This window comes from Bos taurus, chromosome 13 (assembly GCF_002263795.3).
Source record: "Bos taurus isolate L1 Dominette 01449 registration number 42190680 breed Hereford chromosome 13, ARS-UCD2.0, whole genome shotgun sequence".
Lineage (NCBI taxonomy): Eukaryota > Metazoa > Chordata > Mammalia > Artiodactyla > Bovidae > Bos > Bos taurus.
In genome coordinates this window covers 58,813,200-59,101,557 of record NC_037340.1, presented here as the reverse complement: position 1 = coordinate 59,101,557, position 288,358 = coordinate 58,813,200, and the positions used below count along the sequence as shown (strand labels likewise).

Here is a 288,358-nt window from a genome sequence, read left to right as displayed (position 1 = left end):
TCCATGGAATTCTCCAGGCAAGAATACTGGAGTGGGTTGCCATGTCCTCCTCTAGCGGATCTTCCCAGCCCAGGGATGGAACCCGAGTGTCATGTCTTTTGCATTGTCAGGCGGGTTCTTTCCATTAGTGCCACCTGGGAAGCCCAGGACATCCACATAGTGGACGCTTAATAAGAACTTGTCTAATGAACCAATTTAGGTCGGTTATTTTAGAGCATCTTGCCAGAATCATATCAGCAGAGCTGAAAAAGGCTCTTTGGGGAGCAGGCTGTCACAGGCCCCTGGGGCACACCTGATCCTTGGAGGATGGAAAGGAATAGCTCCCATGATGACATTCCTTTTGCGTGGTTGGCTGCACTGCTGAGCACGGGCTCTAGGTGCACGGGCTCCCGTAGCTGTGGTCTACGGGTTTACTTGCTCTTTGGCATGTGGAATCTTCTCAGAGCAGGAATCAAACCCATGTCCCCTGCAATGGCAGACAGATTCTTTACTACTGCACCATCAGGGAAGTGTCTCTTCTTTTTTCTTTTCTTAAATTAATTAGCTTTTTATACTACACAAAGGTTGTATCTTTAAACTTCAAACCTTGGCACCTGGAAGGAGAGTCATACATGTTTCTTACATGAATGAATGGGAATGAATATGTTCATGTGCTCAGTCATGTCTGACTCTTTGCAACCCCATGGACTGTAGCCTGCCAGTCTACGGAATTCTCCAGACCAAGAATACTGGAGTGGGTAGCCTATGCCTTCTCCAGGGGATCTTCCTGACCCAAGAATCAAACTGGAGTGTCCTGCATTATAGGAGGATTCTTCACCAGCTGAAACACCAGGGAAGCCCCTGAAAATGTTCATACTCACCTTGATCAGGTCTTATCAAGGAATTACCTTGATAATACCTAGGAAAGGAATTACCTTTCCTATTTTCCCCATGACTGTGATCAGAACATTGTTTCATTTTTAAAAAAGCAAAGACATAAAAACCCCCAAATCTATTGCTTTAGTGAGAAAAATTTTCATGACCTTCAATGATGAAGGAGGGGAGGGAGGCTTTGGGTGCAAAATGGGAAATTCCTAAGAGCTATTGCCAACATAAACAGCAGTCCATATTGTGTCCCAACTTACAGTGACTTTTTGATACATTCACTAACTTAGTGAGTGAGTGAGTGAAAGTCACTCAGTCGTATCTGACTTTTTGCAATCACATAGACTAATACAGTCCATGGAATTCTCCAGGCCAGGCTACTGGAGTGGGTAGCCTTCCCCTTCTCCAGGAGATCTTCCCAAACCAAGGAATTGAACCCAGATCTCCAGCATTGCAGGCAGATTCTTTACCAACTGAGCCACTGAGGAAGCCCTATCTATTGCTTTAGTGAGCAAAATTTTCATGGCCTTCAATGATGAAGGAGGGCTGGCAGACTTTGGGTGCAAAACAGGAAATTCCTAAGAGCTGTTGCCAACATAAAAAGCAGTCCATATTGTGTCCTAACGTAGTTGAGTTTATACAGTGATTACACGTCCACGTGGAGGATTCCCTGATACTCACATTCTCTACTACTTAAATTTAAGTTACTGATCTTTCTTTTAAATAAAACAGGCCCCCGCCTCCTCTGGCCCCCAGCCCCACTCCATTGACAAAGAGTCAAATTTCTCAGCTCCGTAGAAGTCTCTGTACCTTTCAAAGCTCAGAAAAGTGGGATTTCCAGAAAATGTTACAGCCTCAGCCCAGGCACGACCTTCAGATATAAGCCAAGTTCCAGGCTTGGCTAAACCAAGTATTAAACATGATGACTGAAGGGAATTCTTCCCCTTCATTCCTAATAAGAAGCTTTTCCTTTGGCTCTTTGACTTCTAGTAATGAATTAACTGCCCTCACAGCAAGCTTGCAAAATTTGCAGAATGAGTTCCCATCCCTTTGGGAATAATGCCTCTTTTTTGGAGTTGTTTTTTTTTTTTTTTTTTTGGCCTGAGGTTTTGGGGCTGGTAGTATGGGAGAGACTTGAGAAATAGTAGCATTTGTTTATGAAAATAAAGACACCTGGCTTTCTCAGCCATGCATCCTCCTCCTCAGCCCACCCAACCCCCTTCCCAGAAAGGTCCAGGTCCAGCTTTATCTCTCGAAAGCTCTTTTTACAGAAATTCTATTTGAAATCGCTGCCTGGCATAAAGTAACAGGGTTGCAGAGTTAAAACAAATTACCCAGGCAGTGAGAGAGGGGAAAATGAGAGTAACAGGCCTCTAGGGGGATGTTATGTTTTCAAATAGGATTTCAAAAGGAGATTGCTGATTGATTTAGAGATGTAATAGTTCCTTCTCAACCAGAGAAGAGAGAAAAAAAGACAAAGTTCAGAGGGCTTGGAGTAAGCCTCCTTAAACTCATCTTTAAAATGGCGGTCACTAATCTCCAGAAGTTTCTAATTACCTGGCAGGGTGGAGAGGACTCAGCTTCATTTATGAAAATATATCGGTTCAACGACTGGCGTTTCCCTTGGAGATGTCACAACACAAAAGAAATTTTCTGCTCCCTGCCTGCCCCTGCCTTAGACCTAAAGGTGATATCATCCCAGATCAACGTGACTCACAGCCAAAGGTATTCGCGGATCCCAGTTTTGTTTTATGAACTGTTATATATTAAATATTGCCCCTTTGGTGAGAGCTGTCAAAACAGTTTCATGTAATCTTCCCTGGGAGAAAGAGCTTTGTGATGCCACATAACTCAAATTATACAAATAACTGTCAAAAGTCATTAAAATCAGACTTGGAGGCGAGTGGGGGAGGGGGGAAGCGCAACCAGCCAAATCCTTGCCTCATGTTCACAGACAGTCCAAGATCTCTGTTCATATTGATGAACAAGATTTGCCCCTTGGCTGAAGTCTATGGACGAGCCATTCACAGGCTGGTGGCCCTAGGAGAGAAAATGTTGAGTCTGGGTGGGGATGCGGGCCCCGAAAGACCAGCTGTCTGGGTGTAGATCCTGAGGTCATCATTACTGTATCTGTGACCTTGGAGGACCTCCTTAAACCCTCTGGGTGTCAGTTCCTCATTCCTGAAATGATTTTAATCCTAAAGCTTGAGTCAAAGGTCAGTGTGAGAGAGCGCTGAGCCGACAGGGGTGCTGATGGGGTCAGATGATAGCCCTTCCCTCACAGGTTTGCACCCCAACCCTTGAGACATAGTCTGATGCATAAAATGCCTTCTCTCTTCTCTAGTCTGGGTGGTCCGGACGAACTTGGACTTCTAGCAGCACTATAGGATGAGAGCTTGGGAAAAAGTCACTGAAAATCTTTGATGCAACCGAATTTTCAAGTGTGTAATGTTTTCAGGAAGTGGGGACGAGGTCCATCCTCTTGAGATTATATTCCCTGGCCCCCTGAGTAATGAAAGCCAGGCCAGGATGCCCGAGAAATCTCCAAGCCATCTCTCTTGGATGCTCAGGCCTGGCCTCCTTGACACCTGCCCCCAGGAGGGATGGGGGCACACGTCTCTACCCTGTGCCCCTGGGAGGATCTCAAAGCAGAAACATCTGTGGGAACGGGAGCTGGCTTTTGTGATTGAAAAGTACCCATGAAGGCATTAACTTTCCATGCCTGGCACTTGGGAACTGAATTCCTTGACAACCGTCTCTGCAGGTGTCCCCCCAATTTCTCAGCTCAAGAACATTTTTTCTTTGTCAGGAGCAGCTTGACCTTTGAGCTTCACACTCTTCTGTGATCCCGTCTAGAGCTGGTTCAGTTCTTGCCTAGAAGCCAGAGTGATTTTTCTAGAACCAGAATTTGATTTGACTTCCCTCCTTAGAATAATTCAAAGCCTGCTGGCTTGGAGCTTGGCTACTTGGCACATGGGGGACAAGACATCGAGTGACAAGTCTCCCTCAACACCTCCACCTCATCCTTAGTGGGGGGCACTCAGCCCCCACCCCCAGCTCCCCAGTGCTCTTCCTCAGTTCTGTTCCTTTGATTCTTCTCTTCCTTCTTGGACTGCCAGCTCTCTTCCCCACCATCTTCACTGGCTAATTTTTTCTTCAAATTTTAACAACGTTATTGGAGTATAGTTGATTTACAATGTTGTGTTAGTTTCGGATGTACAGCAAAATGACTCAGTTATATGTATACACATATCCACTCTTTTAGATTCTTTTCCATATAAGCCATTACAGAGTACTGAGTAGAATTCCCTGAGCTATACAATAGGTTCTTTGTTTATTTGTTTGTCTAATTTTTTGTTGGAGTAGGGTTGGTTTACATACAGCAAGTTCTTAAATCTATTTTTTGCAGTCAAGTGTAGAGGTCAATCCCAGTCTTCCAATTTATCCCTTCCTTCCTTATCCTCTGGGAACCATAAGTTTGTTTTCTACATTTACGTTTGTTATCTATTTCTGTTTTGTAGATAAGTTCATTTGCACCCTTTTTAAAATCTTCTGATAAAATTATTTTCAATCAGGTTGATTTTTTTGCATTTATTTTTTTACTTTTTGGCTAGGCCACACAGCATGTGCAATCTTAGTTCCCCAACCAGGGATAGAACCCATGGCCTCTGCAGTGGAAGCATAAAGTCTTAACCAATGGACCGCCAGGGGAGTCCCTGTACCCTTCTTTCAGATTCCACACGTAAGTGATATCATATGATATTTGTCTTTCTGCGTCAGACTTACTTCACTCAGTGTGACAGTCTCTATGTCCATCTGTGTTGCTGTATTTACTGGTTAATTTTTACTCATTTTTACTTGTTGAGCCAGGGGCCCTCCTTGAAACTGCCTTCCCTGGAATCCCCAGGAGGGACCCAGCCTCCCCCTACAACCCTGTCCTGTACCTCTGTTCTGCGCCTCCTTTTCTCCCATAGGACCAGTGGGTCAAAACCCCAGCTGCACAGTGGAACCTCCAGAGGGGTTTTGGAAGCAAGCCATTGCCTGGACACCATCATCCATCAATGCAATTAGAACCTCTCAGGATAGGACCTGGGCATCTCTGTCTTCAAATGCTCCCCAGGAAGCACAGGGAGGATTGGGAACCCCACACTGGACCCTGAGACTTCAAGGGCCAAGGTTCCATCCCATGAGCTGATACACATCCAGCATCTTGCCAACTGCGAGGTGGACCTCGGTACACAGGACAGCTTGATAGTTTCTTGGGAAATGAGTGTGGGAATAATGATGGACACATTTTAGTTCACAGAGGTGTGTGAGAGAGACACCTGCTTTTTTTTTTTTTTTTTAGTATTCTTTAATTAAACTTTACTTTTCACTCCAAGTACCCATTTGGGTCTAGAAGGGAAAACATGCCTTCTTACTTAGGTTCTGCATCTTCAGGGATATGCCCTGGGTTGAGAGCATGCCGGGGCAGAAGGGCACATAGTCCTCAGTGATACATGCACATCCATTGTCATGGAGACATCAGCATCCTTGTGACAGGGCAGCCTTGGGCTCCAGTTTTCCTCTGCTTCCATGGCTTGCTTGAGGATGGAGATTTTTGCAAGGATGCTGGCTGGCTCCGTCTGCCAGTCATGCCCTGGGGCCACCAGAGAGCAGCTCTTTATCTTCTCTGCCTGGGCTTCGGGGGTGAGCATTCTCTTCCCTGCTTTTCAAAGACAGTTGTCTCTGTCCACAAATCCTCCTCTTTCCTCCTTTCAGGTACTCCATGATCTCTCTAAAGTCTCCTTGTCTTTGGGAACAAAAGCCAGAAAGACTTGAAGACCTCTTCCCCCTTCCCCCTATTCACTCCTCTGGGACAAGGGACCACAGAGGAGGCAGGGGCACGATGAACAGGGGGAAGGAAAGGTAAATACCTGAAAATGATATAGCTGCCATAAAAATAATAACGAACATGATCTCATTTCATCCTATACCCATTTAACAGACAAAGAAAACTGAGGCTCAGAGAAGTGAAGTTGTCTGCTCAAAGCCATTCAGCTTATACATGGAGGATCCACAGTTTACAACCAAGTCTGTTTAAGCTCCAACTGTCCACCGCCATGCTGAGCTTTGTAAAGAATTTTTTGCCTCTTCGGTGTTCCAACTCTCTTGTGAGAATTTCCTTTCCTTTTTTCCATTCTTGATTTCTTTTTTCTGTTTTATGTGTACATATATTTTTAGTCACTTTAAGTAATCCACTGGCACCAAGATAACATCTGGGGTTAAAGAAATGAGAGTAATTTTTATAGCTCAAAAAGATTGCCATACACCTTGAAATGAAATTAAAATGGTGAATAGACTTCTTCCAATATGATTCCTTCTAAGAGACTTCACCTATTGAAAATCTGTGTTTATCAACGAATTTCCATTCAATCTTTACCGCTGTAGAGAGTTAAAAATCTAACTCATAAACCATCATCTTGTTATTACTACCCTCTTCTGTGCCCCCCACACCTCATCAAATTATGGATATTCTGAGTTGCCCACAGGCTTTCCAGGTGGCACTAGGGGTAAAGAACCCAATTGCCAATGCAGGAGACATAAGAGATGAGGATTTGATCCCTGGGTTGGGAAGATCCCCTGGAGGAGGGCATGGCAACCCACTCCAGTATTCTTGCCTGGAGAATCCTATGGAGAGAGGAGCCTGGCGGGCTACAGTCCATGGGGTTCAAGGAGTTGGACACGACTGATGCGACTTAGCACGCATGCATGTATGAGTTGCCCACAAATTACCTTTATTCCTGCACTACTGTATATATGAATATTTATTTTTGTAAGGGAAAAATTTAATTCTTTTTATTTATTTTTTTTTTACAGAAGTGCATGTAAAGTCTCTTCAAGTCCACAATTTCCTCCATGTTTTCTTTCATTCTTGTTTTCTTATTTGAATCCTTTGGTTGCTTAAAAAGATTTTTTTCTTTTTCCCTCAAGTCATCCTGGTCAATTTTAGCATCTCCTTTTCAGGGTTTAGCCACTTGAGAAAACTTCATCTAGGTCAGTGAGTACCTGCTGCTGAAAAGAATCTTCTGGAATGCTGTTTTGATTTGGCCTGACCTTTGTCGGCAAGTTCATGTCAAAGGTCACCAGGAATACAGAGTAAGGGGTCGACCAGGGCCCAAACAAGTGACTATATGTCAAAAGCAATTTTCCGAAAGTGCTCGCCTGGACAAGTAGGCTGTAGCTTTCAGTGGTTCTTGACCCCCAGTGCATTCAATATATTTCTGGTCAGGGCTGTGGGAACAACCCTCCAGATGTCTTTAAGAAAGTCCCCGCCTTCACCTGCCTTCTCCCGCAGAGCCTTGGTTGTCAGCCGCCCGGGGGTTGCTTACCGAGCTGAGTTTTGCTCCCAGTTAATCTACTCGTGAAATTAATTGCTGCTTCCCAGGCACCGATGTTTATGCTAAGGCTGCACTTTAGAGAGCTGTAGCATAAAGAGAACTTTAGCACAGAGAGCTTTCACGCGGGCATCTTTCTCTGATCTATTTGCCCAGCCCTAACCTCAACCCAAATGTTATGCTCCCCACTCCCCAGTGTCTTCAAATCCTTTCGGTGACAAGGCACCGTGTATTGTAAACATTGATTTACTCATTTGAACAGATCCCTTTCATATTACATTGATAAACAGCATCAATGTTCAAAGATGCTGTTTTTGTTCATTTGCTTGGTTGCTAAAGTCATGTTTGACTCTTTCCAGCTTCATGGACTGGAGCACACCAGGCTTCCCTGTCCTTCATTATCTCCCGGAGTTTGCTCAAACTCATGTCCAATGAGTTGATGATGCTATCTAACCATCTCATCCTCTGTTGCCCCCTTCTCCTTCTGCCCTCAGTCTTTCCCAGTCTCAGGGTCTTTTCCAGTGAATCAGCTCTTTGCATCAACGTGGCCGAAGTATTAGAGCTTTGGCTTCAGCATCAGTCCTTCCAGTGAATATTCAAAATTGATTTCCTTTAGGATTGACTGGTTTAATCTCCTTGTTGTCCAAGGGACTCGGTGCTAGAGAAAAAAAAATCCACTCACCCCTACACTCCCCAGAGGGAATCACCCTTAACAGATTCTAGTATCCTCTCAAAGATACTTTATGTATATTTTGTCTAGCATGCATAGAGAATCTTTCTCCCTTCTTTTTACCCACATAGCAGCATCATTGTTCAGAATAGTCCTTTGGGGGAAGCCTCTTTGTCACGCTGGCACCTTGGATCACCACACTGGCTGACATTTCCCAGGGCTTTCTGAGCCCAGGACTGGGTGAAGCTTTCTACCTTCCTTTTCTCACTTTGTTCTCCCATAACTAATGAGGTTGTGTCTTATACTGCTTCCGCTTTGCAGGTAGCAAGTTCAGAGAGGTTTAGTGGCATATCTAAGTGCAATGGCTTCCTAGGTGGCGCTAGTGATAAAGAACCTGCCTGCCAGTGTAGGAGACGTAAGAGACCCAGGTCGATCCCTGGGTCAGAAAGATCCACTGGAGAAGAAGATGGCAACCCACTCCAGTATTCTTGCCTGGCAAATCCCAGGGACAGAGGAGCCTAGAGGGCTACAGTCCATAGGCCACACAGAGTTGGACACGACTGATACAGCGTAGCATGCACAAACTAAGTACAATGACAGACAGTTAAGGAGTGGCAGAAGAGGGATTTGAACCTGGGTCTGTCTGACATCAGGGGGCTCAGTGATATGAGCTGGTTGTCCTCAGGCAAAGAGAGACTATTTTGTCATAGTCTATTTTGTCATAATGCCAAGCATGGAGGGATACAGGCACTAGACATTGAGCTGTGAGCCGGGTACAGAGCCGAAACCTCAGGGTTCAGAGAATGAGCTGTCCACCTGCGTCCGGTGAAAACAAGAGAAGTCTCAGACCTGTGGATCATTTTCAAGTTCCTGCTTCTGGTCCAAAGCCAGACAAATTCCAGGCTACTCCTGGAAATCACTGTGAATTCAAAATGGACATGAACCTGAGAGCTGTTGCTGTTAGGATGTGGAAACAAAAGCTTTGGGAAAGACCCCGTTGAAACTAGAGTCATCTTGGGGCTTAAGACTTCCACTTTTGGGGGAGTAGTTTTGATCCCTGGCCAGGGAACTAAGATCTCACACGCTGTGTGGTATGGCTAAAGGGGGAAAAAATAGAAAAAGATTAGAGTCATCTTCCCAACAGCCTTCAGAAGGAAAAGAACTCAAGTGAGAGGCAAGGGATTTCGGGAAATAAGCAATGAGTCGACACAAAGCTTTTCCTGTACTCTCTCCTCACCCCAATAAAGCTGCCCTATGGTGTGGGATGCAGGAAGAAGGGCCCTGGGGGACATGCTAGGAGAAAATTGATAGGTGAGGTGATGAATCCAGGGGATGACCTTATTCCTCTTTCCCACCTCAACTTCCTTAACCTCTTCCTCCAGGAAGCCTTCCTTCCTGACCTCCAGGTGGAGTCGTTTCCCCTCCGCTGGGGCCCCTTGGAATGACATACTTTTCCTCATTTAGCAGTTGTCTCTTAAGATTGTAACTGCCCGATTTGCAGGAGTGTTTCCCCCTAAATCAGAAATCTGCCAACAATTTTTTGTAAAGAACCAGATGATAAATATTGCAGGCTTTGGGGGCCATATGGTTCCTGTCACAATGACTCCACTCTGCCATAGTAGTATGAAAGCAGTCACAGATAAAACATAAACAAGTTCAAGGGCAGCCGTGTTTCAATAACACTTTTTTTATGGACGTTGAACTTTGAATTTTGCATCATTTTCACATGTCACAAACTATTGTTCCTCTTTCGATTTTTTTTTCTCTCGAGGCTATTTTTTTTTTTTGGCTGTTCTGGGTCTTCGGTGCCGCCTGCAGGTTTTCTCCAGTTGCGGTGAGCGGGGGCAACTCTTCCTTGCAGTGCACAGGCTTCTCATTGTGGTGGTCCCTCCTGTGGAGCACAGGCTCTACACACATGGGCTTCAGTAGTTGCAGCAGGTGGGCTCAGTAGTCGTGGCTCATGGGCCCTAGAGCACAGACTCTAGTGGTCGTGGTGCATGGGCTTTAGTTCATCTGCGGCATGTGGGATCTTCCTGCACCAGGGATCGAACCCGTGTCCCCTGCATTGACAGGCAGATTCTTATCCACTGAACAGTGGAGTCCCTCTCCAGGCTATTTAAACTATGAACACCTTTCTTTGCTCTCAGGTTGTCCTAAAGCAGGCGATGGGTCAGATTTGGACAGGTCCAGATGCCCCAATCGGAGAAGGTGATGGTACCCTACTCCAGTACTCTTGCCTGGAAAATCTCGTGGACAGAGGAGCCTGGTAGACTGCAGTCCATGGGGTCGCGAGGAGTCGGACACGAATGAGCGACTTCACTTTCACTTTTCACTTTCATTGAAGAAAATGAATTTCTTCAATTGGAAGAAGAAAATGGCAGAAGAGAAGGAAATGGCAGAAGGAGAAGGAAATGGCAACCCACTCCAGTGTTCTTGCCTGGAGAATCCCAGGGACAGGGGAACCTGGTAGGCTGCCGTCTATGGGGTCGCACAGAGTCGGACATGACTGAAGTAACTTAGCAGACTTAGCAGCAGATGCCCCAGTAAGTCTTAACCGGTGAATTCCCAGCAAGTACAACTGGCAAAACAGTTGTTGAAGGAATAAATTACCCAAGGAATAAATTACCCCACCCAACGTGGGGGGAAGGGAGAGTGGTTAGAGACATTAACTCGTCAGAAAATATTAAATTTGCAAATGGGTTTTATTTGCTCTGAAGTGTCATTGCTTTTTCTCCCCTGCTGAATGTTATGAAATGCTAATTAGCTCCCATCACAACCACGGTTCACAGGTCTGTTTGATCTCCTTTTTCATGGTGTCTACATGGCATCCGGCAGACAGAAATAACTCGGCACAGCCCTGGACAACCGCTCAGCCCCGTGTCTCAGCGGCTGTCAAACAAGGGAGGCAGGGCAGGGAGGCCCAAAGGAGGGTGTCAACTGACAAGAAGTAATAAAACCGGCCTCAGAAGACATCTGTTTAGTTTATGTTGCTGGGTTGTGAGTGAGCACACCTACATGATGGGAAAGTCCGGTGCTGCACAGGTGGTTACAGTGGTGGGGTGCCTGGCGTGCGAGGGTCTCTTCTGCCCTTGCCAGGCATAAGACAGACCTTGTTCCTCTGACCACAGACTTCACATCCCTCCAGGGTACACATGGTGTGAGCAACCCACCTACTCCCGTTAGACCTCTGTATACCCAGGCTTCCCAAACAGCCACTTTGGACATCTGGGGTGGGATATGTCTGTCATCGGGGCCTGTACTGTGCATCAGAGGATGTTACAGCATCCCTGACCTCTGCCTTCTAAATGACAGTAGTACTCCCTACCCAGGTTGGGAAATTACAAAAAAAAAAGTTTCCAAGCATTGTCAGATGTCCCTCCCCTTGGGGGCAAAATCCTCTCCCCTCAACCCTCCGTCTCCAAGGTGGGAAGCTCTAATGAAGACTTGGTGACCCTGATCCTGAATACATGTCTTCAAGCCAGAGTGAGCCCAGGGTGCAACACTGGCCAAATGAGAAAGAAAAACGAAGGGCCCAGAGGGAGATTTTTTATAGAGTGAAATGTGATTGATGTACCAAGACTTTCCTTCCTAGCTGTTCTTGCGAAGATGCCTTTTATGAAACGAAGATGCTAGCAGGTAGCAACTTTTCCCCCCCATAAATGCTTATACCTGGTCAAATCGAGAGTTGGCAGTCCTATGTCAACCCATTCATCTTCTTGTTGTTGAAGTTTTACAGAGTGAAATTCCAGGGTCTAGGAATGACTGCCTCAGAAAAATCAGATTTCCCACTTTCTCCTTAAAGAGCTCCTGGCTCCAGTGATTTCTGGTGATCCAACTATAAAATGAAAATATTGGGTTGGCCAAAAAGTTGGTTCGGGTTTCCCCTGTAAACTGTTATGAATGAACTTTTTGGCCAACCCAATAATAACTGTGCCTGTTTCATAAGGTTTTTGTGAAGAATAAATGAGAAATAGAGCTTAAAGCACAGGCTTAGTCTCTAGCCTGAAGATCCGTCAGCTTAGGGCCTGTAATTCGCCTGGATTCATGTAAATCCAGGATAAATGTTGGGGATTATTATTATTATTATTGATATCTTTCAACTCTCTGGGAGCTCTGACATACACATCTGCTTTATTCAGAGGCTTCACTCCATGCCTGGCAAGCTCTCCGATTCCCATCACTCTGTGCAAAATAAAACAAAGAAGGTCCCCAAGAGTCCCCAAACTCCGCACTCAAAGCAGATGATTAACACTGGTAATTTTTCTGACAGTCCTCTCTCCCTGCAAACCTGCCCACTCACAGGGCCACATCCTGAGACAGAAGGGGAGAGGATGCATAATTACCGATTTGAAACGTGGTTGCAGAGAGCCGACATGTCCGCGCTGGCAGCGCCCTTTAAAGGCGTGTGTCGTTCAAATGTCGACACCCGCTAATTATAGGGTAGGGAACATGAAAGTTGGAGGGGAGCGGCGGGGTGGTCAGCCGCCCCCCTGCCCCCTTCCTTTCAAGTGCTCATTATGAAATAGTTCTCTCTGGGCTGATCGACAATCCTAAGAGCCCCGCCTCCATGCCAGGTTTCATGTCATCTGGCTGGTGCCCCCAAAGGGCTTTCCCACCCTTCTCTGCTGTTTCTGCTCCCCTCCCCACTACTCAGCAGGAGAGAGGGGAGAGGGTGGGGTGGGCCAAGAAAGGGTCACCAGGGGAGGCCCTCAAGCACACAGCCCGGACCTCCTGGGACTCAGGTGCCCATGGCATCTAATGCTGGGGGGCTTACCCATATTCATGGTTAATCAAGGCAGGTGTCCTGATTTTCAGAAGAAGAAAACAAAAATTTCAGAAACTACCTTTTAATGGGCATTTCAGACACGACATGGCTTCCCGGGTGCCATGACTTGGGAGAACCTGTAGAAATGAGTCAGAAACATACAGATTAGATTTCCCTATGCAAAACCCCCAACAATCTAAAAAGCAAGGCACGCACTGTAATGAGGCTGTTCTTGGGTTTCCCAGAGCGAGGGGCCTCCTCCTTCCAGATGGCTCCCTCCTTCCTTCATTCACTCCTTCATTCAACAAGTATTTCCGGAGGCCTCCCACATGCCAAACAAGCACTTGGCGGAGCCCGGGCTTGCGGAACCAGAGGAAGTGAGCTTGTGGTCAGGCTGGAGAGACAGGTAGGGTCCGGTAACCTCCGAGCCCTCCTTATGATCCGTTCCAGGGAGGAGTGGGAGCAAAGAGACTGATGGAGGGTTGAAGGGGGCGAGGGGGACGCCTTTTATCTGGGAGTTTGTCCAAGGCCTTCGGAGATGAATTCTGGCTCTTTATGACTTATGTTCACGTGGTACAAAATAAAAGCACTAGGCGGGCATGGAGGAGGTGGCATTTGAAATAAGGAAGGAAGGAGCCAGCTTGGTTAGTAGCCTTAGATAGTCTATGGCTTCTGGGTGTTTTGGTTAGTGTCTCTTCCCTCTTGTTATTAGAGTGTTACATGTATGTGTGTGTTAAGTTGCTTCAGTCGTGTCCGACTCTTTGTGACCCCATGGACTGTAGCTCACCAAGCTCCTCTTTCCGTGGGATTCTCCAGGCAAGAATACTGGAGTGGGTTGCCATTTCCTTCTCCAGGGAATCTTCCCAACCCAGAGAGTGAACCTGCGTCTCTTACATCTCCTGCATTGGCAGGTGGGTTCTTTACCACTAGTGCCCGCCACCTGTGAAGCTTGCTGCATGTACATTGTTTCCAAATTCAATTCTCTTCTGAAATCTTACCCATGGCTTCCATGGTGTTCCTTTCTTCATGGCTGGGATGGATCAGCTGGATGGAGGAGGACACAGGAAAGCAGAAATACAGGATGGGCAGAGAGTGATCCTGGTGCAGGGGACACTCCCATCCCCCAGTGCCCTGATGGGGGCTTCACAGGCCAGGCTGAGCACCCCCAGGCCTCTTCTCCAAGCATCTTCCAACTCTCGTAAGAATCACGTGGGAGACTGCACTCTCCGGTTTGCACACGCTCTCATTAGAGCCACGTGAGCAGAACGAGCAGAAGACAATGAACCCTGCTTTCGTAATGGGTGAGCTAGGGCTCAGAGACATGCAGGTAGTTGTCCAAGGTCACCCAGCAAGCGAAAGTCAGAGCCAGAACTCCAACCTAGGGTTCCTGCCTGCAAGTCCCACATTCTTTCCTGTCCCTACTGCACATCCTTCTCAGAAGTAGAGTCCACTGTGTGATGAGGTGTCTGAGCTCTATGGGTGAGGATGCACCTAGCCTTTCCTGGATCTCAGCCCTGGAAACCAGTCAGGGTGAGCCAGCTCTTCCGGTGAGGTCAGGCCCAGAGCTGGTGACAGCAAAGAGGCCAAATGGGCGCACAGGGCATGGGGGCAGGGGATGGCATTTGAGATAAGCCTGGAAAGGAGGTGGAGGAGGGGCAGGAGCCACTGCTGCAGGTGGGGACATGGCTAGGAATCTTGCGGGAGTGGGGGTGATGGGTGCGGTGCCTCCATGGGGCTGGAGAATCTGGCGCTTGGACAGGGCATCTCCATCTTGGGACATCTCTTCTTGGCCACATGTTGGTGAAGCCACATGTTCTTGGGTGCTGTGTCTCCCCTAGTCTCACAGGGGTTCTGGGGAAGAATGATATGTCCTCTGCTCTCTGAGGGCTCCAGTCCTTGCCCATGGGTCCTGCCTGGGGACTGTCTCACTCACTATTCCACCACAGGCATTACTGTGTCATGGACCCCAGACCCTCTCCTGACTTCCAGTTAAGAAATCAAACACTCCCCAGAGACCTCTGTGAGCAGCACTTTTTCCTGAAGGTTTAGGAAAAATGCAAATAACTTAAAACGAGAGAGATATCCTTGGTAAAACCTTCGCTGAGGTATCCACTGGTCTAAGCCCCGGCATCTCACCTGTCTTCCTTTCCAGCTTTCTCTGTCACCTTTGATTACACTTCCTGATCACACGTGTCGTCTTTTCCTAACCCTACGAAAGGTGCTTCCTCACTCCCATGCCCCTGGACACTTATGAGGGTGTTTCCCTAATATTCAGTTCTCTACCCTCGAAAAATGCCAGCACCTGGAGGGTTGAGATCATTCTAGTCACTATTCTTTTTTTTTAAATGTACTTATTTGACTGCATCGAGTCTTAGTTGAGGCACATGGGGTCTTTGTCGAGTCTTGCAGGACCTTGTGCATATGGCTCTTGTGCTCTAGAGCAAGCAGGCTTCAGGAGTTACGAGGCAACCGGCTGTCTGGTTGTGGTGCACGGGTTTGGTAGCCCTGCAGCATGTGGGATCTTAGTTCCCCGACTAGGAATCGAACCCATGTTCCCTGCATTGCCAGGCATATTCTTAACTACTGGACCACCAGGGAAGCCCCCCGTCGCTCTTCTACATCAGGTGTTGGGAAGCTTTCTGTAAATGGTCCAATGGTAAATATTTTAAGATTGCTGGCCACACGGTCTCAGTTTTGACCATCAACTCGCATTACCTTTGTAGCATGAGAGCGTCTGTACACCATGTTTCACTGAGTGTGTGGGTCTCTGTTCTGATAAAACTTTGTTCATCAAAGGCAAGCCCCGGAGCTGTTGTTTGCAGACCCCTGTTTTAACAATCAGTTATTTAGTGGAGAGAGTCACCCTATATGTACACCCGACTTACTTCCTGAGCATTGAAACCACTGAATCATAATACGGGTCTTTCCTGGGCACCCGCTGTATGCCTGGCCTCGTGCTAAGGGCTGTGAGAGGGTGGAGAACTGTTCTGAGAGAACTTCTCATGGTTAGGCAGTCTTTGAAGATGAGATAAGGTAAAATTTGTATTAATGTGTGTAGTGGGTTGATGGTGTCCCCTCCAAAACTGATGTCCACCTGGAGTCTCAGGATGTGACCTATTTGGAAGTAGGATCTTTTCGGATGTAATTAAGGTAAAGAGCAAGAAATCATCCTGGATTAGGGTGGCCCCTGAATCCAATAAGAGTTTTCTTGGAAGAGACAGAAAGGACACATAAAGAGACACAGGGAAGAAGTCTGAGTGAAGACAGAGGCAAGGGCAGGAGTGAGACAGCCATAAGCCAAGGAATACCAGAGCCACTAGAAGCTGGAAGAAGAAAGGGACAGACTCTCTTTAGAGCCTTCGGAGAGAGTGTGGCCTGTCAGCACCTTGATTTTGGACTTCCAGCTTTCAGAACTGTGAGAAAATAAACTTCCGTTGTTTTAAGCCACCCAATTTGTGACAATTTGGTATGGTAGCCTCAGGAAATCAATATACTGGAAATTTCCCCAAAGTGTTTTTCACTCCTGCCCCCTTGAGAAAGAGAAGCAAAGATCTCATTGTGTTTATGCATCAGATGTTGAGTGAGATTTGGTTTCACATGAACCATGAAACGGAGACAACGCTGTATGGGTTTGGAATCCCTGACTATAGAACTATCTTGATTTCTACTCTCATGAAATGACCCTCTTGAAGTAAGTAGTGTTAAGCAATCCTGCCAATAGTGTCTCAAGTTGCATCCATCTTGGGGGTAATGAAGCCAAAGAGGAGAAGGCCCTGCTATGATGTCACAGCCCAGCAAGAAGGCACCAATCAGAGCCAGGACGCTCTGGTCGGACCTGTGGCAGGAAGGGAGGATGTAGGCTCACTCTGTTCAGATGATCACAATGCTGAGAGACCAGCTTGCCTCAGACTCTTCCTGGAGAAGAAATATCCAGGATGTTGCTGAAGATGGGACCTCAGCCAAGTCAAGTCTCACAAGTGACTGGGGGAGTGGTACAGATGCAAGTGAAGAATTCAGGACTTTGGGGTTTCCTTCCATGTGAGTTGACTCCACCTCAACCACATGGGATGGAGGAGGCGTGTCTTCCCAAAGGAAGGATCCTAGGTAAACAATGTCTGCTCACTACATGGGAACCATAGACACAACACTGAACAGCTTGGAGTTCCGTGCACACATGTGCACACATGCACACACATGCCTGTACACACACTCCTACACACAAGTCTCTCTCTACCCTGTGAGGCTTCCAACTTTGAGTGGATGGCAGGCCTTCTCTGGGGTGGCAGGCAGGACTAGTATTTGTAACTGGGCTCCTGAAACTTCACACTGGATAGAGAATCAGAGTTCTGAGGGTGCCAGCAACAGAAACTGGCTCTGACTAATGAAGGAGAAGAGGATTTATGGACAGGACATGGGGAAGTCACAGGGCAGTGTTGAATGAGTGGGTGGATGGGTGGATGGGTGGATGTATGTATGGATGGATGGATAAATGGATGAGTGAATGGATGGATGGGTAGATAGATGGATGGATGAACCAGATGTCTTCTTGCAGATTAAGGACCTGTTGGAGGAATCATGCAGGTGTCCAGGTGAGCAGCCACCTCTGTAAGGATCTCTTTGGAGCTCAATTTCCCTTTGTATTCACAGTATGTGGTTGTGGCCTCCGTCATCCCTGTACAGAGGGTAAGGATCACAGTATTTACTGTTTGAAGATAACTTTTCCTCTAATGCCCTCCAGATGGTGGTGGTGGTGGTGGTTTAGTCGCTAAGTCGTGTCCGACTCTTTGTGACCCCATTGATTGTAGCCCACTAGGCTCCTCTGTCCATGGGATTCTCCAGGCAAGAATACTGGAGTGGGTTGCCATTTCCTTCTCCAGGGGATCATCCCAACCCAGGGATCGAACCCAAGTCTCCTGCATTGCAGACAGATTCTTTACCATCTGAGCTACGAGGGAAGCCTAATGCCCCCCAGGGTCACTGCAAATGGCTATAAAATCTCTCCAGAAAAGACACAGGAAGAATTATTATTATATCACATTCCCCATCCGAAGCAGAAGAATAGCCCTCGGTTGAAACTGGCTCGTGTAGTTTTGGCTCCTGAGGCCCCAAACCTCAGGAGCCTTCCTGCTCCTGAGGTTTGGGGTGCCTTATCTGGGAGTAGTTGAATCCATGCCTTAGATACCATCAGGATCCCGGCAGGGGAGGAGAGGAGCTTTCTTACTTTCATCCCAATTTTATCAACCCTCTGGAGGAAATGAGGGTGGGGACTATGACCCCGAAAGATTCTGAAGCATTCTCCATGGAATTTTAGGGGGTCCTGCAGCATTTGCTCTAACTCACCAACACTTGTCCCATGACTACCTCAAGAATCTCAAGGACTTGCTTACTTTGTCCTGATGATTTTCAAAAGGTGCTTAAAAAAAAATTCTTCCCAGTATGCTGGGCCATGTGGCGGAGCTTGGGTGCAGTTTCATAGCTTTCAGAAGGATGGTTTTCTTCATCTTTCCAGACTTCAAGGTCTCAAGGAACCACTTCCATAGGTCACAGACAGGAGTGTGGTGATCTTCGTTTTATAGATGCGGAGAAGTGAAACCTTCAGAGGGGCTGTGATAAATCAGAAGTCTTGCAAGCCATTCTCTGTGTCTTCCAGTTAAAATCTCTAAACCTCCACTTTGCCCACAGAGGACCATCCTTCTCTCAACGGATAATAAATTTTGAGCCGAGTCGAAATCAGAACTCTGGCAGATCTGAGCTGGCCCTAGGAAGAAGTGGTTGGAAAACGGTTTCCATGGGTACGGATTTTGACATAATCAACTGCAAATGTTCACCACCCCAAGATGACAAAACTCCAGCAACTCCAAAGCTGTTAAGGATAGCTTTAGGGCAAATTTTAATTAAAACTAGATAGCATATATGAAAAGCATCTAATTTGTAGTCTATAAAAGAGTTTAGGAAGCACAACTCCAGAGCCTGGGGACCAGTGGCTGTAACAATTATGTTGCAACTTTTCACAGCACAATCACAACATGTTAATTTGTTAATGAATCAGTCAGAGCAGGAGAGCTCCTGACAGCAGGAGGAAAACACAGAGATTACATTTACAATTCTATTTTTAAATAAATTAAATGTTTCAAGTCAAACTCAAACTTCACATGAAAGTTTTGACTTTCTACTGATATTTTTAAAGCTCAGATTGCCTGCTAAAATGAGGATTAAGTTTCTTGGGATTTCTCAGGGAGAACTAAGTGATTTCTTTATTTGAAGGTGGCTGCAATTCCGTATGTGCTAAACGTGGCCATTTAGTGGAGATGAAAAGTGGCCTGTTTTTCCTCTTCTCCTTTGTGAAGTTCTGGTCCTTGTACTAAATATGGACTCAGGAAGGAGTCAGCAATGGAGGGAAAGAAACTGGAGATGATGAGAAGCTTCATGGTGGGTAATCCTACTTTTGAATACAATAGAAAGAAAATCTAAAGAGGAAGGAAGGTGAGGGGTGGTGGCCAGCAGGGTGGGATGAGGATGAAATGGGTGGTTTTAACCCCAAGGTGGTGCTAGCTCTCAGCCTGAAAGTGTGTCCTCAATTTTGTACCTCGTTCATCTCACCCTAGTCCTGCCCCTGAAACCACACAGCCTGAGTTCACCAAACTCCAGCTAAATGGATCCCATAAAACCCACCAGTCTCAGCATCCCCGGACACAAGGCAGGGTGGGGGACTGGGAGTGGGAAGATTTAGGGGCCTTAATAGAATGCAGTGAAATCACTGAACTTTTGCAAATCTTACAAAAGCATATGCTCACGAGGAGACAATGCAAGGACCCTATTCAGGACCTTGGAAGGACCTGTATGAGTGAGGGGCCTTGAACTCACACTTGGAAGGACCTGTATGAGTGAGGGGCCTTGAACTCACACTTGGAAGGACCTGTATGAGTCAGGGGCCTTGAACTCACACTTGGAAGGACCTGTATGAGTGAGGGGCCTTGAACTCACACTTGGAAGGACCTGTATGAGTCAGGGGCCTTGAACTCACACTCCACACACTTTAGTCAAACCACTGTCATGGTTTAACTAAACCATGACAAACATGTCATCTCACATGTTCTTCAGATTCTCATATGTTCTTCACCAAATCCAAAGAGACAGACATTACCACTAATCCACATCAGAGAGAGGAAAAAATGGGGACACAGAGGAGGTGCCTAATAGGAGTTGGGTCACACAGCTAATAACCCGCAGAGCTGAGATTTGAACTCACTTGTGTTGATGCCAGAGCCCTGACCCTCACCTGCACCGGCCACTGTTTCTCCAGGAAGGAAGGGACCTCCAGGCACTTATTGTTCTAACGGGGAAGAAACAGGGGAATGGAGGAGTAGACACACACGGCTGTAACAACTACAGGCGTAGCAAGCACAGGAGCCTGAAATGGTGTGACGAGGATAGGCATAACACCTATGTGTGTTATACGCACAGGTATAACACACAGGTGTAACTAGCACAGGGGGCTGGAATAGTGTAACAAGCACAGGTGTAACACTCACAGGTGTAACAAATATAGTGGACTGGAACAAAAATTAAGGCAGTGAAAAATCACCCCCAAATCTGACGTAAAACCAGATTCCAGCAGAGAAGAACCATCTTTCCTATGGCTGGGTCTGACACCAGAGTGGCAGCAAGTGAGAAGCCGCTTCAAGGAGATGTTGGGGCAAAAAGAAGGATGGGCAGGGAGGAGGGAGGAGTTTTCCCACCATCTCCCAATCCTGGGGCTGATTCTTAAAGCAGCCCCCTTTTTATTTTTTTGAACTTTTATCCTCCTGGATAACAGAGTATTACTTATTTCTGAATGTAATGGGAAGATTACAATAAGGAAACTTAGTCTGGTGGAAGCATTATTTTTCTTTCAATCACCCAGCATCTACTCTTCAGAATAGCTGCTCCCCTCTGCTCTATATGGTCCAGGTTGGCTCCATCAATTCTTTGCCCAAATGGTAGTGCTGAAGCTAACTGGCCAATGGGAGTGTCCCATTTCTTTGGGCATGATGATTGGTCTAAGGGTGGATCCAAGACCCAAACTGACCAATCAGAGTCCTTCCCTGGCAGATGAAGATGCTGGCCAAGAAAGTAGCTGTAAGGATGCCCTTGAGTTGGGCCACTGCTGCCTGTGATGGACGCTTGGTGGAGAATGAGGCACAAGAAACTGAGGGAAGCAGAGCTGAGAGCCTGCAAGAGACAGACAGAGATGGAGGACAGCCCTGACAGCAGAGCTGAGCAGGAAGCATGTCTCACTAGATCCCCAGAGAGCCCCAGGAAGGAAATGCCATTTATCATCAACCTGTATTACAAGCAAGGCAACAAGAAGTGAATTACCTGCTCAAGGTTCACATGACAAGCAGGTGGTAGAGCCCAGGTTGGCATGTTTGCCTGCAAGCCCCAGTTTAGTCATTCTGCTGATACCTAGCAGACTGCCATGTGCTGACCCAGGGCTAGATGCTAGCAATCCACCTGCAGTAGACACCGTGGCTGCCTCCAGAAAGCCCCTGGACCAGAGGGGAAACATGTGAGAGCAAAGTGGTAGGACTCAGAGGTGTTACAGGGTTGTGTGAGGGCGCATGGAAGAAATCAGCTTGCCTTGAGGGTTGGAAGGAGGGTCAGGGCAGGGTGCTCCAAGGAGGAAATATGTTGGCTGAGTCTTGAAGCTGGAGTTGGAGAGAGAGCAGAGGACACAGAAGCTTGAAGGCTTGGAAGAATTGGGGACTCAGGTGTATTTAGCTGCTGATAAATCAGTAAGAGGGAGCGCAGGTTGCTGGGGGATGAGGGCGTACCCATCAGGGTAGTTTTAGTTCAAGAGATCAAAATTTATCCCGAAAGAACTGAAGGAGAAAGGAACTGGCTGATGTCATAGCGGATGGGGAGGTGTGTCCTGGCACATGTTCACAAGATAAAAGGAGAAGCTGGAGGAATGGGGGTCCCTTGGACTGGAACAGGGGACTCCCCATCCCATGCTTGTGGAGAGTCTCCATCTCTGCTGGTCTTAATCTGCTTTGCCTGTGCTTCATTCTTGCCTCTGGCAGATGGAGCTTCTTGTGGTCAGGAACAGCAGCCTACAGTTCTAGCTTGCCGCCTCCAATGGAAAGAGGTTTTCTTTTCCCAGGAAATGTCTATCCATCCCAGAGAAGGTCTCATTGGTTCAGTCTGGCTACAAGACCACCCCTTGGACCAATTGCTGATGCCAGGGACATAGGCTACTATGGTTGGCCAATCTGAATCTTGGAGCCTCCTTTATGACTAGGGGGCAATGACCAAAGAAGGAGAATATAAAAGTTGGCTAAACTGGCTAAATTAATAAGTAAAATTTTATATATTAATTTATTTATTTACCGATCTACCTACTTATCAACCTGTTTTGTTTTGTTTGTGCTCAGTCACATCTGACTCTTTGTGACCCCATGGAGTGTAGCCCACCAAGCTCCTCTGTCCATGGAATTTTCCAGACAAGAATACTGTAGTGGGTTGCCATTTCCTACTTGAGGGGATTTTCCCAACCCAGAGATCGAACCCATGTCTCCTGTGGCTCCTGCATTGGTAGGCAGATTCTTTACTACTGAGCCACCTGGGAAGCCCACCTATATATATCTATTTACCTACCTACCTGCCTGCCAGCCAACTCAGCTTCCTGAGTAGACTAGGATAGTAAAGGACTCAGCGCCCTTATGCACAGGAAATTTATAACAGAAAAAAGCAATACTTAGTGATTTAAAATTAACTCCAACCTTGGAGTGAGCAGTGAATTCTTAGGTATGACACCAAAAACATAAGCAACAAAAGAAAATAGGCAAATTGGATTTGTCACAATTAAAAACTTGTGTGCATCAAAAGACATTATCAAGAAAGTGAAACAACCACCTGCAGGGTGGCAGAAAAGATTCGCAAATCTTGTGTCTGATAAGGTTTTCGTATCCCGAATATATGAATAATTCCTACAACTCAACAACAAAAAGACAAACAACACAATTTAAAATGGGCAAAGAAAAAGAAAATAAGAAATGGGCAAAGGACTTGAATGGATATTTCTCCAAAGAAGATGTAGAAATGGCCAATAAACACCTGAAATATTCTCAGCATCATTAGTCATTAGGGAATGCAAACCATAATGAGATACCACTTCATACCCACTAGGATGGCTATAAATAAAAACTTTTAACAAGTAAAATAACGGTGTTGATGAGGATGTAGATAAGTTGGAATCCTAGTATGTTGCTGGTGGGAATGTAAAATTGTGCAGTCACTGTGGAAAACAGGTGGCGGTCCTATATGACCTCGCTTAAGTGTGGAATCTAAAAAATAATACAGATGCGCGTACATGCAAAATAGAAACAGATTCACTGATACGGAAAACGAACCAGGGGTTACCCAAGTGGGGAGGGGCAAATCAGGGGTGTGGGATTAAGAGATGCAAACTACTGTGAACACAATGAACAACAAGGATGCATTGTACAGCACAGGGAATGGTAGCCATTACCTTGCAATAGCTTTTAATGGACTATAATCTGTAAAACTCCTGAATCACTATGCTGTGCACCTGAAAGTAACATAAGATTGTAAATCAACTATAGTTCAACGAAAATTTAATATAAATAAAACAAATAGCCATGAATGACAAAAACAGCAGTGTGGCAGTCTCTCAAAAAGTGAAACATAGAATTACCATATGACCAGGCAAATTCACTTCTAGGTATATGCCAAAAAAATAAACATAGGGGCTCAAACAGAGGCTTGTACATCTGTGTTCACTGCCACATTTTTCCCAACAGCCAAAGGATGGAAAAAACCCAAGTGTCCATCAACAGATGACAGATAAACAAAATGTGGCTTATATACAAAATGAGATATTATTCAACCATAGAAAAGAAAAAGTTCTGATATATACTACATCCTACTTTGGCCGCCTCATGCGTAGAGTTGACTCATTGGAAAAGACTCTGATGCTGGGAGGGATTGGGGGCAGGAGGAGAAGGGGACGACAGAGGATGAGATGGCTGGATGGCATCACCGACTCGATCGACATGAGTTTGAGTGAACTCTGGGAGTTGGTGATAGACAGGGAGGCCAGGAATGCTGCAATTCATGGGGTTGCAAAGAGTCGGACACGACTGAGGGACTGAACTGAACTGAACTGATGGCTGAACCTTGACATCATTACACAAAGTGAAATAAACCAGACACAAAAGGACAAATATTGTGTGAGTCTATTAGTATGAAATATCTGGAGTAGGCAAATTCATAAGGACAAAAAATAGATTAGAATGACCAGGGGCTGGGGTTGGTTGCTGGGGTGGGAGAGGGGCAGACATTGGGGATTTATTGCTTAATATGCAGAGTTTCTGTTTGGGGTGATGAAAACAATTTAGAAATACAGTGGTGATGGTTGCACAACATTGCAAATTTAATTAATGCCACTGAATTAAACAGCAAATTTTATATTATATGTATTTTACCACAATGGAAAAAAAATTTTTTTACATGATCTTTGAGAGTCACATTAAAGAATCTGGTTCTGTCACAGGTTCAAAACCCCCAGGGAATGTCTGGGAGGAAGTATCTCAGGTTACTTGCATTTCTTCTCTCCGGGGACTGTACTGTATTGGTTCAAATACCTCTATCCCACAGTGAGTAAGAGAAAAAAATTCCAAACTTAAACACACGCAGGCTTGTGCTCTGCCGATGCAGTCTCTGACAGTTTGAGCTGAAGTTGACCTTGCTCAGTCCTCAGTCCTGTTGGACTCTTTGTGACCCCATGGACTGTAGCTGCCAGGCTGTTCTGTCCATGGGATTTTCCAGGCAAAAATACTGGAGTGGGTTGCTATTCCCTTCTCCAGGGGATCTACCCAACTCAAGGATCGAATCTAGGTCTCCCGTATTGCAGGCAGATTCTTTACCGTCTGAGCCACCAAGGAAACTCTGAAGGGATGAAAAGAAGAAGACTTCTTGGCCAAATGCTGCTGAGGAGCTTATTTCAGGGGAAAACCTCAAAAAAAACTGGTCTGGCTGAGCTTGATGTCCTCTTGGCGAATCTCAGGCTGCTTCTTCCATGGCCCCTCTATCAGAAGGTGGACTCCCAGGCACTCCTTCATATTGTAGATTTTGGTATGCGGCTTCCATTGCAGCATTACGTAAATAAAAAACCAAAGCCCAGATGTCCTCTAATAAAGGGTTGGATAGGCAAGTCATGACACAATTGTGTAACAAGATACTCTGCAGCCACAAAAATGATGTTGCAGGACCAAAATTAATAACCACTGTGGGAATTCCCTGGTGGTCCAGTGGTTTAGAATCTTCCTCCCAATGCAGAGGATGTGAGTTAGATCCCCGGTCAGGGAACTAAGACCCCACATGCTGGGGTGAGCTGTGTGCACTTCTTAGTCACTCAGTCCTGCCCAACTCTTTGACCCCACGGACTGTAGCCTGCCAGGCTCCTTTGTCCATGGAGATTCTCTAAGCAAGAGTACTGGAGTGGGTTGCCATGCCCTCCTCTAGGGGATCTTCCCAATCCAGGGATCAAACTCAGGTGTCCTACTTTGCAGGCAGATTCTTTACCATCTGAGCCGCCAGGGAAGCTGGGGTGAGGGTGAGGGAGACGGGCAACTAAGCCTGCATACTGGTACTATTGAACCTGCACACCACAACTAGAGAGAAGCCTGCGTGCTGCAGCTAAGGCTCGACACAGCCAAATAAATAAAAAAATACTGAAAAAAAACCCCACTGTACAGTGATGCCCAGTTTACATAGTAAGCCCTGTATTGGCAGTATCATATGTAATCCACCCAATAAAATACTGAGATTATCCCCTATTACAGATGGGTAGACTGAGGTGGACAGAGGTTACATAACTCATTCAGAGTCATAGAGCTAGTCTGGCAGACTAGGAGGTAACACACCCTGTCTGTTTTAGTTCCAAATCTGGCACTCCTACTCTCTGCTCTTGGTTCTTTAGAAATGTATCCACTGAGCTGGAAAGATGCTCAGTTTATTTCACGGACAAATAAAGCTTAAAGCATTATATATTTCTGAAAGAAATTCAGTACTGAATTTACAGGCATAGAATAAAGCAAGTGTGTGTTCAGTTGCTAAGTCATGAACAACTCATTGAGACCCCATGGACTGCATCATGCCAGGCTACCCTGTCTTTTGCTATCTCCTGGAGTTTGCTGAAATTTATGCCCATTGGGTTGCTGATGCTATCTAAACCACCTCATCCTCTGCCACTTTCTTCAAGGATATAAACTGAATTTAATAATAACTGTGCCTTGGAGGTGGAATGGGGAGAGGCTTTTATTTTTCCTGTGATGCTTATTCATATTATCTAGTTATTCTGTCTTTCTCTTGTCCCGTACAGTAGAGATGAGCCACATGTGGTTATTTAAATGTTAATTAATTAAAATTAAATATATTTAAGAAGGGCTTCCCAGGTGGTGCTAGTGGTGAAGAACCTGCCTGCCAATGCAGGAGACTTAAGAGACTCAGGTTCGATCCCCGGATCAGGAAGAACCCCTGGAGGAGGGCCTGGCAACCCACTCCAGTATTCTTGCCCAGAGAATCGCATGGACAGAGGAGTCTGGCAGGCTGCAGTCCATGTGGTTGCAAAGAGTGGGACATGACTGAAGCGACTTAGCATGCACGCATATTTGACAATGTGCTGCCTTGGTCGCGCTAGTTGCATTTCAAGGGCTCAGGAGCCACATGTAACAGTGACTTTGGTATTGGAAGTTTTCACTACAGAACGTTTTCACTCCTGGGGAATGGCATTGATTGGTAATGCATGGATTTCTTAGATAATTGAAACTGTCAGTACATTTCAGACAGCAGAAGAGAAGAAAAGTCTATTTTAAAAACAGGATATTTTCTAGTTTTAAATGACACCAAAAGCCATGGTACAGATACATACAGAGGAGGGAAAATGCACAGAGAGCTTTATTGAGAGAGGCATTTTAGAGTGATGCAAAGAGAACGAAGCAGAAGTAGAGACTAAAGAGAGACGTACACATGAGAGTTACCTGGGAATAAAAATATCTCCACTTTCTTCTTGAATACCTTCAATAAGGGCTAAATTATGTACTATTGTCTTTCTAATAAAAACGTTCTATTTTAATTTTTCACCTCTGTATACTGTTTTATCAGGTATAAAACTACACGAATCCCATAAGAATGAACTTTGAAAATATTTGTAAGCAATCTATTTTGGGGCTGTAAAAATATTTTATGTTGATAACTATTTCTTCTGCCCTATAATAAAATAAAACCCCTACATTACTCTGTGTGTGGGGGGGAATCTCATAGGTGTAAAATAAGCTAGATTGAACCCAGGTCTCCCACGTTGCAGGCAGATTCTTTACCAGCTGAGCCACAAGGGAAACCCAAGAATACTGGAGTGGGTAGCCTATCCCTTCTCCAGCGATCTTCCTGACCCAGGAATTGAGCCAAGGTCTCCTGAATTGCAGGCAGATTCTTTACCAACTGAGCCATCAGAGAAGCCCTATAACATAAGCTACAAGGACATATTGCACAACATGGAGAATATAGCCAGTGTTGTATAATAACTAGAAATGGAATATAAACTTTAAAAATTATGTATCAGTATATTGTGCACCTATAACCCATATAGTATTGTGTACATCAACTCTGCATGTGTGTGGACTTAGTTGCACAGTCGTGTCCAACTCTGTGATCCAATGGACAGTAGCCTGCCAGGCTCCTCTGCTCACTCCAGCAAAAATTAATTAATTACGTTAGAAAAAACTAAGTGTGCCCCAGGCAGGCCGAAAGGTGAGGATGAGAGAGAGGAGATGTCTTTTTCATGTGCAGAAATCTGGAAGAAGTCTCAGAACTGTCAGTGGGCAGGTGCAGGCTCAGTTTCCTGTGCTGTCTTCCTTCACAGACCAGGATGGCTGTTGCCCTGGTTAGCATATCATCCCAAGACCAAAACCTCCAGAGGCCGAGTGAGGCTGGTACGTCCTGTGTGTCTGTTTTAAGAGCAACAGAGTGTTTCCCAGGAGCCCTGGGGAGCCTCCCTTCACACTTCACTGGCCAGAATTACATCAAAATCCTGTGCCCGAAGCAAACACTGGTTTGATTTAAAAACAAAGTCTGGGGTCACCCATTGGGATCAGATGCAACTCAATTTCCAACCCAAACAACAGCACTAGGGTTGGACTCTTGGTTTATAGAATGGCTGCAGAAGTTCTGGGTGTCACGTCCTCACCTCTGCAGTGGAAGAGACAGCTGTTAGGCCTAGCAAAAAAGAAAGTGAAAGTGAAGTTGCTTAGTCGTGTCCGACTCTTTGGGACCCCATGGACTATAACCTATCAGGCTCCTCTGACCATGGGATTTCCCAGGCAAGAATGCTGGAGTGGGCTGCCATTTCCTTCTCCAGGGGATCTTTCCGACCCAGGGATTGAACCCGGGTCTCCTGCATTGCAGGCAGAAGCTTTACATCTCTGCAAGTTTCATTGACTCTAGTCAAGTGACTATATCATTGATTCATTGGGTGATCCTGAACCAATTAAGTCTCAAGGTACTCCCAAGGCAATGAGCTAAGAATGGGGGACAAGTGCCCCAAAGACAATTATTGCACTTTTCACTAGAAGCAGAGAAGAAAAGAAGTGGGGCAGTCAGTGGTAGATTGTCACTATAAGCTGGGAATGTAACAGCAAGATCAGACGAGGCAAAGTCTTGAAGGCCACCTTCCTCTCTGGATGTGGCATGATGTGCCTAGTCATTGGGAGCAGTGAGAGTAGGGAGGGCAAATAGAGGAAAAGCTGAAGACTGTTTCTTAAATCAAATCAAGGTAGACTCTGTTTAGAAGTCACCTGAGCAAGGAAAGAAGAAAAGAACATCTCTTTGAGCTGCACCTCAATGAAAGGGCTCATTTCTTTGCCTGTTTCTCTAACCTTTTCTTTAATCAGGAAATCACAACAGGATTAGCAATTTTCTGCAAAGAAACTCTTTGGATGACCTTCTCTGGGAACAAATTTGGGTGCCACCATATGCAAGCTATATTATTATTTTTAATGAATTATGCATGCCTAAAAAGAGTTCTCTCTTGGAGGAGAGCACAGAAACCCACTCCAGTGTTCTTGCCTGGAGAATCTCATGGACAGAGGAGCCTGGTGGGCTACAGCCCACAGGGTTGCACAGAGTCAGACACAACTGAAGAGACATAGCATGCACTGTGTATTTCTATATCTGCTTCCGTCTCATTGATTAGCCTCTGTTTCTCTGTTAAATAATTTATCTTCATTTCATATATCCAATCATTCAGTTATCCATCCTTCCATCCACCCATTTTTTTCACCCGAATGTTCCTTCTATTCACTACACTTCTGTGGATTTTCATCTAATTTGAGTGTCTTGGGGGACAGTTGACTCTCTTTTTCATTCTGCTTTATTCTTGAACGGATGCTGATCCATACCTTGGCCTTTCACAGTAAGAGCTCAGACCATGCTATGAATCATTTATTCTTAGAAAAGTTTTGCTGCTTGATATGCTGAGCAATTCCCTCTTAATCCTTAAACAGATTCCAGTAAGGATAAACGTGGCTTGTCAAGGCTTTGGGGATTGGGTTTGTATTTCCTCTGAATGCAGCACGGTGGTGACGTTAGCTCCAAGGTGGAAGCTGGAACTCCCCAGTTTAGTTTGGAGCTGAAATAAGATGCACCTGAAATAAGATGCAATCAACATGTACAGTTACTGTGGAGTTGCCTCCCCCTGCCCCACCTCCAAGAAGTTCTTGTTAAACTGAAGTCTGCCTTATAATTAACAGCCTCTTAGGATCAAGGAAATGCAGCACATATGAATCTTTAAAAACATGTTCAATCACAATTTATGGGACATGTTTTATCTTAATCTAAAATATTCCCCTTTAGGGAAGCAGATACAGTAAAGCCAGCACCTCTGCAACAGCTTCCCTGCAAAATGGGAGAAGTGACAGGAGGAGGGCTGGTTGAGCTCTTGCTACCTGCCAGGCTCAGGATGACAAGCCTTAGAGTCCCTGCATGGCTTAACTTACAGATAAGGGGTCTGAGGCTCAGAGAAGGGTAGAGTGCAGGAAGGGCAGGGCCCCAGCCACGGTCCTCACCCCTGTGTCTTTCGTCTACAGCAGGGCTCTCAGCTGCAGCACCAATGGGGCTGGGAGCTCTCTGTGGCGGGCTGTCCTGTGCACGGTGGCATGTTTGGCAGCATCCCTGTCCTCTGCCCACTAGACACAGTAGCACCTCCCCAACTTGTAATGACCAAAGTGTCCCCTGCGGGGGGCGAGGATCAAAATCTTCCTGGCTGAGCACCACAGGTCTACACAAACTGCAGCAGGCAATGGATGAGATGGCTCCACGGTCCAGAGCCTCTTACCTCAAAATGGCTTTCTTGCCCTGCCCTGGGTACCACTGATGTCCTGGATAAGGATGTGGGTTTTGAATGTGGGAGGTGCCCCCATGCCAGCTCACTCATCCATAGCCCTTTGCCCTACCCCAGCCTTCAGTTCAGTGCTTTAGAGAACAAGTACTCTAATAAACTTTTAAAAGATGAACTGAAAATCAACCTTCTCTAACTAGACACCTAAAAAATTAACAAGCAAAGGGAAGGATCCACGATACTATAGTTTGTGCCAGAATGGAAATGATCTATAAGTTTCTGGAGCTGTAACAAAGTACCACAGACTGAGTGGTTTAAACAACAGAAATTTATGGTCTCACAGTTCAGGAGGCTGCAGGTCTGAGATCCAGGTACTGGAAGAGCCATGCTGCTTCTGAAAAGAAGCGTCTGTTCCAGGCCTCTCGCCCCTGCCTTCCCCGACAGCTTCTGATGCTCCTGGGCCCAGGCAGCACTGCTTAAGTCTTCACACGGGGCTCTGCCTGCGTCCAAAGCTCTCCTTTCTGTAAAAGGACATCAGGGCTTCCCTGGCGGCTCAGTGGATAAGAATGCCAGTGCAGGGGACACGGGTTCCATCCCTGGTCCAGGAAGACTCCACATCCCACGGAGCAACTGATCCTGAGCACCACAACTACTGAACCTGTGCTCTAGAGCCCATGAGCTGCGACTACTGGGCCCAAGTGCCAAAACTACTGAAGTCCGTGCCCAGAGCCCGTGCCCTAGAGCCCATGCTTCCAAGAGAAACCACAGCAACAAGAAGACCCAGCGGAGCCATAAATAAAAAAATGAAAAAACTTGGAATATTAAGAAAGAAAAAAAGAACATCAGCCCTACTCAGCATGACCTCATCTTTATTTAACTAATTATGTCTGCAAACTCCTGTTCCCAAATACGGTCATGTTCTGCGAATCTAGGGGTTAGGACTTCAAATATGAATTTGGGGAGGGACATGATTCAACCCTAACAAATGCAACTGCTAAAGGGCCTTAGCTTGTGACTAAGCCAGGTACACAGTCCTCTCCTGTGGCTTCTTGTTCCTGTATACAAATCCCTCTACGAGCGTAACCATTATTTCCCATTACCAAAGGTTTAGTGAGCCGAGTACACCAAGGCTCAGAGAAGAGGAAGTATTTGTTCAGAGGTTGTAAGCTACTTAAAGGCAAGGAAAGTCTGTACCCCCGGGGGCCTCAGTTTCCTCACAGTGCAGGGCTGCTGTGGAAATTGAATGAGCTAAGGTCTGTTGAGCTTCCCTGGGTGGCTCAGAAGGTAAAGAATCCGTCTGCAAGGCAGGAGACCTGGGTTTGATCCCTGGGTTGGGAAGATCCCCTGGAGGAGGGCATGGCAACCCACTCCAGGTATTCTTGCTGGAGAATCCCCATGGACAGAGGAGCCTGGCGGGCTACAGTCCTCGGGGTCACAAAGAGTTAGACACGCCTGTGCGACTAAGCGCAGCACAGCACAAGATCCGTCACGCCCTTGGGGCCGTGTCTGAGCCGTAGTAATTGCTTGTTAAATTATACATTTCTGCATGACCCAGAGCAAGAGGTCAATCTGAGAAGGCCGAGGCAACCCTGATGACCAGGGAGGCGGGTGGGCAGCCCACAGACCCTGTGGGATCAGCCAGTGCACTTGGCTTGGCCCCTGGTGGGGTCCTGACATTTCAGTGTTGGAAGACTTCACACAAGAATGTAAATTCCTGATCTTGTTTGAAGAATCCAGGCAATCTGGTATCTTTCCAGGGACCCTGGTCCACTGACTACATGGCAGGGTGTGTGTGTAAGCGTGTGTGTGGGCTCTCCTGGACCCTAACCTGTCACGGGGTTTATGCAGCTCCTTCCCCCATTTCTTTGAAAATATCTGTGACTTCTGGAGCCCCACCCCTTAGGGAGCTATGGGCCTGGAAATAGTTGCTGGGTTCAGTAGGCCACCCCTTCCAGCCCTCCACTCCAGGAGGTTGTGGAGGGACCCCAGCGCAGCCAGGCCCCACGGCTCTGCTCACTCATTGGCCCAGGTAAGCCCCCCATCCTGAGGTGGGCACGTTCAGGAGGGCAGTCCTAGCAACCGCAGACTCACTTTTCTTTTCTTGAGTTTTCCCAAGCCCTCTCGGCTCTCGGTTCACATGCGCTCGATTTTATCTCATCGTGACAGCAAAATGTGCAAAGGAATTTGGAGAATTAAAACCAAATGTACAATGAGAGCGCTGCATGGTGAGGACCCGGCTCCCTTCCTGTAGGCAAAGGATCCACGCTGGGTTCTGCCAACAGCAGCTTGGGTGGGGCAGTGGTCACAGGTCCAGGGCGCCCCTGGGCATTGATGGCCGAGGTGAGAAGTGGAATCCAAGCCTCCTGGAGCCATAAGGATGTTTAGAGATATCCTTGCATGGATAAAGAATCTGCCTGCAGTTCAGGAGACACAGGAGATGCTGGTTTGATTTGGAGGAGGCAATGGCAACCCACTCCAGTATTCTTGCCTGGAAAATCCCATGGACACAGGAGCCTGACGGGCTACAGTCCATGGAGTTGCGAGGAGTCAGACACGACTGAGCACCAACACTTTTTTTCTTTGCAACTTTGACACGTTTGAAAAGGAGACACTGAGACAGACCCACATGATGAGGCTCATCCCGTGTCTCCCCACGAGGCAACTCTATGACTGCATCAGCTTCCTAGCTACCTCTTTCCTGTTTTATATGGGATTTTTTTTTTCCCAGAGGAATTTCTTTTAATCCAGTTTTGCTCTGGGCTCAGACAGATCTGTGTTAAATCTCCAGCTCTGCTGCAGAAGCTCCTGGAAAGGTGGTTTGAACCATCCTTCACCTCATGCCACCCTAAGAAGGTGGTTCCTGCTTCCGTTCCTGCTTTCAGGCAGGACGGGCTGCAAGGGACAGAGGACCCAAGAGCCTGTGGAGCTGAGTGCTGGCTATAGAGCATGAAGGGTACCTCGTCTGCCTGCAGGAGCTTGTCATCTTTCAGCAGATATTTATTGAGCATCTACTACATCCCAGGCATTGTCCTAGGCCCTGAGGATGTGGATGCTGCTCTATAGTTATGCAGTCAAGGAAACATGCCAAGTGCTTCTGTGGGTGAGACACAAGGTGGCCACAGTGGAAGCCGGGAGGCCAGACAGAAGGGAACGTAGGACTGAGAAGGGGGGCCCTTAGATTAAGCCAAAGGTTCTCAACCGCGGGTGACCCTGTCCCCACCCCTGACATTGGCAACAACTGGAGTCATTTCTGATTGTCAGAATTCGACGGCGGGTGGGGTTTCCCTGTGGTCCAGTGGTTCGGACTCTGTGCTCCCAAGGCAGGGGGCCAGGATTGGATCCCCGGTCTGGGAATGAAGAAGATCCCATTACCACAGCTAGAGAGGCTCGAGAGCCGCAATAAAGACCCAGTGCAGCCAAAATAAATAATAAACAGGCACATTAAAAAAAAAGTTTAAAAAAATTATGGGGTTGGGAGCATTGTTATTGGCATCTAGTGGGTAGACACCAGAGTTGGGGGGGGGGTGGGTGAGAGAAGGGAGCTGCTAAACATCCTGGAGAGTCCAGGACAGCCCCTGCCAGAGAATGAACCTGCTCACCTCGCCAGTGCTAGAGGTGAGAAATCTGGCCTAGGGGAGTAGCCATGGGGATGGTGAGAAGGAGCAAATTCGAGGGAGAATTTCTAGTTGAAATAAATGAGACCAGGGCTGTGGGCACCTCTCTGAGTTTGCATCTGAGTTGTATCTGTTTGCTTGGATCGCTTGCTTCTTCTTTGCCTCCACCCTCCTTTCTTGCAAAACCATACCAGTTGCGGGAGCCACAGGAGCAAAACCCCCAAGACCCTCCCATCTGGGCTCCCGCTATGATAGTGGCTGGCTCCCAGCCCAATTTCGAGTCAGAGGGGAACAGATAGCATCCAGAATCTTTAAAAATCAAACTCAGCTCTTGTTTTTCAGTTTTTTTTTTTTTTTTTTTAATGGAGACAGGAGGGCAGTTAAGAGCTTATTAAGTAAAATCCTGAGCTTTCTGTTCACATGAAAAGGTGCTGTGTTTCTCTTGAAATGTGTGTGTGTACCTTTGCTGAGGGAAAGACAGGGAGGGAAGCCCAGAAACTATATTCCTGGGAGAGGCTGAAAACTTTCTTATTAATTCCTCCAAAGATGTGAACCCAAACAACCACTAAATACTCAACCCAGAGCTAAGAAAACTCAGTAAGTGGCTTTTAGGAAAAGAAAAATAAACGGGAAAACCCCAAACAGGAAATACATCCATTCAGTGGAGGCTTTGGTAGATGGCGTCTTGGTCTGGCACCAGAAAGCAGAACCTTGGCCCCAGTGCTGTGGCACGTAAGGTATCCACATCTGACAAATAACTCCATTCACTAACTCACCGTTCCCTTGGTGACGGTGTCCCAGGCTGCAGGCAGAAGGCTGGTGGTACAGAGCAGGATGGTTGGATAACATCACTGATTCAGTGGACATGAACTTGGGCAAACTCCAGGAGATGGTGAGGGACAGGGAGGCCTGGAGTGTTGCAGTCCCTGGGGTCACAAAGAGTCGGTCATGACTCAGTGAATGAACAATAGCAGAGCAGGAGTGACCAGTCCCTGCCCTCATGGAGTGTCAATTTATCCATCACTCTCTTATTATCTGACTTACGACTCTCAGAAACCCCCTTGCTCACGCATCTGACCACTTGCATCTTTCCTGTCTCCCTCCATTGCGGAAGGCGGACTCCAGGATGGTCCCAATGGCCCACACCTCCTGGTGGTCACACCCTTGTGAGAAGTTCTCTCTGTGAGTGTGGGCTGGCCCAGTCCTGCACTTCTAACTAGCAGCAGACAGCAAAGGGGATAGATGTCATTTTTAGGGTTAGGTTACAAAAGACTGTGACTTCTGTCTCCTGCCAGACTCTCTCTGTGGCCTTTTCCCCCTTGCACACTTTGAGGAAGCCAGCTGCCATGATGCAGAGGTCCGCAGGACAAGGAATTGAAGGCAGCTTCTAGCCAACACCCAGAAAAGCCGTGATGAGCCTCATCTAGCAACCCCTGGGCGACTGGATCCTGCCAACAACCACTGAGAGAGCTCCAAGTAAATCCTTCCCCAGCCGAACGTGCAGACGAGATTTCATCCCGGCGGACACCTTGATTACAGCCTTGTAACGCACTTGCTTCCTTTCTGCTAGATTCTTCCCTCACCCACCACCCAACTCCAGCTGCTTCTGCTCAGCTGACACTTCCTTCAGGTCTCAGCTCAATCTTCATTTCTTTAAATGAACTTTAAAGGAACCCTCCCTGGGAGTTCCTTGGTGGTCCAGTGGTTATGATTCCACGTTTTCACTGCAAAGGGCATGGGTTTGATGTCTGGTCAGGGAAAGCTTCCCTGGTGGCTCAGATGATAAAGAAGCCTGCCTGCAATGCGGGAGACCCAGGTTCAATCCCTGGGTCAGGAAGATTCCCCTGGAGGAGGGCATGGCAACCCACTCCAGCATTCTTGTCTGGAGAATCCCATGGACAGAGGAGCCTAGTGGGCTACAGTCTATGGGGTCGCAGAGTCAGACACAACTGAGTGACTAACATTTTCACTTTCAGGGAACTAAGATTCCCACATGCTACCCTCGGCCAAAAGTAAATAAATAAAAGCTTAAAAAAATAAAATAAAGCCTGGGTTCCACTCACCCACCAGGAAACATCACCTTGTCCCACCTTCACTGGCAGATGCCAAGAGCTGACGTTATCTTCTAACAGAAGAGAGGAAGGGGATGCTATCCTACCACCAGAGGAAGATTCAGAGAATGAGATTCAGTTGCCATGACAACTTCAGTGTCAAAGCTCTGTCTACAGAAGTGTGTGCGTGAATTCCGGGATTGGGAAACGAGTACTCTTGAGTTCAGTCAAGAGTATTGAGACACTGAGAGGCGATATGAGCCAAGTCTATTGGATCTTGAAGGGTGTCAAAGGGTGAATGTGAACTTGTTTTACAAATCCTGAAATACTCAACCCTAGGGGCTTGGTTTAAAGATAAATAACTGTCAAGTAGCAATCTCACAAAAGCCAACATTTAAGAGAGGCTTGAAACAGAATACTCCCAGTTGGGGGAGGCAGCACCTTGGCAGAAAGGAGGCAGGTATTGGAGATGCAGATGAAATTTTATTTTTCATTTTAACTTTTTATTTTTATATATTTTTTTATTTTTTAGATTTTATTTTATTTTTTAACTTTACAATATTGTATTGGTTTTGCCGTATATCAACATGAATCCGCCATAGGTATACACGTGTTCCCCATTCTGAACCCTCCTCCCTCCTCCCTCCCCGTACCATCATGCATCGAACCTGGACTGGCGACTCGTTTCATATTTGATATTATACATGTTTCAATGCCATTCTCCCAAATCATCCCACCCTCTCCCTCTCCCACAGAGTCCAAAATACTGTTCTATACATCAGTGTCTTTTTTGCTGTCTCATATACAGGGTCATTGTTCCCATCTTTCTAAATTCCATATATATGCATTAGTATACTGTATTGGTGTTTTTCTTTCTGGCTTACTTCACTCTGTTTAATAGGCTCCAGTTTCATCCACCTCATTAGAACTGATTCAAATGTATTCTTTTTAATGGCTGAGTAATACTCCATTGTGTATATGTACCACAGCTTTCTTATCCATTCATCTGCTGATGGACATCTAGGTTGCTTCCATGTTCTGGCTATTATAAACATAGCCAATTCCCTGGAGAAGGAGATGACAATCCACTCCAGTATTCTTGCCTGGAAAATCCCATGGACAGAGGAGGCTGGCAGACTACAGTCCATGGGGTCACAAAGGGTTGGACATGACTGAATGACTAACACATAGTCGATTATCAATGTTGCGAGTTTCTCAGCCGTACATATACATATATCCATTCTCCCCCAAACTCTCCCTCTCCCATCCAGGCTGCCACATAACATTGCTCAGAGTTCCCTATGCTATATAGTAGTTTCTTGTTGGCTCTCCATTTTCAATAATGCAGTGTGTACATGTTGATCCCCAACTCCATAACTATCTCTTTCCTCCTTCTTTCCCCTCAGCAACCATAAGTTCATTCTCTAAATCTGTGAGTCTGTAGCGGATGAAATTTTAGGTCCCTGACTCTATCTCTTACTATCAACTTGGCTTTGGGCAAGTGACTCAGGTTTTCCAAATCTCAGTTTGTACATCTGTAAAATGCAGGTAATCAGGATACCTCCTACCTAAGTTAATAGGGGTGGGGTGGGGCCAAGTGCATGGCAAGGAACAGCATGTGCAAAGGCCCTGTGGGGACTTGAGAAGAGTTCTCTCGATGAACCACAGGGAGGCCAGAGAGCTCAGAGAGTGAGGGAGATCATGAGAGATAAGCCAGGGGGGTCGGCAGGAGCTGGACCATGAAGGGTCACATGGGGCATGGAGGTGGAGGAGGCTGGAGGGTTAATCTGCATCCTAAGAACACAGATCTCAAAGTATGGAACTAGCACAAGCATCTTGGCACTTGTTAGAAACACAAATTCTCAGTCTCTACCCCAGACCTACTGAGCAAGACATTCTAGGAGCAGGGCCCAGCAAACAATGTTTTCCCGAGCCCTCCAGTGCATCGGTTTGGTGCATACTCAGTTTGCAAACCATTGTTAAGAGCAACAAGAAATGGTTAACATGTTTTAGGCAAGGCAGTGAAGTGTCCATTTCCGTTGTAGAAGTCTCTCGTCTGTCTTTTTTAGTTTTGCTGGGTGCCTGTCACCTTTGCTCAAACAACAAGAATGATGAATAGGTAGGTTTGGAGATAAATCACAGGAGAGGACACCTCGTTAAATCAGAATTTCAGGCAAACAACATATACTTTTGTAGGATAGAATGTCCCATTATATGTGTTATATTTTACCCAGCAACACAACCACAACCACCAAATTTGGAGCCCTGGGAACTCCAGGCTGTTTGAACAATGACTATTTCCCTGGACCCTTCAGGAAGATGGGAGTCATCTTTGCGATGTGCTCATTGATACAATTTGTCAGGGCACCGTCACTTCCAGGGAAATGGTCTCAGCCTCTGCAAACTGACTCACACTGAACTGATTAGTTTCAGAAAAAGCAATAATAAAAATGACTGAGTGGTTGTTTATTGCAGTTCTGTTTCAGTCAACTCCCAAGTTGCAATCACTTGATTTATAGCTTTTTGCTGGGCGAGGAGTTGTCTTCCACCGCCTTCATCTGCTGAGCCCTTCTCACCTGCTGAGGCATTTGTGAAGGTGTTGATGCTGCACTCTCCACAGCGAGGCTGGCATGGCTTTCAGGACCTCTGGTCCTCCTTGCAGACCCACCCTGGACAGTGGGCCATGCAGTTCTCCACTTAGAATCTGTTTTCCACCAATCAGCCAGGCTAAACACACAGTGCACTCTTTGCCTCAGAATCTCAGTTTTCACTTGTTTTCCAGGTAAAACTAATCTGGCTGCTTTCCATTCAGGGCTCACTCTCGTGTGCAGGATTCACAAAGCTTTGGAAGAAGACAGGCTGACATCTGAATATTGGCTCTCCCGCTTCCTGGCTAGGAGAGCTTGCACCAATTCCTTTTTCCCACTGAGCCTCAGTTTCCTGTTCTGTAAAATGGGAATTATAGGAAGAATAGCCCTCATTATAATGTCACTGTGAGATCTTAACAAGGAGATTAAAATCTCAGTATAGGAGCACCAGGAGGGGTCTGGGGTGGGGCCCTCCTTTTGTGGGGTGGGTCACAACCAAGCACCTGATGCAGAACACTGAGGTGAAACCATCCAGATAGGATATACGCTTTAGGAAAGGGCTGGTAAAACGCTAGGACACCTTGAAAATGATTGCAGCTTATTCTGGTTTCAGACAATAGGAGGGAGACGAAGGAGAGGAAAGAAAAGGGAAATGTCTTTAGCAAGAAACAAAGTCTTGTTTCTGTGCTTTTGAAGATCTAAGTCAATTAATCTTCTCTTCTAGTTGGCATTTCGTTTTATGTGCTTTGTGTTTTAATATCTTCGGATTATGAACCTGTTGTTGGTGCCAAAATCAATCTCATCGGTGCCTGCCATTTCCAGCTGCTAATTTCTTTCCCCTCTGAAGTTGTGTTGCTTTGATGTTATTTTATTCCATGACATCAAATAACCTCCTTCACCATACATTATGGAATATACATTTGCTTCTTTCCCCAGAAAAATAAAATGAATATTACTTTAATCCTTTGTAAGAAGTGTATGTTCATGTTGTAGTTAGGGGCAATAAAGAAAGCAGGGACTTCCCTGGTGATTTGGTGGTTAAAAATCTGCACTGCCAAAGCAGGGGGTGCAGGTTCGATCCCTGGTCAGGGAACAAGATCCCACATGCCTCATGGCCAAAAAATTGGAAAAATAAATAAATAAAAGAGAGAAAGGAAAAGACACTTTAAAACAACATCTTTGCTCCTGATTATTATCTAAAGTTAAAGGTTATTAAAGTAGAAGTTTGGAAAATAAAGATATAAAAAAAGAAAATAAAAATTGCACTGCATAGAGATAATTACCGTTAAGATCTTAGCATATTTCCTTCTACTCTCTAACACACACACACACACCACATTTGAGATGTAATTATATAAACTCTCTTCATTACTTACAGTTTAGAGTGTAGGTTTTAATCATTTAATTTCAAGCCATGAGAATTTTCCCATGTCATTTTGTCTTCCTGGAAAACAATGACTTCTGGGATTGCACAACAGCCCATGCCACCCTGCGGTTTTGTCATAATTGAGCCTTCCCCCATTGTTGGGCATTTAGATCGTGTCTAGCTTTGCATCACATGCTGCTCCCTGGATGTATTTGCCTCCAAATTTGTGCTCGCATTTCTGATTATGGCCTAAGGACAGATTTTTTCAGGCTCTGAGTCTAAAGAAAATGGGTCTATTTTAAAGTTAAAATTAGTTAAACATGAATCTTCTTCTAATTTTATATTGATGCTTGTAAAGCTGGTGGGAATTCCTGAGGTGGAGTAGAGCAGGGAATAAAGGAGGCGGACAGGGTTAGGATTCCCTCTGGAAATCTGGTAATTTATCTACCTGGGGAAGGAGAACGGGAACTGTGGCTCCACCTGAAACATCTGTGTATATACCGCAGCAGCCAACACAAACTTTGGTGCAATGAAACCACAAAGCTCCCCCTCAGTGCCCGACGAGAAAACAAGACGGTGCCAGCTCGCCAGAGATGTTCTGGGGCTGGTGGACTCCATGCCCAGAAAAACACGACGCGTTTGCCATTGCCACACGTCCACCTGGAGTGTCCTCGTGGTGGTGCTCCGTCTGTCCCTGCCTCCGATCCTTCTGCCTGAGCCGTAAACTCGGCCCAACCCCAAGAGCCCGTGGCAGCTGTCCCGGGATTCAGCCAGTTGCAATTTGGAATGGGTTGAATGCTGATTTTTATCTCCCGTGAATAATGGCAGGTTTTCTGGGATGAAAGGGAATCTCAGGGGTGAGACTGCCGACTGGGAGCATGACGTGCTCGTGTCCCGGCATGCAGGGCCCTGCCCTGCTGCCCAAGACCCCCTGCTCAGGGCACCGGGGCCTCTGAAGTCACCTTGAACACCAGACACAGTTCCCAAGGCTAACACCGCCTTCAGTAGCCACTCCTGAGAAAGACGGTAGGATTAGCACATGCTTCAAACACCAGGTGCTACTGTGTGACCTTGGATGAGTCACCCAACCTCTCTGATCATTAATATATTACTATCTCCCTTAGAGAGTTGATGTGAGGATGAAGCAGATTAATGCATATAAAGTGCTCACCACAGGCCTCCCATGGAATGATTGCACCATGAGCGTGTGAGCTCCATGGGACAGACACTGGGTTTTGTTGACTGAGACATCCCAGGTCGGGTACAAGGAAGCACCCCCAGAGTGGGTTCTGAAGGCAAGCTTGCTGCTCACTGGAACCCCCAGTCTGAGAAGGGTGCCCAGCACACCCTGACTGCTCCTGTTGTATCTTTTGAACCCAAGAAGGCACGCTGCTTCACTGTGGGTGGATCCCTGTTGAAGTAAGGATAGGCTGATTTTTGTTATAAGCATGTACTCATTAAATCATCTGCAGCAAAGACCTTTGTGTCCATCTCTTGAGCCAAGCCTGACGCTGGACACCAAGAATCTAACCTGTTCTCTAGGCCAGCACTACCCCTTGCCGACAACTAGTACAGACAGAAAATGATAGTATTTTGACTGTGCGCTGGGGTCAGCCAGACTTGTGGGGGGCATCTGCATGGAGCTTGGTGAAAAAAAATGCATTTCATTAAAAATATTCTACAATTATGATAAGGAGGACAAAATACAAAGGATTATGGGCATATATTTGATACTGAGTTCTGTTTAAAATTTTCAAATAAAACTGTCATCTTTAAAAAAGAAAAACTTTGAACTTCTGCGATTAACTTATCTAGTTTATGTCAGATCTTATGATTGTTATGACCACATGATTCCTGTGAACGAATTTTGCTGAAGATGGTTTTCATTTATTTGTTACTATCTGTAAAAAATTTTGAATAAATAAGGAATAAAATCTTAAAAATGTTAAAACAACGTTCATAAAAGGAAGAAAAACAAGTGAAATGACGTTTTTAAGAAATCCAAAAGTCCTTTAAAAAGGATACATGTAATATTGCAATATCTTATGTTGGGATGAAACAATTTCACCCTTGATCAAATTTCTCCACATCATGGATTTCAAATAATGTTGAGGCTCCAATTTTCAGAATTCACATTTTCCTACAGTGGCTTAGTGCACATCGGTTGCAAATAAACAGTGGTTGGGATTCCAAACAGCCCATAGTTGGCCCACCTGGAGCCACAGCCTAGCAGCTGCACCTCCGGCTGTATATCATGCAATATTCTACTTATTTAACATATAAATAAAAATATAGCCTGTCAGATAAAAGTATTGTGTTAGAAACAAAGCATGATGGCTTAAGGAGTGTTGGGGTTGGGTGGCTGGCTGTTATACCTAGGGGGAGGGTGCCACCGCAGTCTAGTAGATAGAGCTTAGAGATGCTACTAATACCTGACAATGCAAAGGACACCCCACCAGAGAATTATCCACCCCACATGTCAGAGATGTGGAAGTTGCAGGACTGCTCCAGGGCTTTAAAAGTCGTTACAATGACCTCGGGGATCACCCTGGACGTGAAGGACTCCATTGCAGGGATTTCAGAGAGGGACTTGATCCAACTTAGTTTTCAACAGCGCCCCCTGGCTTCTGTGTTGGGAAGAGACAGCGCAGGGGCCAGGGTGGGAGCAGGGCACATAGGGAGGTGCTGGTAGCGAGACCAGGTGAGAGGATGGTGCCTGGGACAGGTGACAATGGGTCAGAGTTCATCCCTCCCTGTGTGCTCATCTCACCCAGTAATTCCCAAACCTTTAGCTATCAGCCTAAAGAAACAAGCATTAAAAAAAAAAAAAGATTTAAAAGGGATGGGAGAGGTTCAGAAAGGGATCAGATGAGAATGCCAGAGTTATAATATACAGAAAAAAAAAAATTGGGAATGGCAGTCCAATGATAGGACTCTGTGCTTTCAACTGTTGAGAGCCCAGGTTTAATACCTGGTCTGGAAAATAAGATCCCATAAGCCCCAAGGGGTGGCCAAAAAAAAAAAAAAAAAAAATGGAAACGAAGTCCGCATTTAAAAGTAGGGGACTAGGGGGTAAAGCCCAGGGGTCAAAAACGGTGAAGGGGCAGCCTGTTGGCCACTGCACCCCCCCGAGCCTGGAAAGGGGCCCCATCATGACCAGCTGTGGGGCTTGATGGTCAGAGAAGGACAGTGTACCCAGCGCCTCCATGGGCTATCAGCAGGAGCTCAGAGAAGCTGGGGGGACAGACCTGTGCATGTGAGTGCAAGGACATGCAGGCAGGGAAGACAGGGGTGGTGCAAGGATTTTCATTCACATGTTAGACCATCCAGTCAGCACATACTTACAACGAGAGAGAGAAGAGTCAAGTCTACTCTGCCCACCAGAGCGTGCAGGACGCAGAGAGCAGAACAGCCTCTGGGGAGGATGAAGGGTGAAGGAGCCTGAGTCCAGGTGGGGAGGGGTCTGGGAAGGGCTCCCCACCAGACATTGCCTCCTCGAGGCCCGGCCCCTGGAGTTTCAGGGACTCTGCTTCTCTCCCCACCTCTCTCCACCCACTCACCCCACCTCCCACACCCATTTCCAAACATTGGGGTGTAATTATAGTCAGCAGTATTGTCATGGGGCTCAGAGAGCGAGTGGGTACAAGGGCTCCTGACCTGGCCTGCCTCCGAACTGGGTGGGAGGTGTTTCCTATAAACCTGGGCATTTTTAATGAGTCCTTTACGACGGCTAAATGATTAAACCAGAGATTGACAAGGTTGACTGGTAGCACTACATCTTGGCAGCAAATGAGAGGAATGGGGTCCCGCCTTGCCATCCCTTCAGGCTTTCTTGTAAATTATGGCAGCAGAGAACATGTGAGAGCTGGTGGGGCACAGACCTGTGCAGCTTAATTGATAAACCAATAAGCACTCGTACATTTCACGGTGACCGGGAGACCTGGTTTTCTCTTTCTTCGAGTCTGATGCAGATCTGAATTGAGAATAACCTGTCTAATGCCCGCAGCAGGGAGTCCCGCTGGTACATGGGACCAGGCCTGCCTGGTGGGGGCTGACCAAACAAAGTAACATGCAGGAAGGAAGCCCAGGTAAATGCGAACTTCAGGAAAATAGCAAGCGCTTCTTTTAGTATACATATGTCTCAAATATTGCATGGGACACACTTACACTAAAACACTATTTGTTGTTTATCTGAAACTCAACTTGAACAGAGTGTCCCAAATTTCATCTTGCAATCCCATTTCTAGAATAAGACATACTTAAAAACCATTCACCTGGGGAATGATCCCCAAAGTCACCTCATCATGATCTTCCAGGATGAGAAACATCCCAGGGAGCCTGCGACAGTGGTTTAGAGGGAGGATTTGGAGTTTGGATTCAAACCCTAACTCTGACCAACTCTGTGATCTTAGGCAAGTTATTTAACCTCTGTGAATCTCAGTTTCTCCCTGTGTACAACGGGCGTCACACTAGGACCTATTTTATAAGGGTGTTGTGACAATGCTGTGATGTTATTCATATGAAGTAATTATAGAGTCTGGCACTTAGTAAGTCCCCAAACACACATAAATGGTATCCTTTTATCCATTCAATTGGATTCCTAGGGAATTTGTATCCAAATTGTCTGATAGTCTTTCTGTTAAAGGGACAAGATCAGAAGACCTGTGTTGGAAGAAAACGTGGTCCTAGAGGCAGTGACTCAACTCTCAAATGTTGGGCACTTTGGCTGCCAAAGTCAGAGAGGGTGGACTCCAACGGTCTATGGGATTCAAAAAGGACAAACCCTTTCGGTCTATGGGATTCAAAAAGGACAAACCCTTTACATAGTCCTTTGGAGGACCATACGGGGACTATCTGGGTAGACATACCCCTTCTGAGCTGGAGACCAACTCCTCTGGTGCCATGTCCCACTGTGGGGGGCAGGGCTCCCAAGGGGGGAAGAAGGACCCAGGACACAGGCAACTGATTCCATCTCAAAGCTGCTCAGGTCACTTGACTTTTTACTCACCCAAAGCCCTGAGAACTGAACCAGGTTCAAAGGAGAATCAGAACCTTGTACTCCAGGAGCTGATACTGTGCAAGGAAAGATAAGCTTGAATTCAAGTAACGGGAAACCAGGACAAAGAAGAACTTTAAAAAAAACATTATTTTGAGCAACTATTCCTTACCAGATGCCATTTGCATATGCCATGTTGTTTAATGCAGCACTCAGCCCTGAGAGGTTGTGTATGGAGAAAACCAGGGCCCAGGAGGAGAAGGAAGTTGTCCCAAACAACACAACAGGTGAGCAGGGAGCTAGGATTCCAACCCAGACTTGATGCAACTCAAAGGATCGAGGCAAAATTTAGGTCTTAGAGAAAGGGAGGTGTTGAGATGAACAGCATCTCTGGAACCTGAAAGGGCAATTCTAATAATTTATAGAAGAGAAGGAAGAGCTGAACTATCCAATATAGTTGTCAGGAGACACATATGTCTATTTAAATTTAAACTAATTAAAATTGAATTTGAGTTCCATTCCTCGGGTACATAAGCCACATTTCAAGAGCTCAACAACCGCATGTGGCCAGTGGCTCCCATATTGATGGAGCAGAGGTGGAACATCATCATTATCACTGAAAATTCTGGTAGACAGTCCTGCCACTCTAGTGACTAAGGGGAAAATTTCCTGACTCTGGAACTGAGTCTTCCAAGACCTTAAAGAAAAATATATTTCATTAGGGCCCCCAGTGAAGAAGTCCACTGCAAGTAAATATTTGAGTTGTTTACATCTAAGGACAAAACCTAAATTCTGAATCACTGTAAAGAAGGTTCTAAAGCCTTAAGAAAAAATTAAGGGTAGGGTATATATGTATGCTAAAAAGACCATCGGAGTCTTAAAGCTCCCTGCCTAAAAGCTATAGAACTCTAAGAAAACAAGCTAGAGCCCTTAAAAAAATGTATGTCAATTCTTGCCTTTTTCTCCCCCCTAACTTCTTAGTGGATTGTTTGATGAGATGATCAAGTCAAGAAGTATTTGGAGATGATAGAACCCTGCTATTATCTAGTTCTTGAGCACAGGTTTCCAAATTGAATCTGGTATGGTGAAATCTAAACTGCGAAGCTGAAGATATATTGCAAGCACTTCCATGAGGAAGTGAAATGAAGGTCAAAACATATATCATATACATTTGGTTGTCTATAACAGAGAACTCAAATAAATGACTTAATTAAATCAGGTAGGCCTATTTCCTTCTCATTTAAAAAGTGTCTAGAGGAGAATAGGCCAGGACCAGCAAGTGATACCCCATCATGGTGAACCTAGGCTGGTTCCAGTCTCAAGTCTCCTCATGGTCCAAGATGGCTGCTGGAGCTCCAGCCATCATGCCTTATTTTAGACAGGATAAAGGAGCAGGGGATTGCCCCAAAAAAGGGCATGCTTCTCAGCTGAGCCAACCTGCCTTTAAGAAGCTTACTGAGCAGCCCCATGCATTGACTTTTTCTAGCATCTCATGGACCATTTCCAGCTGCAGGCAGTCTAGAAATAAAGTCAATTAGCAGGGCACATCACCACTCAGAATAAAAGCAGGGTTCTCTTAGGAAGGAAAGAGAAAGATAGGAAGGAAAGAGAGAAGGAGAGATGATATTGGCTAGATACCTAGCAGTCCCAGTTACACATGGTACAGGGTGTAGCTACTTTGCCCTCAAACACTGAAGAGCAGATTAGGAAATACAGTCTGCTCACTGGTGGTGAAGGGCAGGGCTCTCGCTTGCTAGTGCCAATAAAGGCCCGGTATACCAATAGGGAGCGGTGAGGACTGTGGACAACCAGAGGATCCATGCCCATCTCCAGGAGGTATCTTCCACTCAGTCGTGCTTGATTACTGTTGGAGCAGGCCTATTGGTCCCAGGGTTTTATTTTTGTTTATTTATTTGATTAAAAGAGCATTAAGACATTTAGATTGTAGAGTGTGATCTCTCAATTTTTAAACACTGAGTTTACGACTATTTTTAAAAATGTAAGAAATGTGAGTGGCAAATAGAATTGGCAAGTTTTGACTCAGGGGAGGCTGCAAGTTTTTATCTTCTGATTACAGACAGGAAAATAGAATAACCCCATCGTGTGGAATTATCTAATGAAATCTGTGCATCATTTCTTAAGGGGGAGGAGGAAGGGTTAACTAAACATAAATCCAGCAAGGCTGGGGGATTTATTTATTTCCTTTTAATTTTATACGAGTATGGCCAATTTCGGAGAAGGCAATGGCACCCCATTCTAGTACTCCTGCCTGGAAAATCCCATGAGGAGCCTGGTAGGCTGCCATCTATGGGGTCGCACAGAGTCGGACACGACTGAAGTGACTTAGCAGCAGCAGCAGCAGCAGCATGGCCACTTTACAATGTTGTGATAGTTTCAGGTGGACAACAAAGGGACTCAGCCATACCTATATATGTATCCATTCTCCTCCAAACTCGCCTCAATCCTGGGAGATGGTGACTTGGGGTGCTTGGTGGAGTGAGGGGCCCAGGGCTGCCGGGGAGACTGGATGGCCAAACCTCCTGGGTTGTGAGCAGGGTGACCCGGGCCACTCATTCAGCCCTTCTTGTGTGTTGTAAGCTCCAGCTTTGCAAAGTGTCCCAGCTTCGCAGAAGTGCTGGGGCCAGGCCATGCGTTGGGGGAGACGGTTTTGGGGGTGGATCACCCTGCATCATTTCGCCTGAGCCTCGGGGAAAGGCAGCACCCGATCCAGTCCCAGCCTGCTTTACTTCAGCTGCTGTCTCTTCCCAGCTTCTGGGTGGATTCCTCTGGGGCTGAGCCAGCTCTCCAACTCTGCTGCAAGACCACAGGGCCCACGTTACATGTGGAGGTTGACGGTCAGTGGGGCTGCCCATGAAGGACAATTCCAGGGAAGGGGCTTCTCTGGCTGTTCACAGTCGAGGCCAAAAAGCCAGGCAGTGCACCAGTGTCACAGCTTGCCATCTCATCTCTGGGTAAATGCCAGTCGCAAATATAGGGGCTTCCCAGGTCACTCAGTGGTAAAAGAATCCACCTGCAATGCACAAGATGCTGGAGACACGGGTTCGGTTCCTGGGTTGGGAAGATCCCCTGGAGGAGGAAATGGCAACCCACTCCAGTATTCTTGCTGGGGTAATTCCATGGACAGAATTATTATATAGCTGGCAGGTTATAATGGTTATAATCCATGGGGTCGCAAAGAGTTGGACATGGCAGCGTGCACACACACACACAAACATAACCATCCTGAGCACACAGAGCATTTGGGATAAACACCTCTGCTTAGTTCCAGCCATCAACTTAACCTCCTAATTTTGGCATTGACCGAGCTCCCAAGAAGGGATTAGGGATTTGATCCCCACCCAGGGCCACTAACTGTCCTGGTTTCCTTGAGACTAAGGGGGTTCTCAAGATACTGGACTCTGCACTTTGAACGTGGATGAGTTGGTCACCATATCTGTACCATCACTCTCCATGGAGAGTCTCACTTCTGGTGCCAGGGATGGGGCAAGGAAATCTGTTACTGCCTGTGGAGGGGTCAGAGAGTGCGGGAAGACTTCTGTAGAAGACTGAAAAACAACCCTGAGTTCTCAGGAAGTGCTTAGCATCAGCCTGACCTACTAGGACACTGAAAGCTGCAAAGGGGCGGGAGCCTTGCTCCAGGTGGAAAAACCAGGTCCCTAACAGCACAAGAGGCTCCCTCCAGAGTTTACAAAAAAGGTCATCTGTGTTCGATACCCAGAGAGGGTAAGAGGCAATCTCCACTGTGCCAAATTTTCCCCTTGTTCTTGGTACAGTAAACCTCCTGCATACAAATGAGTTCCGTCCTAGGAGCCTGTTTGCAAGTCTAAAGTGTTCATAAGTCCAACAAAGTTAGCCTAGGTACCCAACTAAGACAATCGGCTATATAGTACTGTACTATAATAGGTTTGTAATACTTTACACACAGATAATACATAAATAAAAAGATACAGAGAATAAAGAAAACATTTTTAATATGACAGTACAGGGTATTGAAAAGCACAGTAGTACAGAACAACAGTTGGCATACAGGTCCTGGCATGGAGTGAACAGGCAAGAAGAGTTACCAGCTGGAGGAGGAAGGAGGTGGGAGATGGTAGAGCTGAAGGATCGTCAACAATAGGAGATGGAGGGCAAGCTGCAGTTTCACTCATGCCTGACGTTGATGTAATGCATGTTCACATGTTTGAAAGTTTTCAACTTGAAGATTTCCATGTAGGGGACTTATTGTACAAGGTGCAGCGCAGTACATACAGTATGTGCCCAAGTTTGCTTACAAACAAACCCAACTAGAGATGGGTGTTGGTGAGTTTACATGAGCACAGAGGGTGTGAAGGACCATACTCACAGCTGTTACCAGAGGGCCTTCTGAGGGGTTGGGGTCAGGATGCGGATGAAGCAGATAACTTGGATTTAGATAACTGTCCTGTGTTGCTTGAGTTTGTTCACCAATTTCTGAGACCTGACACCTGCCAGGCTTAAGATCAGAACTCTAATTTCTTCAAACTTAAAATGCTTTGTACTGAAGGCTGAGCTGGCAGTTGTCAGAATGAATACTGAACGGTGGGAAAGCAGTTGCAACACAGCATTTGTAACGTATCACATTCAAAATAGATCTGTTTGTAGGACATATATTAGGTTAACCTTAAAAGTGCCTTCCAATATACATTGCATGCGTGTGTGCTAAGGCGCTGCAGTTGTGTCCGACCCTTTGCGACCCTATAGACTGTAGCCTGCCAGGCTCCTCTTCCATGGGATTCTCCAGGCAAAAACACCAGAGTGGGTTTCCATGTTCTCCTCCAGGGGGTCTTTCCAACCCAGGGATCAAAGCTACATTTCCTGCTTTAAAAGTGGATTCTTCACCGCTGAGCCACCAGGGAAGCCCCCAATATACATTAGATGCAGACAAATACTGTTGGGTTCCAGTTATACAAGGTACCTAGAAGTCTCAAATTCGTAGAATCAGAAAGCACATTGCCAGGGACTGGGGGTTGGGAGTAGGGGTAGGGTGGAGGAATGGGGAGTTAGTGTTTAACAGTGTTTAAGAGGGAACAGAATTTCAGTTTAGGGAGGTAAGAAATTTGGGAGATGGATGATGGTGAAAGTCACACAACAATGGGAATGTACTTGGTGCCACTGAATGGCATAGTTAAAAATGGTTAAAATAGTATGTTTTATATTACATGACTTTTAACACAGTAAAACAAAATAAAAAAAAATAGATGTACAAGTGGCAGATGTTTGTACAAGTGTTAAAAATGGGAAGAATCACACCAAGATCTGAAATAAGTTTGTACCCAGGAGAGGGAAGGGAATGTACCTACTTGTCCTTCCAAACCAACCCTTTTCTATTTGCGTTAACTTTCTTTCCCCAAAGAGCATGTACTTCTTTGGTTTTTCCTTGTTAAACAGCATCTATCGAATTTCCATCTAAGAGAGCAAGTAGGCTTCCTCTGAAGCAAAATCTAACGTGTGAAAACCTCAGGGTTCTCAGATCTATAAGAACAAGAGGGTTCCTGCCCATAGGCCATCTCCCTAGTGCAAAATGGGACACATTTTATACACTTTTTCAAGAACAAATCCCTGGTGTAATTAATTAAGGCTGTAATTATAGACCAATCTTTAAAAATGTAATTTGTAGTTTCCCTACAAAACTCATTTTGAACCTGACTTCTGACGTGGGCGAAATTATATTGGAACCAATTTTTACTAGTTGGAGACTGGATAAACCAGGCTTCGTTTGTGATTGATTTAAGTATATTGTTATTTCCATATTTATTACTTAATAGGAACTAGTGTTTAGGAAGCCATGCTCTGGAGAATTCACTTTGTTGAAAGCTCACAGCTGCCTTCTGGGAGCTGGAGGGACACTGCCACTCCGGGCTGGTTTTTCTCTGCTGTTTATTTTTGTTTATCTTCCTTCTTAGGGTCAACAGTTTTCCGGGCCAGGTTTCATTCTGCTTGTGATCTCTGGATTTCAGAAGGGTCCCCTGACAATGAGTAAAAAAAGCGTGAAGTTTTTAAAGACAGCAAGGAGTCTTGGCTTTTGGGAGGGAACCTTTTCCAAATGCTGCTGGTCTGACAGCTCTTTAGCTGTTGTGCTTTGTAGGAAGAAAGATGGGCTGTCGGGTCCTTTTTTACTCTCAGGCTTTTTGTAGTTCAGGATTCTCCCTCGGCTGGTCTGAGGGGATTTCCCTGGTGGTTCGGTGGTTAAGACTCCACCTTTCAACGAAAGATTGAAAGACGGGATGGATCCCTGGTCCATTCTATATGCTGAGGGGCAGCTAAGACCCCAAACTGCAACTAAGACCCAACACAGACAAAATAAATAATTTTTTTTTTAAAGAGGAAAGTTTTTTATTTATTTATTTTTTTAAGATAATGCTGGAAGATACACGCGTTCTTTAAGAAGATTCAAAAAGAAATGGTCTTAGGAAATAGGAGGGGAGGAGGGGGGCGGGTGAGCAGGGTGGTGAAATCACTGGGTTTGCCTCCTGCACGGCAGCTGGAGACGGAGCTGGTTTATTAATGACACAAAGATTTTATATGTAACAGAGAGGTGAGGCCTCGTTTCCCAGCTGTGAGACGGGAATTCCAGGCTGTCAAGGTGAACAGGTCCACTCCTCAGGTGAGGGGGCGTTGGGCGAACACTTCCACTCCTGCTTGGCACCCCCTGATCCGGGCAAGGTTCTGAGGCCCCTTGTGTCCTTCTCAGAATGGAACAGACAGGAGAGCCCCTTGTCCTTTGGTTTTAAATGAAGAGATTGGCATAGGGGAGGGGCCTTTTTCACACATGGGGAAGGAGTCTTTACCTGTGAACACCTCCCGAAGGGGCATTCAGCACACATCTTCCTACCGAAATAGTTCCCCATTTGGGCCCTTCGCCCAAGAGACAGTTTTCTTATTCAATTGCTCATAATCTCTCAGAAGGATTACTCATTCTGACCAGTGGGAGGAACTGCACCCCTCTCCTCCCCCCGCCCCGCAAACTCCTTTTGAGTCATTTGGGGTTTCTAGCGCCTTGCAGAAACATTGAGTTACTCCTTTTGTTGTAAAGATGATTAGCAGGAAACACCTTGGCCAGCAGTCTGTACTTGTCACCATGTTGCCCAGAGGTGGAGCCCTGCCAGGATTGGCAGAACAAGGCTAGCCCGGCTCTGGGAGACTGTGGCAGTGTGGCCCAGACCAGCAGTGACCTGGGGCCCGCTGTGCCCAGAGACCTGGCTGTAAAGTTGCCAGGGTTGTGTCTGCTTAAGACGCAGGCACGACAGGAAAACCAAGGTGAACTCTGCAGAGATGGGGCCAGTTGCTTAAGTGCCTACAGCTCAGGTGACAAGGCAATAGACACCCTCAGTCTCCAAATCTTCTAGTCAAAGCTGGAAGGTTTTGTCCATTCTTTGCTGCGAACTATCCTTTAAGAGTGAAATGAAGACAGTTGCTCCAGGATAAAAAAAAAAAAGATACTCATTGCCCTTGAAAAAATATGAACCACCTTTTTTTTTTTTTTTACTTTTTAAAAATGTATTTTCTTTTTTAAGAATTTATATTATTTTATTTAATACATGGGACTTCCCCGGTGGCTCGGATGGTAAGGAATCTGCCTGCCAAGTGAGAGACCAGGGTTTGATCCCTGGGTCAGGAAGATGCCCTGGAGAAAGGAATGGCAACCCACTCCAGTATTCTTGACTAGAGAATTCCATGGACAGAGGAACCTGTCCTCTGGCTACAGTCCACGGGGTCACAAGCGATCGGACATGACTGACTGAGAGATTAACATATTTATTCATTTATTCATCCATGCCAGGCAGCTTTCAGTATCTTAGTTCTATGACCAGGGGTTGAAGCCAGGTCATGGCAGTGAAAGCGCCAAGTCTTAACCACCCAACCACCATTTTTTAATAGCAACCGTATTTGGCAGGAGCTCTCAACCTATTCAGAGAAGGCACTGGCGACCCACTCCAGTACTCTTGCCTGGAAAATCCCATGGATGGAGGAGCCTGGTGGGCTGCAGTCCATGGGGTCGCTAAGAGTCAGACACGACTGAGCAATTTCACTTTCACTTTTCACTTTCATACATTGGAGAAGGAAATGGCAACCCACTCCAGTGTTCTTGCCTGGAAAATCCCAGGGACAGGGGAGCCTGGTGGGCTGCCGTCTATGGGGTTGCACAGAGTCGGACACGATTGACGTGACTTAGCAGCAGCAGCAGCTCAACCTATTAGAATTAGGGGAAGGGAGGAGTAGGCAAAACTCTAATGCTTGGGACCCCACTCCTGATCAACAGAAGCACAATTTCTGGGCATTTTAATTTTATTTTGGAAGGCTCTCCAGGTAAGTTTAACAGACAGCCAGGGCTGTGAGCCACCGATTTAAAGAAAAGAGGCTTTAATTCACGTCTAAAATGCAAAAAGGGATAAAAGGTGGCCAGGAAAGTTTTCACAAATTCTGAATCTTCCTGAATCTCCCCACTAATAAAAAGGATAACACTGGTAGCTGAGAGGGCTTCCTTTGTGGCTCAGACAGTAAAGAGTCTGCCTGCAATGTGGGAGACCTGAGTTTGATACCTGGGTGGGGAAGATCCCCTGGAGAAGGGAATGGCTACCCACTCCAGTATTCTTGGTTGGAGAATTTCATGGAAAGAGGAGCCTGGCAGGCTATAGTCCATGAAGTCGTGAAGAGTCAGACACAACTGAGCAACTAACACTTTCTGGAAGCTGAGAGCTGGGAACTGGCTATGATTTGTCTGGGACCCAGCCAAGAGGATTTGGCATTCTTGGGGCCCCCTCTGCTGGCCACAAACACCAGCCAATTCTCTGAAAGGGTTTGTGCTAAGGGGCCTCCCCCTTGACTCCTGGGTGGGACGATGGAATGGGGCTTTCTCAGATGCTGGGGTGGGTCCACACAGTGGGAATTTACAAAGCAAACACCAAAAACATTGGGTGGGTTTGATGGGAGAGTTTTCCAGCCTTTTATTTTATAATTACACCTTTCAACACTATCATTTCAGAAAAGAATTTTTTTTCAGCAAAAATATAAAATAAAAGTAATTGCAGAATAGATAATATTAGCTTTCTTTAGAAGTCCATTCAGCCTTTAGAACAACCTTAATGCCTTTTCCAAGTTTTTCTTATTTGGCTGAAGTGAGAATGTTAAGAAATTATTCTTCTGTCATTGTTGAAAAGTAACACTGAGAAGGGAATGGCAACCCACTCCATTGTTCTTGCCTGGAGAATTCCATGGACAGAGGAACCAAGTGGGCTACAGTCCATGGGGGTCACAAAGAATCCGACAAACCAACACTTTCACCTTTCAAACAGTAATCAGAACCTGCTTCAAGGGCATATCAAGGTCTTGTACTAAGAAGGATCCTGTGCTGGGTTTGATGTTCTGCTGTCTTGAAATTCTCAGTAATTTTTGAACAAGGGAGTCTGCATTTTCATCTTGCACTGGGCCCTGAAAATGATGGCGTGGCTTTGATTGGTAAATCTGCATGAATGTATGGTTTTCAGTCATTTGGTAAGTGTTGATGGGACCTCTCTTGGTGCCAGGTACCGAGGAGACAGTGGTGAATGAAGCAGGGAGTACCTGCTCTTGGAAAGCTTGCTTCCTAGAATGGGCACACTGTGAATGTTTACCAAGGGGAGAATTGATAAATAAGATAACAGAAAAGATGATGAGTCTCTGGAGGATATAAAATGGGGTACGTGGCAGCAAGCGCCAGGGAGTAGAGACCCAGGAAGACTTCTGGGAGGAGGTGACTCTGGAGTTGGAAGAAGAAGGAAGCAGTCAAACCACAGAGCAGGAGCATCCTCAGGAGGGCTGGAGGCCATGAGAGGAACCGGGCTTTACTCATAAAGAGCAATCATTGAGGTGGTTGAATCAGGGAGTGGCAAGGTCAGGGTGACATTGGGTATAACTGACTGACTGGGCGAGGCCCAAGCTGGGAGACCTGGTGGCCTAGGGGGAGGCCGCTCTGCCTACACTAGAGTTCTCAGCTCCACACTACTGACATTCAGGGACAGGCATCTCTGCTGGGGGGCTGTCCTGTGTCCTGTCCCATGTTTACAGCAGCCCTGGCTTCTACCCACCAGATGCCAGCGGCAATCCCCCCACGTTGCGACAACCAAAAATGTCTTCAGACCTTTCAAATGTGTGTGCGTGCTCAGTCATTCAGTCGTGTCCGACTCTTTGTGACCCCATGGACTGTAGCCTGCCAGGTTCCTCTGTCGATGGGATTCTCCAGGCAAGAATACTGGAGTTGGTTGTTATGTCCTCCTCCAGGGGATCTTCCCCACCCAAGGATCAAGCCTGCATCTCCTGTGTCTCCTGCATTGTAGGTGGATTCTTTACCTCTGAGCCACTAGGGAAGCGCCTCCAAATGTTTCCTGGGGACCAAAACACACTCTGGTTGAAAACCACTGACTTAGGCTGATGGTAGAAGATAAGAAGGATTGGACTCAGGACCTTGGAAATAGGGCAGGAGAATGAAAACCAGTGGGTTGAACTGGGGGTGCAGTGATGAGGGGAGAAAAGGACTCTGTGTGATGCCCACTCAAATAGCGATGAGCAGCCTTACCATTTATGCTGAAACTTGGTGTGTGAGGGCTAGGGAGGGATGCACAGGCTGGGGGAGAAAACATCACCAAGAATTCTGTTTCAGTCAAATAGATTTGTTTCCTCCCCACCAGATAGGAACCAGTAACAGTCTTTTCAATCAGTGGAAAATACCTGAGCCAGTTTCCTTTGACCTTTATTTTTTTTTTCCATTCAACAGCTAGAGGCCCTGGCTGACCTCTCATCCAGGTAGCTCTGAGAGACGGAAGTCAAAGATTTAGAAATGTCAGGGAGAAGATAGCAGGAGAGACTGGGCCCTCTCCTCTCACTCTGACTGTGAAATTACAGCGTCCAGCTCAGGGGGAGGGTTCTGACACTCCCCCCACCCTGGGGACCCCGGTACCCACTGTACAGCATGGTGGCCCTGGTGATGTTGGATCAGCATGGATGGCACCCTGCCTTGCCACATTTTCTCCTTCTTCAAGTTCTGTCTGCATAGCACAGGAGGCCAGTAAAAGAATGACAATCGGTTGTCTTCTGATTTTGCTGCCTGGGAAGGAGGAAGTTGGACACACACAGCCCAGTTGTTCGTGGAAACAGCTCCATCCGTGGCTGCTAACGTCAAGTGCATCTGCTGTGACTGTCACCCTGGGGGTAGGACTTCCAGTCTGGAATGACATCACAGTTACACCTGCTCTGGTGCTACATGTTTACAAACATCCTTTTGCACATCTCTCAAGGATGATAATATAGCTTTCTTCCTTAACTGACTAATGCTAGGTCACTTCAATCATGCCCGACTCTTTGTGACCCCATGGACTGTAGCCCGCTAGGCTCCTCTGTCCATGGGATTCTCCAGGCAAGAATACTGGAGTGGGTAGCTGTTCCCTACTAGGGTAGCCCAGTGGATCTTCCCTGGGTCTCCTGCATTGCGGGGGGATCCTTTACTGTCTGAGCCACCAGGGAAGCCCTTAGTTCGTCCCCTTGGGTTGTTTCCTGTGGCTCTCTCACTGTGGATTGTCCCAGGGTTTTTTCCTTAGACCTTTTCTCTTCTCTTTCTACTTAGCAGCCCCCAACAACTTCCTCTCTGAACCACCTGAGAATCCAGCCACCTCCCCTGGAGATGCCAGTCCCTTCCCACTTGCCTCGTGGCAGGGTTGTCCCCCTCCCCTCCCAGGGAAGCCGGTGACCTTGTCCAAGGCTTTAGACTGGGGTCAAGGGGCAGAACGTCTAGGCCAGACCAGGGGTCCCGGAGGGCTGGTCTTTGAGTAGTATATCCTCCAAGGTGATTCCCTTTGGAAGAGATGCAATCAGTTCACAGAGGAAAAACACATTTTGTTTAGTCTTTTCCTGGCCCAGAAGCCCTGGTATTTAATAAACCCTGGAGCCAGCCCCGAAGGGGACTGTCTTTTCCAGGCTCCAGACAGCACCTCGAGCTCCCCGACACATGTGGGGGTCTTGACCTGCTGCTGGCTGGTTGACGCTTTCTTCCAGCCTCACTCCCACGATGCTGCCATCTTCCCCATCAAACGGAGGGAAAGGCTGCCCCTGAAGGGTCATTCCCCTTCCCAGGAATGCCCTGGGGCATCTTCTCCAGTTTAAAGTACTCCCAGTCCCTGCAGGGCCCACCTAAGAGGAGTTCAGGGCATCTTTGAGCTCAGCTGAGCTAAGTCAAGGTTCAGCCAAGTCATGCTTGGGGTCCTGTTATCGAGTGTGTGCTTTACTGCTGGAGAAGTAGTAATCAGGAGAGTGACTCTAGCAATCAGTTCTCAGTGCTCCAAGTCCCAGAGGTCCTGCCGGGACCTTGGCTCAGTCGTCCAGGACCAGGCCCTGGGGGAGCAAGCAGGGGAACAGAGATGGACCAGAAGTGCTGTGCATCCTGACTGGTGACTGACAATGTTAGTGGCTCGGTCGTGTCCAACTCTTTGCGACCCCATGGACTGTAGCCCTCCAGGCTCCGCTGTCCATGGGATTCTCCAGCAAAGAACACTGGAGTGGGTTGCCATTTCCTTCTCTAGGGGAGCCTCCCAACCCAGGGATCGAACCTGTGTCTCCTGTATTGGCAGGTAGATCTTTACCACTGAGCCACCTGGGAAGCCCAAAGTAGTGGGGCTTAAATGCACATGGTTTAACAAAAGTATTGCTTTTTATTAAGGGGAGGGAGGTGAGACCCAGTTAGGACATTCATACATTCAAGCAGTACAAACTGACGTCTACCCTAGCAGGATTACTGAGCTTGGTTGAACGTGGGCACTGGGATGAGCAGGATAACCAGTTAGGAGGCTGGGCAACGATACAGATGAGACCGGGGGGCAAGGTGGATGGGATGAAAAGTGGTCTGGTAAAGGATGTTTTTAGAAAAGAGAGTCCAATAGGCTCCACTGACAGATCAAATATGGAGAGAGAGGGGGGAATGCTTCATGATGATCCCAGAACTAAGCCCCTGGAAAGGTTGAGCTGCTATTGAAGGAGATGGGGAGACTGTGGGAACACAGGTGGGTGGGTAGGAACTGGCTCTCTGATGGGGTCAGTTAGGACGTTTATTTCCCATAAATGTGTTGAGATGGTCACTAGAGACACAAGAGGTAGCAGCGAGAGACGCAGGCAGAAGATGGAAACCCTGCAATCTTCTGGACATGAGGCTGGATGAGTGCATCAAGGGAAAGAGTAAATATGAACAGAATAAGAGAAGAGATCCAAGGATGAGCCCTGCCCTCCCCTCACCTGCCTCCCTAGCATTTAGAAACATTAAAGATGACCAGGAAGAACCAGCCAGAGAGATGGGAAGAATGTTAATGGTGATTATCTCTGAGTTGTTGAATTATGGATGATTTTTTTTTCCTTCTCCTACTAGAATTTCTTACCGTGAGAGTGTATTAGTTTTGTAAAGTTCTAAAAGCTTATTCTTTCGTATGAAATGATTTCTTTTATGGACACCCATGGGATTATTGACTCAGCATTCCATTTTCTAGGATTAGAAATTCCTTGTACTCCTTTCCTACCTGCACCATCATCATTCCCTTGGTGCCAATAGAAGCAGCCAGTTATAATACAGGCCTTGACTTCCTGCTCTTCTTTGATTGGTCCAGAAATGAGCACAGGATCAAGCTGAGCCAACCAGAGTCCTTCCCTGGGAAATGCCCTTTGTGTACCTGGATGGGAAACTGTAAACCTTGGAAGTTGTTGACAGCCATGTGTTCTTCCCCGTGGCCCTGCGAAGCCAAGGAAGCTAGTCTTTCTAGAAAGAAAATGAGGCAGATCTACTGAGAGAAGAGGTTCCTGAGTCTTGACTCTTGGGTTCCTGAGGCCCAGCTATACTGCTGCCCTTGGAGACCTCTGTTAGATTCTCTTGGTATCTGAAGCTGGTTCAGATTGGCTTTCTATCACTTAAGACCCAGGGGCATACTCCACATTCCTCCACAAGCTGTGTGTATGGTGTTCTCCGTGTGCAAGGTACTGGGGAGAAAACTCGAGGCTGGCCTCCAGGAGCTTCTACTCCAGTAGTGTACAGACCTCCTGCCTCATGGCATTTACAGTCAGGACTTGGGAGTCCACAAAGCACTTTCTTGCACGTAATCTGTCCATCTTCAAGTCAACTCTGTGGACTGAAAATACTGAGTTTCAGCAGACCTGCCCCGTCCCATGCTATAAATGAAAGATTGTTGGTGTCCAATTTTTGGATTCCTCTGTCTGCTTCCCAACTTCTGGAAACTTCAAAAATCTTTCCCACATCTTGAGCTCCCTGAGTCCTCAGGCACTGAACTCTCTTCTGCCAGTACCTGCCTACGCTGTGCCGAATTCAGTGCCAAATTCCAAGATCAGGCAGAGTCGTTCCATGCTGATTCAGAAATCGCTGGCTGGGCCCAGGTTGCATCACGGGGAGCAGATGGGCTCAGCTTCTCGTTGGCTTTGTGGGCCCCTCCCAGACCCACCTCACTAATCAGGAGTGGGTGCTCACGCCTTTCACCACTCCCCAGGGATTACCGCCCGAGCGGCCTGTCCAGACCCTGCTCCAGCTCTTCTGGGTTCCCATGACCCAGGCCCTAAGCATGAACCCAGGGCACTGACATTGGAACGCCCATTCTGCACTAAAAGTCACAAGCTAAGTATCAGCCCGGTGGTTAGGAGTGTCTGACTGGTTGGATTCTCTTAGATATAAGAGACACTGTGTCTCCTTGGTCTGTGAAAGCAATGGCAGTCCCAGGAAGGCTGGCTTTATATAGGTGTTCTGCCTCATGAGGTCTACGGAGACAGCTGAGCTGCTTGTCCATCTTTCCTTACAGCTCTCTCCCCAGAGTGTCACTATCAGACTCTGCCCCATGAAGCTCTCCCTGGAGCTGGAGTGATGGGAAACAAACAAACAGGGCATTTATACACTTCAATCTGGGCTATGAAGACAATTAAACATTGGGATGTAGAAAGCAGTGGCTGGGAGAAAGTGTGGACTGGGTGATCAAAGAAGGCTTCTTGGAGGCAGTGATTCAGGTTTTGAGGTCTAAACAATACTAAGGAGTCAGGCATGTGGTCATCTGGATGAAGGACATTTCTGGCAGAGAGGCTGCATGTGCAAAGGCCCTGTGATGAGGAACTTTCCTGATGGTCTAGTGGCTGAGACTCTGCATTGCCAGCGCAGGGGGCCTCAGTCTGATCCCTGGTCAGGGAACTAGATCCTACACGCTGCAGCTAAAGATCTCACATGTTGCATTGGAGATCCTGCATGCCATAACCAAGACCTGTTATGGTCTTATAAATAAATAACAAATTAAATAAATACATATGGTTTTAAAAGCCCTGTGGTGGAAGGAAGCTGGGTGAGTTGAGTGTGGGCAGGTCTGAGTGGTTGGAGTAAGGGACCTCAAGGACCATTATGGGGGATGATCCTGGAGAGAAGTAGAGGGCAAATGATGCAGGATTTGGAGACTTGGGGAAGGAGCCTGGATTTTGTCCTAAGACAATGAGAAGCCTTTGGAGGATTTTAAGTAGGGGATGACAGTGGCCACTCTGACTCCTTTGTGAAGACTAGAATGGAGGGTCCAGGGAAGAACCAGTGAGGCAGTGAGGGAAACTGTCCAGGGGAAGGCAGGTGGTGGCTTGGGTTATGGTGGCAGACGGGAAAGGTGGCCAGGAAGGATGAGAGAGAAACCAGAATCAGGATGAAGCCTAGGTCACTCCCTACCTGTAACCATCAAAAAGAGCTTCTGTCTTATTCTGGAGAAAGAAAGGCAAGCCAGAGGGAGAACTTAATTTTTTCCATCTTTTTATTTTTTTACCCCCAGATGAAAACAAACTTCTCCTAGACCAGAAGGTGACTGTTCCAGGACTGCAGGGGAAGATGTTTCCTGGGGCTGCCTCTCTGGAGGCCATAGGCAGTGCTCCTCAAAATAGGACTGGCTTAGCAATTCTACTGCTAAGAATTTATCCTCCGTATATCCTAGCCCGTGTGTACACAAATTTAAGTACAAAGACATTCCTTGTCGCCTTATTTGTGAAAGACTAGTGTTGCCCTGAACATCTGTCAGTCTCTGATTTATAAAAACAGCCTCCCTGGTCCAGTAAAACCTTACAGAATCCTCAAAGAGAAGGAGCCTTCCCAGGTGGTGTTAGTAGTAAAGGATCTGTCTGCCAATGCAGGAGATGTAAGAGATATGGGATCGATCCCTGGGTTGGGAAGATGCCCTAGAGCAGGGCATGGCAACCCACTCCAGCATTCTTGACTGGAGAATCCCATGGACAGAGGAGCTGGGCAGGCTACAGTCATGGAGTTGCAAAGAATCGGACATGACTTAGTGACTGAACAACAACAAAATATCTTCAACAGTCATGTATGTTGTAACATGTGATAGGTTTTCCATTCTTGTTAAGGTTGAATAATATCCCATTGTATGATATATACAACATTTTGCTTATCCATTCATCCACTGATGGACATTCGGGTTGATCCCATCTCTTGGCTGTCACGAATGATATTGCCTATGTAATAAAATAAAGGTCTGACTTCATTCTTGTGCATGTGGATGTCCAGTTTTCTTTACACCACATATTGAAGAGACTGCTTTTGTTCCCACTGAGTGATCTTGACACTTATCAAAGGTCATTTGACCATGTATCTGGGGGTCTGTTTCTGAGCTTTCTATTCGGTTCCATTGGTCTATATGTCTTGTCTTTATGGCAGTACCATGCTGTGTTAACTACTGTAGCTTTATAATATGCTTTGAAATCAGGAAATGTGAGTAATCTATTGTCAAAGGGAATTAATGAATCAATGAAGCTCCTGAAAGACAAAAGCCTTGGCTTTAGCAGCCCAAGAGCCGGTCATTCTGGAGGAGATTTAATGCTCTCAGCTCCACCTTCTGGCTGTTCCTACAAAGATGAGGGAATCGTTGAAGTTCTAGAACTCTGGGCCCTTGGCGGTCCTCTTGCCCTCTCTCATTCCATGATGTGCCAGGTTGAATATGATTCACCTGCCAAGGGGACCTGCCCAGAAACTAAATATCTGCATGATCTGGGAGGTTAGCTCAGAAGCTGGAAGAGCTCATCAAGTGCAGAGCCGACAAGAGAAGGACATCCCATGGGCACCTGCAGTCAAATGGCCACCTGCTCTGTTGTCAGAGAGCTTTCCTTTCCCCCGCAAAATGCCCCAGAGAGGGGACACCTTACTAGGCAAGGTCTGCGTTCATTTTGCACCTCAATGCCCGCCTCCCCAACTGCATGAAGACCCTGCCTCGGGACCGAGAGCGCACTGGCCTTCAGGGGCTCGGCTGCACTGAGGACGATCGTGTGGCTTCAGGGAGGGGCTTTTCCTTCTCATACTCTTCGGTTATTCATTTTATTTTTAACTTAAAAATGGAACATAAAAAAGCCTTAATGAGTTGTGGGAAGTGCTGCTTTTGTGTGGTGAGGAAGATCTAGTGGAGTCCCGGGGGCAGCTGGCGGGGGTCGGCCTCCACTTGGTGGAAGAGCTCTGGGCTTCTGGTTCGCATCCAGCTCAGGTGCTAGTGCCCCTCTCCTGCCCCCAGGGGCCTGCTTGGCTCCTGCCTCCTCTCCAGGGCCCAGGTGGAGAAACCCTGGGGTAGCTCGGGGATTTGTCATGCAAGCCTGCGTCAGGAACACAGTTCAGGGATGTTTTTAACCTGTGGGCACTTCAGGAGATTTTCAAGAATCACATTAACAGAATGCAAACTCTGGCTCCAGAACACAAAATGCAGGAGAAATCCCATGCTGGCTCATTCTTATATGTGGCTTTTGCACAAGCTGCTCCATGTGGAGAACTCTGCCCCCCGCTGCCCCCTAATAGTCCATAGCTGGGAGGGCCTGGCTGGGGGGACTCTTACGCCAAGAAGGAGTCCTTGATCTCACAGACTTCAGTGCTCCCTGGGTCATCTGGACCCACTACGTGGTCTGCTGTGGAACAGCCCAGCAGGCATTCCTGTGCTCCAACCCTCTGCCCTCCTCCGTCTGTCTTCTATTAAACCCCCCACACACTCAGGGTCATCCTTGCACCTACCTGTCAATCAGATGACTTCAGAGGGAAACCTGTACACCTCTCTCTGTAATCATAAACACACCTGCTCTGAGACTCAACTGCATCTATTTCCATAATTGGCTTTAAAAGGCAAAAGTCACATAAATGAAAATTCTCCCGGGTATTCTGGGCTGACTCACGGGTTTGCAGCTGCTTGTCCTCTGAAAGGAAACAGATCAGTGTTTCTTCTACTAAGCAGCACATAAAATCAACCCAGTTAAGCCAGGAAAACCATGCGGGGAAGTAGGGAAAGGATAAACTTTGGACAACCTAGTTTAGGAGACTTCTAGCTACAAAGAAGTAAATTCTACTGGAGATGCTTTAAATAATATGTATCTTTATAACTTTACATCATTTAAGTCCAGAGGAGGGGTCGAAAGCCAGACTGCTCATCCAGGGACTTGCTGGCACCATCATCAGGATTCTTCTACCCTCCATATACAGCTTTGGTCCTCAGACTTGTCTCCTAGAGGCTCAAGAGAGCTACACCCGCTCCAGCCATCATCTCACCAGCTGCATCCAAATTCGGGGGGGGGGGCGGGAAAGGCTTTCAACGAGTGTCTTTTTTTAAGATTAAAGGAACATGTACCCAGAACCCTTTCAGTGACATCCTTTCAGGGCTTGTGGGCCAGAACCATAGCCCAAGCCCCTTCCTGGCAACACTTGGCAAAGGAAATTGATTGCCCTGATTGGCTAAGACACAGGTTGGCAAACTATAGCCTGGGGCTAAACCCATCCATCCCCTGCTTTTGTAGATGGCTGCATCCATTCACTTACATATTGCCTATGACTATTCTCATCCTCCAGAGTCAGAGATCACATGCCTGAAATATTTACTAGATGGTCCTTTACAGAAAATGTTTTCTGCCTCCAGGTTTCGACTGACCAGAACAATGGAGGCCGTCCCAAACAGGTAGGCTTGCCCAGGGAGAGAGGGTGGGGAGCAGGGCAGGGTGGTTTGGGTAGGAACCCAGCGGTGTCTCCGAAGAGCTGTGTGTCTTTGGGGCACCCTTGGGCATTCTGAGGCTCAGCTCCCCCATCTATAAGAGGTAAAACCTTCTGTGGCGGCTGCAAGGATTAAACGAGGTGATAGACCAGAAGCACCTGGCACAAAATAGACCCTAAAGTGTTTTTTATATTCCCTTCAAGAATTTTCTAATGGAGTTTAGGCTGTTAGTTTCTCCTAAAAAGAGGCCACCAATGGGATTTGTGGTTTACTAATTAGAATCAAAACTTTGCTTCTGCTCTTACAAAAGTCAAATTACTCAAGCTAGAATTGGTTTTAGGAGTTTTCTTAAAATCAGAAAGAGCTGACAGTAAAAACTCCAAAGGAGGATTGTGCAACGTGACCGCAGCGGGTGGTAAAGAGTGGTCGGGAAGAATTTTCTCGGGGTGTCAGAAACCAGGGGTGTCTCACCAACTGGGATCTTTGCTGTGGGCTGCAAGTGGGGGCAGGAACAAGATGTAACATTGAGGGTGTCCATGGCAACAAGCATCGAAGATGGGGGTCCCAACTCTGCATTCCCAAGAATCTTTGTTAATATCGCAGCCACCCCATGTTTTGAAAGAAAATGACTGCCAAATGATTTCATGAACTCATTTATTTTCCTTAAAAAAAAAAATCAAGAGCATATGTATTGGCCAATCTGGACTTCTGCTGGAGCCAGAGACCAAGGGACCCGAGGCGGAGAGTAGGCTTCGAGTTTAGAAGGACCAGTTTTGCACCCTGGTTCTGCGTGCTTGGCTGCACCCACCTGGGGCAGGAGACCTCTCTGAGACTCAGTTTTTCCATCTGTAAAATGGAGATCACAACAATGCCTCCCACCTAAGTTTCTCTTTTTCTTTTAATTTTTTTAATATTTATTTTTGTAATTTATTTGGCTGCACCGGTTCTTCGTTGTGGCATGCAGGATCTTTAGTTGTGGCATGTGGGATCTTGCTCCCTGACCAGGGATTGAATCCAGGCCCCCTGCAATGGGAGCACTGAGTCTTAGCCACTGGACCACCAGGGAAGTCCCACCTTCCTAATGTTCTTGAGAAGATTTGATGAAACCAATTAAGAATTACATATGATTATAAAGTGACTAGTATAGGGTTTGTACCTAGTATGTGCTCAACAAATATTAGATATATTGTGTGCATGCTAATTCACTTCAGTCGACTCTTTGCAACCCCATGGATGGTAGCCAGGCAGGGTCCTCTGTCCGTGGGATTCTCCATGCAAGAATACTGGAGTGGGTTGTTATGTCCTCCTCCAGGGGATCTTCCTGACTCGGAAATTGAACCTGCATCTCTTACGGCTCCTGCATTGCAGGCGGATTCTTTACTGCTGAGCCACCAGGGAAGCCATTAGATATATTATCTAATATATATTGCTCCAACAATACAAGGTAGTGTTAATTCCATTATTAATTCCATTTTTCAGAAGAGGAGACCAGGACTCAGAGAGGTTAAGCAATTTACCCAGTGGCACACAGCCAAGAAGTGGCTTAACCAAGGTTGGTGCACGGGTCTGAGTGGCTCTAGAATGTCAGCAAGTAGATGTGAGGCTACAGGACCACTGGACAGAGACAAGAAGACCCCACTAGCCTGTGGTCTTTCTGGCCCAAAGAAAAGAGCCAAAGGTTGTTTGTGTTTGGGCCACCTCATCCTAGGGACTCTTTACAGAACTGACAGTAGCTCACAGGGTCACAAGCCTAAGCCCACGTAAGGTGAGGAACCAGCGGGAGAGGCAGCCCCCCAAGGAGCCACAGGGAGCCCGGAGAACCTCCTTGTGACCAGCAGAGGGCAGCAAACGCATCTGTAAGGGAGGTGACCCCGCTGGGAGCCAGAGGCAGAGCTGCCAGCCCAGGGCCCCACTCAGATGACCAGGGTCCCTGACACAAGAACAGCAGGGGGACCCTTGTGGCCTTGACTGGGGCCAGAGCTGAGGCTTTGCCTGATCACCGCCAGCCCTTCTGCCCTCTGGGGCAGGCAGCGGTCGTACTCTGGCCCTGCACAGAGCGTGTCCCGGCCCATGGCGTGCGGGTGGCAGAGTCCACATGCCAACCTCCACCGCCCTGGGGGTCCTCACATCCCCAGCTAGTTCCCGAGGGCATGAGTGTGCAGATGTACAACCCCCAGGAGCACAATCCCAGAAGGCAGGATCAATTTTAGGGTCTCAGAGGCTGAAGATTGAGGTGGGGGGGGTGGTGAGGGTGAATCACGGTCCCCAGGGAGGTCTGTGTCCTCAACCCTGGACCCTGTGAGTATGTCACCCTGCACCTCACAAGGGACTGTGCAGGTGTGAGTGAGTTAAGGACCCTGGGGTGGGATGACCCCACAAGCCTGACTGCCCAGAGATGGTGCTTCTTACACACACACACACACACACACACACATGCACACACACCTCAGTCTCACACATCTCACTCTCACTCACACACCTCAATCTCACTCACACATCTCACTCTCACTGACACCTCACTCTCACTCACACACCTCACTTTCACTCACACACCTCACAAATACACACACCTCACACTCACACACATACACACACCTCAGTCACTCACACACACCCCTCACACTCACTCGCACACACAAACACACCCCTCACACACACCCTCTCCCCCCCCACACTTTCACACACCTACACATACTTACACAAACACACACTCACACACCTCACACTTACACATATACTCTCTTGCACACACATCTCACACTCATATTTACACACACACCCTTTCCTGAAGAGGTTGCTCAGGTGGCACCAGGCACCCTGGAGAGCCTGCCCTGGGCCCCTCCGTGGCCTCCCACCACGATGACCTCAGATCTACAAACCTGCCAGGAGACCCCTGGTGGCAGGCTGGCTGTCACTCACCTGGCCCTCACGGCGGCCCCGGGTGGTGGGCAGTGTTAGATCCTCCTTCCATGGGAGAGACACCAGGGCTTGGGGAGCCCCTGGGCCTGGGCCTGGCAACCAGGTGGCAGAGCTGGGCTCCACCCAAGCAGGGACCTCCAGAGCCGAGTCTGTGTGCATGCACGGTCCCTGACACCAACAGCAGACGTAGCAGCACGACAGCACCTGCGCGGCGGAACCACAAGAGAGGGCTGTGGTCCCCTGCCTGCCCTGGGCGAGCGCGGGGTGGGGACTGTCTCCCCAGTCCTCCTCGGGGTCCGTGTCCCGTTGGCCCATGAGCCACCTGCAGAGCTTACAGCAGACTCCATCCCCTAACACCGTCCAGATGGGTCATCAGAAGTCCTACAACATATTTTTTCCTTTCTCACATTCTCGTTTTCTCCTTGAAAGTTGGCCTCGCTGTGCCGCTCTGTTTCTGTCCCTCTCCTCGCTCTCTGTCTCACTCTCTCTCCATCTCTTCGTCTCTGTCTGTCTCTCTCTCCGTCTTTCTGCCATTTCACCTTGTCTCTCTCCACTGTCCCTGTGTCTGCCTCTCCACGTGTATTTCTCTGTCCTGCTGCCCCTCTCTGTCCCTTCATGCCTGGCATGCTGTCTCCACCTGTCTGTGAGTCTCATCAGCACTGCATCTGTCTCTGGGCAATCTCCCCACTCAGCCTTCATATCTGCTCTCCACACACATTTCTGCATCTCTCCGTCCACCCTGGGCCATCACGTATTATTCTGCAGGGAGAACAGGCTGCCAGGTGTCCCATGGAAATGCCATGGCCATGGGCCTCTCAAGTTTCCCTGCACTACGCACTGAGTCCAGGCCTTGGTGGAGGACAAGGGGACACAGTGTGGCTCCCAGGACACTGACTTTCAGACACCGGGGAGTCAGGGGCAAGAGGAGACTTGGAATCAAGGGATTGTAAAATCTTGCCCTGGAATTTGCTGGAAGCAGAAAAGCCCCCCATAAAAGTCTTCCAACCCCTTATATTTGATTTCACAAGCAGGTTGTCTGGGTAACTGCTGGGAACAGCCCCACATCAAAGAATCAGTCCCCACCTCCTGCCCCACCCTGGAGGGTGGTCAGCAGGGGGACAGCAGGGTGGAGGGCGCATTGCCTCTTCATGTGGATGCCAGGCGCTTAGTGACAACATGCTGTCCTCAATTACCGTCTGCTGTGTGGCCAGATCCTAGAGAGTGACCAGGGACACAGGAGGGCAGGGACTCAGGGCCTCAAGGCCTCTGCTGACTGTGACTCTTCACCACAGACACCAAGGCCCTTGTCCAGCTCAGTCAGCACCCTGGTCTGGGGCTGCAATCCCTCATCTCCCCCCAGAAAATCCCTCCCACTCTAGGTTCCTCATCAGAATAAAAGTTCTTTCTGCTCAGATCAGCGGGCTTCCCAGGGGGCTCAGTTTTAAAGAATATGCCTGCCAATGCAGGAGACACGAGTTCAATCCCTGGGTTGGGAATATCCCCTGGAGGAGGGCATGGCAACCCACTCCAGTATTCTTGCCTGGAGAATCCCATGGACAGAAGAGCCTGGCAAGCTACAGTCCATGGGGTCTCAAAGAGTTGGAAATGACTGAGTGACTGAGCATGCATGCATGCTGCTCAGATCAAGTGACAGCTTCTCACAAGTAAGGGCAAGTTGGGTTGGCTGACCCAATTTTGCCCCCAGGACCAAATTTCCACCCCGTCATCCCCTATGTGACACAGCCCCTGGCTGCTCAGCGTGTGGTCTTGCACCAGTAGCATCCAGCGCCCAGGCTGTCAGAATTACGGAATCTCAGATCTGGCCCCCACCGCTCAGCATCGCACTCTACGTGTTAGCAGCATCCGTGGGTCTTGTGCCCTACACATCTTGGGAAGCTCGCCGACTGCACGATTTCTCTTGCTCATCTTTGCACCCCGGGGACTCGACTCGGAGCCTGGTACATGGACACTCAATGTCAGTGTGTTTTCTCTCCCAATTATCCTTCTCCCCTCCTCTGCCCCCTGGAACCCCATATTCTCTTACAAAGTTATGGCTGGAGGAAGCCCCAAGTTCTCAGTGAGGGCAAAGCCAGAGATTCAGAGGTCGGCCTCAGCCTCAGCTTCCCCGTCTGCCCTGAGGCTTGGGGCAGAAACATCTCCTCATGAAAAACCTGGACCCTGGTCTTTTCCCCGTGCAAGGTACGGCATATATTTTTCTTTAGAACCAATTTTACAGAAAAGACAAATCTTGTCTCTGTTCATCCCACAGTGTCATGTTAAGTGAAAGAACCTGGATCCAACTCCAGCTGCTGTGTCCTAGCCATATTCCTCTTGTCACGTGGAGGGGATGGGCACAGGTTGGCAGGTAGAATACAGGATGCCCAGTGACATCTGGGTTTCAGATAAATGACAAGTAACTCTTTAGGATAAGTATGTCCCACAAATGGCATGGGACATATTTTAAAAAGTATTCATTGTTTGTTTAGAAGTCACATGTAACTGGAAGTCTTATATTATTATTTTTTATGTCAAACAACCCTAAATGGATCGGATTGAGTCTACAATTAATAAGAATTTCAAGGCAGCCACAGGGAAATTTAAATCAATCATGGAGACCTTGTCCACAGAGGTTGTTGTTTTTTCTTTACTTAAGTAAAGCTTGCTCGACAATCTTATGAAAGCTACAGGTTTGGGCTCCAAAATCACTGCAGATGGTGACTGCAGCCATGAAGTTAAAAGACGCTTACTCCTTGGAAGGAAAGTTATGACCAGCCTAGAAGGCATATTCAAAAGCAGAGACATTACTTTGCCAATAAAGGTCCGTCTAGTCAAGGCTATGGTTTTTCCAGTGGTCATGTATGGATGTGAGAGTTGGACTGTAAAGAAAGTTGAGCACTGAAGAATTGATGCTTTTGAACTGTGGTGTTGGAGAAGACTCTTGAGAGTCCCTTGGACTGCAAGGAGATCCAACCAGTCCATCCTAAAGGAAATCTGTCCTGAATATTCTTTGGAAGGACTGATGCTGAAGCTGAAACTCCAATACATTGGCCACCTGATGCGAAGAACCGACTCATTTGAAAAGACCCTGATGCTGGGAAAGATAGAAGGTGGGAGGAGAAGGGGGCAACACAGGATGAGATGGCTGGATGGCCTCCCCGACTCAATGGACAAGAGTTAGAGTAAACTCTGGGAGTTGGAGATGGACAGGGAGGCCTGGCGTGCTGCAGTCCATGGGGCCTCAGAGTCAGACACGACTGAGTGACTGAACTAAACTGAACTGACTGGTGTTAGGTATAGTCTAGAGATTTATAATGTCTAAGGTTAGATTCCACTGACCCTTACTATAAAATATTGGCCCTATTCCCCACGTTGTGCAGGATATCCTTTTAGCTGATTTCACACCTGATAGTGTGTACCTCTTACGCCACTCCCCGCTTCCTCCACCCACGTGTAACCTACTGGTTTGTCCATTTCACTATTTGGCTATCAGGTTTTTAGACTCCACATAGGGCTTCCCTGGAGACTCTTAAGAATCTGCCTGCAATGCAGGAGACTTGGGTTTGATCCCTGGGTTGGAAAGATTTCCTGGAAAAGGGAATGGCAAACCACTCTAGTATTCTTGCCTGGAGAATTCCATGGACAGAGGAAGCTGGCTGGCTACAGTCCATAGGATTGCAAAGAGTCAGACATGACTTAGAACAAGAAGCAATACAGTATGATATTTGTCCTTCTGTCAGACGTTTCTCTCAGTGTAATCCTCCTCGATCCATGTTCCTCCAGTGGCACAATTTCCCTTTTCTTGGGCCCTGCTTGGTGGACCAAGTTGATCACCATGCCCTCCCAACCATGAATAGGTCACACCCCGCTGTGATCATTTCCTTCCTGACATCAAGGTAATGTCCTGGCCACTCTCCGCCAAGCAGGAGAGGGATATGGTGCCTTGATGGGTGACAGAATTTGGGTGACCTCTTAAGAGCTCAGGAACAAGAAGGGTGAGCTCAGCAAGTTTATCACCTGCTCTGACTCCCACTCAGTCAGCATTTAATTGTATCTGTATTTTGTCTTCTGGGCTTTCCTGGTGGCTCAGATGGTAGAGTCTGCCTGCCAATGTCATCTCCCTGGGTCAGGAAGATCCCCTGGAGAAGGGAATGGCAACCCAGTCCAGTATTCTTGCCTGGAGAATCCCATAGACAGAGAAGCCTGGTGGGTTACAGTCCATGGGGTCGCAGAGTTGGACACGACTGAGAGACTAACACTTTGAACACTTTTCTCTTTTGAACAGCCTTGAATTCCTCAGGAAAGTGGCTTTAAATAACAACAATTCCTAATGGAGCCACGGGCATGGGATTAAGGAGGGGAAATGGAACTTTGACTGTTTCTGTAATAATTTAGTCCTTTTTCAAACAAATCTGGAAGTCAGTAACACAGATATTCATAACATTAGTATCCAAAGTTTTTTAAAAAGAGACAAAGCATGAGGGCCACATCCTGGCTTTAACAAGGGTCCTGTGCTGCAGCCTGGAGCAACCCCAACTTCCATATTTTCAACATATCATAATGACCATCCAACCGCAGGAGCAGGCATTTGAGTTTTTCCTTATCAGTTTTAAATGTCAACGATAGTCAACCAACTTTTGAAGTTACTCATTGAATAGGCTAACAAACACATGAAAAGATGTTCAACATCACTCATTATCAGAGAAATGCAAATCAAAACCACAGTGAGGTACCATTTCATGCCAGTCAGAATGGCTGCTATCCAAAAGTCTACAAGCAATAAATGCTGCAGAGGGTGTGGAGAAAAGGGAACCCTCTTACATTGTTGGTGGGAATGCAAACTAGTACAGCCACTATGGAGAACAGTGTGGAGATTCCTTAAAAAGCTGGAAATAGAACTGCCATACGACCCAGCAATCCCACTGCTGGGCATACACACCGAAGAAACCAGAATTGAAAGAGACACGTGTACCCCAATGTTCATTGCAGCACTGTTTATAATAGCCAGGACATGGAAGCAACTAGATGTCCATCAGCAGATGAATGGATAAGAAAGCTATGGTACATATACACAATGGAGTATTACTCAGCTATTAAAAAGAATACATTTGAATCAGTTCTAATGAGGTGGATGAAACTGGAGCCTATTATACAGAGTGAAGTAAGCCAGAAAGAAAAACACCAATACAGTATACTAATGCATATATATGGAATTTAGAAAGATGGTAATGATAACCCTGTATGTGAGACAGCAAAAGAGACACAGATATGTAGAACAGTCTTGGACTCTGTGGGAGAGGGAGGGGGGGGATGATTTGGGAGAAATCATGGCATTAAAACATGTATAATATCATATAAGAAACGAATCGCCAGTCCAGGTTCGATGCAGGGTACAGGAAGCTTGGGGCTGGTGCACTGGGATGACCCAGAGGGATGGTATGGGGAGGGAGGTGGGAGGGGGTTCAGGATGGGGAACACGTGTACACCCGTGGCGGATGCATGTTGATGTATGGCAAAACCAATACAATATTGTAAAGTAAAAAAAAAAAAGACATCTAGTATTCAGAATATGTAAAGAACCCCTACAACTCAACAACCGAAAGAAAACCATTTCCCTAACGACAGGTGATGCTGAGTGTCTTTTTATGTGCCCATTGACCATGTGTATATCTTCTTTGGAGAAATGTCAAGTCCTTTGCTCTTTTTTTTTTTTTTTTTTTGTGGCCAAAGTCAGGGGTGGAAGGGCAATTTCTCAGGAGAAATGGGACACTTTCAACATGGAAAAAAACCAGGGAAATGAACACTGCACAGAAAAAGAGTGGATTTGTGACTCTACCAACTCTGAAATAGGCTGTAATACCAAGCAAGATGACATTTCTTATTATTTTAATTGGAGGATAATTTATTTACAGAATTTTGTTGGTTTCTGTTGATGTATGGCAGAAAACAATAAGATGACATTTCTTAATTGAGACATGATTCACATACTATAATATGCATCATTTTAAAGTATACAATTAGTGGTTTTCAGCATGTTGACAAGGCTGTGCAACTCTCACCACCATCTAAATCCAGAACTTTCATCACTCCCCACGAATAATGCCTGTACCCACTAGCAATCACTCCTCATTTCTCCTCCTACCCCCATCCCTACCCTTAGTCCCTGATGCAACTTATTATTTTATTTTTAACTTTTAATTTTGTATTGGGGTACAGCTGATTAACAATGTTGTGATGGTTTCAGGTGAACAGCGAAGGGATTCAACCATACACATACATGTATCACAACATTTTAAGTCCTGGTAAATGGCATCACAGACAGTGTGAAATTCCCATTGTGCATTTGAAGGATGGACAATAGCTGAAGGGACCTGCCATCAGCACCCGGTAGACACGCTCTCCCTTCCTGATGGAAACTATCCCTGGCTTAAGTGATTTCTGGGGTAAATGCCAGCCATGAGGACTTGGCAGAGTGTAATAAAGTGAGTCTCTTAGGAACCAGCTGTTCAGAATAAAAAACGAAGTCAACCAAACTGCTGTTCAGATCAGGTGTGGTGGTTGACTAGTTCTCTGCATGGTGAGGCTAGAAAGAAATCATGCCTTGAGACCTGTGCTGATCTAAGAAGCCTGGAGGCAGAAGCTGAAAGTCAGATAAGGGGCTCTTAGGGGAGGGTATATAGAGAGAGGGCACTGAAGTCAGTTCATGCCTGTGTGCGACCCGAAGTCATTTCAGTCGTGTCTGACTCTGTGCAACCCTATGGACCATAGCCCACCAGGCTCCTCTGTCCATGGGACTCTCTGGGCAAGAAGACTGAAGTGAGTTGTCAATTCCCCCTCCAGGGGATCTTCCCAACCCAGGGATTTATATGTCGATCTCCTTATGTCTCCTGTGTTGGCAGGCAGGTTCTTTACCACTAGCGCCACCTGGGAAGCCCGATGTCAGGTCGACCTGAATTCAAACCCACCACTTGCCTGTGTGCGACCTTCGCTTCTCTGGGCCTTAGTTTCCTCCTCGATAACGTGGAAATGTTCATACCACCCATCCCAAGGGGAGCAGACAAGTTCACGAGTGGCCCTTGCTCTATCAAGCCCTCAGTGCCTGTTTATCCTCACCTCTGTAGTCTGCTCTCCTGTGTCCATTTTACAGATGAGAAAACTGAGGCTCAGATACAGGTGAAGAGCATCAAAGAACACCTGCCCATTTCAAGAGGGCTGTTCAAAAACAGCCCAGCTCACTATTTCTGTGAGCACTTCCCTGCCTTCTCGGGGTGGGGTGTGGCCAGGTTATTTGCTTTGACTGTATCCTCTCTTGGTTCACATCTGGCTACTGGCCACAAATGAGAGAGTGGCTGCTCTGTCTGCCTGGGTCCCTGGGTGCCCATGGTGAGCACTGTCCCTCTGCTGCTCTGTGATGGGCAGGTGTTATGGATGAGAGGTACACTTTGTAGTTTGAGTTATTTAGATGTGGGACTGTTTGTTACCCCAGCATAACCCATTCCACCCTAATGGACAGTCACGTGATCAAAAGCTAAGATTTATGCCCCTGTCCATCTGACTCCCAGTCTCAGTCCCCAGCTCCCTGCCTTGATAAAGAGTTTGAGGCTTTCTCAGGCTCCTAGCTGGCGCTTCTGAGGCCTGGCATTGGCAAGTGCCCCTGAAAGTCCACTAAGTACCATGAAGAAAGAGCAAGCAGACATAATTTTAGGATGACCCCTTAGCATAGTCATCAGCATCAGGAGCTGGGCCTGTGGACAGATATGTTATGGGCCTTAAGAAGTGACCTTAAGAAGTGCTTCCCAGGTGGCACTAGTGGTAAAGAACCCACCTGCCAATGCAGGATGTGGGTTTGATCCCTGGGTCAGGAAGATCCCCTGGAGGAGGAAATGACAACCCTCTCCAGTATTCTTGCCTGCAGAATGCCCTGAACAGCGAAGCCTTGGGTTACAGTCCATGGGGCTGCAGAGAGTCACACACAACTGAAGCAGCTTAGCACGACCTTAAGAAAGGAGCTGTTTCTCAGTGGGCCTAATCCGACCAGATGAACCCTGGAAAGAGACAAGGTCTTTCCTGAACAACCCACAGAAGGAATTTAACACACAGGAGAGTCTCTATTGGCAGATTTGAAAGCAGAAGGGGCCATGTCGCCAGGATGGGACTGTTGGCTGGTGAGGACACAGGGCTTGAGTCCTTCCACCATCAGAGATGGATCTTGCTACAACTCTGTGTGCTGGAAAAAGAAATGAGAGCTTCTAAGGAGAAGCCAGGCTGGCTGATACCTCAAGTTCAGCTTGGGAGACCTTGAGAAGGGGCCCTGGTTATACTGTGAACTCCAGTCCTACAGAAATGAGAGCAAATAGGTGGTGCTGTTTCAAGCTGCCATCTGTGGCCCTTCATTATGCAGCCCTGAAAACTAAAACAAAAGCAGATCCTTTCACAGGTCCATTGGGCTGGAAGGAAGCTCCCCGAGGCCCCAGGCTTCCCACTGTCCTCAGCCTCCCCAGCGCACCCCGAGACCCCTTCCCCCTCCCCTGCTTTCCTTCCTGTTTCTGTCCTAATTCCACTTTCATCCCCTTCTACCTGCTCCACAAATGGGTTGTGTGACATAGAGCTCTCCTTGCAAGGGGTGGGAAAAAAAATGAACTTAAGCTCCCAAATGCAGGCTTGTAGTCAGAGCTGGACATACCAGGCCGGGTTGGCACAAGGAATGCCAGCTCCTTGCCAACGTAGTTGAAAGAGGTTTTTTTAGTCTCAAACAAAGCTCCCCCTTTGAGGATTAACTGCCAACAGGGAGTTCTTTGTTTTGAGTAGAATTTAAGATGATTGCTGAGATAGAAAAGGGGAGAAAGGTGACACCTCCAAGACTGCACCGTGTAAATCCTGGATCATGCAAAACATCGTTTTTTTTTCTTTAACTTGTTGGCAAATATGGCCGTGTATCATGCCAAGGCTCCAAGACGTCCGTCTGATGTGGGGCCCTGTCTCTGGTCTCCAGTTTCATGGCAGGTGATCCCAGTTGAGATACAGACGGGTGGGTCTGGACATAGGTGGGTCCTTCTCACTTGTCAGCGTTTTATGTTGTTAGAGAAAAAGGAAAGCAAATCTTTCAAATAACGGCCCTGGTGTTGTTTCCTCAAGGTGGAAAACTCTGCAGGTGGGAGGGAAGTGTGGGTGATTCCGACACGGGGCTAAAAGCTTCTGTTCACAAACAATCCCTGGCCTGGTGTTCACGGCTGCTTATAACACACCACCCTGCGCTTTCCGCTCTGTGAACGGAGCCTGCCGGGGTGAAGGGGCTGCCTGGTCATGGCACCCTCACACCTCAAGGCTTGGCTCCCATCTGGCTCAGAATAAACTCCAATGTCCTATTCTTGGGCCAGTGTCCTCATGACTCGACTTTTCTGCTGCACCTCTGATCCACCTCCCAGCGCTCTGCTCCACCCAGCCACTGCTGTTCTTGGAACACAGTGAGCACGTTGCTGCCCCAGGGCCTTTGCACAGCTGCTCACTCCACTGGGGATTTTGTTTCCCCAAATATCCACCTGGCTGACTCTGTTTTGAATTTTTTATTTAATGAGTCCATCTTTCATTGTATGTAAAGCTTTTCTCCTTCACTTGCAAAACAAACCTAACTCCTATAATGGGAGGGAAAGATGTTCTCCATTTGTTGTTTGTGTTTTTTTTTAATGAAACTTCATATCTTTATTTACTGAGCTAGAATTTATGTGTAGTAAATGTAGAGTTTTATTTTGTTAGTAAATGTACTTTTGACCAACACGATAATGTAACAGCCCCCATAATTGAGATGCAGAGTTCCACACCCCTCCACCCTGCACAAACTCCCTTGGTTGTATGTGATCTTCATTTAACCTTCGCATCAACCCTGAGAGACCCCCAGGCTATAAGCACCAGGCAGGGGTTCTGCCCTCTTGCACATTCTGACCCCTGCTCAGCAGAGTGCCAGGCATATAGTAGCTGGTCAATACATGTTAGTCAGATGACTCAGTGAATGACATTGGTATATTGCTATGACCAGTTTAAAAGTGAGGACAGAGGTTTATGGAGCATAGGTATCATGAGCGATAAGACACGGACCCAGGAGGTAACCACAAGTCTGTTGTTTGCGTTTTCAGCACCAATCAGAGGCTCTCAGATCCAGAATTCCCTAGTGTGGGACGCCAAGGTCCACCTGGACCAGACCGCTTTGCACAGCCTCGTAAGAATCCAGCCTGATTGCTTTGAAACCCTGACCCTGCCTCCTTTTGCTTCTCAAGTTCATGGACATTCACGTAAAGTATGCTTGGGGTGGGAACGAGGCCAGCTGACCCTCTTCACTACAAGGAAGAGGAAGAAATCCTAAACTGGGACTCTGCGTCTTCATGTCCAGTCCTGACTCAGACATGATTTGCTGTGTGACCTCATGCGAGTATCTTGGCCTTTCTGGGCCAATGACAGAAAACCCTGCTCACACTGGGTTAGGGAAGGACAAGGGAGATATTTTCCTGGCTAATCGGGGTGTTAGGAAGTATACTGATATACATATAGCTTGATCCAAGGGCCCTGACTATATCATCCAGACTCAAGCTCCCCCCACTCTTTCCCTAGGTGTGTGTCTGGTGTGAGAAGGGTGCCAGGTACCCGCCCACCCCTCCCCATTTCTCATTCTCCAGGTGGCCAGCTCCAGCTTATATCCAGCAGAGGCAGGCATCCAAGAGCCAGAGTGGAAGTGTGCAAGGCCTCCCATGGCCTAGGGCTGGTACCACATGCATAAGACTTGTCCAAAGCTAGTCACAGGCCAGCCCAGATTCCAGGAGGCAGGACAGACCCCACCTGTTAGTGGGAGGTGCCACCCAGTCACAGCAAAGGGTGAGGCTAAAGGGAGTGGTGGGGAATGGGGCCACTTAAAAAATCTACTGTGAGGAGGAGGAATTTGAGAACCTACCCTGGGACTTCTATTTCTGTCTGCACCTCTGTCTGCGGGAGAACCTCCAACACACATCACTCATGCTCCAGGTCCGATCACTCTGGGAAATCCTTCCTCTGGTGAGGTCTACCTTCCCCTGCCTTCTGCTGCATCCTCTCTCATTCCTTTGCTGGGCAAACTTGACTCTCTGCATCCAAGGAAAGAGCCACAGGAACCCTGGAGGTTCCCGGCCACTGAGCCAGTTCGCTGCCGGCTCACAGGGAGCCAAGAGCATCTTTCGGGCTGGCTCTGATTTTTCCAGCCACCGAGTCATAAAAACTTCTGTGGAAATGGCGGGGAGAGCCCAGAGCCCTTTCACAGGGCTGGTGTCTGGGCTGGACTGAGCAACGGGGATCTTTCTGGATGTGCAGTAAACCCTGACCTTTGGTTCAACCCGGCTTAATGAGTGTGTGAGGCTGACAAAGGGCTGGCAAGGTCCCCAGAGCTGCTTTGGGGTGAGGCCTCTGGCTGTGGGGCAGCCCCTCCCCGTGATCTCAGTGCCCCCTCCCAGTCCCTACAGAGCTGGGGAGGGGGGCAGCTGCGGGGCGGCAGTTTGGGGAAGTGAATATAGAGATGTGGAGAGCTGGGGAGCCCGAGGTGACATCTGGCAGGCCTGTGGAGGGCTTGGAGGGGCCGGGGGACTCGGAACCACTCCCATTAGTACTCATAGTATGCCTGTTTCTGGGTGGGTCTCAGTCACGTGGGTGCCCTGCTGGCCTCTCACCAGCTCCGCCATGTGAGCAGATGGCTTAACCTCTCTGTGTGCACAGGGGTCATTGTCAGGAAGGGGTTAAGGCCACCCACTGCCAGGGCTGCTGTGAAGAGGAAGAAGAGGCCTGGAGAAGCACTCAATAAATATTAGACCTAATTGTTCTCGTGGGCTCAGGCACACCTCGGGAAGCTGGAAGGCGCAGGGAAGAAGCCCACGCCCAGCCTGAGCGATGAGAAAGCCGTGTTCTCATTCCATTCTGATGCTGAGAGGCTGGGGAGACACGCCCTGGAAAAGAGGACTCACCCCCTCTATCAGCAACGAGAACGGCCAAGAGAGGCCACGAGCTGTGCCCGGGGCCACCCGGCTAGAGGGTGGGGCCCAGTGTCAGGGTACAGACAGCACCCAGCGACCACCCACCCACCGGGGCCGGTCAGCAGACTGGAACTTCACCTCGTCCTCTCAGCTCATGGTCACCACCCCTCGCTGTTGCGTGGATGAGGAAGTGGGGTCTAGCAGGGCAGGAACCCTGCCTGGGCTCTGGAGTCTGTGAGCACGTGTCTGGGTACTGAGCACTTGCTTAGACAAGGTTCCTTGTCGGGAGTGGGCTGCAGGGGTCGAAGCTACTCAGCTCCTGCAAATGAGTTCTGCTCCCGATTTAGAAAAAAATCTTCAGAAAATGGGAGCTTCCACTTTTGGGACCCTGGGACTAGAAAAAGCAAGATGGCTCCTGGAGACAGCTTTCCTTTGACCCCCCCATTTCATCTTCCATGCACAGGTCATGATGGTGATGATAATACAATAGAAGCAGCAAGAGCAGCTACAATTTTTAAAAATTAATTTTTATTGGAATATAGTTACTTTACAATGTTGCATTAGTTTTTGCTGTACAGCAAAGTGAATCGGTTATACGTGTGTGTGTGTGTGTGTGTGTGTATCTAATATATATCCCCTCCCTTCTGGCCTCCTTCCCATTCAGGTCACCACAGAGCAATGAGTCGAGTTCCCTGTGCTCTACAGTACCTTCTCATTGTGTGTTTGTGTTCAGTTGTGCCTGACTGTCTGCAACCTAATGGACTGTAGCCTGTTAGGCTCCTCTGTCCATGGGATTTTCCAGGCAAGAATACTGGAGTGGGTTGCCATTTCCTCCTCCAGGGGATCTTCCCAACCCAAGGATCAAACCCACATCTGCATCTCCACCATTGCAGGCAGATTTTTTTTTTTACCACTGAGCCAGCGGGGAGGCCCGTGTTCTCATTAGTTATCTGTTTTACATATAGTACCCATAGTGTATATGTGTCAATTCCAGTCTCCCAATTCCTCCCACCACCACCCCCATCTTTCCCCTTGGTATTCATATATTTCTTCTCTACCCTTGTGTCTCTGTTTCTGCTTTGCAAATAAGATCATCTGTACCACTTTTCTGGTAGCTCAAACAGTAAAGAATCTGTGTGCCATGTGGGAGACCTGGGTTCGATCCCTGGGTCGGGAAGATCTCCTGGAGAAGGGAATGGTAATCGCCTCCAGTATTCTTGCCTGGAGAATTCCATGGACAGAGGAGCCTGGCGGGCTATATTCCATGGGGTCGCAAAGAGCTGGACTGAGCGACTAACACACTACACCATTTTTCTAGATTCCACATATATATGTTACTACTTGATATTTAAAAAGAGCTACAGTTTGCTGAGACTTGACTTGATGTGAGCCAGGCATTCAGTATTCTATCTGCATCATCCCTCTTTCCCCCACCTCAGCCGCAGGAGTGAGGTACTGTCTTTAACTCCCATTTTACAGAAAGGGAAACTGAAGCCCAATGCAGCTAGGTCATTGGCTCCAGGACCTCAGCCAGGAAATAGCAGAGTCAGACTCAGGGCCAGATCCCCACGCCCCATCCTGCCCTGCCTGAGGCCAAGGGCCTCACACCCCTCCCAATGCCCAGGAGGTGCTGATGAGAACTCTTTCCAGGGCGTGGTTCTGCAGTTCGCCTGGCTCCACTCTCGGAGCTGAAGGTGCAGTCGTAGAGAGTCATGGGTTGTGGGGTGGCTGGGAGCCAAGGTTCTGTAACCGGGTTGCCTGGGTTCCCGTCACCTACACTCAGGAGCCATTCCGATCCTCCGTTTTCTGAAATTCATAACAGAGATGATGGAGCCGTTACGAGGATCAGAATTGCACTTGGCATGTGGTAAACGCTCAACAAAAGGTTATTACCTAGTCTGGTCTGTTCTCCTCACACAGGGACAGTGTGTGAAAAGTCCTGGAGGCAAAGCAGAACACAGCATCCTTGGGGAAGGACAAGCAGCTAAAGACAGGGCGGCCAATGGTGGACTTGCTCAGGCTGTGCCCTGAACATTATCTTAGGGCAAAGATGAGTCCTCAAGGGTTTGGGCAGGGCTTGGATGGGGACATGTCTGTGTGTTTAGAAGTCCACCTGGCAAGGCTGGCAGCGGGGAGAGGGGAGGGGAGACAGCTGGGGTCGTCTAGGAGAGACAGGATGGTGCCCAGGACCAGGTGGATGCTGGGGATGCGGAGATGGGGGTCCAAGATATGTCTTAGACAGGGAGCCACAAGCTACTTGATCTTATTTGCTTATTGTTTAAGCACCTGCATTTTCACTTATATTATGGTTGACCACTATATAAACACAGGCCAATGTTTGAACTGCATGACGTCACCAATATTCAGCTATGTTGGTCAGCAGAGACAAGAATGCCATATTGTCTGACCAGGCACATCACTGGTTTCCAAGAATTAGCTGGTATTCTCTTTTGTGACTGTGCTACTTTTAAAAAAATGTCCCTTCTTATGAACATCTCTGGTATTTTCAGTTTGGGTCTATCCTGAGCCCCGTCACACTGCATGGTATTTTTTCTGTTATCTTTGTGTGCCAGTCCTGTTATTTCAGAGCTTTCTTTACCATGTGTGCTCTGCTGGGCCTGCTGAAAGCCAAAGGCCAGTGGAAGGGCACAAGTTGATTCTAAAATTTACCCAGATGCTTGCTTCCCTGGTGGCTCAGAGGGTAAAGAATCCACTTGCAACGTAGGAGACTCAGGTTCAATCCTTGAGTTGGAGAAGGGAATGGCTACCCATTCCAGTATTCTTGCCTGGAGAACTCCATGGACAGAGAAGCCTGGAAAGCTACAGTCCACTGGGTCACAGACAGTCAGACACGACTGAGCAACTAACACTTTCACTTTGCTCCTGGCCAGGAAGGTTTGGCATTTCTGACCCCTTCATTCCCAGCCAGGAGCCCCTCCCTGCCTGACGAGGGGGCTCCAGGAAGCTGAACACTCATCCCTGCCTGGGAAGGGATCATCCCACGTGTGAAGTGGAATGGCAGGCGCTGGCAGCCCTGAAAGTTAAATTCCAAGTCTCCTAGGTTAATGGCTCCCTCCCAGGCCTCCTCCCTTTGCTGCGTGGAAATAGGAGCTCTCCAAGGGCTGAAACACACTGACCTCTGCCCTTACACTGCCAGCTCCCTGCTTCGCTTCCTTGCACGCTCAGCACCTGTGGTTACGTGTAGATGTGATCTGGCCTGGAGGAGGGGGCTGAGGATGCAGCCAGGCACAGCTGTGAGCACAGAGGATGCACGGAGCCCACGGTCTTTGCCTCCTGTCCAGCTGGGTTCCATCACCATCTGGGAGTGAAAGGTTCCCACACACACACGTCTTTCACCCTGAGTTATGGGGGACCAGGGAGGGCAGTTCGTTTGGAAACTAAAGGAAAGGAGGTGGACACAGGGTGGCCAGCAGAGATGGCTGTGTTTGCTGAGCACCTGCCCTGGGGGAGGCTCGGGTTGCAGCCTCAGGGGGAGCCTTTAGAGTCCCAGGGGCTTCTGATGGGAACTCCAAGTACATGGAAGGTTAGGGTTCTGAGTGCCACTGGGGCTTCAGGTGAAAGATTACTGGGACCCAAGCTGGGGAGAGCCCTTCAGAACTTTGGGGTGGGGGTTGGAGCTGGGAGTTGCGGGGTGGGGGGTGACAGGGTGGGAAGGGGGAAGGCTGAGATGGGAGAGGATAAGCAGTGGGAGGGGCTGACAGTTAAACCGCAGAACCCGACATCCACTGCAGCCAAGGCCCAGAGATGGGCACAGACCCTGGGTATCACCTGGACGGGAGGAATCCAGGAAATCCCATGTCTGTTTTTATTAGAGATGTGTATTTATATTCAAAATGAGAAAAATTTATGTTCTCATAGAAACTCACACACACACACATTTTTTTTTTTTGGTGGCTATGCTGCGAAGCTTGTGGTAGGATCTTAGTTCCCCAACCAGGTATTGGTCCCAGGTCCTCAGCAGTGAAAGCTCTGAGTCCTAACCACTGGACCACTAGGGAATTCCCTCATGCACACCTCTTAACCATCCTGGACAAGCTCCACCATGAGTCAGACACACATGGCATACCCTAGAAGGAAACGCCAGCCTCCTTTTCCATAACTCCCCCCTTGCTGCTTGGAGCCCCACATTCCAAGGAAGTCAGGAATTCACTCTTGGTCTGTCCGGCCAGGAGCTCCCCATTCACCCCGGGTGCTTCTGTCAGTGGTGGAGCCTACTTTTCTGGAGGCCCCCCACGGGCTGCTGTGTTGCAGGTGGGAGCACATGGGTCGCCGGTTACCATCTCTGTAGGCCAGGATCTGCTTATCTCACAGGACCCTACCTGCCCCAGAATAACAAACAAGAGGCCATATCATACCTAGAGGCCCTCTCAGTGCAGAACTGGGAACATTCCTAAGAAAAGAACTGCTTTTTTTTCCCCTGAGATTCAGAGATTATTCCACTGCCTATCACCTGCCCAGGAATCCTGCTTCCCAGCAAAGGTGCCTGTAATTTCAGCCTTTAAAAAATGTCTCCTGCTAAGCAGGAGACAAAAACAGTGACGGAGACAAAGAGCTAAAATATTCACCACCAGACCATCCCGTATGTCTGTCAACAGGAAAATGATTCCATCAGAACTTGTTCCTGAAATGATTGTTTCCCACGTACTATAGAGGTCTACTGAAAGCTACCTTAAAACAGCAACAGCTTCTCCTTTCAAAGGGATGCCGGAATGTGGCTGGCATTTGGGAGGTTTTTTTGGTTTGTTTTTAGTTTTTGTTGTGTTGTTTGTTTGGGGTTTTGTGGTGCTATGTAGCTAAAGAGAGAGAGAAAAATGGGGTACATTAAAGCCTTAACAGGCGCTGCAGAAGAATCGCCTGCAAACTTGTCATCCCAGGCTTTGCTTTTTTTGTTTTGTTTGTTTGTTTGTTTCTTAGAGAGGCATAGAGTGGAGTGGACTTTAGGGTTCAGTACACCTGGACTTCAATACAGATATTCTCTACACATCAGGGTTTTGCAAGAGGACTAAATGGCCTGACACATAGTATTTGCTCAATAAACGGTAGGATTTTTTTTTTTTAAATCATCTTTGTGGTGAGAGTAAGATTTATGATGTGGAAGTGTTTCTGCTGCATCCTGACATCCCCAAATTAATTCAAAATGATGTATTTGCCAGATGTTTGGGAATGAAAATTTGAAGAATGGGGCAAGTGAAGGGATCAAAACCTGGGACCAAAGTGGCTATCACTTACCCAGAAAAGCCATCAATCCACATAATGAAGAGCCACCAAAGAGAAGGAATGGGGAGATGCAAGCATTTGACACAGATGGTAAAGAATTCATCTGCATTGTGGGAGACCTGGTTCGATCCCTGGATTGGGAAGATACCCTGGAGGAGGAAATGGCAAATCACTCCAGTATTCTTGCCTGGAGAATTCCCACGGAAGAGGAGCCTGGCAGGCTATAGCCCATGGGGTCGCAAAGAGTCAGACACAACTGAGCGACTAAGCACAGCAAGGGTTTGACATGTCTGGATGCAGGTGAGAGGCTGGCTCCAGAGCAGCAGAAGGGGCTGGGAGGTTGGGAGCGAAGACGTGAGAATCTGAGAAATGAGGCTGTGGGTTGTAACCTGGACCCTTTTTTATGTTCTTTTTTAGATGCCGATGAATGTCAATTCCTTTTAAATAACTTTTGGTCCCTGGACTGTGCTTCCTCATATGAGACTCTGTTCTGAGACGGGGCCATCAGGGGGTCCCAGTTGTTAGGGTTACAATGCTGAGTCCTTTTAGCGTACAGAGGTCACTCGAGATGATAGGGATCTGTTTTCAGGATACTCTTGCAGTGAGAAAGGGAGAAAACTGTTGTAAGAGCTGGCATACAGCCTGAGAAGCTTCTTCAGGATTCCAGATGACTCTAGGGTCCTGGTTACAGGAGTTCGCACTTAGAAATGGGCTTGTCATATCCCTCTCCTAAGGGGTCACCACTGTGAGTTGGTCACAGACTCCTCCTCTTTTGAAGGCTTCTTTTTTAAACTCCCTGAAATGATCTGCTTGCTTGGTCATCACCAACAGTTCTGTGTGTCCCTGATGGGCATAGCTGTCTCAGGCAGAGGGACACCAGGATCCTGGTGGCCAGGCCACCAACAGCCTCTGCTGAGATCATTGTCTAAGCCTGTAGGGAATACCAGTGTGTGCCACTGAGAGTTTCCTCTTAGGGTTGTTGGGGTGCCGATGACTGATAATTCTTGGCTGATCCCCTCTCCAGGAACCACTTTCAGCCCCTGACAGCCACAACCCTCAAGGTCAGGCCCCTTCTGTAGTCACCTGCATCCAATGACTGGCCAAAGACAAAGAATAAATGTCCAAACCCATTGTCCATGTCCGTGACCATTCTACAGGGCATCCAACTCCAGAGCTCCCTGGGCGGCCAGTGGGGACTTTGTTGTGGCTGCATCACAACCCAACATCTCCCAGATACGTGTTCATCCCCAAAACTCTCCCAGCACACTTCCCGCACAGGATCAGGATCCTGATCTCTAACCATCCTTACTCCAGCTTTTGAACTGTCGTGTTGGAGAAGACCCCTGAAAGTCCCTTGGGCTACAAGGACATCAAACCAGTCAATCTTAAAGGAAATCAACCCTGAATATTCATTGGAAGGACTGATGCTGAAGCTGAAGCTCTAATACTTTGGCCACCTGATGCTAAGAGCTGACTTGTTAGAAAAGACCCTGATTCTGGGAAAGATTAAAGGCAGGAGGAGAAGGGGACAACAGAGGATGAGATGGTTGGATGGCATCACCAACTGAACGGACATGAGTTTGAGCAAGCTCTGGGAGATGGTGAAGGACAGGGAAGCCTGGTGTGCTGCAGTCCATGGGGGTGCAAAGAGTCGGACACGACTGAGCGACTGAACACAACCAGCTACCGAGATGAGGTGGGTTCTAGGGTTGTCAGATTTAGTAAATAAAAATGCAAGAATCCCAGTTAAATGTGAATTTTAGATTAACAGGGAATAATGTTTTAGTACAAATATGTCTCGTGTGACTTAGGGACTGAACAACAACAACATGTGACATTTGGAACATATTCACACTGTAACATTATTTGTTGTTGATCTAAAGTTCAAATCTGAGAATTCTTTATTTTATCTGGCAAATCTAGTAGGATCATGAAGTATAGAATATGGGGTCTAGGTCCGCATGGGTCAGGGATGATGGCACATTCAGAGCAATGCACACTCATATCCGACATGCAAATCAGCTTGGAATTCTCTTGTGAGAGATGTAGCACTCGCATGTGACCCTACTTTTCCTTGAAACAATAATGAGAACAGTAACTACTGTATATTGAATACTAACTTTGTCCCAGACCATGTACTAAGCGTTTAAAGCTGTTCACCCAACTCTTAATCTGTTTAATCTCCACAATAAGCTTTTGAGGTAAATGTATCCATTTAGGGTCAAGTCCAATATAAGTGAGAGAAAATTCAAACTATCAGTGGTTTCAAGAAAATTTAAAAATTCAGAAGTCAGCAAGGCAAAGCTGGGATTGGTAGACTCCTCACTCCTTCCTTCTTGTTCTACCATGTGTGACCTCCATTTCTAAGATCACCCCGACGGTCCAGGAGGGCTGCTGGTGATCCAGCCATTACGTAAAATTCCAGCCAGCAAGGAGGAAGAAGCAACAAAGAAGGGCACGCTCCCTCCCTAAGCACACTTTCTGGAAGTTGCACAACATATCAGTTTGTGTCCCTTTAGCCTAATTCAGTCATGTGACTTTGGTGTAAGAAAAGCTGCAATAGATAGTGTTTATTCCAGCTGGTTGTAGGACCAGGTAATAATCAGGGTTTTTCTTGCTAAGGGAGAAGGGGAGAAGCATAGTGAGAGATAATTAGCAGATTTTGCGAAAAATAGATACTATTATTATTCTCATTTTTGGATGAAATTGAGGCTCAGGTAGATTAAATAACTTACCCAGGGGTCAGTGGCCGAGACGAGCTACTCCACATTCAAGGTCAGGAGGGGGCGACCTCATCCAAGGTAAGGAGCAGCGGCTGCGCTTTGCTGGAGCAGCTGTGAAGAGACACCCCACACCCGACGTAAGAGAAACCCAAGTGAGACGGGAGGTGTTGCGAGAGGGCATCAGAGGGCAGACATACGGAAACCATAATCACAGAAAACTAGCCAATCTGATCACACAGACCACAGCCTTGTCTAACTCAATGAAACAAAGCCATGCCCGTGGGGCCACCCAAGATGGACAGGTCATGGTGGAGAGGTCTAACAGAATGTGGTCCATTGGAGAAGGGAATGGCAAACCACTTCAGTATTCTTTCCTGAGAACCCCATGAACAGTATGAAAAGGCAAAATGATAGGATACTGAAAGAGGAACTCCCCAGGTCAGTAGGTGCCCAATATGCTACAGGAGATGAGAGGAGAAATAACTCCAGAAAGAATGAAGGGATGGAGCCAAAGCAAAAACAATACCCAGTTGTGGATGTGACTGGTAATAGAAGCAAGGTTCAATGCTGTAAAGAGCAATATTGCATAGGAACCTGGAATGTTAGGTCCATGAATCAAGGCAAACTGGAAGTGGTCAAACAAGAGATAGCAAGAGTGAACGTCGACATTCTAGGAATCAGCAAACTGAAATGGATGGGAATGGGTGAATTTAACTCAGATGACCATTATATCTACTACTGTGGGCAGGAATCCCTCAGAAGAAATGGAGTAGCCATCATGGTCCACAAAAGACTCTGAAATGCAGTACTTGGATGCAATCTCAAAAACGACAGAATGATCTCTGTTCGTTTCCAAGGCAAACCATTCAATATCATGGTGACCCAAGCCTATGCCCCATCCAGTAACACTGAAGAAGCTGAAGTTGAATGGTTCTATGAAGACCTACAAGACCTTTTAGAACTAACACCCAAAAAAGATGTTCTTTTCATTATAGGGGACTGGAATGCAAAAGTAGGAAGTCAAGAAACACCTGGAGTAACAGGCAAATTTGGCCTTGGAATACTGAATGGAGCAGGGCAAAGGCTAATAGAGTTTTGCCAAGAGAGTGCACTGGTCACAGCAAACACCCTCTTCCAACAACACAAGAGAAGACTCTATACATGGACATCACCAGATGGTCAACACCGAAATCAGATTGATTATATTCTTTGCAGCCAAAGATGGAGAAGCTGTATACAATCAGCAAAAACAAGATCAGGAGCTGACTGTGGCTCAGATCATGAACTCCGTATTGTCAAATTCAGACTTAAATTGAAGAAAGTAGGGAAAACCACTAGACCATTCAGGTATGACCTAAATCAAATCCCTTATGATTATACAGTGGAAGTGAGAAATAGATTTAAGGGACTAGATCTGATAGACAGAGTGCCTATCTGATGGACATCTGATGGATGGAGGTTCATGACATTGTACAGAAGGCAGGGATCAAGACCATCTCCATGGAAAAAAAATGCAAAAAAAGCAAAATGGCTATCTGAGGAGGCCTTACAAATAGCTGTGAAAAGAAGGGAAGCAAAAAGCAAAGGAGAAAAGGAAAGATATTTCCATTTGAATGCAGAGTTCCAAAGAATAGCAAGGAGAAATAAGAAAGCCTTCCTCAGTGATCAATGCAAAGAAATAGAGGAAAACAACAGAATTGGAAAGACTAGAGATCTCTTCAAGAAAATTAGAGATACCAAGGAAACATTTCATGCAAAGATGGGCTCGATAAAGGACAGAAACGGTATGGACTTAACAGAAGCAGAAGATATTAAGAAGAGGTGGCAAGAATACACAGACTGCTACTGCTGCTGCTAAGTCGCTTCAGTCGTGTCCAACTCTGTGCGACCCCATAGACGGCAGCTCACAGAAGAACTGTACAAAAAAGATCTTCACGACCAAGATCATCACGATGGTGTGATCACTCACCTAGAGCCAGACATCCTGGAATGTGAAGTCAAGTGGGCCTTAGAAAGCATCACTACAAACAAAGCTAGTGGAGGTGATGGAATTCCAGTTGAGCTATTTCAAATCCTGAAAGACGATGCTGTGAAAGTGCTGTACTCAATATGCCAGCAAATTTGGAAAACTTAGCAGTGGCCACAGGACTGGAAAAGGTCAGTTTTCATTCCAATCCCAAAGAAAGGCAATGCCAAAGAATGCTCAACCTACTGCACAATTGCACTCATCTCACACGCTAGTAAAGTGATGCTCAAAATTCTCCAAACCAGGCTTCAGCAATACGTGAACCACGAACTTCCAGATGTTCAAGCTGGTTTTAGAAAAGGCAGAGGAACCAGAGATCAAATTGCCCACATCCGCTGGATCATCGAAAAAGCAAGAGAGTTTCAGAAAAACATCTATTTCTACTTTATTGACTATGCCAAAGCCTTTGACTGTGTGGATCACAATAAACTGTGGGAAATTCTGAAAGAGATGGGAATACCAGACCACCTGACCTGCCTCTTGAGAAACCTATATGCAGGTCAGGAAACAACAGTTAGAACTCGACATGGAACAACAGACTGGTTCCAAATAGGAAAAGGAGTTCGTCAAGGCTGTATATTGTCACCCTGCTTATTTAACTTCTATGCAGAGTACATCATAAGAAATGCTGGGCTGGAAGAAGCACAAGCTGGAATTCAGATTGCCAGGAGAAATATCAATAACCTCAGAGATGCAGATGACATCACCCTTATGGCAAAAAGTGAAGAGGAACTAAAAAGCCTCTTGATGAAAGTGAAAGAGGAGAGTGAAAAAGTTGGCTTAAAGCTCAACATTCAGAAAACGAAGATCATGGCATCTGGTCCCATCACTTCATGGGAAATAGATGGGGAAACAGTGGAAACAGTGTCAGACTTTATCTTTTTGGGCTCCAAATTCACTGCAGATGGTGATTGCAGCCATGAAATTAAAAGACGCTTACTCCTTGGGAGGAAAGTTATGACCAACCTAGATAGCATATTCAAAAGCAGAGATACTACTTTGCCAACAAAGGTCCGTCTTGTCAAGGCTGTGGTTTTTCCTGTGGTCATGTATGGATGTGAGAGTTGGACAGTGAAGAAAGCTGAGTCCCGAAGAATTGATGCTTTTGAACTGTGGTGTTGGAGAAGACTCTTGAGAGTCCCTTGGACAGCAAGGAGATCCAACCAGTCCATCCTAAAGGAGACCAGTCCTGGGTGTTCATTGGAAGGACTGATGCTGAGGCTGAAACTCCAATACTTTGGCCATAGGATGCGAAGAGTTGACTCATTGGAAAAGACCCTGATGCTGGAGGGATTGGGGGCAGGAGGAGAAGGGGACGACAGAGGATGAGATGGCTGGATGGCATCACCAACTCGATACACATGCATTTGGGTGAACTCCAGGAATTGGTGATGGACAGGGAGGCCTGGCATGCTGCGATTCATGGGGTCGCAGGGTTGGACATGACTGAGTGACTGAACTGAACTGAAGGTCACTCAGCTGACAGCCTGCCCCCAGTGCCTCTGCCTGTAATAACCACTATCATGTAATTTGATTTATTAACTTCTTAAATACCAGTTAGGTAAGTAGGATTTGATGATTGTCAGATCCTGTTTTTTAAAAATATAACATTTAAAGAAATCAGACATTCAAATATCAGCACTTCATAAAACAATCAATGATTATAGCAAGTGCAGAAAAACTTGGGCAAAAAATGTTTATATGACACACATGTAGAGATGAAAGAGAAAAGACCAGTTTTCAGAGATCAGTAGTCCTACCAGGGAATAGAAGCTCATTCCGTGTCCCAGGAGTCTGTTTAACTGGGATTATTAAAAAGGAGAAATGAGAGACTTCCCTGGTGGTCCAGTGGTTGAGACTTTTCCTTCCAGTGCAGGTGGTACAGATTCGATCCTGGGGAGCTAAGATCCCACGTGGCTCGTGGCCAAAAAACAAAACCATAAAACAGAAGCAATATTGTAACAAATTCAATAAAGACTTTAAAAATGGTCTACAAAAAAAAAATCTCAAAAAAAGAGAGAAACAAATGTATAAATAGGTAAAGTGGCTGTGAGGGAGGAGAGGGAAGGCTTGAAATAAGTGAGAACACAAGTGTGAGCCCATGGGTGTGAATGAATATTCAGTGGGCTCTGTGGGTTTAAGAAATACAGCTGAACAACACCCTGTGATGTCCGTGAACTCCTGGAACCCAGAAAAATGGCCTTGGGAATGAGACACTTCTCCAAAAGAAATATTATTTGTATTCCATGGTTCTAAAGCGAATAGCCCTTTCCCTACCCCAAACAAGAGGAAGGGAAAATTGAAACGTGTAATTAAGAAGCTGGGCTAGAAGAGGCTGGGAGGGCTGCCTCCCAGGTAAAGATGCCTGGGGCTTTCTTTAGGTGGGTCTAGAGGCTGAGTCACTGTAATCGTTGGAAGAAACGTTCTGAGATTTCACAGCGTGGTTGCACTCTATCCTGCTAAAATTAGATTGTTCGTATAATCAGAGCTTCATAGAACGCAAAAAATAAAATAGAGCTCCAAGGCTGTCTAGGCCTTCGAATTCAGCTGGGTCTCATCTTGTGGGCTTACCCCTTCGATGGCAGTGGCTGCCTGGAGCGCTGCACTGAGCAAGTGTTCCAGCTGAACTGAATTAAATGAGATGGCGTGTTCTGCTGCGATTGATTGGTTATGGTCCGGAGGAAGCCTGAGTGCTGTGTTAGAATTCTGACTCTGAACCTGGGGAAGCCCTTTATTTTATAGAGGATGTAAATGAGGCTCTTTGAGGAAAAGTAAATTGCTCTGAGCCTTTTGGTAACTGAGTAGGAATAGGTGGTCATTTCCCCTGAATTTTAGTCTTATCTCCTTTTACCATTAGCATCAGATGTTGGCAACTGGAATTTTCTACAGAGCAACTCCTAGTGGACATCCTTATTCCACTCAAAGAAGAATCTCTGGGGCTTCCCTGGTGGCTCAGGGGTAAAGAATCTGTCTGCCAATGCAGGAGACAAGGGATTTGATTCCTGGTCAGGGAAGATCCCCAGAGAAGGCAATGGCACCCCACTCCAGTAATCTTGCCTGGAAAATCCCATGGACGGAGGAGCCTGGTGGGCTGCAGTCCATGGGGTCGCACAGAGTTGGACACGACTGAAGCGACTTAGCAGCAGCAGCAGCAGGGAAGATCCCACATGCCTTCGAGCAATGAAGCTCATGCACCACAACTATTGAGTCTGTGCTCTAGAGCCCGAGAACCGCAACTACCGAGCCCACGTGCCACAGCTACTAAAGCCTGGGTGCCCTAGAGCCCGTGCTCTGCAAACAGAGAAGCCACGGCAACGAGAAGCCCATTCACAGCAACTAGAAAGTAGCTCCCACTCACTACAGTGAGAGGAAAGCCCACATAGCAACAAAGACCCACTACAGCCAAACATCATCAATAAATAAAACTATTTAAAGAGGAATCTCTGTCCTTCCAAGAAAGTTGATTTCACTTTTCTTTGATTTGTGTTCAGGTCTGAACATGGCATAATTAGACGATGGAGATGTTCAGTACTGGTAGTCAACCTTACCCCCTAGGGCAACAGTAAGAGTAACCCCTGTGCAATGCTGTAACAAATTATCCCCAGTCCTCAGTGGCTTAACTCGGGGTGGCAGGCTAAATGAAGGCCCCTCAAAGATCACCATGTCCTAATTTCTAGAACCTGTGAGTAATAATACACAGCAAAAGGAATCTTACAGATGTGATTAAGGACCTTGAGATGGGGATTAGCCTGGATTATCTGGGTGGATTTCCTTATAAGAGGGAGGCATGTGGGTCAGAATCAAGAAGATGTGACTTGGAAAGAAATGAGAGAGATTTGAAGATGCCACATCCCTGGCTTTGCAGGTGGAGGCAAGAGCCATGAATGTAGGCATCTCTAGAAGCTGGAAAGACAGCAGATTCTTCTCTAGAGCCTCCAGGAGGCAACCAACACCACGATATTCAAACTTATGATCTCCAGGAAAATAATACATTTGTGCTGTTTGGGGCCCTTGAGTTTTGGGTAGTTTGCAATAGTAGCCATTGAAAATATACACACAGGAAAAGTTTACTTCTTGCTCATCTCTCAATCCAAGTCATGATCAGGACTTTCTTATCCTGGGCTTCCATGATCCCTGGGGCTTCAGCCAGCCACACACCATCCAAGAGAGAGGATGAGGGCAGGCATCCTATGGGAGGCCTAGGCTTCCCATATTCTTTATTTTATTTTATTTATTTATTTTTTGATGTGGACCACTTTTAGGCTTTGGGCTTCCCAGGTAGCTCAACTGGTAAAGAATCTGCCTGCAATGCAGGAGACCCCAGTTCGATTCTTGGGTCTGTAGGTTCCCCTGGAGAAGGGATAGGCTGCCCAGTATGTTGGGCTTCCCTGTTGGCTCAGATGGCAAAGAATTTGCCTACCATGCGAGAGACTTGGGTTTGATCCCTGGGTTGGGAAGATCCCCTGGAGAAGGGAATGACTACCCACTCCAGTATTCTTGCCTGGAGAATTCCACGGACAGAGGAGCCTGGTGGGCTACAGTCCATGAGATCACAAAGAGTCAGACATGACTGAGTGACTAAGCATAGCACACAGCACATTTTTGGTCTTTATTGAATTTGTTAAAATATTGATTCTGTGTTATGTTTTGGTATTTTGGCTCAAGGCATATGGGATCTTAGCTCCCCAAACAGGGCTCCAGTCCCTGGGGCTCGACCCACTCCTGCCTTGGAAGGTGAAGTCTTAACCACTGGTTGTTGTTACTGTTCAGTTGCTAAGTCATGTCTGACTCTTTGTAGGCATGGACTGCAGCACGCCAGGCTTCCCTGTCCCTCACTATCTCCTGGAGTTTGCTCAGATTCATGTCCAGTAAGTTTGTGATGCTGTCTAACCGTCTCACCCTCTGCTGCTCTCTTCTCCTTTAGCTTTCAATCTTTCCCAAGCATCAGGGTCTTTTTCAGTGAGTTGGCTGTTTGAATCAGGTGGCTGATTGGAGCTTCAGCTTCAGCACCAGTCCTTCCAATGAATATTCAGGGGTGATTTCCTTTAGGATTGACCAGTTTGATCTCCTTGCAGTCCAAGGGACTCTCAAGAGTCTTCTCCAGCACCACAGTTCAAAGGCCTCAATTCTTTGGTGCTCAGACTTCTTTATGGTCCACTGGACTGCCAGGAAAGTCCCTAGGTTTCCCATTTCCATAGGTTCCTCACCTGTAGTTCAAGACTTCCCATCTACCTGTCTTTTGCCCACTGTTTGGCCTCATGTCGTTTTTCTTTTCACCCAAAATCTTACAGCCTTACTGGTCTTCTCCGTCCTCAGATATGCTGAATGCGCCCAGCACCTGAAGGGCTGTGGTTTCCCCAGCTCCTCAAAGGAAGCTTCCTTCCCCAACTGACCATCCCCCTCCTGGTTACTCCTTCCCTCAATGCTCTATTTGCCTGCTGCATGGCCCTTACTACCCTGCAGAATTTCCTTCTTTGCCTATTTGCTTATTCTGTTGGCTCTCTGTCTCATCTTCTGGGGAGTCACCACTGCGATTCAGAGTTTGTCTCTGCTTCACTCTGAGCCCCCAGCTTGCCAGAGGTCAGCACACAGCAGATACTCCATCAGTAATAGTCTGTGGGACTTCCCTGGTGGTTCAGTGGCTAAGACTCCATGCTTCCAATGCAGGGGGCCTGGGTTCAATTCCTGGTCAGGGAACTAGATCCCACATGCTGCAACTAAGACCCAGTGTGAACAAACAAATAAATAAAATATTAAAAAACACAATAATCTGTGGATTGAATGAATAAAAGTGCCAACAGAACTCCTTCTACCCTGGACTTGGGATGCCCAGGATCACCGGTGAATCTGACATCACAGAAGTTCAAGACTAATGGAAGGAAGGCAGGCTCAGCCTGCTAGGCGCCCATTGGAAACAAGAGCTCATGCAGATGAACTTCTGGGGAGCTCAGTCTACTAATCTTCTGGAGCAATATGGGGAGCCAGCTCCTCAGAGCTGTGCAGAGGGGTAGAAAGAGGGAGGGCAGGAAGAGAGAGGGACAACCAGACCAGTACTTTGCACAGGAAGGTTCAAGATGGAGCACATACAGAATATGTTTTTGCATACATGTAAAAGAGAGTCAGCTTCACACCCCCAACGTCTCCCATACCCCCATCGTGTCAAAGGCCTCTTGATTCAAAGAACAAGGGTCCTACAAGCCTGTGACTCCAAAGATGTCTGCACTTCCCTCAAACACTCTTTTGTTCATCCCCCAAGGGTCACAGGTCTTCCAAGACCTGAGTTTTATGGGTGAGTTTTATGGTGTCCATTTTACTCCCACCAGAAAAAAAAAATGCATGACGTTGTGCTTTGGGAAATCTACTTGAGCTTCTTGTAGACGTGCTGCCCCCCTGCCTGGAGCTCCTGCAGCCTCGTGAGTGTTCACCTGCCACTTTTGCTGGAGCAGAGGTGTCCGCTCTCACCTGCAGCAGCTTCACTGCTTCTCATCAGGATTCAGTCGGGAGCCAGAAGAAGCAGGGCAGGGGGTGTGCCTGCACCCTCACCCACATGCGTGGGGTTGGGTAGAGAGAGAACGTTGCTTTTTGAACCGATGAGTAATTTTCAGAAATCTGTAAGGCGTGGCCCTCCAAAAAAGCTATTATTGCAAATCTCTTTATCACAGAGAGAAAATGGAGTCAGTCAAATGTTAAACAGCATGGGATTGCAGACTTTCTGAGGCAATACTCTGCAGTCATGAAAATGATGTTAACTATATTCATTTCGGAGAAGGCAATGGCACCCCACTCCAGTACTCTTGCCTGGAAAATCCTATGGATGGGGGAGCCTGGTAGGCTGCAGTCCATGGGGTCGCTAAGAGTCAGACACGACTGAGCGACTTCACTTTCACTTTTCACTTTCATGCATTGGAGAAGGAAATGGCAACCCACTCCAATGTTCTTGCCTGGAGAATCCCAGGGACGGGGGAGCCTGGTGGGCTGCTGTCTATGGGGTCACAGAGAGTTGGACATGACTGAAGTGACTTAACAATAGCAATACTCATTTACCTGGAAGGACATCTGTTTTCTGTCCAAAGGGAGATGATGGAGAGGTGAATGGTGACTATGGCAACTGCTGCCATGGCCTCACCTACATACTCTTGGCCGTCATGCCTCCTGAGCACGTGAACCCAACATGTCCCGATGCAGCACCTGCAGGTACTCCTCAGATGTGCCAGGTGACCTCTGGGAGCGATTCTCAGGCAATGATAGACAGGGACAGGTGGATAAGCAACTGGTCTTTTTCTCCAGATAACCCTAAGGCATGTCTGACACTCTCCTGAGGTGGGGGCCCAGCAGGATGGACCTCCACGTGCCCACCGCAGGACCCTGCTCACTTCTGTCTCCCCACCTAATCTATGCTAGGATAAACTCCCAGGTCAGTCACTTGCTGGGCCAAACCCAGCAGCTGGAGAAAGTAGGGTTTGCAGTTGAAAGTTGTGGGGTCCCCTGGCATAGGGACAGAGAGGGGTACATGCCTGTCTGCTGAGGGGCCTTGCCCCAAGGGGATTTGGCTCAGCTGGAATGGAGACCCTGCCAACACCACCCAACTCAGGGCTCAACTAGAGTCTGGGGAGCTGGAGGCTGGCACCTGGCCCCACCCTGAGAGTCAGACTGACAGGTGTGTGGTGGGCCCAGGAAGGAGCACAACACTGTCATCCCAGGCAGTTCCAAGTTAGGGGGCAGAGATCACATCCTATAAAATGCTGGGCCATGGAGTAGATAGAGTTGCTGGACAAGGGCTACTCCCTAGAGAGAATGTGCTGTGTCCTCCTCATGGAGGCCGAGGGTCACACCTGGACAGTCTGCTTGGCCGCCCTGGACGTGGGACAGAGAAATGCCATCTGTGTATTTTCTCTATTGTTCCCCAAACAAATTCACACCAACTGAATGGTGACAACAACATCAGTTCCTGCTGATAAGCTGCTGTTCTTCAGCAGGTCAGGTGTCAGGCAGGCGCTGGTCCTCCACTCAGGTCTCAAAGGCCGAAATCCAGGCGTCAGCTGGGTGGTGCTGAGCGTTGTCCTAGAGGCTCTGGGGGAGAATCTGCTTCTGGCTCATCAGGTTGTTGCCCAGATTCAGCTCCTGGTGGCTGTCAGGCTGCAGTCCCCACTCCTACGTGGCTGACAGTAGGGGGCAGGGGTTTTCTCCTCAAGGCTGCTCATGTTCCTTCTTGTGCTTTCTAGGTGGCCCCTCCAGCAGCAGCGGGTCAAGTTCCTTTCTTGCTTCAAATCTTTGGCTTCCTACCTGCCACACCTCTGACTCTGGCCAGAGAAAGTTCTCTGCTTTTAAGGGCTCATGGGATTAGAGTGAGCCTCCCAGAGAAGCCAGCATAATCCTCTGTCTTAACATTTGTAAGCTTGTCATGGAGCATACCACCCTCACCGGTTCTGGGGCATTGGCATCTCTGGGATGTTGGCATCCACAATGCTCTATCACAAACAAATGCTGATACAATTCCTGGTCTCCTCTCTCATCTCAAATGGTTCTTTACTCACAGACTTTGTAACTGTAAACCTGCGACAAAGGGCCTCAGGGGGCAGGGGAGTCAGGGCTGCTTGGAACTGAGAGCAAAGGTGAAACTTCCTGATAAAAGCAAGGTGCACGGGAAAAGAGCTTGCCTTGTTCTCCTGCTCAGAATGCCATCATGCTAGGATGCTTGACTTGGAAGCTCGCAGCCATTTTGCCACCATGAGACAACACCAAGCATGGGGATTGCAGGCCAGATGGAAGCCAGGCTGAGGCTGTTGCTGAAGAAAAGGAATCAAACCAATCTTGGAAGCTTCTATCTCCATACAACTGATGGGGTTACTAAATCTTTTATTTAAGCTACATTGAGGTGTGTTCTATTCTTTGCTGATAAAAACATTTCTAACAGATATGAGTGATGGTTGCGATCATTTGGAGTATCGCTCAGCATAAATCACTCCTCTCTCCTGCACTCTAGGGGCAGAGTATCCCTCCTGACTTGGTTGACCATGGACCTGGCCATGGAATTTGCTTTGGCCAATGAACATTTGTGGGTGTGACACAAGCAGTGGCCTCCAAAGTGTGTGCAGGCTTTGGCTAGCACTTACGCTCCAGAGACCCACCTGGAGAAGACTAACCTCAGGATCAGCTGCTGCCCCTTCAGTTTGAGCCTCAGAGCAAACATACATGGAGCTGAGTGAGCCCAGTTTGAGATCTGCAACCCAGCCCAGCAGACCCCCAGAGAGCCCAGCCAAGGTCAGCTGAGCTATATTCAACCCATCTTTGTGCTGCAACCCACTGAGTTTAGGGATTGTGTGTTACACAGCATTGTTGCACCAATAGCTGACTAACACAGAGGGCTGTCCCCTCCCCTTCCCTAGGACTCCCAATATTAGGTAGAGGTGAGTGATAGAACCTCCTTTTACTTTGAGGATCTGAGAACACAGAAAAACCTATGCCAATCATTTGTAGAAGAGGATTCAGGGAACAGCCAGCTCCTGGCATCCTGAGACACACAAGGGGAAGCTGCCTCAGCAACCTCTGTTTGGTGTGCATGGGAGCTTCACAGAGTTCCTTTAGCTCCAAACCCCACAGCATCCAAAGAAAGCTTGCTGTGGGCCCTCGGGCTGCTCTGCTGATGTGGCCCAGGGACCCAGGACCCTGGAGAGGCTTTGCTCTCAAGATGCAGACTGCACAGGTGTGGCCATTGAGAGCGGAGCCCAGGGCGGAGGGGAAGGGGGCAGGCTCAGCAAGTGCCCAGGACAAGCAGGATCAGATCCTACTCATTCACTTGGGGTTAGATGGGCCCCCTCAGCTCTGCTCCAGGGAAAGGAGGAGCCCAAACCCCTCAAGTTAGGTTTCTGCTCCCTGGAACACGGGGCTTAAAAGAGAAATTAACTTCAACCAGAGTTATCATCCTTGCACATCATAGACAGTAGACTCAAATTCACATTCATTATAGACAGAGAGGGGCTCCAAAATCACTGCAGATGGTGATTGCAGCCATGAAATTAAAAGATACTTGCTCCTTGGGAGAAAAGCTATAACAACCTAGACAGCATATTAAAAAGCAGAGACATTATTTTGCCAACAAAGGTCCATCTAGTCAAAGCTATGGTTTTTCCAGTAGTCATGTATGGATGTGAGAGTTGAACTATAAAGAAAGCTGAGTGCTGAAGAATTGATGTTTTTGAACTGTGGTGTTGGAGAAGACTCTTGAGAGTCCCTTGGATTGCAAGGAGATCCAACCAGTCAATCCTAAAGGAAATCAACCCTGAATATTAATTGGAAGGACTGATGCTAAAGCTGAAGCTCCAATACTTTGGCCACCTGATACAGAGAACTGAATCATTAGAAAATATCCTGATGCTGGGAAAGATTGAAGACAGGAGAAGGGGATGCCAGAGGATGAATGAGATGGTTGGACGGCATCACCAACTCAATGGACATGAGTTTGAGCAAGCTCTGGGAGTTGGTGATAGACAGGCAAGCCCGGTGTGCTGCAGTCCATGGGATCGCAAAGAGTTGGACACTACTGAGCAACTGAAATGAACTGACTGATAGAGAATTTACTTAGTCCCTGGGTGAAGAGGTCAGCTTGCTTCAATTTGTGCATCTCAGTTCCTGTTGGGCTAAACCAGGCTTGGCAAACTAGGGCTTGTGGGCCAACTCCACCCTATCACCCGCTTTTGTAAATAAAGTTTTATTGGAACAGCATTACCCATTTATTTACGTATTTTCCAGGGCTGCAAAAGCAGGTTGAGTAAATGCAAGATGGGCTGGCCTGCAAAGCTGGAAATGCTTATTATCTGGTATTTGCAGAAAAAGCTTGTCCACCCCTTGAACCAAACTGTCCCAGACTATCTTGCCAGCTCCAAATTCTAAATCCTCACCAACTGAACTTTGCTTCCATTAAAGTAATTCAACAGTGCACACAGCATTAACAGGAATAAAACTGGCTTTATGAAAGGAAACCAAACCCTTGAGCGGGCCAGGGAGCTATTTCCCACATACCACAAAATTCTGCAGACTTCCCCCTCCAATTAGCCGACGGGATGTGTCAGGGGCCTGCCTGGATCGCACGGCAGTGGGACCCCACTCCTATCCAAGAAAAATGACTTTTCCTCTTACAGTTCACATCCCCTCCCGTTCAGCACTTCTTTGATCCTCCCTCGGCCCCAGGTTCTGCAGGAGAGGCCAAAAGAAGAGGAGAAGTCTCTTTCTTGAGTTCCACACGGAAAGCTGCTCTGGCCAGACCCCACCCAGCGCTGCGGAGGCCAGCAGAAATCCGATGTTTGTGTCTATTAATCATAGGCAGAATCTGCAACTCGAGCCCGTGTACCAGAAATGAATGGAAAAAGTGCAACCTGACCACAAAAGTATTATTTTATAAATAAGGCCCTTCAGTAGTGGTTAATTGGACACACGTTTTGTAAGATTTGGGGAACGTTAAAACTATCATACTCACATTGACAGTCTGGGTTCGTGTTACAGTGGTGGCCATTTTCTGGGCCCTGGCAGGCCCCAGGTTGCAAATTCCAGCTCCAAGACTTATTTTCCCTGAAGGATGTCACTTCTCCACCCCCACCCTTAAGCAAAAAAAAAAAAAAGATCAAGATGGACTGAGTGTATGTTTAACAGCTCTGTAAATCACTCAACATACTCGAATCTCATCAAAATTCTGCCAGAAATGATTTTCACGAAAGCAGATGGCCTGATTCGGAAACTCATTTGGTACGCTTTATTTTCCACCAGATTTCGATGAGTTCCTACTGTGTGTCAGCCCACGCCATGCACTGGGAGTAACTGAGGGAGTTGTGTCTAATACATGGATCTACAGCCAAGAGAAAGAGAAAACTGCAGGGGTGGGAAATAGGAGAGAATGTCCAGGAATACAGAAAACCAGCTGCAAAGATCATGAGATGCAGATCAGGCCCCTGTGTGTTCTGGGGCCATTTAAAATTCACAAAAATCTCATGGAGACCGAAGATTGAATTCAAGACAAGTTCTGAGTACTGTCTCCCACTTTCCTCATGTTCTGTGGCTGATGTGGGAACAATGCAGGGACTTGGCCACACTAGAGGGACAGCTAGAAGGTAGGATGACAGGTTGAGAGGCCAGAAACTTCATACACTTTATCATTGATTCCTCAAATGACACCAAAAGGCAAGATCAATTATTATACCCAGTTGTCAGATGAGCAAACCAAGTCTCCTGAGTTTCTCAGTGCTGCCATCAAAATGTTCTTGGGTGGAGAAGAAAATGGCAACCCACTCCAGTACTCTTGCCTGGAAAATTCCATGGATGGAAGAGTCTGGTAGGCTACAGTCCATGGGGTCGCAAAGAGTTGGACATGACTGAGCAACTTCAGTAGTTCACTGGTAGAAGAAAATAGCATGTAAGCTGGGGACTTGGAAGGTCTTTCCATATCCACCTGCTGCAAAAGCAAAATTGCTTTGAAATCTGAGTTTTTTACAAAAGAATTTTATTTATTTATTTTTAGCTGTGCTGGGTCTTCGTTGCTGTGCTCAGACTTTTTCTAATTGCAGTGAGTGAGGGCGGCTCTCTAGCTGTGATGGGGGGCTTCTCACTGCAGTGGCTTATCTTGCTGCCGAGCACAGGCTCTAGGGCGTGAGGGCTTCAGTAGTTGTAGTGCATGGGCTCCGTAGTTACAGTTCCTGGGCTCTAGAGCACAGTAGTTGTGCTCAGTTAGTCGTAGCACACAGGCTTAGGTGCTCCTTGGCATGTGGGATCTTCCAGGACCAGGAATCGAACCCATTGTCTCCTGCATTGGCAGGCAGATTCTTTACCACTGAGCCACCAGGGAAGCTCTGAAGTCTGATTTTTAGTGAGTTGTCTTTTTGTATTCTTCTCTATAGTGTTCTTGCCTGGAGAATCCCAAGGACAGGGGAGCCTGGTGGGCTGCCGTTCATGGGGTCACACAGAGTCGGACACAACTGAAGTGACTTAGCAGCATCTATAACATTTCTCAGTCTGTTTTTGCATAAAAACAATGTTTTTAATGGTCTATCAGTAATTCCAGAAATGTCCCCTGAAGCAAAATTTTAATAAAATTAACTTTCCCAGAGGACGTGCCTCATTTCTTCAAGGGCTTTTCCAAATCCTTCACTGCTGACTTTATCTGGAGAGCAAACATGCTCCCCGCTAAGAAGCTTGGTTAGAGAGCAGGACTTGTAAACTAATGGCCACTGGCCCTCTCGTTTTGTTTGGCTTGTGTGGTAGTTTTAAGTTTTCACACACATATACATGCACATCCAGATTTCCAGGGGCTCTTGAAAAATAGCTCTTATGTGTCCCCGAGTAGTGGCAGCCCCTTCGGGCTGGGCATGGGTTCTACAGCTTACCCAGTCCCCACCGCTCCCTAGTGTCCTATACCCAGACAACGTCACTGACTTATATACTTGTTTGGACTCTGGAGACATTGGATACGGGTTCTTGTCTTGGACCTATTGGCATTTGGGGTTCAAAGAGCTAAAGAGCCACTAGGTCCTCCTTGGAAGGAAGAAAGAAAAGTCCATCACGAAAGAGCCCTGTAGGGCCATGCCAGGCAACATGGAGGGAGGAAAATAGCCTCTGTGATGCTCAAAGAAGTCGTTTTATTTTCCACTCTACCTCTGATGCTGCTCGGGGTGATGGATTAGAGAAGCTCGTTTCCTTTGGTTGGGAAAAAAAAAAAAAAACCAAAATGCAAAAGAAAAAGCCAGTGTTCGATAAAACGTGGCGGCATGACGCAATAGTGCTTGGAACCCGTGGAGTGGAGCTGTTAATTGCTTCCTTCCCAGGGATGGGATGCTGGTTCGCCCCCTCTCATGCACTGGGGTGTGTTTGTCAAAGAAAGTATCAGCCTCCCATAACTCTCTGAAATGATACAATACATCACTTGAAAGTAAGCTAGGATCAACACGTTGTTAACCGTTTGATCTCGCAAGTCAGAATTAATGATAGGTATTTTGCACAAAGAGAATAAAATGAATGTTAAAAGCCTATTTACGTTAAGTAAAGACATTCCTGCTGCATCAGGGTTGAGTTGGAGGCGATTTCCTGCGGCACAGCTGTTCCACGTTTGTTAGTCTGCGGGTGGGTGGCAGCAGCCAGTAATCAGAGACAGACTGAGGGTGCGGGAGCTGGTCTGATGAGGGGACAGGAATCTTCCAGTGGAAGATCCCAGGGACCGCCTGGGAAAGGGGGGCCCCCAGGCCATGCAGAACAAACTCCTTCAGAGCTTTGGGAAGAGTCGGGGATCAGTTTCTTCATCTGCAAAATGGACTTCATTCGTTCATTCTGAAAATACTCAGAGAGCCTGGGCTGGGCATGCGCGTTCTAGTGGGGAACAGAACCAGGTTCCTACCTTTGTGGATCTTACATTCTGAGCAAATCTATTTTAATAGGTAGAGAAACAAGAAGATTTAGAAATAATAATAATTTTAAAACTTCTAGGGGCAGGAGAGATAAATTGGGAGATTGGGATTGACATATATGTGCTTGTTTGTTTTAGTCGCTGAGTCGTGTCTGACTCTTTGCAACCCCATGGACTGTAGCCCTCAAGGCTCCTCTGTCCATAGAATTTCACAGGCAAGAATATTGGAATGGATTGCCATTTCCTTCTCCAGAGGATCTTCCTGACCCAGGGACTGAACCCATGTCTCCTGTATTAACAGGCAGGCTGTTTACCACTGAGCCACCAGGGAAGCCCATATATGAAACAGATAACTAGTAAGAACCTATTGTACAATAGGAACTCTACTCAATGCTCTGTAATGACCTATATGAGAATAGAATCTAAAAGAGAGTGGAGATATATATTTATATATATATATATGTTTATGTGTCACTAATTTTGCTGTACTGCAGAAACTAACACAATACAAATCAACTATACTCCAATAAAAATTAATTTTAAAAAGCCCTCTAGGTCATGATGATACTAATAAGAGAACAAACGGAATGAGATATGCCCTAAAAGGACCAAGATTGGTGGTCAGGGACTGAGGAGGTGATGCTGGAGTTGAGCCCTTAATGCGTGTAGGTGGAGTAGCCAGGCAAACACTCAGGGGCAGAATGTTCCATCTGCTACTGAAGCCCGTGCAAAGGCCCTGAGGCAGGACAGGGCTTGGGGATGTTCAAGCTACAGCAAGATGCTGGAAGGTGCTGGAAGCAAGGAAGGGAGCAGAGTGGAGGGAGAAGATGCTGGAGAAGCAGGGACAGTAATGTGGAAGGCTCTGGACACCAAGAGCCTGGCTGCTGTGTCAAGTATAGTGGGGGCTCCACTAGAAGAATTTCAATGGGAGCATAATGAGATTTGATTTTCATTTAAAAAGTTCTTTGACCCTGGTTGGAGACAGGGCGGGCAGTGGAATCAGGAGAGCAGGTTCAGGTCACTGGCAGGGACGCTCCAAATAACTGTTTTGGTTTTTTTTTTTTTTTGCAACAGCATTCAGTGCTTCTAGGGAGTTAGAGGTTAGGATTTAGAAAATGTTTAGAAAAATCCCATAGCATGGGGGTGAAGGCTCACACAGGAGAGGCTCAGTACACACAGAGTTGACTTCCTGCACAAGCAAGCCTGCTTCTTGAGCTCCTTTCTCCCTCTGACCACGACGGACCTTGCACGGAGACCCTTTAATTTCTCAGATTCATAAATTTGCTGTGACTGCCCAGACAAATGAGAGGTTTTCTGGAGAGGATCAGGGACCATCAGAGAGGGCTTCAAAGCTGGCTCAGCTCCTCTGCATGGACTGAGTTTCTTGTCCATTGGACAGCTCCTGGGGTGTGAAGGCCAGGGAAGGGAAATCACTGAGGTCCTAGACAGACACCTCATCAGAGATCCATTCCCTAGTGGGAGCAAGGAATGGCCACCGAGCAGCAAAGAAAGCAACTGGTCTCATTTCAAATGTTCCAAGTTAGTTTTTTCATCAAATATCGGTTTGAATTAAGTTCTATTTTCCATTAAAAATAAGACCTTTATATTGCAAAGAATTTTCACCTGTTCAAGTTTATATCCATATTCAACGAACGCTGTTCTGAACACCCCTGCTGGTGAGAACATTTTAGGTAGGGCACAGACCTTTCAGATTTTTTGTGTTTACTTTTAATTGTATTGGAGAAAATATAACAAGCACATCAAACACATGACTTAAAATTGCTTATGTGTGTGTGTTAAGTCACTTCAGTTGTGTCCGACTCTGTGCGACCATATGCACTGTAGCCCACCAGGCTCCTCTATCCATGGGATTCTTCAGGCAAGAATAATGAAGTGGATCGCCATGCCCTCTTCCAGGGGATCTTCCTAACTCAGGGATCAAACCTGAATCTCATGCATTGGCAGGTGGGTTCTTTACCACTAGCGCCACCTGGGATGCCCTGGAATTGCTAAAGTCAAGGCTAAAGTGGGTATTTAAGTGAGGAAAAAGAAAGCAGGGTTACAGTTGATTTATATAAAATGCCGAATGATAATTTGGTTATTTTATGGGTACAAGTAAAAATCATGGAGTGACTGAGCCTGGGGAACTCTTGCTCAGCAGATGGTTGCAAATCTAGAGAACACACTTGACATGTGCTATTGTCTCCAGGTGATAGGTGACAAAACAGGTGATAAATACGTATCTCAAGTCATATATCTGGTTACATGCCAGGGACCAGATGATAGATTTTTTTTTAACCCTTGGTTCAAGGGTTAAGCCTCTACTGGGCTAAGAAGTCACCTGTTATAACATGTGATTTTTGCAAACTCACCCCAATATAGCATTTCTCAAGATGGTGACTGCAGCCATGAAATTAAAAGACGCTTACTCCTTGGAAGGAAAGTTATGACCAACATAGATAGCATATTCAAAAGCAGAGACATTACTTTGCCAACAAAGGTCCGTCTAGTCAAGGCTATGGTTTTTCCTGTGGTCATGTATGGATGTGAGAGTTGGACTGTGAAGAAGGCTGAGCGCCGAAGAATTGATGCTTTTGAACTGTGGTGTTGGAGAAGACTCTTGAGAGTCCCTTGGACTGCAAGGAGATCCAAACAGTCCATTGTGAAGGAGATCAGCCCTGGGATTTCTTTGGAAGGAATGATGCTGAAGCTGAAACTCCAGTACTTTGGCCACCTCATGCGAAGAGTTGACTCATTGGAAAAGACTCTGATGCTGGGAGGGATTGGGGGCAGGAGGAGAAGGGGACGATAGAGGATGAGATGGCTGGATGGCATCACTGACATGATGGACGTGAGTCTCAGTGAACTCTGGGAGTTGGTGATGGACAGAGAGGCCTGGCGTGCTGCAATTCATGGGGTAGCAAAGAGTCGGACATGACTGAGAGATTGATCTGATCTGATCTGAAGGCTTCTCTAGAAGCAGAGAAAAACATGATAAAATGTGATAAATACCACTTTGTTCTTATTTTGCCTTCAATAGCAGTGACTCTCAACCAAGGGTGACTTAGCTCCCAGGGGATGTGACAATGTCTGGAGACGTTTTGGGGTCACAGATGGGGGTGAGGATGTGGTGGATGGAGGCCAAAGTGATGTTTACCATCCTCCCAGGCCCAACTCAGCCCCCACGGCAAGAAAGGAGTCACTCCAAATGTCAGTCATGTTCAGGCTGAGAAACACTCTAGGTCCTAATGAAGACCCATCTTACTTATTTCATGAAATCAAATCTCAGACTGAAGGACTGGAAATTCATCTCTCTATTGCATTACTAACGATTACCCAGAAATTAACATTTTGTTGGCCAAAACGTGGGGACTGTTTTCTCATGAATAGCTCTCATATAATAATATGACTAATAAGAGCAAATGTTTATAGAGTCTTCCTGTCATACCAGACATGGGCCTGAGGACTTTGCATGTAATCATCACCACCATCCAATCAGGTAGGGATAGAAGAGGACTCTGAGGCATAGAGAGGTCAAGCCACTTGCCTGAGTCTCCATAGCCTCTGCCTCAGAGGCAGGATTTGACCTCAGTCATTCTGGTTGCCAAACTGGCGTGACTATGCTGTTGTTCAAAACACTATTGAACATATAGCCTAGCATGTTAGAGTAAGTATTTTCTATGGGATGTACTTTTAAAATGTTCATTATTAGATGGGGGGAAGTGCCACACAGAAGACTTCTGTTTTTCCTGAGTTGGTCTTCATGAAGGAGGACGCACTGCTATTCCAAGTTATTCCCTTCTATTGTAGTTGCTGTTGTTCAGTCCTTAAGTTGTGTCCAACTTATTGTGACCCCTTGGACTGCAGCTCACCAGGCTTCCCTGTCCTTCACCATCTCCTGGAGCTTGCTCAAACTCATATGCATTGATTTGGTGATGCCATCCAATCATCTTGTCCTCTGTTGCCCCCTTCTCCTCCTGCCTTCAATCTTTCCCAACATCAGGGTGTTTTCCTATGAGTCAGCAGTTGCCCTGTTTGGCCTTCATTCCTTTGGGTCCTCTGGTGCCATGTAAACGGAATGGGAGTGGTTCATGGAGAGGGTTTTGTTCAGCTTCCCAGACCCAGGACAGATCATCAGTTTGCTTGAGTGGGATATTCAGGCTGGATGGTGAGAGTAGAAGATTCTGGAACTGTGCAAGTCTTATCATTTCCTTCCAGGGAGCTAAGTTCATCTAGTTCTGGTTCTATTCCAGGCACTATGCAAATGCTTCCTGGCTGCTATTTCATCCCAGTCGCAGCTCTTTGGGGGTAAATATTGTTCATTTTTGTTTTTTATTGGGTAGAGTTCACTTAACAAAATTCAGAACTTTAACCATTTTAAAGTATGCAGTTCAGTGGCTTTTCATGCATTCACAATTTTGTGCAGCCATCACCACTGTCTAAGGCCAGACATCTTCATCTCTCCAAAAAGAGACCTCATACTCATAAAGAAGTCATTCCTTATTCCCCATCCCCCAGGCTTGACAACCACTAGTCTGCTTTCTGCCTGTGTGGATTTGCCAGTTTTGGACAATTTCTATAAATGGAGTCATACAATATGTGACTTTTTGTGTCTAGGTTCTTTCAATTGGCATCTTGGCTCCAAAATTCATCCACGTTGTAGCAGGTGTCAATGCTTCACTCATTCTCATCACTGAATAATATTCCATGGTATGGATATAGTGCAGTAGGCAATGGCACCCCAGTCCAGTACTCTTGCCTGGAAAATCCCATGGATGGAGGAGACTGGAAGCCTGTAGTCTATGGGGTCACCGAGGGTCGGACACGACTGAGCGACTTCACTTTCACTTTTCACTTTCATGCATTGGAGAAGGAAATGGCAACCCCCTCCAGTGTTATTGCCTGGGGAATCCCAGGGACGGGGGAGCCTGGTGGGCTGCCATCTATGGGGTTGCACAGAGTTGGACACGACTGAAGCGACTTCGCAGCAGCAGTATGGATATAGCACATTTTGTTCATCCATTCATCAGTTGATGAATGTTTGGGTAGTTTCCCCTTTTTGGCTCTTGTGAATAATGCTTCTATGAATACTCATGTACAAGTTTTTGTTTGAACACCTGCTTTCAATTCTCTTGGGTATGAAATTTAGGAGTGAAATTTCTGGGTCCTGTGCTAATACCATGCTAGATAAAGTCTTAAGTTCACTTGACAAATGGAAAATCTCATGGTGTAAACTTGCCCAAGATCACTCAGTAGTAAGCATTAGGGTTGGGATTTGAATGCAGGCCATGAGGCCATAGCCACTGGGCTCCCCTGCCTGTCATAAAGGAGGCTTGGAAGAAATTGCACACAGATCAAATGACACAAATGCTCATTTATTTCTGTTAACTTTTATATCCTTTTGGTTTAATTTTATTTCATTATAAAAGTAATCTTTTCTCTTTGTGGCATGACAAATGATTTTTAAAAGCAAGTATATATTTTTAAAAGTCCACACGATTAATGGCCCATATGCTTTAACCCTTTAAGGTTATTCTTAACATAAGTAAACACAGTGATGGCATGATACCCTAACAGAGTGGCGCTCAGCTTTAATCATTTTAACCCGGGGAGGGAAGGTTGAGCCTCGATGGCCCTGGGCTGTGCCATCCCAGGAACCCGAGTGATGGGGACTCTGTGGGCCTCAGCTGAGCCATCCCAGGAAGCTGAGGACTGATGGCCAGTGACAGTGGCCCTGAACCAATAGCATCAGGCACTGGGTCGTGCAGCGCCGTCTGATTTATGTTCATTCTCAGATAAGATGCTATCTTCTCTCTCACTTTTTTCTTTTCTTCTCCCAAATGCCTGTTTGAAAACTACTGGAGAATGTCCTCTCCCCAAAATGAGGTAGAGAACGTTTGAATCAAATAAATACATACATGGGGTCCAAGATTCAGAAGATTCAATACAAGACAGAATCAGAAAGAATCCTGAGGACACAGGGGACCCAGGCCAAGAGAACACTGAACCCACCTTGTCAGAGAAGTCTTCAGGAGTAATTTCTTCAAGAAGACAAGCTTAACAAAACACCCAATGTCCCTGAAGATTTTGAAAAGAGACTTAAATAAATAAGTGTTTGGATTCGAATTACTGTTATGTATATAGAAAATTCAACCAACATAAAACATTGAAAAATCATTTCAGTCCAGGAAAAACAAGATACACTGGAAAAGACAAAGTAATCATAATATACTACCTTTGAATATGGTTTACCTTTGAATAGACAGCATGCTCTTGTTTAGTTGATAAGTCGTGTCTGACTCTTCACCATCCCTCGGACTATAGCCTACCAAGCTGCTCTGTCTGTGGGATTTTCCAGGCAAGAATGCTGGAGTGGGTTGCCATGTCCTTCTCCATCATTCACATTTTTTTAGATAAGGAAACTGAGGTTCGGACAGGTGGGCTGACTTGGTGTAGGGAATTGGCTGGTCTGGGAGCCAATCCAGCTCTTTCTGACTGTAAAGCCAGGGAGGTTTATTTATTATTTACTCTCTGCCTTTATATTCATCATTGCACTTGATTCACAGCAAACCTGTGAGTAGGTACTTTCATCATTTCAATTCCTGGTCAGGGAGCTAAGATCTCACATGCCTCATGGCAAATATATTATGTGTGTGTATATATATATATATATATATATATATATATAAAGCAGAAGTAGTCTTGTAACAAATTCAATAAAGACTAAAAAATGGCCCACATCAAAACAAAACAAATCTAAAACCACAACAAAAAAGGACGTCACACATCAGCACAGATACCCCTGTTTATTTTAAATTGGTACGTAATACTATGGTTTTTGAGTGCTGACTCTATGCTGAGTGCTAACAGAATATACTGTTTAACTTAATCTTTCAAGCACCCCTGAGAGGAGAGTACTACCCATGAGCAGATTTAGATGCAAAATTGAAGACTTGGGGTTCTGTCACCAGCTATGGCCACACAGCCCTGAGAGTAGGAACTGGAGTCAAACCCAGGCACCCACACCCAGAAGGCAGCCACATGGAGGCGCTCCCTGGTCGATGGCCACAGAGCTCTAACTCCTCCACCACGGCCTGTGGCTGGTGGCTGGGGTCTGTGGGTGCATGGCGTGGCCCTGTATTGTCCCTAGAGACTCATGCCCTGCACCAGCACACCACCTCCACTTTTAAATGTTTTTCAAAATATTTAGCAACACACAGCCTGAGTGTGGTGCTGGCTGTCCCACTGGGTGAATGCTGTCCCTGTAGACGTTGGGCTGGGGGAAGTGCAAGAGGCACATTCAAATGGCTCTTTGCCGACTTGCAACTTTTGGCTGCAACCAAAGTGAAGACCAGCTCAATTCTTCTTCAAGAGCAGGCAGGTGCCAGGATTTCCTGTGTCTCCCCAGGTGCTGCCTGCAAGCCCTGACTCCCAAGCCTCTTCAAATGCAGAGCCCCAGGCGGGAGGACAGAATCTGGAAGATGCTGGGATTGTGAACAGCTTTGGAGAAGTAGCCAAGGGGATATGGGTTGGGATGGGAGTAGGGGGTAGGCTCTGATGCCTGGCCCTCCATGTGCAGGGCAGATGCAGGACGGGAAACAGGAACCACATCAAAGTGGTGGGAGCCCAGGCCAGAGTGGGTGGGGGCTGAGGAAGTGTACAGCACGCTGATAAAAACCCAAGCCCCACAGAGCCACCTCCATCTGCAGGCATGGAGCCTGGACCAGAGGCGTGAGCAGCAGTGATGTCGGCAGGTCCAAGATGGCACTGAGAACTCAGGCTTCTTGGTCAGGGGGTCACCATTGCCAGTAAAGGAGCCCGAGGGAGCATGTCCTGCAGGGGTTAGGATCACAGGCTGTGGATCCACAGGGCCTGGGCGCAAACCATAGCTCAACAAATTGCTAGGATTGTGGTGATGATTGCAAAACTCTGTGAATATACTCAAAATATTGACTTGTGTGCTTTAAGTGGGTGAGTTGTATGGATGTTATGTTTAAAAGCATTAGTGACTCAGTCGTGTCTGACTCTTTGCGACCCCATGGACTGTAGCCCGTCATGGTCCTCTGTCCATGGGATTCTCCAGGCAAGAATGGTGGAGTGGTTTGCCATTTCCTACTCCAGGAAATATTTAATTATACTTAAAAGGTGCTTTTTAAATTCCAAAGTGCTGGACAGTGGCTGTTATGATGATGATCACAGCACAGCACTCACATGCATGTGCTCACACACTCACATTCACATGCACACACACAGTCCTGGCTGCCTGAGTGCCAGACCTGCGCCACTCCCCTGCTGGATTCTCCCTGTTTATTCTTCATCTTTAGGAAAACACATCTGCTGCCAAGTCCTCCAGGGAGAAGCCCTGAATAAATACACCAACTAGGAGGAATCCTTCCTGCTGCAGACTTCATTCTGTGATCTGCAGCAGAAACTGGTCATCAGGAGTCTGGTGGGACACGTGATACGGACCCTCCAAACTCTCCCCAGGGAAGGGACAGCTTGCTGACCTTATCAGGAGGTGCACAGCTTTCTTGCCTTGGTTCAGGCTGCAGATGACTGCTGGCTGAGGAGACTGGTGCCCAGATACAGGGCTCCCCAGAGGAGTCAACATTCAATTATGTTGCGGAGACTCAGTTGGGGGCATCTCTTCTCGTCCTCTCTCTTTCTCCCTCTTACCCCTCTCTCTTCCCTCAGTTTTTGTGTGTGTCCATCTCTGACCCTCGGATTCTCTTCCTATCTTTTCCCATTTCTCCTCTCATCAGCATGTTTGTAGCTACTTTCATAGCTACAAAATGGCTGCTGTACCTCCAGACATCACACCCACATTCCAGGCAGGAAGAAAAGGCAAAAGGGACATTAAGCAATGCCTCAAAATATTTTGCAGGTATTTATGACAGAGACACAAATCAGTAAATGTTTGAATGCTCCTTCTTTTACCTAAGCACCCCAGAACCACCACCACTAAGGAAGATTTTTAAATTTCGCTTGCTCAATGTTTTCCTTCTTCTTTCCTGCTCTATAAAGTGCTCAGCCTATTCCGGGGCTTCTGTGAAATAGAAATGGAAGAATAGATAGAAGCAGAGGAACTGGCAAAGCAGGAGGCACAGGAAGGGGAGAGGGAGGGACTGACCCGGCTTGGGAAGTCTTGGCAGTTGTGACAGTTCTGGCACTAAAGCCCTGTGGGCTTCCACCAAACCTGCACTTACCCCACCGACAACCAGCATTTTAGCTCATTCATTCATTCTTTCTTTCTCTCAATCCCCCATTGATCTCTCCCTTACTTCAACAAGAACTAAGGGGTTCCTCTCTCAGATGGTGATGTGATAACCTTGGACTTGTGAGCCTCCCCCAGAAGACTGTCGGCTCTTTTGGTTCCTTTGAGACTGGGAGTCCAGCATGCTGTCTGTTAGACAAATGAAGGAATGCAGGGATGTGCCACAGTGCTTCTCGGAGAAGGACCCTGGGTGAAAAAAAAAAAGCTCAAATAGTCAGAAATTTTCTCCATGTCCCCTTGATGTTGGAATCTTGCTGTGATACTCTGGTCTGGTTCTCCTCTGTGGTCAGGACCCAGGAAGCCTGATTGGACCATCTTATAGCACCTGTGCTGTTACAAAGCCTGGAGCATCACCTTGAGGGGATGGAGGCAGGTAGACATGCCTCCACACTGGCCAGCCTCTTCCCTCCCACAGGACCTGTGGGGCAAGTCCTTGCTTGGTCCTCATTTGTTACTGGATGTCAACGTGTCAGTGCTGGGGGAACCAGGATTCCAATTAACTGTGGTCTCACTTGGCTGAAGGTTGGCTAAAGACCTGCTCTTTCCTGTACCTCCTGTCTCAGGTGGTGGCAGTCTACACCAGGGTGGGGATAATTTCCACCTTGAGCAGGTGGGTCCTCGAAGAATGATAAGCCTGATAACTGTAATAACAGCAATAATAACACCAGTCATCATGTACTTATGATGTTCCATACTCCAATGTGCTAAGCTCATGATATTTATTTTTCTTTTTAATTTTCACTCCAGCTCTATGAGATAGATGCTAATAATTATATCCATTTTGCAGATAAGGAAACTGAGGCTCAGGGAAGCCAGATAACACAGCCAATAAGTGGGTGGCGGTGGGACTTAATCGGAGGCGTATCCACCATCAAGGCACACATTTTGGTCCATGCTCCCCACCAGTCACCCTTCTGCCTGCCCTCTACCAACTGCCTGGTGTTGCACTTTCCTTGCTCTTCATGGGAGTTAACGTACTCTAAAGCTAAGCTCAACTCATACAAATATTTACTTTTTAATTTTAAATGCTAGTTTATCCAAATGCATATGTAGTTGGTAGAGTAGAGGGTGCAGACGTGTGTGGTCAGTCACTTCAGTCATGTCGGACTCCTTATGACCCTGTAGCCTGCCAGGCTCTTCTGTCCATGGAACTCTCCAGGCAAGAATACTGGAGTGGGTTGCCATGCCCCTCTCCAGGGGATCTTCCCCACCTAGGGATTGAACCCATATCTCCTGCGTCTCCTGCATGGCAGGTGGATTCTTTATTGCTGAGCCACCAGGGAAGAAGCAACTTACAGAGTAGTAGTGACCAGACAAAAAGGCACCTTCCCTGTGTCAGTGCCCAGGGATGAGACTGGGGTGCAGAGGAAGACCTGCTGACTCCCCTTCCGTCTTACACAGGCTGTTGCCCTAGAGACAGTGAGAACATCACTTCCAGCTCTGCTAGGTTGTGAGTAAGCCCTTCCAAGCTCTTCCATGGAGACTGTTCCTCTCCAGCCCTAATGACCAGCCTGCTCTCTGCATTTCCAGGTCTTGTTTGGACTGGAACAATTTAAAATGCTCTCTCGTAATTACAGAGGTTTTGCAGGCGGGGGCTGAGCCTCCGGGAGGCCACTGGACCTGCACGTCTCCGCCACAGCCAGCAATTTCAGTAATGATAGTCATGCCTGCCGTTTATCTTTGGGGTTTCCAGAAATACAGGGACTTCTCCAGACACTTGTGACTGTCTGTGATATGAGTGATTCAGTCTGCGTCATCCTCTGAGGCCGTGAAGACCACCGTCTGGACAAGCCAGAGCACTTTCAGTGGCCGTTCAGGGAACATCAAACTTAGGTGAATTCAGACAATTGACAGGGTGAATAAGACTTCAAAGCTGCAGCCGGAGAAAGACAGTTTTTCCAGGATTCAGGGATTTCCTGGGATGTAGGACTTCCAGTTTTAAAACCAAGAAAGTCCTGGCCAAAGCAGAATGATTTTGTCACCCTATTCCTGGTGAACCCAGGGAATTGAACATACATTTTTCTTTGCTCCGTCCATAAACTGTGTTAAAAAGGTAAAAATAAGTTTTAAATAAAGATATGACTCAGATGGTAAAGAATCTGCTTGTAATGTAGGAGACCTGGGTTTGATCTCTGGGTTGGGAAGATCCCCTGGAGAAGGGAACGGCAACCCACTCCAGTTTTCTTGCCTGAGAATTCCATGGGCAGAGGAGCCTTGGCGGGCTACAGTCCATGGGGTCGCAAAGAGTCAGACACGACTGAGTGACTGACACTTTCATATATGAGAATAAAGAGCTGAAAGAGTGAAAAGAAAGAGTAGTTTCTTCTAGAAGGCACTAATGTCCAGATTTAAGGTGCCCATGTCCCCATAACAATAAAATTCAACGTGATGAGTATTCAATTCATCTGTATCCCCACTGCAGGTAAGAGCCAGTGCTGAAGAGGTGGGTAGGTCACAGCTGATCTTTATTATAAATCTGGTATTATAGTTTAGCTCTTTATTTACCTCTGCACTAACAGAAGCTAAATTTAATAAATAATAAAAGGAGAGTTTTCTATGGATAAGAAAAGGAAGAAAAGGAATTGATTTTGTATACATCTGCAAAACAGGGGGTGGTGGCGGGGTGGTCTACTTTCAAGCACAGCTGGATTCCGCAGCTCAAGTGATGTCACCAAAGGCTAGGATGGCTATGCAACCCAATTTGGGACGTTTGTAGTTTTAGCCCAGAAGTATCCACACTCCAGGGAAAGCTGTCTCTCCCAGGCACGCTGGGCTGGTTGGTCACCCCTGCAAGAGCCCAGGTTTTCTGTCTCTCTGCCCTGCCCTCCTTGGGGTCGGCATCTATCAGATCCCACAAGGCGGCCCCTCAAACGTTTGTGTCAGCCCATGCCGGGTGTCTGCCTCTGTTAATGTCACTACCTTTTTTTTTAATATTAAAAAAACCTTCTTACTCCAATTTTATTTTAAATCTTCCTATTTTTCGTGCATGTAAGTTTTTTGTTAAGCTTCCCAGCAAACCTTTTTTTGGGAAGCAGTCCATCTATAAATCCTAAGTCAATAAATACATCACTCTCCTTCCCACAGCTGTCCTGGTGGAACCAGTGTTCACAACAGACCCGCCAGGCTTCCCAATGGGATGGATGGGACCCACTGAGCAAAGTGAACTCTAGCCTGAATGATTGCATTTGCTCCTTTAGAGCAGTCAGTGAGCAGGACATTAGATACTTTTGTGTGATTGTGAATCCCTCTCAAAAAATTAATTAAAATTAATTTTGAATTAAATATTAGTTCAAATTAATTTTAAATCCATTCAAAATTAATTCAAAATACCAAATTCAAAATTCAATAGAATAGCTCATCAGCATACGTAAAAGGAAAAAAAAAGATATATCAAATATTGGTGAGAGTGTCCAAAAAATGGGATTCTTACCCATTGGTGGGGAGAACGTAGCTTCAGTCACCTGGCAGAATCAGCCAGAGCAGAGGATTCACAGATCCTGTGACCCAGCTCTGCTAGTCTGTTCCTAGTGGGAGACCCCCAGAGTTAAGAGCGTTCACAGCAGCATTTTCTAATTAAACAGAAACTGGAAACTACCAAATTCCCATCAACAGCAGGATGGCTGGTCACACAATTCAATATTATATAGCCACGAAAATGAAACAAACTGCTACTAAGCACAGCAAGATGGGTCATAATGTTGAGAAAAAGAGGCCAGTGTTGTGGAACAAGTATTATACTATTTTGTTTGAATAACTTTCCAAAACTGGCAAAACCAACCCATGGAGTGAGCGTTTCAGGCAATGATTACTCTGCGAGGTGGGGTGATGATGTGAAGGGCACCTCTAAGGATCATGATCCTATGGCTTGATTGATTTTGGGTGCAGAGACTCACTTTTGGTTCATATTGTGACTATCCTGCATAGCTATCATACTTCAGTAGAAAACTGAAAATAACTACATGAGCGTAATCTTGATCATGTTCCCCTTGTCCAAGGGTTGTGGGGACCAGGCTGAGAGTGACCCCCCCCCCAATTATCCCATCTCAACTGAAATGTCACCATCACAGCCCCATGAATTCTCTATGGACCCTGTCATTATCTCTCTGGGGGGTGTTTTCTCTGGCTGGTGGGTTGTCACTCGCTTGTCTGTTTCCATTGGTTGATTGTGTTGTCTCTGCTTTGCCTCCTCGCCTATTGAGCGCGGGAGAAGAGGAGGCTGTCTGTCTTCCTCCTGCTCTGTGCTCTGTTTCCAGAACAGTGTCTGGTGCAGAGGCAGAGCTGAAGCTGAAGCAGTCCTTGTAAGGGCTGGATGTTGAAAGAACTGGTCAGGCATCTGTCCACAGAACAGAGGCACGGAAGTGTGTGCAGTGTTTATATCCAGGGAGAGGAGAGCATGGAATAGGTGGGTGATGTTTCATCTTTTCCCGTACGCAGTTCTTTATTTTCAAATCTGGGATCAGGAATAATCACTGTTAACCAAAGGAGCATTCTGAGGATGAGTCATAGGCAGCCAGAGAAAGGCTTAAGGAATGACATTGATGGTGAGCACCCCACAACCAATAGTAGGGACGGGAGGTCACAGCTGAGCAAAGGCTGGGAAGAAATGCCACCTGGGTGAGTCCATCCTGTGTCCCTGGCACTCACAGGCCCTGTCTGGTTGAGGATATCTGGGCAGGAGCTGTGGCAGGTCTCTATACACACGTGACTTTCTGTGGGTGTCACAGACCAGGCACGACAGACTCTGCCAATGTCATGCCTGCACACGCAGGCCTCCAGCCCGCCAGACTATTTATACCCCTGGAATGTCACTGGGCCCCCAGGAAGCAAAGACCCCATCAAGGTCACGGCCGCTACCCTGTCTCGGCCCTGGGCATCTGAGAAGCCCCACTCAGGGTTATCACCAGGCCCCTCAAGATAAGGAGCCTCCGCTTGGCCCCACTAATGGTATTATTTTAGGGACCACTCAGAAGGACAGGCTGGGATGGAGGCCCGGGTCATCTGTCATCCTTGCCTTCATTAACACGCAGAACAAGAATGGAACAAAGACCAGTGCTTGTGTGAAGGGCTGGAGAGGCTCCGCTGAGCTGGAAAGTCATTCTACCCAAAGACACTTGGGAAAGACATTTGCTTAGAGCAACTCTCCATCTGCCCCTGGATGGCCCCACCCCCTACCCACAGGCCAAGTGGGTTGCCAGGTGGAGGGGCAAAGTCATTGCTTCCAAACTCAGGGCTGGACAAAAGGCCTAAGATGATTTCTGCTAAAACATCCTAAAGTTGATCAGATCTGGATTCAGTTAGAAGGGTCAGAGCTCAGATATGTAGTTTCTCTGTTGGCTTTAGCTATCCAAACCATTTTTATTCAGCATTTCTATAACTTCAATAAGTTGGACATGCACACGCAAGCGTCAAGGACAAGGACATGGGCCTCTGAGCAAGTTGTGACAACATCTCAACCCCACCTTCACCCCCCACTGTCCCTCACTCCCACCCCACACACAGGCACAAGCTTTTCTTGGAAATTATTTAGTCTGTTAGTCAGCTCATGGCATTAAATAATGACGTGAGTTTGGAAGAAGACGGATCTGAGGTCAGAGTCATCCTTCTTAATCTCCCCCAGTCCCTTCCTTTCCCAGAGCAGGAAGAGAGGAAGAAACTTGAAAATCAGAGAGTCACTTTCAATGCTCCATTAACACATGCTCCTGGGCACTCCTGAGAAAACATCTCACAGATGATCCCAAATTGTGACCCAAATGCCAAAGAGGACGATCAGGTGGAGCTGACAGACAGCCCCCAATCTAATCTTGATCTGAACTGCCAGGCCCCAGGGGCTAGGGTTAAAGCCCTCTCCTACCAGGAACAGAACCCAAGTCTCCTGATTCGCAGCCTGTTAACAACATTAAAGACATTTATTCACCAAACCACGTCAAGGAAGCTCTGCTGTGTGTCAAACCTTGGGTTGGGCATGCAGGACACCGCAGCAACCTAGAGACCAAGATGGACAACAGCCACATAAATAAGGGAAGCATTCAGTTCGTCAGGTGGTGATGAGCTTTACAGAGAGAAAGCAAGCAGGAAAAAAGACAGGGAGGGCCAGGGCAGAGACTGTAAGTCACCCACAGGCATCAGAGGAGGCTAGCAGGCAAGCTGATTTGGGACAAAGACCTGAAGGAGCTTAGGCAACTGCCTGCAGCTGTCTGGAGGAACAGCTTTCATGGCTGGGTGGCAGGGTGGGGTCGGGGGTGGGTGGTGGGGAGCAGGCACAGCCAGTGCAAAGACCCCGAGGCAGGAGTGCACACTTGGCATGTGGAGACTGGCAAGTGGTGTGGGGCACCTGAAGTGGAGTGTGTGAGGGGAGGGGCAGTTAGCAGGGGTTACAGGAGGCTGATGATACCCCCCCAAAGATGGCCAGGCCCTAAGCCCTGGAAGACGCAAATGTATCACCTTGTAGAAGGTGTGACATAAGTTGGTTTGTATCAACTACTTTCCCTCACAATACTTCTGACACCAAATGTATGGAGGGCTGGAGCGGTTTCTCTCCACATCAACCAGTTCTCCAAACCTCTTGTTGTTCAGTCACTGTTGTGTCCAACTTTTTGTGACTCCATGGACTGCAGCATGCCAGGCTTCCCTGTCCTTCAGCATCTCCCGGAGTTTGCTCAAACTCATGTCCATTGAGCCAGTGATGCCATCCAACCATCTCATCCTCTATTATCTCCCTCTCCTCCTGCCCTCAATCTTTCCCAGCATCAGTCTTTTCCAATGAGCTGGCTCTTCGCATCAGGTGGCCAAAGTATTGGAGCTTCAGTTTCAGCATCAGTCCTTCCAATGAATATTCAGGGTTGATTTCCTTTAGGATTGACTGATTTGATCTTCTTGCTGTCCAATTGTCTCTCGAGTCTTCTCCAGCACCACAATTCAAAAGCATCAATTCTTCAGCGCTCAGGCTTCTTTATTGTCCAAATCTCTGGATATCAACAATTCAATTCAATTCCAACACTATCTCCCCAGAGAGAGCACAGACCCCAGAGTTTAAAGATTCAGGCACCAATCGGAAACCCCAGGTTGTCACCTGCACTTCTATAAATCAGGGGTTCCCACAGCCCCTCTTTGGGTTCAATAATTTGCTGGAATAGCTTTTGCAGGGGTCCCCAGTCTCCGGCCCACAGACTGGTACCTCCTGTCAGGTCAATGGCAGCATTAGATTAGAAATAAAGTCACAATAAATGTAAGGTGGTTGAATCATCCTGAAACCATAACACACCTCAGTCCATGGAAAACCTGTCTTCCACAAAGCTGGCCCCTAGCGCCAAAAAGTTTCGGGACCACTGGGCTACAGAACTCAGCAAGGTGCTTTACTTACTATTACCAATTTATTATAAAGGATACAGCTCAGGGTCAACCATGGGAAAGAGATGCTCAGGACAAGGAGATGGCGGGGAAGGAGCACGCGGCCCCCAGGCCTCCTGAGTTGCCACCTTTCCAGCACCCCCATGCACTCACTCACCTGAAAGCTCTCCAGCCCCTCCTCCAGGTCAGGGCCGGGGCTGAGAGTTCCAACCCCCCAATCACAGGGTCCTTTCCTCTGCTCAGTCTAACTAGCTCATTTGCATAAACTCAGGTAGGGCTGAAAGGAGCCAGTTATGAAAAACCTAAACTTCCTATTCTTCCCATCACTCAGGAAATTCCAAGCCTCTTACAAGCTGTGTGCCAGGAACCAGAGACCAAATCCAAATATTTATCTTTTATTATGTCCCTCCTTGCAAAGGATAGAGGATGTTGAGATGGGGAGATTTCCTAGGTTGTGTGGGTGAGCCCCAACGTAACCACAGGGTCCCTGGAAGAGGGGAGGAGGAGGGCTGGAGAGAGTTGTCAACAGATGCACAGATGTCCCAAACGTCTTCGTTGAACAATGACAGTGGCAGAGGGTGAATCAGACCCTGGGCAGTACTCCTAAGTTCTCGTTCTGTCCACTGGACATGGGGCCAGCTACGGAAGCCTGGGGACCCTGAGCAACATGGAAGCACTCAGAGCCCCGGGCTGCCACCCAGGACACATGCCCTCCCTGGGGGCAGCTGATACAGTCTTACAGCACTGGCCACCGCTGCTAGGACATGACTGTGGCCACGCTGCCATTCTCGCAGCCCTGAGGCAGGACCAGCCCCGGGCCTGCATTCCATGGAGTGGGGGGCTTGAGATCTGGCTCCACTCAGCTACCTCCTCTGCCACCAGAGAGCCGTGGCCAAGATGGGGCGGGTTGGAAGGACCCAGCGCCAGGGAATAAGGCACTGCCCGCCTGGCCCAGGTGCACTTCGCCTCTGTCCAAACAGCTGTCATGACTCCAGAGACTTTGGAGAGCTCTGTGTTTTTCCCCTTCTATTTTTATTTCCTCAAATCTAAGCCCAAGAGAGGCCGGTGCCAGAATCCTGGAGGGACGTGAGCCAGGAGGACCCGATCCACAGGCAGAGGACACCGTGTCTGGAAGAGGTCACTGTGAACATCCCTGGAAAAGATGGATGGCCTCCAACCTGGGGCTCCGAGAAGGCCTGGGTCCTGGGAGAGGGCAGGGGAGGTTGCCCGAGGGGGAAGACCCTGCAGCTGATTAAATAAGGGAGCTGGACTTTGAGCTGGTGCTGACTCCAGGCCCCTCTGCCCAGAACACACGCCCTCTGTGTAATGAGAATTCACCCCTTCTCAAATAAACATTGGTAAGAAGGCAGCCAAGGTCTTCTCCCAGGGGTGGTGAGAGAGCCTGTTCTCAGCTGCCTCTGTGTGTCACCTTGACCAGATGCTACTTCCATCTCAAAAGTAAGATAGAGAGGTCTGAGTGCTCACCCCACTTCCACCTCTGCATATGAGGAGCAGAAGAGGATCACCTGGGGCAGGAAAGATTAAAATGCCACTTTCTCTTGGAAGCCCTCCCGTATTGCTTCATCCAAGCCCCTGTCCTGGTCTTCCTATCGCGTCCTCTCTTGCTCTCAGCATGTTCCATGACCCTGTCGCAAGGCCCGTTTGCGGTTTTCAAAGCCTTTATCTTGCTGCCTTCATTGCTGCCTGACTCACTCTGCTCTGGCTTCCTGGCTGTTCCTCTAGCCTGGCAAACAAGTCCTTCCTCAGGACATTTGCACACGCTAATTCTTCAGGCAAAAATGCTCTTTCCCCTGGTGACCCCATCGCCTTTCCCTGACCACCCTTTCTGAGAGCCTGGCCGCCGACACCACCCTCCCTTCCCTTGCTCATCATTGTTGTTTTTAGTTGCTGAGTCCTGTCTGACTCTTTGTCACCCCAGGGACTGTAGTCCACCAGGCTCCTCTGTCCATAGGATTTCCCAGGCAAGAATACTGCAGTGGTTTGCCATTTCCTTCTCCAGGGGATCTTCCCGACTCAGGGATCGAACATGCATCTCCTGCATTGCAGGCGGACTCTTTACCACTGAGCAACCAGGAAGCCGCTGCTCATTATTGCCACTGAATGGGAGGCACACCAGACACTATGCTCGCTACCCACAGTACTCTTAGGTGCCTACAAAAAATACTTTAATATTTTTTAAGGAGAAGATAAAAATATGATGCAGCCTGATTTATATTCATCTTGATACCAACACAGTCATAATGGAAAACCTGTGTTATTTTGTTTGGAGGAAGAAGCCCAGGTGGCCACGCTGTGGTGCCAGACACTATTGGTTTCCTGTGGCCCCGGAGGACACATGCTTCCCTAAGCAGAGGCTGTGCTTTGCTCCTGTAACTCCAGAGGACACACAAGGAACTAGTGAGTGAGCAAATGAAGGCTTCTGGCCAAAAAGGATGCCTGTGCTGCCCTCAGAGACACCTTTGTGCCTGCAAAGGGAACTGTGGTGTGGACATTTTTGTTTATAGTCTTCCCTCCACTCCACAGCTGACCAGCCTTTCCCCTGTGCTGCATCTGGGTCCAGCATGCCTGGGTGAAGGCTTGGAATGGGTGGGGGAAGCTGGGCTGGGCTCCGACAACACCCTTCCAGTCGTGGGGCAAGGAAGGAGCTGCAGGGCTCGCACAGCAGCACTCACGGCAGCTGGGGGCACAGTGAGGACCACGGAGGTCGGCCAGGATGCCCAAATTCTGCAGCAGGAAAGCAGGTCAAGGTCTCAGGAGAGGGACAGGCAGCTTCATGATGAGGGCTGAATGGTGGTCCCCTCAAAAGACACATCCGCATCCCAATCCCTAGGATATTGGAATGTGACCTGACTTGGAAGAAAGGTCTTTGCAGACGTAACTAAGGATCTCAAGGTGAGATCATCCTGGATTATGTGGGTGAATCCTAAACCCAGTGACAAGTGTCCTTCTAAGAGACACACAAAGGAAGGAAGGACGCAGAAACTTGGAGAAGCCATGTGAAGACAGTGGCAGAGACTGGAGAGGTGCAGCCACGAGCCAAGGATGTCAGCAGCCACCGAAGTGGCAAGAAACACAGCAGGTGCCTTCCCTGAAGCATCTCAGGGAGTGCGGCCCTGCTGACACCTGGCTGACACTTACAACCTTTCAGAACAGTGAGAACACATTTCACAACGGTGAGGACACATCTCTATCATCCTTTGTGATGGCAGCCTTGGGAAACGGATACATTCAACTTCTCCAAAAGACATGAAGAGAGGGAAGGACTCAACATGTACAAGTGAGAATTTTCTGAGCACATGGCCCCATAACCACTGCTAACCCTCCCAGCCTCCCAGCGAGGTCCACATATTGTCATCATTAGGTAACAAAGCAGAAATCAGGTCAGGTAAGCTATACTGTATAGCAGGTGGGGCTATTGGGCCCAGCCAGCAGGGAAGCTAAAGGTTCATCATCATATTCACAGATGAAGTCCCTCAAGCCACTTGGAAGTGGAAAGGAGACCCAAAACCTGAGCTTGTGGTCCAGGAACTCAGCGTGCATTCAGGGACAGATGCAGGGAACTGGGGAAGGTCATTTGGAGAGTTAGGGCTGGGGGCCAGGCTTCCCCACATTTCACAAACAGACCTAGGAGGCTGTAAGATAAACATAGGGTCAAGCCTAGGTGTTGGGTCCAAGCAATTATTATCTGGTGACGTTGAGTAAACACCTTCACCTCTTTGTGCCCTCTTAGAATGGACACTGACAATATCACGCCAAGTGGTGGGAGCCATGGTCCCTGACACAGGTGCTCAGTGAGTGGCACGAGGAGATGAGGCTTCAAGGTGACAAAGAGCAAGAGAGGTGGGAACCAGGAGGGAGTAAGGTGCAAGCCAAAGATGATGTCACCTGCGGCACTTCAGCCAGACACACCTGCCTGTAGGGATCCAACTGGCAGTCTATGGGGAAAGTGAGCCAGAGAGGAGCAAAGGCTTGTCCTCTTCCCCGTGAAGTGTGGCTCATTCAGTCCAGCTTTTTAAAAAATTACTTATTTATTTAATTTTGGCTCCACTGAGTCTTACTTGCTGCATGGGCTTTCTCTAGTTGCAGCAAGTGACAGCTACTCTCCAGTTGCAGTGCAAGGGCTTCTCACTGAGGTGGCTTCATTTGCAAAGCAGGGGCTCCAGGGTGCACGGGCTTCAGTAGTTGTGGCCCAAAGTCTCAGTAGTTGCAGTTCCTGGGTTGTGGGGCACGGGCTTAGTTGCCCCATGACATATGGAATCTTCTTGGACCGGGGATCAAATCGATGTCCTCAGCATTGGCAGGCGGATTCTTAACCACTGGACCATCAGAGAAGCCCTCAGTCCAGCTTTTACTTTCCTACTCTTAATAGAGACATGGGCACACATCAACAGATAACCTACACTTTTAAAAACAGCAGCTGATGTTTGCACCTTCCTGAGCTAGACAACAGGGAGCAGTGAAGACTGCGGCTATACTGCGCTTGGGCTCCAGCCGGAGCCGCCACGCAAGAACAGGGCCTGGGAGAGGCCAGATCTGCCAACTGCTCAGAAGCCAGAATTTGAGATTTTTTTTCACCCCAGCCTTCTGATTTTCAAAAACGTGTTGGCAACGAATTCACTTTTTAAAAATGTATAAACACCATGCACGCAGGAGGAATAAGACACGTCTGCAGGCTGCATCTGGCCCTCTGGTGTGCGGCTCTGGTCTCCAGCCTGGAAGCAGAACAAAAGCTGGATCACGCATCGGGACAATGACAAGAAGGTTTGGAAACCAGGGGCTGGAACTTGTTAGGAGCGGCTGCTTCATTTGAGGCAACAGGGAAAGAGCAGGCAGCCGGGCCAGGGAATGGGCCCAGATTCTAACATCCATCAGGTGACCTCAGCATGCACTTCAAAGCGGAAAGGGACCCGAGCGGCTGCTCCACACCGCATGGCTGCGGGCTGCTGCGTGCTCAGCAGGCCCCTGGCTGCCTTCGCCAGGCCCGCTGGGGGCCATCCATGGCTCAAGCCGGGAGCCAACAGCAGCCCCCAAACCGCTGAAATAATTTGCACTGGACAGTGCTGGGCTCTGGGGCCTGCGCCGCTTTAAAGTTTTGGGTGTACACTCCCCCACCCCCATTACTATTTCTTTTTCTTTCTTTGCCTCTGTTTTATTGGGATGACTAAATCTTTCAACTATGTTAGCAGTAAACACAGCTAATTTACCCCCTGCCTCTTTGAAACAGCTGCTGACAGCTGCACTGTAATTCAATCAAGGATCTTTGTAGTCAAGCCTACCAAATTCACATTTGTTGTTTGGTTCCATCTCTCCTGCCCGGAGCCCCGCACAGCTGTACCGAATACTGATGAGCGTCCCTTTCTCCCCCAGGCCTGGATGATAAACAGCGTGTTAATGGTGGAGGCTAAGGCAAAGAGTTCTCAGCAGACCAAGAGAACTCCAATATCCAGGCATCGAGAGAAAAAACAACACAGACATACACAGGCCCAAAACCAGAACCAAATGTCTCCTTTTATTGCAAAGTCAAAACCCTTTTTATTTTGTCTATATACAGCATTTTCTCTGAGGACTGCTCTATGCAATGGCTGAAGGTACATCAGTCTGACCATTTAATAAATAGTCTTAAATAAGAAAATAAACAGGTTGGAGGAAAGCAAGCTTGTTGTCCTGAACAAGGGATTGGAGAGGGTCTAAAATGAGCTTCAGATGACATAAATAATTTCTTTGTTTTGTAACAGCTATTTACAGGTTTCAGTGTACAAATGATGCTAGGGGTGTACGTGGTGTGAAAGCTTGCAGCAAGAGGGAATCTCGCCAAATCCCCAGATCTGTCAACAGACAAAACAAAATGTAACAAAAACAGCGACTCTTCCCCACTGACCAGGCAGAGTGAAGGCTGCAGCCCAAGCTACTGAAGAAGAAAAAATAAAAGAAAATTAAAACAGGGCCCCGTGTTTCCAGGAACTAACTTAATCAACATGGAGAGACAGTTCTTCACTAGACCAGATCCAAGGGGCTGCAGGCGTCACCTGGATAACCCTGTTTTTTGTTCACAGACAGCCTGGTGGTCTCCAGGGCCCATGGTGCAGCTGGAGGCTGGGGACCTTCTGGCTAAGGTGAGAGAGGCATGTGCCGAGGGCCATGTCAGAAACGGTACCTTCCAGTCAGGACACTCTCAAGACAGCTTCCTCAGCCTTCCATTTGAGATGCATATCTGCACATCCTGCTCCCAGCAGACCTCCCACTGTGTCACCTTTCCCTTGCTTCCAGGGGCTGATTCTTTTGCAGGGTCCTCCCGTAGGGGTCTGTGAATGAAAATCGGTGACTACAGAGGCCCTCATCAGAGCCCAGACTCTAGGATGCTGCTATCAACGGCCAATAGAGGAGTCTGCTTGGGGGATGGATGACCCTCCTGCCCATCCACCCGTTAAGAGCTAGTGTGCTTCTTAAAATAGAGCTATGGTGGCCCTAACTCAGGATTGAGCTGCAAGTTTTGTCCTGACTGCTTTTTTCCTCCAACTGCCACCTCTCACTGACTTCCTACTGGGGGGAGAGTTGGAAAACCAATTCCAAGTGTCTGCCAGTACTTCACACACTTATCTTAATTTCTGCCACCAGGCACCTGGCTGAACGATGGAACCTATTTATCCTTCAAGGTCAACACACTCCCAACTCCAAGGATAAATTTTCCCTCTCCTTCACTGGACAAATCTTGGCATTGGGGTGAGCCTACATAAACAGTGGGCCTGGGCAAGCCTCAGAATGAAACTGGAATGGCACAGAAAGGGGGCCTCCACTCCCTCTGCCAGCTACAGCTTCTGTTTATGAAATCAGAGTAAACCAAGAAATGGGGATAAATTGTTTAGGAAAATATATCTGTACCATCCTAACCATTTTCATTCATTCGTTTTATTGTGACATTTATTACAGGGACTTCTGCATTCATCTTCCTCTCACACAAACAAGAGCATGCCCACCCCTGGCCACACCCCCTTCCTCCCACTGCTGGTGGCCGGGCTGAAGGGTGTCGTAATTACCCCTGGGAACGAGTTGGTGCACGGCTGAGACTTCACAGCCAGTGATCGGGGCCCAGCAATTTTTCTTGATATATATATATTTTTCCTGTTAGGTTTTGCCTGCAGCAGCTTGTAGGATCTTGTCCGTAGGATGCTGATGAAAATCGGATCAAAAGCCATCTGCCTCTCAAATTCCTTAACACTCCTACAGCATTATAGTTGGGGAGAGGGAATGGGAAGGCCTCACAAAATGCAGGTGGTCTGCTGGCTCCTCGCCCAAGAGGTGGGAGGTGCTGGACGGTGAGAGACCCAGGATCCAGAAAAACGTGACTCGAAAGCGTGTGACTTCCAGGAAGAGCTAGTGGCAGCCACAAGCCCGGACAACCATGTTTCGGTACTTCTTCAGGATGACGTTGGAGCTGTCATCGAAGTAGAGCACAGAGATGGCATTGAGCTGAGTCGGAGCACAGCAAGGCTTGGGCACCGTTTCCGGGTTGATGAAGTGCACCTGAAACACACCCGAAAACGGTGGTGGTGGTGAGACCTGGAGAGTCACTCCTCCCTGGCCTCCGTATTCCTGTACGGAACAGGTACTGCTTGGACAGAATCCCCACTGGTCACACTCACTGGGCACTCCCAGTTCTAAGCACTTGATGGCTAACTAACTCAGTTCCAGGGTTATCCTGGATTTACAGATGAGAGAACCAGAGCATACAGGGTCACATGGCATACAGCTAGGAAGATACTGGGGGCCGGGTCATTCTCCCTCATGAGGCTGTCCTCTTTGACATTCCAGGATGTTTGACAGCATCCCTGGGCTCCACTTCTAGAAGTCAGAGGCATTCCACCCCCACCCCTCAACTGTGACAACTAAAAATGTCTCTGGACGTGCATGTCAAGTCGCTTCAGTCGCCTCTGACTCTTTGCGACCCTTGGACTGTAGTCCACCAGGCTCTTCTGTCCATGGGATTCTCCAGGCATGAATACTGGAGTGGGTTGCTGTGCCCTCCTGCAGGGGATTTTCCTGACCCAAGGATCAAACCCATGTCTTCTGCAGCTCTTGCGTTGCAGGTGGATTATTTACCGCTGAGCCACCGAGGAAGCCAGACATTGTCAAATATTCCCTGGGAGGCAAAACTGCCCCAAGTTGAGAACCCCTGGGCCAGACAAGGGTCGGCCTGCAGGTCAAACCCTGCTCTGCCACATGTTTTTATAAATAAAGTTTTGTTGGCACACAGCCACACCCATTCATCACACAGCGTTTGTGGCTGCTTCTGCATTATAACAGAAGAGGTGAATAGCTGCAACAGAAACTTATGACTCTTAAAGTTAAAAATATTTACTATCTGGCTGTTTTCAGAAAAAGATTGCTGGCCTCTGGACCAGGCCTGTCCTGTCCAAGAAAAACAAATGCAAATCACAAGTGTAATTTAAAATGTTCTAGTAGCTATACGCTACAAAATGAAAAAGAAACAGGTGAAATAAATTTAAATAATATAATTTAACCCTGCATTTCAAAGCTATTATCACTTCAATATATACTTAACATAAGTCATGAATGAGATATTTTATATTTTTTTATACTAAGGCTTCAAAACTCAGTGTGTATTTTATAGTTGCAAAACATCTCAGTTGAGATTGGCCACATTCAAGTATTCAAGAGCCACATATAAAAGTGGGTACCATATCGGATGGTCCAAGTCTAGGCTATATTAGATGATTCTGCCTCAATAAACACCCTTGAATGGCTGAGCCATGAAATCAAGGCTAGGAGGCAAAGATGTGAACTCTAGGAGGGGACCAACTCTCAAGGCTGCCTCACCTGTAGGAAGCCCAGACATTGTGGAGCAGGGGATGGGGGAAGCCTAAAGAGGTAGATGCTGACTACCAGGAACAACCCAGACTGAGGCAAGGCCAGGGCAACTGCCCTTAGGCACAGTGTTGTTTATTTATGATACTTTTAGGAACTATTCTATCTGCTTTTAAAACTAGGAGAAATAAATGCACTTCAGGGTTGAAGATCATACACAATGATTATACTTATATCCTGTTAAACATACTTTTTATGGAGGAAGGGCCCAGGAAAGCAATAGGGCCCAGGGCTCCAGAAACTCATAACATGTTAGAGACCTGCTGTGGCCCCAGCTTGGAGGGACATGAGGCCGGATCTGGTGGCCCTGCTGCAGCGGCGGGCCACACCCCGGACGGCACGCAGGCCACACTCACCAGCGTCTGCACGATGGCATGGTTGGTGGCGTTCATGTAGGAATTCAGAGGGAAGGCGCACTCCCCCTCACAGTAGTAGGCGGCATAGCCTTCGGGTGCGATGATCCAGTCCTGCGGGGAGAGATCAGAGAGCATGAGGAGGCATGGTCAGGTGAGGGGCGTGGTCAGAACAAAGTAGGAATGGCAGGGTCCCACCCTCCAGGCCGAAACCCTCCTCCTGTGGGCCAGATTCCGAAGCTCCCAGAGGTCAAAGGCATAGCCCACCTCCTTCTGGGCGGCTGGGGCTTCTGCAGAGGCAGAAGAAACAGGAGGCAGCCTTTCTTGGTCTAGTGCGTGAGTGCTCAATCGCTTCAGACTCTGAGACACTATGGACTGTAGCCCTACAGGCTCCTCTGTCTGTGGGACTCTCCAGACAAGAATACTGGAGTAGGTTTCCATGCCCTCCTCTAGGGGACCTTCCCAACCTGGGGATCGAACCCGCGTCTCCTGCATCTCCTGCACTGCAGGCAGATTCTTTACCTACCCATTGAGCCAGCTGTGAAGCCCTTGTCCCAACAGACAGTAAAAATGAGGGAAAAACCAGGGGGCTGGGCTGAGCCCAGAATGGACACTGGCTCTTCACTGGAAGGTGGCACAGACAGAGGTGACCGAGGGTATCAGTCTTAGCCCTGCTATGTGGTAGCATGGGCCGTCTGTTAACAAAGCCTTCAGACCTCGCTTCACGCAGCACAGTGCCTGATACACTGTGTGACTCAACAAAGGATGCTTTGTGGTCAGGTCAGCACAGAGATGGCGCTCTAGCAATGACTACACCCCTCAGGGACTCAGTGCACCTGGGGGCTCCATTCCACACTAGGACGTGAGCAACCCCTTAGACTGTGGATGGTATCCTAAGAGTGAGGACAGAATCCCAGGAGGGCTCCAAGCTGTCTGTGTGCACAAGAGCCCTGAGGGCGTATCTGGGAACACTGTACTATCCTCTGGGAAGAATCTGGACCCTCCCACGGAAATACAAGCTCTGTGAGGGGAGAACAAAACCATGGCCCTGGTAATTTCATGACAACACCCTTTCCAGGGATATTTGGGCTTCATGAAGGCAGGCACCTTGCTATGCCCAAAGCTGCATCTCCAATGCCTAGAAAAGGCCCAGGAGGTCATAGAAACTCATCAACAGTTGAGATACTGTTTTTCTAGGATTCATCCCTTGCCCTTTGCCCTGCTTCAGCTAAATGGTTCCAGAGGGGGCCAGCCATGGTCCTAGGACATGATCCCAGCCCTACAATACCTGATTGGTTCAGGAACAAGCACCTAGCCTAAGCTGGGCCAATCAGCCCCTTCCCTGGGAATCTGAAGCACAGATGGGGGAAGGAGGGGCAGAAGGCAGACAGACACCACAGAGGGTGGGGGCCCGCCCTCCAGGTGGCTGGATTCCAGCACATGGACTTGTCCATATCTGAGGGAAGCAGCCAGTGCAGGGTGCCAATGGGGTTCACGCGGAGAATGAGGTTCACAGTCCACAGTGTTTGGGCTTCTGGTTCTAGCCTGAGTCTCTAGCAGAAACCAGGTTTCTGCTCCTGGGTTTCATGAGGCATCCCTGCAGCCTCTAGTTAGAACATGAGGCTTCCCAGGTGGCTCAGTGGTAAAGAATCAACCTGTCAATGCAGGAGACGTAGGTTCGATCCCTGGTCAGGAAGATCCCCTGGAGGAGGAAATGGCAACCCACTCCAGTATTCTTGCATGGGAAATCCCATGGACAGAGGAGCCTGAAGGGCTACAATTCCATGGGGTTCAAAAGAGTTGGACACGACTTAACGATTAAACAGCTGGAATCTCAAGAGATGAGAACCACGGCTCACTGCACATAGGGGACCCAGTCCCACCGCCATGGTGGGGAGCACAGGGAAGCCCATACCAGAGGTTCCCAACACCGGGGCAGACCCAGCCACCCTCCCCCTTACCTGCCAGCCCAGGTCCCGGAAGCTGACGTATAGCTCATGCTTCTTACATGCCTGCCTCTGGTCGCTGCTGCTGTTTTCTGCAGTGATGGGGAGCAGAGGTGAAGTACCATGGGGAGGAAGAGGAAACACACGCATTAATGCTTCCTCAGTCTAAGGCAATGGCACCCACTCCAGTACTCTTGCCTGGAAAATCTCACAGACGGAGGAGCCTGGTAGGCTGCGGTCCATGGGGTTGCTAAGAGTCAGACATGACTGAGTGACTTCACTTTCACTTTTCACTTTCATGCATTGGAGAAGGAAATGGCAACCCACTCCAGTGTTCTTGCCTGGAGAATCCCAAGGACAGGGGAACCTGATGGGCTGCTGTCTATGGGGTCGCACAGAGTCGGACACTACTGAAGCGACTTAGCAGCAGCAGCAGCAGCAGTCTAAGGCAGTGGCGTGACCCCAAGCAAACTTTGGGAGCTGGACACAAAGGTCATTCAGGCATCTGTAGCCTCAAAACTCATTTCTGCCCCCTGAAAATGGCCTCTATAGGGGTGGTACCAAAGCCCCCATCTCTCACACAGTCTTAGTTCACAGCTATCCCTGGATCCTCCTGTGCACGCTGTTTTCTCTGGTTTGGTTGCTGATGTCTGCCCAGATTCCACGTGGGAATCCATGTCCATCTGCATCCCGTCATGCCTGAATGGGGGTGGGGTAGGGGGGTGTGCTGCTTCCACTCAGGCTCACACCTCGAGATGCTCAGCCCCATGGAGGGAGGCAGGAGAAGGCACAGACAGGGCCTGGGACAAAGCTCCCACCACCGAGAAGACACGAGAGGGCAAAAAGTCAAGTCCCATTGACCTTTCAGAAAAACACAACACTGAGGTTCCTCTGCGGAACGAAAATTATGCGCTGGGGTTTTCCAGAAGTATGTAGAGTTGGTAGGAATTTGGGGTTTGTAACTGAGTGCTTGTAAACATGCAGGAGTATCTGTTTCTCTGTCTCTCTCCTTGTGTCTATCTCTTTCTCTGTCTCCCTTTCTCTCTGACACAAACACATACTCTGCTGCCACTGCACAATCTTCCCTGTACCCAGGAGCAAGAGGGATTCATTTTTTTTTTTTCTTAACCACAATCTCTCTCTCTTCCATCTAAAATTTCCCATGGGCTTTCTATTGGCTTTTGTGAACATTCCTAATTTTACACACATCTTTATATCTAGGGTTGAGAGAAGACATTTTCAAAAATGTACAAACCAGTGAGGAAATGACAATTGATTATGACAGAATGGCCTGTAAGTTTCTAGGAGGGAGGGATCCTGGCCCCTAGGAAACACTCAGAACCAGTGAGATGATCCCAATGAGGGCGGCAGGGAGCACCGGGCTTTGGGTGTCTCAGGCCCTCATTACCTTGGTGCCCAGTATGTCATTCATTCATTCATTCATTCGTTTGTTCATTCCCACAAACTGTTACAGAGCATCTATGGGTTTGCAGATACTGGTTTGGGCACTGGAGCTACAAGTGTGAATGAAGCATCGAGGGGCTTATCTTCCAGCAAGGGAGGCAGACGATGACCAAATGAGTAAACACCAATTACGTTCCATCTAGACGAGCATCGAGGAGGAACTAAGGGAGGAGAGGAGGACAGGAACAATGTGCTGGGGGCTCTGTGCTGTCTAACCAAGAGCCTTCAGAGGAAGTGGTGCTTGTGTAAGAACCAAAGGAAGTGAGATGGTGGGCCAGGTAGGAGATTCCAGGATAAGGACAGGGTGGGATGGAGAGGAGGGTTAGAAGTCAGCAATAACCAGGACAGGAGTGGTGGTGGGCAGAAGGATGGGAATGAGGCGGCGATGCTGGGGTCGGCGGTTGGCAGCGAGGAGGGGAAAGGTCTGCACTGAGCTCCACTGCTGGGGGTGAGGGAGGTTAGGGAGGATGGAGCAGGAATGGGAGTCCTGGGCCCCTCTTCCTCACCTCAGGACCTAACCTGAGGGCTGAAAGAGAGCGAGAACGCCAGCTATGAGGGTAGCAGGGCTGCTGAGGGCCCGGTGGTCATTCATATGCAAAGATCAAGGCCAAGGGACCCCTCAGAGGGGAACCGAGCAACCTCCTGGATCATTCACACTGTGCCATCTGGAAGGCACAGACACAGCGGAAGTCCAGGAAAGCCTCCATCGCTGTGACCACGCCTGTAACCCCAGGCAGCAACTCCACAAGGCTTCTTCCCCTCCTTCCCTGTAGACAGGCGGAAGGGAGATGGGAGAGACAGGAGCAACCTCAGCTGTGATGCTGTGTGAAGGAGCCTGAACAAGACAAAGGTCTGAGCACTTTAGCCTGGGCCAGGGGTGTGGCAAAGAAGCTGTGTGTTGAGAACTAACATTGCTGGCTGTTTGGTGCCCTGAGTAAAGAAGAATCTGAAGGTACGTGCAGGCTCACTGAGAAGAAAGTGCCTTAATTGATTAGCAATGTCTAATCAATTACGAGTAGGGGCCTCAGTGCAGTTTCCCCAACCCTGAAAACAAGGCAATGATATTTGGCTTAATGTTGAAGCCCAAGGCCCCACAGGCCAAGGCCAAGAGCAGCTCCTGAAGCTAGCTGTGGGCACGCCAGTATGGGCTGGGCCCTGACTCTGCCCTCAGGGACCTCAGACACCTGGCTCCTCCAGCCTCCCCTGGAACACAGCTGCTCTGGGAGGAAGTGGTCAGAACTATTTCACTCTGACCTCTTCTTAACAGAAAGACAAGGAAAAGGAAGAAGAGATGCTCAAAAAGTGGACTCCCAGCTGGCCTGCCCTCCTGCCCTGCCCCACCCGCCCCCCCCGAAGCGGGCAGGCAAGCAGGAGCTGCTTCATCCACCTCCACAAGCCCCGCCTGAGCAGCTGCCTGGACTCAGCTCCCACCCCCACGGGTCATCTGGTGAAGATGGCTAATGACCAGGGGAGTTGGGTCCAAATGGGGGTGGGAGAAGGAAGTGGAAGGGAAGTGAGGATCCCAGCTTCTCACCCCAAACCACACAGTCTGAAGAGCAGTTGAAGGCCTTTGGGGGGCAAGGCATGTCGGCAGAATATGTCCAGTCCCTCCAGCACACACAGGGCTCCCATGGGGGAGAGGCTTCTACTCGTGTGCCCCTGCAGCAGGGTTCTTAGCCCATCACGGGAGGTGTGTGTGTGCTCAGGCGCTCAGTCGTGTCTGACTCTTTGTGATCCCATGGACGCAAGCCCACCATGCTCCTCTGTCCATGGGAATTTTCCAGGCAAGAATACTGGAAGGGGTTGTCATTGCCTCCTCCAGGGGATCTTCCCGACCCAGGGATTGAACCCATGTCTCCTGCATTGGCAGGCAGATTCCTTACCACTGTACCATCTGGGAAGCTGTTATGGGAGGAGGTAAAGCACTTTCAATGGGAATGTGCAGGCAAACACACCCTCCGAGATTCTGGTTTTTTAAGACTGTGGTGGGGCCCAGGCTTTGGTATTTTTTTTTTTTTTAATTAAACTTCCAGGCAGGATTTAAGTGAACTTCAAACAGGACCAGGAAGTAGAAATCTAGAGTAAGAAAGCAGATCCTAGCCAAGGTAGAAGAGCTGTCATGTGCGGTAGTGAGGGCCCCGTCCTGGGGGTTATGTAAGTGGGGACGATGGCGGTTTGGTAAGGATGTGGTGGGGAAGCTGGGTGTGCAATTCTAAGACTTTAAGGGCAGTCCCTCCCCTTTCATTGCGTTGGTCAGACCATTACACCTGACAGACCTCTGACACATGGGAGATTTTGCACGGCTGACATTTGCCAGCACTTCCTGCCTGCCTGACATGGAAAAGCCTCTAACAAGTCTCCCTACGCTGACCCTCCCCAAGCGCCCCACCCTGCTCCCCACCATTCTCAGAGCAGCCAGAATGAGCTGCTTATCAACCCCACCCCACATCACAGCTTGAAACCCTGCAAAGGCCTCCAAATTTGCTTTGGATGAAATTCAAACTCACGATGTGGCTCCCAAGAGGACACTTGACTCTGCTCACTCCCCAGCCGCACCCTCCCTGTCCCAGCCACGTGGCTTGCCCTCCACTGCCCGCCAAAGCTGCCATGAAAACTCCCTCCACTTGTGCGTCCCACTGTCTGGAGTGCTGGTCTCCAGCCCACCCAGCCTCACCTTGGGGGCACCAGCTTGCCCCTGAAGAAGTCTCCTCTGAACCATCCCCTAAAGGGTCCCTCATCACCATCTCCTGGCTCCCAGGGCTGTGATCAGCGTGCCTGTGAGTGACAGCCCCCTTCTGCCCACCTTGCATGAACTGTGGGCCATGGCTGGGCTTTCGCTGTTGAACCCCAACCCCCGAGAACCCGGCATAGAGCATGCTTAAAATACAAATGAAGAGATTTTGTTGCTTTTTTAATTTGGGGGATCAGATTTCACTTGAGCAGCCTAAAAAAGAGTGGATGCACCTGCCAGAAAAGAATTCTTACAAAATCTCTGCACACAAACTCTGGAACCACACAGACTCACTGGAGTCCATCTGGCAGGGTGCCCTGCTCTTAAAAAACATCACCAATCACAGTAACTGTATTTTTGCTTTTCCCTGAAAAGGAAAATGAACAGCAATTTCAAAATTCTGGAAATGACCTTCCAGGTAAGGCAGAAGAAGCTATTGACAATATATGTGGATCTGAGAGTGGGGGCTGCTCTGCCACACCCCCTCACCCTTCTAAACACCCCCACGCTCCTTTCCACACTTGCTCCCACCAACCCCAGGCCTTTTCCAGCTCATGATGAACCCAGAGCTGGGAAGGCTCTATAAGAAAATCTTACCACCCATGTTCAACAAGTGTTAAAGTTTGCCATGAGTTTCAAATGCATTTCACTTGAAATAAAATGAAAGATACAGCAACTGCCCTTCGCTTTTTCTCCCTGCCTTCCTCAGGACAATGGGGTGAAGTCTTCCCTCTATGTATGTTTTCAAAGTTCTCCTTTATTTATTTGTAGCTCTTGTTTTGTTTGTTTAGAAATTTCACATGATTTGGCATCCTGTGATACTCATGTTCCGCTACTTGCATTTCGAAATGAATTTATAAGACAATTTACACAATGAAGATGGGGAGCTCTGGGCAGGAAGGGATTCTGTGGGTGGTGCTTCCTGCTGCATGGGTTCCAGAACCATCTGTGGAGCACATGCATGGATGTTGAGCCACCCCCGGCTGGAGTCCTGCAGGGGGCTCCCTGTGGGCTCCTGGGGGTCCGTGGAGTAAACCCCCCACCCCGGTGTACCTGCGACGTTGGCCACCCGCAGGGCTTCCTGGTTCTTGGGCGTCTTGGAGCGATTCTGGCTGCGCTGCTTGCCCCCCGTGGAGCGGGTGCTGCGGAGGTGGACTTCGGTGGCCTTGAAGAAGGCCACCATGAAGGGCTGCTTGTTCTGGGGCCCCTGCCGCCCGATCAGGCCCGCCAACTTGGGGTTGATGCTCTGTCCTATACGGGAAGCAGTCAAATGCACAGAACAGGTGGTTAGTGGGAAGGGCTGAACAGATGTCACGTTAGCGAACCTCACAATGTCCATCCGTGTACTTGCCACTCCTCCATCACCAGCATGGCCTCAGCTCTGACTCTACACCGGGTTGTCCTAGGAACTTGGAACACAGTGGGAGTCACAGAGAGAACTCCCTGGCCTCTGGGCGTGCACACTGGTGGGGAAGGCAGGCAGGAATCATGCAGGGCAGGGAGCCCGTGGTGATGTGTGCGCGGAGACAAACGGAGCCAGGAGGGGTGTGACACAGTGTGACTCAGCGGCTCCCAACTGAAACCCCCACCTGACGCCCAAGGGAAGAGGGAGGGGGAGGTGGGCAGGCAGTGGAACCTCTGAGTCCTAGTCTGACTCCCCATCCCTCTTCACCTGGGCCCAGCCACATCTGGAATCAACTTCACCAGCAGGAGAGACAGCCTTGGAGGCAGGACAGGCTCTGGCCCTGGGCCTACCTTCCTGGGTTCACATTCAGCCTCTGACATTCGACACACAGATGCTCCCAGCAGACCTCTGCACACCGGAAGTGCTCATTAGATTAGATGCTAGCTCAGGACAGTGGTCCAGATCAGACAAGCGACGTGAGGGCTGAGCCCAGGGGCCCTGTCTCCATCTGAGAGGTCTGGGGAATGCAACAGAGGCTGTGCACAAGCACTGCTCGCTGGCAAAGGATCTGAAGGAAGCCAGAACAAGAGGAAGAGGGATGCCAAGAGAATTGGCAACCCCGGATACTGGGTGAGAAGGCGGCTGAGGCAGTCAGGGTGTTCTGTGCTCTGAGGGTGGGTCCGGTGTGATGGAGGCTAAGAACAGGCTACCAGCTGCAGCAACAATGAAGACATTGGTCAATACATACTTAACTCATTATTGAGACGTATTAAAACGTGTTGTTACTCCAATGTTAACTGATCAGAGACATCTCAGTATTCACTTACATAACAAATTGCCAGTCACAAGTGTTAATTTCTGCAGAAGTTTCCCCTGGTCAATAACCACTACCATGCCCAGTGGTGATAAGTATTCCAAAGGAAGATAAAGCAAGAAGACAAAACAGCTCAGAGAGGCTGAAAACTTGCCCAAGGACAACGAGCTTGGAAGTGAGGGAGCTGAATTTGAAACCAGGGCAGGCTGCTTAATCATGACAGATATGGTCCCTGCACGTTTGGTGAAAGGGGTTGGAGGCCAGCGAAGGCACTGGGCCCAGTCACTCTGGAATCAACTTTCCCTGGAGCTCTCCAGACAGGCCAGATGTCCACAAACCCAGATGCCCAAGGACCAGCTCAGCATCAGGGGCATTTGCTTTAGCTGTATTACAGCAAATGTTCAAAACAGCTCCCCCACCCACCACTACTTCACCTTAGTCCCTCTTAACGCCAGCTTTCCTGCATTCTTTAGCAGGGTTTCCTCGAGTTCACTCATCTATAATTTGAATGATTCTATAAAAGAAACCATTAAAGTCGAGCCCCTAGGAACTGTGCACCACCCTCCTCCCCCTGGAAGGCTGTTAGGGCAAAATAAAAATGCCTCCCTGAAAACCTGATGCTGTTTCAGATCCACTAAATGCAGTCACTGCACCTCTGAGGGAGGGTGTCTGGCTCGCTTTGGCCACTGGCAGTACAGCCAGGTCCAGGGTCCCACAGCCTCAGCTGAGAAATAGGAAGACAGAGGAAAGAGGGTCTCCAGGTGGCTGAAACCTACATCTGCTGGTGACCAGCCCATGAGGAAGCTGCATGCTGGGGCCTCTATTTCCTCATCTGTGAAACAGGGGCAATGCCAATTGTCTCATCCATGCCCTCTCCCCCGCACCCCATTTCTTGCTACTCAACTCAATTTTTATTTAGGCAGCTGTGCCTTAAACTGACTCCAGCCCGGCCATAGCGGGCGGGGCCTGTATTCTAATACTCAGCAACCAACCCTCCAACTATAGTGATTGGTTCAAGTGACTCAATTGAGCCAATGAATGGAAGTTTCCAAGTGTAGGGTTCAGAGCAACCTTCTCTTTCCCTGGACAGCATTGAGGGAGGAAGGAGAGCCCAGAAACAGCCACCATCTGGCCACCATAGGTGGACTGCATCATCAAATGGGGCTGAGCTGGTGGAAGGAAGAGCAGACAGAACAACAGACACGTGATTTCTCGTATATCACTGGATCAAACCAGTTCTAAAGCTGGCCGGATTCTTGCCCCAATCACCCAAATGAATAAACCTCTTTGTTTAGTCCGAGTTGCCATCTTAGGGTTTTTCTTACCCCCTTCACTTAGAGGCTTGGGAACTAGAGAATGGGGTAGCAAGTTATCTTGGGCCTGGTGGAGCACAGGCACTGAGGGTGGCTATGGATTATTCCCCTTCTGTCACCAAATATGAGAAAAGATTAAGGCTTAAAAGGTAAAAGCTGTGTCACCACAAAAGACATTCAGCTTCAAAAGCAGGAGTATGGAAAACTACAGTGAAATGTCACTTTGCTCCCACTAAGATGGCTAAAATAAAGGCAGACAAAAAACGAATATTGGTGAGGATGTGGAGAGAGTAGAACCTTCCTATGCTGCTGTTGGGGTTATAAAAATGTTGCAGGTATTTTGAAAAATAGTTTGGCAGTTCCTCAAAAAGTTATACACAGAGTTCTCATACAACCCAGCAATTCCACCCCTAAGTATACGCCCAAGAGAACTAAAGACATAGGTTCACAAGGGTTCACAGCAGCATTATTCATAACAGCCAGAATGTGGAAACAACCCAAATGTCCATTAGCTAATGAATGGATAAATAAAATGTGGTGTATCCATACAAAGGAATAGTATTCTCCATTAAAAAAAAAAAAAGAAGTACGGATCCATGTTACAGCATGGATGAACTTTGAAAACGTTATGCTACATGAAAGAAACCAGTCACTAAACATCACGTATTATATGGTTTCATTCATATGAAATGTCCAGAAGAGGTAAATCCATAGAAACAGAAAGTAAATTTATGGTTTCCAGGAGCCTGGGGAAGGAAGGGCATGGGGTGAGTGCTAATGGACAGGAAGTCACTTCTGGGGAAGACCACCAGACAGCGGATGACTGTACGAGAAGGTGAGTGTACTAAAAACCACTAGATGGTGAATTCCACGTTTTGTGAGTTATACGTTAGTTTTTTAAAGTACAAAAAAAGAAAAAAAAAAGTGGTAAAGAACCCGCCTGCCAATGCAGGGGAAACTGGTTTGATCCTTGGTTCGGGAATATCTCACACCCCTCAGAGCAACTAAGCCCACGTCACAACTACCGAAGCCACCTTGCTGTATAGCCCGTGCTCTGCAACAAGAAAAGCCACTGCAGTGAGAAGCCCCAGCACCAAAACGAACAGTAGCCCCCACCTGCCACAACTAGAGAAAGCCTGCACGCAGCTGGTCAAAAATAAATAATACATAAATTAATTCATTAATAAAAAAAAAACAGGGGTAGGAATGATCCATCCACTGAATGCTGGGAGACAGTTTTTGTTAATAAATAGTATAAGGATGTCTATCACAGTGCCTGGCACTCATGGATTTAATGACCATTTATTAAATGAACACATAAATGCCTTCCATGCCAACAGCGGATGGAGCACTCAGTCCATCCAACCCTCTACATGGTCCCACAGAACAGATATCATGATGTCACTTTATAAAGAGAAGAAAGGTTACACTATGAAGGCCTTGCGACAGGTCAGTGGTGGAGCCAGGATTTGAACCCTGTTCCGTTGGAGCCAAAGGTCAAGTTCTCAGCTGTGACATCAGCATGTCCGAGAGCTGCAAATACCCCAGTCTCCCTCCTGAGCTGCCCTGTGAGCTAAAAAGAGGTCAAGGTTCCCTAACACAGGGTGGAGGCTGACGTGAGCTTAGAGGCCCCCTTCACTCAGGGCCACACCTCAAAGAGCCACCCAGGGGTGGGGGAGGAGACAGCTCTCTCCCAGACTCGTCTTCTCCCTGGTGTTCCTTGAAACATCAACTATGTGACCCTGGCAATTGGGAAGAATGAGGAATGAAGGACTCCGAACTGGGTCCATCCCCTGGCTTCCTCTTGGGGTTGTTGTTGTTCAGTCGGTAAGTCAATGTCTGACTCTTTGTGACCCCATGGTCTGCAGCATGCCAGACTCCCCTGTCCTTCACTATCTTTTGGAGTTTGCTCAGATTCACATCTACTGAGTCAGTGATGCTGCCTAACCATCTTATTCTCTGTCACGCCTTTCTGGTTTTGCCTTCAATCTTTCCCAGCATCAGGGTCTTTTCCAATGAGTCAGCTCTTCACCTCAGGTAGCCAAAGTATTACAGCTTCAGTATCTGGCTTTCCAATGAATATTCAGGGTTGATTTCCTTTAGGAGTGACTGTTTTGATCTCTTTCTTGTTTAAGTGACTCTCAAGAGTCTTCTCCAGCACTGTGGTTCAAAAGCATCAATTCTTCAGCACTCAGCCTTCTTTATGGTCCAACTCTCATACTGGGACATGATTACTAGAAAAATGGAACATTTGACTATATGGATCTTTGTCGTTAAAGTGGTGTCTCTGCTTCTTAATATGCTGTCTAGGTTTGTCATAGCTTTTCTTCCTGTTAGGGTGGGAGGTTATGAAAACACTACCTAGTGATATGCTGTCCTTGCTATTTCACAAAAAAACTGGTTTGGGGGCAACGTACTGTGGACATCTTTCCTTGTCAATGAAACGCATGTTGATCTCATCTCTTGTGGCTGCTGAGGGGTCCTGCATCTGCAAATTCCTTTGCCTTGTCCCCTTCCGTCCAAGGTTTGAACAAACAACGTGCTTATTCATTTAGTGGTTCAATCAACAACGATTCATGGAGCCCCCACTGTGTGCCAGGCACTGTGCTGTGCTGATGCTGGGCATAGCACCAAGCAAGGTGGCAGCCCCCACAAGCTGAGCAGAGAGGGAGATGCGCTCAGGGACGAGCGGGCACTGGTCAGCGGTGAGTCACATGAGGTCTCAGTGGGGGCTTGGGATCATGTTCTAGGTGTAGGCTGTGTTAGCAGCCCCAGAGGATGTGGCAGGGCCAGAGTTCTGTGGCAAGAGGCCCACTAGGGCTGGTGTGTGGGGAGCAGATAGAGTGGGGAGAGGGGAAGCCAAGTGGGGGTCCAGAAACAAGCCCCCATCCACCATGCCCTCCCCTGGACCCCCATAGTGCTCAGGGCAGCCTCTCTGAGCCCTGAACACACATTGTCCTCCTACAAATAATCAACAACTCAGGGCAGGGATGGTCCTCTGCACCCACTGTTCCCACACAGGCTAGAGCTCTCAGACGGGACCCAAAGCACGTTTCACCAAAACTCTGGCCCACAGGCAGGAGAGATCAGAGGCAGGACTGGTCACCAGCCCTCAGACTGCCTGTCTGTGCAGGCAGCTAGATCCTGACCAGTATGCCACCTGTGGTGGTGTCATACTTAAGCACGTCGTACTGAGCCCACCCAGCATTTACACGTTGAAACTTTTACCTTTTTACTGCATTTTACAGTGTGTGAAAAAACCCTAGTCCAGTTAAACGGATTTTTCCAAAATTCATACTGCAAAGTTTGCTAAGTCCGTAATTCCGTAAATAGTTTGAGCTTTTCCTTCTAGTCTTTTCTCTTCTTACCCATGCACATATTTGATAAAGTTGGAATCATACTTTGGGGGAAAAAAGCATGTTCACAAAGAAGGTGATCACAAATACAGCCGCCTCTCTATCCAGCACTGGGCATTTGGACTGATGGTTCTCTGGGGCACTGTCGTGGGCATGGTAGGCTGTGTTAGCAGCATACTTGGCTGTTCCCAAAATGCATCCCCGACATGTTTGCAGACCTGGCCACATGAACCCTGGGAGGCAAAATGTCCCAGGTTGAGAGCCAGCAGTTATGTATACCCTCCCAAAAGTAAGTCAGGCAACACAGTCATGCCAGAGGGAAGTCACTGTGGTCAAGTTTTTTGATGTGAAACCCAGAGACGATGTGATGCTTTGTTAAAGCAGGACAATTGGATGAGGGGGCACAGCATGGAGTGCCAACCAGCCACCTAAACAATCCATTCATCTATTTACAAATATCCCTGGTGCCCACATGTCCCGAGCCCAGCACGGCTCTGTGCCTGGGGGTGGAGGGGTGTTCCGACAGGAACAAGACAGGTCTAGGCTCTCATGAGGCCGACAGAAGGAAGGGCTGCCAAGTGACAGGCAGAACATGATACGGTGTGATTCCACAAGGGAGTAAAGAAAGTTAAAGCATATACCAACATACGTGGATATGTACATACATTAAGTTTATTTTTGTTTTAATATCCCCACAAAGGGCAGAGAAAGGTTATATTGGGGGAGAGGACGCGTGGGTTGGCTGGGAGAGGAATTCCTTTTCATTTTATGATGTTACAATATATGGGCTTCACTTAGCACTTGCAAGGATTTGTTTTATTTGTCTCTAAATGTCCAGGGCAAACCACACTGAATAGAGAGCCAAGCCAAACGTATCAGGCAGAGGGATTGAGCTGGGTGACATTCATCTAGGCAAAAGAGACACGTCTGATTTTAACATAGGTCTGTATCTTTGGGAAAGATGAAAAGAATTTATATTCTAGACAAGTGTTAGTGCTCGTGCTCAGTCACACAGGGGTGCCCAACTCTTTGGACCCCAGAGACTGTAGCCTGCCAGGCTCTTCTGCCCATGGGATTTTTCAGGCAAGAATACTGGACTGGGTTGCCACTTCCTCCTCCAGAGGATCTTCCCGACCCAGGGATCAAATCTATGTTTGTTGCATCGACAGGTGAATTCTTTACTACTGAGCCACCTAGGAAGCCTTAGACAAGAGTTAATAGGTTTAAAAAAAAAAAAAAAAACCTGAAGATTTGCCCAAGGATGGGGGTTATCACATTTTGCAAATAAAAATACAAGATGCTCAGTTAAATTTGAATTTCAGATAAATGAATAATGTTTGCAATACATGGGACATACTTATATTATGTAGTGATTTGCTGTTTATCTGAAATTCACATTAAACCAGGCCATTCACATTGAACAACCATCTGTGTTTTATCTGCCAAGACATGCTCCTTTAGTCAAGATAGAAAGCCTTTCCCGGCATGTGATGGTGACTGACCCCGCCACAGACTATAACAACCACAGTGGGGAGGCCTCCCACCCACCCAACAGGTAGGTAACAACTCTGCCAATTGCTGATTTCTTCATCCTTAGAAGAATTCATGGCTTGCCTGTCTATGGGGTATTCTGTTTCTCCCTTTTGACCTTCCTTAAATTTTTGTTTTCAAATTAATGTATAGGCTCCAACATTTTGGCCACCTGATGTGAAGAGCCAACTCATTGGAAAAGACCCTGATGCTGGGAAAGGTTGAGGGCAGGAGGAGAAGGGGGCAACAGAGGGTGAGATAGTTGGATGGCATCACCGACTCAATGGACATGAGTTTGAGCAAATGCTGGGAGATCCTAAAGGACAGGGAAGGCTGATGTACTACAGTCCATGGGGTTGCAAAGAGTCGGACGTGACTGAGTGACTGAACAACAAAAATCGACCTTCTTTTGGTAAACAGATCTGTTTTAATGTGTGTATGGGTTCATCTCAGCATCACTTCTATCAGGATACAGGGCACTGCCCACACCCCAAAGAATCCCCTTGTGCTGCTTAATCTCAGGGCGTCCAACCAGGGTTGAGCCTGCCCCGTCCAGGGGACAGTGGCAGTTCTTACAATTTGGGGCAAAGGATGCTGCTGGCATGGAGTGGGTGGAGGCCAGAGATGCTGCTAAACATCCAACAGCACAGAGGATATCCCCACCCCAAAAAGCACACAGAAAATGCCAACAGTGCCAAGGAGGAGAAAGCCTGCTTTCTCGTCACTCCCTTCCCCGACTCCCAGACTCTAGCGATGACTGACCTTTTTGCATCCTTACAGGTTTGCACTTTCTAGACATTTCATACACAGGCACGCCTAGTTTCTGTGTCAGCTTGTTTCAACCCACGTGTCTCTGAGATGCTCTCACGGTGCCATGAGCTTCACGGTCCACAGTGTGGATGCACGAAGGCTGGTGACGCATCAGCAGCTGAAGGACACGTAGGCTGTGTCCAGCATGGGCGAGCACAAGCGTCATGAGATGTTTCCGGACAGGTTTTGTGTGGACCTACATTTTCATTTCTGTGATGTGAAGCAGAGGTGCAATCCTTCATGTTGCCCATTCCCCACACTCTTTGCACACTCTCAGAGTCCATCAGAGCTGGTATCATCCCGCCTGCCATCTGGAGAGGCCAGGGAGGCTACAGAGCGGCTCTGCTTCCCTGGCAGGGCTGGGTCCACTGCTAACACTAACCAGGGATGGCCAACTAAAGTCCATGGGCCAAATCCAGCCCTCTGCATCTTTTTGCAAATACAGTTTTGTTGGAACAAAGCCTTGCACATCCATGCACACATTTACCATCTGCTTTAGTGCATATATTTACTGCCACTCTAATGACCAAGTTGAGGAACCTCACAGAGAGTGTCTGACCCACAAAACCAAAACATTTATCATCTGGCACTTTACAGAAAGAGTTTGCTGATCTCTGGACTAAATGACCCAGATCCATATAATTCTAGACTTGTAAAGAAAACCATAAAATGTCCCCATGAGATAAGATGCCTTTACTGTCTATTATCTGCCAAGGAAAGGGTTCCTGGAAGAGTGGGCTCTACCCATTGCTGGTTCACAGCAGATTATTGAGTATGTGCTTCATGCCAGGCACCGTGTGGAGCCCATTCTGTGTACGGCTCCTGAGGCAGGACTACTGACTACTGTGCCATGCGCTGTGCTCAGTCGCTCAGTTGTGTCCGACTCTTTTCAATCTCATGGACCGTAGCCTGCCAGGCTCCTCTGTCCATGGGGATTCTCCAGGCAAGAATACTGGAGTGGGTTGCCATACCAGGGGATCTTACCAATCCAGGGATTGAACCTGGGTCTCCCGCATTGCAGGCTGATTCTTTACTGTCTGAGCCAACAGGGAAGCTCACTGACTACTAGCTATTCCATTTACAGATGGAGAAAGATGACTGGAGGCTACAAACTTGACCACTGAGCCTTTGCCGAGCGCAAGTGGCTGGAAAAGCAGAAAGGAGAGGTTGCCCAGGCACGGACACAGACCACTTCTGGGGCCTCCAGAAGTTGGAGGGATCCATGGAGGCTCGAAGGGGAGATCCTTACAAGAGGCGGGCCAGGTGGGCAAGGGTGTGGATGTTGGACTCTGGGAAGTGATTTGAGGACCAGGGATGAGCCAGTGCATCAGGCCATGGCTGGCAGGTCCCAGTGGCCTGAGCAGAAATGGCACGCCCAGCCCAGAAGAGCCCAGGAGCAGACAAGAAGCACAAGATGGGCCTCCCAGGAGAGGAGGGAGCACAGCTCAACTGCAGAGAGTAGTGGCATTTTGGTTTTCTTGTGGCTTCTTTGTTTTCCAGGCCTACAGCTATTGGGTGCCCTTCAGAGTCCCAGAGCATTAAGAATGCTCCTCCTTCATTGTGCAAAACACATTAATTTCAGCCACTCCTCTTGATGGACCAAGGCCTAAGTGACCAGTGAGAACACAGTTAATGTTTGTGACATCTCCTTACCCCAATTTCCCAAGGCCACCCCAGCTGCCATTGTCCACCAGCCCTGGAAGGACCCACCCCAGCCTCTCAGTCATCAAGGCCTCTTCCTTGGTTCTCTCACTCTGGCTTCTGAACAAACAGGATGTGAAGCAATCGCAAGGACAAAGGCACCTGGGAGCCAGCTGTGCCTCGGGTGGACTGCTCGCCAACCTCAGCTTGACGGGGCTTAGTCTCCTCGGCCTCCGTGGGCGATTGGCTCACTCCTGGGGCTGTCCCCAGCTGCTGCGGCCGGCGCCACACTTGCACAGCATATGCCCTCAATCCTTTAAGTGCCTCGCAATCCCATTTGATCCCATCTGGGATGATCAAGAATAGGGATATGTACTCTTGCGGCCCTGGAGAGAAACCCGAGGCCCTCTATGTACATAGAAGTCCAGCACGAGCCCGAGTCTGCCTCCAGAAGGCAGAGGTGGGTGGGTGGGAGAAGAAGGGGCCCTTCTGTTCTTGGAGCTCTGGGGCAGTCAGGAAGCTGGAGGTCCCCTACGAGAGAGTATGAGAGGGGAACTGAGACCCTCAGATTATATTCTTGGGTCAGGGAGCCAGGGCCGAACAGTGCTGCCCTCCCGAGCCATCAGTGATTTCTTAAGCAGACAAGGGAAAGAAGGAGGATCCTGTAAGTTAGGACAAGAGGTTGGAACAGATGTCTTGGGAACAAAAAAGTAGGTGCTTCTGTGTCTGCAAAGATGTAAAAGTCTCCAGCCCAAATCAGTATTCACTTCGCCGTTGCTTGGCGATGGGAGGCAGTATCAGGAATGCCATGTGCAGGAACCCCCCCGAGCTGTCCTCAGGATGGAAGAAGCCTTGTCTTGTTCAAGCTGGAGCAGAGTCTGCAATAGCCCCCTGGCCCATCAGAGCTCTACACAGATGTTTGTTGAGTGAATAAATGTGCTTTCAACATAGGCCAAAAGGCCCTTGATGGTAGGAAGCTGGTTCTGACCACCAGGTGCTGGGGCTCAGAGGGTTCATCATCACTCCCAGGCTGGCATGCAGGCCCCGGGCTGACTTGACCATCAGGCCCTGTGGTCAGGCCCACGGTATTTTTAGGGGCCCAGGAAAACATCCTAACGTCTCTTAAAATCAGAACACAAAACATGGGGTTTTTAGGGCTGGACACAGTGTTTTCATTTTTAATCCAGCTAGGATTATATTCATCGTTATACCCAGATGGTTATAAACATAATTTTTAATATTTTTGCATGGAGGGAGGACCCCTGGCCACTTCAGTGACACTGGCTCCTCTAGTTAGTCCTGTGGGAAACCCACTGTCTTCTGAGTCCTTTTTCAAACTCTCTTCTCAGGAAAGGGGATTTGGAGAGAACAGCCAGGCAGAAACCAAGACGCTTTAGGGTCCTGGGTTCTGTCTGGATGGCCGGCTGTGCACCCAGCAGGAGCTTGTTAATGACACACTGCCCCCAGGTGTGGCTGCTGGTGACGTCACTCCGCGGACAGGGTGCTGGCCCAGGGCTCAGCATTTTACATGAATTCACTCTTTTCTTCCTCCTAGCCATAATCATGCCCAAGGAACAAGGGACATGGATGGATGGCATCAGGAGGTTGGACTGAATCCCAAAATCACATGAGGCCTCCCTGTGGAGCACCAGGCTCCTGGGCCCTGGAGTGAATGTAGTAGCCGCAGGCCTAAACCCCCTCTGTTCCTGCATGAGACTCCCTGGTCCAGGCAGGCTGTGAGGGTTCAGCTCTCAGCAGCACCTCCGGATAGCCCCCTTGCCAGCTGGCAGGCCCTCCACACTAGTGTCAGGGTCTCCTCTGCTCAGGGGGCCTCTTCTCCCCTCTCTCACCACCCCTGGAGGGTGGGGGACCTGCCCAGCCTTTGTGGCTGGGGCGGGGGAGGGGCTTCCTGTCCTCATCTGTGCAAGGAGGGACAGCAGACACCAGCCCTCCTTCCTGCAGCATCCCATCCTCGGAGACGAGATGAGGCTCCCCACTTGGTTCCTGATGAGCCCCAGGTGCCCGAGGGGTTTATGGGCTTCTCCCACAGGGGCTTGCTGGCTGGCGGAGGCCCCAGCTGTGCACACTCTCCGACAGGAGGGCTGCAGCTGGACGAAGAGGAAACAGATACACGCTTCCTGGGTGGTCTCAGGCGGCATTTGGAGACCCGGGCTCACCTCACCTCGCACCAAACATCAGGAAAGGAGGTCTGTAACCCCTGTACTTCACAAGGATGAAAGTGAGCTCACCGTAAGACGCTGCACGCCTAGCCCAGGGCCCCATCCCCTCTCCTCCCAGATGGGGCACTGGGAGTTGGGCACGGGTGCCACGCCCTGGAACTCGTCCCCTCCAGGTGCTGTCCAAGGCAGCGACCCTCACTGAGTTCATATTACAGCTAGTGGTCCCAGGGCAGGGACCAGGCTGTTTCCACAGGCCATGCAGGGCTGGCACACAGTATCTGCCCACTAATCTGCCCATCACATGGCATCATCCCAGCATTCATGGACTCCCCAGCAGGCCCCGCTGATCTTTCACCTGTGTAGGCATCCAACATGAAAAGGTTGGAACTCACGTTTAGATGTGGCCAGCCTGAGCACCATCTTATAAACAGCGTACCCCAAAACACGGGGCATGACTTCACCAGAATCTTATCACTGGGCCAGATTCCAAGTTACTGAGGAGCTTGTGAGAAAAGGCAGATTCCTGGGCCCATCTTCGGGGACTCGCCATCAGAGGGTCTGGAGGTGGAGCCTGGGAATCTGTATGTTCAATGTGCCTGCCACCCTGAGGATTCTGATGCAGAAGGAACCCCGTGGAGGAAAAGTTTCCCAGCCAGGAGCCTGTGGTCTCAGAAATGCTGGGCCCTCTCGCTTCGTATCTCATCCCCCCGTCAAAGATCCAAAAACTCACATGCCCAGCTGCCCACTGAATATTCTGCCCCTCCCAGATGGTGTGGGTGGGTGGGCCTTCCCTGACTCGGGCAACCAGACCAAACTTGCTGCCTCAGCGTGCACAGCACCTGGACAAGTCAGGTCCCAGGGCGGCAGCATCCATGCCCGGCCCCAGGGCCCCATTAGGAGGGGAGGAGGTGAGGCACCAAGTCAGGGGCCCAGCATCGGACCCTTACCCTAACTCTAGACAGCATCCTGCGGCCACTAGGCTATACTCCTCCTGCATGGAGGCAGCCGATGGAATATAGAGACTCAACACCCCTCAGGGGCCTCAGTTCCCTCGCCTGTCCCATGGAGATGTTAATAATAGCATCCACCCAAGTGGTAATGGTGAGGATTATAGGAGACAATGGCAGAAAGCACTTACTTTGTGCTTAGCAGCTACCACATGTTAAGCAATTAAGCTTTTCACTGGCATGAGCTCATCTAATCCTTCACAACCACCCTGAGAGGTGGAAGCTATTATTAACCCCATTTTCCAGATTAGGGACATTAAGTGACTCACCCTGGGTCATGTGGCTAGAAACAGCAGAGCTGGGACTCAAACCTGGGGAGTTAGCCAGCTCCTGAGCCCAGGCTCTAACCATCGGGCTACGACACCTCAATAAATGCCAAGCCTCAGCAAAAGGTGGGGGACAAAGACCCTGGGTGTGGGGGAGAAAGAGGTTGGCAGGCTTGACACTGGGTTGAGTGTCACTTAAGAGAAAAACAAACCTAAGCCATCCTGAGCCAGAAGGGTAGGCAGGACAGAGGAGCACCAGACCCACTGAGGTCAAGTTAGCAGGTCAAACCCATATCCACAAGTTCAGGGAAAAGGTCACTCTGAAGAAAGCAATCAAGTCTCCCTCAGCCTCATTTGTGCCCCATACCCAATATGTTCCACAGGGACTTTTAAGAACAAAGAAGAACTGAATGAACCTATTGCCAAATAAGTTTGGAATTCGGCTATGCAGTTGACCCTATCAGGAGATTCACAATGGACATTGGCAAAATAAAGGCTCTGATAAGTCCTGCAGTGAAACCTGCTTAGTTCATCCAGCCTAGCCTTTCTTGCACATAACTGATCATGATTCCTCACAGAACACAGTTTGAGAAATTCTGGTAGTGGCAAACTCCTTCTATAAACAGCATTTCTGCAAATAATATTTCCAGATTTCTGGGCCATAGCGTCACTGTCACAACTACTCAACTCTGTTGTTACAGCACAAAAGCAGGCTCGGGTGATGGCATAAACCAGTTAGTATGACTGTGGAATACGAAAACTTTATTTATGGACACCAAAATGTAGATCCCATATAATTTTATGTCACAAAATAGTCTTTTAAAAATTTTTCTCAGCCATTTAAAAATTTGAAAACTATTCTTAGCTCACAGGCACCCCAAAACAGCTTGGAGGCTGAATTTGGTCCACCATGCATAGCTTGAAAATCAGGTATAGAACAACAGGAAACTACAGTACCTCCTAGGACCCCACTATAAAGTGTTAGGGGCACGGAAAGGGGAAGGAAAGTTTGGGGTGGGAGGAAGCTTGGGGAAACCGTCAGTAGGAAGAAGACTAGACTGGAAAGAAGAAAAATGTGGCCCTAAACTCTGTGACCATTCTCATATAGCATGTGGCCATAGACAGATAAGTCTGGAGAAAAAATTATAAAATGTATCTATGCTGTCTAAATCTACTTGGCAAAACCCAGCATTAACCACAGTAAAAGGAAAAACTAAAAACTGGAACAATATTTACAGCTCAATCACAAAGGACCAAATGTCCCTAAAATGTAAAGCAGAAAAAGCCCAACACCCTCTGCAAGCAATGGACAGAGGAGACAGACAAGGAGGAAATGGCAAATTCAGAGGAAGGGCTCAGCCTCGCTCAGAGGAGAGAAGAGCAAGGCAAAACTATGAGATCCCACGTGTCATCTATCGGATTAGCCAAGACAGGTAAGTTTGAAAGCTGATGAAGAATACGCCTGCCACTGCGGGAGATGCATGTTTGATCCCTGGGTCAGGAAGATCCCCTGGAGGAGGAAACACCACACCAGTATTCTTGCCTGGAAAATTCCAAGGGCAGAGGAGCCTGGCAGGCTACAGTCCATGGGGCCACACCGAGTTGGATACGACTGAACGACTGAGCATCTTCCTTCCAACAAAGAAGGGGCACCGGTGCCCTCGTACAAATGGAATGACCTCTCAGGAGGGCAAACTGACAATACTGATCAAAACTACAAACAGACAATGTCACTTTTGGGAACTGTGCCTAGAGTCACACTCACTCAAGGGTCCAAGGACGTACGCACTGCAGCCCTGTTGGTAAGAGTGAAAGACGGGAAACTCTAGACATTCATCACAGGGGGACTGGATGAGTCACTTTTGGTGGTAGTAACAATTTCTAGGACATGTGTATTACGAGCCGAGTCCTCTTCTCAGCCCTTGCTACTCAAAGCACAGTCTGGGGACCAGCAGCTTCTGCATCACTTGGGGGGGTGTTTGGACCACAGCCTCCTCTTTGCCCCAGACCTGCTGAATCAGAATCTGCATTTTCACAAGAAGCCCAGGGGATTCCTGTGTGCCTCAGGATATGACTTTTATTTTTTAATTTTTTCTGGTATTTTCTTTTTTTAATATAAATTTATTTATTTTAATTGGAGGTTAATTACTTTACAATATTGTATTGGTTTTGCCATACATCAACATGAATCTGCCACGGATGTACATGTGTTCCCCATCCTGAACCCTCCTCCCTCCTCCCTCCCCGTACATCCCTCTGGGTCGTCCCAGTGCACCAGCCCCAAGCATCCAGTATCGTGCATCAAACCTGGACGGGTGATTTGTTTTATATATGATATTATACATGTTTCAATGCCATTCTCCCAAATCTCCCCACCCTCTCCCTCTCCCACAGAGTCCAAAAGACTGTTCTATACATCTGTGTCTCTTTTCCTGTCTCACATACAAGGTTATCATTACCATCTTTCTAAATTCCATATATCAGCATTATTATACTGTATTGGTGTTTTTCTTTCTGGCTTACTTCACTCTGTATAATAGGCTCCAGTTTCATCCACCTCATTAGAACTGATTCAAATGTTTTCTTTTTAATGGCTGAGTAATACTCCATTGTGTATATGTACCACTGCTTTCTTATCCATTCATCTGCTGATGGACATCTAGGTTGCTTCCATGTCCTGGCTATTATAAACAGTGCTGCGATGAACATTGGGCTACACGTGTCTCTTTCAATTCTGGTTTCCTTGGTATGTATGCCCAGCAGTGGGATTTCTGGGTCATAAGGCAGTTCTATTTCCAGTTTTTTAAGGAATATCTACACTGTTCTCCATAGTGGCTGTACTAGTTTGCATGGGACCTAATTAAAATTAAAAGCTTCTGCACAACAAAGGAAACTATAAGCAAGGTGAAAAGACAGCCTTCAGAATGGGAGAAAATAATAGCAAATGAAGCAATTTACAAACAACTAATCTCAAAAATGTACAAGCAACTCCTGCAGCTCAATTCCAGAAAAATAAATGACCCAATCAAAAAATGGGCCAAAGAACTAAATATACATTTCTCCAAAGAAGACATACAGATGGCTAACAAACACATGAAAAGATGCTCAACATCACTCATTATCAGAGAAATGCAAATCAAAACCACAATGAGGTACCATTTCATGCCAGTCAGAATGGCTGCGATCCAAAAGTCTACAAGCAGTAAATGCTGGAGAGGGTGTGGAGAAAAGGGAACCCTCTTACACTGTTGGTGGGAATGCAAACTAGTACCGGACATGATTTTTTAAAGTCTTCTGTATTAACTCACTCAACCTCAGAACAACCCAATGGCTCAGGCCCTCTCATTACCTGAGTGTTGGAGATGAGGAACGGAGGCTCTGGGACATGAGGGAAATTGTCCAGTCACACAGTGAGAGAGCAGTAGGGCTGCATTCACTCCACATGCACACATACACACAAGAGCCTTTACAGAACGGGAAGCACTTTAACGGCGGAAAAAGACCAGCCTCCGAGATACATTGTCAGGTGAAAAAAGCAAGGTGAAGGACACTGTGTAGACTATGCCAGTATTTGTGGGGGGAGGAAAAAGCAGACTCTATACATTTAATAGCTTAGATGCCCAGAAGGCATCCTTGAAGAGAAAGTAACTCAGTCGTGTCCAACTCCTTGCGACCCCATGGACTATACAGTCCACGGAATTCTCCAGGCCAGAATACTGGAGTGGGTAGCCTTTCCCTTCTCCAGGGGATCTTCCCAACCCAGGGATCGAACCCAGGTCTCCCGCATTGCAGCTGAGTCACAAGGGAAGTACCCAATAACTCAGACGTAGCTGCCTCTGGGGCGTGGAACGCAGCAGCTGGAGGAAGGACGTCAGAGGGAAACTATTCAGTGTTGCACACATCTGGAACTTAAATTTGGAGCCTAGAACATGTATTGTTAATACCTATACTACAATATGGGCTTCCCTAGTGTCTCAGACAGTAAAGAATCCGCTGCAATGCAGGAGACCCAGGTTCGATTCCTGGGTTGGGAAGATCCTCTGGAGAAGGAAATGGCAACCCACTCCAGCATTCTTGCCTGGAGAATCCCATGGACAGAGGAGTCTGGTGGGCTACAGTCCATGGGGGTCACAAAAGAGTTGGACACAGCTGAGTTACTAACACAACATAACACGCTAAAATATAAATTTTTAAAAACTGGTATAAGAAAGATGTTGCACATCCTAAAACCACCCCCACTTCATAAGAAATAGACTTTGCGGAAGGAGAAACTGGCACAGCCAGGCCCACCCTACTGCTCCACTTGCCTTCTTGTCTGCCCTTCTCAGAAAACATGGCCGTGGCATGTGGGAGAGATGCTGGGGGTGGGGGGGTGGGGACAAACAGTAGCTTCTCCAAGTATTCGGGAGTCGACACTACATTCAGTCTCTTGGAAGGGGGTTCATGCCTCACACCAGTGCAATGTCCTTCACTGGGGTGATTTTGCCCTGCAGCGGACATCTGACAATGTCTAGAGACATTTTTGGTGTCACAAGTGGGAGAGGCGATTGGCTTCAAGTGGGGAGAGGCCAGGGAAACCATGAAACATCCTACAAAGCCCAAGACACCCCAGGATGTCCTGTGTCCTGAGTTTGAGGGGCCTGCGTCAGCACGGCTCAGATGTTGCATGTGCGAGCATCACTAGGGGCTCAGCTGAAGTGCAGGTTCAGATAGGGCAGGCCTGGGATGGGCCAGAGAGTCTGCATTTCTAACGGCGGGGGCCACCTGTGCTGCTTTGGAACCACACTTGGAGCAATGAGGCCTTACCCAACCCAGCTCTGGCCAACAGTATAAATGCCATATGAAAAAGGGGTAGAGACTGCTTTCATTTGGATTAGAATGCTCGATAGGAAGTGCTGATGGGGAAGGGAGCAGAGGAAACCTGGTCCTAATAGACATGAGTTGAGCTCCCCCCAGAGTCTACAGTTGCGGGCTGCATCAGCATGAGCTGGGGTGCTGGCTGGGGACTTACCGTCCAGAGTCTCCACCGACAACTGCAGGCCCAGGTTGTGCCGCGGGTTGACCACCCAGTGGTTGCTGGTGGCTGTGATATCAAAAACGAGCCAGCCCTCCTCTGAGGCCCAGAGGGTGCGGCTGTCGAGCAGGAACAGGTCGGACTCCCTGCAAGAGAGGAGAGAGACACAGGCTCCAGGTCAGCAGGTCGTGGCTCGGTCACCCCCGTCAGCCAGTCAGCCACTGGTGCATGGCAGAACTTTGTGAGTGGGGGAGCTGGCAGGAGGTCCGCCAGCCCGTCCCCCAACAAAGTGCGTTCATCAGACCAAGATCCAGCCATGGAGACCCCTGATGGGAGACAGAGTGCAGAACGGGGGTAAAGAGATACACACAGGAGACAAGGAGCTGCTACGAGACAGACGTGCCCTTCAGATTTGTTGGGGGTGACAAAGGATGAGATGGTTGGATGGCATCACTGACTCAATGGACATGGGTTTGAGCAAGCTCCGGGAGATGGTGAAAGACAGGGAAGCCTGGTATGCTGCAGTCCATGGGGTTGCAGAGAGTCAGACACGACTGACTGAATGAACAACAACAACAATGTTGAGGGGATACTAGTGGGACAGAGCACAGGAAGGCAGGAATCCCACCATCTCCATGAGGCTAGAAGTCTCAGGGAACAGAAGTTCACCCTTGTTCACTTATTCACCACTTGCCAGGCACTGTCCCAAGAGCTCTACACACATTGTCTCATTCAGTTCTTACAACACTAAATTGTGGGGGTATTACCATCTCTGATGGATCCACGATAAAACCATGACTTGCCCAAGGTCACTTAGCCAGGAAGATGCTAGACTGGGGCTTCAGCCTGGCATCTGAGCACCAGTGCAGAGATGCTCCTTATTTCCATACTATATAATTTCTTCATGAGGCCACCAAGCATTAGGAAGTGGACCCCCAGCAAACATCATTAGTAGAGGGAGTACTTTAATTCTCTTTCTCAGATTTGTAATAGAAAATGGTTAAAACCACAAATAACCTTGTAAGGATGGAGGGTGAATGGATGAAGATGGATGGATGGATGGATGGATGGATGGAAGATGGATGGAAGGATGGATGGACGGTGAATGATGGATGAATGGAAGAAAGATGGATGGATGGATGAATGGATTTTTACACTCCTAGATAGTAGAATTCTAGTATATGCTGCTGCTGCTAAGTCACTTCAGTCGTGTCCGACTCTGTGTGACCCTGTAGACGGCAGCCCACCAGACTCCTCCATCCCTGGGATTCTCCAGGCAAGAACACTGGAGTGGGTTGCCATTTCCTTCTCCAGTGCATGAAAGTGAAAAGTGAAAGTGAAAGTGAAGTTGTGTCCGACCCTCAGCGACCCCATGGACTGCAGCCTACCAGGCTCCTCCATCCATGGGATTCTCCAGGCAAGAGTACTGGAGTGGGTTGCCATTGCCTTCTCACAATTCTAGTATATAAGATATCATAATGTCTCTTTTGGAACTTTTAATGATAAGAATTCGAAACAAAAATTTTGAGTCCTTTGACAGCCAGTTAGTATATTTTAGCTCCTATACTGTACCAGGCAGTGGGTACAGTGATGAACAACATCCAACCAGTTCCTGCTCCAAGGTATTGACAATCTTTTTCATGCTGGGGGGAATCTAATTTTCCTGGGAAATTACATGGCTCAGTCGGTAAAGAATCTGCCTGCAATGGAGGAGACCCAGGTTCAATCCCTGGGTCAGGAAGATTCCCCGGAGAATGAAATGGCAACCCACTCCAGTATTCTTGCCTGGGAAATGCCATGGACACAGGAGCCTGGCAGGCTACCATCCACGGGGTCGCAAAGAGTCAGACATGACTGAGCAACTGAACCACCACCACCATGCATGTGATTGAGATAAGACTTCTGAGCTTACGGACAACAAGCGGAGCCACAATACAAGACGGTGCCTTGTCTCTTAGCCAACCAAACCACAGTCTCTTGTGACTGTAGGACACTCACTGCCTCTGTAATACAGAGAGATCAGAGGAGCAAGCAAGACCTTTTAGAGCCACAGAACATTTTGAGGATGCTGTTCAACTTTCACGGCCAAACTGAATTAAGATAAGGAGACAATCTTCCGTGACCCATTTACTTCTCTTTTTTCCCGGGGCCCTTTCAGATGTAGCTTCAAAAAACTGACTTGGAGAAGGATGTTCACACAGATCCCAAATGAGAATATCCACTCTCTTCATCTCCAATTTGCCTTGATGGCTTTCCTAGCTATGGAGAGTTACCAAGACTGTCAACGAACCAGTTTGCTGCTCTCAACAATTAACAGATGAGAGAAGAAACACACTCCGAAACAATCCCCTCACTCGCTCAGGCTCCCAGGGCCCCAGCAGGAAACCGCCACACTGCAGCACAGAAGTCATCAACCTGGGTGGCGACTCTGCCAGAAAATTGTTATTTGCAGGAAAATGTGACCAGATATCCGGATAGGCCCTGATGGACAGTAAAACAATGAATAGTAACTCAGGGAACAGAATCAGGCCTTTGGAGAGAGAACGCTTTGCCAAACGATACTAAACATTCTTTTATTACAGCCGGGACACCGAGGGCCAGATGTTACAGGCGAGCATTGACTCATTGTGAATCAACGTGCATGTGAGTGCAGTCTCCCTCCCCTGAGTCCTGGTTCGCAGTGTGTTCCAGCCTTGCTGAGAAGAGCCAAGCCTTCATGGAAGGCATTGGGACAGGACAGCCCTGTCGAGGTGGGGGAGTGGGATGCTCACACAGGCTCCGCTTTAAGACGTAGGGCTCAGCCCCAGGTTGGTCCCATGAACGGGACAGGCGGGAAATTACTCAGCAGCCATGTCCAGACAGACGGCTGGGAAAGTGCGAATTTCTCGACACCACCTGGAGCATCTCATTAGAAATCAATGGTTCTTACACCAGGAGGAACGAACAAGCCCTTTATGATATGTGTATTCACCACGAACACACCAACCTTCCTGACTCAGCCCAGGTGACAGCAGAAGCTGGACACGTCAGGGTGGGGACCCCGTGTGTGCCAAGTCACTTCAGTCATGTCCAACACTTTGCGACCCTGTAGATGGTAGCCCATCAGGCTCCTCTGTCCATGGAATTCTCCAAGCAAGAATACTGGAGTGGGTTGCCATGCCCTTCTCCAAGAGATCTTCCCAACACAAGGGCTGAATCCATGTCTTGCACAGCTCCTCAACTGGCAGATTCTTTGCCACTAATGCCACCTGGGCTTCAGGGAACCTAAATGCCCTCTCTCCCCTTTGCCACTGCTGAGAATCTAGGTGCTTTCTGTGTACCAGCTCCCTGATCTCCAACAATCAGGTTACTGTTCCCATTTTATACATAAGTAGAGTGAGGTTTCGGAGAAGGTAACGGCACCCCACTCCAGTACTCTTGCCTGGAAAATCCCATGGACAGAGGAGTCTGGTAGGCTGCAGTCCATGGGGTCGCTAAGAGTCGGACATGACTGAGCAACTTCCCTTTCACTTTTCACTTTCATGCATTGGAGCAGGAAATGGCAGCCCACTCCAGTGTTCTTGCCTGGAGAATCCCAGGGACAGGGAAGCCTGGTGGGCTTCCGTCTGTGAGGTCGCACAGAGTCAGACACGACTGAAGCGACTTAGCAGCAGCAGCAGAGTGAGGTTTAGAGAGGGGAGGACAAAAGTCCACATTGATAAACCTTGAAAGTGAGAGAACCAGGACACAGTGCTGGAAGCGTGACCTGAGGACTTGGGCACTTGAGCCCCATCACCTCCTTAACGCACCCTCTCACCAAGGGGCAAGAGATCAGAAGCGTGTTCAGTCCTGCACGATGCATGTTATTGTCACAACATTGTGGGGAGCAGAGAAAATATTAGAGAAGGGGCGTGGGATGAAGTCCAGGCAGCAGGGAAGGAAGAAAGCAAGTAGGGCAAGCCAGCTGATTGCACAGCCTCAGTTTCCTTCTCTGTAAAATGGCCAGAATGTCCTCTCCTGCAGCAGGTGAGGGAGCTGAGGGAAGACTACTCTAAGGATAAACTCCCAAGGCTCTTGGAGCATTTCTATAGTTACTCCAAGTCATGCCAGTGTTGGTGCACAGTCCCTGCTAGACAGCAAGAAATTCTAGGATGGGGACTTTATCCTGGTCCCAGTCCTTATGTGATTTCCTAAGATCCCCAGAACAATAGACCACATGTCCACTCAAACAACGATCACCTTTGACACCAACATTCATCAAAGTGTATCAGGATGTTCACAGTCATGCATTGTCTGCAAACATGACATCAACAATTCCTCCTCCCCCTCCCCACAAGCAGCGCTCTCATAAATCAGGAAGTCTGCTCGCACCTCTCACATCTGCAGTGACCATCTGACTCACTGCGGACCAGTGGGAAGGAGGCCCTGCCATGTCCAGGGCAAGAATGCAACAGGCTTCTTGGATCTGCTCTGCTGCCCCACTGGACTGGCAACCCTGACTCCTCTACTGCAGAGAAGGCACGGAAGGGGAACAGGGCAGCAGCTGTGGAGGAGGAGGGTCTATGAGGGGAGAAAGAGACAGAAACCAAATCAGCCCTCATGGGAGGTGCATCTAGGGTGTTCCGGCCCCAGCCGAGCTCCCAGCTTCACTGGGGACTACAACAGACGCTACCAATAGTAGAAAAACTGCCCGGCTGAGCCCTGCCCAAATTCCTGGGCAATTAAACATTGTTGTTCTAGCCACCGCGTTGTGGGTGGCTTGTTCACCACAGAGGTAGAACCCAAACAACAGTCACACTGTTCAGAACAGAAAAATGGACAACTAACCTTAATCTACTGAGAGGGACAGACGAGTGAAAACAGAGAGCACACCCCACTGCTTCACAGCTCCATCAAAGCATGTACTTGTTGACAACGGGGATATATGGTATTAAGTAAGAAGGTGTCATAAACAGGATGTGTAATTTGCAAATTTCTGGGAAAATACAATATGCTAACATTGGTTAAGAAAAAAGAAATAGAAAATTTGAGTCAAGTTACTAAATATGTACTAGTGAATTGAGATAGGAGTAAAACACCTTCCCCAATCCACACCCAGATGCTTTGATACTGTATTTTTACCAAATTCACCAAATTATTAAGAGAAAATTGCTTCTTATAAAAACTGGTCAAGAAAACACAAGAGGCAAATTGAGAAGCTATATTGTAAAGCTAGCATGATTCCAAAGGTGGAGAAGGCCAATTTGAATAGACATTTCTTTAAAGATACACAAATGGCCAGGGAACACACAGACAGAGGGTCAACATCATTAGCCACTGCTGTTGTTGTTTAGTCACTAAGTCCTGTCCAGCTCTTTGCAACCTCATGGGCTGTAGCCCCCCAGGTTCCTCTGTCCAAGAATTCTCCAGGCAAGAACACTGGAGTGGGTTGCCATTTCCTACTCCAGGGAATCTTCCTGACCCAGGGATCGAACTAGCATCACCTGTGTCTCCTGCATTGGCAGGCGAATTCTTTACTACTGAACCACCAGGGAAGCCCCTTAAACAGCACAACTCTGAATATACTAAAAACTAATGAATAATACGTTTTACGAGGTTGACTGGATGATGGTATGTGAATTATATCTCAGTGAAGCCATATTTTAAAAAGTGAATAAAGCCAACCTAAGTTCAAAATATAGAGCACAGTGTCATGATGCTAACAAGTTTTTCTAAGCTGGCACACCTACACGTGGGGAACCTAAACACAAATACTCCGGAGCTGCAGCAACAGTTCCTTCTGAAGGGTGTTTCTCTCCGCTACACACACATCAACGTTGGCTCAAGTCACCAAGCACCATCTGTTTCTTAAAGAAGTGAGACAGTACAAGTTTGCGTATTTCCATGTTTTACTGGGTCAGTGGAGCAAACCCCGGCATGGTGGCTGGCCTGGCTTCACCTCCTCTTTGGTGTGGGGACAGTTCTGCCCACTCCTCCAGGCTCATAGGGGCAGCCGGGCTGGTGAACTAATTTAACCTTCCAATGAAAGAAACACCAGAAGACCCCAAAAGCAATTTCTCCCCTCCCGAAACCCAGGCTCCCCCAAATCCTTGCTCTGTGTGAGACACAAACCACCAGTGATCCCAACTCTGTGGCGGGGAGGGGTGTCAATATTTAACCACCGGCCTGGGGACAGAGTGGGCTTCCCTGATGGCTCAGATGGCAAAGAGTCTGATTGTCATACAGGAGATCTGAGTTCGATTCCCGGGTCAGGAAGATCCCCTGGAGAAGAGAATGGCAATCCACTCCAGTATTCTTGCCTGGAGAATTCCATGGACAGAGGAGCCTCGTGGGCTATGGTCCCTGGGGTGGTAAAGAGTCTGAAACAACTGCGTACCTAACACTTTCACTTTTCACTGGGGTCAGAGTACTGCTGTGGCTTGCAGGCTCCCCCTCCCAGGGACACCCAGGAGAGTACCTGAAATCTAACCCACAGCGGGAAGCAGGAGGAAGCCCATGCCATCACCTGACCCAGTTTCCAGCATCTCAACCCACCTCCCTCTGGAAAGTCCTACTATGACAGAAAAGTGGATATTTTAAAATCTCCAGCGTGGGAAGGTGGAAAGTCCTTTTCTTTCCGCCCCTTCCCTGCCTTTTTTTTTTTTTCCTGCCCTGTGGTTCCTTAGAGACTATTTAGAGACTGTGATCTCAAGGAGGGCCTTTGCCCACAACCCATTCCTGGAGCAGTAGAGCCCCACGCAGGATGCAAGATGCCAACCACTCCACCCAGGGCCTCGGAGAAATCATTAACACTTTGCACACACTTAGCTCCTGGGAACACAAGCCTGAAACTGGCAGGATGGGAAGCCTGAGGATTCCTCTGGCCCCTGGGCTCTGCAGGGAGGAGCGAGAGCTATGGTCCAGGGGCTGTGAGTGCATCTCACCTGAGGACAAGTAAACCCTGAGGAAGGACCCTCAGGGTGAGCAAGACAAAGGAAAGCATCAGATTCGAGGGGTGAGGCTGTCCAGGGAGGTCATTCCTTGAAAAGTGTCTCCTGAGGGAGGCCAGAAAGGTGAGCAGGGCTGATGAAGCTCAGGGAAGGAAGCGTGTTCCAACAGAGGGAACAGAATGTGCAAAATCTCATGAGAGAGGCAACCGTGGAGGGGCTGTGGGAGCTCGGTGAGCACAGGGGCAGGTGGTGGCACGAACCTGCAGGGCAGCCTCCAGCCACGGGAAGGTTCCGATGCTGGGAGAGCTGGGCGGCTGGCAAGTTTTAAGCAGGGAATGGAAATAATTGGCTTTGGGTAGACTCTCCATAGGGCTTCCCAGGTGGCTCAGTGGTAAAGAATCCACCTGCCGATGCAGGAAACTCAGCTTTGATCCTTGGGTTGGGAAGATCCCCACTCCAGTATTCTTGTCTGGAGAACCCCAAGGACAGAGGAGCCTGGCAGGCTACAGTCCATAGGGTTCACAAAGAGTCAGACATGGCTGAGCACTAAGCACAGCACACAGACTCTCCCTCAGCCCTGCTCTGACCCTCACCCTCACCCTATGGCTCTTTGGGAAACTGCAGGGCTGGACATTTTACTTTTAAAACCCTACATGTTGTAAACGGTTTCTGGGCCTCGTGAACACTCCTCAGAAGGCAGTAAGCGATGGAGAGGCCAGAGCTTTCCCAGACTAATTCGATGTCACAGAGGGGGAGCAGGCGATGGCGCTGCTAAGGATGAGTCAGGCTGGGAAGGCAGCAGCCCCGCCACCATGCACCTGGAGTCTGCCGGCAAACATCAGCCCTGCAGGGAAGCGCGGAAAGGAGATCAAAGGAGCCCACAGAGGAAGTGGGGCGTGGCTGCCCTGAGGCTCTCGGTCCTGGGAGTGCCCCTCTGGGCAGGGGAGGACCCAGCCCAGATCCCAGCACCCCACTGGGCTTCAGGGAATGCCCCATCTCTCTTCCAAGTCACCCAGACAGTCCCTGGTGACCCCAGGATGGGAAGATGAAGTCAGGGAGGTCTAAGGCTTTTTTTAAACATTTTTTTTTCTTAAGGCTGCGCCTATCCAGGAAGCCTAAAATTAAGTCATCTGGGGGAGAAAGGTGGAAAAATACACACACTAAAGCACAATATCCTCCCACAGCCAGAGCACGAGTCACCAGCCCACAGCTTCGCCACCCCCAGGACTGTCTGTCTATCTGTCTCTGTCTCCCTCCTCTCTTCCCTTCCCCATCCACCTACCAGGGCATTCACAGGAGGGTCAAGGACACTCCTTCCCAGAGCCCAAGAGGCCTATGTTATCAAAGTCAGGACACAGATCAGCAGCCATTAAGGTCTGGGTCTCCGTTGCCCCGTGTGCAAGAGGAAGGGTTGCAGTTTGCCAAACTCTCAGAAACAGTCTCTCACAAATAAAGTATTAAGAGAGGAAAATGAACAGGTTGAAGACCACAAAGTTCTGTATTCAAATAAGACCAGAAAGCACCAAGAACAAGCACCAGAAGGCACTAAGAGATTTCACGATGCACATCAGCTCTTGAGAGGTTCTGAGAGATCCTGGACTATAAAGAAACTATATATAGTTCTTTGGACTACAAAGAAACTATATATAGTTCTTTGGACTATAAAGAAAGCTGAGCACTGAAGAATTGATGGTTTTGAACTGTGGTGTTGGAGGAGACTCTTGAGAGTCCCTTGGACTGCAAGGAGATCAAACCAGTCCATCCTTAAGGAAACCAGTCCTGAACATTCATTGGAAGGACTGATGCTGAAGCTGAAACTCCAATACTTTGGCGACCTGATGGGAAGAACTGAGTCATTGGAAAAGACCCTGATGCTGGGAAAGATTGAAGGTGGGAGGAGAAGGGGATGACAGAGGATGAGATGGTTGGATGGCATCATCAACTCAATGAACATGAGTTTGAAAAAGCTCTGGGATTTGGTGATGGACAGGGAAGCCTGGCACACTACAGTCCATGGGGTGGCAAAGAGTTGGACATGACTGAGTGACTGAACTGAGAGATCCTGCTGCAAAGCACTGTCTCCTCTGGCCATGAAGAGTGATTACAGAGGCTCTGAACTTATGTACACATGCAGATCATGGGGGCCGGCAGTGGAGAGCGATGAGGACTGGAACTAAAAATGGGATGCAGCTACCAGCTGGAGAAAACAGCCAGGAGGTCTAAGTGGAGCTCAAGATTCTCCCCAGGGTAGATCATACTCTGAGGAGGTCAGGGATGTAGAATTGTGAAGTAAGACTTTGGGTCCTAGGAAAGTTGAAATCAAATCACAGCAGAGTGATCTTGGGAAGGCTCTTCTGTTTGTAAAGTGGAGATAGCAATGAGCACTATTCTAAGGATGCATTAACTGAGTTCAGTTGAGATGCCTGCATGGAGCTGAAGGCTCAAGGCTCCAGGATACAGCAGGGCTCACTCACAACCACATCGTTCTGCCCCTCTGAGAGGCAGCAGTCTTAGAACAGGCCTGGCACGGAAATGGCCCATTGAACCCCATGATACCTAAGAGGCAAGTCCTGTTGTCCCTTTCACAGGAAGGAGAGTGAGGTTCAGGGCAGCTCACAGAGCTCCTGGGGTGGAGGGAGAGCAGCCACCTAGAGGAAGCTCAGCATCTTCTTTCCACCCTTCTGGCCCCTCCCTGCTTCCGTCCCCAGCAGCCCTGCTGGGCCTTCAGAACCTCCATTCTGAACAGATCACCGCCCTGCTCTAAGCCCTTTATTAGCTCTTAGAATAAGAAAGCCAAATTCCCCAGTGTTTCATAAAAAAAGGAGAGGCTGTAACTGCTGGTCCAAACTGGGAAACACTGGGGAGAAAAAGGAGGCACTGTTAACTCCAGGTGGGCACAGGGGGGCATTTTATCACCCTTCCTATAGGCTCTGGGGGGGTCTGGTCCCCCTCCCTCTCCAACACCTCTTGCCACCCCACTGTTCTTCTGTCTGCCCCCCAGGGCTCCAGCCACCCCAGCCTCCTTTCAAGCTTTCATCTGGGCCAGATTCCGCCCACTCCAGGCCATGGTCCATGCTGTTCCCACTGCCTGGAACACTGTTCCCTGTCCTTTTTCCCCTGTCACACCTGGACACCCTGCAACCCCCCAGGGAAGCCCCTGCCTGATGGGCGCACCCTCTTCCAGCCTCACGGCCTCTCCTTTGCGGCACTCAGGTTGGAGCTGAAATGTGCTTGTATGGTTCTCAGGTTTTCCTCTCACCCCAACACACTGTAAGCTCCTCAGCGGCAGGAACCAGTCCTGCTTTGCTTACCTCTGTTGGAGTCCCAGGATCTAGCAACCAACACAGCACACAGTAGGTTTCAAAGACCTTTGAATGAAGGTGCTGCTAACTGGAGTTTCGTTTCAGGCAAGGAGGTTTTCTGGTGTCACTTTCTGTAGTTTTATGTTACTCAAAAAAAGGAAGAGTGAGTGTTCTTTCTAACGATTCAAGTGCCTCTGGGCTTCTCTGGTGGCAAAGCCGTAAAGAATCTGCCTGCAGTGAAGGAGACATGGGTTTGATTCCTGGGTCGGGAAGATCCCCTGAAGGAGGAAATGGCAACTCACTCCAGTATTCTTGTGTTGGAAATTCCATGGACAGAGGAGCCTGGTGGGTTACAGTCCGTGGGGTCGCAAAGAGTCAGACACGACTGAGCAACTGAGCACACACCCACACAGGTGCCTCCAGAGACGGATTTACCTCCACCTCCCTGGGCCTCGGGCCACCATCCACTCCATACCCACTGGGAGTCTTCTTCCAGCTCAGGGGCACCAGGCTGCCTGGTAACACAGGCTGGTCCGTGCCCAGGCACCTCCACGTCCTCCACCTTGCACAGGGCCTGCCTGGGTAGTCACAGGGTGGCCAAATCACCCCCAGCCCATCCCAGCTGGAGGCTGCCTGGCCGCCTAGGCCTCACCTCCTCCACTTCTGTGTCCTCAGCCCTCGGTCAAGATTAGCTCCTTGATCTGCATGTTGTCAGGAGAAACCCAGAGGACATAGACGGGCAGGGGACCTCGACTAGGAAGAAAGTCAACCTCCAGTTTACTTTGGGACCCAACTCTTGTTCCTGCTTACTTAAGATTCCAGGGTTTGGGCCACAGAATTCCCAGAAAACTGGTGGTCTGGAATTCTGTTCACCCTGGGTATGGTCCCTACAGAAACCAAACACTGAGAAGTGAGCCATGCTGGGTATTTCAGAGCTCAGAGGTGAGACATAAAGGCCCCTGGGTGCTCCCAGAACAACCAGGCCTTGTGGGGCACGTTGTGGAGCTCTGAGATGGGAAATCCCACGCGCCAGGCAGCTGCCTGCGTCTGGCATCCCGGGGGCGGGTGGGCGAGACGCCGAGCATGGGAGACTCATCTTTCGAGACTTTCCCCAGTTGCTCCATTTCCTCCAGCCTCCAGCTCCAGCCCGAAATAGCACAAGGTAAATTCAGCCTCCTTCACGCACACACTCAAGGAATAAACAAACACACTCATGTTGGGTCATCTTTCCTACCTATTTTTCCCCCCCCAAAAAAAGAACCACAGGCTGTTTTAAGATTCCAAACCCAGACGCAAAAAAAATTAAGTGAAGCTGGGAAAAAGGAAATGAACTCAGCAATGGAGTTTGCAGACAGAGCAAGTGTTGTGAGGACCACAGTCCAGGTTTTCAAAAACAAAGACCAGATCGCGATGCAGAGCAGGGAGGGGTGCTGAGAGATGACAGGGAGCGGGCAGGCTGAGGACACACCCCTGTGCCAAGCATCACATGTGCCTTATGCCACTGTACCCCTGCCAGCCCTACCAGGTGGGCACACTTGTCCTCTGTTATATTTTGTCCCTCCCCTAGGAGAAGATAAATGGTAAAGTGTCTGCCTGCAATGGGGGAGATCCGGGTTCGATCCCTGGGTCAGGAAGATCCCCTGGAGAAGGAAATGGCAACCCACTCCAGTATGCTTGTCTGGAAAATCCCATGGACAGAGGAGCCTGGTAGGCTATAATCTGTGGGGTCACAAAGAGTCAGACACGACTGAGTGACTTCACTTTCTTCTTTCAGGAGAAGATCCTGAGTCAAAGGCTTGAATGCAAGTGGTTTGTCTGAGAAGTGACCCCAGGAACCACCAGGAAGGGGGTGGGAAGTAAGGCAGGGATGGAAAGAGGTCAAAACATGAAGCTGTGGGCATCTGGGGCTCACATCCGCCAGGCGCCCCCGGACGCTGTCTGAACACAGCTCTGCGTGGTACTTCCTGGGGCATGAGGAGGCTGGAGTCAACATCCACTTGCCGTTGCCCACCTGCGATGGAAGGATGCTCCGGGGGCTTGACTCTGCAGTGGGTTGCCTGCATCAGGGGGTCAGAGAAAGCCCCGGGGCAGGAGAGGGCGGTGCCGAGCAGAAGCATCTAGACTGTGGCTCCAGCCAGCCATCACAGGGAGGAGGCCTTGTCCCAGGTCACCGCTGGCGAGGTCAACACAGCAGGAGTGCCCATCCTGGGCAGCCAGGGACTCCATTCCCATGATGATCTATAGGGGGCGCCTGTGGGCGTGGGACCTTGGAGAGAAGACCCAGGGATGAAGGGGAAGCTGGTGGGTGGTCCCTCTTACAGGAATCAAGACTACAGACCTCATGGATTCTTCTCCTAGGAAGAAGGAGGGATGTGCTGCGAGCCCTGCACGTGTGAAAGTCACTCAGTCATGTCCGACTCTTTGTGACCCCATGGACTGTACAGTCCATGAAATTCTCCAGGCCAGAATACTGCAGTGGGTAGCCTTTCCCTTCTCCAGGGTATCTTCCCAACCCAGGGATCGAACCCAGGTCTCCCACATTGCAGACAGATTCTTTACCAGCTGAGCTACAAGGGGAAGCCCAAGAATACTGGAGTGGGTAGCCTTTCCCTTCTCCAGGAGATCTTCCCAACCCAGGAATTGCACCGGGGTCTCCTGCATGGCAGGTAGATTCTTTACCAGCTGAGCTGTGAGGGAAGCCCACCCTGCATGTGTAATGCTGGGAGACGTTCTCCAGGGGCTCTGCTGGAAGACGCTCTCCAAGGAGACACTCCAATCTTCTTCCTTCGACAAGGACTGGCTTCTCTGGGAGCTGCTCCTTCGAATGCTTGTCCCACCTGAAAACCTGACTCACAAACCACCCCGCACCCCTATTCCCCTGGCCTGTGGACCCAACCCTGGAGCCAAAGGTTGAGCCCAAATCCCTCACCCACAGCGTTAAGGGGAAATGAAACATCTGCTTTCGGACCCAAGTGTCATCTTTAAAAGTCCCTAACTAGGCTCTGAGGAAGAGCCCCCAAAATTTAAAGTCCTACCCCCTTAAAGGCTCTCACCATCTAGTTTTCACTCAAGAAGAGGAACCACAGGATGTGTGTCAGGCACCAGGGGTGCAATGGTCGAAGGCCCCAGAGGCCACAGGCTGAGGACCTGGCGATCTTGACCACCTGAGTGCAGATTTGGAGGATGTGGGTGTCGAGTTGGATTTTGAAAGAGGTCAGGTTGAGACAGATCAGCAACAGTAGCAGAGGATTATGACTAAGTGCTCTGTCTAAAGCTGGTTGATTGTCATTGTCACCAGGAAAAAGCAAGGTATAAGAAACCCACAGGCAAGAGGTGCCCAAGGAGACGTGACGACCAAATGTCATGTGATGTCGTAGAGCGGAAGAAGGACACTGAGGAAAAAACAAGAAAACCTGGGTCAATTATTGACTTCAGTTCATAATAATAATGCGTCAACATTGGTTCCTTAAATATAGCAAATGCACCAAACTCATGAATGTCATTGGGCTTCCCAGGTGGCTCAATGGTAAAGAATCCATCTGCCAGTGCAGGAGAGACAAGAAGACACAGGATCAGTCCTTGGATGGGGAAGATCCCCTGAAGGAGGACATGGCAACCCACTCCAGTATTCTTGACTGGGAAATTCAGGACAAAGGAGCCTGTCAGGCTACAGTCCCCCGGGTCACAAAGAGTCACACATGACTGAAGCAACTTAGCACACATGCGTACATATGGGGGATCTTAGCTCCCTGACCAGGGATCGAACCATACCCCTGCAGTGGAGGGCAAAGTCTTAACCACTGGACCACCAGGGAAGATCCACTCCTCCAATTGCCCCCAAATGCCCAAAGACCTGGGCACTATCGAGGGAAAAGAAGAAAATGGTGCTGTTGCAGGCTGGCAATTGGAAGACAAAGGAGGAGCCAATGTTTGGAAGCATGCTGAGCATTTACCCAAGTGCCAACTTCCACCCTGAACTTGAAATAACCAAGGGCTTCCTTAGTCATGGTTGACTCCTTTAAAACATCCCCTTCCTGGTGAGCCTGCATTTCCCATCCTTACTGAGTTCACATCTGAACAGGCACTTTTCTTCCCAGCTACAGATGACTGCTCATGACCAAATTGAAAAATATTAATTCTCTCTGTCTCCTGCCAAAAAGGCTAAAGCAATTACAGGCCCTGATATGAAACACAGATGTTAATACATTTGGAAAAACAGACTCCTATGGACGAGCAGAGGTCCAAGTATGAAGTGCTTTTGGAATTAAAGCACCGGGATCAAGTTATACAGCCAGCCCCCAATACTGAAGCCCATTCTTCCAAAATTCATTCCAGCATAGGGAACCCGGGGCCAGGGCATACAGGCTGACATGTCCCCTACTTGCAAACAAGAACCAACCCACCCTTGGGTACCCACTGGCACACAAACTCAAAATAATATAATTATAATCATCAGAGGGAAACTTCCCTGGGATCGAAAAGTATTATAATTATGGGCAATTTTCACTTTTTGGAAATTGGGCTCAGATGCTGAAGAAAGATTGCAAGAGAGGTGTTCTCGGGTTTCAGTTCTGGAAGAGAGAACACATTGGAAGGTTTGCGAGGATGGACGGGCCCAAGGCTGGATGCTCGGGAAGTGAGAGAGGGGCACCAGCAGGTACCTGTTTCACATAGCCTTGTGCCAGCCGCTATGTCTGGTGCTAAGACTCCTCGTGAAAGACGCTGCTACCGTCAGTCCATTCAGGAAGCCCACGGCTAGGAGGCTAGATCCCTCTAGCTCCATTCATGCTTATGTGTCTCGCTGAGCACCTACTGTATGCCAGGTTCCAGGCACACAAGATGGAACAGTGAGCAAAGCGCACCAGACGCCTGTCCTCATGGAGAGTTCGTCCCTGGCTCTGCTTCTGGGTCACCATGATGGTCTCCACACTCCCACTCAGATCTTCGCTGATGAGGCTCATGGGGGCTCACGAGCCACTCGAGTCCATGTGGATCCCAAGCCCTTGGTCTTTACTGACTGTCCACACAGCATTTCTGAGACAAGCAGGGCAGCTCTTCTGTCTTCTCAACCTCAGTTCCCTTGTGCAGAAAATGTTTCCCTCCCATTACCCAATTCCTAGGATTGCCATGAAGAGAAAGGGGATGTGTGTATCCACCAGCCAAGGAGGAAAAACAGATATGATTGGGGACAGATACAAACGTCCTTTCCTTAACCCCTAACCCGCTACTGTGCCTCAGTTCCCTTGCCTGCAAAATGGGGTGAATGGTGGTACCCCCCTCGGGGGCTTGGGAAGGACAGTGACAGCACACTGCGTGCCCTGAGCAGTCAGCTTTGTCATCGTCACCATTGGGCAAAGACAGACAACTCTTCCCTCAGTTCGCAGAGGTGTTACCCAAACCGGAGCGTGCAGATTACATCGCGAATTCGGAAGACATCAGCCAAACGAACAAGATGTAAGGAAGTGGCCCTTTCTATGAGGTGGGTCTGCAAGGGGCTGCCTCATGGGACACTTGATCACCTTGACCTTTGCATTCATTAAGCATTCAATCCATGCAGTGACAGGAACAGGGCAGAGAAGCAACTCCTTATAAAGGCTCCTCAGCATCTCTATTTAGAATCTTCTCTCCCAGAAAGGTGTCTCAGCTGCCACCTGCTCATTCTGGGGAATCCGACACCAGTAAAGCATTGTCCTGGGAGAGGAGGCAGGGCAGGAGTCTCCACCTGCACTGAATGGATGATAGGACTCCCACAAGGTCCCTCAGATCCTCAAAGAAGCAGGAAAGAACAAGGAACAAGTCCACTCTGGGCATACTCAGACTTGTTACATCAGAATTCTGAGGGGGGGTGGAGGGGGTTGGGGGACGGGGGTGGACCCAGCATTTGAAATTTTACTTGATGCCTGGTTTTGAATTCCACCTTTAGTGTGTGGCCTCGGGAAGGTCATCTGACCTCTCTGTGCCCCAGTGACCCCATCCACAAAATGGGAAAATAAGACATCCTGAGGATGTCGTGAAGACTTAGAGAGGGCAACTTGGAAGCACTCGACGCAGAGAATTTGCCACCACTGACTTGTGTCTTGCCCTGTGAAGCCAGTTTGGGGATGAGTTACAAAAGGAAATGGAAGGCACAAAGGCTTTAAAAGGCACCAAGGCCCACACTGGCCCTGGTCCACAGGACAGCGGGCCAACAGACAAGTGGTCCCGGGCTGCAGAGCAAGGCAGGCCAGCTGCGACTTGACCAGCACAGCTTGAGCCCGACACAGCTTGTTCCACTCAGTGGGGGAACTGCTGGATGCAGGGTTTTTTTCCAGTGCAATCCCTCTGGGCACGTGAGTAGACCCCAAGGGCCCCTGAGTCCTGCTGAAGCTGCTCTGAGCTGGGATTCGGAGGAGGCCCTAGAGGAAGGTGGCCAGGAGTGCCTGGGTGCCCTGGACCAGGCTGCTGTCCCCTGACTTTCTAGGACATTTCAGCCATGCCTGGACAGCCAGTGCTCCCTCTTTGCCCTCTGGGAAGCTGAACCAGCAACTCCCAAGAAAACAGCTCAAAACCAGAGCTCACACCCTGGGGCGGAGGTACTGTGGTGCGAGGTGAAAGCCAGGAGACGCAGAACCAGGCACGTAGGCCCTCTGTGGGAGCAAGAATACTTCAGGAGCTCCCGGAAACCTCTACAAGCAGCGCCCAGCAGGACCTCTCCATTCAGCCTGCCCCTGCCCCTGTGCCACGGAGCAGTCAGTCAGTCAGGGCCTGGTCCACACTCGGGCTCAGTCCTCTGGGAAGGAGACAGTCTTCTCTGAGAGACCGAGCCAAGAGGAGTCCAGGGGCCTGGGCTAGAGGAAATCTCTCCCCCTTGCTCTCCTGGGCATGTGTGATGGCCCACAGAGGAGGGAGAAGAGAGAGCTCAGACAACTGTTCTCAGTTTGGGCTACACAGTGAATCACCTGGGAGTTTAAAAAATCCTGATGCCCAGCCGTACCCCAAACCTCAGTCGTGTACTAAGTATGTACATACTTTGCGACCCCTTGGACAGGGCTCCTCTGTTCATGGAATTTTCCAGGCAAAAATACTGGATTGAGTTGCCATTTCCTCCTCCAGGGGATCTTCCTCACCCAGGGATTGAACCTGCGTCTCCTGCATTGGCAGGCGGATTCTTTACCATTGAGCCGCCTGGGAGGCCTGGTTATGCAGGTGATTCTAATGAACAGCCAAGGGTCAGGACCACAGCCGGGAACTGGGAGTCACCCTGTTTGAGCCTCTTTCCTCCAAGGTGCTGCTGTGACCAAGAACTCAAGCCCTGGAATCCAAGAGACCTGAGGCTGAGTCCCAGCTCTGCCCTGTTGGAACTGTGGGGTCTCAGGTAAATAACCTCCCCTCTCTAAGCCAGTCGCTACACCTGGGAAATGGGGATATCAAGTCTCTGCAGGGTCATCTCCAAGGTCCTCAATGAACGTGAAGTGCCCTGCAACGCGACCATGTCCCTCTGTCCACTGCTCACAGTGACTGAAGTCAGATAAGAAGATAACGAGCAGTCTCATTACCAAGTCCTGACACGACAGACTTGGGAAGGGTCTGATGACCCACTGCCCTAGGGCTGCCCCAGGGCATGGAGACTGCAGTGCTGTGCCCACAACACCCCCTGCCCCCTGCTCCCCATAGTGGGACGTCCTCTCCCCCAGCAGTTCCCCTCCCAGTTCTGTGCATCGCTTCCCCGGGAGCTTGTCAGACACACAGAAGCTCAGGCTGCACTCCAGCCATCTGACTTGGAACCTGCATTTTCACTGTGTCCCTCTGAGGTCACCCTCCCGGCAGCCAAAGTCCCTGAGACACACAGAGGGACATTTTTTATCCTGCTGCCAGCTTCATCTTGACTTTGGCAGTGACGGAGTCCCCACGAGGGGGTTCTGCTGGCCGGCTGCCGCCAGGGTGTCTCACTGACCAGCTGCATCTCCTACAGGTGGGGCAGATCTGCAGGGACAAAGCGTGGACCCACAAGGAGAGGGGAGGGGAAGGGGGAGGCTGGAAAATGTCCAAGTTCCACAAATGAAACCCATGAGCTTTCGGGACCAACACCTTCACCCTGGGTTGGAACCAAAGCTAGAGCCAAAAGGGACAAAAGTGGCACCAGCTCCTGAAAGCCGAGCCCCACTGCCCAGCCCCTGGTCCAGCGTTCAGAGAAGGCGGGCAAGACTCTAATCCCTTAGCACCTCCCGCCACACCTCTTCCCCAGCAAGGCCACTGAAGCCAAGGCCACCTTCCCCAGACCTGCTTCTCAGCCCCCACTTCCCCCACAGCAGGCCAAGGGCGGCCCCAACACGCTTCTCCAGCTGCAAGCTGAGCCCGAGGGCCATGGAAGGCCTCCAGCTCGGCTCATTATCGGAATTTAATCTGGATTCCAAGAGATCAAGAGGACTCTGTGGAAAGTGGCTGCCACAGGGGGAGAGACGCTGAGGCCGACCCAAAGCCGGCTAATCCCCAGCACCCCGAGGGCTTTCCTGGAGCTCAGGCAGAGCCTCGCCAGATGTCCCAGCTCCAAGCTCCGCACAGCTGGGCGGTCGGTGTCGGGGAGGCCACAACTCCCTTAGCAGAGGGAGCAGACAGCTACACGGCGAGGCGGCGGGGGTGGGAACAGGGCTTCTCTCAGGGTCAGATCAGCCAAAGGCCTTCAGCTTGAAGAGGATGCATGACCCAGGTTGGGGAAATGCAAACTAGGGCTCCACTTCCAAGCAAGCTCAGGCCTATATCCCCATCAGATACTGCAGAATTAAGGGATTTAGCATAGATGGTAAAGGCAGTCCCACCCCCAAAACCCAGAGTCCTTCATTTTCCGAAGCAGGTCTCTGCATTCCCAGCGATGAAGGTGAGGATGGTAGTGGTGATGGTGGTGAGGATGGTGATGGTGGTGAGGATGGTGATGGTGGTGAGGATGGTGACGATGCTGAGAGTCATGGTGATGCTTCTAATATCTGCCAAACCTTCACTGAGCACTTACTATGTTCAAAGTAAATTTGTCAACTCCCTTTATCCTCACCACAAGCCTGGGAGGTAGGTTCAGTTATTATCCCCACTGTACAGAGGAGGAGGCTGAGCCTCTGAGGGGTTACTACTTCCCAAGGCCACACTGGTACAGAGTGTCGGGATTTGAATCTATACTCTGGTTGTTTTTCTTTTTTGTTTGGCCATGCCTTGCAGCATGCAGGATCTTAGTTCCCCAATCAGGGCTGGAACCCACGCTGCACAGTGGGTGTGGAAGCACAGACTGTGTGGAAGCACAGTCTTAACCACTGGACTGCCAGGGAAGTCCCCAAATCTACACTTTAAAGAGCTGGACTGTCCTAGCTGAGGAATTTATGTCATAGGATCGTTTTGATTCTGGATTCAAAAACAAAACCCACCCAGAAAAAAAGAATAATTTTTTGAAAAAATTGTTTAACCTTTTAACTTTTGGAGAATGAAGGCCTTGCTTCTTTCTTTCAAGTACTATGGATAAGAAGTTTGGAAGTCTAAGGCAAGTAGCCTCTCCTGCCCACTGGCTGCCTCTGTCCACTCCCTGCTCTACATTATGCTTTGCACCTGCCGTATCATCCTATGTCACCTCCTCTGTCTGAATGTCACCTCCTCGAGGGGCAGGGACTGGGGTCCGGTCACATCCACCACTACCCAACACACAGCAGGTGCTCAAACGCCTGTTGATGGGGAACTCGGTTTCCCAGCAAAGCCCAAAGGCCCCTGAGGCAGGAACGCAGAGCTGGGCTGAGCACCCCCAGAGATGGCCTATGGCTAAGCTGCTCATCAAGACAACCTGCCACGCTAGCCACAGAGCCACTGACAGCTGTCCTGCCCATTCCTCTTCCAACCACAGTGACTCAGGCCTTCTCTCTTTCCTGGGCCTCTGGATTCACCCCACGGATCTCAGGCAGGGGTGAGGAGGTGGCCACTTCAAACTACGACGGAACCAGGTGCCCACGAAGACCGCAGGCTGACACAGGCAGAAAGATGAGGAGCTGCTGGCAACCACTGCGGAAGCCAGAGGCTGGTGTTTCATCTAAGCGAGGACCTGGCGGCCCGCCCCACCCTGGCATCACTGCCTCCCTTGTGTCCTTCCAACAACCCACGCTTGCTTGTCTCTACCTCAAGACAGTGGCCCCTACAGTTCCCTGAGACACCGTCTCCTCACCCCATTTCAGATCCTTCTAGTCATTCAAACATCCCCAGCTCAACAAGCCGTCTAGGAACACCAATCGCCTTATCAGGCCAGTGGGTCTACTTATTTGCTAAGTTGTTGATTGCCCATCTTCTTCACCCTATTATGGATGGAACTGCATCTCCTACAAACATACACTCCAGTCCTACCGCGGGGACCTCTGATTGGGACCTTCTTTGGAATTAGGGTCTTTACAAATGTAATTAGGTAAGTAATGAAGTCGTGCTGGAGCAGGGCAGCCCCTAAGCCAAGATGACTGGTCTCTTTATCAGAGGAGGAGAGGCATGCAGAGAGCACGCACAGCCATGTGACAACAGAGGCAGAGACCAGAGCAGTGCAGCTGAGAGCCAGGGATGCAGTCAAGGGCCAGTCTCTTCCAGAAGCTGGAAGAGAAAGGAAGGATCCGTTCCTGCAGATGTTAGAGGGAGCACAGCCCTGCTGCCACCCGGATTTCAGACTTCCAGCCCCCAGCTCTGTGAGAGAGCACATTTCTATTGTTCCCAGCCACCCCATGTGTGGCGCTTTGGGAGGGCATTTAAAAATGCCCGATGGGAACTTCCCTGGTGGTCCAGTGGCTAAGACTTCGCCTTACAACGCAGAGGGTGACAGTTCAGTCCCTGCTCTGGGAGTTAAGATCCCACATGACTCATAGCCAAAACAAAACAAAGCATAAAACAGAAGCAATATTGTAACAAGTTCAATAAAGACTTAAAAAAAAATCACCCACATCAAAAAAAAAAATTGAAAATAAAAAATTGCCCAGCTTTGAGACAAGGTCCCTGCCCCCATGAGCTGGGCTGGTTTATCCCAGTGGTTTAACAGAGGTGGTTGAATAAGTGAATGGCTGGACTCCCATGGATCTCTCCAAATGCAGTGGCCTCTGTGTCCTGTGGGGGAAGCTCGTGCCCACCAGCCCCCTCTTGCCATCACTGAGTCTCTGCTGCTCTTCCCAGCACATGGACGGGAGGGAGAAAGCCCCGCAGGTGCTTGGGGTGCTAGTTGGGGTGCTCCTCACATCAGGGGCAGTGCCTGAGGACGCTCCAGTCCTGAAACGAGCTCCACCCACATCAGCAGCATCCCAGCTGACCCCAACGACCCGGCCAGGGAGGGGGAGCACATTCCTGCCTGGAGATCTTGGAGGAAGAGCCACCCAGGCAACACCAATCAACCATCTCTGTCCTGCTCAGCCAAACCCAGTTGGGGCAGCCACATTCCTGAGGTTAAACCTCTTGATGGAGGTTTCTGAGGCAGGTTTGGGGAGCCTGCCAGAAAGCCCAGAGCGTGAGCTGGGCTCGAAGTTTGTACAAGTGGACTGATCAAGTGCCATTAACCAATAGCCTCTGGGTACCTGCCTGGCCCCCAGTACATCAGCCTTCACTAAAAAAAACAGTCAAACATATGCTCTTGTTCAAGAGCCCCAGGAGCTTTGTGAGAGCATAGAGCAGACATATGTCACCCTTGGGGAAAGAACTCAATGCTTCTTGTTGTAATTGGGTCTGGGAGTCAGGGTCCAGCCTTCCAGGGTTAACTGGGGCTTCTGAGGGCCTTCAGCAAGATTTCGAGGTGAATGACAAGGCTATCGCTGCCTGCCCAGAACCATACCCACAGTCTCTCCCCGCCGGAAGGGTCTGTCATCCTCTCCAGCAGGGGGACGGTATAGGAAAGTGCAGACAAGTGGGGACCCTAAAATGCAGATATAGTCCACACTGAGCTGCCATTTGTCACCCATCAGACAGAGTAACAAAGATCAGAACGGTTTGATAAGACCATGTTCGGGAGCCCATAAGGGCCACAGGCTTCCTCTATGTGGCTGGTGGGAGTATAAACTGACAGAACCTCCAAAGAGAACAGTTCAGCCAAATCTATCAGAGTTACTGACGTGTGGGCCCTTGACCCCACAATTCTGTTTCTAGAACTGTATCTGACTGATAGACAAGTGTTGGCCACACAGCCCATGCTGTTTATAATTCATAAAAATTGAGAGCTCAGCGTGTGCACACAGACAATTGGCTAAATACCCTCCAGCACAGCCCGCACGATGGGAGATGCATGGTGATGAGAAGAACAAGGATACCCCTGGGTAGCAATGTGAAAGGATCGACAAGTTTCACTGTCAAGATCATCAAGGTTTAGCAACAGATGTAGGTGCAGGAGACACTGCATGATGAGACACCATTTGTAAAAATATTTAAATGCACAAATATACTTGCTGATTTGAAAGAACTCAAGAAACTGCGGGCAGAGACAGTTAACTAAGGCAAAACACTGGAAACACTCAAGAAAAACTTGGTTTTCTAGTATTTAAGATGACCCCCCAAGTGACAGGGCTTGCCAAGCCAAATGTGCTAACAGGTTTCCTTTCCCACTGAAGAGGCCAGGACAGTCCAGCAGAAAGGAGGCACCCACACTGTCTTCCTTCCATTAATTACGATGAGTGGTAGGGAGGGGAAGGTCTGACATCCCAAGATGTCCGAACACTCAGCCACTGGGTAGCACGACCTAGGTCGCGTCCACCTCCGGACTTCAGAATGTCCCTGTTAGGGAAATGTTCCAGCTCATTCTCTTAACCTTCTCACCCCTTGGAGGACTTTGAAACAAAACTAAAAGGTCTCAAGAAATTAAAGTCTTTCAACAGAAGCTTCCGGTTCCTGACCTCAAGATTCTTGGAAGGCTAAGAGTTCTCTGCCTGTTTATTTTTCATTTGTGGATTTTTATCCCCTAAACATTTCATTACAAACAGCCACTTTCATTGGTGGCCTTACATCACGTGTTGGGTTTCAGTGATGCGTGGGAGATAGGCAGACTGTCAAAAATGCTTCTTCCTCTTCTTCATCCCCCTAAAGACACACTGACCCAGACAGACGACCCATAAATATCCATAGGGGGCCACACAACCACAGGCTCCCCTGGCTGTCCCTATTCCTAACCCAACCTGCTGATGGTGATAGTTTTAAGAAATGGTGACATACACCATTGTTGTTGTTTAGGCACTAAGTTGTGTCTGATTCTTTGTAATCCCATGGACTCTAGCCCACCAGACTCCCCTGTCCATGGGATTTCCCAGGTAAGAACACGGGAGTGGGTTGCCATTTCCTTCTCCAGGGGATCTTCCTGACCCAGGGACTGAACCCACTACTCCTGCATTGGCAGGTGGATTCTTTACCACTGAGCCACCAGGGATGCCCAACCTACACCATACACTTTCTCTAAAAAAGATAAACAGCCTGGCATGTGGTTGGTGCTCCCTCAGTCAATCCAAAAGGAAATCAATCCTGAATATCCCTTGGAAGAACTGATGCTGAAGCTCTAATACTTTGGCCACCTGATGTGAAGAGTTGAAGCATTAGAAAAGACCTTGATGGTGGGAAAGATCAAGGGCAGGAGGAGAAGGGGGCAAGAGAGGACAAGATGGTTGGATGGCATCATGGACTCAACGGATATGAGTCTGAGCAATCTCCAAGAGATAGTAAAGGACAGAGAAGCCTGACGTGCTGCAGGCCATGGAGTCGCAAAGAGTCAGACACGACTGAGTGACTGAATAACAATAACATGGGAAGTAGCCACGACAGACCGTGCCTCATCCTCTGCCGCTGCCTCCTCTCAGGAGGAGCTCAGGACCCCGCCCAGGCCCCGGGATGGTACCCACCTGCCCAGGTGCTCTTGCAACACCTGGTAGACACTGATCCGGAATGTCTCATTGTGGAAGTGTTCCCGGATGTAGTCCTTGTAAATGCGGAACTCAGCTGCAGTCACGGCCTCCCCTTCTGGGATCTTGGAGAGATCAAACCGGAACTCCCGGTGGTGGTAGCGCGGGTGGAAGAACTCTTTGTCATGTTCCACTGGGAAGGGAAGGAAACACACATGGGTACCAAGAGCTCATTAGTGACTGGGTTTCACTCTCCAGCTCAGAGTCCAAGCATCATGCCTATGCTTGCTAGAGACCTGCCCATAACTGGCAACCCCTGGTGATGACTGCCTGTTCCGGGCCAGGCCAAGCCGAGAGTGGGGGTGTGGACCCCCAGTTTACAAATGAAGACAGCTAAGGAACCCAGAAGTACAAAAATGTATGTTTGCCCATTGTGTGCTCTGTGATGGGTCTCACACTGAGCACTCTTGGCCATCACGTGATAGAACATGGAGGCAGGATCTAGCCCCATTTTACAGGTGAGGAAACTGAGGCTCAAGGAGGCCAGGTAACTTGCCCAAGATCACAAGTTAGGTGAGTGGCTGAACTCTGAAACCCACACTCTTAACCTTTATACTTCCAGGAGCCAGGCGGCCTGAGACTAAGTAAGTTGTGCCAGTTGAGGTCTTAGCCAAGTTACTTGACCAGTGTGTGTGCCCCTTCCTCCAGGGTTAACACTGGCCTTTTCTCATAGGGAAGATCACAGGAGGTGGCGTTTAGGGCAGAGCCAGCCAAATGGAAAATAACTGCATTTGTCATAGTTACAGAGCCTCTCAAGAGAAACAATCACATAAGAGAAATAAACTGTGCATGCAAGTATTTACATAGTTCAGCTACGATAGCATTATTTGAAAAAAATTACAATAGATCAAATGGAAAAGAAATGTTTGAATAAGCATGATATTAACACAGGTACAATCACTTAAATCACAGGCAATGAAGAAAGAAAACTTAGACATATAATCACAAATACGGTTTGCTGCAGCAGGTGTATATACAACTTTTTTTATGTGCAAAATAAAACGTATTTTAACTGCTAAGACAGTTAAGATATCAGGGTTATAAGACTTCTTTTGAATAAATTGTCCAACTAAACTTCTTTAGGATCCTTGGAATGACTTTCGAAGTGAATTTCTTTCATTAATTATTTTAAGACAATGAGAGGCATGAACCATGACATTATTCTGTTCTTCCTGAAACCCAGAGAATCTGGTGATGTATCAAAGTCAGAATAGTCATTTCTTAAAAGAAGAGCAGTGACTAATTCAAAGTTCAAACCAAATCCCAAATCTTACCTTCTCAAGCTTTCCATTTTATATAGAAACCACTCCACAGTGTGAAATCTACACAATTTCAACCTCAGGGATCAAGACAGTTTAACAGTCACCACTAAACTATTAGGGAGGGAGAAACTTTTAGGGAGAAAATTGTGTCTTTACACTCTGTTGTTAAATCACTGTAGTTGATGACCCAAGACTTGAGTTAAAATAAATGTCCAGAGTTGATATGTCCCTGAGTTCATTAAGAAAAGCTACCTAAGGAGACCCAGAACCTAGGAATCCAGTTTTTTCCCTCCCACAGCCCCTTGTATTCCAAAACACCACTGACTGAGAGAGCTCACACCCATGAACATAAAACTTTCACCTTCAAAGGATTAAAAGGATCCAAATCCCTGAGAAAGATAAGTCCAAAGAAAGTGGATTATGGAAAAACCATCCTGACAGTAACCAGCCTCATGACGGTCCCCAAAGCCAATTAATTCTACTGTCCTTCTTTGATAAAAGCCTGAAATAATTACCCCAAAATTGGCCCTGGGAGGGGAAATTCTGAGCTGGAGGGTGTCAATAAAGGGTAGAACAACAGGAGGCCCCTCAGCTGGGTGTCTCCTCTCTTGACCGTCTGCCACGTCAGCCAAGACCTCTGCCCCACATTCAGGTCAAACCTGATCCCCAAGCATCAGTCAGGAGTGTCTTGCCTCCTCTCCACGTCTGGGGTTCCTCCTCTCAGCACCTGGGGTGCCACCTCTCAGCATCTGGGGTGCCTCCTCTCAGCATCTGGGGTGCCTCCTCTCAGCATCTGGGGTGTCACCTCTCAGCATCTGGGGTTCCTCCTCTCAGCATCTGGGGTTCCTCCTCTCAGTATCTGGGGTGCCACCTCTCAGCATCTGGGGTTCCTCCTCTCAGTACCTGGGGTGCCACCTCTCAGCATCTGGGGTGCCTCCTCTCAGCACCTGGGGTTCCTCCTCTTAGTACCTGGGGTGCCACCTCTCAGCATCTGGGGTGCCTCCTCTCAGCATCCTCCCATTATATAGTCACACAAAACATACAAGTGTGCCCCTTGCTAAATTAGTGTCCTCTGCACACGTGGATTACGATAAACAAATGCAGTTCACATTGCTGACTTGCAGAGGGCAGCAACATTTACAGGGTTCCTAAGTGGAAGTATTCAGAATAGAATAGACCTGGGTTTGATCCCTGGGTCGGGAAGATCCCCTGGAGGAGAAAATGGCAACCTGCTCCAGTACTCTTGCCTGAAGAATCCCATGGACAGAGGAGCCTGGCAGGCTACAGTCCCTGGGGTCACAAAGAGTCAGACACAACTGAGCGACCAAGCACACCACGCATCATCAATACATAATAATACACAAAGATAAACAGATACTATACATCCTTATGGGGCTTCCCTCATAGTTCAGTAGGTAAAGAATCCACCTGCAATGCAGGAAACCCTGGTTTGATTCCTGGGTCAGGAAGATCTGCTGAAGAAGGGATAGAATGTGTAGACGTCCTTATACATATGAGAAAAAATATAGAAGATACAGTATTTCTCCTGCTCCCTAGAGGATCATTTCGTGCCAGGACACAGCTCACTGTGATGTCACCGGAAGGTGCCACATCCATACCATCTCTTTCTCTTGGAGAGCCTCTTCATGGTTCTTCCAATCAAGCCACATGGTCCCAAGGGAGCCGCCATCTTGTCCCATGACCCCCTTCTCCAGAGTTGGGGGATGGGAGAGAATGAGCCCTTCACTGGGCCAAACACAGGATTTCTTTTATTTACTGGTACCTGGTGGGAAAGAGTCCTGTTTGTTTTCTCTGCCTTGAACCCTAAGGATGCAATGTCCTGGGCAGACACTCATTGACACTGCCTCACAGAGAAAGCTGATTTGTGAGAAAGAAGATTCTGGATGGGGAGGACAGAGCTCAGAATTGAGGGGTATGCCTTCCAGGTTCAATCCCCTGGCCTAGTGGTCCCCACACTTCCTGAAGTTCAAGGTTTCAGTCCTTCTAATTTGTGAGTCCCATGGAGATCCTTCCAATAAGACTCTGGTAAATTAATTAGAGTCAGGTGGCTGTCCTTTGCAACCAAGGCAGTTCTGAGCAAAACAACCGAGCCCAATTATATACAGTATAGCGTTAGCCACTCAGTCATGTCCGACTCTTCGCGACCGCATGGGCTATAGCCTCCAGACTCCTCTGTCCATGGGATTCTCCAGGCAAGAATACTGGAGTGGGTTGCCATTTTCTCCTCCAGAGGATCTTCCTGACCCAGGGATCTAACCAGGGTCTCCTGCATTGCAGGCAGATTCTTTACCATCTGAGCCACCCGCAGATCAGATCAGATCAGATCAGTCGCTCAGTCGTGTCCGACTCTTTGCGACCCCATGAATTGCAGCACGCCAGGCCTCCCTGTCCATCACCAACTCCCGAAGTTCACTCAGACTCATGTCCATCGAGTCAGTGATGCCATCCAGCCATCTCATCCTCTGTCGTCCCCTTCTCCTCCTGCCCCCAATCCCTCCCAGCATCAGAGTCTTTTCCAATGAGTCAACTCTTCACACGAGGTGGCCAAAGTACTGGAGTTTCAGCTTTAGCATCATTCCTTCCAAAGAAATCCCAGGGCTGATCTCCTTCAGAATGGACTGGTTGGATCTCCTTGCCTGCAAAACCTGACCAATTATATACACAGCTGGAAATGGATGGGCAAGAAACATGTCCAGGTAACAGTGGGGGTGTCCAGGTGGCCATCCACTGTGAAAGCTGCTTTCTTCAGACGCAGATAATGTACAAGTACAAGCTGACCCCCTGACCAGCTCTGGGGCCAAGGGCAGTGACTGTCTCGATCCTGAACCTCCACTGTCCCGCACAGCCTGATGCCTAGTAGGGCTCCATTAGTCTACTGGATTCAATATATTAATCTTCATGTAATTCTCGGCTAGTCTTAGTCAACAATTTTTTAAAATAGCATACATGCAGTAAAGCACACAGACCCTAAGTGTTCATGAAGTTCTTTGAATTTTCTCAACGCAAACGCCCCCAGAGCACAACACAGCACATTCATGACTAGCGCCAAAGACACCCTTGCAGGGCCCCTCCCTAATACCAGACCCTCACTTGTCCCCAAAGGTGACCGCCATGCAAACACCCGACAACACAGACTCACTTTTCCCACTTGGGGTTTCCCCACCAGAGTCCACGTCCTTCGATCAACCATGTGTGCCCCCCCACCCTCTTTGTGGCTACGTGGAGCAGCAAGTCACTCATTCAGCTGCTGTACTGGATGTCACTGAATGGACAGGCCACAGCTGACTTTTCGATAGGCATCTGGGTAGTTTCCACCTTGGGACCATCACAACCGGGGCCATGATGGACATTCTTGCTTTTTGGTGAACACAGTTCTATGGGGTAAACACCTTGAAGCAGGGCTGGGAATGCACAGAAATCAAAGATTGGTCAAAGGTAAGCATTTTGAAGAAAGGGGCATGGAGAAGGGTCCCCGCGTGTTAGCCTGGACTGCCTGGAGTGCAGTGATGCCAGCAGTGGATGTAACCGGGAGGAAGAACCCCACAGATGAAGCAGGAAGGAAGAAAGCACATGTGGAGGCAGACAGGTTAAACTCGAGGTGACCTGCAGGAAATCCAAGCGGGAAAGTTGACTGGAGTTTTGAGAGTTCAACTGGGGACTATTGAATTGCATTTATGGATCACATTTTGTGGGAGAAAGGCACACACAAGAGAAAGATGTAGTGGCCTCGGACCACTACGGCATGAGAGATGGAGAACACGGCTATGAGAAGAACTCAATCCAGGGGAAGAAGCAAGACTAGAGACAGGCAAGATAAGACAACCAGCCTGTGGCCAGACTCAGATAACAGGGGCAGGGTGACCATTCACAGGATTTGGTCATCAGCTGCTCAGAGACACCAGGCAATGGTCATGGTCAAGACAGCCATGCAGAAAAGGCAAAAAGAGCAAGACTGTGGCCAGCTGCACACGAGAGACATTTGCATCGTGGAGCGGGGAGGGGGGACGGTCCGCCCATACAAGGCTGTCTCCACTCCCTCCTCGAGCAGCTCTCCTGGCCAGGGCTAGGAAAACTTGATAAACAGTAGTAATCATGTTAATGGCCCAGCTGCTCCTTCCAAAAACTTTATGGTTTTTAGAAAAAGCTTAGTTAACTTTCCAGACTATGCGATCCTTTCACTGTTCCCTAAGATGCTGCTAATCTATGAGAGGGGACCCAGAACTGTACAAGCAAAGGAACACTTTCCAAGTAAAAACTGTAAGTCCAGCATCAGAAGTCTGTTCCTCGCTCAGGAGCTCAGTCTGGACCACACAGCTCCAGTTACGGGCCAGGGGCAGACCCTTGAATCCCTTTCAAGAGGCTCTGAGAACCAGCAGAACCAACCAAAGTCCACAATATAACCAGAAACTAGAGCTGAGTTTTCAAAGACCCCTGACTGCTGAGGATCCCCTGGCCCAGTATCCCCACCCGCCAAGCCGATTTCACTCTGGAGCTTTCAACCCCATCTCCTTCCTGTCCTAGGGGGATATGATCCATTCGGAAGATTCTGGCACACGCCAGAATTCACTGGAGCTGATGTTACCAAGGCTGCTGTCACCTAGTGATCTACGGCCCTGCAGCTTCAAGGATGTGAAATTCGATGATGGCTCTTCATTCATTCCAAGATTTACATGGCAAGATTAAGGAGCTTGAAAAAGCTGCCAGAGGCATACCATAAATCGGGAGTTCTAGAGAAGTGAACAGGCATAGCAACGACATTACAGGAAAATGCTCTCTTAATAACATGAGCGTTAATACACTCTGCTGCTCTTACAGAAGAAGAGAGGAGACGGTCCTAAACATAGTGAAAAGCAATATCGTGTAAAAGTCTAAAATGATAAACCCTGCCACGAAAATATTTCAATGTCTCCTTACCCCCCAGTGTACTCATTCTACAAGAACTTCTTGACTGCCCAATATGAGGGAGAGAGCCCTGTTGAGAGAGAGGAGAGAGACTAGAGGAGAGAGCTAGAGGAGAGAAACTGATAAAAGCTCACTTGGATTGTAACTCTGACACCCACTCAAACCCCAACCTAGGTAAGAGCCATCATTTTTTAATTTTTATTTTTAATTGTGGTAAAAATGCAGGGCTTCCCCCGTGGCTCAGCAGTAAAGAATCCATCTGCAACACGGGAGATGTAGGAGACATCGGTTCCATCCATGGGTCAGGAAGATTCCCCCCAGAGGAGGAAATGGCAACCCACTCCAGTATTCTTGCCTGAGGAATCCCATGGATGGAGCAGCCTAGTGGGCTACAGTCTACACGTCACAGAGTAGGACACGACTCAGTGATTGAGCACTCTCGCAGGCACCAACAGCACGCAAGTGTCCTAATTTTTCCACGTTCTCTCACCAACACTTATTTTCTAATGATCTGTTCTGATAGTAGCCATCTTAATGATGGGAGGTAGATGGTCACCAGTCTCAAAGCCCTCCCATTGGCCTGAATGCAACATCACATGTTACACATACACATTTCCTCAAATTCTTATAAAACCCCTGCTCAGAAGTAAGCACATGCATTGTGTCCATTTTACAGATGAGGTCACTGAGGCTCAGAGTGGTAAAGTTGCTTGTCTATAGCCACACAGCTGGTCTGAATACTTCGCCACTCAGCCACACTCTCTTCCCTCATGCCAGGAACCACTGCCAACCTCTTAGCCGGGGAGACGATAAAAAAAAAAAAGACACCCCTAGGACTCCCCTGGCAGTCCAGTGGTTAAGAATCCATGCTTCCATTGCAGGGGGCGCAGGTTCGATCTTTGGTTGGGGAACTGAGATCCTTCATGCTGCACAGTATGACCAAAAAATTAAAATTAAGAAAAAAGACCTCCCTAAAGTATACTTCAAGCTCTCAACACACATGACATGATCACAACAGTGATCTCCTTAAAAGCTAAATTCAGAGTGAAGACTGCATCCTGCTCAGGTCCCTCTTTGTAAATTTCGCTCGTGCCAGAGTCACCCCAAGGGAGGCTGACAGCTTGAAGGTAGGGTAGCATTTCCTCGTCTCCCCATCATCCTTCCCCAGCCCCCCAAATCAGGGGGTGGGCCCCGCCTGGCAGAGGGCACACAAGCAGCATTGTCTCCCCTGAACCGCCTCTTCAACTCTCGAACTTTCCACCAAATGCTTTGGCTGCCAATAGGACCACCTGGAGCCCCAGCGCCGGGCGCTCCGAGAGGGTCTTCAGAGACACTGCCTCCTTGTTAGATGTCAGGGGCTGCATCCCAGGACGGGGGGCGCGGAGGCGAGCCCACTGGCGGCCAGGCTTTTTGTCATAAGCGTGGCAGCCGCACAGATGTGGGGTGGGGGTGGGGCAGGGAATTACTGTACCGCAAGATTAAACACTCCGGTGTCAACATGTGTGCAGTGTTGCTCGAACAATGTTATCATTGTGAATTGAATGGACCAAAGGGTTTAGGGGATGGGGTGGGGAGAAGGAGAAAAGATGGGTTTAATTATCTCTAGGGCTGAAGCCAGTTGTTTGCCTAAAAAGCCCCAGACGCTGCTAGAGCTGCAGAGAAAAAAAGGGCTATAAGCTTCTATCAACTTTTCTACCATAAACTAAGGCAGACAGCCTTCCCCCATGAGTACCCCATCTCCCCAGGGGGGAACCCACCCCCAGGGATCTCTAGGTCCCCACTCCCTCTCCATCCTTGGCTAATGAAAATGAAGGGAAAGAATGGAAACTAGTTACTATTTCGACTAAACTAGAGATTCTCAGCCTGGGGCAATTTTGTCCTGCCCTTACCCTCCTTGAGGGCTATTGGGCAATGAATGCCTGCATTCTTCCCCCTACTCATCCCCTGTAACAATTTAGGGAGTGTGTGCTACTGGCATCTGGTAGGTAGTGGCCAGGGACAGGTAGTGGCCAGGGACATTGCTAAACATCCTCTGAACTACAGGGGATGGTCCAGCCCCGACTGTCAACCAGATAGAGTTGAGAATCCTGGAGCTAACAGACACATAAGCCTCATGAAATCTTGGTTTCAGTCCCAACTGGGCTCTCATCTGTCTAGGTGGAACCTCAGGCTCAGTGGGCCTCAGTTCTTCCCTCTGTAACAAAGGAATGGATTTAATTGTTCTGAAGTCCCATTTCACTTCTGTTGTGTGTATGTATGTGTCAATCACTCAGTCATGTCCACCTCTTTGCAACCCCATGGACTGTAGCCCGCCAGGCTCCTCTGTCCATGGAATTCTCCAGGCAAGAATACTGGAGTGAGTTGCCATTTCCTTCTCCAGGGGATCTTCCTAACCAGGGGACTGAACCCAGGTCTCCCCCACTGCAGGCAGTCTTTACCCTCTGAGCCACCAGGGAAATCTTCACTTCTATTAGGTTATACCATAAAGAGTTGGGAACTTTCTATCGATTTTGACCTATATGTGGTTCAACCGAAACTTTAATTTTACACCTTCACTGTCCAGTATGGTAGCCACCAACTACATGTATATACTGGGCGCTTGCAATGTGGCTGGTGTGGCAGTGTTTATATTTCTTTCAGAGTAATTGGTTTAAATTGAAACAGCCCCATGTGCCCAGGGGCACCCATACTGGACAGCAGATACAGAAAAGCTCAATGATGGTGGAACTTACAGAAAAATTCAACCATGGTGGAACTTTCAATTGGACAGCATGGCTCTGCAGCATCAGTGGGCTGGCTTCTGATGGTGACATGATGATATAGAGCTTATCGCTAATAAGGGTCAAATACATGTTCTCAGAGATACACCAGAGGTTGCTCCTCAGAAAGTTTCCAGGGTGAGAAATTGCATGGATGGGGTCGCAAAGGGTCGGCAGGACTAAGCGACTGAACTGAACTGAACTGAGGGAGGGCTTGGCTTCCCCTGTGGCTCAGCAGTAAAGAATCCGCCTGCAATGCAGAAGATGCAAGAGATGAGGGTTCCATTACTGGGTCAGGAAGATCCCCTGGAGAAGGGCACGGCAACCCACTCCAGTATTCTTGCCTGGAGAATCCCATAGACACACTCTTCATTTTCATGCATTGGAGAAGGAAATGGCAACCCACTCCAGTGTTCTTGCCTGGAGAATCCCAGGGACAGGGGAGCCTGGTGGGCTGCCATCTATGAGGTCGCACAGAGTCAGACATGACTAAAGTGACTTAGCAGCAGTAGCAGCACAGGGGAACTTAATTCCAGAGCTGTGGGAGAGGCCTGGAGTGCACACAGATGGGTCCCAGGCTCTCAGTTCTGTCTATAAAAACTGGCACGATGACGCCTGCCCCAGTCACAGGGCCACCTGGGAGCTTGTCCCTTGGTGAGTGACTTCAGGCTGGATAATCATCAGACCCACCAAGTTCAGGGCGCGGGGGCAGGGGCACGGCACCAAGATCCCCTCCCCTCCACTGTGTGGGCCATTTACCCTCCCTGAACACCTCCTCCCCTCCCATCCTGTTCATTTCCTTCCTAGGAATTCATGCTCTGCATTCGTGATTGATTGGCCTGTTGACCTGTTTGTTAACTGTCTTCTAGCTTTTAATTTCTAGAGTAAGACCTGGGAGAGGGCACAGGGCATATGAGGCTTGAACATGGAGCCAGGATGGGGTTTGAATTCAGGCTCCGTCACCCATGGGGCCCTTGGGCAAGTTACTCTTTGTCTGTCAAATGCGAGGATGAGGAGACAAACCCTGACTTCACTAGGTTGGCATAGGATTAAAACAGACCACGGATCCTCAAGCTTCAGTGTGTTCCAGAATCGCCGGGGAGCTTGTTAAAACACAGACCACTGGACCGACTCCCAGTCTTTCTAAGATGGGAGATCTGGGGTGGGACCCAAGAACCTGCATTTCTAACAGGCTCTCAGGAGACACTCATGCTGCCAATCCTCTGTCTATGCGATTTTCCAGACAAGAATAGTGGAGTGGGTTACTGTTTCCTTCTCCAGGGTATCTTTCCGACCCAGGGATCGAACCCGTGTCTCCTGCGTCTCCTGCACTGCCAGGCAGACTCTTTACCACTAAGCCATCAGGGAAGCTGGGCTCCCTTAGTGGGGTAGAAAAGCCCCTCGCGGCCTTGCTCAGCTGGAGAAGCAGCAGAGTTTGGGCTGAGATGGGGCCTGACAGCTTGGGTTGACTTGGGTTCTGCCAGCAGTGACTTGGGACCTGCGAACCCATCTTCGTGAGGCTTAGCTTCCCCTTCGATAAGATGGGGACACAAAGAGGCCCCCAGTTATGGGGCCGTAGTGAGAATTCGAGGAGACAGAGGCCAGCAATCATGGGACATAGCAGGGACACATGCCAGACTAGAGCAGGCCCCAGGAGTGGCTGGGGCGGGAGAGGCACCACGGGAGCCCGCGCCCCCCCTCCCCCAGGACAGGAGGGTGCCTGCCCAGACCTTCCCCCAAAGCAGGCAGAGACTCCTGGGTCAGCTGGGCAGGCACAGCTGGTTTAAGGTATTTTAGAGGCAAATCAAATCAAATGAGAATTTATAATCCTTCCTGAGGTCTGGGTTCCATCAACCTAAACTCATTAGGCCCGAGCAGCGCAGGTGCAGCTAAGGAAGAGATTGTTCCGCGTTTCCTTCATGCTGAGCGCCCATCTCCCTTTCAAAATAAGAGTCTTCTCTAAAACCCCACATACTTGGAGCAAAACTCTCATTACAGAGGCATCAGCTTCCATTTCTGCAAATAGGATAATCAAGAGACGCGCAGAAGCCAGTCCAGGGCCCGGCAGGTGGAGTCTGGCAGAAACCAGCAAACCAAAACCCTCATTCAGAGGACTTCCCTGGTGATCCAGTGGTTAAGACTTCGCCTTCCCGTGTAAGGATTATGGGTTCAATCCCTGGTTAGGGAGCTAAGCTCCCACATGCATCATGGCCAGAAAACCAAAACATAAAAAACAGAAATGATATTGTAACAAATTCAATAACGACTTTAAAAATGGTTCACATTTTTAAAAAATCTTAAAAAAAAAAAAAAGACCCTCATTCATTTCATGCTCACATTTTAACAAACTGAACTTGCCTTCCCAAGCTGAACTATCAAAACATCCTGAAAACTGCATTGCTGTCCCTTGAAACTATTTCTGGTAAGGGAGGGAGAATCAGAGATCAAACCAAACAATGGTTCTGAAATTACAGTGTAAGTCCTCTGGTGACTGTAACTGCAAACAGATTTCCAATGTGAGTGTCCAGTTTACATGAATCAGGTCTGAATAGGGGTCATCTTTCCAACTCATTGGAAATGATTAGTAGGATTTAAGAAGTACGAAAGGGCTTCCCTGGTGGCTCAGAGGGTAAAGAATCTGCCTGCAATGCAGGAGATATGGGTTCGATCCCTGGGTCAGGAAGATCCCCCTGGAGAAGGGAATGGCAACCCACTCCAGTCCCATGGACACGGGAGCCTGGCGGGCTACAGTCTATGGGATCACAAAAAGTCAGACAAGACTGATTGACTACTGTGCAATCAAATGGATAAAGATTTAAAACAGGCAAAACTGGTCTATGGCATTAGAGGATGGGACAGCCAGCTGCCCGTGAGTGAGGGTGCCACAGGGCTCCTGGCAGCTAGTCACGTTCTGTTTCTTGCATCTGGGCACTAGTACTCAGATACCTGAGTGTCTGAAAGTGTCTCACTTTGTGAAAATTCCTAACTCCTCTAGATTTGTGCACTTCTGTACACGTTACACTTCAACAAAATTTTGTTAATAATATCTATCAGCTGGCTATATCCATCTCCAGTTCTACTCAAGAAGTATTTGTCACCATAGTTCCCCTATTTTAGGAGGTGTGATTAATTTAATACCAACTCTTTGGGGAAAAGATACTAACATTTTTATTGTTTTTTTTTATTTGGCTATGCCAGGTCTCAGTTGCAGCTTAGAATCTTTAGTTACGGCATTTGAACTCTTAGTTCCAGCATGTGGAATCTAGTTTCCTGACCAGGGATTGAATCTAGGTTCCTAACCCTGCATTGGAAGCATGGAGTCTCAGCCACTGGACCACCATGGAAGCCCCCACCTTTATCAGTTTTAAGACTTCTTGGTTTCAGAAGCATCAATAATCAAAGAAATGGAAGATTTTACCTAAAGTAAACAATTGGGAAAAGCTTGTGTGGCATCTACTGCCCTGACCTATGACCCTATGACAGCAAAGCTTTATTCACTTGTTCTAAACCCATCCTTGAAGCCTGAGGTGCAGCTCGGGATCAAAATTAAGTAACTGGATTCCCAAATTCAAATACACTTTCTGGGCCAGCTGATGCTTCTCTGTGCTCAGTTTTCTAGTCTCCAACATAGGGGGGACCACCTGAAATGGCTCATATGGGAATTAAATAAGCAATAAAGGCCAAGAGGATAACGGGTGCTTAGCACCCTTGACAAATGTTACCTACTAAGATTATTACTATTATTATGACTAACTTAGCAATAATTGGATAGTATACAGGCCTCCAACTCCCCAGTCTAGCCACAAAGGATAACTCTCAGAAACCTTATTTATGTAGCATGGTCTACCTCCTAGACCCGACTGATTCATGAGTGAACATGTAATTCAAGCTGTCTAAGAGTCCCTAACCAGGAACTTTAGTTGGGTGCAGTAGCTCAATTGAGTCCTCAGGAACTCAAGTTTCTTCTGTCTTTTTGCCCTGCCATTGTCTGCATGTTGACATTTAGTCCTTAGGCTTGTTGCCTAAGGGTCACAAGATGGCTGCCACGGCTCCAAACATCCCATCTTCACAGGACCACATTCAAGGTAAGAAAAGGATAGAGTGTTCTCTTTGTTTATCTGTCATTCACCAGGAAGCAAAATATTTTTCAAAACCACCTCCCACCCCTTTCTACTCCCAGCAGATTTCCTCTTATATCTCACTGGTTAGACCAGCATCTCATGGCCATTCCAACCCACTAGGGAAGCTGGTAAGGCAAATATGTGACTAGCCAGAGAGCCATAAATACAAGTTGGTGTGGGTGGCATCTTTCTCCCAATAGGCAGGGTGCCAGAGGAATATAGTGAGGCAGAGATGATAGACATAGAGTGAATAACCCTTGGGCTCTCTAAGGACCTGTTGCTGTTATGTCCTTTCCAAAGTCTTGTTGTTCAGCCATGAAGTCTGACTCTTTGCAGCCCCATGGACTGCAGCACACCAGGCTTCCCTGGTGTGCTTCCCATGGGACTGGAGTGGGTTGCCGTGTCCTTCACTGTCTCCTGGAGCTTGATCAAACTCATGTTCATTGCCTCAGTGATGTTATCCAACCATCTCATCCTCTGTCTCCCCCTTCTCGTCCTGCCCTCAATCTTTTCCAGCATCAAGGTCTTTTCTAGTGAGTCAGCTTTTTGCATCAGATTGTCAAAGTATTGGTGCTTCACCTTCAGCATCAGTCATCCCAAGTCTTAGGCATGCATTGATTTTCTTTTTACTCTCCTTAAACTAGTTTGAAGATACATTTTTTGTCTGCAACCAAAGAATTCTGTTACATATAATGTTATTCACAGCAAACACATACTCTGCCCAGAAACAATTTCTGAAAATACCTCTACATCCTTTCCCCTGATCATCTCTTCCAACCAGAAGCCTCTCGTGTCCATCTCTCTTGGAAACAAGCAGAAGTAACCCATGTGCCTGGAACCCACTTATGGGAAAAAGTTCTTACAGGCTTTCAGGATACAAACAGGGTTTCGACCAGGATGGGCAGGCCTTGGGTCCGAGCAGCTCTCTACCCTCGGCTCATAAACAATGACACAGATTCTTAAAGTGTCTTAAGTCTCTTGATCTGCTCATCCTCTTCCCAGAGGGAGATAGGAGCCTCCTATCCCACAAGCAGAACTCAGTCCAAACCCTACCTGGCCTCTGCTTCCTTCAAGGGGACATGATGCTGACCATCTCAGATCACTTTTAAGACCTTTGCTACAAGTCTAAGGAGATGGTGATAAAGTAGTTTTCAGCAAACAACTGACTGTTGGCCAGAATCCCACGGAGTCTTCAAAATCAGGGTGAGATGTGCACCTACTTACAGGTTTGAGTTTAAAGAGAAACTGAAGTCTCTCCAGAGGCTACAGAGGGTCTGGTTGAATTAATGCCAACATGCAATCCACTTTCTGTATATATTCACTGTGGCACAGTATTATATGGAGACTTTGCAACTAATTTGTTAAATATGGAAACAATATATTGAGCATGTGCTCAGTCGTGTCTGACTCTTTGCGACCCTCTGGACTGTAGCCTGCCAGGTTCCTCTGTCCATGGAATTTTTGAGGCAAAAATACTGGAGTGGCTGCCATTTCTTTCTCCAGGGGATCTTCCTGACCCAGGGACTGAATCCCTATCTCTTGAGTCTCCTGCATTGGCAGGCAGATTTCTGACCACTGCGCCACTTGGGAAGCAACCAGTTTAGGGTTCCAATTTTTGGGGGCATAGTGCAGAGTTGAGTCAAATCATGTGCAAATAACCTGTGTAAATCTAACTATACATCACATAGAAAAAACAAAGAGGGAGAGACAAACAACTTAGATTATTAATATTTGAATGTGGTTACCCAATGACCACTTCCAACACACTTTCCATCCCCACACTTTCCCTCTTACTGTATGGGCCAGAAGCCACTTTCATACCTTTCCATCCTTCCTTGCAGCAAGATCAGGCCTTGTGAACCAGTTTGGGCCAGGGGACTTAAAGAGACACCTTCTAGGGAAAGCCAGGAGACAGGCAAGCAAGGAGAGCTCTTTGGGCCCTTCCCCTTTCTCTTGCCTTGAATGTGGGAGTATATGAAGATGTGATGTCTGGGGCTGCAGCAGCCATCTTGTAACTGTGAGGTTAGCCATAAGGTATCTGAGGATGGTGAAGGCAAGGAGGAAAGTTTATGGATTCCTGGATGATATCACTGAGCTGCTACCCCAAACTTGGAATCATGTCACTGAAGACTTGCTGTTATGGGAGATACTAATATGCTTTTGGAGCCGAAGCCACTGTTAGGCAGGTGTATTGTGACTTAGAACAAGTCCTAAAAGAGACATCATTCCTGTCCACAGAAGCAAGGAGTAGCGTTTGGGAGGCATATATCTTGCAGTACTTCCTATTCATGAAAGTGGTGCGAGTGGTGCTAGTGTTTACAAATAAGTGTGTTGGTACAATACGGCACTACACTAAAGCTACTTGTGTCATCGCATGTGTCATGGAAGAAGCACAATCTATCCCAATGCTGGAAGAAAATCCAGCAGTAGGGACTTAACATACAGAGTGTGTCTGTCTCCAAAGTGGCATCTTCCTAAGGAATTCCAAGGGTAATTTTCACTCTGCCCAATTTCTGTCTGACCCACTACCTTTAGCCTAGCCCATACAAAAGGGCAAATGCAGCATCACACTTCCAAAACATCTAGGCCTCGTCAAAATCTATAATGGGAGATGAATAAATAATATAAATATAGTTTTTCAAGTGTAAAACTACTTAGGTGAATGTACTCAGTCGCTCAGTCCTGTCCAACTCTTTGGGATCCATGGACTGTAGCCCACCAGGCTCCTAAGTCCATGGGAGTTTTCAAGCAAGAATACTAGAGTGGGTTGCCACTTCCTCCTCCAGGGGATCTTCCCAACCCAGGGACTGAACCCACATCTCCTGCACTGGTAGGCGGATTCTTTATCACAGAGCCACCAGGGAAGCCCACTTAGGAAAATGCAGAGTCTTCAGTGTGAGGACTAAGTTGGACCTGGAGAGGAACTGAGAGGCATCCGCAATGAGGACAAATCAGGACAACAGGCCATCACAGAAGGACCATGAAGAGACTCTGCAGCCAGTCTGGGCTCTAAAGGCAGTCCCAGGAGCAGCCCCCATTTACTGAGAGATCATTGCTTTCATCCCATTTAATCCTGGCTGCCCTGGGCCCTAAGCCACCCATGTACGAGATAAACTGCTATGAACTAAATTGGGTTGCGTGCATACATGTTCAGTTGTGTCCAACTCTTTGTGACCCTATGGACTGTATGTAGCTCACCAGGGCTCCTCTGTCCATGGAATCTTCCAGGCAAGAATACTGGAGTGGGTTGCTGTTTCCTCCTCCAGAGGATCTTCCCAACCCAGGGATTGAACCTGGGTCTCCTGTATTTCCTGCATTGGCGGGAAGATTCTTTACCACTAGCACCATACAGGAAGCTCTGGGCCCCCCTAAATTCATATGTGGAGCCCCAACTTCAACAGAAGAGTATTAGGAGGTGGGGTCTTTGGGACATGATGAGGTTTAGCCGAGGTCATGAAGGGCTGGGAAGACAGGCAAGTGGCATCACTACCAGCTGCTAATGTTATGTGTGGGGCACCTACTGCCATGTGGGCACCGTGCTCAGCTCTCTTCCCAGATCCTCACAACAGCCCTTATAGAAAAAGGAAGAGGCCTGAGCTCTCTCTCCATCTTGGGAGGATACAGCCAGAGGGCAGCCGTCTATAAGCCAGAGACAGAAGAGAACCCAGCCAAGCAGGCACCCTGATCTTGGACCTCCAAAACTGTGAGAAATAAGAATGTGATGCTTCAGCTCCCCAGGCAGCGCTGTTCTGTTCTGGGAGCCCAAGGCAACTAAGACAGAAGCTGGGGCCTGGAGCATCTGAGTGCTTCAGTCAATCGCATGAGGTCACACACCTTTCCCTGGGACTCCAAGCCAGGGAGACCTGCTGTCCCCAAAGCTGAGCAAGTGACTTGTCACCCCCAAGCTCCGGTTTCCTCACACATAAGAATAAATGTGGAAATCGTGCTATTTGATGAGTGACCGGTATATGGGTAGGTCCTCACTTCAGGTGGAGAAATGTCAATCACCTCCAAAAACGAGGTGAGACAAGGAAATGCTGGGCTTCCCAGGTGGAGCTAGTAGTAAAGAACTCGCCTGCCAGTGTAGGACGCATAAGAGATGTGGGTTTGATCACTGGGTTGGGAAGATCCCCTGGAGGAGAAAACGGGAACCCACTCCAGTATTCCTGCCTGGAGAATTCCATGGACAAAGGAGCCTGGCGGGCTACAATCCATGGGGTTACAAAGAGTCAAACACGACTAAAGCAACTTAGCACACACACACAGGAAATGCCACTAAGTCCGACATGGACAGAGTTCAGAAAAAAAGGTATAATTTTACTATAAAAGCCTTATTATTCATTTTTAAAAATAGGCCAGTCCATAGTCATGTTTGTGTCGTAAGCTGGAGGGCTTACCATCCAGCTAGTCCTGACCATCGGGTGTTTCCTTCAAACTCCGCATCGATAAACACAGATTACCATCAGCAAGAAGCAACTTTCTAGTGTAACAGGATCCGTAATAAGAAGGGCAGATTCCTGGTTTGCCTCGTGCTCAGTCAACAGAGACCAGCTTTGCACTTCACCACAGGGCATCCAGCCAAGGGGAGGACCACCTGACCCTGGGTCCCACAGCGCTCAGCAGGTGGGATATGTATCTACACAGCTCCCACCCTCAGAAGGAGGCAGCGGTGCATCCCACCGCCCCACATGCCAGGCAGAGGAGCAGGAGGACCTGCATGGGCCGGCCAGCTCCAGAGCGGTCCAAGTTTTGGCCGGGCAAGTAACAGCATCACTACCAGCTGCTAATGTTACATATGGGGCGCCTGCTGCCCTGTGGGCACTGTGCTCAGCTGTCCACCGCCACCGCCCCCCCAACCTTGGAGGGGACAGATCCTCCCAGCAGCCCAGGAGGCAGGCGCCAACACGAATTCAGAGGAGGAAATGGGGACCTAGAGTCTAGTAACCTGCCCAAGGTCACAGAGCTAACAAGTAGCAGAGGTGGGATTTAACTCATGTCCGACCCCAGAGCCAGTCTTAGCTACCACCTGAGATGTTTTAGGAGATTAAAAAAAAAAAAAAAAAGAGGATGGGGAGGGGGCTGCTGGGATAAAGTAAATTTAGGAAAAGCTGTGCAGTCTACTTGATCTCCTTGATGGGAATTCATGATGCCTGCCCCACACGAGGGGCTTCCCAGGTGGCGCTAGTGGTAAAGAACCTGCCTGCCAGCACAGGAGATGTAAGAGATAAGAGTTCAATTCCTCGGTCAGGAAGATTCCCCTGGGGGAGGGCATGGCAACCCACTCCAGTATTATTGCCTGGAGAATCCCATGGACAGAGGAGCCTGGCAAGCTACAGTCTATAGGGTTGCAAAGAGTCGGACACGACTGAAGCATATATGCATGCACACCCCACATGAGAGATGCCAGAAAGTGCTCAAATCTGTTTAACTAAGAGTTTGTTCAAACTCAGAGGAGCCCCTCCAACATCCTGGAAGAGAAAGCGTATCTGTGCGTCACTGGATGTCCACAGAAAACAAAGGAGGCAGATAAAACTCGGTTTTTCCTTTTTTACTATTTACCTTTCCCCAGGAAGAGGGTTATTGATGTTCTAAAGCAGGAGTCAGTAAACTTCTATAACGGGCCAGATAAAAAATATTCTAGGCTTTGGAGACCATGCCATCTCTGTAGCAACTCCGTGGATGGAGTATGAAAACAGCCACAGACAAGACACAAACAAAAAGAGTCCCAATTAAGCTTTATAGATACTGGAGCCTGAATTTCATCTCATTTCCACATCATGGAATATTCTTCTTTTACCACTCTTTTTTAAAAAATGAGCAAGTCATTTTTGCTCACAGCCTGCACAAAAATTAGCGGGTTTCCCTGCTTTATTTACTACAGCTCTGAGCTGCCTTGAGAAATAGAAACTGCTGCTTCTGTGCTCCAGCACCCCCTTGCTCCTGGCAAGTTACCTGCTGGAGGGAAACAAGAGAGAGTAGTGAATAGTGAAAGTCACTCAGTCGTGTCTGACTCTCTGCGACCCCAGGGACTGTAGTCTGTCAGGCTCCTCTGTCCATGGGATTCTCCAGGCAATAATACTGGAGTGGGTTGCCATGCCCTCCTGCAGGGGATCTTCCCAACCCAGGGATGGAACCCAGGTCTCTGGTTCCATCTGGTAAGGCAGATTCCTTACCCATCTGAGCCACCAGGGAAGCTTCAAGAGAGTTTTTCCCTGTTTCCTCCAGAGCAAAGTTTGGGGAAGGAAACAAAGAGACCAGTTCTAAGTGTGTATTCAATCATTTTTTAGTATCACTGGGCAGAAGGTGCTGTAAAAATATTTTGGCTCCCAGGAGACTTTAGAGATCTGACCTCCTTTTCGTCTCCAGGGTGTTTCAAATCCAGGCAGAGCTGGGATCCCAGGACAGGGCTCACATTTTGATTGCAATCTGTCTTCCTTTCAACTGGAAAATGATCCATCAGTCTTGCCCCAACTCGTCACCATGGGCAGATGGGTTTGAAGCAAAAGTTCTCAAGTCAATTTCCAAGTTTGAGGAAAGGTACCCTTAACCAGGGCTTCCCTGGTTGGTTCAGTGGTAAAGAATCTGCCTGCCAATGCAGGAGACAAAGGTTCGATCCCTGGGTCAGGAAGATCTCCTGGAGGAGGAAATGGCAACCCACTCCAGTATACTTGCCTGGGAAATCCCAAGGACAGAGGAGCCTGGTGGGCTATAGTCCAGAGGGTCGCAAAAGAGCCGGACACGACTTAGCGACTGAAACAACGACATCAAGCCTAAACCAGTGGTTCTCAATCGGAGGCCATTCCCTGCAGGGCACCTCTGATAGATGTCTGGAAACATGCTGTTTGTCACAACTTCTGACAGCTCGCGTGTAGGGCTCAGCGATGCTTCTCAACATTCTACTATAGCACACAGGACGCTCTCCCCCACAACAGAGAAGAGTGAGCTGAAAACATCAGCAGTGCCGAGGCTGGAAACTCAGCTCTAAAGCTACCTGAAAAGGCTGCTTCCAAGTTCCTAGGGTGTTTGGGGCACATGAGACCCAGAGATTTCTGGATCCCCTTTCCCCATCCCCCAACCAGTATATTAGGACAATTAAGAGCTCAGGGGTAAGTAGGTATAAGGCAAGTAGCTTCATTTATTGTTTCCTCCTAAAGGAAATGACCAACCAGTGCCTCCACCCTATAAACATTTACTAGCCCTGGAAGGTTCTGAGGCCCCCACTGCCATTTTTAAGGGCTTCTCCCTCGTCAAATGTTAGGTCAAGTCAGTCAGAAAAAGGAACCTGAGAAGGGAAGATGCGGGGGGAGCGCGGGGGGCACATTTCACAAAGTTCAGGACCAAGAAGAAAATTGAAAGACCTGATACGACCCACCCACCCGCTCCCTTTCTTGCTTATAAACAGAGGACTGCTTTACACAGGGCATCTCTTGAAGGGAGGCAGAGAGAGTTTTAGAGGTCTCAGGACACTGCCACGTGGGGCTTTCATTTGCTGGCTGAGGCCCCGTTGAGTTAATGGCTCTGTGGATTGATGAGTTGTTGGTCTTCTGGGCGTGATATCCTGAGCACACTCTAAGACAGCTCCCCAGGTCCACACCGCCAAGAGCCACCTCAGGGCTGAGCTGCCAGCGAGGACTTTTCTGTATCCAGTGGGAGAGCTTTCTGGTTCACTGGGGCTTGGAGAAATGTAATCACAGAGAAGAATGCAGAGGGTGGTGGTGGTTTAGTCACTAAGTTGTGCCTGACTCTGCGAAACCATGGACTGTAGCCCGCCAAGCTCCTCTGTCCATGGAATTATCCAGGCAAGAATACTGGAGTGGGTTGTCAGTATCCCCTTCTCCAGGGGATTTTCCTGATCCATGGATCGAACCCATGTCTCCTGTATTGCAGGCAGATTCTTTACCGTCTGAACCACCAAGGAAGCCCCGAATGCAGAGGAAAACGTAACTAATATCTAGGTACCCACAACTAAAAACTTGCTGTTCAGTCGCTAAGCTGTCTCCAACTCTTTGCAACCCCATGGACTGCAGCACACCAGGCTTCCCTGTCCTTCCCCGAAACTCCACTTTCTCCCGGAGTTTGCTCAAATTCATGTCACTGAGTCTGTGATGCCATCCAACCATCTCATCCTCTGTTGCCCCCTTCTCCTCCTGCCTTCAAACAACTAAGAATTAGCAGGAGTCAATATCACGGTTGCTTCCTCCCCCCCCCCCCGCCCCCCGTAAAGTTCTTGTTTTAGAAAAACTTTAGATTTATAGAAAACTTGCAAAGACAGTATAAAGTTCTCGTGTATACTCAATCAGCTTCCCTCAAGATTCACATCTTCCATAACTGTGGGACACTTGTCAAACCTAAGAATTTAACATGGACGGATTACTATTAACTAGATTCCCAATTTTTTTCAGATTGCATCAGTTTTTCCATTATTGTCCTTGTTCTGTTCCAAGATCCAACCCAGAATACCACACTGCACTTCCCAATGGTTTCTTATTATTAAAACACATTAAAAAAAATTTGCTTCTAAAAATTATTCATTTACTTATTTTTGGCCATATTGGGTCTTTGTGGCTGGGCACAGTCTTTCTCTAGTTGTGGGGAGCAGGGGTTACTCTCTAGCTGAGGTGTATGGGCTTCTCATGGTGGCAGCTTCTCCTGCTGCAGAGCACAGACTCTACAGTGTGAAGGCATGGTTGTGGCTTGTGGGCTCAGTAGTTATGGCACGCGGGCCCTGGAGTGCTGGCTCAGTAGTTGTGGAGCATGGGCTTAGTTGCCCTGCAGCATATAGAATCTTCCCAGACCTGGGATCGAACCCATGTCCCCTGCATTGGCAGGTGGATTCTTAACCACTGGACACCAGGGAAGTCCAATATTACTTTTCTTTTTTTTTGGCAGGGGGAGTCCAGTCTTATTATTAAAATAATGGAAACAACCAGAATAGTTGAAGTTTATTTGAAATTTCTCCCCAATCCCATCCCTTTCCTGCCTCCCTAAAGGCAGCTGGTGTGAGTTCTGTGGCCATGTTTCCATAATATGTGTTCGCCCAACGATAGACGGTATTATCTGGTGATCTTGTGTGTGTCTATTGTGACACCATGAGGAATGCTTACACCCTAAACATCCTCCTATACAACTGGTCTTCTTTCTCTTGACACTCTGTTTTGAGTCTAAGTTGATACATAAAAAAAGAAGTTCTTGCATTTCCCTTCTGTTTCATTACACACGTATAAATAAATTTATCACAAATTTATTTCTCCAGTCCCCCACTCATGGATATTTAGACTGATGGTGATTTGATGTTATTACAATCAGTATGCAATATTTATTTCCATACATGTGGTAAAAACTACTCCTCCTTTCCATACAGTGTCTTGAGGTATTGCTATTAAAATATCAGTCCCTAGCTGCCTCTGGAATTTTCCCATCAGTGGGGTGTGGGGTGTACATAGGAACCCCAGTACATAGGCACTCAGGGCCCTGGACCCTGTCAATAATTCTTAATGCACAGAGACAGAACAGAGGGGAGTTTCCACAGCAGGGTGGAGAGTGAAGGGGAAGGTGTGAGTTGCTTATCTTTATCTTCCTCTTCAGAGCACAGAGCCACAAAGGCAAGGTCAAGGGCTGAGAGGCTGTTCTGGTGGTCTCATCACCACTGCCCTTGTGCTCCATCTCCACCCTTCACACACCTCCACTGGGCCCCCGGAGGAAAGCGTGAATAGGTTTACATTCAGCAAGAGCTGGATTCAAAGGCCAACCTCACCACTTCCTAGCTCTGTAAATTCGGGGCCCTTTAGCCTCTTCCTCCTTAAAATGGGAATGATACGACTTGTTATGCAGAACCAGAGAGAGTGGAACCAGATAAGGGAGGCTGTTATAAATCCATTAGTGCTACAGAAAGATCTCAACCCTCCCACGTTATCACTATGATTTATTTCAGCGATGCATTTAGATAATGAAGGAGTCTCTGACATTTAGTTTCTAGATTCAGCTTTGCAAGACCCTGCCTGGAGACCCTGCCTGGACAAGGAGGTGCCTCTGAAGGAAAAGCTGGACCTCATGATAAGGCAGTCACCTGCATAGCTGGGACAAACACCAGCCAGGAGGGCAAGAACCTCTTGAGCCAAGATGAGCGTCAGGCTCCTTGATTCTCTGGCTAGTGAACCCAAGGGCAGCTGAAGCGTGCTTTTGCTGAAAGACAGGTCCTAAAGAGGCGAGTCATTTTACAAGGGAAGGGAGAGAAGCGGTTATTCTTGTCCAACCACGTGAATACTTCAGTGATTGGGACACTTCCAGAAACACTGTTCTCCAAAATGGGGTGCAAGGATTTAGGGTAGGCAAGAGGGATGCAGTGGGACACAGGGCAGGAAACAGCATACTCTCAACTAAGTTTCAAGAACTGATGAACGTCAGGGAAGATGGGGATTCAAAATATCTCTGCATAACTAAGTGGATGAGATTGAAAAATACAGACTTTATTACAGTAAGGCGGCCAACAGTTCACCTGCTCCGTTCCCATAATTTCATCTGGTGAGAGCACCTTCGCTTACAACAGTGTGCTCATCATGAGTGCCATTTCCCAGTTGTCTCTTTCCAAGCTTGGGGTGAGACTGTCATCTCCTGCCACTTTGGGTCAGGTCTGGCCATGTGACAGGCTCTGACCAATGAAAAGTGGGCAGAAGCACCCATGTTGCTTCCAGCTGGAATGAGGAAAAGCCCATGGACAAGCCATGCTGTCTTTCCCTTTGGTACTGTAACTGGTGACATTCAAGAGGGTGGCATTCAAGAGGGTGGCAGCTCTATCAACCTGGAGTCCTGAGCACCCTCCCTCCTGGCCGAAGTGCAGAGCACCCTGCCAACCCACAACGCACCCATAACAAGAGAATAACAAGGCCCTGTGATTTCAAACTACCAAGATTTGTGGGGTTCTTTGTGAACTCTTGATGCTGACTAGACCAAGGATCAAAATAATCAAAATTTAGGACCAGACCTTTAGCTCGCTGCCTCCAAACTGCTGAACTGCAAGTTTTGAAAGACCAAACTCCATCATGTTGAAAATTTTAATGGTAGCAAAAATTACATTTGTCTGGCTAATGAATTAAACTTGCAATCTTTGCACTAATTACTAATGATGCATTAGTTAAAATGTGTATTAGTGAACATCAGAATTTTGTATTTTTTTATCTTTAGTGCCTCCTACTTAGATTTCTCTTTTAGTCTTTGTTTTATAAAGTACAAACCTAAAACAGGAGTAATTATATGATCTATTTCTTCTTTGGGTGAGTACTCAAAGATTTATTAGTAGGGATTCAGTATTAAAAAACACTCAGGGGGACTTCCCTGGTGGTCCAGTGGGTAAGACTCTGCACTCACAATGCAGGAGGCCTGGATTTGATCCCTGGTCAGAGAATTAGATCCCACATGCTGCACTAAGACCCAGCACAGCCAAATAAATAAATATGAAAAAACACACACACACTCAGAAGACACTGCCTTAGAACAGCTCTACGTCTTTCATGCACACAAACTGCCAATGTCTGAACGCTTTCTGTGCCGTAAGAATTCTGCAGGGCAGGGCAAGAGTAGGCTAGAAGAATGCCTGAGAAAGCAGCCAAGAGGAGACTCCTTTATTGAAGGCCAGAACACAAGTCATCGAAACTACAGAATAACCTGCCTGCCTTTGAGTGCGTGGTTAAACCACTGGGCAGACGAGCGCAGGGACCATTCTAGGTGGATGGCCATGCTAAGTGCTTGGGTTCTTTTTTTCCTCCAAACTACGTGAAAGCAGGAGAGAGGCTGGCATTACAAGATGGTACAGGCCTAACTTCAATGTTTAAAAACGTGCAAGTCTGCAATTTTGGAAACACTGCAAGTTTTTATTCACAGCCAAATTTAATTAAGCCAGACAACAGAAGATTGAAACTTGAAAGCTACTCTGGGGAAGTAAAGAAGTGAAAGAATAACACGTGACCTCAAAGATGTGGGGAACCTTAATACTCGCTAAGTCAAGAGTTTTCAAGTGGTGTAAAAGGAGCTGAAGAGAATTTATGGGAAAACTTGGGTGAGAAAACCCACCCTGCATCTCAGGCCCTGGAGACCCTTGCCGTCCACTGATCTCCAGAGGCTTCCAAACACACTGAATCCACTCAGGGATTTGTTATCCCAACCCTAGCTGGGGGAATGCAGCGGGGCGGGGGTGGGGGGCAGCCTTGCACCTGCTCCCATAAAAAGTGGGGAAGTTGTACCGGTCTGTTAATGAATGCTCTGGGCTTGTCACTCCCTCTAAGGAAAAGACAATTTGTACTTTGACCGCTTTCCAGGAAGGGATGGGAAGAAATATGTCAGTAATGTGAGTTTTTGAAATAAAAAAGTTTTTATTTTGGAATAATTTTCGATTTACAGGAACGTCGCGAGGACAGTACAGACAGTTCCTGTGCAGCCCTCATTCAAGTTTCAGGTGCCCGAGGAAGAAAATTTTTAAATAGCCATCGATGCTAAAATCGAGAGCAAGTCAGCATTAGGCTCTGCGTGTGTGCTCAGTCACTCAGTCGTGTCCGGCTCTTTGTAACCTCATGGACTGTAGCCCGCCAGGTTCCTCTGTCCATGGGATTTCACAGGCAAGAATACTGGAGTGAGTTGCCATTTCCTTCTCCCAGGGATCTTTCCAACCCAGGGATCAAACCAGGGTCTCCTGCATTGGCAGGTGGATTCTTTACCACTGAGCCACCTGGGAAGCCCCAGCATTAGACTCCACCTATCCTCAGATAAGTTTGGTGTGCTCAAATTTCACTGATCTCTAAAGAAGAAAATGAATGTGTGAGGGGTATATGGGTGTACACAAAGATGTACATCTTTAGGGCCATTTTCTTCATATCCCTAAAACAACATGGGTGGTTTAATCTTGGTATTTTAAGATCAAGTACTTAAAAACTGAAATATGGACTATTATACCAACGTGAATGGTGATCTGGCCACCAAAACAGAAACAAGGTTCACCATTTATTGTGCACCTACTGTGTACCAGACTCTACCCACACGAGATTTGATTTTGTCTTTATGAGGGTCTGTGGAGGAGGAGATGCCTATCCAGCTTTCTAAAATGAAGAAACAAACGCAGAGACATTAAGTAACTTGCTCAAGGTCACACAGCTAAAATGCAACCATAGTGGAAACAGACACAGGGGTTTAAGCCGTGTCTAAAGAGAATCAGTGTGGATGCCGAGCCGTTCTCTCCCGCCAAGTCACACCCTCTGCTGTCACCAGGAACTTCCGCTACACGGCAGTGAAGCCCCCCAACCCCCCACTCCATATATCACCCAGAATTAGCTGCAAAGTGTCAGGAAACTTGGCCAGGCAGCCCCAAGCATCAGTGAGGGCTGGAAGCCTTCACCGTGAAGCCCTTTATAGAAAGCCGCAGTTGGCAGCCCCTGCTCCTGCATGGGAACAAATTAACATTGGCATTCCAAACACAGGAAAGGAAGGAAATTGGAAACACAGTTTATACTTGGCCAGCTCTTTGAAATACTGTACCATGCTACCGACATCAATTAATGAAAAGCAGGGTTGTGCTGAGAGGCTCTGGTTTGCAAATGCATTAACACACGTTAAACATGTTTGTACAGGAACCATATTATAAGCACCCTGGCTCCAAAACAATAAAGCAATTACCCTAAAACTGGTGCTCTCAGAGTTGTCATTAATTCAATCCACTCCACTCGGATCAGCTAAGGCTTTTCTCGGCTCCCAGCAATGCCTCCCGACACAAATGTTGAAAGGACAGCATCGCACATGCTACTCTGAGTTTCACATAAGTAAGTGTCAAGCTTCATGCACTGCTAATATCCCCCCAAATCATAAACACTCCACTTTGGGGGGGGGGTAAAACACAGAGGCAGCCCTGGTATTCATCCACATTGCATTTCACGTCAGGTTTGGGCAACTTTTCCCCACAGAAGGTTAACTGGGAAGTATCTGTTCCACATTAAGAAATATCGAGTCACATTTTTTGTCAAATAATATTTGTCAAATGCCATTTGCTGCAAAACCCAGAACTCAACTGCAGCTGAACACACAACTAATACTGAATGGTTCACATAATAGCTGTGGTTGTACATGGGATCATTTGCAGCGAAAGCACCCCCCTTCCTCTATAAACTGTTTCAGGAATTGGAAAGAAAAGCCTCTGAAGCTCTGGAATAAATAAAGTACTGTGCCTTGAGCCGCCCGGTACAAAGGACCCAGCAGGCTGGGAGAACAGACTCAAAACAACCAGGAAGGCAGAGAAAAGATTTTAGATGACGGGGGCGGGGATGAATCGCGGCAGGTCTGGCTTGCAGAGTCAGCCTCGGCTAGTTTCTTGAAAGACTTGCACCTTCACACACTGCGCTTGTGGGTCCAGGCACCTGTGAGCACATCCTGGAGCCAGGCAGCAAACATCCCTAATGTGGCGGTGCCTCACTCAGGTGACATCGCCGCTCACCGCCATGCCGATCTGGTATCCTTCACATTGTCGGAGCAATTTGGGTGTGCAAAGCTAAATGCATTCTCCTTTGCACCACAAATTAACAGTTTCTATGTAAATATTGGTATTTCCTCACCCCAGGAAGGCGAGAGGAGGCAAAATGACACCGGCGCATTTGATTGAAACTAATTAAAAGCAGAGGGTCAAGCAATTCAAGATATTGATTTTACCAGTGGGACTTAAATCTTCTATAATAAGTGTACACAGCTGCAGTGTTCTCCCACCGCCACGTTTTAAAGGCTAATCCTCGCATTCCTTCTGACAATAACATGACAGGTCCCACACATCCCTGCCTGTGCCCTAACCCCGGTGACACTGCCAGAGCGAATTAAAGCAAAGCACTCCAGCATCCCCCGCCACAAACCAGCCATGCCGACAGCCCCCAGCAAGGTATGAAGAGGTAGTCACCAAAAAATGAACGGGGTCAGCCGCCTGGTCCAGAGGGCTCTCCATTCAAAATGTGCAGCTGGTTAAATGGGCGGGCAGGCTGGGGAAGGGTGGAGACGGGGAGAGTGTTAGGACACTCTGATTCTCGCAATGGGCCAAATATGACCTTACCCAATGGGGGGGGGATGATATTAAAGCGATACGGGTGATCAATCAATTTAGATGAGGCTCTCCCTGGAATGAAGTCATCACTCTCTCCAAGTTCAGCAGACATGTGATATTCGCTCACATCGCAGGCACGCCGGTGGTCAAGGGATCGCGGGCCAGCTGTGTTTATCTCGGCAGAGGCTTGACAGGCAGCGACGCGATGGAAGGCCCCGACCCAGAGCTCACAGGAGCTGCATCTCAGAAGCTGTTTCCTCTCTCTGTGCACGCAGAGAACCCCTCTCTGCTTCTCCAGGTCTCCTCTCTCACCCCCTTCAAGGGCCACCCTGCAACCGAGTGACAACTCTGGAATCAACCACTCTGGAATCAAACCCACAAACAGCCATGCGAGCTGGCATCCAGGGCTTGGCCTTAACCTGCTCTGATTCCAGAGGGGAACTACAAAGACGATCCAAAAAGTTCAAATCTGGGTCACATATATCCTTGGGAGGAGGGTGGGGGAGAAGATCTTTGATTTATATAAGCAGGAAAATGAGGTTTAAAAGAACTGATGTTGAAAGGGTTACTGAAAACACAGCTGTTGGTGCGCTCCTATAGCGAAGGCGCTCTGCAGAAAAGAGAGAAAGAAAGAGAGAAGGAGGGAAGGCTGGGTGACATCTATATTAACCTCTGGCTGCTCACCAGTGAAGGCCGGCGCTTGAGCGCTGGAATGCGGGACAGCCCTTTCCAAATTTTAACACAAGCCAGGTTACAGCTGCGAGTGCCTGCAGCCCGTGCTCCCTCGGCAAGCACTCCCTGAAGGAAATTTTTAAACTGTAACTGAATCTTTTTCTAATACTCTACAGTGGTAGGGCCTGTTCTGAAGGGGCAAAAGGAGAGATCTTAATGCCAAACACTTGTCAACAAAAAGGATCACCAGATGGTATAAAATAAAAGTAAAACGGAACGGCCTTCTCCCTGTGCCTCCTCCCTGTGCCTCGGCTACATTAACAAAAGCCACTTCTAGACCCTGAGCCCAACAAGGACAGGTTTCCAACTTCCTTTTTTTTTTTTTAACCTTAACTTCAAAGATGAAACAAATTTTGTTCCTTCATAACCTGGACCAGACACAGACATGTACCACACACCCCCAGTGCCACGGGTTTCTTTAGAAGATTCCAGAAAGAGCTGCTGAATTTCTCCAAAGAAAGAGGGTGGGGGGCAGCTATAGCCAGATTCGGTTTGCAGAACTCACATTGCCTGGGGACAATTTAAGAGCGGGTAGCCTGTTTTGAATTCCAAAATTAAGTCTACACAGAGGAGTTGGGGGCTTGTTAATCCAAACCAGTTTACAAATCTCGCCATTGAACTTAAGAGGCCCAGGCTGGGAAGATGCGAGTCTCCGCCTGGCAGTTTAGCTAGCGTTACATGGGCTTTATTGTACAGGCTGGTCTTTGTCACAAGGTGCGGTCTGAGGTCCTCATTCTCAGCACCTGGTTTTGTCATAAATCCTCCTCTAGTTCCCTCTCTAGTTTAGATCCCACTCCAGCCTGGCAAAAAGCTTGAATTCTGAGGAGAATGACTTGCAGGAACAAAAACCAGTCTGGCTGCAGACAGAGGGAAGAAGAAATGTACCAGGTCTGCAAAAGCCTTCAGAATTCAGGCTGAAGTCCCCCAAGCACTTCAGGACAGCAGGGGTATGTAGTGATGGAGAAGAGGGTGGTGGAAGGAGGAGGGGGCTTTGGGGCAAGGATCGGGTGGTGGAGGTCAGTCTGCCTTCAAGGTCTCTGTCGACAATCCCCAACGGACCCCTTGGGTCCCCTGCATGATAACAAGAGGTAGCTGCATATGAATAAATGACATTTTCTCACTTTTAGGTAAAGTGTGAGACTAAACACACTCCTTTAGAAAACTTTGTATGTTACAAGTCAATATGAACTGCAATCCAAGGAAAAACCGTGTGTTTTCTCTCAGCCTCCAAGCAAGTCTCCTACATGCCTCCCTCCAACCCCACTGCTACCCCCAGCCCCTCCTGAGCAAAATCTCGGAACCCCTACAGAACAGAAGAGATCGGAGGTTAGTTCCCATACGCTGCGGAGCAGAAATTAAAGGGCAACCATAGAAACATCTACAGGAAGCGTCTTGCCCAAATGCGGTCCAGGTCTTCACCCAACTAATTACCTCGAGTTTTAGGGGCCGAGAAAGAAAGAAAACAAGGTCAGGGCACTCTGTTAAAAGCCACTCTGCCATCTAATTTGGAGTGATGTTCCAGAAAGCAAGACCTGAGAAAGTCAGGACTGTCCCACAAAGCCCAAAGCCAGCCCGACTGATTAAGAGGCTCAGACAAGCCGGTCTTTGTCCTTTCAAGATGAAAGAAATGTGGCTAACGGGTTGAAAGGTGTGTGTACAGCCAGAGAAGGAAAACCACCCAGCTGTGGCCTTCCCAAACAAGTTCCAGCTTGCTCCCCACTGCCATGGGGGAGCAAACAACCCTGCCCCAAGTTTCCCAGAGGTGCCCAGTTGGCAACCTGGTCCTTTTTTGGCATGCCGGGAGCCCGGGTCTGGCCAGGCTGCTGGTCCGTAAATCGTAGGGTCCTTTCCAAAGCTCTGGGTTTGCAGAGCCCTCCACAGAAGCCAGGGCTTACAAATACCTTTCGAATGACCTCAGCCAGGCTCTGAAGGCCACCACCGGGACCTGCTGCCTTCACTGAGAGTCGCTGGTACCCAACAGAACAGAAAAGATACCACAAATCCCCAGCCTGAGAAAGGGCCCTGGTTAAGCCCTGGCTTCAGGATGGCTGCAGAACTCTGCTTTAACTGATGTATTTATATGTACATATTTGGGATTTTTCTTTAGTTTCTGGTATAGGTCACAAATACACGTTGAGGGGGGGAAAAGTCACACAGACAGAAGTGCAGACAATGAAAAAATCTGGCCTTAACTCCCAATCCCTAAGGCCCCAACCCAGTTCTGCCCTGCCGCACCCGCCCCCCCACCCCAAACCCCAGTGAAATCTATTTCCAGTCCATGGTGTCTTTCCCAGTGGGAAAGGATGACATACCACATGTATGTAACCTCACTGATCTGCACCTTTCTTTTTTCCACCTCATACATCTTGGAGATTGTTCTAAATCAGGACATATGGGGTTGCCTCATTCTAACAAGCTGCCTAGTATAATTTAAACTTTCTTGAAGTCATTTTGGCATCTAAACCTCCCACCCCTTGCTCTCGTTGAAACTCGTTTCACTATTTGATTTGGGGCTATTATTAAGGACAGACAATGGCGTCCGGGGAACTCCAGGGACCTTATCTGGTGCAAGAAGCGCTAAGGTTGATCCGCGCTTCCCGCCGCCCTCCATCCACGCCCCGGGTGCCCCGCGAGGGGCTTTAGGACAATTATTTCCCTGTTGACACAGCGCCGGTGGGCGTGAGTTTGCTGTCTTGACTTCGTACGTATTTTCGCAGCAAGTTACACATGTAGAATGAAAGCGGCTCAGGAAACAGCGCTATCGGGGCGTGTTATCTCAGAAACCAAATATTTGATCATCAGCCCTACAGCGCACAGTCGGGGGTTAGTTTGAGCAAGCCTGGTGAGTGTGCGTGCACAGATGGAAGGGGAGCACCGCGCCCCCGCCGCAGCGCCAGCCTCGGGGTCCCCGGGGTCGTCGGGGCTCTGGTCAGAACCCGGGTCCCCTAGCCTACCCCGGTGGCGTCTGCTGGGAGATCCCTTGCCACCCATTAGCCGAAAGCCATGGTTTGCGCGCCACACGTGATAAACGCTGAAAACGGATTCTGCTGGTCCGGGACCTATCATTAAATATTTAAAATAGAAAGCTCGCAATGGCCATGTTTCTTCCCCAGCTCCAGCCAGGAGAGCTGAGAGCGAGGGGGGCGCCCAGCGGTCAGGAACGGGGCCCCCGCGGCGCCCGGGGCGCGCTGCACGCTATGGCGGGCGCACCGGGAGGAGACAGGTAGGGCTAGCCAGGGCCGGGATGGGAGGCAACGCCCGAGATGCCAGGGACGGGCAGAGCAGAGAGGGGCTCAGAAAGGGCGGGAAGGCAGCTTCGCGGAGCAGGGCCCTTTAAATCCAGGTAGCGCGGGCCGAGCCGGCCGGGCACAGCTCACATGACCGAGCCCCGCGCTTTGAACTGAGCCGCGGCCCGCCCGGCGCCTCCTGCCCCAGAGGTGCGGCCACCGATTTAACCCGGAGAGGGCTTCAGACCGGTCCTCACTCCCCCCAAACTCCCACAGGCCAGTTGAGCCCGGCTCGCCCTACCTGCGGGGCGCGCGGCTAGGGGTCCACTAAGGCAGGGGGTGGGAGACCCTTGGCCAAGCGCTGCAGTTTTGCTAACGACCAAGAGTGGAGAGATGGGCGGGCTGGATGTTAAGAAGCGGCCCCCTCCCTGTCCCAAAGCGACTCCTGACCCAGAGGCGCACCGCCCCCCCTCCCGCCTCCACTCACCGAGATTGACGAAGCTCATGACCATGTCGGCGTCGGTGAGGAAGTGGCTATCTTGCAGGCTGGCCAGAGGGGGGCCTTGGGTACTGAAGACGGCCTTGTAGGGGTAGGAAAAGCCCTGGCCGTCGGGCCCGCCGCCCTCCTCCACCGCCATGGCATTGTACAGGTCCAGCATGAACATGGGCGCCGAGTTGTGCTTGCCCTGGAGGTGGGGGCGCGGGCGATGGGGCAAGCCCAAGATGGAGAGGATCTCGCGCTGCATCTCTCGGCGCTCCTGACTGCGGAGGCGCCGGTGGATGAAGCTCGAGTGCACCTCGTTGTCCAGGCTGAAGTCGGCCAGGGCGGAGCGCAGCAGGAACAGCGGCGCCCAGAGCGCCACGAAGCTGTGCGGCGCCGCGGCGCGCAGCGAGCGCATGTGCATCGCGCCGGCTCTACGCGCGACCCGGGCTCCGGGCACCCGGCACCGGGGCCCCGCGCCGCCCCAGGTGGCAGAGGGGGGCAGGCGGCCGTCCACGCCGCTCGGTCACTTGCTGCAGATGGGTCCCGCTGCGCCCGCGCCGGACATGGCCCCTCCCCGACCCGCTGCGCTCTGCCTGGACCCCCGCCCCCGGCTCGGCGCTGGCCCCGGGGCCCCTCGCCCCGCACTCGCCCGGGCGCACCGCGGGGCTGGAAAGCCGGCTCGAGCGAGCGAGAGAGCGAGCGAGGAGGCGGGCGCGGGTGGGAGGAGCAGCCAGCAAACCCAGGAGCCGGGAGAGCGAGTGCCGGGGAGGCGGCGAGGCGGCTGGCGAGCGGGCGCTCCTTCCTCTGGCTCCTCTCGCGCTCTTGCTCTCGAGCGGCAGGGACCCACCCTCTTCCTAACTCCGGCGCTCAGAGCAGGGGCCTCAGGTCGCTCACCCAGCCCCGCGCGCCCTTGATCGCACGAGAGGCCGCCTCAGGAGCCTTAGAGTGGTACGCGCTGGGGCCTGGGAGGAGGAGGAGGAGGAGGGGGAGGAGGACGGGCTTCCAAGGGCCCCTCCCGCGCCCGCGGCCTCCCACCTGCCCTCGGCCCCGCCCTCCCCCCAGCGGCGCCCAATGGGTTCATTCATTCCTTCTAGTGCGCTCTACAAATATTTACTGAGTGCGCGCTGGGTGCCCAGCGCCCGACTGGGCGCCGCGGGGATGCGGAGAGGGGAATACGAGCCGGCCCTGCCTTCTCCGGACTCGCTGTCCGGACAGGGTAGGAGGCCTGAGCGGGACCCGTGGGATTCGCGCTGCGGTGGAACAAGCTGGAGGAGATCGGAGGAAGCTCGGGGATACGGAAGGCTTCCTGGAGGAGGTGGCACTCGAGCCCTTCACCCTACTTGCCCCTTCCATTTACTCCAGACACGCACATCCCTCCCTGAACTTGTTGCCAGTTTGCCTTTGTACTTGCCAGTCTTTCTGCCTGAACTCTCTTCCTTACTTGTCTCTGTCCCCACCCCAGCCATCTGGCCAGCCCTCCATCTCCAGGTGCCACTCAGGTGCCACTTCCTCCCAGACCAGCGCAGATAAGGTTCCTTCCCCTCCTCATCCCCACACACCTGTTTTCTTTAACTCCTCCTCCCTCCCCTGTCTGGAATGACTGTTCGAGTTATTTGTCCTGTTTTTATTGTCCTGTCTCCCCTCTAGCCAGGGAGCTTCCTGGGGGCCCAGGCCCGTGCTCTCTCAGATGCCCTTGAATCCAGGGCCTGGAAGCCACTGTTGCTACACAGTCATGATTGTTGAGTGACTGAAATTTTGTGGGCTAGAGAATTCCTCCCCACCTCTGAGACTAGATAGCCTGGCCCGCTGGCCTTGCATGCAGTTCACCTCTGAGCCATAGACCTTGTCACACGCTCCTGGCCTTCTTTCTTCTCTCCCCTCATTCATTCATTCCACAGATGACACTGAGTTGCCCACTTGGGGCCCAGCTCACACTGAGCATGGCATACTGGCACCCCACACAAGTCAGAACTGTGGTGGGACCTTGAGTGAACTACTGCTCTTTGGAGCCTCAGTTTCTTCACCTGTAAAACCAGGAGCAAAATCACACTTGACCCAGAATGGCAGCACCATGGGTCAAGTTCAATCTCACCTCCTTCCTTTCCTGCCCCAAAGAGTGTGTCAGTCTCTGAGTTGTGTCGGAATCTTTGTGACCCCGTGGACTGTAGCCCACCAGGCTTCTCTGTCCATGGGATTCTCCAGGCAAGAATACTGGAGTGGGTAGCCATTCCCTTCTCCAGGGGATCTTCCCAACCCAGGGATCGAACCTGGGTCTCCCGCATTGCAGTTAGATTCTTTACCATCTGAGTGACCAGGGCAAACCCACAAATCAGTGGTTCCCAGATGGTGGGCTAGGTGAAGGGTGACCACAGGGAGTCTGGGATGAAAAGCAAAGGGCTAAGTTTGGGGACAATGGTTTCCTTTGAGGGGAGGGGTCTGGCTAAGCCTCACTTCAGAGAGGCAGAAAGCTCCAGGGCTGATCAAAAGGAACCTGATCTTCTGAGTTTTCTGAAGGAGAGGTGGTTCTGCCATGCAGCCCCCTTTGGGGGCTTTTGGACAAGATGGCAGTGTGAGGGGCCACATGGGTGGAGGTAGGCAAGGCAGAGTCCAGGTAAGGAGAAGAGAAACACAAGGCTGCAGGTCCTAGCCATTCAAGGGGCATCCTGGCCTTGTTACGCAGGCCCCAGGCTGCGAGATGGAATAGGTCCTGGGCCCCCTGGCCCAGGGCTGTGCTTCTGTCCTGTCAGTAAGGTGCTATGAAAACCCCCTCCACCTGCTTTTGTCCATCAACTTGTTTTTTCAACAAATGTTTGTTGAGTACTTCCTGGGAGTCAGGCAGGGTGGGCTTCATGGGCATGTGACCTGGTAGGAAGGGTCTCACACTTGGCTTAAAGCTCTCCCGTTGCCATATTGCAGCTCTTCATGATACATGAACAAAGGGGCCCTGATTCATTTCGTGCCGGGCCCTGTGAGTTATGAGGCCCATCCCAGTGCCAGCACAGTGCTGGGCTGGTGGGGACAGGAGACAGCGAGCTCACACGGTGGCCTCCACCACCTTCCAGGCCAGGGGAGACAAAGCAGGAACCTTACATGTGGTTTGGGGGTGGGAGAGGAAGCAGTGCTCGGCCATGGATTCTCTCAGGCAGGACACAGCATGCTCCCACAGGGCATGTGGGAGGGTCTGGGGGAGTGTCCTAGATGGGCACAGTGGAGGGTGAGAAACAACACAGGGACCAGCCAATACAGTTGGAGCAACACTGGCTGGTCCAGTGTCCACTTGGAGCATGTGCGGCCCAGCTCACAGTGGCCTGTGATAAGTGGCAGGAGTGAACAAGTAGGGAGAGGTGGAGGCAGGTGGGAAGGGGATCTCCCAGGGGAGATGCCTTTGACCTGAGTCCTGGAAAGATGAGAAAGAGAGGGCTTTCCCCGGGAGGAGCAGGAAGCACAGCACAGACCCTGCAGAGAGAGGAGCGGCCAGCAGTCTCTGTCTCCCCAGGGCTGCCTGTCCCCCCTGCTTAACCTGGAGCTGGCCTTCCAGGGACAAAGACACTGCAGCGGCTGTGCCACCTCCAATACCAGCTGAGATAAAGGAGGTTGTTTTCTTCTAAAAGCTGAAATACTAGTCCTTTGCAGCAGCTCTCTCTGCTTTAAATCTGCTGACAAATCTTTTTGGGGTGAGGGATTCTAACAAGCAAGTGAGGCTAGGGGTGGGGACCCCAGGTATTGGTGCCAAGAGTCTAAATCTGAAAACAACTGATTGGGCAGCATCTACCCTGTCCCCCAAGGAAAGGCCCTGAGGCCCTGAAGCAAGGCAAATAGATGGGGGAAAAGTGGAAGCAGTGACAGATTTTGCTTTCTTGGACTCCAAAATCTCTGCAGACGGTGACTGCAACCATTAAATTAAAAGACGCTTGCCCCTTGAAAGCTATGACAAACCTAGACAGCATATTAAAAAGCAGAGACATCACTGGGTCAACAAAAGTCCATCTAGTCAAAGCTATGGTTTTTCCAGTAGTCATGTACGGATGTGAGAGTTTGACCATAAAAAAGGCTGAGCACCGAAGAATTGGTGCTTTTGAACTGTGGTGCTGGAGAAGACTCTTGAGAGTCTTTTGGACTGCAAGGAGATCAAACAAGTCAATCCTAAAGGAGATCAGTCCTGAATATTCATTGGAAGGACTGATGCTGAAGCCAAAGCTCTGATTCTTTGGCCACCTGATGCGAAGGGCCGACTTATTGGAAACAACCCTGATGCTGGGAAAGACTGAAGGCAGGAGGAGAAGAGGGAGGCAGAGATGGTTAGATAGCGTCACCCATTCAATGGACATCAATCTGAGCAAACTCCAGGAGTTAGTGAAGGACAGGGAATCCTGGTGTGCAGCAGTCCATGGGGTCACAGAGTCACATACGACTTAGCTTCTGAACAACAACAACGACAATCCCACTGAGCCTGGCACACGGCAAGCGCTCAGTAAGTATCTGTTGAATGAACAGCAGTAGGCATCACCATTACCTAAAGGGTAACGGTGGACCCAGGGCTGAGTGTGCAGGCACCAGGCTGTGACATCTCACAGAGCCCTCACCCCGCCCTTGCTCTGGATGCCATCTCTTCTCATCCAAAACAGAGACAATATGCTTTTCATACCTGAGACCCAGAAAAGACCAGATTTCCTCTGAATTCCCCCCACCTCCTATTTAGCCATCTATTTCCAGTGATCCATGCTGGGAGTAGTGGGAGGTGGCTCTTTATCTTTCCTGCTTCCTCCCTTAAAGGAGTCCTTAAGACTGCACCAGGCCCCCAGTGAATGCCTGCTGGATTGCTCAATGAATGAACGAATGCACGCCACGCAAACAAGAATATCTGACTAGGAGTACATGAGATGCCAGTTTGAAAGCCGAGGCAACCAGCAAAGGCTTCAGGATTGTTTGGAGAAAGTCTTGGGTAGGGGAGCTGGCAGTCTGGTTTCACACCTCCACCCTGCCACTTGCAGCCCCATACCAGGGATTTGCCATCTCTGTGCCTTAGTCCCCACATCTATATAAGGGGGGAGAACTAAGACCGCCTGTCTTCTAGGGTTACTGGGAGGATTCAGAAGTTAATTCAATTCATGTAGCTGACTTCACAAGGTGGCTGGGGCACAGAGAAAGCATTTGATAGATGTTAGTTACCATCTGGATGAAAAGGAAACTATGTTAACAGGAAAGCCTCCTAAGCTTAAAAATAACAACACAACTTTTCAGGAGGGTCTGCTTTTTGGCGAAGCACTGAAAGCAAATGTATCCTGACTAGGAGCGGATCCAGAGCAGGGGTGAGAACAAGCCGAGAGGACGAGCCGAGAGAACAGGGCAGAAGGGGAGAGTGGAGCAGAGATGAAAGGGTAATTCGTGCATTCCAATCCTCTCATTGTCCTCCAGCCGCTTCCCCCATGCCATCCAGGGCCCAGGAACTTCCCTGGGGCCTATCTCATTTCCCCAGCAGACAGCCCCCAGCCACCCACCCCCAGTTGAGGTTCCCCCAAGCCGGGGCACCCAGCTCGGGGCTCCTGGGCCTGTAACCTGATCTCCCCGGTCTGCTCCACATGGGATGAAAGATGGCCTGGAAATCTGAGGGGTGTTATTGTGTCTGGCCAGCCCCGGCTGAGTGTCCACACACTCGCTCACCGGCCGCCCGGCTCTGGGTAAGGAGTTTTCATTTCATACATCATCAGTCACATCTTGCAGAAGTGATTTTGACCAAGTCAGCATATGTCTCTAAAGCAATAAAAAGAAGAAAAGAATCCCGCTGACACACACATTCAGTGGGAGGTCGGGACCTCATCCTCAAGGGCAGGACTCTGCTACCATCTGCCCTGGAGGAAGCACAGCAGGCCTGGGGGCTCCCTGGGGCCCCAGAACAGCCAATGGAACCTGGGGCCGCCCCCTCTGTCCACCCACCTGGCCAAGGCCTGGTAACCTGGGCCTCAGAGCCCAGTAGGGAATAGGGGGCCAAAGCCTCCTCATACATGGGCTTTAAAATCCTTGTGTGCAAAGAGATCTACGTTAGAGAGGAAATGATTTTAGCACACCTGTAATTCAATGTTGCTTTCCATGCACGGCTCTCATTGCGCTGGAGATGGAGACACATGCCTGCTCACGCTGGGACTTTTCTCTGCGCAATTTTTTAAACAGAGAAGTAAGATACTAAACAGTTTCTATCAGTGTTAAATACATGTGGCAGTAGCCACCGCTCCAAATGGAAAACATGAACATCAGAAAGATACACACACACATACCCCTCCAGAAAAAGCTGATGCCCAAGGTGAGATTTCCAGCGTCTCCCAAACAACTAATGGCAAGATGTGGTTTTATCACTAGCTTGACTGTGATTTCTTCCTTGATTGGGAGGCGATCTGAATGGGTTTTGAGAACTAACTAGTCTCAGTTCAGCTTTAGAGGGAGCCCTTTCTCCCTCCCAGACATGACTAAGAGCTCCGACTAGTCCAGAGCTTTCTATTCCACTGGGCACCTGCTAAGCCCTGCACTGCCTTAGCCCATGTCACCCTCTGACACAGAGGGGTTATATTCTACTTCTCAGACTACAGGAAGGAGACCGGGACTCTGAGAGTGCCTTGCCCAAAGTCACTCAGCTCACTCAAAACCACATCCATCTACACAGCCCAGGCTCCTCACCTTCTAGTGGTTTAATGGTCTGGGAGGAGATCTTTTCTCCTCTGCTTGATTCTAAAGTGACACTTCTCCATTGCCACTGTGCACACATCCCTGGGGAGCTGTCAAAATGCAGATTCCCACACAGCTGGTCTCACTGGGGCCTGAGATTCTGCACTTTGACCCAGTACCCAGAGGGGTGCGATGCTGCTGGTTCAAGGACCCCGAATGTCTGAAGTTACAACTAGCTTTCCCCTTAATTCCACTAAAGGGGACCATGAACATAGACATGATGACAGCTAGTAAGGAACCCCAGACCCAGATACAACAGGGGAGGGGTGGGAACCAGAGTGAACCATGGCTAATACCTTCTGGGAATTTGATTCCAATTATACCAGGTAGTTCTAATTTTAAAGATAAGCTGGGAATTCAGGTTTGCATGTGACCACTCTGGATGAGCATCTGTTGGCAAAGACTTGCATTTGTTTTTGAATTGTGAGACCAAAGAAAACCCCCTCTACCAGTCAAATTCGGAAGGCTGCTTGCCTCTGGCCTTATAAAAGGCTCTGCTTGTTTGGGAGGACTAAAGCAGCCTTCCCCTAACCCCAAGCCAAAGGAGCACCATGGCTAGGGCATTTCTAAGCAGATTCCTTTAATCCACTGTTCCAGGAAGAGGCAGAAAAGATAGGACCTGCCACTTCCTCACTCCCAGGCAGAGTTCAGCTCCCTCTCCAACTGCTTTCCTGATAAATTCACCCTCCCCCTCACCCTGGGTCAAAAATCACCTAGAAACTTCAAAACCCAGAATTCTTTCTTTAGGAGCAAGGATATTGGTCTTCTAAGCATCACCCTCCTTCCAGCTCTATCTGAACCCTTTCTTAGGTTTGGAAATTTCCCATCTTGGGAAGCAGACCCTGCCCTCCATTCCCCCCACCCCCAAATAGGAGCTGAACATCCCGAGATGCACTGTCCCAGCCTGCTTTGCAGCCAGAGCATTGGCATGTGATCAAGTCTCAGCCAATCAGAGGCATCCACCCCAGAAGCTATTATTCTGCAGAGCAATTTGGGGCCATGTTCCCAGCTGCAGAGCCCCCAAGCCCTCAAGGTTCTCCGGCCTTCCTGGGAATTCTGCAAGCCTCCCAAGATCCTCTGATGGACACTTTTTCTGCACCAGTTATCCCCAGATGGTTTCTGTTGCCCACAGCTGTGAACCCTGCAGGATACAGCATCAGGGAGCTAAAAGGGGCCATGGCTATCACGTGATCTAAAGTTTACAGACCTCTCTTTTTTCAGCAGCTGAAAATTTTGGTCAAGAAGCTTTCCACAGATGGCCAACACAGAAAATAGAAGCACAGCTTCTCTGATTCAGTAGAGCAAGAAAGCAGGTAGGGTTGTTACACTTAGCAAATAAAAACATAGGATGCCCAGTTACATTTGAATTCCAGATAAACAAAGAATAATTTTTAGTATGTTGTTGTGTCCGACTCTTTGCGACACCATGGACTGCAGCACTCTAGGTTTCCCTGTCCTTCACTATCTCCTGGAGTTTGCTCAGACTCATGTCCATTGAGTCAGGGATGCCATTCAACCATCTCATCCTCTGTTTCCCCCTTCTCCTCCTGCCCTAAATCTTTCCCAGCATCAGGGTATTTTCCAATGAGTCAACTCTTCGAATCAGGCAGTCAAAGTATTAGAACTTCAGCTTCAGCATCAATCCTTCAATATCCAATGAACATTCAGAGTTGATTTCCTTTAGGATTGACTGATTTGATCTCCTTTCAGCCCAAGGGACTCTCAAGAGTCTTCTCTCCAGCATCACAACTTGAAAGCATCAGCTTTTAGTATAAGTATGTCCCATGTGTTACGTGGGACATATTTATGCTGAAAGTTTCTTTGTTTATGGAAAAACATGTTTGATGATTTAAACCCAGTTACAACCCAGAGGAAAACTGTGGAGCCCGATGTTGTACAGTGAGTCAGGGCAGAGCTTGGATTCCAATTCAGGCTCCTGGCTCCCAGAGTCCCAGGAGATCTTCAAAGCTCTGCACCATGCTTCTCTCTACCTCTCTTTCTTCTTCCTTCTCTTCCCTTCCTCCCTGTGTTTCTGACCTTTTTTTTTTTTTTAAGAAAAATTATTCTTTCCTCTACTTTGGGTTTTAACTTTACACAACAAGCATCATATGTGTCCTCTCTCCTGCAGGCATACCCTCACTCTAAGTAGGTTAGCCCTGACTCATGTGAAAAGATAAGTTGGAAAGATAAACAGATCTGAGCTCGTCTTTTGCATGATGTGAAGACTAATGAGAGTTAACATTAATGACACTGCTGCTTGGTGTTGAGCACATTACAGATTATCTTTTTTTTTTTTGACTGTGTCATGCAGCATGTGGGATCTTAGTTCCCCGAATGGTGGGATTGAACCTGTATCCCCTGCAGTGAGTGCCAGGTCTTAACCACTGGACCGCCAGGGAAGGCCTATTACAGATTATCTTGAATCTTCTAATAACCCTGAAATCAAGTGCTGTGTCTCCCATGACACAGATGAAGACATGGAGACACAGACATCAAAAAACTTGATCAAGACCAGTTGGCTAATGAAGGCCAAAGCCAGTATTCAAATCCTGGGCAACCGGACTCTGACTCCCTTATTCCCTCCAGCCACACCTCTGCATTAAATCCAGCTCACAACTTTTACTTCCATAGCTTACACGATGACTGACTGCTGAGTAAGGCTGCCAGATTTAGCAAATAAAAATTTAGGTCACCCAGTTAGATTTGAATTTTAGATATACATGATTAATTTTAAAATATTATGGCCCAAATGGTGTGGGACATATCCTAAAACTTAGTCATTGTGTATCTGAAATTCAAATTCAGTTTGAGTATCCCGTATTTTATATTTGGCAGTTCTACACTAAGGGGCTCTTCTGAGTAAAGCAAGAAGCATCAGTTGTGTCCTAGGTTCTGCCTTGTGGTAAAAAGTGTACCTCAGGACCTTTGCACCTGTTGCACCATCTGCCTGGAAGGCTCATCTGCCAATATTCTCATGGCTCCCTCCTTCACCTCCTTTAATCCTCTGCTCGAATGTCATTTAACCACTGAAGCCTTCCTCACCCACCCTACCAGAAATCACACTGTCTCCACATTCCTGTCTTCCTACCTTCCTCTCCATGTTTTTTTCTCTACAATACTTGCATACATTTGTACTCAGTCGTGTCCGACTCTTTGTGACCCCATGAATTGTAGCCCACCAGGCTCCTCTGTCCATGGGGTTCCCCAGGCAAGAATACTGGAGTGGGCTGCCATTGCCTTCTCCAGGGGATCTTCCTGACACAGGGATTAAACCTGCACCTTTTGCATCTCCTGCATTAGCAGGTGGAATCTTTACAATTGTGCCAGCTGGGAAGCCCTCTACAATACTTACTACCCCCTGAAATATCATACAGTTACATGTTTAATGTTTCCCACCCTGCACAGACTTGGGGCCTATTTGTTCACTAGAGCCCACAAGAGTGTCTCATGTACAGTTGATGCTCACGCATACTTGTTGAGTAAATGAATCCATTCCCTGAGCGCAAGTCTTGGTTTCTGTCTGGACACTGCCTGACTCAGAATCAGGAGCTGGCAGCCTGTCCCCAAGGCAACATCCCTAATGTCACCTTTTAGTCCAGCATCGTGGCTGACCAAACAACCTCCACGATGGCTGCAGATTAGAAAAGCCGTGTATTCAAGTGTTCAAGTGTGGTTTCCCCTTCTCATCCAAGGACTTATGCCCCCAGACAACTGAGTCCTGGGAATACAAACCCTAAAAGTCAACTTTTCCCATTTTTTAAAATGTTTTAATTAAAAAACCTTTTTTTTTAACTTTTTTTTTACCCAGTATTCAGAGTGTGTGCAGGCTGCCTGCCCCCAGGAACACTGTAGACAACAATGTAAAGCACTTCCATGTCAGATGGAAGGAAAACACTGACATACATTCTTATCAACAATAAGCTAAATAGTCTGGGTTTCCAGGCACATTACCTGCATGACTACATCTAATCATCAAAGCTCTTTTGAAATCAGTATTTCGAAACCAGCCTTTTTTACACATGAGGAAACTGAGGTTCAGAGAGAGTAAGCAATTTTCCCAGAAAGCAATGGAATCAAATATGAAATCAGAGAGCCTGATATCAGGCTCTGAGCCGATGTTCTTATCTGTAAAACAAATGTAATAACAGTTCTTCCCGGCTGGGATGTTGTGTGCAGTATCTGCATGGGTCTCAGTGCCCACCACAAGCAACTCTGCCCCTTTTCCAATCAGAGATGATTATGCTAGAGGTGGCCACCAAAGGGCCACCATTCCAGGCTGGCCAGAGTGATCAATGGCATGGCTTAGAGCAAGACTTATCAGACGAGAGCAAGGTTTATCAGATTCACTCTCTTTCGTATTCAAAGTAGAAAATTCCTGAAAAATGAGGCTTATCATGAGAAAACGGTAGTGAGTCCAGGCCAGGAGAGAGAAAGTGAAGAGAGCATAGCTATGATGGGCTGCGGGCAAGCCGGCATCACAAAGCTCAAGGCCACGGTGTCCAGAGGCACAGGTTATACGCTGCATTCCCCTGGATCCCCAACCCCATCCTTGTCTGAGAGTGCTGACCTCCAGTCTTCTGCAGTGCACACCCTGAGTAACTGTCTCTGGCAGCCCTGGGGTTTTATTTATTCATGATTTGTTCACAGTTATATACTGGCCAGTCTCTATACAAGCCCTGCAGTAGCAGCAGTGGAAAAACATTCAAAATTTCTTATATTCTAGTTGGAGGAGACAGACAAGAAATAAGAGTGAGTGACAAGTTCCAAAGAGGAAAATAGAATCAAGAGAGAGCTCAGAGCACCAGGAGGGGGAGGCCTCTCTGGAAAGGAGATGTCTAAGAACAAACCAGGCGTGTGACCAAGTGCTCCCGGTGGAGGAAACAGCAAGTGCAAAAGCCCCAAAGTGAGTCTCGAGAGCATCCTGGCGGCTTGACTCCAGAAATCATTTCTAACTCCACATTTTCCTGGGGTGTGATGGTTCCCTGTGCCCAGATCCCCAGACACTAGTGTCTTTAAGATCCCACGTATTCCTTGGGTTGGATTAAGCAAGTGCCTAGTTCTTAGAGCTGAAAGAACTCAGCCTGAATCAGCCTGGGTCCCTGTCCCCAAGCAGAGTTCAGACACTGTGTTGCTGGGTACTCATTCATCTCTCCTGGTCTGAAGCTTACCAACCTCATCAGCCAGAATCATCCCCAGCTGCCTGTACAGCCCGTGTTCCCAGTACACTATCTGCAGCTGGAAAACCAGGAAGCATGATGTTCCCGGACATCAAAGAGGTTACAAAGATTGCAGTCACCCCAGAACCAGACCTTTTCCTGCAGCTGCTGTTTAGATATTGAATCTGACATTTTTTCTCCAGGGCTCTAATGAAGGCTAGAAGCTACCAATGTCCCCAGCTGCCACTCCCACCCCCACCATAATCTGGGGCTCCCATGTCCCTCCACATCTCTGGCACTGTGGCCCTGCTTTTGGTTTTATGGGGGTAATATTCTTTGATTCCCAAATACCTTGTGGGAATTTGCTGGGGCTGGGAGGTGGGAACCTGAGAAACAAAAGGATGATTTACAGTCGTTCAAAGGCATCATTCTAACCAGAAAATTTAATTTACAGACTTTCGGTTCTTTCATTTCCATTTTTGAAAGAGAAAATAGAAAATCAATTGAGGCACACTGAGTCCCTCTTGCTTAGAGGTTAGTTCAAGGCATCTGCATCTTCAGAAAGCCTTCTTGGCATTAAGCAATAAACAGGCCAAGCAGATAAAACCACCCTGTGTTTAAAAAGCTGGTCTGTCTCCGAGGCAGAATTTTTATAGATAAAACAACGGAATGTGACTCAGAGAAGTCATCTTGTAAAAATGGTCCCACGTCGACACAGAGCTCCTCACTCAGGAAGTGAACCCTATAAGAGATAGGAAGGTTTGGGGGGATTTAGATAATTCTTGACTTTTGGCTTCAAAAGACTACCTTAAAGCCCTGTGTCGCCTAGATGCATTTTTATGTTGCAAATATTTCCTCCACACCTCTGCTGTCTCATCACTTGAAATGCCCCCTCTCTCTTTCAGATCATCAAAATGACCCAATGGATCCTGCAGAAAAAGGAATGTCTGGTAAGGAAGGTTTAAGAAACGATGAGTTCAGAAAGCATCAGCAGGCCTCTTCACTGCTGGTCCTTCACTGCTGGCTCCTCAGTCTTTAATTAGAGTGCATGGTTTCCCTGATCTGTGACGGCAAGTCAGGGGGCTGGCGGGGGCCAGTGCTATGAGTGCAAATCCAAGTGGTGCTGCTAAAAGGGAGCTCCATCCAGGACGTGCTGGGCCAGGGTCTCATGGTGCTTGCTTCTCTGTGCCTTTGTTTCTCTCTCTCTCTTCTGCTTCAGCATCTGTCTAAACGTCCATTATTTCCTACCACAGACAGGCTTCATTTGCATGGCAGGAGGTCTCAGCCACAGATGCCTCCAGTGCTGGCTGGTAATCCTGGGTAGGGTTGGGGTGGGAGTGGCATCCCACTTCAAGGAGAGGATATCCAGGTCTTGGTCACCTTGTGGACCAGGAAATGGTCACCTGACTGCCCCTGGGTCAGGGTAGGGGTCACGATAGGGGACCGTATGCTTACCAGACTTCAAAAAGTACGGCATAGGGACTTCCCTGGCGGTCCAGTGGTTAAGACTCCGTGCTTCCACTACAGGGGGCTCAGGTTCTATCTCTGGTCAGGGAACTAAGATCCCACATGTCCACGTGTGGCCAAAAATGAAGAAGAAGGGTTAGGGTTTGGACTAGAAGGTGATGTAAGTTGGGATGTGTTTGGCTGCAGGGAAACTCTGGCTGGTGTCTTAAATAATATGATCTTAAACATCATACTATTCAAATACTCAAATACTATCAGCTATTTCAAACCTAAAAGATGATGCTATGAAAGTGCTGCACTCAAATATGCCAGCAAATTCCAATATGCTGGAAAACTCAGCAGTGGCCATGGGACTGGAAAAGGTCAGTTTTCATTCCAATTCCAAAGAAAGGCAATGCCAAAGAATGCTCAAACTACTGTACAATTGCACTCATTTCACGTGCTAGTAAAGTAATGCTCAAAATTCTCCAAGCCAGGCTTCAATAGTATGTGAACAGTGAACTTCCAGATGTTCAAACTGGATTTAAAAAAGGCAGAGGAACCACAGATCAAATTGCCAACATCCGCTGGATCATAGAAAAAGAAAGAGTTCCAGAAAAACATCTATTTCTGTTTTATTGACTATGCCAAAGCCTTTGACTGTGTGGATCACCACAAACTGGAAAATTCTGAAAGAGATGGGAATACCAGACCACCTGACCTGCCTCTTGAGAAATCTGTATGCAGATCAGAAAGCAACAGTTAGAGCTGGATGTGGAACAACAGACTGGTTCCAAATAGGGAAAGGAGTACGTCAAGGCTATATATTGTCACCCTGCTTATTTAACTTATATGCAGAGTACATGGTGAGAAACGCTGGGCTGGATGAAGCACAAGCTGGAATCTAGATTGCCAGGAGAAATATTAATAACCTCAGATATGCAGATGACACCACCCTTATGGCAGAAAGCAAAGAGGAACTAAAGAACCTCTTGATGAAAGTGAAAGAAGAAAGTGAAAAAGTTGGCTTAAAACTCAACATGCAGAAAACTAATATCATGGCATCCAATCCCATCACTTCAGGGCAAATAGATGGGGAAACAGTGGAAACAGTGACAGACTTTATTTTGGGGGGCTCCAAAATCACTGCAAATGGTGACTGCAGCCATGAAAGTAAAAGACACTTACTCCTTGGAAGAAAAGTTATGACCAACCTAGATAGCATATAAAAAGCAGAGACATTACTCTGCCAACAAAGGTCCATCTAGTCAAAGCTGTGGTTTTTCCAGTAGTCATGTATGGATGTGAGAGTTAGACTATAAAGAAAGCTGAGCCCCAGAGAATTGATGCTTTTGAACTGTGGTGTTGGAGAAGATTCTTGAGAGTCCCTTGGACTGCAAGGAGATCCAAGCAGTGCATCCTAAAGGAAATCAGTCCTGAATATTCATTGGAAAGACTGATGCTGAAGCCAAAACTCCAATACTTTGGCCACCTGATGTGAAGAACTGACTCATTGGAAAAGACCCTGATGCTGGGAAAGATTGAAGGCAGGAGGAGAAGCGGATGACAGAGGATGAAATGGTTGGATGGCATCACCAACTCAGTGGACATGAGTTTGAGTAAACTCCGGGAGTTGGTGATGGACAGGGAGGCCTGGCGTGCTGCAGTCCATGGAGTCGCAAAGATTCAGACACAACTGAACAAATGAATTGAATTGAAACATCATACTATTGTATGTATATGTCTGCATGCTCAGTTGTGTCTGACTCTTCGCAATCCCTTGAACTGTAGCCCACCAGGCTCCTCTGTCCATGGGATTTCACAGGCGAGAATACCAGAGTGGGTTGTGATTCTTTTCTCCAGGAAATCTTCCTGGACCAGGGATCAAACCCCCATCTCTTGCATTGGCAGGAGGATTCTTTACCACTGAGCCACCTGTGAAGATCATACTATTACATGATCTCAAATATCAACAGGTAAAAAGGTAAATGGTTTTAGAATCGGCTCAGAAATTCAACAGAGTCACTAAAGACTCAGGCTGTCTCCATTTCCCTTCTCTGCCTTGCTCACTGGGTTGGCTTTTCTTTCTCTGCTTTGTTAACTTAAGGTCACAAAGGGCTGCCACAGCTCCAAGTACTATGCTGTCACACAACCTGCTCCAAAGATAGAAGGGAGTGGGCATGGAAACCACTCTTCTGCCTCTCTATCTTTTTATTGGGGATGAAAATTTTCCCAGAAGTCCCTAGTGAACTTCCCTTTTATCCCATTGGTCAGAGCAGATCACATTGCCATGCCTCGATGCAAAGGAGGCTGGGAAACTAAGTGCCCTGTTTATCTCCTCTGTTGTAAGAAGCAGGTAGAGAAGCCCTGCCAGATGGATAAACAACAGTGATGCCATGGGAATGTATTAGTCAGGGTTCTCCAAAGAAAAGGCACCAATATTTATTGAGATTTATTATAAGAATTGGCTCATGAGATGAGGTGGTACAATGGTAAAGAATTCATCTGCCAATGCAGGAGTCACGGGAGATGAGGGTTTGATATCTTGGGTAGGGAAGATTCTCTGGAGAAGGAAATGGCAACCCACTCCAGTATTCTTGCCTGGGAAAGTACATGGACACAGAAGCCTGGCGGGTTGCAGTCCATGGGGTCTCAGAGTCAGAGATGACTGAGCGACAAAGCACACACACATACATGATGCAGGTTAAAAGCCCCACAGCCTACCCTCTATAAGCTAGAGAAACAGAAACACTGGGGGTGTAATTCAGTCTGAGTCTGAAGGTCTGAGAACCAGGAGTGCGAATGTCCAAGAGAGCCAACGTTTTCCCCCAAGTTGAGTCCCAAACAGTAAGTCTTGTTCCTTTGGCTCTTTTTGTTCTGATCTACTCATGAGCTGGAAGGAACATGGTTCTGAGCTGCATCAAACTCCCCACAGCAAGAAGAGCCCACAGCCCCATGAGCTGCCCATCCAAGAAACACCCAAAGAGTCTTGAGGTCGAAAAAGATGAGCTTCTGAACCTAGCATCCCTAGAAATTTAATTTTTTCCAATACAGAAAAAAATAGAATTAAAAACTAATTTTGTTGTTAGTCAGCCTCCAAGTCATGTCCGACTCTCTGTGACTCAATGGACTGCAGCACACCAGACTTCCTTATCCTACTCTATCTCCCAGAGTTTGCTCAGCTTCATGTCCATTTATTCGATGATGCCATCCAACCATCTCACCCTCCATCACCCTCTTCTCCTCCTGCCTTCAATATTTCCCAGTATTAGGATCTTTCCTGATGAGTTGGCTCTTCACATCAGGTAGCCAAAGTATTGGAGCTTCAGCTTCAGCATCAGTCTTTCCAATGAATTGTTGTGTCCAGCTCTCTGTGACCCCATGGACTGCCGCATGCCAGACTTCCCTTTCCTTCACTATCTCCCTGAGTTTGCTCAAACTCATGTCCATTGAGTTGGTAATGCCATCCAACCATCTCATCCTCTGTCGCCCTTTCTCCTCTGCTGCTGCTGCTGCTAAGTCGCTTCAGTCGTGTCCGACTCTGTGCGACCCCATAGACGGAAGCCCATCAGGCTCCCTCGTCCCTGGGATTCTCCAGGCAAGAACACTGGAGTGGGTTGCCATTTCCTTCTCCAATGCATGAAAGTGAAAAGTGAAAGTGAAGTCGCTCAGTCGTGTCCAACTCTTTGCGACCCCATGGACTGCAGCCTACCAGGCTCCTCTGTCCATGGGATTTTCCAGGCAAGAGTACTAGAGTGGGGTGCCATTGCCAGAGTCTTTTTAGAAAACCCAAAATTTTAAAATAACCTCTTTCAGGTGGTCTGCTATAAAGGATAGGTGGCACTGAGCTCTTCTCATGTCCCAGAAAGCTGGCAACAAAAATGCCCATCCACCACGACACACAAGCAGCTCCATTTTGGGGCAATTCTCTCCACTTCTGGAAGGTTCTGGAGGCTTACCACAATTGCCCCTATCTGTTTGAATCTTCTTGGCGGCAGAAAATCACTGACCACAAAGCTTCCAGGGCAGGCATTTAAAATCAACCCAAAGACACTCCTTTTCACATGCTTCTGCCTCCGTGTACTTTTTTTCACAGTTGAGCTCCACACCTTTCCTTGCAGACAGGACTGGCATCCAAGCCAGGAATTCTTTCAAGGCACTCTGTATGCATGAATATGATCACCTTGAGCTTGGGCAGGAAAAGGAGCGCTCCAGTTACCAGGGGCTTGGGAAGGCTTTTAATAGGAAACATTTGTGCCAAATAAAAAGCCTTCTCCTCGTGTTTTGCTTTCGTGGTAAATTATCTGCTCCAAGGATCCATCCTGAAGTCCCTGTGGAGGGCAGACTCCGAGGCATGGCTGAGTCCAGATTTGTGGCTTCGTGCAGATAGATTTTCAGCTGTTGCGTCCAAACTGCAACCAGGGGACAATACGAACAGAACTGCTTTTGTTCTGATTAAACTGTTTTTAATGGTCCCTTCTCAGCCAGGCCTCAGTGGAAGTCTCAACAAGGCCACTCATTGAGCCGTCCTTGAAAGAGCCAAGTGGGGCAGAGCACGCGGGAACCGGCGGGAGGGGCTGGCGGCCCTTTACTCAGCCCTGGTGGTCCTGCCGCAGAGGAGGACTGGGCTGTTTTATTTGTCTAAAATGGAAAAGGGAAGGGGGCTGGTGTGAGGGGGACTGTCCCACAAATTTCCATAATTAGTGCCATACTCAAACACACACACACATGCACACGCATGCACACACACACACAAACAAACACAGTAACGTCAAATATCCCAGACGGACAACTGCTACATCTGCGTGCATGCTCCATCATGTCCAACTCTTTGCAAATCCATGGACTGTAGCCCACCATGCTCCTCTGTCCATGGGATTTTCCAGTCTAGAATACTGGAGTGGGTAGTCATTTCCTTCTCCAGGGGATCTTCCCAACTCAGGGGTCAAACTCTCATCTCCTGTGTCTCCTGCACTGCAGGTGGATGCTTTACCACTGAGCCACTGGGGAAACCCCTCCCAGAGGGACAGGGTTCCCAAAAGCTGAAAACCCAGGATTTGATAGAACCAATGCAGAACCGGAACATGTGTTTCCCTGGCCAAAGACCTCGAACTACGTCGGGGAGCCACATTCTAACCACTGTGTTTTCATCTGGAGGTCTCAGAAGTCCCTTTGGTTCCTGCAGGATCCAGAATGCAGAAGGGAAGAAACAGGCTGAAACGTAGTAGCTGCTCACAGGGCACAGCATGCTGCCTGCTCAACACCCCTATTAAAACCCAGGATCCATGGAAGGTTGTTGCTGTCTCCGTAACAACAAGGACCAGAGAGACAAGAAACAAAAGCTATGATTTCTCCCTCTGAGGAAGTTTCCCCCTTTTTAATTGTACATGTGCAAGTGAGATTTCAAATGTGCTTATTTGTTCTTTTCTAAGGAATACATGTTGGTTTCCCCCACATCAGTGAAGTCCAGATGAGTTGTTCTCAGCCTGGGGTGAATATTCTGCCCGTCAGTGTTTGGGGACTTTGTTAGTTATTCACAACTGCAGGGGGTGCTACTGACATCTGGTGGGTGAAGGTCATGGGTGCTGCTCACTCTCCCATAGGGCATGGAACAGCCCCGCAGCAGAGAAGCGTCTGATCCAAATGTCCACAGTGCCAAGGCTGAGGGACCCTGGGCTAGAATAAAGTGACCCAGACTCATGGCCAAGACTGAAAGGGCCCAGAGCCTTGCTTAGTTAAAAGTTAGGAAAGATGGAATTGCTGTCTGACGGGCGGGAGCACAATTCCTCCCTTCCAAATGTGTCAGAATAGCAAGGGAAGGGGACTGCTGCTCTTTGAAGCAAGGGCTTTGGGGTTAGCCTTTATTTGGCACTAAATCATCTTAAATTGCATGGGGAAATGGAATACAATTCAAGTTATATTACTAATCAATCTTTCAGTGGAATAAATCACGTGGGACGAGATTCTATTAAATCTGTAAGTAATTAAAGGTCACGGTGGACTTTGTGGGAGAAACTCTGGACTTTCATCAACCTTCGCTCATGCTCACCCCCACCCCAGAAAACACACCTGCTTCTATCACAGGGGACTGTCGGGAGGTAAACCGCGCTTCTTATGTGACATATTGATTTATTAATCACATCCCTTTTTCTCCAAGACGTAATGGGAAGGGGCTAATAGCAGAGAATTTTGAACAGAGAAGAGGGAGAAGCTTAGGATCAAATCCTGAGGTTTGAGTCTCGGCCCAACCAGCTGTGTAATCTTGAACTACCTGCCCACCCCTAACCCCACACAGGCCCCGAAACTTTGGGTTTTCTCATCTATAAAAAGGGAATAAAAATAATCCCTTTCTCCTAGGGTTCTTACCAAGATTAAAATGAGATCAGGGATTTAAACAGCTTAGCATACTCCCCAGCCCTGGGAAGAGTTCAGGAGATGCTGGTTATCTTTCTGGTCCGGCTTTGTCCTTCTGCAGATCCAACAAAGTCTGGAGTAATGAGGTCCCCTCTGTATTCCTGGGGCACCCTGCTTTTCTACATCCACTTAATTATATTGGTCCTGAGGACACGTGTGACTTGGAATCTCCTTTCTCCTCGAGAACGTAAGCTGTATGAGAGCAGACCAGGTCTGCTGTAGTGCTAAGCATAAGAACACAGTAAGCACTCAGTAAATGCTTGTGAAATGAATGAACAGTGAAGAGAATATCTGAGCAGTATCAAGAGCCTGGATCACAAGTCTTTTCTCTCCAAGTTACTAGCTGTGGACTTGGAATTTCAAAGACCACAGCCTTTTCTTTCTCTCTCGAATACTGAGTACATCAGGAGGTGTTGCCCCCTCTACCTTCAAGGTAGGTTCTGACTCTATCCACTTCTCCCACCGGCACCTGGACTCCGACCACCATCACCTCTGCCTGGACAGCCTCCTGCAGGAGCCCAGGTCACACTTCGAAGTTGCTCCACCCTTCTGGCTGCCCTTCTTTACTGCCCTTGCTCCATTCCAGATGTCCCAGCCATCCTGGCCTCCCCCAGTACCAGCACCCAGACCACCCATCAAACACAGCCTCTTCTACTCTGCAGTTTACACACTAATGGTACTGCCCCTGAGTTAGTCACTCTCAAATTTCCTTCTATTTAAGGTTCTTCAGGAATTGGATGACACTGATCCACAAGACAACTCCTTTCACGCTATCCCCCTTGTTTTCAAACTTTTCTTGGTTTTTCCCTCCCCTCATAATGGACTAGTGTCTTGGTGGCTAGAGGTCTTGAGGGGGTACTTTCTGTGGTGCTCACATAATTTTTCCTTTTATGGGTGGCTTTGAGGGTGGCAACCAAGGGCAGACTGACTGAAATCTGAGCTTTGTCTCGTGTCAAGGTCCAATGCAGTGTTCTAATTTCATTTTAGCTATTACAGACAACAAAAACCAAAGCATTATATATCTTGCTTTTTTTTTTTCTTGAAAGTGAAAGTGTTAGTTTCTCAATCATGTCCGATTCTTTGTGACCCCATGGACTGTAGTCTGCCAGGCTCTTCTGTCCATGGGATTCTCCAGGCAAGAACACTGGAATGGGTAGCCATTCCCTTCTCCAGGAGATCTTCCCAACCCAGGGATCAAACTCAGGTCTCCTGCACTGGCAGGTGGATTCTTTAACATTTGAGCCACCAGAAAACACAATTTCCTGATGCATACAGTAAGCTAACCTCCCAGGAGTTAGATCCAACTCTGAATTCCATTAGCAACCTTTATCTTGCTGCACTCTTGCTGTTCCACACCATAGGTGACCACGTGGTCATCCAGGAATCAAAATTTCCTCATCCCACACCCTTTCATCTTCTCTTCTCAAGCCACATGCTTCCATGAGCCAGTGCTGGGCTAATTAATACTGCTTCTGACACCAACTATATGCTCTGTTTGTACTCTCAGCACTTCTAACACCAAATGTGTGTGTGGGTTTTTTCCTACACCAACTAATTCTCCAACCCTCTGGATACCAATTGGGTATCCTACAGTTCAGTTCAATCCTGATACTAACACCTGGAATTAGACCCCATATATTAAGGGCTCAGTCCCAAAAGACTAACCTGACATTAGATGTCAATCACAAGTCCTGGACCTCCTGCACTTCTGACCAACCAGCTTTAAATTGGGGGTTCCCATGACCCCCAGGCTCAATAATTTGCTGTACCTGCTCACAGAACTCAGAAACACATTACTTACATTGACTGGTTTATTACAAAGAATAAAAATGAACACCCAGCTGATGAGGTGCACAGGGCAAGGTTGGGAATGGTCAAACTAGGAGCTTCTGTTCCTGTGGAGCTGGAGTGCTCCCCCATCCCAGCATGTGAATGCATTTGAGAACCTGGACATTTCCTGGACATCATCATTTAGGGTTTTTTTATGGAAATTCCAGTCTTCCCTGGTGGCTCAGTGGTAAAGAATCCACCTGCCAATGCAACAGACACAATTCGATCACTGGTCAGGGAAGATTCCCCTGAAGAAGGAAATGGCAACCCACTCCAGTATTTTTGTCCGGAAAATCCCATAGACAGAGGAGCCCGGTGGGTTACAGTCCATGGAGTCGTAAAGAGTCGGAAACGACACAGCAATTGAACAACAACAGCCATGGAAGTTTCATCACGTAAGCATGATCAGTTATTAACTCATTCCCCAGCCCCTCACCCTTCCCCTGAGATTGAGGGGTATGGCTAATAGCCCTAAGCTTCTAACCAAGATCAGGTTTTTCCAGTGACCAGCCCGCATCATGAAGCTACTTAGGAATCTACCAAGGGATGCCTCAACAGAGCAAAAGATGTTCCTATCACAAAATTCCGAAGGATTTAGGAGCTCTGTGTCAGGAACTGGAGTCAAAGGCCAGATAGTAGGAAAAAAAGATGCTCCTATCATCCCTATTACTCAGAAAATTCCAAAGGCTTTAAAAGTTTCCCGTTATATAGAAGCCTCTCCACTCCACTCCTTATCTTCCTTCCTGTTCCTACCAGTATCTGTAATGGTTTGTACTCATCTGCTGTATGTCATCTTTCTCCCTCATGGGAGCAGAGACTTTATCTTCCTTATCACTCTATTCCTAATGCCTAGACATTGGGACAATTTTTAAAAATCAAGAAATATTTATTGAATGAATACAAAGATTTTTAAAAAAAATAACTGATGATTGATTACTTAATGATGAAGAGCTTAATTTAGGTTTGGAAGCCAGACTGCTTGAGTTCAAATTCTGGCTACTCTACATCTCATTGAATGTCCCAGGGTATGTGATTCTAGCCACAAGAACCTTGGTCTCCTCAGCCATAAAATGAGGAACAATAGCATCCATCCCTGAGGTTGTTGCAAGGATTAAGCAGTGTCCCCAATACATGCTGACAATCTAGTACCAGCATGTTGGAGACATTCAGGGGATCCCTGTGGAATAAGTTAATGTCTGTGGTGCTGGAGAAGGCTCTTGAGAGTCCCTTAGGCAGCAAGAAGATCAAACCAGTCAGTCCTAAAGGAAATCAAACTGAATATTCACTGGAAGGACTGATGCTGAAGTTGAATCTCCAATACTTTGGCCACCTGATGTGAACAGCTGTTTTATTGGAAAAGACCCTGATGATGGGAAAGATGGAAGGCAAAAGGAGAAGGTGGCAGAGGATGAGATGGTTAGATGGTTATCACCAACTCAGTGGACGCAAGTCTGAGCAAACTCCGGGAGATAGTGAAGGACAAAGAAGCCTGACGTGCTACAGTCCGTGGGGTCACACAGAGTTGGACATGACTTAGCGACTGAAAAACAATAACAAAATCAGTACAACCCTTAACCACTTTCAAAATACTCCTGTTGCAAGAAGGGGGACCCCTTCCAGGGCCTGAAACTGGGCTCTTGTCTAACACTCAGAAGTGAATTTTCTGAGGAGACACATGTGCTGATAAAGCAAGAGATTTTATTGAGAAAGGGTGCCTGGGCAGAGAGCAGTAGGGTAAGGGAACCCAGGAGAACTGCTCTGCCATGTGGCTTGCAGTCTCAGGTTTTATGGTGATGGGATTAGTTTCCGGGTTGTCTTTAGCCAATCATTCCAACTCAAAGTCCTTTCTAGTGGTGCATGCCTTGTTCAGCCAAGATGGATGCCAGAGAGAAGGATTCTGGGAGGTGGTTGGACATGTGGTGTCTCCTTTTTACTTTTCCCGAACTCTTCCGGTTGGTGGTGGCTTATTAGTTCCGTGTTCCTTACCAGGACCTCCTGTCGTAAAACAGCTCATGCAAATAGTTACTATGGTGCCTGGCGAGGGTGGGTGGTTTCAGTCAGTGCGCTTCCCCTAACACTCTTCCCTTTTTAACTGATTCAGGTGTTAGTCGCTCAGTTGTGTCCGACTCTTTGCGACTCCATGGACTGCAGCCCAGCAGGCTCCTCTGTCCATGGAATTCTCCAGGTAAGAATACTGCAGTGGGTTGCCAGGGATCTTCCTGACCCTGGAACCTGGGTCGATAGAGAACCTGGGTCTCCTGCATTGCAGGAGGATTCTTTACTGTCTGAGCCACCAGTGAAGCCCCAGATTCAGGTAGAACCTTATGGAATTACTGATATTTGGCCATTTTTGACCTACACAGAGTTCAGCCTAAATATGTAGGCAGAATAAATACATTACTGATCCTGTTTTGCACATAAGTAAGCGTTCCTGGTGGCTCAGACAGTAAGGCGTCTGCCTGTAATGTAGGAGACCTGGGTTCGATTCTTGGGTCAGGAAGATCCCCTGGAGAAGGGAATGGCAAACCACTCCAGTATTCTTGCCTGGAGAATTCCATGGACAGAGGAGCCTGGCATGCAGTCCATGGAGACACAAAGAGTCGGACATGACTGAGTGACGAACACACACACAAAGTCACAGTCAAGCAAAAGCCAGGGACCTTTCCAGGCCATGCAACTGGGAAACACTGGAGTCAGTCTGAATCCAGAACTTCTGCTCTGTGTTCTTATTTGGACCTTTGTGCCTTTAGGAGAAACTGGCATAAGGTGCCAAGAGAACTTCAGAATCCCTTTGTTCCCTCCTGGGTGCAGGAAAGAGGCAACTGCCCAAACAGAAGTGCCAGCAAGGGGTGGGGGCAGCTGGAGGAGGGCCTGGCAGGGCCCTCCACTTTCCAGCTGAGTGGGAAATGAACTCATTCTGTGATAAGCAGAGATATCCCCCCAACCCCATTCCAGCCCCCAGGAGAACCCCAGCAGCGTCTAAGCACATCACAGGGCTTCCTTTCTTCCCTTCCCCTCCCTCCCCCATCTCTCCTTCCTCTCTCTTTCTTTCCTTCCTTCCTCCACTTCTTTCCTTCCTTCTTTCCCTTCTTCATTTTTTAATTAAACAATGACAGGATTCCTTTCTAGCGGTTTCACAAGAGGGGAAATCACTTAGCAACCTTCATTATTTTCAACTTAATAACTTCCTGGGGTGGTGGAGGGGGAGAGGCCAAGCCCCCGGTGGGTGAAATGCCTTGCTGGGTAAGCGGCTCAGGGGCCGGCTCTGCAGCAAATGAAGCATTTGACCAAATACTTCTCATATTTTCCCTCTCCCTGGTAAGCGGCTTTGTTTGGAGTGAACGTTTTTTTTCCCTCCGTGATAAACATGAGTGACTACAGTTGACTGCAATTTTTTTCAGCTGGCTGCAGCTTCAAAGGTTTTTGGGTTTTGAATTCCAGGCTTTTTAAAATTATTATTATTTTTTTTTTTGCTCTCAGACACACCTATAGTAGATAGTAGAAATATGAATTTCATCTTCAAATAAAAGAGAAATAGGGAGGTGTGTTTTGGGGAAGTTGTTATTGGTGAGGTCAGATTGGCATGAATAGTTTCTAGTGATGAAAACCCTGTAGATCATTATAACCCACTGAGCAATGGATGGTGCGGGGGGTGGGGGTAGGGGTATGCCAGAGTCTAGCCCAAGGCTGCCAAATAATAACAGAAAACAAGTACTGAGCCCCGACCATGAGCCCCTCATGGAGATATAAAGTCATGGATCCTCAGATCACTTAGGAGGTAGGTGCCAAGATTATCCATCAGGAGCTGAAGCACAGAGAAGTTAAGCAACTTATCCTGGGTCACACAGCTCCACAGTTGAAGCTGAAGCTGAAAGTGGTTTGCTCCAAAGCTGGGCTACCTCCCCAAAGTCACTCCTTGTACTGAAAGACTAACACTCTATGAGCAAGCAGCTATAAATCAAGACTATTAAAATACCTACTTTGAAGTGCTGCCATGGTGATTCAATGAGATAAAGGCATGAAAGATTCTGGTACGTGATTCCTTAAGAAACATTTGCCCATTTCCTGCCTCTCCCAGCTGGCAGGACAAATTTTTAAATACCAAAGATTCAGACAGATTAGGGTTCAAACTGGGCACTCATCCTTTCCTGGCCATGTGATCCTGGGTGAGTCACTTAACCCTTTCTGAGCCTCAATGATCCTCATCTGCAAAATGGAGCTAATGATGGTGCAGACCTCATGGGGCTGGGGTGAGAATCAAGGCAGAGAGATGAGATAAAGGTCATTGGTATTTTTTTTTAAAAATCATTAACAAGCTGGCAAAACTCCAGAATAGGGCTAAGAGCACAGGTGTCAGGTTTGATGAACCAGAAATCTCATAAAGCAGCCTGGAGACCCCCAAAGTTCCTATATTCAGCATCCACTTGTGCCAGCCACTGTGCTATGCTCTGATTCTCTCACTGAACCCTGGTAACAAGTCTGGAACCAGGTCCAGGTTTTAGCTCCGCATTACAGACAAGGAGACTGAGGCTCAGGGAGAAGTGAGTTCTGATCACACAGTGAGGGGGAGTGAAGTGAGAGTTTAAACCCAGGCCAGTCCACTGCCCACCCCCTAGCTTTTGGACACTCCACTATATCACTGTCTGCCACATTTCAGTTCATGAAAGGCTCAGTATCCACTGTTCTCTGTTGGTTGCTGAGTGACCAGACACCAGCGTCAGACAACACAGTCATGACATCCTTAGCTGATCCCTTTGCTATTTTCAATAAGGAGCAGATCTGAGGGAAGACCTCTGAGGTTTTTTTCATAGCTAAGTGAAGTGAGTCAAAGTCGCTCAGTTGTGTCTGACTCTTTGCGACCCCATGGACTACACAGTCCATGGAATTCTCCAGGCCAGAAAACTGGAGTGGGTAGCCTTTCCCTTCTCCAGGGTATCTTCCCAACCCAGAGATCGCACTCCCTTCCTAATACAGCTTGTAGCTGTCAGAGGTGAATGTGGGTCAGGATTCTTAAAAAAGACCTGAATCCCACAAAGCAGACTTGTGCAGATATGCCCTCACCCTCCACCCCAAGCAGAGTAGAAGCAAATCCCTGAATTCTTACAGTTCCCTACAACCTCCCCAAGAGCAGGTCTGGTGGGATCTTCCAACCTCCTTGCTGGCGTAGGGAGACCCGGCCGTTCTTTGTCATGTTAATGAATCATGTTAACAGGGTGTTTTAACAGAAACATTCATCACCTTTTGTGCAACAAGGCTTTCCCTTTTTGTTCGACTTAAATGGTTAAGTAGGTAATAAACGCCTATCAGCTCCACCACTACAGGCTGGTAATCCCTCCAAACCATAAATCTTCCCAAAGATTATTACTGTCCTGATAAATTAACACTTGGAGGAAACTGGTAAGCCAGGGTTTGGGGCTGCCTGTCCAAAGGAGCAAGGAAGAAAACCTGGGTTCTCTCTGAGAGGTAGATCTCCTGACCAGTGCGGGTCTGGGAAGAGAAGGTGCCCCTCCCGCCCACCTAGGGTGGGATGCCAGCCCAGCGGTGGTCACCACTCTCTCCCTGCAAACTCCGACCCCTTCTGTCAGTTACAAAAGGCCCTACAGTGTGCTGGGCACTTTGCTAGGCCTGAGACAACAGAGAGAAGGAACCAGATGGCACACTCCTCTGCCAGAGAGAATGGGTTCCAGGGGAGACTGGAAACGATGCCCAGTGACTCGAGGCTACTTAATCATGCATGGTTGACCCCAGGAAGGAGCTGGGCAAGGGGCCCACCTCCTTGAGGTGGTGACGGTTATCTAAGAGGCTGGGTGGCTCAGATCTGCTGGTGTGGCTAGGTCAGGACCTATCTCCTGGAACTCTCTTCTCTGCAGTGGCTGGATGGGAGGGGAGGTCGGGGTAGGGGGATACATTCATTTCCTGCAGCTGCTATAATAAAGCACCCAAAACGCAGATGGCCTACAATGACAGGAACTTATTCCCTTGCAGTCCTGGACACTAGACGTCCAAAATCAAGGTATTGGCAGGACCAGCACTCTTAAGGGAGGATCCTTCCTGGCCTCTCCCAGCCTCTGGTGGCTTGGGTATTCTTGGCTTACGGCTACATCTCTCTGATCTCTGCCTCCATCTTCACATCATCCTCCTTTACACATCTGTGTCCAACTGCCCCTCTCCTCTTAAAACACCAATTCTACTGGATTAGGAGCCCATTCTCCTCCAAATGTGACTTCATCTTATTACCACAATCTGCATCAACCCCCTCTCCAAATGAGGTCATGCACTGAGATCCTGGGGGTTAGAGCTTTAGCATACCTTTTGGGGGGACACAATTCAACCCATAATGAGAGGTTGCCATCAGCCCCCTTCTCCTGGCTCTTCCTTTAACTCCTCCAACTCCCAGACCAGGCATGGGTTCAGCTCCCTGGTGAAGGTCTCGGCTGTGGCAGGACCCCATCACCATGGTCAGAAGGGACAAGAACCAACACGACTTCCAATCTGTCCCTGTGGGTGCCAGCTTGTGCTGTGGGTTCTAGCATATTCCCCCCGCTTCCAGTGCAACATTCACTTTGCCTTCCTAACCATCCCTCCTGCAGACCCAAGTGCCAGCATCTGCCCAGGCCTCCTCAGATCCCCTTTTCAGCTCTGTGCTCTCCTCCTGTCTCCCCGAGGCCCCAGACCTGCCACTGTTTTCAGAGCAAGGCACCTGGGCTGCTGTTTCTGCGCTGCCGGCAGGCATAGTGAGCTGGAGACACCTGGTTTGTGCTGTCCCAGTGGCCCTGAACTAATGATCAAAAGTCCAGCTCCCTGCCTCCAGGCAGGCTGGGATCTGAGGGTCACTCACACTCCAGAGCTCCCTGTAGGCGGGGTCCTGAGCTTAGCGTGGTGTGTGCCTGAAACCACTTCATGCTTGATACCTTCCCACTCCTGTCCAGCTGCCCCTGGACATACATCCTCTGGAAATCATGGGCACATGAATCCATGTCTCAGGTTTTGCTTCAAGGGGACATGACCTAATGTAGTGACATTTAGCCAAGTGGTTTCAAGCTGCAGGTTACAGGTCAAACTGGTGGCGTTAAAGTTTTTTTCAATAATTTATTAACTTTTGGCTGTGCTGGGTCTTCATTGATGCATGGATTACTCTCTAATGGCAGCGCACATAGGGTTCTCGTTGTGGTGGCTTCTCTTCTTGCAGAGCATAGGTTCTAGGGCATGAGGGCTTCAGTAGTTGCTGCAAGTCCAGCTCAGGAGCTGCAGTTCCCAGGCTCTAGAGCACAGGCTCAGTAGTTGTGGTGCAGGGGCTTAGCTGCTCCACAGCATGTGAGATCTTCTTGGAGTAGAGATCAAATCTGTGTCCTCTGCATTCACAGGTGGATTCTTTACCACTGAGCCACTTGGGGAGTCCCTGGGGTTGGGGAGTAGGTATTCTGGGAAGATAGACCAACTTGTGCAAAGGTACAGAGGAGAACGCATAGAGTCAGCTGGGTGCAGCTGAAGGTTGTATTTATGAGGGGGAGGTTCAGAGATGCTCAAGGTGGGAAGGACTGTAGCCCCAAGTCCACTGTACTGAGCAGTCTGGACTTTATGGTAGACGGGGAACACCTGGCGGCCTCTCACACCCAGAGAGAGAGAGGAAAGAAAGTGGGCAGGTGAAGATGTGCCAAAGAGGAGACACAAAGAATCCACAGAGAAGCTGGGCCCACAGGACCCCCGCATGGGGTGGGGTCACATCCTAACTGGGGTGGCCAGGGGCCTTCCTGACCAGTGTGAGCAGTCACCTCGCCTCCCCGAGGGCTTTGCAGTCACCCGAGGGTCCAAGCCATCCCGAGGCCTCTGCCTTCTTGGGTAAACTCCACCCCAACCTTCTTCCAGAAGTGGTCAGAAAACAGCCCTGTCTCTTCCCTCCAAAACAGCCCTGCCTCTTTCCTCCTCCCTCCACTGTCCACCACTTGGTCTCCACTGCTTAGCCGTGGGCTATCTTCCCTCAGAAGTCAGTCTGTCTCCTCTCAGATAAGCCACTTGGGAGGCGTGGGCATCCAGGAGGCAAGGTGCTGATCTAATTAGCCAAGTAAGGCAATCGACACTCAGGTGTGAGCACCCGCAGGCCACAGAGGGCCATCCAGCGGAGAGGAGTCCAGACCAGTGTGTGTGCAGCAGAGGGACAGGGGAGGGGGCAGGGCACGGAGGTGGCTTTCCCAGAAATGCTGGAAACTCCCAGAAAAAACTCACCTGGTTGTTTTCCGGAAGTGAAAGGTCACTCCCCTCTATCACATTTGCAGGCGTTCTCTGCCCTGACCCCTTCCTCCTGAAGGATAGAAAGCCTTACCCTGGAAAGAGTCCTGCCCTTCCAATCTTGAAACTCTTCCCACCTCTGTGCCCAAGTCATTCCCAGCCACCCCTAAAGACCCCTCAAAGGCACTGTCACTGCCAGCCACCAACCACACACATCCCCATATTCAGGGAATGATTAGGGAGAGGGTCATCAGAGTGGCGGGGGAGGGGGGCGGGGGTGGGGCGTCCAGGAAATCCTTCGGTGGCCACAGACTTCTTAAGACATTTTCACAAAAATTTTCTTTAATTTGAAAATGAAACAGGTGTCATCATACCCAGTCCCTTTGTGCCAGCTGGGTGATTTCCAGCAACCACTTAACCTCTGGGCTTTGTTTCCCCCGTCATAAACTGGTATAACAACAGTTCCTGCTTCACGGGGTGGTTGTGAAGATTGCAACAGGATGATACATAGACAACTGATGAAGCTCTGGGTAAATATGATCTCTGGTCCTCAGTATGCCCTGATGGCAGGGCATACTTGGAAACAATCTTTCTGAAGATCAATATCAGAATATAGGTCAAAATATAAAACCCGCTTCTTACCAGCTGTGATCAAATACAGTAAAGCCCCATGCATATGAATGAATTCTGTTTCAAGAGTGCATTAAGTCCAAAAATGTTAGCCTACTAAGACAATCATCTATATAATACTGTAATAGATTTATAATACTTTTCACACAGATAATCATAAAAAACAAACACAAAATATAAAGAAAATATTTTTAATCTTATAGCCCAGTATCTTGAAAAATACAGTAGTACAGTTCCAACAGCTGGTATACAGGGGCTGGCATCAAGTGAATAGGCAAGAAGAGTTACTGGAGGTGGCAGAGGAGGTGGGCGATGGTAGAGCTGAAGGGTCATCAACAACAGGAGACGGAGGGCAAGCTGCAGTTTCACTCATGCCTGACGGTGATGGAATGCACATTCTCATCTTGGAAGTCTAAAACTTGAAGGTTTGTATGTAGGGGACTTACTGTCCTTTGGCCTCTCTGTGATTCAGTTTCCACACCTATAAACGGGACTAATAACGACTGTTTCAAAGATGGCTGTGTCTCCTGATTAATATTAGGACGGTTATTTGAGCCAATGATTTTCCTTTCCCAATTCCAGTATTCAATTTCACAATTGCTCAAGTGCTTCACAATAAATGCATAAGGCTGTTCGCTGCAGCAGTATTTGTAACAGCAGAGAATTAGCAACCACCTAAATAGCTACCCACAGGGGCGGGAATAATATAGGTCATCCATACAATAGATTCTTTGCAGCCGTTAAAAAAGAATGACTTTGATTTGGAATGACATCCAAGATGTCTCTAAATGAGGTGGATGAAACTGGAGCCTATTATACAGAGTGAAGTAAGCCAGAAGGAAAAACATAAATACAGTATACTAATGCATATATATGGAATTTAGAAAGATGGTAACAATAACCCTGTGTACGAGACAGCAAAAGAGACACTGATGTATAGAACAGTCTTATGGACTCTGTGGGAAAGGGAGAGGGTGGGAAGATTTGGGAGAATGACATTGAAACATGTAAAATATCATGTAAGAAACGAGTTGCCAGTCCAGGTTCGATGCACGATACTGGATGCTTGGGGCTAGTGCACTGGGACGACCCAGAGGGATGGTATGGGGAGGGAGGAGGGAGGAGGGAGGAGGGTTCAGGATGGGGAACACAGGTATACCTGTGGCGGATTCATTTTGATATTTGGCAAAACTAATACAATTATGTAAAGTTTAAAAATAAAATTAAAAAAAAATATGTACCTGGCAAAATGCCTAGCAATAAAAGGAGCTCCATAATTGTTAAAAAAAAAAAAAAAAGGAAGTGACTAATCTGTAGAGTGTTATCCCACTGTTGTTTAAAAAAAATCATTAGAATACGCAAAAAAATTTCTAAGAGAATTTTCACAAACTGATTTCTGAGGAAAGGGATTTGCTGTGACATTCATGTTTCAGTATTTTTGCAGTGAGACCACATGGCTTTTGTAATCTAAACATAGTCATATAATAAAGAGACATTGAAATGAAAATGGCTGTAACTGCCCTCCTCAGAGGAGGCAGAAGCTGAGCTTCTGGGAGTTGGTGGGAACCCATAGGCAAGAGGCTGACTCTGGAAAGGGGGAGAGCTGGGCTCCAGGGGTCAAATTCCACTGCACTGACCTGGAAAGGGCTGTCGCATACTTTGCAAAAGGAACCTCCAGTGCATCAAGTGTGACTTTGCCCTCAGAGATCCTCGGGCCAGGCCAGGAGACATTTCGATATTTAGAGGTGCAGGAATGGGGCGTGCAGTGCCCGGTGTCAGTCGCTCCGGCCGCCTAGAGAGGCCTCTAGGCTGCTCAGACCAGAGAGACCTCAGGCTCAGAACTGGCAAACCAGCTTCCTCCACCTTGGCATGTGGCTGTTTCAAACTGGGAGCAGAGAAAGCAGACAGCCGGACAGGGGGCCAAGGAGGTCACAATCTTCCTCTCCTTTCCACATCCCTCAGACTCTCCTTTCCAACCCCAACCACTCAGAATCTGCGAGACGGCACAGAGCTGTCTAGGTCACAATCATAACCAGAGCGAGGGTTCCTGTGGGCTTTCTTCAGACACGGTGTGCTCAGCAATTTTTATGGCTCATTTTATTTCATCTCCTGAATGAGGAGATTGGGGTTTGTTTATTATCTCCTTTACATAGTCAAGAACCTGAGGCTCAGAGATTTAAATACTTCATCTCAAACCACACACACTGCAATTGTGGGAATTTACAAATTTGTAATGTGTACATGTTTTTGTACATATTATCATTTTTACTACTTGTAAAAGCTAGAATTTAAACTCATCATATGTTGAAACCGTCTCACATACACAAAAAAACTAATACATATTAATAAACCAACCAACATCCAAGAATGTCATTGCTAGAAAGTTCTTTAGAGAGTCACATCATCGTTTGACAAATATTGATGGAGCGTCTTCTACGTACAATACACTGCCACCTGTCCTAATCTGGAGATGCCTGATAGTACTTTAAACAGTGTCTGACTCCTAAAAGGACTTCAACAAGTGTTTCTGAATGAGTGAGTGAACGAATAAATGTGAATGAAAATTTTTACATATACTTTTTTTTCAATATGGAAGAACCTTTCTTTCTTTCTTTTTTTTTTTTTCACCAAATAGCACTTTATTCTGTTCAGTAGTTTGGTTTTTTTTTTTTAAATTATTTATTTGGCTATGCTGGGTCTTCATTCCTGAACGGGCTTTTCTCTAGCTGTGGCGAGCAGGGGCTATCCTTTGGTTGTGGTGCCTAGGCTTTTCACTGCTGTGGCTTTGCTTGCTGTGGAGCACTGGTTCCAGGTGTGCAAGCTCCAGTAGCTGCAGCACGTGGGCTCAGTAGTTGTGGCATAGTTGCTCCTCGGCACGTGGGATCTTCCCAAACCAGGAATTGAACCCGTGTCTCCTGCATTAGCACGCAGATTCTTTACCACTGAGCCACCAGGGAGGCCTGATTTTTACATACACTTTTTACACTGAAAATCTACCCTAAAATTCCTGTGTCAAAAATCTGGTAGATATGCCCTTTGGGTGGGAAAGAGATAGACTTGTCCTAGGAGACTGTGACAGCACATAGTTCAAAAATTTAAATGAGTGGATAAAATAACTCTCCACTCTAGTCCTATAAACCTCAATCTATCAAACTTAGCATTTATCTAAACTTTTCACAATAACTTCTGAAACTGGGCTTCCTGGGAATTCCCTCAAGGACCAGTGGTTAGGATGCTGGGCATTCACTGCCGTGGCCCCAGATTCAATCTCTGGTAGGAAAACAGAACCCACAAGTTGCCAAAAAATAAAATAAAACTGGGCTTCCTTACACTAGTGTCTGCAAGCTGGACAGTTAATGAGGAAAAGTAAGTTTCAATTCAGTTCAGTTCAGTTGCTCAGTCGTGTCTGACTCTTTGCGACCCCATGAATCGCAGCACGCCAGGACCCCTGTCCATCACCAACTCCCGGAGTTCACTCAGACTCACGTCCGTCGAGTAAGTGATGCCGTCCAGCCATCTCATCCTCTGTCGTCCTCTTCTCCTCCTGCCCCCAATTCCTCCCAGCATCCGAGTCTTTTCCAGTGAGTCAACTCTTCGCATGAGGTAGCCAAAGTACTGGAGTTTCAGCTTTAGCATCATTCCTTCCAAAGGAATCCCAGGGCTGATGTCCTTCAGAATGGACTGGTTGTATCTCTTTGCAGTCCAAGGGACTCTCAAGAGTCTTCTCCAACACCACAGTTCAAAAGCATCAATTCTTTGGCGCTCAGCCTTCTTCACAGTCCAACTCTCACATCCATACATGACCACAGGAAAAACCACAGCCTTGACTAGATGGACCTTTGTTGGCAAAGTAATGTCTCTGCTTTTGAATATGCTATCTAGGTTGGTCATAACTTTCCTTCCAAGGAGTAAGCGTCTTTTAATTTCATGGCTGCAATCACCATCTGCAGTGAATTTGGAGCCCAAAAAGATAAAGTCTGTCACTGTTTCCACTGTTTCCCCATCTATTTCCCATGAAGTGATGGGACCAGATGCCATGATCTTTGTTTTCTGAATGTTGAGCTTTAAGCCAACTTTTTCACTCTCTACTTTCACTTTCATCAAGAGGCTTTGTAGTTCCTCCTCACTTTCTGCCATAAGGGTGGTGTCATCTGCATATCTGAGGTGATTGATATTTCTTCTGGCAATCTGGATTCCAGCTTGTGTTTCTTCCAGTCCAGCATTTCTCATGATGTACTCTGCATATAAGTTAAATAAGCAGGGTGACAATATACAGCCTTGACGTACTCCTTTTCCTATTTGGAACCAATCTGTTGTTCCATGTCCAGTTCTAACTGTTGCTTCCTGACCTGCATACAGACTTTTCCACAGTTTATTGTGATCCACATAGTCAAAGGCTTTGGCATAGTCAATAAAGCAGAAATAGATGTTTTTCTGGAACTCTCTTGCTTTTTCCATGATCCAGCGAATGTGGGCAATTTGATCTCTGGTTCCTCTGCCTTTTCTGAAACCAGCTTGAACATCTGGAAGTTCACGGTTCACATATTGCTGAAGCCTGGCTTGGAGAATTTTGAGCAGTACTTTACTAGCATGTGAGATGAGAGCAATTGTGCGGTAGTTTGAGCATTTTTTGGCATTGTCTTTCTTTGGGATTGGAATGCAAACTGACCTTTTCCAGTCCTGTGGCCACTGCTGAGTTTTCCAAATTTGCTGGCGTATTGAGTGCAGCACTTTCACAGCATCATCTTTCAGGATTTGAAAGAGCTCAACTGGAATTCCATCATCTCCACTAGCTTTGTTCGTAGTGATGCTTTCTAAGGCCCACTTGACTTCACATTCCAGGATATCTGGCTCTAAGTCAGTGATCACACCATTGTGATTATCTGGGTTGTGAAGATCTTTTTTGTACAGTTCTTCGGTGTATTCTTGTCACCTTTTCTTACACCTGGAGTAACAGGCAAGTTTGGTCTTGGAATATGGAATGAAGCAGGGCAAAGACTAATAGAGTTTTGCCAAGAAAATGCACTAGTCATAGCAAACACCCTCTTCCAACAACACAAGAGAAGACTCTACACATGGACATCACCAGATGGTCAACACCGAAATCAGATTGATTATATTCTTTGCAGCCAAAGATGGAGAAGCTCTATACAGTCAACAAAAACAAGACCAGGAGCTGACTGTAGCTCAGATCATGAACTCCTTATTACCAAATTCAGACTTAAATTGAAGAAAGTAGGAAAACCACTAGACCATTCAGGTATGACCTAAATCAAATCCCTTATGATTATACAGTGGAAGTGAGAAATAGATTTAAGGGCCTAGATCTGATAGATAGAGTGCCTGATGAACTATGGACTGAGGTTCGTGACATTGTGCAGGAGACAGGGATCAAGACCATCACCATGGAAAAGAAATGCAAAAAAAAGTAAGTTTAGTAAATGTTAATTATGAAACTTAGGCCACGGCACGTGTGTGCATGCTGAGACGCTTCAGTCATGTCTGACCCTTTGTGACCCCATGAACTGTAGCCCACAAGGCTCCTCTTCCATGGTATTCTCCAGGCAAGAATACTGGAGTGGGTTGCCAGGCTCTCCTCTCAGGGATCGAACCTGTGTGTCTTATGTCTCCTGCGTTGACAGGCAGGTTCTTTACCACTAGCGCCGCCTGGGACATTGGCCACAGAGATATGGGCAATTGCTATGTGATTTATCCCCCCGCTTTTCTATATAATCTACCAGATGTCAGTGGAAGCTGCTGGGCTGGGTGTCAGGAGAAAACCTTTGAAGAGGATTGGCTCCCTGGATACTACCCTTCTGCCCCAGCCCCACTCTTCCTCGAGAAGGAGACTAAGGCTAAAACAGTACACCAAGCTGGGGAGGCTGTCACACGTTGCCAGTGGTACAGTTCCTCTGGAGGGTAATTTGGGAACATCTATCAAAATTTCAAGTTCACATGCCCAGCCATGCCACTTCTAGGAACTAATCCTAGAGATCTCCTCTCACATGGCAGCAAGATCACTTCTGCACAAGCTTATTAAATGTAGTTCTCTTGGGAACAGCAAAAGAGCAACCACAATCTAAATATATCTAACAAAGGGGGCTGGTTATATGACACATCCACACAGTCAATTTCTTCATGCATTAAGATGAAGAGATCCACACAGAGAGAAGCCTCGGTGAACACCTGGACGCAGCCTTGCCTGAAGGCACTGGCTCTGCACTTTTAAGTTCTGTGAGCCCATATTTATTTTTCTGTTAAGCTGGTTTGATTAGGTTTTCTGTCACTAGCAACCTATAGAGTCCTGGCCATCCTGAGGCAGAACGCACAGGATGGCTTTTGATGTTGCTTTAGTGCCGCACCTCCGTGATCTGCATTGGGAGTTCCGTAGCCAGCTGCCAGCTCACGCTCCTGCCCGACAGGCTCGGGCTTCTCTGGAAGCCTTGGGGCAAACCATCAGGGCCACCCAACCTGGCTCCCTAACACCTGAAACCCTTTCTTCCTTTGATCCTCTTGTCCCCCACCGCATTTCTTCTCCCTCTTCCCTTTTTCAGAGGCTGTCTTCTTCCTGCTTTCCTAAGAGGAAGAATTAAGGACGAATGAAGGCTGAGTGTGGAATCCGGAATCATATACGTGAGATATCAAGCATCTCAGCTGTGTGACGTGGGCAGATTACTTAACCTCTCTGAGACTTGGTTTACTTTTCGGTAAAATGGGGATAATACTTCCTACTGTTGAGTCTTACAAATACGCTGTGTCACTGCATGGCCCATAGGAAGTACTCGTCCATGTTGACTACTATTATTAATCTTGATGGCCTCTCCCCAGTCCTTGGCCCACTAATGCCCATAGCCACCGGTGACCTTGAGGATTTATAAAGAGGAGATCAGCCCTTGGCCATCTCCCAGGCGGTCTCCATGAAGTCATCTGCAGACACTGTTAGTCAATGACCTAACTCTCCAAACGAGGCCCACCCCAATGAAATGCCTGCCTGCTCAGCCAGGTTTTAAGAATATAAATACCACCATCGGCAAGATTCAAAGGCCAGGGCCGGGTAATGACTACCCCTTATGGGCCCTTAGTCTAAGGCATGTTCCAGCTTGCTAGGCGGGGCCTGGAGCTTCTCTTAGGTGAGGCTGTAGCAGAGAGCCTCGCCTTGATGGAGCATTTCACCTCCACTTAAGGAATAAGAAGCGCGCGGGAACTCTGATGCCGGTTCTCTCGGCCCCCAGGCTCTGCAGAAGTGGAACAGTCAATGAATGGACATTGGCCAGAAATGCAAAGAAACCCATAACTGAATTTAGCTTATGAGAGAATTGGAACAGCACACCCACCCTAAACCATCACTGGGGCTGCTCCTTGGCTGTGAGCATCCTGGGCTGTGATATGTATTACTGGAGCTTTTTCCACTCACACTGCACTCTTCAAACATCCTGCTGCTTGTATGAGATGCTCACCACCACATGACACTGAGGTCACATCCAAATGTCCTTGCATAACTGAGATTCTCTTGAAATGACATGGATCAGTCCAAGGCGTACTAGAAGTCATGGAATACAGTTTCGTGAGCTGGGTGTAGGCTTTGGAGCCAGTCCCTCTGTAAGAATTGGGAAGCGAGTAGTAAAAATGAAGTATATTGTTTGCATTTGACCCTCCACTACACTGCAAATCCCTGAGGGGCAGGGTGGGTCTCATCTGACTCTGTCTGCTCAGGAGCATGCTTCGTTTCCCCATCTGCTACATGGGGATTCTGGGGGTTCCGGCTTCATATGACAGCGGTCTCTGCTGAGCATCTATCCTATGCAGGGCATCTTTCTAAGTGTGTTACATGTGTGGCCTCATCTAATCTGGGCCACATCCCAATGGGACAGGTACTAATGTTATCCCCAAGTGAGGGGGATTTACAGATGAGGAAACTGATGCAGAGGGGGCCTGAACAACCTGCCTGAGGTCACAGACCTAGCAAGTTCTGGGGCCAGAACTGAAAACCAGGCATTTGGACAGTGGAGCCCAGCTTTCTGACCACTGGCCCCACCGCTCCCGAGTTCAGTATGATGATGGATGTGAAACACATACCGCAGAGCATCTGCACCAGGCTGTCCATAAACCGTAGTGTTTGATAGGTGTTCCTATCCTCCACAGGACTCCACACACATTGTGGAGCATCCACTGGTCAATATTTAGTGGATGGATTAATGCAATCAGTCATGAAATACTGGTTGAGCCCATGGCATGCCCAGGGTACTATTCTATACCCCGAGAATGGAGCAACCAAAAGACTTGCAAGGTCTCTGACTTCCTGATGCTCCCATTCCAGTGGGAGGAGACAGACAGTGGCCTGAGAGTCACCTACATTACATTACAGTATAATGTCGGATGTGATGCCAAGAAAAATAAAGCTGTCCAGTGGGCTTCCCTGGTGGCTCAGACAGTAAAGAATCCACCTGCCAATGTGGGGGACCTGGGTTAGACCCCTGAATCAGGAAGATGCCCTGGAGAAAGGCATGGCAATCCACTCCAGTATTCTTGCCTAGAGAATCCCATGGACAGGAGTCTGGCGAGCTGCAGTCCATGGGGTGGCAAAAAGTCCAACATGACTGAGTGACTAACACTTTCACTTTCACAATGGGCAAGAGACAGGAGCTGAAAGGGAAACAATTTATAGTCTGCTTGAAAATGTGGGATTTTTAGAATGAGAGGGACACGGAGCAAAGTTCCAAAGGGGATATATTTGTGACTTTGTCACGCTTTGGTCAAATTAAATGCCAACATGTAGCAGTGAGAGTTGTAACGGGTATTGAAATGGCAACAGAGAGGGATGGTCGATGAGGTCAATTAGGGGTGGGCTCCTTAGATCCTACCCCTGCCCGCACAGACTTTCAGAGCCAACGACACAGGGCGAAAACAGGAACAGCTCCCAGCAGATGGCGTCCACGTGGCCACCCTGGCCCACTTAGCCAACTTGGGAAGGGGCCTCTGAATCCTATATCGCCTTCTTTTAGGTGAGTGGTCAAAAGCTCAGCATAATCTTGATTAGGACGCTCTTCACCTGTGACCAGCACACAAGCGCCAAGAACTCCAGGATGGAATTTCAACAGGATAAATAAAATGTAGACGCTAAACCCCGAGTTGCAGCAGCTGGATGAGTGAGAAGCCAGTGGACACAGGGATTCACAGGCAGAGGACAGTATGGCCAACTTTCCTGGTCACAAATCATGCCAAAGGGCATGGGTATTTTAGATCTGCAGGTTTCCCTGGTGGCTCAGACAGTAAAGAATCTAGCTGTGATGCGGGAGACCCAGGTTTGATCCCTGGATTGGGAAGATCCCCTGGAGGAGGGCATGGCAACCCACTCCAGTATTCTTGCCTGGAGAATCCCATGGACAGAGGACCCTGGAGGGCTACAGTCCATGGAGTTGCCAAGAGTCAGACATGACTGAGAGACTAACGCTTTCATTTTAGATTTGCAGGACACTGGACAAAGCAGAAAGAGAACTCAGGTCTGCATGCAATTGTCCCCCGACAACAAGTCTTGGGGCTCAAGAGCTGTGTCCCATGGAGGCCCTGGTCTGCAGCCTCTCAGCTGCTCTCCCCTGCAAAGCCTCCGGGAGTTCAGTGGTGACCTCACTAGCATTGCGTCCTGTGCTCCGGCAGGAGTCCGCCTTGCAGGGTCCATGCTGAAGCCAGCCAAGAAATTCTAGAAGAAAGCCAAGGACAGAATTGAAAGCCAACAGAAACAGCAATTTCTGACCCGGGGCTCCCCACGGTCTGTGGAATTCCAGGAAGCAGGTGATGTTAAGGTGGTCAAGGAAGACCAGCAGGGGCCCCTACTCCAGATCAGTACCTGCTGTCCCCGTCATGGGTTGATCAGACCCCCAAAGGGGTAGGGCCGCCACACAACATTATATCCCTGCAAATGGGGCGCTTGCAAGCTGACAGGGAGAGTGGCCTCAGAAGAAGGGGAGAAGTGACAGAAATGTGGGAGGAAAGCCCAAAGTTATCAAAAACTATCAAAACTTCCCCACCCCACTCCCCACCAGTGAAGCTGGATTTGGAGTGCAAATAACAGGCCCCTCTCTGCCCGCCCAGCCCTGCAGACAAAGTGTCAGCTATGATGACACAGCGTGTTTGTCCTCTGCCTCTGGTGGCTGAGTACGTGGCTTGCTTGGCCATCCCCAAAAGAACTCCATCTTGACAAGAACATTCTAATTCTATTAGAGAGGCATGTGAACCAGCGTTTTTGGCTCGTCCCTGCCTCTCTGGGGAGCACGTCAGGACCAGCCATAACTCAGGGAGGAGCAGAAACATGATCAGAGGCCCTGAGCTGAGATCTCCAGGGGCGGAGGGGCACTTGATTCTGCAGGGTTTACTAATCACACAAGTCCTTCCACTTGGGAGGGGAATCAGTAGGGCTCCTGTCCCAAGAAAACCAGCCCAGTGCTGCGGACAAGCTCAGCGTTAGGGACCGGCCAGGATTCAAGTCCCAGCCCCACCTCTTTCTTGCTGGGAGCCCTGGGGCAAGTTTTTTAACGTCTCTGAGCCTCAGGTTCCTGTTGTGTGAATAACACAATAATAGCACCAATCTCAAAGGACCTTTAGGAGGACTCACCAAGAGCTTTTAGTTGGAAACCCTTCCCCGTTCCTCCCTACCGAGAGTGCCTCTCAGTCCCCGTTAACTTTGACTTTTACTGTGGTTACAATACTGAAGGGGCTTCCCAGGTGGCACTAGTGGTAAAGAACCTGCCTGCCAATGTGGGAGACATGTGAGATGCGCATTTGATCCCTGGGTTGGGAAGATCCCCTGGAGGAGGGCAAGGCAACTCACTCCAGTATTCTTGCCTGGAGAATTCCATGGACAGAGGAGCCTGGAGGGCTACAGTTCATAGCGTCACACAGAGTTTGACACAACTGAAGCAACTTAGCACGCACAATGCTGAAGGGCTTCCGTGTTCTTTTGACTGTAAAGCTTGCCCTTTGTCCAACTCTCTCAGCCTCCAGGGATCGTGCTAAGCATTTTACAAATATCATTACCTAACTTAATTTTCCCAGCAAAGATACGACATTAGGATCACTGCAACACTTCTGACCGCGGGTCACAGGTCAACCAATTCAAATCAGATGGAATAAGAAGGAAACTGGACTTTGTCCCAGTACTTGATGTCTGCTGGCAGGCTGGTCCAGGCAGGATTAGCATCCCTGTGAACTCTTTAAGGGCCCAGGCTATCTTCATCTGCTTGCTCCCCCACTGACAGCAGACCTACTTCTTCCCTCATGGTGACGAAAGGCTGCTGCAGCTCCTGTAGATGTGGCAACATCCTGGTGAGAGATATTTGTCTTATCTATGTCTATTAGGGATGGAAGATTTTCCCCTAAACCTAAGGCACAAAGGCTCTTGGGTGTCATCTCCCAGGACTGGGGCACAGCCTTCCATTTAGTGCCGCTGTTCACTAGCAAGGAGTTAGCCTGAGTGTTCACCTTCCAGGGTGAGTGCCAGAAAGGAGGGGAACTGGGGGAGGGAGACAGTTGATGGTGTCTTTCCAGATGCTCACCCACCCTTTATGAGAAATGAGTTGAGGTGCAGAAAGATGAAGCTGGGTGTCTGACACTGCACTGCAGGCAGGTGCTGATTCTAGACCCACAGCCTGGCCACTAGTCGTCCTGAGCTTTCCCACCTACAGTGTTAAAGAAATTCATCCCTAACCAAAGTCATCTTCTCTTATGCTTTCCTTTCGAAGTTCTGTTTTTCATACATAGGTTTTTAACCCACCTTGAATTGAATTTTGAGTATGATACATAGTAGAAATTTAAAAAAAATTAACCTGGAAAAACAGTTGCTAAAGCACGATTTGTTTTTTAAGTAGTCCATCCTTTCCTTCTATCTTCAAGGTCGCCTGAGTCACAGAACAAGTTTCCACTGTTTTACTCACCTACGTATCCATCACTGTTTCAATATCAGTCTCTCTCAAAAACTCGAACTTTATAACAAATCTTGATGTCTTAAATTGCCCCATGATCTTCTTTCAATTTGTCTAAATTATTCTTGCCTCTGTTTCTCCATACAAACTTTAGAATCAATTTGCTAACCTCCACTGAGAATGCATATTCCAAAAATAATTATTGTAATTTCATTGGGCCTAAGTTTTTCTGGGCACACACTTGTTTTTATAATACTGAATCTCACATCCACTAATATGGTATATGTCTCCATTTACTCTGGCCTTCTTTCATGAGCTTAAATAATGTTTTATGATTTTTCCTGTAAAGATCTCATCAATATTCTCTTACTTATATTTCAAAAACCCACATTAGACTGAAAAGGATCTTAGAGATGATTGGATCCAATGTCCCACTTACAGATAAGAGACTGAGTAGGCAGGTGGGTCTCCAGAGAAGATTCTACGTGGGTGCTTCCAGAATTGGGGGCTGTAAGAACAAGAAGGAGTAAGAGGTGGAGTGGGCAGGGTTGTGAGGAAGACTTACAGGGAAGATTGTCCCCAAGAATGGCCAACACCAACCAGTGGAAGGAGGCGGCATTCTGTGTGAGGACACAACAGCATGGGGGAGATTGCAGGTGATGGCTGGAGCAAACTAAGTGAGATTCCCAAGTTCTAGGGGGCAAAGCTGACGCTACAGTTAACACACTCCAGCATCTTGCAGGGGGCCAGAACATATCCTTTAGCCAATAAAGCCAGACTTTCGATCAAATTGCTGAAAAGGGACACAGAAAAGATATGACCAGAGTTCTGAGCATGTGCTTATACTGACCAACATCTATATCACAACAGAAAGGTAATAATCATCATCATGATAATGGTGGTAATAATGATGGTTAATTTTTACTGAGCACTTACTATGTGATAGGCCCCTTTCTAAGCTCTTTACTTATGAATGTTTGTACTAATTAATTAAGGAAATGTATTAATTCATTTAATCCTCCTAACAACCTATGATGGATTCCCAGGTGGTGCCAGTGTTAAAGAATCCACCTGACAAAGCAGAAGATGCAACAGATGCGGGTTTGATCCCTGGGTGGGGAAGATCCCCTGGAGGAGGAAACGGCAACCCACTGCAGCATTCTTGCCTGGGAAATCCCATGGACAGAGGAACCTGGAGGGCTACAGTCCATGGGGTCATAAAGAGCTGGACACGACTGAGTGACTATGCACAGCACATAACACAGCTAATAATTGGCAGGACTCAAGTGTGAACCCAAGAATTCTGGCCACAGATAATGTGCTCTCAGCCACTATGAAAGCCAAAGTGAACTGTGCCTGCGGCTGGCAGGCTGGGCTACTCTCAGGGAGGTCCTTGTTCCTGGTCCTGACTGTGGAGGTTTGAACCAATCTTCTGAAAGAGACGCCAAACAAACTCCCCCATAGAATGCGGTAGAAACAGAAGCCATTGGTCATTGGATGCCCTGTGATTGGGGACAATCGCCTAAGAGGTTCCCCAACCCCAAATTTGGTGACTGCTCCTTTCTGCCTGCCTTACTGCTGTTTTCCTTCCAGAATTTACCTTGTCTAGACAACATGCTAATGAGTTACCTGAGAAGGTCTGAATGGCTGGTAGTACTTCTTAATGAAACCCACTTGTTCAATAGAATGGCTGGCGAATAAACCCAAGTGGCAGACAGGGCAGGGATGCTGAGCAGCCCTGGGATAGTTGAGTTCAAGGGCTGTCCAGGCACCAGCATCACCTCCACATGCAAGATGAATAAACAGCTCCAAACATGTGGGTATCGTTTTCAACACAGGTAGAAGAAAGAGGGCCTTGAGATAGAGTAATGCCTTATCTGCTGCTCCCTCTACAGTGGGAGTTCAGGTGACAACTCCCACTAAAGCTATAAAATAAGGCAATAACCCTAACCCAAGATTCTGATGGCTCAGCGGGTAAAGAATCTGCCTGCAAAGCAGGAGACACAGGAGATGTGGGTTCAATCCCTGGATTAGGCAGATCCCCTGGAGGAGGAAATGACAACCTACTCCAGTATTCGTGCCTGAAAAATCCCATGGACAGAGGAGCTGGGCAGACTACAGTCCATTGGGTTGCAAAGAGTTGGACATGACTGAGCACACACATCATCATCAACCCTAACTCACTGCCTGTTTGTATTGCTGCTGATCCACCTGAATAAAACTTATCTGAGTGGCTTTTGTATACCAGGCAGTACTCTAAGTGCTGCAGATACAGCAGTGAACAAAATCAGACAAAGCCTGACCTCATGGAGCTTAGATTCTAGTGGAAGAGGCAAAAAAACGAAATATAATGTAATGTCAGGCAGGGAGCAGGGCAGGGACATGCATTAAGCAGAGCGGAGTCCACAGATGCAGGGTGATTAAGAAAATGGGTGACACTGAGCTGTTCACCAAATGTTTTTGGTTCTCCTTCCAGATACCTATGACTGGCTTTGGCCACAAACGTGAATGAAAGTGACAGGTGTGACTACCTGGAGGACCTGCAGAGCCACCATGTGCTTCTCCACCCTCCCGTCCTGCGGCCACTGTAACCATGGAAACACAAGCCGAGATGGAGGGACTTCCCTGGTGGTCCAGTGGTTAAGACTCCAGGCATCCACTGTAGGAAGTGTAGATTCTATCCATTGTTGGGGAACTAAGATCCCACCCACTGCACTGCCGCAAAAAACAAGTAGAGATGGAGCCTTGGGTGATCATCAGAGCCCCCAGGTGATGACACTGGATATGCAGTGTGTATGAGAGGTGAGCACTGGCTGTGCCTGGACATGAGGAATTGGGGCTTGTTTGTTACTGCAGCAAACTGAGCCTGATGGAAAAGTCCTGTGTCATCAGGGGACATGCGAACAGAAGCCTAGGGGAGGTGAGCGAGTAAGCTGCCGGGCAAGTACTGGAGGTGGTGGGAACAGCAGGTGCAAAGGCCCTGAGACAGGGGTGTGCTGGTAGATTTCAGGAACAGGAGGAGGCTGGTGTGCTTGGAGCGGCCCCAGAAGTAAAGTGTGGCAGTGGGAGGTAGGGGGTGGGGAAGGAGGGGTACCCGATGATGTCCTTGTTGGCCACTGTGAAGCCAAGCACAACAATTACTGGTGTTTGGGGAGAGGAGGCGCTCCATCCAAGCTGAGCAGCACACCTGTCCTCCCAGATCTGTTTCCAATGCTGCCTCTAAAAAGCAACAAGGAGCAGATGCAGCCATTGGCACCCACCCCGACCCTCCACACAGACAATGAGCTGGAGCGTCCTGCTGGACCCTCCTCCAGCCAAGGGGCTCCCATCCTTCCTGGCTAGGGGCCTTCCAGCTGGCCTCACATTTGGCTGTGGGTCCCCATTTGTTTGGGACTTGGACAGACTTTCCAGGCTGCCCCTCTCAGCGCCTGTTTATGACGATGAGTCTCTGTGGCATGACTCTCCCAGGGCTGCTCTGCTGGTCCAAGCATCTGTTCAGTTGAGTTTCTTTATTTATTTCTTCAGTAAACAACAGGGCAGAGGCAGGGCTCTGTGGTATTTCCACAACCCCTGACGCCGGTGCCAAGGCCTAATAGGATGCAGAGATAACCAGGGGAGAAGCGAGGGCCCTGTGATCTGAGCAGGACCCAGCATGAGGCTCTGGAAGCCCCATGCAGAAGCTGTATCCTTGCCACAGGCACCCATGGTGCCCAGAGGTGTGGAAGGGGCTGGCTGCTCTAGTGGGCATCTGCTGGCTGTGCTGCCCAGCATCCAGACCTTCTTTGGCTGCTCCAGCACCCCAGTGACCACCTAGAGGATCCCCAAGGACCATCTCTCCCTTTCTCCGTTCAAGGGGTTTCCAGGTAGGCTTAAAGACCTCTGCTTCCCACAGTCCCCTGTGCTCCATGTCCTGGAACAGGTATACAGTGGTGGCCAGGCCACTGAAAGTCTTCTCCCTATCCTACCCCCAGCCTTTGTGACTGGCTCTGGTGTGGTCATGTGACCCAACCTGGGCTAGTGCCAGTTATCCCAGAACTCTTAGGGGAACCATGCAGGAGAGATGAGATGGCTCTGCTGGGATTGGTAACAGGGCAGGATGTGAGTTCACAGCTGCTGATAACCATTTCCACCACCAGAACGGGGAGACCCTGCCTGAGAATGAAGACAATGAAGAAAGCAAAGTAGAGAGTTGCAAAGGCACAGATTTCTAAAGGTAACTTAAACTCCTGGATCCGGCTAAGCCTGAAGTCCCTGGACTCGGGGGTTAAGTAGTTTGTATTGTTTTCCAGTCACTTCCCATCAATAGTGCCCCAACCAATTCACACGCACACATCGGTAGATGACACCAGGAAGTGGGGTGGGGTGGGGTGGGAGGAACACTGGGCAGGATGGAAAATTAGAGGAGGCAAGCTTGGGAACGGACAGCAAGGAGGGCTGAGCACGAGATGCTTGTGCTGGTTCTGTGTGTCCCTCAGCACAGATGCCAAAGTGCTCACCACTGCCTATGCAGTCCCACAGAGTCTGGCCCGACGTGACCTCTCAGGGCCCGTCTCCTCTCCATGCCACCATTCTCCCATCCTCCTTTCCAGCCACAGAACTCTGTATCAATTTTCTCTACTATACAACAAATTACCCCCCACGTCAACAGCTTAGAACAACACCTGATTATTAGCTCACAGTTCTGGAAGCTGGAAGTCCAGCAGGGTGAGCTGTACCCTTCACTCAAGTGGAAGTCAAGGTGTTAGCCAGCTGTGCCCTTGTCTGGAGCTGAGGATTCTCCTCCGAGCTCTTGCCTGTAACTGGCAGAACTCCATTCCTGTGGTTGTAGGACTGTAGTCCCCATTTCCTTCATGGTGTTCGGCCAGGGGCAGCTCTTAGGTCCTAGAGGCCACCTTGTCATGTGTCTTCCCCCACTTGCAGCCAGCAGTAGCACATGGAATCTTTCCTGTGCTTCAGTTCAGTTCAGTCACTCAGTCGTGTCCGACTCTTTGCGACCCCATGAATTGCAGCACGCTGTGCTTCAACCACTCTTAATTCCCCTGCCAGGTGCCAGAGAAAGCTCTCTGCTCTTAAAGAGCTCAACTGATTAGACCTAACTTATCTGGCTCATCTCCACACCTCAAGGTCAACAGACTTGGGACCTTAATTACAAACACAAAGTCCATTTACAGCACTAGCTGGATTCGTATTTGGTTGAATGACCAGAGACTGGGGGTCTGGCTTTAGAATTCCACCTACGACAGCTTCCTTGTTCCTCAAACATCCCAACCAAGCCCTGCCTCAAAGATTCATGCTTGCTGTCCCTCCTCCAAGAAATCTCTTGCTGCAGGTGGGCATGTGGCCCACCTTTCACTTCATTCAGGTCTTCATATAAAGGCCACCTCCTTCAGAAGCCTTCCCCAACCTCCCATCGGAACCATCGCCCCCATCGCTCTGCAGCCTCCTGATCCTGTTTTGTTTCTCTCCCTGGAGCTGAAGTACTCTTGCAGATTTATTTGATCTGTCTCCCCCACTGGACTCTTAAGCCCGGGGGACAGGGACTTGACTTTATTTGCAACGTCTGGCAAGGAGTAGATGCTCAATAAATACTTGTTGAATGAAAGGAAGAACATGTAAGTTTCTTAATGGTCTTAAGTAGTCACCCCGAGGTCACGCTCATGTGCATCTGCCAGCCCTGGCTCCGTGGGAAGCAGAGTGAAGCTATGGCTGAGAGCCCAGGCAGCAGAGCCAGACTGCCTGCCTTCATATCTTAAGGGCTGGCCCTTGACCTCAAAGCCTGTTTCTTCATCTGCAACACAGAAGAATTTCTGTATCTGCCTCACGGGGTGTTTGTAGGTGCTGAATGAAACAGTCCAGGTAAGGTGCCTGGTATCCACATCAAAACCATAAGGTGGCAAAAAGTAAAAAATGCTGAAACATGATCAAAGATTTGCAAGGATGTGAGTGAGTGAGGCTTCCACTGACACTGCACATCGATGCAATCACTTTAGAGATTCATTTGGCGGAATCAAGTGGAGGTGAGGATGAGCCTGTCCTTCTCCCTCCTGGGAGGCAAGGACAGGACTCCTGGTTATGACACTGTTTACAATCACATCTACCAACATATAATGCTTATACTGGTAAGATCTCACCAGTACATGTACAGATACTACTAACAAGAATAGAACTACCATTGATGGCCAGACACTAGTGTAAGAATGTTACATAAATAACCTCATTTCATCTTTATGTCCATTTTATAGGTGAGAAAATGGAGGTTCTGAGAAATGTAAATTTCACTTGCTCGAAACCACACACAGCTGGGAAGTGGCAAAGTTCTGACCTGCTCCCTAGATGGTGGGAAGGGTCGGGAGGGTGGCGATAGGGGGGAGGAAGAGGAAGGAAAACGACAGAGAAGACAAAACGACAATACCAACACACCAAAAAGAGTGCTCTTTTTTTGCCAAATGCTGCTGCTGCTGCTAAGTCGCTTTAGTCGTGTCCGACTCTGTGTGACCCCATAGACGGCAGCCCACCAGGCCCCACTGTTCCTGGGATTCTCCAGGCAAGAACACTGGAGTGGGTTGCCATTTCCTCCTCCAATGCACGAAAGTGAAAAGTGAAAGTGAAGTCGCTCAGTCAGAGCTAAAGAGCGGGCAGCTGCGCGCACTAAAGCATGGGCGAGAGGAGCTACCCCACGTCCGAGGTCAGGGGCAGAAGCCGGGAGGACCCTGTGCCCGAAGGGCAGTGGTCGAGAGGAGCTACGCAAGTCCAAGGTCAGGGGCGGCAGCCGAGAGGAGCTACCCAAGTCCGAGGTCAGGGGCGGCGGCCGGGAGGACCAACCACACATCCAAGGAGCGGTGGCTGCGCGGGCGCAGGAGGGCCTAGAAGAGCTATCCCATGTTGAAGGTCAGGAAGGGTGGCGGTGAGGAGATACCCCTCGTCCAAGGTAAGGAGCAACGCTGCGCTTTGCTGGAGTAGCCGTGAAGAGATACCCCAAGCCCAAGGTAAGAGAAACCCAAGTAAGACGGTAGGTGTTGCAAGAGGGCATCAGAGAGCAGACACACTGAAACCATACTCACAGGAAACTAGTCAATCTAATCACACTAGGACCACAGCCTTGTCTGACTCAATGAAACTAAGCCATGCCCGTGGGGCAACCCAAGACGGGCAGGTCACGGTGGAGAGATCTGACAGAATGTGGTCCACTGGAGAAGGGAATGGCAAACCACTTCAGTATTCTTTCCTTGAGAACCCCATGAAGAGTATGAAAAGGCAAAATGATAGGATACTTAAAGAGGAACTCCCCAGGGCGGTAGGTGCCCAATATGCTACAGGAGATCAGTGGAGAAATAACTCCAGAAAGAATGAAGGGATGGAGCCAAAGCAAAAAGAATACCCAGCTGTGGATGTGACTGGTGATAGAAGCAAGATCTGATGCTATAAAGAGCAATATTGCATAGGAACCTGGAATGTCAGGTCCATGAATCAAGGCAAATTGGAAGTGGTAAAACAAGAGATGGCAAGAGTGAATGTCAACATTCTAGGAATCAGCGAACTGAAATGGACTGGAATGGGTGAATTTAACTCAGATGACCATTATTTCTACTACTGCGGGCAGGAATCCCTCAGAAGAAATGGAGTAGCCATCATGGTCAACAAAAGAGTCCAAAATGCAGTACTTGGATGCAATCTCAAAAACGACAGAATGATCTCTGTTTGTTTCCAAGGCAAACGATTCAATATCACAGTAATCCAAGTCTATGCCCAAACCAGTAATGCTGAAGAAGCTGAAGTTGAACGGTTCTATGAAGACCTACAAAACCTTTTAAACTAACACCCAAAAAAGATGTCCTTTTCATTTTAGGGGACTGGAATGCAAAAGTAGGAAGTCAAGAAACACCTGGCAAATTTGGCCTTGGAATATGAAATGAAGCAGGGCAAAGACTAATAGAGTTTTGCCAAGAAAATGCACTGGTCATAGCAAACACCCTCTTCCAACAACACAAGAGAAGACTCTACACATGGACATCACCAGATGGTCAACACCGAAATCAGATTGATTATATTCTTTGCAGCCAAAGATGGAGAAGCTCTATACAGTCAACAAAAACAAGACCAGGAGCTGACTGTAGCTCAGATCATGAACTCCTTATTACCAAATTCAGACTTAAATTGAAGAAAGTAGGAAAACCACTAGACCATTCAGGTATGACCTAAATCAAATCCCTTATGATTATACAGTGGAAGTGAGAAATAGATTTAAGGGCCTAGATCTGATAGATAGAGTGCCTGATGAACTATGGACTGAGGTTCGTGACATTGTGCAGGAGACAGGGATCAAGACCATCCCCATGGAAAAGAAATGCAAAAAAGCATTTTTTGTCTGGGAGGCCTTACAAATATCTGTGAAAAGAAGAGAAGCGAAAAGCAAAGGAGAAAAGGAAAGATATAAGCATCTGAATGCAGAGTTCCAAAGAATAGCAAGGAGAGATAAGAAAGCCTTTCTCAGCGATCAATGCAAAGAAATAGAGGAAAACAATAGAATGGGAAAGACTAGAGATCTCTTCAAGAAAATTAGAGATACCAAGGGAACATTTCATGCAAAGATGGGCTCGATAAAGGACAGAAATGGTATGGACCTAACAGAAGCAGAAGGTATTAAGAAGAGGTGGCAGGAATACACAGAAGAACTGTATAAAAAAGATCTTCATGACCAAGATAATCATGATGATGTGATCACTGACTTAGAGCCAGACATCCTGGAATATGAAGTCAAGTGGGCCTTAGAAAGCATCACTATGAACAAAGCTAGTGGAGGTGATGGAATTCCAGTTGAGCTATTTCAAATCCTGAAAGATGATGCTGTGAAAGTGCTGCACTCAATATGCCAGCAAATTTGGAAAACTCAGCAGTGGCCACAGGACTGGAAAAGGTCAGTTTGCATTCCAATCCCAAAGAAAGGCAATGCCAAAGAATGTTCAAACTACCGCACAATTGCACTCATCTCACACGCTAGTAAAGTACTGCTCAAAATTCTCCAAGCCAGGCTTCAGCAATATGTGAACTGTGAACTTCCTGATGTTCAAGCTGGTTTTAGAAAAGGCAGAGGAACCAGAGACCAAATTGCCAACATCCGCTGGATCATGGAAAAAGCAAGAGAGTTCCAGAAAAACATCTATTTCTGCTTTATTGACTATGCCAAAGCCTTTGACTGTGTGGATCACAATAAACTGTGGAAAATTCTGAAAGAGATGGGAATACCAGACCACCTGATCTGCCTCTTGAGAAATCTGTATGCAGGTCAGGAAGCAACAGTTAGAACTGGACATGGAACAACAGACTGGTTCCAAATAGGAAAAGGAGTACGTCAAGGCTGTCTGTATATTGTCACCCTGCTTATTTAACTTCTATGCAGAGTACATCATGAGAAACGCTGGACTGGAAGAAACACAAGCTGGAATCCAGATTGCCAGGAGAAATATCATAACCTCAGATATGTAGATGACACCACCCTTATGGCAGAAAGTGAAGAGGAACGCAAAAGCCTCTTGATGAAAGTGAAAGTGGAGAGTGAAAAAGTTGGCTTAAAGCTCAACATTCAGAACACGAAGGTCATGGCATCTGGTCCCATCACTTCATGGGAAATAGATGGGGAAACAGTGGAAACAGTATCAGACTTTATTTTTTGGGCTCCAAAATCACTGCAGATGGTGACTGCAGCCATGAAATTAAAAGACGCTTACTCCTTGGAAGGAAAGTTACGACCAACCTAGATAGCATATTCAAAAGCAGAGACATTACTTTGCCAACAAAGGTCTGTCTAGTCAAGGCTATGGTTTTTTCCAGTGGTCAAGTATGGATGTGAGAGTTGGACTGTGAAGAAGGCTGAGCACCAAAGAATTGATGCTTTTGAACTGTGGTGTTGGAGAAGACTTCTGAGAGTCCCTTGGACTGCATTGGATCTCCTTGCAGTCCAAGGAGATCCAACCAGTCCATTCTAAGGGAGATCAGTCCTGGGTGTTCTTTGGAAAGAATGATGCTAAAGCTGAAACTCCAGTACTTTGGCCACCTCATGCGAAGAGTTGACTCATTGGAAAAGACTCTAATGCTGGGAGGGATTGGGGGCAGGAGGAGAAGGGGACGACAGAGGATGAGATGGCTGGATGGCATCACCAACTTGATGGACATGAGTTTGAGTGAACTCCAGGAGTTGGTGATGGACAGGGAGGCCTGGCGTGCTGTGATTCATGGGGTCGCAAAGAGTCGGACTAACTGAGTGATTGAACTGAACTGAACTGAAACAGAGCTATCTCATGACCAGTCATTTCACTCCCAGGTATACACCCCAAAGAAATGAAAACATACATCCACAAAATGTTCATCTGCAGCAATGTTCGCAGTGGCATTCTTCATAAAAGTGGAAACAATGGAAGTTCATCAACTAGTAAATGGATAAATAAAATGTGGTATGTCCATACAGTGAAATACCTTTTGGCCATAGAAAAGGATGAAACACAGATACATGCCATGATGTGAGTGGACCTGGAAAACATTCTGCTGAATGAAAGTAATGAGTCACAAAAGGACACATAATGTATGATTCCACTTATATGAATTGTGAAGAACAGGCAAATCTATAAAGACAGCAGCAGATTAGTGGTTATTTGGGCTGGGGAAAGAGAAAAATTAGAAATCACTACTAGTAGATGCAGGGTTTCTTTTGAGAGGGAGAAAAATGTTCTAAAGTTAGATTGTGATGATGGTTGCACATTCTGCAAATATGCAACAGAAACTATTGAATTGCACCCTTTAAATGGGCAAATTTTATATGTGAATTATAGCTCAATAAAGCTGTTTTTTTTATTTGTAAACTTTACAAATTGTATTAGTTTTGCCAAATATTAAAATGAATCTGCCACAGGTATACATGTGTTCCCCATCCTGAACCCTCCTCCCTCCTCCCTCCCCATACCATCCCTCCGGGTCGTCCCAGTGCACTAGCCCCAAGCATCCAGTATTGTGCATCGAACCTGGACTGGCAACTCGTTTCATACATGATATTATACATGTTTCAATGCCATTCTCCCAAATCTTCCCACCCTCTCCCTCTGCAACAGAGTCCATAAGACTGTTCTATACATCAGTGTCTCTTTTGCTGTCTCGTACACAGGGTTATTGTTACCATCTTTCTAAATTCCATATATATGCGTTAGTATATTGTATTGGTGTTTTTCTTTCTGGCTTACTTCACTCTGTATAATAGGCTCCAGTTTTATCCACCTCATTAGAACTGATTCAAATGTATTCTTTTTAATGGCTGAGTAATACTCCATTGTGTATATGTACCACAGCTTTCTTATCCATTTATCTGCTGATGGACATCTAGGTTGCTTCCATGTCCTGGCTATTATAAACAGTGCTGCGATGAACATTGGGGTACACGTGTCTCTTTCCCTTCTGGTTTCCTCGGTGTGTATGCCCAGAAGTGAGATTGCTGGATCATAAGGCAGTTCTATTTCCAGTTTTTTAAGGAATCTCCACACTGTTCTCCATAGTGGCTGTACTAGTTTGCATTCCCACCAACAGTGTAAGAGGGTTCCCTTTTCTCCACACCCTCTCCAGCATTTATTGCTTGTAGACTTTTGGATCGCAGCCATTCTGACTGGTGTGAAATAGTACCTCATAGTGGTTTTGATTTGCATTTCTCTGATAATGAGTGATGTTGAGCATCTTTTCATGTGTTTGTTAGCCATCTGTATGTCTTCTTTGGAGAAATGTCTATTTAGTTCTTTGGCCCATTTTTTGATTGGGTCATTTATTTTTCTGGAATTGAGCTGTAGGAGTTGCTTGTATATTTTTGAGATTAGTTGTTTGTCAGTTGCTTCATTTGCTATTATTTTCTCCCATTCTGAAGGCTGCCTTTTCACCTTGCTAATAGTTTCCTTTGATGTGCAGAAGCTTTTAAGTTTAATTAGGTCCCATTTGTTTATTTTTGCTTTTATTTCCAATATTCTGGGAGGTGGGTCATAGAGGATCCTGCTGTGATGTATGTCAGAGAGTGTTTTGCCTATGTTCTCCTCTAGGAGTTTTATAGTTTCTGGTCTTACGTTTAGATCAATAAAGCTGTTTTTAAAATGTGTTCTAAGGAGCTTTGGTTTCCTGAACATTCATGAGGGAATGTCATGAAAAAAGTAAGTTCAGCAAATGTAAGCCAAACAAGTTCAGTAAGGTTTTAATGCAGGACTTCTCAGAGCCTTCAATTTGTAGATATGCACAAGGACACTCCTAAGAGGAACATGTCTTAATAAGAGATGAAACTTATTGAGTTTTCACAATAGGCCAGACATACACTGACTCATTTATACACATTAACTAATTTACTTCTTATGCTAGCCCTAAAAGGTAGATATCATTAATACCCTCATTTCACAAAAGAAGACACTGAAACCCAGAGAGGTTGAGAATCTTGCTGGAGACCACACTGACACGAAGGGACAGTGCCAAGACCTGGACCCGACTTCCTCATTACTCAGGTTTTGTCTGTCCATCTTCTTTGCTGTGTTCCACCCAGTCACTCACTCCCGTAGCACCTGGATTAATTTTCCTTGTAGCACACCATTATTGAATTTATGACGTGTTCTTGGGTTTTCTTCCTTATAATCTGTCCTCCTCACTAAAACACCAGCAGTGTGTGTGTGGACATCTGGTGCTCTAGTTCGTTGAATCTCTGGTGCCAAGAAGAACCTGGGTGCCAGGCAGCAGCTTGTCTCTGAGTGCTGGATGAATCACAAACCCGTCCACAGGTACTGGGAAGCCCTCCTGGCGCGTGCCTGGGCTCGGTCGACACTGGCAGTGGAAGGGGAAAACACCCGAGGAGTTTTATCACCTTGGCTGCGGGCGTGGAGCATGCCTTCTGGTCTTTTGTAAAAGATCTCTTTCTCCTGAAACCAGTTGCCAAGAAGTCTTTAAGATGGAAAACAAACAATAAAAGAAGGAAAAGAAACAGCAGAAGAGGAAGATGAGAATTACTTTAAAATTTTTAAAGTCTTTTAAAATCAAAGCAAGTCTCTGTTAGGTGTCGGCTGATTTTTCAAATAAAGTGGGACTAGACCTTGGAGCAAGAGTGGAAAGTAGTCATGGTGGGGTGTCTCTAGGTCCCAGCTTCAGTAGTTCCGACGACAGGGGTGAGTGGAGGAGAGCGATGAGCATGGGGTATGAGGAAGAAAGAAATACATGGCAGAGAGGATGAGTCAGACTGAGGCTGTGGGCCACCCTGCGTGCTGGCAAGCAGAGAGGGAGCCAGCCTGAGGAACTTTCCTGCAGACCCACATGAAGTGGGATGGACCTGCAGCTTCTAAAGCTCTCCTGGGTCTCCTCCTCCCGGGTGGTCTTCCGCTAAGGGATTTTGAACTCTGCAGGGATTCTGCTGTGCACTACTAAACCTTCTAGGCTTGGCTTCTTCTGTTAATGAAAGGCTCAGGCTTGCTTGAAGCATCTTGAGCTGGAGGTCCCAGCCACAGAGACCCTGGAAGGTTAGACTGGAGGCCCTAAACATTTCCAACCACCTACTGAATATTTTTATCCCCCCCACCCCGCCAAAAAAAAAAAACCATCACAAAACCCAGAAACAGTCAAGTCCCTAAATGGCACTTTTACTTTTTACTGGTAGGAACTACCAGGGACAGAAAAACATGTTAAATGGTACCACAGGGATATAACCCACAAACTCTTAACTGCACAAAACTCTCTGGAACAAATGACTTGGTGTCTCCCACAAGTAAACTGCAAGGAAGGAAAAGAGAGAATCCTCTAGAATGAAAGAGTCTTAAGAGAAATATCACTCGTTTCACATGCCAGAAAGATTATGCTCAAAATCCTTCAAGTTAGGATTCAGTAGTACATGAATGGAGAACTTCCAGATGTACAAGCTGGATTTAGAAAAGGCAGAGGAACCAGAGATCAAATTGCCAACATACACTAGATCATAGAAAAAGCAAGGGAATTAAAAAAATAATCTACTTCTGTTTCATTGACTACACTAAAGTCTTTGACTGTATGGATCACGACAAACTGTGGAATATTCTTAAAAGGATGAGAATACCAGACCACATTACCTGCCTCCTGAGAAATCTGTATGCAGGTCTAGAAGCAACAGTTAGAACCAGACATGGAACAATGGACTGGTTCCAAATGGGGAAAGGAATATGTCAAGGCTGTATATTGTCACCCTGCTTATTTAGCTTCTACACAGAGTACATCATGGAAAATGCCAGGTTGGATGAATCACAAGCTGGAATCAAGATTGCTGGGAGAAATATCAATGACCTCAGACATGCAGATAATACCATTCTAATGGCAGAAAGTGAAGAGGAGCTAAAGAGTCTTTTGATTGAAGGTGACAGAAGAGAGTGAAAAAGCTTGCTTAATACTCAACATTCAAAAACTGAAGATCATGGCATCTGGTCCTATCAGTTCAGTTCAGTTCAGTTCAGTCACTCAGTTGTGTCCGACTCTTTGCAACCCAATGAATCGCATCACGCCAGGCCTCCTTGTCCATCACCAACTCCCGGAGTTCACTCAAACTCACATCCATCGAGTTGGTGATGCCATCCAGCCATTTCATCCTCTGTCATCCCCTTCTCCTCCTGCCCCCAATCCCTCCCAGCATCAGAGTCTTTTCCAATGAGTCAACTCTTCACATGAGGTGGCCAAAGTACTGGAGTTTCAGTTTTAGCATCATTCCTTCCAAAGAACACCCAGGGCTGATCTCCTTTAGAATGGACTGGTTGGATCACCTCATGGCAAATATTTTGGGAAAATACGGAAACAGGGTCATATTTCATTCTCTTGGTCTCTAAAATCAATGTGGATGGTTACTGCATCCATGAAATTAAAAGATGCTTGCTCCTTGGAAGATTGCTATGGCAAACCTAGACAGTGTATTAAAAAGCAGAGACATCACTTTGCCAACAAAGGTCCATACAGTCAAAGCTACAGTTTTTCCACTAGTCACGTATGGATGTGAGTGTTGGACCATGAAGAAGGCTGAGTGCCAAAGAATTGATGCTTTTGAACTGTGGTGTTGGAGAAGACTCTTGAGAGTCCCTTGGACTGCAAGGAGATCAAACCAGTCCATCCTAAAGGAGATCAACTCTGAATATTCACTGGATGGGCTGGTGCTGAACTGAAGTTAAAATACTCTGGCCACCTGATATGAAAAGCCAACTCACTGGTAAAGATCCTGATGTTGGGAAAGATTGAGAGCAAGAGTAGAAGTGGGTAACAGAGGATGAGATGGTTGGATGGCATCACTGACTCAATGGATATGAGTTTGAAGCAAACTCTGCAAGATAGTGAAGAACAGGGAAGCCTGGTGTGCTGCAGTCCATGGGGTCTCGAAGAGTTGGACATGACTTAGCAACAATAGCAATGAGAGAAATATCAATCCGCAGCCATGCACAGATGCACCTTGTTTGCATTTTGACAAGAACAAACTGAAAACAATTCATGAAATTGCTGGGAAATTTCAACAGTGATAGCATATTTGGTGATATGAAAGGATGATTGTGAAGTCAAGTTTTGATATGATAATGGATCATGGTTATTTTTTAAAGGATCCTTATGCTTTAGAGATATTTGTTCAAATACTGTGGATGAAGTAATACGATACCCAGGATTTGCTTCTAAATAATCTGGAATGAGGGTGGGGAAAGGGAGGATGTACTGGATTGGCCAAAATGTTTGTTTGGGGTTTTCCATTTTATGGGAAAATCCAAACAAACTCCTGGTTGACCAATCATGGCAGCTGGTGTTGGGTCTATGGGAGTGGATTACATAGCCCCTCCCTAAAAACAAGCATGACTTCATCAATCAAATGACCTACAGGATTACAAATATTTTGGGGCTCTTATTAAAATTCAATTTAACTTTGTTTCATTGCTCTGCCTTACAACCTACAATCCAGGTATACAATCACTGGCTATGAAAAATGTGTGAATTTATTCATCAGCCCTAAGTTACCTTGGCTTAGAGGCAATATCATATAGTGGCTGAGAGCCGAGAAACTATTCCTGTCTGTGTTTTGTCATCTGCATCTCTAGAAAACCCAGCAAATTCACTTATATTTCTCAGAGCCTCAACTTTCTCTCCTAAAATGGGAAGGAGTAAATAAGATTTTGCATGTTTGATGTTATGACCAGTGGCAGCAACACCAGAATAATTCACAGTAGAGGCTTATTCATATTAAAAAATTATGCTGGGCTTCCCTCATAACTCAGTTGGTAAAGAATCTGCCTGCTATGCAGGAGACCCCAGTTCAATATGCGGGTCGGGAAGATCCCCTGGAGAAGGGATAGGCTACCCACTCCAGTATTCTTGGGCTTCCCTTGTGGCTCAGCTGGTAAGGAATCTGCCTGCAATGTGGGAGACCTGGGTTTGATCCCTGGGTTGGGAAGATTCCCTGGAGAAGGGAAAGGCTACCCACTCCAGTATTCTGGTCTGGAGAATTCCATGGACTGTATGGTCCATGGGGTCTCAAAGAGTCCAACACGACTGAGTGACATTCACTTTCACTTTCCCTGGTGGCTCAGTGGTAAAGAATTCGATGGCCAATGCAGAAGACATGGGTTCGATCCCTGATCTGGGAAGATCCCTCATGCCTTGGACCAACTAAACCCGAGGGCCACAACTACTGAGCCTGTGCTCTAGAGCCCAGGAGTCGCAACTGCTGAAGCCCTTGAGCCCATGCTCCACAAGAGAAGCCACCACAATGAGAAGCCCATACAGCACAACTACAGAGTGGCCCCCGCTTGCCACAGTTAGAAAAAAAAGCCCACCCAATAACAAAGGCCCAGCACAGCCAAAAATAAAGAAATAAAATTACTTTTAAAAATTATGCTTCTTTGGGCATCTGTAGAAAGATGACTGGATGAAATACTAAAGAGAGATTACAGAGATAAATCCCTCAGGGTGTCATTCAACAAGCACAGCTGAGTATCTTCCCTGTGTCAGGCACAGAGGAACCGGGACCACTGGCTGAGCTCAGCGCCTGCTCCCCGGGGAAGAGAAAGGAAGGCATGTCAAGACAAGGAAAAAGCATGGGTCAAGACTTAGGGGCAGTGTGGAAAGAGGTCCAGACCAGATCTGAAGGACACAGGAAAATGAGCCAGGCTGGATTTAGGGAGGGAGGGCAGAAAGCACGGAGAGAAAAGAGGACAAAGCATTCCAGGCTGTTAAGGGAAGAGCAAGTGCAAAGGCCCTTGGGGCAAGAAGGACTAATTCCAGGGTCAGAAGGATCACAGAGTCCCGAGCAGGACAAAGGGCAATGGAGTTGCAGTTCGTTCATTTTAACTTCATATCTTCTGAATTACGTAAATATTTTATGGAAGCGTGTATCATTCTTACAATTTTTTAAAAGTTTAAAAATATACACACAAAAGTAAAACACTTTATAAAGCCCCAAGAAGTAAAGATATTATAGCATTTTCTCTACTCTTTTCCTCTCAAGAATTCGACAAGATGTTAAAATTCATTCACATTTGCTTCAAGGAAAAAAACCCTTTGTTTAAATATACCAAGCAAAGGATCCTCTCCTGTCTGGTTTGCTGAAAGGGCCTCCCCATCCTTCCCCACCTCTTGGTGCATTAGACACAGAAACGATCATTGCACCTAATTTAAATGATGCTCTTTCTAACCATCATGAAGCCGCTGGTCCTCAAACACATTTCTCAGTGACAGGCTGAGCTTGGAGGAAAGACCCGCAAGAAAGGTTTGGGGAAAAGCTCTTCACTGTTCCAAGTGTGTGCAGTTGGAATGCAGTTTGGGGAGCTCCCTGACCCTGGCCCTCATCCCTGTGCTGAGCGCAGTGGACCAGCAGGAGGAAAGAACTTGGTATTGGGACTGCCCTGCAAAGTGGCACCTGAGTTTCCTCTGCAATCTGTCGCTAGGGATAGAATCTGTTTTTTTGGTTTCCTCTCAGCCTAGGGCTGGGCCAATTCACTTTGATGTAAAGGAGGTGCATGCGGGTTACCTGAGTGGAAGTAGATAACTGAGGGCAGGGATGTGCTGCCTGGGAGGAGGGCTCAGGCCGCCCCTTCTGGTCCATGCAGGGAGAGTCCCAGAGAGGCCTGTCTGCACCTTGCAGTTTCTGCCTGTAGGAAGGCCAGCTTTATTATGGGTTTGTTCCCTTCACTGTTTAGATCCCCTGCCCCGGTCCCCACCCAGCTCAGGACCTTTCATTTCATGTCAGGTCTAGAGGGGCCATTCATTGGCTTCCGGCTGAGTGTTAGCGCTATGTGATACAGAAGGGTTTCTGCCCTCCTGAGGGACAGAGACCAGTGGTCAGATGGTCCCAGTCCTGGGAGAGAGGCACCCCACTCAGCCTCTCCGTTCAAAGACCTTTTATTTGTTTGTTTCTCATGGAGAACCCAGCTGCTGCAAAGCCTTCATCTGAAAGGTGAGAAACCTGAGGCCGGAAGGGCAATTCTACCCATCAAAGAAACCCCTGCAAAATTATGACCCATTTCCAGCCAGACCCTCAGTGGTGCCTCATAACCTAATGGTAAGAGCTCCACTTTGGAGTCGAGATTTACCTTTCATCGTGCTGATCACAATGCAGTCTTGTACAACCCACTCAGGCTCTCCAAGCCTTAGTTTCTTCATCTGTGAAATAGGGAGAATAATTTTTACTGCATAGGGTTGTTGATTCAAATGCACAGCTCGCCCTCAATTATTTTAGTGTTCACCTATTTCTCCTCAATTTCCCCCTTCCCTTAGACTGTGAGTCCCCTAAGGGCAAGGACTCTGTCTGCCTTGCTCACAGACGTGTCCTCAGTAACTACAATTGCCTAGGGCAGGCTACAATTGCCTAGTGTAGGGTAGGCAATGAGGAAGTATTAGTGTTGATAATAATAAAGGCCCTCAGCACAGGGCTTGGCACAGACAGTCATCATTATCAACACAGGGAGTTTGTTATTTATGGTGGGAAGCAGGTTTTGTTTCAACAGTATCAAATGACCAGAAACTGAGGGAACAAAACAGTTCTCTGGAGAGAGCCTGCTGTCAGGTGGCTCTTCTGGGGCCAAGACCCCAGGACACCATCCTGCCCCCTACTCCCTAGGAAGGTCTCAGTGCCACCTTGCTCCAAGGCCTCTCCCTGTTTCCTCTCCCTCAAGGAAACTGTCCCCCAGGGGCAGCACTCCTTCCCTGAGGCTTCAGAATTTCTGTCTTTTGCTCTAGAAGAGAGTAGAAGTGAAGGCTCAGTTCAAATCTGCAAGGGGAGGATTGCTAGGTTAAAAATACTGGATGAACAATTAAATAAGAATTTTGGGTGAACAATGAAATCATTTTTTAGTAAGAGTGTCCCACAGATTGCATGGGACCAAGTTATCCTTTAAAAAAGTATTCACTGTTTATCTGCAATTCAATTTTAACTGAGGGTCCTGTGTTATAATTTGCAAAATCTGGCAGCCCAACAAAGTGATGGAGCTGGGATATTAACCCAGGCTTGCCTGGGCTTGTGGACTGCTTTCTCCTCTCTTGCAAAATCCCCACTGGTGTGGTTATGAGAGTTTAAAGGGAGCGGCTGAATGAAATAGGTTTTTAAGCCCTAGGCTGCTACATAAATGCTAGCAAAGGCAGAAATTTCGTTTGCCTTGATCCTCATCTGCACCCAGTGCCTAGAACTGTGTCTGATACACAGTTGGATAGCCATAACTACTTGTTTTAGTGAAAAATCACTGATACGACTTTCCTAAATAGGAGATATTTGGGAGATATTCCCAAAAAAGGAGATATAAAACCATTTCAAGGTCTCAAATCTTGGTACCACACCCCAAATATATCCTGCTGGTCCCTGAGGCTTGTCAGAAGGTACCCAGGAAGGGGCCCAGGTGAGACTGCACCTGATAGAGCCCTGCGCACAGATGTCTCAGTCAGTGCAAGCGCTATGCACATCCGTTAGTCCAGCCCCACCTGGGGGTGAGGTGTGCGCATGCGCAGTCCGGCCCCCCCACTTCGGCAGAGGAGCTCTGTCCTTCCAGACCCCACCCTGGAAGTGCATTGTGGGTACAGAGAAGGGTGATCTCAGGCCAGGTGGAGCTCCTGTTGTTGGACGCTTCTGTTGCAGCGGCTCCTTATGGCCTTTACGCCCAGGGGCCCTGAGGCCTCGTTTTTCGAGGTTTTGGACCGGCACAGGGCTTCTCTCCTGGCCGCTTTGAGGAGAGGCGGCGAGGAGCCCGCGGGCGGGGGGATGCGCTTGGCTTCCAGGTATACGGGCTCTTTCTGGGGCACAGACGGCTGGGAGTTAGGGAGCAAGAAGGTTCTGCCCAGCCAGGCTTGAGGTGCTCTGTGGAGAAATGCTGGGCCCCCTTCCCGTCTCCCCAATCTGGAGAGCAAGGCTGCCTCAGAATGTTGAGGCCACAGAGGCCTGTTTGGCCCACCAGCCCTGAACCCCAAGAAAGGCCCTTGTTTAGTGCCCCCTATTTCTTCTGTTAATTTATTCTCAATTCAAAAAGCCAGGTGCCAGCCACACTTACACCCCACCCCCACAGTAACCCCTCCCACCCCGTGTCTTCTAGAATGTTCCAGGAGCATCCCCACAGCTGGGGTCACAGGTTTCCTGAGATCTGGACAGTTTGAGGAGTTTAAGGCACAGTTTGGCTTGGTGTTTATTTTTTTTAAGTTGTGGAAATTTAGAAGTTTTCAAGCATTTTTTTTTTACGAAAAGGTGGGGGGAAATCAGTGTTGTAAGTTCTTAATAAGTGTGTTTTATCAAAATGAATGAGGCAGTCAACACATTTTAAGTGGTTTATAGTAAGACAATGGGATTTATGGACCTGAAAGGGAAGAAAACACACATTTCTTTAAATCAGTTAAAGCAGTTAGAGTTTAGCTGAGTGTGGTGCTGATAAAATCAATTACAGAGGTTCTCCAGCTGCCCAACCTGGAGTTAACTGCAGGAAATATGTTTACATTATTCACCACTTTCACTTAAAATGCTCTGTTGTTCCGCTTACTTGATCTGCTTTTCTAGTTTATCAGCAAGGTTTTTCACTTAAACAAATTACTGTCATTTAAGCCCAAACCAACTACCAAAAAAACCTTCAAACAAATTTACAAAATGTTTTAGTTTAAGGGAGTACTAGAAGAGGGTAAAAGAAGGGGGTGGCAGTCCCTGTTTAGGTTTCAGATGTAAATCTGATTGTTTTAAAGTTGGTCATAATATTACTGCAGCTTTTTTTCCAAACTAGAAAAATGAATAAGATACTTGAATCAGTTTTTGCTCCCCAAATTAGAAAATATTGAATGTTTTAAAAGTTATTTTCTGATACATGCATTTTCAATGAAAGCTGTGAAGTTTCTATGGAAATTAGAACACTACATTTTGTGCATTTTCTAGATTTAATATGATTTTCCTTCCTAGGCAATATTTTTATGGTGTTTATAACAGAATAACATTTTTTGAAGCTGATGGCTTGTGAAATTAAGAGTCAGCTGACAGAAAACTGGGCTAAGTCTTAATAATTTTCTGTGGTGTAGTAGTTGCCAAGCCCTTTTATGGTAATGATTAAACTTTTTTCTTTTTGTATCACTAAAATTCAAAAGGGCTGATTTATGACATGACATCAATTAGGGTAACACACTACAGTAAGAACTGTTTTTTGGAAATATTTTCACATTGCATTTGGGGAAATAAATTCAAAGCCAGTATTACATCAGTTAAAAGATTTATCAGTAGTATTTCAAGGCAATGAGTGTGTATTTAAAGTAGGTTGATCTGAAGATCAATGTATTTATATCAATACATTGTATCAATACATTTATATTAATGTATTTATAAATTGGTCATTAAAAGGGAGATATTACTTAAGTTGGTAATTGTTTGAGAAGTAAAATTACAAGCAAATGAAATTTCTTTGAAATTCACCACTACCAATACAATTGTTGTAATGTATTACTCATGTTAAAAGTTAATGTATTACTCATGTGGGAGAGAGTATTATTGACATGTATCATCTAGTCTTAAAAAACAACCAGTGAAACAAAAAATTAATATTCTGGAGAAATGTTACCTATTGTAAAGGTCTAATTTAAAATTAAGATTGAATCATTGTGTGTTTATTGTTTCAGTTCTGAGGTTCTTTCATCTATAGAAAAAATTATCCAAGACATAGTCACAAGCTTGGCAAGAAATGAAGCGCCTGCATTCACAATAGACAACAGATCAAGCTGGGAAAATATAAAGTGGGCGTTTTGCATTTTTAAATTTTTAAGTGCATTATCTAAGTCATTATTAGAATTTATGTGAGTTAGCGTTCTAGTTGGATTTAATTCTATTTGTTGCCTTTACCCTGCCAAAAAGGATTTAAGGAAGTTTATAAAATACATACCATACAGGCAGGTTATATAAACTAGAAGTAGGTGTTAAAGATAAGGCAAAGGGAAAACAATGCTAGGAACAAAAAAATGGAGCACCAAAAGAAGTTAGAATTCAAAATGCATATGATAAAGTCTTACAGTCCTGCTAAAAATAGGCGCCAGCCTTGGATCTAAGCTTTCTAGCACTCAAAGGGGAGAATATCACCATCAGAATTCTTATCTGTACTGCAGAGGCAAACCACTTGCTCAGGGGAGCTATAACCAGCCCTGATATTGAGACCAAAATAAATGTATCCTGAGCACAGAACACATTGCAATGGCTCATTCTCTTAGCAGATTTCCTGTGGAGTCATGTCCCCAAGAGGGGAAAATCAGCAAACAGCTTTATCAGAATCTTGGAATCTAGTTACATAGTTGGATTCTTTCAGGTCCTCAACCTGTAGACCCTTTTCACTAAACAATGAAAAACACTGCAAAATTAGTCCTCAGTAAGAGTTACAGGAAAAGAATGAAAGAAATCTTAAGGCTCTTAGTCATTCATTATTCTTTTATGATCAATATAATTAGTGAAACTGTAAACTTTTGAATCATATTTTGCAAGGTGGATTTCACCAAACCTAGAAGCAGCTGTTACCTGGCCTGTTTGCCTGGTGCCTTCTGCCATCTTTAGGGCAGGCTTGGCAGTTCAATTTAACAACCTAGTATAAACTTATTTCATTACTGTAACTTTCGGGGTAAATTAAATGAAATATTTCAAAACTTATTATTAAATTGAATAAAAGTATTAAATCAATAAGCAAAATGCTAATAAAATTGTGAAATAATTTATAATAGTCACGTACCCTGTCTTCCCAGGAAAGAAATACACACACATGCACACACACTATAATCAAAGGTGTTTAATTCATGTATTTTAAACACTCTTTTAGTGCCTCTGTATGTTGCCAAGATAATTACCTAATTACCACTTGGAATTCTCTAAGCTTATAAACGAGGTTATCCTAAAACTTCAGTGCTTACATTGGGAAGAAATGTGGATTTAAATGATGTTCAGAAGAGGAAATTAATCATATGTTGTTTGGTGTTCAGAAGTTAACTCTTTTTTTATTCTATTCCCTTGCTTTAAACAAAATGACAGGTTTGAAGATTCTGTGGGTCTTCACATGGTATCTCATTGTACCACAAGAAAAATCAAAAGTGATTCACCAAAATCAGTTAAAAATTTTGGTAAATTCATCTTTCTTAGCTTTTAGTGGTAAAATAAATAATTTTGATTACTCTCTGGGTTATAGTTGTTCTGAGCTAAATAATTTTTACTTGTTCATTAATAGGCCATCCTGTACTTGAAATAAATTTGTAGAATTCTGCATTGTCAATAACTGTGGAAGTAAAGTATTATTCCAAAATGAATGTTCAAGTATATGATTCAGTGGGAAAATATTCTTTCAATTTTGCTGTACATAGAACACTTAATTTTATCTAACTTGTAGACAGTTATCATTCTGTACTTAACACTTCTCTTTTGAAAAGATAATTTTTATAATGTTGTGCAAAGTAACTAGAGAGAGTTAATCCTTGATCACAGAATGTTTTGATTTTTGTAAGTGATAAGTAACTCACTTATTGCATCTTATTTTCCAGCACTAATTCTTAAAATATTTTCCATGATTTATAAATTAGTACAGAGCAATACTTATGCAACCAAAAGGTAAGTACATTGTTCTAATAAATTATTCTTTGAAATGCGTTGTGAGGTTAAGTGGGACTGACTTTCATTATATGTGTGGGATTGACTTTCATTATATGTTTTGAAAAGTTACATAAAACTAGTCTGTGGGTGATAAATTGTTTACATCCACTCAAAGCTTTTTTCAGTTCATATTCCAATATTTATCATATTCAGAGAAAATATGATTAATTAAAAAATATATTTTTAATATTTTCACAGAGACATTTATTACACTGACAGCCAACTCTTTGGTAACCAGACTGTTGTGGACAATATTATTAATGATATTTCCTGTATGCTAAAAGTGCCAAGGAGGAGTCTGCATATTGTAAGTAGCATTTAATAAAAGATACTTTAAAACAAAAAGTATGAAAATTATAGTAGAAGAATAAATGTAATCTGTGCCTTCTTTTCATATTTTTGATATTATATTTTTCTCACTATGAATTTGAATAATCTAGTCTCAGTGTATCCCCTTGGCTAAAGGAAGCAAAACTGATGAATTGTCAAATACTTTTCATTCCTAAACACTTACGTATTTTCTCCTTTATTTCTTAAATTTCAGTCTGATCCAAAACCCCTATATAATTTAGCAGGTGAACATGAGAAGGGACTTAGAAGCATAAAATGCACTGGGGAAAAAGGTTTCATGTATGACTATTACTTTTTTCAGCTGTCTACATCAAAAGGTTTAATTGCTGGCGATTTAAAGTACCTGGAGGAAGACGGCACCAAGGTGAACTGCACGCGTGCAACAGTAAGCATCATAATGTGTTCATGTGCTTCCATGCCATATCAAACTCATTTGTGTTTGAAACGCACTTTATTGACTGGCTTTGTTATGTAGTTCAGAGCTTAAGACTTTAAAATAAAATGAAAGGATGAATAGGTATATGCTTTAGGGGTTGTATATTACCCAGTTTCCAAATATGCCAGTTGTCAGATGTCATATTGAAATAAACAAACATACACATTCCTTTTTTAAATGCACTGTTTTTTGTTTTCAGGTAGAGTGTGACTTGACCATTTTAGCATGGCTATTTATGTGATGTTCATAAAATTTTCTGGTTCTGAAATTTGTAAGTTTGAGACTAAAGTGTTTGCTAGGCTTTAGTACATAGAAAGTCACAGAACTAGCACAGAAGTTTGGAAATGGTTAACTCACCATTTTGGAAAGAGGAGAATGACACCTATGAGAAGGAAGTCTTTCCTTCATCAGTTTCTGCTTTTTAAGTCACATATCTATAAAGTTTCCAAGAAATTTTCACCTCCTGGGAAGTAGTTTGGGTCGTGTGTCTGTTTTCTTATTGAAAAGTAAATCTGTATCCTACTGTTTTCTTACTGAAGCATAGACTTCTGATGACAGTGTATTTTTAAAAATGAAAATTAAAAAAATATAGGGCTTCCCCAGTGGCTTAGTGGTAAAGAATCCACCTGCAATACAGGAGACTCAGAGACACGGGTTCAATCCCCGGCTTGGGAAGATCCCCTGGAGGAGGAAATGGCAACCTACTCCAATATTCTTGCCTGGGAAATCCCATGGACAGAGGAGCCTGGCGGGCTACAGTCCACAGGGGTTGCAACTGATGCAACTAAACAACAACAAAAAGTGTTCTTGATAAATTTTTAAATGTTATTGTGTTTGTTTGCTTAGTCGCTTAGTCATGTCTGACTCTTCGCGACCCCATGGACTGTAGCCCACCAGACTCTTCTGTCCATGGCGATTCTCCAGACAAGAATGCTGAAGTGGATTGCCATGCCCTCCTCCAAGAAATCTTCCCAACCCAGGGATCGAACCCAGGTCTCCCACATTGCAAGTGGATTCTTTACCATCTGAGCCACCAGAGAAGCCCAAATATTGTTATACTTGCTGTTTATTTAAAATAAAAACTGTCTCCTCTTGTTAACTTAGGCTGTTGCTGTGCCATCTAATATTCAAGGAATTCAGAGTATCCTTTGAGTGAGAAAGCTATTTAAATTTACAGAATGTTCATTCATTTTTACTTTAATAAATCAAGCCTTCATAATGTGTAACCAGTAAGCCATACCCTGTATTGGTCAAGATGAACACATCATGCTCCCTTTTCTAGGATATTTTTAGGAGCTCACTACCTAGTAAGAAAGATATGTAAATACGGTGTGTGAATAGGTGGCGCTAGTGGTAAAGAATCTGACTGCCAATGCAGGAGAGGCAAGAGAAGCAGGTTCGATCCCTGGCTTGGGAAGATGCCCTGGAAGAGAATAGGTATCTGAAGTATGAAGGTAAAAACAAAAATTCTGTATCTGTAGCTACTTTTGAATTGATCGATATGGCATTGTTACTTATAATTAGTGGTTCAGTTGAAACACACATGCCTTAAATTTATCAGCCTTAACTTCACAGATTTAATTACAGATGCGAAATTTCTACTAATTGTAGAAAAAGATGCAACATTTCAGCGCCTCCTGGATGACAACTTTTGCAACAAAATGTCTCCATGCATCATGGTTACGGTATATTATCTGCTTTTACCTCAATTACCAGACTAATGTACTACTTTGGTGATCAGTAAGAGGGGTTTATGGCTTCCCAGATGGCTCAGTGGTAAAGAGTCTGCCTGCCAGTGCTGGAGACATGGGTTCTATCCCTGGGTCAGGAAGATCCCTTGGAGTAGGAAATGGCAACCTGTTCTAGTATTCTTGCCTGAGAAATCCCAAGGACAGAGGAGCCTGGCGGGCTACAGTCCAAAGAATTGCAGGGTCAGACACAACTGAAGCACATATACACACAAGAGTGGCTTATAACTTCATCTATGAGTTTGAACAGCATTCTCTTGTCACTGTGAAGCATCCTTTGGGATTATAGAACAAGAATTTCCAAGGTGTTTATTTAACCATCCTCAAATCTGACTGAAATCAAGGTGATGGTCCCGATTCTTAAACACCAGAGATTTTCTAATAAAAATGTAAGTTTACACAGGCTCTCAGTATCACCCTCAACACCATTCCCACAGGGGCTACTTGTCTTGACTATAATATGGTAACATGGGAACTTTGACAGGGTTGAATGAACAAGAGCCACTCCTTGTTCTTCCTCACACAGTTAGTATGCTGTTGAAAGAACAGCAAAGAACACAGAAGCGTATGTTGAGGTAATACACAGGGAACTACAGGCAATAATTAGCAAAGGGTAATGCAGGAGGTGTTCATAGAACTGGGGAGACCAGTGACATCCGCTGGCCTGGGGAAGAAGGAGGTGGCAGTACAGGAAGCCAGGGGTGTGGGTCAGTGAGATGATGGGAGAGCAACAGACACATCAGGTTCCCCCTCCTGTACCAGCCTTCCTCCACTCTTACAGATCTGCATAAAGACCTAGTTCTCTGAAGAAAAAAAAAAAAGCTCATCTACTTACAGTTCTCTTGGCTTATTAATAGTAAGTATGATGTTTGTGAGGTATGTTTGTGGAAGCAGTAGGAGAGCTGACCTGCCAAGGGAGCAGGATGTTGGGCAGCTGTTGGCATCTTGGAAGGCCTGGCCACCCCCAGGAGGCATCCTGATTTAGTGCAAAAATATCAAGTGTTAACAAAAGTGAGGAGGATTGGTGAGAAAGGAAATGACAAGGATTCGTGTGGTAGCATCATTAGTTAGATGGATAGGGAGATAACTGGATTCAGGAAGCCTGTCTGGAGGCTCTCAGGTGGCAGGTTGCCAGGGAAATGGTTAAAGAGAAAGGACTTAAGCAAAGGACATTTCCAAGGCAAGTTTAAAAGGACGTGATGACCATGGGGTGAGAGGAATGAGTCAAAATGACTCTAGTGTGTGGAGCTTTACCACGATGTCCCCGTGGATGCTATAGAACAAGTGGCAGGGAGGCTTGGTTCTTCATAGAAAAAAGATGTTGAATGTAGTCTTAGAAATAAAAATTTGAGATGCTAACAGGAGATCCTAGTGGCATGTGCCCAGTTTGAAGAGAGGGGAGAACAGTTGTGACAGAAAATGTACACTGAGACCTCACCAGTAACAAAGGCCATACCTGAACCCCTGAAGTGATCGCTCAATGGCGTTGTCCTGTGGTTCACTTTTGGTGGAGTCCTCCTGCTCTTCCACACCTTCCTGGTGAGAGTGCATGCTTGCTGGACCGATCAGAAGACAAGCTGTTACAGACAAACCAGCAGTGGCCCAGGCCTCCGTTTCAGCCCTTGGAGTTTGAATCACAGCTGGTACTAGTGCACTGGAGATGCACATAAAGCTCAGCTCTTGGTCACATTTCTCTTTTTACCTTGTCTTTCCTCTTGAATGCTGCCTTCTAGTCTTTGTCTACCTACATGTTGGTGCTGTCATGGCAGCCGTTGATAATTGCTGTTGTTACTATGGTGAAACACCCACTAGTAGCTGGCCTGTAGTAGCTGCCCCTGCAGAGGGGAGCTTAGAGTCGAGGGCTGGGCTAGGAAGGAATATTTGGTACTGTCTGACTCCTCTACCACGTATATGGGTTATCTCTCCCAAAGGAAACAATTAAAATACACTACCATTCACTATGTATTCGTGATACACCAGGAACTCTGCTAGGCACTTTACGTAATAAGGGTTCACATTTACTGCTGTTTTCTACTTTGTTCAGTCACTCAGTTGTGTCTAACTCTTTCGGATCCCATGAACTGCAGCACACCAGCTCCCTCTCCTTCACCATCTCTTGGAGCTTATTCAAACTCATGTCCGTTGAGTCAGTGAAGCCATCCAACCATCTTATCCTCTGTTGCCCCCTTCTCTTCATGCCCTCATATCAACTTGTAAAGTCTCTCCAGCCTTATGAGATAGGTATTATTATCATCCCCATTTTAACAATAGAACACTGGGACTCAGGAAGGTATTTTACCACAATCTCAAGGCTGGTCAAAACTAGGACTTGGAGAGGGACTCCCCTGGTGGTCCAGTGGTTAAGAATCTGCAATGCAGGGGATGTGGGTTCAATCCCAGGTCGTGGAACTAAGATCCCACACTCCACAGGGCAACAAAGCCTAAGTGCCACAACAAAAGATCCTGTGTGCTGCAACTAAGACCAGACATAGCCAAATAAGTAAATTAAATAAATACATATTAAAAAAAAAAAAAACTTGAGCCACCAGGGAAGCCATAGTACTGGGATTAAGATAGTTCAACTCCACATTGCTACAGTGCCATAACTCTGTGTGGTAGGCATATTTAGCCCAGTTTTATAAATAAAGCCACAGCCTAAAGAGACTAGGAAACCCACTAGTGATTGGTGGAGAGGGAATTCAGACGCAGGGCTATCCCATCAAAAGCCCGTTCTCACCTCTACTTGCTTCCTCCCTGTTCCACATTTCATTTGGTTTCCTGTTCTCTCTTTTAACAGTATTGTAATGCTCTTCAAATTATTTTTCTACATAATTATTGTTTTAATCATGTCATAATACTATTCTACTGTTTGGTTTTATTAAATCCTGAGTTTAAACCAGATACTTTTAAATGCTTTATAATTATTAAATAACTTAGTTCCTGTAATAATAGCAGAAGGTGTTATTACAAAGCCCCAGACCTCAGAGAGTTTTCATGACTGTTAAGATCCATGCTGCTAAGAAGTGGCAGAGCCAGGCGCCTCTGCAGGCAGTCGGCTCTGAAGCCGATGCATGTCACCACTGTGCGATGCTGCCTATTGTTAGATCTTTTGGATATTTACTGTGGTTTCTGTCCTTTTAAGTAACACTGCAGTGGACATCTTTATGTATGTCACATTTTTTATTATTTTTGTTTCTGCTAAAATATTTTCCTAGGCCTGGGATAATTAAGTCAAAGTTATGAAGATATTTATGTCAATAATAAAATAAGGATACAGTGTCATCAGTTTCATTCTACTGAAATTAAAATGCATGATTTCAATCCTTGCTTTTAGGGAAAGGGGGTACCTGATGTGAACACAAGACTTCTAATCAAGAAGTTGTGGGATACATTTCACATTCCTGTTTTCACTCTGGTAGATGCTGATCCACATGGTAATTTATTGTTAGACTATTTGAAATAGTCATAATCAAATCATATTTATAGCTTGTGTTTTTCTGCTCATAGAACACTTTCATAAAATACTTTAAAAGAATATGATTATTAGATTTAAATGAATGACTAATCATTTGGGATATTTATTGTTTTTTACTGTATTAAACTGAACCATAAATTTTCCACTGGTATTGTTCACAAAAATAAAAACTGCAGATGTTAGATATAATTATCTAACTATAATATGCAAGGAGACAAATTTCAAAGTTAACTTTCTTTTAACAGGCATAGAGATAATGTGTATCTATAAGTATGGATCTATGGTAAGTATAGAAAAATATTTTTCCTTTTCCACTATTGAGATAGTTTATATTATTCACTGGAGTGATTTCTGCATTTACTTATCAGCCCCTAGTAAGCTGAGGGCCCCCAAAAGGTACCAGGGAAGCTACTGTCCTAGTCTAGGGCCGCTCTGTTTCGGAGTCTGTGATTCCAGCTTCCAGCATAACCAGTGTGACTCCAGATGACAGAGTGGGATTACCTTCGGGCAAGAGGCCTTAATTATCCTCCACTCTCCTGGCCTGCTGAAGTAATGGCAAGCCCTCCGCATAGCAACACTGATTACCAATTATACCCTGAAAAGCATATATAGTCTTGAATTCTGACTTTTCCAATTCCAACCATCAGGAGAAATAAAAAGACCACCAAACTTTACCACTAGGGACGGCAACTGCTACACATCAGTGGTTCTCAAAACGTGGTCCTGGGAAGCTGTTAGAAATGCAATTCTCAGTCCCCATGCAGACCTCCTGAGTCTGGAATTCTAAGGGTGGGCCCTCCAAGTGATCCTGACTCATGGTGAAGTTTGGGAATCACTGGTATACACTTTGTGTGTCCCTGGAAGAGTCGGACACGACTGAGCGACTTCACTTTTCACTTTTATGCATTGGAGAAGGAAATGGCAACCCACTCCAGTGTTCTTGCCTGGAGAACCCCAGGGACGGCGGAGCCTGGTGGGCAGTGACTTAGCAGTAGCAGATGTATATGTTTATAGCAGAAGAAAAGGATGGTGGAGCAAGGGATTAAGGTGTGGAATCACAAACGACAATAAATTTGGGTCAGAGAGGGTCATTTGTACTTTCACGTTATAGAAAATCAACACAGAAATAGTATAGAGCAGTTTTAAAACCTCCACTGAAAGTCCAGTTTAACTAAGCTCTTGGTGATTTTCTTACTTCTGTGGCCTCTGGGAGTGTGAAGTCTTCAGTAAGAGTCCTTAATAAGTTGAAAAAAAATTGCTGCAAAAACAAGTATGCTAGTTCTCTGCAAAAGGTTTAGCTAATATACTTCTGCTCTTTATTTTAGGCTATGTCTTTCGAAGCCCATAATCTCACAGTTCCAGCTATTAGATGGCTTGGTCTCCTCCCTTCTGATATCAAAAGGTTAGACAGTTAGCAGAATGAGGGTATTTAAAATGATGACTCACTGTAACATGTAGCACTCAGCCTGAAGAGTCACTACCAGGAGAAGTGCTTACTGTTTTTTACTTATGTTGTTCATGATAACTCAGAATTATATCATTATAAATTTATCGATGTTTCTGTTTCAACTACTAAAACACTTAAATATATTTGGTTAATTGAGCCTTTAGAAGACATTTTTTTGTTTTACCCTTATGGTTAAAGTCTTTAATAATTTCTTTATACTTAGAAAGTATTAAGACATTGAATCTAAATAGTAATCATTGACAACACCATTTGCCATCTGAATTGATTTTATCATAGGTTCTTAATTTCATTTAAAAATCTCATTTTAAGATTACTTAAAGTTGGGGGATCCACATTTTGTCAGTTTTAAGATATATGTGTTCGTTATAGAAAAAATATCATTAAGTAACAATATAAAAGTCACCTATAGATAAACAGTTCTGCCCTTGTAGATTATTTGCTGTGCGTTGCCATAATTTCTTCCAAAAGAATTTGGAAGAGCTTGATTTTGAAATCTTTTCTCCCACAACACAATGTAATTGCACTTCCTTATCAATAAATATATCCCTATGATTTTATTTGAATGTCTTTTTCCACTTGGTTTCAATTCTGAGTGTGTCTATTTGGTCAGTCCCTTGTAATTGGACATTTGGATGGGTTCCAAATCTCTGTTTTGAAAGATAGTCCTCTGACTGACCCTCTTGTGACTGAATCTTTGCCTGTATCCTTAATTAGTCCCATAGGCTGAATTCCCGGAATTGCTGGGTCAAAGGGTATGCACATTTTTAAGGCTTCAGCTGCCCTCTGGATAGGTTAATTATTTTGTCTTCCCTGGAGAGTAAGAGCCCACCTGCCCCTCAGCATAAGACATTATCACTTTATTCATCTCTGCTAATGTGATATTTTAAGATATTTTATTGTTTTAATTGGCTAGTGAGAGGTGAGAGTGAAATTAAACATATTTGGATTTCTTCAAGCAGTGAGCAAACCTTGGTTAAAGGCGCTTATTTTCTAAAAATGGAATGATCGCTGCTTCTTACAAAATGAGGGCACAAGAGAAAACATTCAGGTTTTGACTTTTGAATGTTTATGCTGTAGTGAATCAAAGTTTTGTTTAGTGTATACATCATGGTCAAAATCCGTCGGGGGTGATCTATTTGTATGAAGATCATTTCTAATGCAAGTTTAGGACAGAGAATCTGATTAAGGCGGAAAACGAAGAAACTCTAGGTGTATCTCATAAATTCCACCAGTGCACTCAAAATAAATGTACTCTAAATAAATGTACAATCAAAGAAAAAACAGCATGATAGCTACACAAACATGGCTTCAAGGGAAATCCTCTAGGTCTCTCTTTCAATCAAATTGTCACCCTATCCAGGAGCTGCCAGTGGCAAATAGTCATTATTGTGGGGACATTGAGAAAGACTGTTTGAAACTAGAGCTCTGCTGGGAAATCCAGGATTTGTGACTTCAAAAAGCAATTCACAGCATAAATCCTGGACCTCTCACGTTGTATTTTTAAAACACATACCAAGATAAAATTACAATCCACTTTTTAAAAATTTGAAACAAGATAGATGTGTATACGTATGTCTGTGTGCACGCATGAGTGCATAAGTGAAAACTGATAGACTAACTTCCTTGGCCCAGAAAATTCCCCTTGAATTACAAAGAATTAAGGATTCAGTGGGACCTGAAATCCCACAGTGGATCTTGCTGCTGGCCACACACACGCTGGCACTCACCGCTCTAAGACTGCGGCGCTCTGGGGGCAGCCTTGGTGTTGAGACACATGGTGTTAGTGCTCCCGGCGTTTGTTTTATAACCCATGTCTATCTTCCTGTCATCGTCCTGTGAGCGTGGCATGAAAGAAAACAACTTGAAACAGACTTCCACTATGATCTTAAATACTTGCTAGTCAAAGACAAACCAGATTCCCTCAAACTCCACATTTAAAAGTGAACCTGTACTGATTTTTTCATCTGTTATTTCTGAGTCTTTTGAAATAGCACGATAAATAAAAATGAAATGTATGTGACCTTAAAGTTACAGGAGCACTTTGTTTTTACTGATTGTTTTTTCACCTATTTTTTCCCCCCAGATTAAATATACCCAAAGGTACTTTAATTCCACTGACAAAACGGGACCAGATGAAACTTGACAGCATCCTAAAGAGACCTTATATTACTTGCCAGCCATTTTGGAGAAAAGAAGTATGTTTCTTTTTAAAATGCAAATGTCATGTTTTATTGCTTTCTACTTTTAGCAGTGGCTGCTGCTGCTGCTAAGTTGCTTTAGTCGTGTCCAACTCTATTCGACCCCATAGATGGCAGCCCACCAGGCGTCCCCGTCCCTGGGATTCTCCAGGCAAGAACACTGGAGTGGCTATTTGCATCATATTTTGAAGCTATTCTTCTTGAATTTTTATATAACTAGCAACTGCTATGTGCATTGTTTGGCAGTAAATTGTTGCTGAAACATTGAATTGTGAATGCTAATAGGTAAGATTAGCTGGGTGGAGTTGACCTAATTTATTCTCATCATAGTTAAATACCCATTGTCTACGGTTCTGTTGTAGTTTGTGAGGAAAAAAAGGAGAGAAGGAAATTATAAAGATGCCAGACCATTCCTAACTACTGAAGGAATCCATACTAATATTTTTAGCTGTAGCAGCTCTAGAATATTCTGGCTGACCTAAAGTTTATTGCCCGTGGTTTTGGAGCCTAAAACAAATCTAGATTTACCAGTTTGAGTTGACAGAACTGTAGCAAAGACTCTAGTATGACTGTAGTTTACTTTTATTGACAGATGGAAATAATGGCAGACTCTAAAATGAAGGCAGAAATTCAAGCTTTGACCTTCCTATCATCAGACTATCTTTCCAGAGTGTACTTACCTAACAAATTAAAATTTGGTGGGTGGATATAAAAATATGTCAGAATATATCTTCTGATCACAAAAGGCTTTTCATTAGTTTTGTTTTCAGCAGTAGATACTGTTATGCAAAGAACAAATGTTCTTCATTTTATAGAGGTAAAATATAATTTTTCGTAATTGTATTTTTTTGTCAAAAAATGCTATACTCTAATTTTCTTAAGAAGGCTTTATCATTCTCTTAAGAGATTAATTTCTATCCTATGTTCTAAATTAAATCATAGAAGAATGTATGTTATTTTGACTTTTAAATTTTGTTTAAAAAAATGTCTAACACCTGTCATCAAAGTCTGCAGAAATGCTTTATTTACTTTCTACAGTACAAGTAATGTTAAGGCATGAAGTATCCTATAGTAACAAAAGTGAAGAAGTGAAGTGAAAGTCATTCAGTCGTGTCTGAGTCTGCAACCCCATGGACTATGCAGAATACTGGAGTGGGTAGCCATTCCCTTCTTCACGGGATCTTCCCAACCCAGGGATCGGCCCC

General features: G+C 47.6%; 2 protein-coding genes, 2 long non-coding RNA genes and 1 other non-coding gene across 6 annotated transcripts; 1 reads left to right on the top strand and 4 right to left on the bottom strand.

Annotated features, from left to right (window-relative positions):
* Positions 1–14,978: 14,978 nt before the first annotated feature.
* LOC132346942 (uncharacterized) lies at positions 14,979–34,607 on the bottom strand. The gene is made up of 3 exons (XR_009496969.1): positions 34,462–34,607; positions 18,064–18,434; positions 14,979–17,348 (listed from the first exon to the last, which is right to left on the bottom strand). It is a non-coding gene; the product is annotated as an uncharacterized lncRNA (long non-coding RNA).
* A 91,904-nt stretch (positions 34,608–126,511) lies between these two features.
* Positions 126,512–211,936, bottom strand: BMP7 (bone morphogenetic protein 7). Its single transcript, NM_001206015.1, has 7 exons — positions 211,038–211,936; positions 178,406–178,598; positions 154,349–154,497; positions 136,069–136,266; positions 130,836–130,912; positions 128,878–128,988; positions 126,512–127,159 (listed from the first exon to the last, which is right to left on the bottom strand). The coding sequence occupies exons 1-7, from the start codon at positions 211,453–211,455 to the stop codon at positions 127,010–127,012; spliced, it is 1,296 nt and encodes a 431-aa protein (NP_001192944.1). The 5' UTR covers positions 211,456–211,936; the 3' UTR covers positions 126,512–127,009.
* On the bottom strand, positions 146,885–146,953 carry MIR2307 (microRNA mir-2307). Its single transcript, NR_031115.1, has one exon. It is a non-coding gene; the product is annotated as a microRNA mir-2307 (primary transcript).
* Positions 211,937–223,364: 11,428 nt separating the features above from the next.
* On the bottom strand, positions 223,365–273,351 carry LOC132346941 (uncharacterized). Of its 2 annotated transcripts, none has more exons than XR_009496968.1 (3): positions 273,252–273,351; positions 271,941–272,010; positions 223,365–223,649 (listed from the first exon to the last, which is right to left on the bottom strand). It is a non-coding gene; the product is annotated as an uncharacterized lncRNA (long non-coding RNA). The 2 variants fall into 2 exon arrangements; XR_009496967.1 differs by lacking the exon at positions 223,365–223,649 and adding an exon at positions 265,379–266,313 and having other exon boundaries at positions 273,252–273,350.
* A 133-nt stretch (positions 273,352–273,484) lies between these two features.
* Positions 273,485–287,865, top strand: SPO11 (SPO11 initiator of meiotic double stranded breaks). Its single transcript, NM_001193090.1, has 13 exons — positions 273,485–273,615; positions 275,479–275,592; positions 276,866–276,954; positions 277,369–277,435; positions 277,676–277,784; positions 278,130–278,213; positions 279,369–279,405; positions 279,840–279,949; positions 283,347–283,446; positions 283,733–283,770; positions 284,813–284,889; positions 287,039–287,150; positions 287,746–287,865. Exons 1-13 carry the CDS (start codon positions 273,485–273,487, stop codon positions 287,863–287,865), a joined length of 1,188 nt encoding a protein of 395 aa, NP_001180019.1.
* Positions 287,866–288,358: the final 493 nt, after the last annotated feature.

Excerpts from the sequence above, each read along its gene's own strand:
- BMP7 (NM_001206015.1), bottom strand. The coding sequence starts at position 211,455 with ATGCACATGCGCTCGCTGCGCGCCGCGGCGCCGCACAGCTTCGTGGCG. Across the intron at positions 178,599-211,037 it reads CATGAGCTTCGTCAATCTCG|TGGAACATGACAAAGAGTTC; the intron begins GTGAGTGGAGGC and ends TTCCCTTCCCAG. Across the intron at positions 128,989-130,835 it reads TCCGGGACCTGGGCTGGCAG|GACTGGATCATCGCACCCGA; the intron begins GTAAGGGGGAGG and ends CTCTCCCCGCAG.
- SPO11 (NM_001193090.1), top strand. The coding sequence starts at position 273,485 with ATGGCCTTTACGCCCAGGGGCCCTGAGGCCTCGTTTTTCGAGGTTTTG. Across the intron at positions 278,214-279,368 it reads TGAACTGCACGCGTGCAACA|GCTGTTGCTGTGCCATCTAA; the intron begins GTAAGCATCATA and ends TTGTTAACTTAG. Across the intron at positions 283,447-283,732 it reads GGTAGATGCTGATCCACATG|GCATAGAGATAATGTGTATC; the intron begins GTAATTTATTGT and ends TTCTTTTAACAG.